Source organism: Cynocephalus volans, chromosome 11 (assembly GCF_027409185.1).
Source record: "Cynocephalus volans isolate mCynVol1 chromosome 11, mCynVol1.pri, whole genome shotgun sequence".
NCBI classification, from domain to species: Eukaryota; Metazoa; Chordata; class Mammalia; order Dermoptera; family Cynocephalidae; genus Cynocephalus; species Cynocephalus volans.
In genome coordinates, this window is record NC_084470.1 from 101,555,175 (window position 1) to 101,841,131 (window position 285,957).

At 38.7% G+C, this 285,957-nt stretch overlaps 1 protein-coding gene and 1 pseudogene across 4 annotated transcripts; both read right to left on the bottom strand.

Annotated features, from left to right (window-relative positions):
• Nucleotides 1-38,626: 38,626 nt before the first annotated feature.
• Nucleotides 38,627-230,631, bottom strand: DISP1 (dispatched RND transporter family member 1). Of its 4 annotated transcripts, XM_063114353.1 has the most exons (11): nt 221,143-221,174; nt 101,239-101,376; nt 93,728-93,860; nt 88,133-88,296; nt 87,768-87,853; nt 60,141-60,170; nt 53,992-54,115; nt 53,040-53,167; nt 52,581-52,678; nt 49,820-49,917; nt 38,627-42,226 (listed from the first exon to the last, which is right to left on the bottom strand). In XM_063114353.1, exons 4-11 carry the CDS (start codon nt 88,271-88,273, stop codon nt 38,627-38,629), a joined length of 4,305 nt encoding a protein of 1,434 aa, XP_062970423.1. In that variant the 5' UTR covers nt 88,274-88,296; nt 93,728-93,860; nt 101,239-101,376; nt 221,143-221,174. The 4 variants fall into 4 exon arrangements, with proteins under 4 accessions (XP_062970423.1, XP_062970420.1, XP_062970421.1 ...); XM_063114350.1 differs by having other exon boundaries at nt 87,768-88,296; XM_063114351.1 differs by lacking the exon at nt 93,728-93,860 and having other exon boundaries at nt 87,768-88,296.
• Nucleotides 85,703-85,870, bottom strand: LOC134390340 (NADH dehydrogenase [ubiquinone] 1 beta subcomplex subunit 1-like; annotated as a pseudogene).
• Nucleotides 230,632-285,957: the final 55,326 nt, after the last annotated feature.

The following is a 285,957-nucleotide window of genomic DNA, read 5'->3' on the forward strand; positions in this document are numbered from 1 at the left end:
GCCCAGTAACAAATTCTGATGAGCTGAGTGGTCCTGGTATCAGTTTTTGTTGATTCTTGTGCTTGGTAGCTTATGTTTGTAGTTTGAAATTTTGAGCTCATATTTACAGGCTTTATCCCAGGGGACTCTTGACCTGGGGTAAAATTATCACCCTTCAGAGGGAATAAGTATTTGCTTCTGTCAGGCACCCCAAGAGCATTACCAACCACTGTTTAGTTTTCAGTTTGAGTCCTTACAGATTACAAGGCCCTGTTTACTGGTTCTTTCACTTAGTAGAAGAGTCTTTGTTCATTTTATTTTTTGAAAAATTATACTTTAATTATGTTTGATTTTGTGTATGTTTATTGATTTGATTCTTAGAGCATCAGAAAACTGGAAATAACTTAACTATCCATTGTAGGTGACTAAGTAAACCAATTATAGTCCATCCACTGGATAGAGTACTATTCAGTCACTGAAAAAAATGAGAGGGATCTAAATACGCTGATGTAGAACACTCTAAAAAGTTGTTCTGTGGAAAAAAAACCAATATGCAGAAGAGTCTTATAGTTTGCTGACATATTCATTTTAAAATATTTAATAAAAATGTATAGTATAAGAGTATCTATGTGTATGCTTATTTATACATAAACTATAACAACTGTTTATCAATGAAAAATTTCTAGAAGAATGCTTTTGTTACTGGTGGCTAACTCTGAGTAATGAGATTGAATAGTTGTAGGACATTTGAACTGCTTGACTTTTAAAAAATGAAGATATGTATTTTTTAATCTAGGGGTTTTTGTTGGTGAAAATTGAATTGGACCTCAGTGGCTGCATAAAATTTGAATAGATGGAGAAAACAGAGAGCCTTTCATTTTGTTTGTTTAAGGATGACAGGATAAGAGGAAAAACATAAAAAAGAAAAAATAAACCTTGTGCACAACTATGTCCTGTGTGATTGCTTCATTCCCACATTCAAAGCCAGAAACAAAACATAGGAATTAGTATCAAAGAAACAATTTTTATGGGCTGACCTGTGGCTCACTCAGGAGAGTGTGGTGCTGATAACAACAAGGCCATGGGTTCGGATCCCATATAGGGATGGCCGGTTAGCTCATTGGGTGAGCATGGTGCTGACACCAAGTCAAGGGTTAAGATCCCCTTACCGGTCATCTTTAAAAAAAAAAAAAGAATTTTTACACATCTTGACAGAACACTTTTTACCAGTGCCCCCACCCAAGCCTACCCTTCCTCACTTCAGCATCTGTACTAATAGTTTTATTAGTTTTTTAATTATTGTTCCCACAAGGTCTTGAGAACAGGAGTAAGAAAGATATTCTCTCTTTTGGGCAAAGAACCCATGAGAAGTCCTAAACCCTTAGAAAGCAAAACAGGCACAGATACTATGTTCCTCTAAGCTCCACTTAGATAAATACTTCATTTGGGGATTTAAGAATTTCTTAGAGGCAGGCACTCCCTCCCGCCCCCTAACAGAAGGCAAGAGCATGCCCAGGGACCTTACCAGGAGCCGTGGACATTTCCCCATCCAAAAGAAGGCAGGAGTGTGCCTGGGGACCGCAGCCCCCACCACTGCTGCAAACACTGCTTCCACTCGGGTGGTCCACCACAGCCACTGCTGATGCAAGGATGCCTCACCACCACAGCAGCAGACACGGCCACCATGCAGGCAGCCCACTGACCACTCAACTGCATTGACAAGGAGAGTCACCAGCAGAGTCCGGAAAAAGAAGAGGCAGTCTCTCTCCTCAAAGCCACTCCAGAGAAAGAGAAGAAGCAACTGCTCTACCAGATGACCAGACATCACTGTAGAGATACTAGAAATACAAAAACGTGAGGAAATATGACACCATGAAAAGAATACTTAATTCTTAAGTACCAGACCCCAAGAGCAGGAAACTCATGAAATGATTGAAATGGAATTCCAAGCAACAATCTTAAGGAAACTCAATGAGAAATGAGAAGACTCAGTTAGACAGCATGATGAAATGAGAAAAAGTATCCAGGATATGAAAGAGGAAATTTACAAAGAGATTAATACCTTAAAAAAGAATGTAGCAGAACTCCTGGAACTGAAGGATTCTTTCAACTAAATAAAAAACACAACTGAGAGCTTAAGCAGCAGGTTAGAAAAAGCAGAAGAAAGAATTTCTGATCTTAAAGACTGTCTTTTCAAAGTAACCCAGGTGGACAAATAATAATAATAATAATAATTTTTTAAAATGAAGAAAATCTAAGAGAGCTAACAGAAAACTTAAAGCACAAACATCCAAATCATAGGTATGTCAGAAGGGGAGGAGAAAGGAAAAGGCATTGAAAAACCTCAAGGAAATAATATGGGAAACTTCACAGGTATAGGGAGAGACATGGACCTTCAGACACAGGAGGCTCAAAGATCCCAAACAGATTCAATCAAAAAAGATCCTCACTGACACACATTATAGTCAAATGGGCAAAGCTCAAAGGCAAAGAGAGAATCCTACAAGTAGCAAGAGAAAAGCATCAAGTCACTTATAAGGGAGTTCCCATCAGACTAACAGCAGACTTCTCAACAGAAATTCTACAGGCCAGAAGAAAATGGGATGATATATTTAAAATACTAAAAGAAAAAAATTGCCAGCCTAGAATACTATACCCAGAAAAGCTATCCTTCAGAAATGAGGAAGAAATAGTGTATTTCCCAGACAAACAAAAATTGTCAGAGTTCACCACCACATGACCAGCCCTGAAAGAAATTCTCAAGGGAGTCCTGAATCTGGATCCAAAAAATAATAATCACTACCACGAATACACAAGAAAGAACAAAACCCACTGGTAGAACAAAAATGCAAATGAGAAAGGGAAAAAAACTAAATCTTACCACCTTGAAAAACTAACATTGAAGACAATCAATAAATGGGTTAGAAAGGAACGAAAGGTATTTAAAACATCCAAACAAAAATCAACAAAATGCCAGGAGTAAGAAAATACCTTCCAATAACAACTCTATGTAAATAGATTAAACTCCCCACTGAAAAGACACAGACTGACAGATTAGATTAAAAAGATAGACCCAACTATATGCTGTCTTCAAGAGACTCACTTCAGCTGTAAAGCATACATAGACTAATAGTGAAGGGATGGGAAAAAACATACCACGAAAGTAAAAACTAAAAATGAGCAGGAGTAGCTATCCTTACATTGGATAAAATAGACTTGAAAACAAAAACCATAAAAAGAAACAAAGAAGGCCACTATATAATGACAAAGGGATCTATCCAGCAAGAAGACATAAAAATCATAAATATATATGCACCCAAAACCAGAGCACCCAGGTATATAAAGCAAACTCTATTAGACCTAAAGAGACAGACCCCAATACAATAATATTTAGGGACCCTCTCTCAACACTGGACAGATCATCTAGGCAACAAATCAACAGAGAAACACAGGATTTAAACTACACTTTAGACCAATTGGACCTGGCAGATATCTACAGAACATTTCATCCAACAACTACAGAATATACATTCTTCTCATCACCTCATGGAATATTCTCCAGGATAGACCACATGTTAGGTCACAAATTAAGTCTTAACAAACTTTAAACAATTCAGATCATTTCAATATCTTTTCAGACCACAATGGATTAAAACTAGAAATCAATAACAAGCAAAACTATGGAAATTATGCAAATACATGAAAATTAAACAACATGCTCCTGAATGACCTATGAGTCCAAGAAGAGATTAAACAGAAAATCAAAAAATGTCTTAAAACTAATGAAAATAAAGACACATAATACCAAAACCTTTGGGATACTGCAAAAGCAGTAGTAAGAAGGAAATTTATTGCAATAAATGCTCATATCAAAAGAATAAAAAGATTTCAAATAAACACCTAACACTACACCTCAAAGAACTAGAAAAACAAGAACAATCTACTCCCAAAATTAGTAGACAGAAGGAAATAATTAAGATCAGAGCAGAACTAAATGGAATAGAGACCCTGAAATAATACAAAAAATCAATGAAACAAAGAGTCAGATTTTTGAGAAGATAAAAAACAAACAAACCACTACCTCGGCTAGCTAAAAAAAATAGGAGAGAAGACTCAAATAAGAAAAACCAGAAATGGAAAAGGAGACATTACAACCAATACCATGGAAATACAGAGAATCATTAGAGGCTATTATAAACAACTATACTCCAACAAATTGAAAACCTGGAGGAAATGAATACATTTCTGGACACATTCAAACTACCAAGACTGAACCAAGAAGAAATAAGACACCTGAACAGACCAATAACAAGCAACAAGATGAAAGCATTCTCTTCAACTATTCCAAAAAAATTGAAACAAAGGGCATTATCCCAAACTCATTCTATGAGGCCAGTATCACCAAAACCAGAAAAAGATACAACAAAAAAAGAAAACTACGGGCCAATATCTCTGATGAACAGAGACATAAAAATCCTTAACAAAATGTAAGCAATCAGAATAAGGCAACACATCAAAAAAATTACACACCATGATCAGTTGGGATTCATCCCAAGGATGCAAGGGTGGTTCGACTTACGGAAGTCAATAATGTGATACACCACACCGACAAAATCAAGAACAAAAGCCGTATGACTATGTCAACAGATGTGACGAAATTTAACATCTCTTCATGATAAAGACTCTCAGCAAATTAGGTATAGAAGGAAAGTATCTCAACACAATAAAAACCATATATGACAAACCCACTGCCAATAACATCTTGAATGGGGAACAACTGAAAGCATTTTCCTCAAGAACAGGAACAAGACAAGGATGTCCACTCTCACCGTTCCTATTTAACATAGTATTGGAAGCACTAGCTAGAGCAATCAGGCAAGAGAAAGAAATAAAAGGCATCAGATTGGAAAAGATGAAGTCAAACTGTCTCTGTTTGCAGATGACATGATCCTACATATAGAAAAACCTAAAGACTCTACAAAAAAACTCTTACATTTGATAAACAATTTTAGTTGTAAATGTAAGTTTAAATGTAAAGTTGTAGGATACAAAACCAACATGCAAAAATCAGTAATATTTTTATACTCCAATAATGAACAAGTAGAAAAAGAAATCAAAAACGCAAGACCATTTATAATAGCTACCAAAAGAATAAAATACCTAGGAATCAATTTAACCAAAGAGGTGAAAGTTCTCTACGATGAGAACTATAATTCACAGCTGAAAGAAATTAAAGAGGACACAAAAAGATGGAAAAACATTTCATGCTCTTGGATTAGAAAAACTGACATTGTGAAAATGTCTATACTTAGGCCGCCCCATGGCTCACTCGGGAGAGTGCGGTGCCGATAACACCAAGGCCATGGGTTCGGATCCTATGTAGGGATGGTTGGTTTGCTCACTGGCTGAGCGTGGTGCTGACAACACCAAGCCAAGGGTTGAGATCCCCTTACTGGTCATCTTTTAAAAAAAAAAAGTCTATACTACCTGCAGTGGATTGAATGCCCCCCACCCAAAGTCACTGAAACTTAATCCCCATTGTAACTGTTGAGGGTGGGAAATCCTATTATGGTAATTGAAAGGTGGAGCCTTGAAGAGGTGATTAGATTGTGAGGACCCTGCCATAATGAATGGTTTAATGTAATGGGTGTGGTTCTGAGGGCTTTAAAAGAAGAGCACATGAGAAGCTCTCTCTCTGTTCTGCCATTTCCTGCCATGTGAGACCTCTACATTGCTGTAAAGCCACCACCAAAGAAGACTATCACCATATATGTTCCCTGAACTTTGGACTTCCCAGCCTCTGAAACTGTAAGCAGTAAATTTCATCTTCTTACAAATCACCCAGTTCCAGGTAATGTGTTATAAGAAATGGAAACAGACTAATACACTACCCAAAGTGATGTACAGATTCAATGCAATCTCCATCAAAATACCAATGATAATCATCACAGAAATAGAAAAAACAATCCTAACATTCAATGGAACAACACAAGACCCCAAATAACCAAAGTAATCCTGAGCAAAAAAATAAATAAAGCCAAGGCATAACACTACCTGACTTCAAATTATACTACAAAGCTACAGTAATCAAAACAACATGGTACTGGCATAAAAATAGACACTGGGACCAATAGAACAGAATAGAGAACCCAGAAATCAACCCACATACAACCAACTAATCAACTAATTTTTTTTTTTTCCAACTGATTTTTGACAAAGGCAACAAAAACATACATTGGGGAAAAGACTGCCTCTTCAATAAATGGTGCTGGGAAAACTGGACATCCATATGTGAAAGAATGAAACTAGACCCATACATCTCCCCATATACCTAAATCAACTCAAAATGGAACAAAGACTTAAGTATAAGACCTGAAATTATAAAACTCCTAAAATAAAATATAGGGGAAACACTTCAGTATGTAGGACTGGGCAAAGACTTTAGGAATAAGACCCTGAAAGCACAGGCAAGGAATGAAAAAATAAGCAAGTGGGATTATATCAAAGTAAAAATTCTGCACAGCAAAAGAAATAATTAAAGGAGTGAAGAAATGATCTACATAATGGGAGAAAATATTTGCAAACTATGTATCTGACAAGGGATATCCAGAATATTCGAGGAACTCAAACAGTTTAACAGTAAAAAAAAAAACAAGTAACACCATTAAAAGATGGGCCAAGGAGCTAAACAGGTATTTCTCAAAGGAAGATACACAAATGGTCAACAGACATGAAAAAATGCTCAGTATCACTAAGTATCAAGGAAATGCAAATCAAAATCGCATTAAGATAATATCTCACACCAGTTATACTGGCCATTATCAAAAAGACAGAGAATAACAAATGCTGGTGAGGATGCAGAGAAAGGAGAACCCTCCTACACTGTGGTGGGACTGTAAATTAGTACAGCTGTTTTAGTCTGTTTTGTGTTGCTTAACAGAATAACTGAAACGGGGTGATTTATAAAGAACAGAGGTTTATTTGGCTTACGATTCTGGGACAGCTGCATCTGGCACGGGCCTCAGGCTGCTTCTACTCATGGCAGAAAGTGGCAGCAGCCAGCGGGTACGAGCAGATCACATGGTGAGAGCAAGCAAGAGAGAGAGGGGAAGTGCCAGGATCTTTTAAACAACAAGCTCTTGTGGGAACTAACAGAGCAAGAACTCACTCATTAATCCTCCCTCCCCCAGGGAGAGCACGAATCCATTCATGAGGGATCCGCCCCCATGACTCAATCAGTTTCCAACACTGCCACATTGGAGATCAAATTTTCACATGAGTTTTGGTGGGGACAACACATCCAAACTCTATTAACAGCCATTATGGAAAATAGTATGGAGGTTTCTCAAACAAGTAAAGATAGAACTGCTATGTGATCCAGCTATTCCACTGCTGGGCATGTACCCAAAGGAATGGGACTCATCATGTCAAAGGGATACCTGCACTCCCATGTTTATTGCAGCTCTATTTACAATAGCTAAGAGTTGGAACCAACATTGTCCATCAACAGACGACTGGATAAGGAAAATGTGGTACATATGTACAATGGAATACTACTCTGCCATAAAAAAGGAATGAAATTTTGCCATTTGCAGCAACATGGATGAACGTGGAGGAAATTATGTTAAGTGAAATAAGCCAGGCACAGAAAGAGAAATACTGCATATTCTCACTCATAAGTGGGAGCTAAAAAAAATAAGCAAATAAATAAAAAAGAAAGATATAACAATCACAATAATTTGTTGAACTTTCAAAAAGAGAAAACAGAACTGAGGTTACCAGAGGTGGGAAAGGGGGAAGAGGAAGGGGGCTAGCAAGAAGTTGGTAAAGGGCCACAAACACGATTACATCGTACGATGTTGAACGTGCTAATTATCCTGATTTGAGCATCACATATTACTGCACACAGGTACTGATATTCAATGCCGTATTCCACAATATGTATAATCAATTATGTTTCAATAAATAAAAAAAAAAACAAAGAACTTAGAGCAGCCTCTGCCCTGCCTGTCAGCCTGGGGGTGCCCATAGGAGCCCTTCCACTCAAAGCTGGTCATCAGAGAGCTCTCAACATACTCCAAATTCTTGCAGAGATGGGAGGAATAATGCCTGCCCTCAGGGCAAAATTAACTACCTGACCTTGTCTAGCTTGATCAGATGCCAGTAAAGACTCCAGTCCAAACCAGCAGTAACAAACCACAGGCTCTGGGCACGTGGCAGGCGGGCGCAGGCTGGCAGATCTGCGTCATTGTTTTCCTCCTCTGCTGGCTTCATGCAAGGCCAGGCCGTGTGGACCCTTCTCCAGGAAAAAGAAAAAAGAGCGGAGGGGGGAACCACAGGGTCCCTGTGCCACACCCTACTTCAGTTAAGGAAGACCCCACAGGAAAACTGCTAAGGAAGCAAAAAACCTCTAGTTATTTCTATCTGAAGATTCCATTGCTGCCTGGCTTTTAATGGCATTTAGACTTTTTCTCAAGACAAAAAGCACAGAAGTCACCCTTGATTTCTCTGTCTCGCCTTCCACAGACAATGCATTTGCAAGGTTCGTCAGCTCCACATCCAAGGTCCTTTCCAGGTGTGCTTACTTGTCTCCATTTCGCTGCCACCGCCCCAGTCAAAGTCATCAACATCTCTTTCCCTTGCTGTCCTACAATCAGTTCTCCTACCCATAGCCAGTGCATAAATCAGAGGTCTCTGCTGAGTCACAAGTGCTCTCAGAACTTCCCCAGAGTGCTCAGGACCAATCCCAGCGGCTCACAGTGGCCCCGCAACCTTCCCCTGCCGCCCCTTTCGGCCTTGCCTCCTCCCCACCCCCACTCACGACCCTGCAGCACACGGGGCTTCTTCCAGCCCCTGGAGCGTGCCATGTGTCCCAGGGCCTGGGGTGCTCTGACAACCTCCCGCATGGCTGCTGCTTCCTCATTCCATTCTCAGCCACCCCAAGAGAGGCCCTCCCTCCCCGACCATCCCTCTGGTCTCCCGTTGCCCTCCACATACATTGCCCAGTTTTACTTTCATCAAAGCATTTAGCACCATCCGCAATTGTTTTATTTACCTGTGTGTCTAGGTCCCCCGAGCAGGTGAGTTCCAAAAGAGCAGGAACCTGGCCTGTCTTGTTTGCTTTGTGTCCTCCCAAGCTAGGATAGTGCCTGGTAACATGATGGAAGTGCTGTCAATGAATGAGGGATCTTTCTGGAAGTGGAAATGGCATAAGCGGAGCCATCTGTGCTCTCTTGCTGCTGGCTCAGGGTTGGCATCTCTGCTGGGGTGAGCTTCGCGTCTTTTGTACGAAGCTAGCTGGCCCAGCCACGAGGCTTGTCAGGATGTGCCTGATTTCCCCCCATCCAGGACTGTTTTGCCAGCGTCAGGTCTGGCCCATGCCAGACACAGACAAACTCTCAGAGTGGGGAAGAGAGCACAGAAAATCATGCACTGGCCCTGGGAGCGTCTGCCTGGGAGACACACATGGCCTCCGCTTCACAGGGCCGAAGCAAGTCGTGTGGACACGTCCCCTTTCACAGGGCCAAAATGAGTAATCCTCCCCCTACTTTTCTGCATTTCCTGAGTCAGAAAACAAAGCTCTCTTAGATGGAGAACTGTGTGACACCCTTTCCCTCCAGAGGACTGGGCTCTGTCCTCTCCTTTAGTTTTCAAGCACAAGACCCATGAGGGGAGACGCCATCGTTCAGACAGGCCTGTCTGCTGAGGGAGGCGGCGGCTGAGAGGGGCAGGGCTGGAGACTAGGAGGCCAGACGGGACCTGACAAGCTGAGCAGGCGAGAGGGAAAGACTCTTCGGTGCACTCCTGTCAAAGACAAAATGACAACAAACTTAAAGATCTCTATTGGTTTTATGATTGGCTTTATGATCGTTCTAGAATCGGGCAACACTTTATTCCATAAAATAGAATAAGTGTTCCAATGAGTTGAGCAGAGGGCGTTGATTTTATAGACAGAAAAAGGCTGAAGGAAGCAAAAACAAAGAACAGAAAGGAGCTTGGTCAGTCCAGTCACTTTCCTTGTAAGGTGGGGATGGGGAGACGGAGCGAAAGAAAAATAACTGGCTAGTTAACGTCAGGCTACTTCAGGTTGCTTTTGGTTGTAAGGATTAAAGCAGAGGAAATTCATTATCACACCTATTGAAGATTTAAAGTGGCCTCTTTAGGAAACTGGCCGTTACCTCTTTCTCCAGATTTCTCAGAAAGTCAGACCACAGCCGAAGCGACGTGGAATTTGGCAGGGGCAACTCCATTCTGATTTCTAGTCTGGTCTGTTGGGGGCTAGTGCAGGAACTTAGTCCAGAACACCAGCCTCCTAGGTTTTTACCGAACACTCCCTCAGATCTGTTTTGGGCAGCTGAGTGAATTGAGGTGCCTTTCCCTGAGATGAGGACACGAGGAAGCAGCCACATGGACTGGTTGGGAAGTGCCACCAGGACAGGTGCCTACAACCAGGGCAAAGCCCACCCAATCCCAGTGTCCATGAACTCAGCCCCTTGCACTGTTCTGTGGATTGGGTGAGGCCAGTGAAGCTGTAGAATTGAAGGAAGCGTCACTCCGGCCCTCAGGGTCTCGCCAGGGCAGGGCTGGCCCTGGACTGAGGCGCCTGAAAGGGGACATCCTTGCACCTCACTTGCCCCACCGGGTCTTAGCCCTATTAGCAGAAAGTGACGGGCCGGAGACACTCTTCCCAGGGGCCCTGTGAGCACCTGCTGGCGTCAGACTCATCCTGTCGGATGCGATGGCTGGACAGTGACCAGGCCTTCCTGGTCAGGTTTCCCCACACCCACCTTTCCAGTGGCCACTTCATCTGGCCCTGAGGTCTTGCCAACTGGACCCCTGTGTCCACCCACCTGGTCTGTATTAAGCACCGTGGACTGCACAGCTCTCTGGGGACGCCACTCACCCTCCATGCCCCAGTGACCGGGCCTTGTGCTGCCCCTGGGCTCCTGCTCAGACCCACCCCCACCACAGTCACAGCCTGTGAGTTCTGTGAAGGCCACTGGCTGTACAAAGGCCCTTCTGTGGAGGCCACAGAAATGGCTCAGGGACACCTGATGCCACACAGGGTCCCGGAGCCTCCAGCCATCCCCTGCGCCAATCCATGTCATGAAATGATGGCATTTACCCTGGCAGTCTGCCATCCTTTCCAGACTTGGAAAAAGGTCTGCCTGGTTACAGGAGCCCCATAAACACAGCAATGCAGAAGGAGGCAGGGCCAAAGGCTCAGAAGCCTCAAAACTTTGAAAAGAGAAACACCCAAAAGCCACAGAGCAAAACATGCAATCTCTCCTTCACACGAGGGCGACAGCGGGGCTAGGTTTAGAGAGAAGGAGGCAGCGAGTGGGAGCTTCCAGGAGAGACGGCGCAAAGGGCCCGGCAACCCCTCCCGCGCGGCACCCCTCCTCCCCCTCCTCCCCCTCCTCCTCTTTCTCCCTCCTCCCCCTCCCTTCCCCCTCCCCCTCCCTTCTCCCTCCCCCTCCCCTTCTCCTCCTCTTCCGCCCCCCCTCTTCTGCCCCCACCCCTCCTCCTACCCCTCCCCTCCCCTCCCCCTCTTCTACCCCTCCACCCCCTCCTCCCCCTCCTCCTCTTCCTCCCTCCTCCCCCTCCTCCTCCCCTCCCCCACCCTTCCCCCTCTTCCCCCTCCTCCTACCCCTCCCCTACCCTCCCCCTCTTCTACCCCTCCCCCCTCCTCTTCCTCCCATGCAGCAGCCCTCTGGGGACCCCCGAGAGCTGCTCTGCCGGCTGTGGGCTTCATCCTTGCCTCACAGCACAGACAGGAGGTGAAATGGCCGACGGCCAGCATCTCCAGTCCAGAGTGACGAGACACAGACACACAGGGCAGTCCTCCTTCACCCGGCCACTTCTCTGTCCCCAGGACTGCTTCTCTGCACAAAAGATATGAGGCCAGCAGAACTACTGGGCCTGCTTCCTTGGGGTGGCACGAATTCCCCGGGCCCACCTTGGCACCCACACCAGAAGGTGCCCACGGGAAGCCCCCTTCCCTGTCCTCTCCCATGGAGGGCGGCCTCCTCAGGGCTATGGGTGGAAGTAGGAGGCACTAGCGCTCCACCTTGGGGTCTCCCCACTGCCAGCACCTGCAGACAGCTTGCTGGGAAGGCCAGCAGTCCCACTGCACTCCCTGCCTGCGACTTGCCCACGTGATAGACACGGAAGGAGGACTGTCCCCAGATGGGAGAGCTGGGGCCAGGCTGGACATGGGGCCGGCCCTCTCCCACCCTTCCCAGCCTTGTTTTCTTCTTCCCTGCCCATCCCTTGAGTTCAGTTCCCACCAGGACTCCAGCCTGCGAGGGCCACGGCAGGGTCACCAGGTACAATGCAGGACACCCAGTTGATTCTGAATGTCACATAAACAATGGGTAATTTGTTAGCACAGTGTGTCCTGTATTTTATTTGCTAAGTGTGGCAACCCTAATCATGAGGGCTGGGGAGTGCCACCGGGCCCCAGCCCCTCTGTTGCTCTGCCAGGGGCCCAGTGACAAAGGCAATGGATGATGTTTGTCTTCTAGTGAACCTTTGGGGGCAGCTCGTTGTATTTACTCATTATATTCCAGAAGACCAGGTGAGCACAGAAAATGAGAATAGTTGGGGGGGCTGGGAGTGGGACAGGGAGAGGAACACCCTAATGGCTTCAATATGGGAAAGAATGAGTGAAAGGCAGACAGATTGTGAAGACAGACAAATCTAGGTTCAAAATCCAGGGCTAAAGGAGAAATTGGTAAAGGGACACAAAGATCAACTACATTGTATATTGATAAATTAAAAAAAAAAAAAACCGAGGGCGGACTCAGTTTCCAGCTTTGAGGAAGTAATTTAACCTTTCTGAGCCTCGATTCCCCATCAGGAGACGGAGACCCTGTTGAGTGGATGTGTGACCAGAAGTGGTGCATGAAGTGCCGAGCATGCAGGGCGCTGGACGAGCCCCAGCCACCAGCACACATCTTATCGGCTCATTATCAGCTGCCTTTGAATGAATGAGGTTTGTAAAGACCCAGACTGTCCCTTCTCTCCAAGCGTGGTCACTTTGATGGGGTGCTAAGATAATAAGCAGTTCTGTATAAAGGCCTCTGCTTGGCACCAGGCCTTGGGCTGGGCCCTGCGGACAGAGATTTGATCAGTCCTCTCTCTAGAATTGGCCGGTGTGGGGAAGTGACCCGGAGCCACTGTGAGTGTCAGGGAGTGCTGAAAGGCATGAGCACAGCACCCCTCACGCCCTCCAGCAGGGACGTCACCACCCAGCCCTCCTGACCCTCAAGCACTGGCCTGCCCACCTGAGAAGCCCAGAAGTGGTGGAGCTCTTAACAGGCCCTGGAAGGTAGTCTAGAGCCTGCTCGGGTCGCAGCAAACCCATGTGTGTCACTCCCAGCCCAGTCGTCTCTGGAGAAGGCAATCCTGTGGTCTAGGACCTTAGGGAGAATGAAGGGGAAAGCATTTGTGGTGGGTGGACAACTCTCTATGGGGTGTCATTGTGGGGTCCCTGGGGCCATAAAGGCTCAAGTTGGCCTCTCCCTGATCCCTCCCGCCCAGTGTCTGAGAAGCCTAGGACTCCTGACATGGCTGTCTGATCTGCCTGGCCCCGGGCAGTGGCTGGACCAGACGTGGACCTTGCAGAGGTGCTGAGAAGGGCCTGCCCACCTGCCCTTGCTGATCCAAAGTGGATTCGTTCATGTTTTGGTAGAACACGATTTCTCTCACCAAAAACCATACTTGCTAGTTCGTCTTGGCAGCAGCAGCTATGATTTCCTGATACAACATCTAATTTAAACTTCTACAGGCATCCTCCCCTCAAAATGCTTTATTATGTTCTTCTAAAATATCTAAAGGAAACTGCCAGCCATCTGAAGTTCCCCACAGGAGAAAAGGTCAAGCCAGCAATTAGTGCCGTGAACTCAGGCCTGGAAAGCCCACACGGGGCAGGGCACGTGTCCAGCCCCAGGGCTCCACCTAGAGAGCTGGTGCTGTGGAGACGGAGAAGTGGACACACCAGAGGGCCACCTATGGCAGGCGTGGCTTGGGTCTCAGGTGCACCTTCTGCCTTCGCTCTGGCTGTGCCTGAACATGCTTCTCCCTGCCTCTCTGAGGACACAAAGCAACCCTCCCCTTCAGCCCCCCAGGCCACCGTGCTTGAAGCAGGGTTAGCACTTTCCTGGTTTGTTACTTCCTTTTCCAGAACATCCCTTTCACCTTCGTTCAAAAATCTCTTCTCTGAGATTCCAGCCCTCCTTGTCACACATTTTGTGCCCTTGGGTCACTGGGCCACCTGGCTCATCCTGAGACAGCACAAGGCCACAGGACAGCTGGGCATCTTGACTTCCTCACGGTTAGGGACAGTCTCACTGCACCCTGGCCACACAGCCCCCTGCCATGACTCACCAAGTCACCAGTGACGTCTCCAAAGCTAGGGTCTGGCCAGAACTCTCCTCTCCTCCTTGTCTTGCATCCTCAATCCCACTACTCTACTCAGGGATGTCGTGAGTCCTCCTCCCCTGCCCGTTACCCTTCCAGGCTCTCCCCACGTAACAGCTTCCTCTTGATGAGAACACCGCTCTCACTAGCATGTTCCCTGCCCCATGCCCGCCAAGCTCAGACTCAGTTTCCTCCAGGGAGGGAGGTGCTCCCCAGCCCAGGATCGCACTGCTCCGTTTACTCCAGCCAGGTCTCAAAGCATTTCTCATGGTGGCATTCTGATTGGTGGCCCCTGCCCATCCACTGCAGCCTGGAAGGAGCAGTTTCAGTCTGTCCCTCCAGCCACCAGCTTTCCAGATCCCACATCCAGGACTTTGCTCATGCTGACTCGCCTCCCCCAGGCCACAGTCCTCACTGCAAGGCCCAGTCCACGCTGACCTCCCCCAACCCCCCTCAACCACGGAGGCCCCTGCACTGCTTCGGGGGCTCCAACATTTCTGTGAATTGTGCCATAACATCTTCCACTTGCTTCTGTTCTCTGGTTGTTTCTGGTTTTGCTTGTTTTATATGCATAAGAAGTAAAGGATTGGAGTGTTCTGATCGCTCTGCCTCCCCAAAAGTTTAATCAATGGTGGTGTTTAAATGACAGAGTAAGAGAGTGTTTGAGTGAGACACTGAGCTTGAACATCACGTCCTCCTCTAGACCAACGCTTCTCTCCTATGCTGCATGTTAGAATCACCTCAGAGCTTTCAAAAACCCAGAAGCCCAGGGCACATCCTGACCAGTTAAATCAGAATCCATGGGGGAGGGAATGATACCAGAGGAGAGGGTCTGGGGAGGTAGGATCACTGACCTTTAGACCCTGTCCCCTACCAGGTTCTTGACTTGGCTGAAGGAAAGAATTCAAGAGCAGAGTCAAAGTAGAAAGTGAAAGGAAGTTTAATAGAAGGAGTAAGGAATACACACTTCACAGGCAAAGAGCAGGCAGGCTCGTGAGTGAGTGGCAGCCCTGCCTTGTCCTGGCTTCCACCTTCTACAGTTGGCTACCTGACATTTTCATGGTGTCTGAGAATGTTTAACTAAAGGCGTGGTTCCCGCTTACGTAACTCGTATGTAACTCCTGGTCTACACATGCTCAACCGTAGACATTGATCAAATTTGCCTCCCTAGGTCTCAAACTCCCTGTTTTGTGCTGAAAATAGGTGCAACTTGCAACAGTAACTCAGGGCCCAGAGGAGGGGCCTGAGACTCGGGGCAGTGCCTGGAATCCAGCCTCAGAAAACTGATCACCCCTTACCTGAGAACCAGGCATGAGTATGTTTTCACACTCCCCAGCCAAGACTGAGAACCTGCATGCTAGGCCTGTGCTTCTCCAACATTATCATGTATGTGAACCACCACGTGGGGATCTTATTAAAAGTAGGATTCTGATTCTGTAGGGAGGAAACAGCCTGAGATTCTGCATTTATAACAAGCATCCAGCTGGTGCTGCTGTGGCTGGTTCACAGGCCTCACTTTGAGAACAAGGCACTTGATCATATCCAGACAGTTTTAGAACTCCCCTGCCCATCTCAACCCTCTCACTTTTTGTGATTGCATGATTGTCTTCTCACCAGACTGAGGGCAAGGACACTGTCCTTCTCTCCACCGTGTCCCCCCGGCAGCACAAGGCACTGTTGGATGAGCGCATGCGTGCATGAATGAAGTGATGGCATGAATAGAATGAATTTCAAAGCGCCAAATACAAGGTCTGTTAAGTGCCCCAGAGAGACCCAAGTGCCCATCGCTTGTTGACAGCACCCACTTTCTCCCTGTGGGACAGCCCAGGGCCTGCCTGGCTGGGACCTGAGCTCCTGGTCAGGGGCTTTGAGACTATCAAAAGTCAGAAAGGCAGATCCTATGACTGAAACATAAACCAGCCGAGGCTGCTTCCGGCTTCCTAAGGAAGGGTGGGCCCGGCCCAGATAGGAGAGACGACAGGAGCAGGAGGGTAGGGCGGGGCTGAGGCTGGCCCTGGGGAAGAAAGGCCTCTAGTGACGGCAACATCTGATCTGCCTCTCCTTCCTGCTAATCCTAAATCACAACAGTGTGAAATCCGAGCAAGTGTGAATGCCTCAGGCTCCAGCTGTTTTTCATGTCAAGCCCCAATTCCAGAGGAGACAGCAGTCAGAGGCTGTGGGGCTGGGCCTAGTTCCTGCAAAACGAGGAGAGGGAGACCACATGCTCGGGGAACACACGTGGGAACCCGGCCTGTCTCTAGCTCAGAGGCCACTGTGGCTCTAGGTCGGTCCCCCCCTGGGGACCCGCAGTTCTGCCCTCCTGCCCTGCTAGTTGCCAGGGGCCTCTGGGATGCAAACCAGATGGGTGGTGGATAGTCAGGAGTAGCCACCTCCCTGGGAAGTGGGGACAGGAGAGTCACCAGCAAGCCAGTCCCAGCATCTGTGAACCTGAGCCCAAGACATACCCCAACCAGGCCAAGGTGACAGGCCACAGGATTAGCTGGGGGTAGCTCAGTTGCTGGGGCTGGATTAGCCAGAGGGGACAGAAGAAAGGCAGCATCGGGGGGATTACCTGGCACATCGGGTGGGCTGGGCCCACTCACCCAGGAGGACTTGCTCTGAGGAGGAAGTGCGTGGGCTGGAGGTGGCTGGGGCAAGGCACCTGGCTCAGGGTCAGCACTGCGCTGCATGTGGGCTGGGGCTCCTGCTACCTACGGCAGGATTCACTCCTTGAATAGGGACCTGGGGGGAGGAAGGGAGCAACAGGCCTGGGCAAGACAGCTTCCTGTGCCTGTGAGAAGAGACTGAATCCTCCCTCAAGCCCTGTGGAAGCTGGCTGCTGACAGGTAATGTAGACAGGCTCTGCGTGGTTTTACACCTGAAAGGGATGTTGGGGGCTTCCTGCAATAGATACCTTTGGCAGTTGCCTTTCCAGTTCCCTTCTCCTGCCACCCTCCCTGACCCCCATGTCCTGCCCAGTGAGAAGCCAGAATGGTGTTCTCTGTGGCCCTGCTCCTCTGCAGCTGCAGTGACCGAACACCATCCTGGTAAGACTTGACTCAGAAGGACCAGAGACCCGGCTGGGCCAGTTGGATTGTCGCTCTTGAAATTTACAACTGGGACTCTGGGAGCCTGGGTCTGTTAGCTGCTGGATCCGGATGCCAGGCTCAGGGCTGGGGCACCATTCTGGACAAGCCCCACCGGCCATGTGCACACTGAGCAGAGGAAGCCAATTCAGAGAGAGATAGAAAAGTAAACCCACGCGGAGACAAGCAGGGGTGCAAGACCATGGCCGTCCAGAGAGAGACCGTGACCGAGACTAAGGGAGAGAAGTTTTCTCGTTTCCACAGGAAGCCTGCCCTGCAGAACTCTTCCTACTGTGTGTGAAAGAGACCTGGAAAGTATGTCATTCAGGTGACGTCAGGCCGCAGAGGCCAGGCCAGCTCCAGGCATGTCCAGTCTGGGCAGTGGCCTCTTGTCTTTCTCCACAGGGGTCTTGAGAGTTGAGGGGAGCAAATGATCACAGTTTGGACTCCACTTGGGTCCTGACGTGAGGGGGACGTCTGAATCCCACGGAGTCCTCAGGAGTCGGGGCTTCCTCCGGCCCTGGCCCTCAGCGCTGCTCAGGCGAGAGGTAGGAGCTCAGGAGACTTGCGGCTGCCGCCCGCCCCTCCCCGGCTTTGGCCACAGAGCAGCCCAATATCCAGTTTCCAGGAAAGGTGGACGACATTATTTGAACCTGAAACATGCCAGGGGTAATCAGATCAGTCTGAGAAAACTGAGAAGCCTATAATTTATGAAGAGCTTGGCAGACAGGAACCAGGAAGCAGGGGAGGGTGCTGAGATTAAAGAGTGACCTCCCCATGCAAAATGACTCACTTAGGGAACACGGATCTGAGGACTGAGTACAGGGGGATGGACAGCTGCCAGACTTCACCCGTTTCTGTTCCCGTCAAGCTGGATCCAGACTGACCCCACAAACAGCTTCTGAGACACAGGCACTGATTCTGAGGTCCTGGAGTTCCAGGCACGTTGTTGGTGGTTCTAAGGACCCTGTCATTCCTGACTTTGAGATACCCACATTTAGTGCCTGAATCCCTGGGCTTCCCAAAGGTCTTCGGCTCCCTTGATCCACCGTGATGCCCCAACCCCCTGCCCCCAATCTCCTGGAGAAAGCCCTAGTCAGGACTTTTCCCAATCCAAACCTCAGTTTACCTGCTGATCACTTTCTCATAAAACCCCCAAACATTCAGAATTCAAAGATGTTGAGGGGCAAATAGAGGTCTGTTTACAAGGAGGCAAAAGAGGGTGCCAGGTGGTTCTGTGATCCCAGTTACAGAAATGAGGTGCGACGGCTCGTTTGCAGGCCTGCTCTGTAGGCACTAGTCAGCTGGAAGGGAACAGAAGAGGCACTGGGACTGAGAGATGCAGACGGGTACTCGCCCTTGTGGGGTTCCTGCTATGTGCCATATAATCCTCGCAGTCTTCTGCTGAAGTGCTAGCACCCTCCATTTCAGAAGAGAAATCTGAGGCTGGCAGAATAGAGTTCCTGTCCACGCTCACGGGCCCGTCCGGCCACCAGCCGGGGCTGACCTCCCTGGTCTGGCCTCCCCACCTGATGCCTCCTCCATCGGCCTCGTACTGAAGCCCTTCCACACTCATGCACCCATTCAGCGAGGTTCATTCGTGTAGAGAGAGAGAGAGGACAGAAATAGATGATGGAGGGACGGGAGCAGAATAACAAGAGAGTGGCGGAGAAGGCCAGGCCTGGGAGGAAAGGAGGAGAAGGTTGGGGGCAGATGGCCAGGTGGCCCCTAAATCAGAGTCTAGACCGCTTATCAGCGTGGGCCTCCAGGCGCCTCCCCAGTCTGCTGAAACCCCCGAGGCGTCTGCTTCTTGTCAAGCTCCTCGGGTCACTCTCATGCTCATGGAAGTCTGAGACGGCTGCAGCCTCAACTGGGCCCTCCAATGCGGCAGCCGCTAGCTGGTGTCCATTTAGACTGAAATGAGTTAACATAAAAATCCACTTCCTCATTCCCAGAAGCACATTTTCAGTGACTGATGGGCACGTGATGCTGGGGCTGTCGGCCCGCCATCCATTTGAGGTGTTGTTCCCAGCTCTGCCCTGTTGCCTGGATGTGGAGACAGATGGCTGCCCCTCCTCCTCAGAGGCTCCTTTCAGGCCTGGGTGACTGTGGATTTGGCAGGGTCTTACATGTGTCTAACAGGGGCTGGTGACGTGGGCCAGACTCCCGCTGCATGCCCAGCCCCACCCAGACCTGTGGTCCCTGATCACCTACTGGGACAGCGGGTCATCAAGCGGCCACTACAACCCCTTAGGCCCCATCCTCCAGGGTCTCTGCAGAAGAGGGGCCATTGTCAAGACTGAGCACTTTGCATCAGGTCACTCCCCCCACCCCCATTCCTGTTCCCACCCTCCCGGGCAAGCTGTGGCTTCAGAATGAGCAGGCAGGATGGGCCCGCACAGTTTCCTAGATCATGCCCACCTGCGGCCCAGGTGTGATGTGCTGAGGTGTGTGCACACTTATCACCACCAGTAGCCCAAAGAGAGGAGCAGAGCCGTTCCCATCTGCGCAGGAGACTCAGAGGAGACTGGCCTCAGGTCACACTGGGGAGGGATGGGACTGGATTTGAATCCGGGCCTAGCTGGCTCCTCTGCCAGTGCTCCTAGGACCTCAGTTTCCCTCTGCTTTGTCCCTGGAAGCCTGGCCTAGAGGAGATGTGCATCCTCGCTCCGGTTCTGAGAGTGTTCTGGGATGGGTTCACAGGACAAAGCCGCTTCCCAGCCCTTCCTGTTGTGGGTCTGGAAGGATTCCTAGCAGAGACCATCTTGCTGATCCATGTCGAGATACCTCTTTCATCCAGTTAAAAAGAAATACGTCGTGTAGGCTTCCAGTGCTGGGACACCCTGCTGTTCACCCCTCTGCACTTGCTCCTCCCGGCAGATGAGGAAGAGCTTGCCTGTTCTCTCCCTCACACCAGTGTGTTTTCCTGCTGGGCCTTTTCCCAGGGAGTAGGGGTGGGTATCACAGGGCCTTCAGCTTGTGAGAAAGTAGGGGAGAGGAAGCCCTGAGAAATGCTACCAGGCAGGGAGGTGGTGAGGAGGGGCTAGGCCTCAGGAACACACAGACAGCCCCTTGGCTGTCCACAGAAGACTGGCTGCTGCTCTCTGGCCTCTGCGCTTGATGTGAACCCCCAGGCTGAGCCAGACAAGAAACTGACCAACCCCACCAGCCATCCTGCAGCTGACACTGGCAGATCTGGCTGGGCAGTGGCATGCAGGGCTGGTGCCTCCTGGATGCGCCAAGACCTGGGGGTGGGCATTGCAGGGTCTGCGTATGAGCAGCAAACCTCCTCCAGCCAGGCCAGTGCCTGCCTCCTCAGCAAGCCCAATGTCACCAGATAGTCTGTATGGCATGGAGACAGAGCACACCTGCTAGCTTAAAATCCTACCCCATTTCTCTTCCTCCAACCTCATCCCCCAGAGTCCAGACTGATGGATGGGGTTCCCTGTTGGAGAGTAAAACTTCCCCACCCAACATTCAGTTGTTGGTCTCTTAGTCTTTATTTTTGCTTTTGATAAAGCTTTGCTCACTGCCTCTAACTCCAAAGATGGCAGAGATCTAGGAAATCATTAACCTATAAGACTGGCCTCACATGGCCTCAGAGTGTTAATCCCCACTCCAGGCTCACCCCAGCGCTAACCTCTCCTCAGACAGACCCAGCTCTCCTGAATTGTCCTGGGCAGATGGGACTCTCTCACAGGCTTTTTTTCTTTAAGATACGACTTCCTGAGTGCACAGCAACCTACATGACTAGACCCTTCTTTGTACGTTTGGCCCCTATACCCACCTTCCATTGTGAAAGCCGAGGACAAGCCCAACAGGATGTGAGTTCCAGGCAAACCTCTGTCTCCGTGCTATTCTTCCTCGGCTCTCGGCTCTCGCGTTAACAGGTCAACCTCTCAAGAAATCAGAGGATTCTGGGGATGTCCTCTCAGTCCCACCCCCCTCCCACCCTTGGTTCACATTCTTCTCTCTCAGAGGCACAGGTGTCACAGGGAAGTAGCTGGGGAATTCGGCACAGCCCCTGCCTCTCTCCCACCACTGACGCATTATGGCTGAGTTGTTTCCACTGTTAGCATTTGCTGGGGAAGTGGATATTTCAGAGGCTATGAGGTCTAGACATTATTACTAGAGTATTTAGAATATTTATAAATTAGTAGAAAACACAATAACTTTGTGGCAGAATTTAAAATTCTAGGAGAAATCCTGAACGTGACTTGAACGCATCGGCCTCAAGGAAGTATAGACTAGTTGTTAGTGAGAGGCCCATGCACCTTACATTTCTTTCACATCTTTCTCCATTGCTTATTTGAAGCTAAGACTGCTGGGGTGATAAGAAACTTCTTCCTCTTCCCTTAGAGTCCCTCTGTTATGTAAGTCAGGGTTTGGAGTCACTGATGACAATCTATTCTAGCTGGTTGTCAACAGGAGAGGATTTATTAAGGGATATTAGAAAACTCACTGAAATGTTGCTTGGCCTGGAGGCACCCAAGCTTCCAGGAACAGCTCACAGCACACGCTGAAGACTGGTCCTGGTGAGGGAGCTACTGCCACGCACAACCCCAGAATCAGCTGCATTTGCTAATAAATGTCCTGCTCCCACTTGTCTCATACCTTCAAACCAGTCCCGTGTGGGTCCTCCTGATTGCTAGAACCAAAGTCACATGTTTGCAAGTCTTGTTTGTATGCTATGCTGGGAAAGCAGAGTCACAACATGGGGGAAGACTTCAAAATATGAAGAGGCTGTTAAAATGTGGGGGTGCCCTGAATGACCACAGTCCACTACACACACAGAGTCCCCTTCCACTAATCACTGTGCAGGACAGTAAGTCTCCATGCAGACCTGCTTTGTTCTAAAGGGGCCTGTTCAAGGCCCTAGTTTTAGAGTATATGAGGGAGTCTGTAGAAAAAGAATTTTGATTTTGGTGTGACTTGAAGACTCTGTCACTCTTATAGTATTCTTGTGTTCGGTATGAGAATTTTTAACAACTTTCCCCAGTTAGAAACATTCCCTTGATATGCTGTATTCTTTGAAGTCTCTGACTTACCTGTGCAGTTCCCTCTGCCTGAATCATAGCTCTCCTCTGGTCACCATCTGCAACACCTGGGCCAAGCGCTTCTGTGTGGTCTGGGAGCCTGCCAGACAGACCACGGTGAAAATCCAGCTCTGCCACTACACAGCCATGTGACTGTGGGAGAGTCATTTTCCTTATCCTCAGTTTATGCATCTGTAAAATAGGGATAATATTGCTGACTCCCTAGGATCATCAAAGGATTAGATGGATAGCAGATGAAAAGGCACCACATAGATAATAAACACTTGGGATTCTCTCCTCCTTTCCCTTCTTCCATTTTCCTATGACATTTTGTACACTCCTCTATTATAACACTTACATTAAACTGTGCCATTTGGACATTTAACAATTTTTTAAATTAAAAAGTGTTGGAAAACACATAAGTTAAAATCATCTATTTTCCAAGCTTATTTTTAAAAGTATATAAATAATGTGAGATTACTCCTTCATTAGTAATTAGTCCTGTATCCTACTCTACTCCCTAGAGGGAGCCTTGCTAAAAATCTCATGTATATCATTCTAAATATTTTATTTGCAACTCATTTTTTTCTTTCTTTCTTTCTTTTTTTTTTTTTACTTAATATATCATGGGTATCCGCACAGGCCAGTTTATAAATATCTACATTATTCATTTTAAGAGCTACAAAGTATTTCATAGTTTTATTTAACCAGGGCTCTACTTGTGGACATTATTTCAAATTCTTGTGATGAACATGCCCATACCTACATCTGGTATACCCACGCCATCAGTCCTGGAGGAAGATTCCTAAAAATTAAGCTTTTCTACCAAGGTCTGTAAACAGTCACCATGTTGTCAGAAACTGCCCTTTCAAAACATTGTGTTGATTTTCACTCATCCAAATAATGCCTCTTTCCCTACGTCCTCTCCAGCACTGGATGCCCTCAGTCTCTAAAGTTCTGGCCAACCTGATAGGTTAAAATGTTAAGTCATCTCGTGAGCAGATTACCCATTTATATTCCTCCTTCTGTAGGGTCCCTGTTCATTTGATTTGTCCATTTTTTCTATTGGTTTCCTTATCTTTTAGACTTGTGTAATAGATACATTTTCTTTTTTCTTTTTCTTTTTTGGTGGCTGGCCAGTATGGAGATCCGAACCCTTGACCTTGTCGTTACACCACCGCAGCCTAACCAACTGAGCTCACCGGCCAGCCTTGTATTATAGAGATATTAACCCTTTGTCTGTATAGATGTAAAACTGCATTTTCTTTCAAGAAGTTATTTGTCTTTTGTGATGATTTGTTTACTACTCAGCACTCTTGCAAGGCAGGGGTCTTGTCTCATGCAGGCACCAGTAGCTGAAATAGTAGCTGGTTCAGTGCAGGCTCTCAGCAATATCTGGTGGATAAATGAGTGAGTCTACATTTGGCTGGCAGACAAATCAAGGGAAAGTCAGTCTGCATTAGCAAAAACTCTGTTAGGGGATTCTAAAATAGAGCATATATTCTGGAAAACGTCAATTGTGTCTATCTATTTTTGGAAAGTTTCATCTTGAATTCAGTTCACTGTGGCAGAAACCACTGTAGGTCTTGGGTTTTGCTTTTCAATTTCTGAGTATTATGAGACCTTTTCAGTGAACATGAAACATTATGTTGCAATATGCATACGCATAAATAGCAAATAAAAACTAGGAGAATATGTATCTACTTGGAATAACAATGAAATAAAGAGAAACAGGCTAACAAATAATTATATCAGAAGAGTAGTCATATGGACTGCTAAAAATAATATCAAGAATCATGAACCGTTTTTTGACTTTGGTGGGCTTATGTCCTGGAAAAAACCCTGGACTCCTAGCTTGAAACTGATCAGGTGAGTGATCAAGTGAAGTCCCTTAACCACAATTTTATCATCTGTAAATGAAGGAAACTGCCCAGACTACTTCAGCCATCCATCCATCCATCCATCCATCCATCCATCCATCCATCCATCCTTTCATTCATTTAAAACTTGTTAGTAGACAGCTTACAGTGAAGACTGATTTAATTTAAATTAAATATAATATAATATTTCCTTTAATTTAAATATTTAGCTTATAAACTTGGAGTAGAAAATATCTCTGTGGTACCCTAGAATACAGTGAATGAATACACTGATACAACTTTTGGAACATAAATATAGCTTAGCTAATTTAAAACACAGTGATGGTCATAGTGAGTCAGACTGAAGTGAGATGAAGTTTTTATCATATTGTAGTATTTGCTGCAAATATACACATGTAAAGCATGTATGTACACACATTTATATACTATGCTATATACAATATTTGCCATATAGACAAATATATATAAAGCATCTGTGTGACAGTGAACCAGGTAACAGAGGATGGCCTGCTCCAATTTCTGCAGGACGTGCTTTAGTGAGTAGAACGATGTGATGAGCATAACAAGTATCAGGGCAGCGACATTTACACAGCACCATCTTCAACATGCTTCATCTCATCTGATCCTCACAACCCCTGAGGCAGGCACCAGCAACTTTAATTTATAGATGAGGAAGTTGAGCCACTAGAAAGTGGCTGGCCTTGCTCCTGAACCTAGGTCTTTATTTTTAAAACTCCAAATTCCCCCCTCCTCTTTTTTCTGAGGCCCTGCCGCTGCATACGGGTGATGGTAAAACAATCAAGCCTATTTGATTCCTAGTTTCAACACTTTTCACATCTCCCATTTTTTAAAAATAGTTTTACTTGTGCAATTACTTGCTTTGCAAATCTTTTCTTCTTGGAGGGCATTGAATTTGCTTTTTCAAGACGGTAGCTTTCTTGAAGGCAGAGGCTCTTGCTCTGACTCTGGACCCTGAATGTGACCTTTCAGTCAAGTTTTGTTGCTTTGGCACAGCACAGTGCTGGAGAGTGCCTGCTCTCCTGGACTTAGTCTAGTGCGGCGACAGGTAAATGATCAGACAATTGTAATACGGGGCAGTCAATGCCACAGTGAACTCTGGTGTTGGAGCAAGGGCACAGACAGTCCATCTGCTCCCTACTCCGATGGAGCTGTGGAGTTCAAGCAAGTGAGGTTACCTGTCGTTTCCTTCAGGATGGCCCAAACTGCTTAAAAAGACTCATCAGCCTGGTTCTCCCAAGACCCAAGTATGACATCAAAACTCATAGAATAAAACCTTCCCTGTACATTTGAGGGGGCTCAAGATGAATTCTACCCCTGTGTGGTTTGTAACAATCAAACCACAGATGAGAAAAACCAATTTTTGTTTCCAGGGCAGGATCTGTGCCTAAAATGGTTTTCTCAATCACAGTGATTTAGAGGAAGGATTTAGTTTCTCTCAAAATTGGCTTTTCTAACCTCTGCTTCCTGTCTGATGTAACCTATAGATATTCACCAAACTGCTGTTTAATCTGTCATGACTCGCAGGGAAGACATTCACTGAAGAAAACTCTCCCTTATCTGCCAATCAGAGCCCAGGGTCCTTTTCAGGGTAGGACAACGAAGTTCCATTTGGGATCTGTGATAGAATCATTCAGCAATTCAAGATTATTCAATATATACCTATCCACACCTGTTATGTATGACTAATAACACATACACTATTCAGGAAACTAAAGGTAAAGAGGTCAAGCTCTAGAGAAGCACAAGCACCGGTGAATTTTAATCTGAGTGAGGATATTGTCAGAGGTTTGCTTATTCCCCAAAGCCTTTTCCTTAGATCTCTTCACAAAAAAATTTTGCTGGAGGGAGGGTAAAGCTTGTGGTTTTACACCCATCCCTTAAGACTACATGAATTAAGCACTTGATTGCTGCCAGACTACAGAGAAATAGATGTCACCCTGCAGACCAGAGAGCCTCCAAGGGTAGAACAATGGAGCACGTGGAAGTGAGGGCACCCAAGAAAGGCCACATCTAAGACTATTTAAAAATAGATGCTATCTTATTCTCAACTATTATTAAAACATCTGGTAAAGTTTTGCCTAGAGATAATCTTACTGAACCTTTTTTTATTAATGAGATTTGTAGTGGTCATATTATGTTGCAAAGACAGTAACACTACAGAAGTTTTTTAAATTCTAGAGGTTTGTTTTCTTGGGCAGGCTAAGGCAGGCTTTTTTTTTTTTTTTTTTTTAAAAAAGATGACCGGTAAGGGGATCTTAACCCTTGACTTGGTGTTGTCAGCACCACACTCACCCAGTGAGCAGACCGGCCATCCCTATATGGGATCCGAACCCGCGGCCTTGGCGCTCCCAGCGCCGCACTCTCCCGAGTGAGCCACGGGCTCGGCCCTAAGGCAGGCTTTTTGCAATCTTCTTTGGATTACTGGTTTGCTCAGCAAACCCTTTCCTCTGTAAGTAGTGGAAAGTTTAAGTCCCATCCACTGATCAGAAATGTCCAATTAGTGGATAGAGGTTGAGCAAATTTTACTCTGTCACTTTGTCTCACATTGAAACCAGCTCTTCTAAGACCCTTATTGAGTTCCAAAGAAAAATATTTCTTGCTGAAAATAACTTGCCCTCTGCTTATTAGGAAGGTATAGATTACATTACAGATGGTTATGTGAAAAAAATATGAGAGGAGAAGGGTAAATATCAAAGTTTAGCTATTCCATTGACCTGAGAGAGAACACAGAGGATTCATTTGTTTCACTGTGACAGTCACAGTCATTAATACAAGCACGAAGTAGGTCATGAAATGGATCTCGTTTCAGGCATTACGTAAGGACAGTGGAGGTGTTGACTGGTATTTCAAATGTTGGCTTAACTCTCTTAAGAAGAGGATATGTACTCTACCGTGTTACTCTTAACAAGTTGGGTCACTGACCTATCTTCTCACTCAAAATAAAATGTATGTAGTTCTCAGGGTTACCGAAAACAAAACCTCTGAAAACACCCAGGCTAGGAAGAGCCCTTTCTTGGACTGCAGCTTCTGAATGCAGAACATCATCACTTTATTCCATGTCCATCCCCAAAACTTGAACCAGCACTTGCACTCCCCAGGTCTCAGGAAAGCACACTTATGTACAACAAATATCCACCAGCCTCCGCTGAGTCAGTGAACTTGTCCTAGCTGGCGTTTGTATTGTCAACTTCATGTCCTAGCTGGTGGCTCGGGAGAGCTGATCGAAACTGCTGATCCAGATTACTCAGGGACTTGTTCTGGTGTGTGCACCTTTTGGTTTACAAAATTAATGAAAAGAGAAATGACTTTTTTTCCCACAAAAAATCCAAAATTACGCCAGTTAAAGCACTGTTAAGAACAAAAGATTCTACTAATGAATCATATTCATTACTTAATCTTTTGCCTATATATTTAATGTAAAGATATGAAACCTCTTAGTACACACAAAGCCAAACATTAATGAAAGTAGCTGTTTAACAACATAAACAAAAAAAAGGTAGGTTAATGTATCAACGGTTGGTGATAAACTAAATTCCAGCAAACATTTTGGAAAGATCTACTATGGTATAAAGGGTATTTAGACATAGTAGTTCCTTCTACATTAAAAAAAAAAAATCCCCGAGCTTTTTCAAGATGGCGGTGGCTGCGGCGGTTGGCGCGGAGTAGCTGAGGTGGAAAAGGCGGCCACTGGGCCTCAGGCAGCCGGGAAACTTGTGGACCTTCCTCTTGCCATCTCTTAAGGGAGGACCGCTGCTGGTGGCGGGTCATGGGGGGTGACCGCCACTTTGCCCTCGGCAGGAGAGGCTGCCTCATTTACAGGCAACAGCTTTGAAGTGTGGAGCAGGAAAAGAACTTTCTTAGCTGCAAAAGCGAGTCTCGAAACAGGGAACACAGCGCCAGGGCTGCCGTGGATGCAGACAGGATCCTGGAGGCCGGGTCCGCACTGAAGGCGGCCAGCTGCCCTATTCAGGATTCGAGGTTTCAGGCCGGCATTAAAGAAGATTCCTGGGAGCGACTGAGCTGTGCCGCGGGACCGACTGAACAGCCCAAGGTGGCAGCGGCTGAGAACGGAGAAGGTGACAAACCAGAGGCAGAGAGAGAACGCCCGACCTGGCACAGCCCTGTGAGTGACCCCTGGCCCAGCCCTGTTCAGGGGGGGGGGCAGACGCCCACCCGGCTTCTGCCTGCATTACCGGGTCACTCACCGCCCCGGGGCTGCCTCCATTTTCCCAGGTGCTGGCAGCTCCGGCCCAGCTCGGCTGGGCTCCTCACTGAGCCTTCCCCGGTGCGGGGCTCCCCGGGGCCTGCAGGCTGGCCTCCCCTCCCACTCCCTCCACGGTTCTCTGGCGGGGCTGGTGACATGGGGCGTCCCCGGCCAGTGTCGGGAGGGCAAGGAAGAATGGGCGGGGCCGACTGTCACTCCACCACACCCTGGACTCCGGCCCTGGTAAACTTCCTGGTACTGGGAGGCAGATACCATCTCTGCGGCCACCAGTTTGGAAAAACGCCTAACCAGGGCTGGCCCATGGCTCACTCGGGAGAGTGTGGTGCTGATAACACCAAGGCCATGGGTTCGGATCCCATATAGGGATGGCTGGTTGCTCACTGGGTGAGCGTGGTGCTGACAACACGAAGTCAAGGGTTAAGATCCCCTTACCGGTCATCTTTTAAAAAAAAAAAAAAAAAGGAAAAACGCCTAACCAATTTCTGGTTGGGAATAGTGTGGTAGGAGAGTTCCCAAGTCCGCTTGAACCTGCTGGAGAGCTGGCTGTAGGCGGGCGCTAGACTCGGTCCATGCCAGGGGGATACAAAGGTGAACAAGTCCCAAGAAAGATCTACACAGTGCTACAAAGGCACCCAGAGCGACCAGTCATCTGTGCCTACCAGAAACCTGCTAGACTTCCTGGGCGAGGAGGTGCCAAGCAGGGTCTTGAAGGCCCAGCTGATAGACAAGGGTTGCAGAAGACACGTCCCAGCCCAGCACAGTGCGCACAGAGTGGGGAGACGTGCGGCCAGGGAGGCGGAGACTCGACAGAAACCACACACCCTGTGGGGTCGCCACTGCACGATCCAACAGCCTGGGCCAGAGCACATGGAACAGGGAGAAGTCCTGCACAGGAAGTGAAAGCTCAACAGAGATCACACACCCTGTGGTACGTGATCCACCAGCCCAGCAGAGTCCAAGCTGACCAGAAAGGTGGCTCCCCGGAGAGGCCCAAGACCTGAGGCAACCATACACACAAGGCACTAGAGGCCAACTGAGCAGTCACAGAGGTAGCCATACCAAATTGGCAACCACAGCAACATCTTAGTTAGTCATTAGTCTCAAACCGGTGGATTGTGAAACCCCCTGCCACAATGAATAAACATCCAAAAAAAGATACCAGAAATACAAAAAATCAAGAAAGTACACCACCAAAAGTTAATAAATCTCAAACTCTAGATCCAATAGAACAAGAAGCCCTTGAAATGACTGACAAGGAATTTCGAGTGATAATTCTAAGGAAACTGAATGAGATACAAGAAAACTCAGCTAGACATCATGATGAAATGAGGAAAAGTATACAGGATCTGAAAGAGGAAATGTACAAGGAAATGAATGTCCTGAAAAAAAATGTAGCAGAACTTGCTGAACTGAAGAAGTTATTCAGCAAAATAAAAAACACAACGGAGAGTTTAACCAGCAGGCTTGTCGAAGTTGAAGAGAGAACCACTGAACTTGCAGATGGGCTGTTTGAAATAACACAAGCAGACAAAAAGAAAGAAAAAAGAATCAAAGACATTGAAGAAAATCTGAGAGAGATATCACACAACCTTAAACGCTCAGATATCCAAGTCATGGGTATTCCAGAAGGGGAGGAAAATGGAGATTCCATTGAAAACATATTCAACAAAATAGTGCCAGAAAACTTCCCAGGTATAGGAAAAATCACAGATCTTCAGATCCAGGAAGCTCAATGATCTCCAAACGTATTCAACTCAAAAAGGCCTTCTCCAAGACAGTTATAGTCAAATTGGCAAAACTCAGAGACAGATAGAGAATCTTAAAAGCTGCAAGAGAGAAGCGTCAAATCACCTATAAGGGAGCCCCAATCAAGCTAACATCAGACTTTTCATCACAAACCCTAAAAGCTAGAAAGGAATGGGATGATATATTCAAAATACTAAAAGACAAAGATTGCCAGCCAAGAATACTATACCCTGTAAGGCTATCCTTCCGAAATGAAGGGCAAATAGTATATTTCTCAGACAAACAAAAACTGCGGGAGTTCACTACCACATGACCACCCTTACAAGAAATCCTCAAGGGAGTACTGGGTTTGGTTCCTGAAAAATAACTACCATTGCCAGAAACACCCAAGAAAAATCAAAACCCACTAGTATAATAAAAATGGCATTCATGAAGAGAAAACAAGCAAACAAAAACACTATCTACAACCTAAGGAACCAACAAACACAGAAACCAAACAGTAAATCAGAAAGCAAGGAACAAAAGACACCTAAGACAACCAAACAACCAATAAAATGCTAGGAATAAATCAACACCTTTCAATAACAACTCTTAATGTAAAAGGCTTAAATTCCCCAATCAAAAGACACAGACTGGCTGACTGGATCAAAAAGGGGGACCCAACTATATGCTGCCTACAAGAGACCCACCTCACCCATAAAGATTCACATAGACTAAGAGTGAAAGGATGGAAAAAGATTTACCATGCAAACAGAAAAGAAAAAAGAGCTGGAGTAGCTATTCTTATATCGGACAAAATAGACTTTAAACTAAAAACCATAAAAAGAGACAATGAGGGACACTACTTAATGATAAAAGGACTAATCCATCAAGAAGACATAACAATCATAAATATGTATGCACCCAATGTTGGAGCAGCCAGATTTATAAAACAAACTCTATTAGACCTAAAGAAGGAAATAGACACTAATACCATAATAGCAGGGAACCTGAACACCCCACTGTCAATATTAGACAGATCATCTAGGCAAAGAATCAGTAGAGAAACACAAGATCTAAACAAGACTCTAGACCAATTGGAATTGGCAGATATCTACAGAACATTCCATCCAACAACCTCAGAATATTCATTCTTCTCATCAGCACATGGATCATTCTCCAGGATAGATCACATATTAGGTCACAAATCAAGTCTCAATAAATTCAAAAAAATTGGAATTATCCCATGTATTCTCTCAGACCACAATGGATTAAAACTAGAAATTAATAACAAACGAAACTCTGGAAACTATACAAACACATGGAAATTAAACAGCATTCTACTTAATGACATATGGGTCCAAGAAGAAATCAAGCAGGAAATCAAAAACTTTATTGAAACTAATGAAAACAATGATACATCATACCAAAACCTGTGGGATACTGCAAAAGCAGTATTAGGGGGGAAATTTATTGCATTAAATGCTCACCTCAGAAGAATGGAAAGATGGCAAGTGAACAACCTAACACTTCACCTTAAAGAACTAGAAAAACAAGAACAATCCAAACCTAAAGTTAGCAGATGGAAAGAAATCATTAAGATCAGAGCAGAACTGAATGAAATTGAAACCCAAAAAACAATTCAAAAGATCAATGAATCAAAAAGTTGGTTTTTTGAAAAGATAAATAAAATTGACAAACCATTAGCATGGCTAACAAAAAAAAGAATAGAGAAGACTCAAATAACAAAAATTAGAAATGAAAAAGGCGATATTACAACTGATTCATCTGAAATACAAGGAATCATTCGAGACTACTATAAACAACTATACGCCAACAAATTTGAAAATCTGGAGGAAATGGATAAATTTCTGGACACACACAAGCTCCCAAAACTGAACCGTGAAGACGTAGAAAATTTGAACAGACCAATAACAATAAAGGAGATTGAAGCTGTTATCAGAAGGCTCCCAACAAAGAAAAGCCCAGGGCCAGATGGATTCACAGCAGAATTTTACCAAACATTCAAACAGGAATTGACACCGATTCTTTACAAACTATTCCAAAAGATCGAAATGGACGCAAATCTCCCAAACTCATTCTATGAAGCAAACATCATCCTGATACCAAAACCAGGTAAAGATATAACCAAAAAAGAAAACTACAGGCCGATATCCTTGATGAATATAGATGCAAAAATCCTCACTAAAATACTAGCAAACAGAACACAGCAACACATACGTAAAATTGTTCATCACGATCAAGTGGGATTCATCCCAGGGATGCAAGGTTGGTTCAACATATGCAAATCAAGAAATGTGATACACCATATCAATAAAGTCAAACACAAGGACCATATGATCATCTCTATAGATGCTGAAAAAGCATTTGATAAAATTCAGCACTCATTCATGACAAAGACCCTCTATAAGTTAGGTATAGAGGGAAAGTATCTCAACATAATTAAAGCCATATATGACAAACCCACTGCCAATATCATCCTGAGTGGGGAAAAGCTGAAAGCTTTTCCTTTAAGAACAGGCACTAGACAAGGATGCCCACTCTCACCACTCCTATTCAACATAGTGTTGGAAGTACTAGCCAGAGCAATCAGAGAAGAGAAGGAAATAAAGGGCATCCAGATTGGAAAAGATGAAGTCAAAGTGTCCCTGTTTGCAGATGACATGATCCTATATATCGAACAGCCTAAAACCTCTACAAAAAAACTGTTGGAATTGATAAATGACTTCAGCACAGTAGCAGGATACAAAGTCAACACACAAAAATCAGTAGCATTTCTTTTCTCCAATAGTGAACATGCAGAATGAGAAATCAAGAAAGCCTGCCCATTTACAATAGCCACCAAAAAAATAAAATACTTAGGAATTGAGTTAACCAAGGAGGTGAAAAATCTCTATAATGAGAACTACAAACCACTGCTGAGAGAAATTAGAGAGGATACAAGAAGATGGAAAGATATCCCATGCTCTTGGATTGGAAGAATCAACATAGTGAAAATGTCCATACTACCCAAAGTGATATACAAATTCAACGCAATCCCCATCAAAATTCCAAAGACATTTTTCTCAGAAATGGAAAAAACTATCCAGACATTTATATGGAACAATAAAAGACCACGCATAGCCAAAGCAATGCTGAGCAAAAAAAATAAAGCTGGAGGCATAACACTTCCTGACTTTAAGCTATACTACAAAGCTATAATAACCAAAACAGTATGGTACTGGCATAAAAACAGACACACTGATCAATGGAATAGAATAGAGAATCCAGAAGTCAACCCACACACTTATTGCCATCTGATCTTTGACAAAGGCACCAAGCCTATTCACTGGGGAAGGCACTGCCTCTTCAGCAAATGGTGCTGGGATAACTGGATATCCATATGCAGGAGAATGAAACTAGATCCATACCTCTCACCGTATACTAAAATCAACTCAAAATGGATTAAGGATTTAAATATACACCCTGAAAAATAAAACTTCTTAAAGGAAACATAGGAGAAACACTTCAGGAAATAGGACTGGACACAGACTTCATGAATACGACCCCAAAAGCACGGGCAACCAAAGGAAAAATAAACAAATGGGATTATATCAAACTAAAAAGCTTCTGCACAGCAAAAGAAACAATTAACAGAGTTAAAAGACAACCAACAGAGTGGGAGAAAATATTTGCAAAATATACATCTGACAAAGGATTAATATCCAGAATATATAAGGAACTCAAACAACTTTACAAGAAGAAAACAAGCAACCCAATTAAAAAATGGGCAAAAGAGCTAAGTAGGCATTTCTCTAAGGAAGATATACAAATGGCCAACAGACATATGAAAAAATGCTCAACATCACTCAGCATCCGGGAAATGCAAATCAAAACCATACTGAGATACCATCTAACCCCAGTTAGTATGGCTAAAATCCAAAAGACTCTGAACGATAAATGCTGGTGAGGTTGTGGAGAAAAAGGAACTCTCATACATTGTTGGTGGAACTGCAAAATGGTGCAGCCTCTATGGAAAATGGTATGGAGGTTCCTCAAACAATTGCAGATAGATCTACCATACGACCCAGCTATCCCACTGTTGGGAATATACCCAGAGAAATGGAAATCATCAAGTCGAAGGTATACCTGTTCCCCAATGTTCATCGCAGCACTCTTTACAATAGCCAAGAGTTGGAACCAGCCCAAATGTCCATCATCGGATGAGTGGATACGGAAAATGTGGTACATCTACACAATGGAATACTACTCAGCTATAAAAACGAATGAAATACTGCCATTTGCAACAACATGGATGGACCTCGAGAGAATTATATTAAGTGAAATGAGTCAGGCACAGAAAGAAAAATACCACATGTTCTCACTTATTGGTGGGAGCTAAAAATTAATATATAAATTCACACACACACACACACACACACACAAAATAAAAACCGGGGGGGGGGGGGGGAGAAGATATAACAACCAGAATTACTTGATGTTGATACGACAAGCAAACAGAAAGGACATTGTTGGGGGGGAGGGGGGGAGGGAGGTTTTGGTGATGGGGAGCAATAATCAGCCACAATGTATATCGACAAAATAAAAATTAAAACAAAAAAAAAAATCCCCTCATGATTTCAACAAATTTCTACTTTCGTGACTATATCTAATCTTATGAAAAAAACTTAAATGAGTCTTTGGATTTTTCTTTTAACACAGGTTTAATGTTTTTCTTTCTTCTTAAAGACTTTCCTTATCAAAGTCACTGCTTCCTCATTCAGATACTCATGACTGCTAGCAGAAAGGTTTCCACATGAAACCCTGGGAACTGGGAACACAACCTAACCTCCTGTAAGACCACATTTGAAAATGACTCGTCACATCACCCTTGCAAAAATTTCAAAATTTAGAATGATTGAGGCTCAATCATAGATCATTGTTATGATTTTTTTTTGGCGGCTGGCTGGTATGGGGATCAGAGCCCTTGACCTTGGTGTTATCAGCACCATGCTCTAACCGAGTGAGCAACCGGGCAGCCCTCTAATGAAATTTAATAGCAGCTTAGCATACTTTAATGATCATTGTGGTGGGAGAATGTGCATTTTATAGCAGCTACACACAAGGAATGAATACACACAGATGAAGCTGTACAGTCATTTCAAATACATCTCTTCTCTGTGAAAAACTTTTTGCTATTGGCCTATTCCACTTTTCAATCAAATAGAGATTTAAACAGTCACTTTGCAGGGAGGAAGTCAGGAACAAATTTGATAATAGGGACTTAAGCCTCAAAGATGTGTTCTGTTGTAGTAACAGACAGTATACAAATCCTTTCCATAACAAAATACCTTCCACGTTACAAATATTTCATAGTAAAAAGAAAAGACTCTTTCCCCTATGTGTAATTTAAACTCTTACCTGCTTTACAAATTTTCTAGAAGATAATAATGGATGAAATTTCTTTGTGAAACAGAACTAGAAATAGTAATCTTTCGCTACCCAGTAATGAGGAATTAAAAATCTAAAAGAAGAGCTTTCAAGCTGGTTAGCTCAGTTGGTTAGAGCACGGTCTTGTAACACCAAAGTCAAGGGTTTGGTTTTCCGTACTGGCCAGCCACCCAAAAAATAAAATAAAAATAGAAAAAGAGCTTTCTAGCCCTGGCGAATGAATTCTTTAAAAAAAAAAAAAAAAAAATCCCTGTGTGAAAAAAGTAACTAGTCAATTCGAAGTCCAGAGATGAAATAAATGTGAAAAGAGTTCACTGCCATATTCAAGGTTCAAGATAATTAAGCAGGGAGCGGGAGGGGAGCAGAGCAGATATGGTAGAAGATGATAGCTAAGTGTGCTGGAGGCCACAGGGGGAAGTCAGAGGCTGTCCCTCCTTCTTTCACTCCAGCTTTCATTTTCTAAATCAAACGACACTTGGCTCACATGCAAGTCTTCCAGGTCAAACTATCTGTAAAGCAATTTGCATCTCATATTGCCCTTAAATTCAATCTGTATCCATGCCCAACAAAAAAGTGCTTTTCGACTACTATATTTTCACTAGCCAACTTTGCGGATATACATTTCAGAAGGAAAACAAAGAATCTAGTGTTGGGTCTTGTCAGTCCTATTTTCAAGTGTTTCCTTCTCCTCCCCTCTTCCTTTATTTATCTAATAGAATTAAGTGCAGTAGGAATGGACGTAAAAGTTCCTGGACTTCAGTGTAAACACCTAACTGGTTTGGAGAGGTGGCTTAGCAGCAGTACATGTAAGAGAGACCTAGTGGGTTTAGTTTCCTGTAAGCTGCATAAGAGTTGGCTGTAATACTTGAGCCAAAAGATATCTGCACCTCCTTAGTGAACTAGCAGGACTCCTGTCCAGTCTCCTGGAGGCTGGTCCTCCTTGTGGTGTTATCATAGAGTCGGTTTGGGTATTATACTTGCACAGGGAATTTGTCTTTTTGTGACCGGCCATACCGCGCTCAGCCAGTGAGGCACACCAGCCATCCTTATATAGGATCCGAACCCGCGGCCAGAGCACTGCTGCGCTCCCAGCGCTGCACTCTACCAAGTGCGCCACGGGGTCGGCCCCTTTGCACAGGGAATTTGACAAACCTATCCAAAGGAGACCATAGCTGCTCAGTCAGTGTTTTAATCACTTCAAACCCGGTCATGGGAAGAACAACTGAGTGAACTGGGGGGTGAGTGGGAGGACATGATCACTGTTTTCAAATATCCGCGGCAGAAAGATGTTTGTTTTCACTTCAGAGAACAGAATGAGGACCAACTGGTAGAAAAACTACAGGACAACAGATTTTGGTTCAACCAAGGTTATCATTCAGTGAGTTACTCATCACTGAGGTATTCAAGCCAAAGCTGGAAAGCTGCATAACAGGAATGTGGTTTAGTGGAGGTGGGCTGGAGTTAACCATCCATAAGAACCCTTCTAAGCTCTTGACAGCTTTTTTTTTCAGACCCTAGGGTAATATGCAAATCTAATTTGGAAAACTATTCATAGAAAATAACTAACATAACTTTTGAAAAGAACATTGCATTTAGAAATATTCCCACTAGTTTCCTTCAGAAGACCAAAATGGAGGTAGGATCCCAGAAGGAAGCAGCATGCAGGGGAGCTCCCCCTTACGGGGCTGGCATGCCTTGTGATGAGGGCTGTGTCATCTGAAGTGTCATGCAGAAAGCATGCTCCAACAGCTCAATTACTGCACATGATCCTATGCAGCACACACAAGGATCATTTAAGATGCTGCCTAAAGGCTGAGCATTTCCAGGTGCTAGCTGCACGATAAAATAATCCTAATGTGCCTTGAGACCATGTTTGTTTGACACAAGAGAAAGAAGCCTTCTGAACGTGGCCTCTTAGGAACAGAAATGGAAGCAAAACTTTAGACAAGTTCCCTTACTGTGAATGCTTCAAGAGGCTTAAGATTCATCTACCTGGGTCTTTGTCAAAACGCCACCTATCCTGTGAAATGAAATACTATATTGGGTGACCACACGTCTTCATTCAGACTCTTCTTTCTGTGGCAGTAACATAATTGTGGCCTGACACATGATGATGCCTATGACTTCTGGGTTAACAGATGTAATAACTGAACAACTGCACATTTTGGCTAATGTGGGAAAGACACCAATTTGGATATAAATGTGTCAATGACTTCATGTAAAGTCTACTCATGCAGACAAGTAAAATGCACTATTAAGGTGCTTGGCAATTAATTTCTAAATGAGGCCTAACCAAAAATGTAAATTTTAATGTTGTTTAGTTCCTAGATCCCAACTGAAGATCCTCCATTAAAATCAGGGCAATTCCTAGTATTTATGTTGAGCAATTAGAAGTCCTGATTACTGCCAATCAAATACACCAGAATAAAGACATCAGGCAAATATGATTGCTTGAGAAAACTGACATTTCTAGGTAATTCAAACTTTAAATCTCTCATTTACTACTGTGGGAGTGTAGAAAGAGAGAATTATTTTTCAAGCTAAGTATAAATATGAAAAACAACTATACTTTTTGAAAATATAAAATCCAATAATCAGCCAATATAATAATCTAATGCACTCATTAGATTTGTGAGTTAGTTCACTGTTCATATGGAATATTAAAATGTTCCATAATTTTTAACAAGGTGAAGTTTTTAACAAGGTGTTCCTGCATTTTGGGGCTCCCTTTCTAAATTTCTGGATTTTCATGTCAAAAGAAAGACTAAGGCACTGGTTCTGAACTTAATGCTGTATTTATTACAGTGTTTTTATTAACACACTTTCACCAGAAAGCTCCGAGTGTGTTAACACAGCAGGCACGTTGGTTTCAATGTTTGGCATTTGACAGTCCACAGAACTGCACTTCACACTCACAATTCTGCCACAACTTTGTGGATTGTGTGGGCAGGACCTACAACCAGCCTCCCCCATGAGATGGCTAAAGATAAATTTTGGTTCATTCTGATTTACATGTTCTGAATTCACAGTCACATCAGTCTGTGACAAGCTCAGCCCCACTTTCCTTTCTGTCTTGCTGGTCTGATGGACTAAACTGGAGACCTTGTTTTCAGTCCCGCCACTGCCTTCCATACTCCCACTGTCTCGATTCTGACAGAGTCCCCTTTGGTTATTCTCAGGATTGCAACATGCTTTTAGTAAAGATCCAGTGCTTCTGCAGACAAATGGTGGCTCTGTCATCTTTGGAAGATGCTCTTCTATGCTCTGAAGACTGTGTACATTGGTCTTACCAATTTTTTCTTGGGCCTGAATATGCTGCACTGGGTGGAGGAAAAAATTCCTAGGCAGAGAATTCTGCATTCCAGGTGGCTTCACTCTGCCCTGCAGGCAGGGACAGTGGTGGATGTGTGGGATGGGATGAACGAAGCCCTCGGCAGCCTTCAGAGGTGCCACACCGTTCTGGATCTGGACAAAGCTGCTAGCAGCAGCAGTACAGTGGTGGCAAAAGCAGTTGCCCATCTGCTGGCAAACGTGTGGGCCATATTTTGAGTGATTATAGGCATTTGGGCAGCTGCATCTCTGATTCAGAGAGAAGAAGTGACACATGGTGTGCTGTTCAAGAGGGGGCTGTAGCAAGGCAGAGCTAGTTTCATTTTTGGTGCTTTTGCTGATTTCACTATTGTAAGCTGCATGCACAGGCATCCCTAAATTCTTTGCTTGGCTGTTGAAAAATTCAGAGCAGATGTGGGTCTCTTCATAAGTGGTCTTCTCAGAGGCAGTGCAGCTGTGGGATGCCAGAGGTTCTAATTCATAAAACTCATGGTCCAGTTCAGGCTTTTGGCTCCTGGGATCTAAATGATAAGCATTCATGGCATGTGTTTTGCTTTGTTCCTTGTCACCAGGACTTGTAGACAAGGCATGGGAAAAGGCACTGCACTGTAGTTTTTTAGGTAAAGGAATCTGACCACAGGTACCCTGTGGTCCAAGGCATCGACACATGCACTGGAAAAAGAAGGTGGCAAAAGCCCAACTAACACACATGATGAGCATCATGAAGGTGCCTAGCTGGGTGTAAGCTAGAACTGTGGAGGGCATCATCATAGCCCCAGCCACAAAGGTGGTCAGAGCGGCCATGGCGATCGCAGAGCCCATGCGACTCAGGGAGAAGATCACTTTGCCTTCTCTGTCAGGATCTGGAGCCAGGCGGTAGGCAACTCCATAATGGACAGCAAAGTCTACGGATAAGCCAACGGCAACCGAAATGGTGACAGATTCCAGAACATTCAACTCCCAGCCAAGCAGGACAAGAGAACCAACAGTGACAAATATAGTCCCAGCTATTGAAATGATGGCATAAAGGCTTATGATGATGTTCCAAGTTGTCAGCAGCATCACGCTGAACGCAACAGCAACGGAGAGCCCCATGGCAATGAGGGTGCCATCAGAGAGGCTGTCCTGGAGGTCGTAGAACTCCAAACTGCTGACAAACCAACCATTGCTGAGGCCCTCAGGTGCAGAGCTCAGCTCACTGGAAATCCAGGAGTCCACCTCTTTATAAAACTGATGCATCTTTTCATATGCCAGCGTGAAGAGGTAGGTACTTTGGAACTCTAGCACTACTGCCCTGATAGTATCATTGATATCGAACCGTGGCCCTGGGGTTTTGCTGTCCAAATGGTACCCTGTACTCCTTTCCAGCTCCATGATGGCTCTCTTGATGCACAGTTCAAAAACCTCTTGCTTGTAGGGGAAGCTCCAGTGGCTGCAGCAAGGGTACAGGGCAGGTTCGTCACAGTCCTGGTTTTCCATCCACTGTTTGAATGTCTCAATGAAGCAACTGGTAAAGTCCTGTTCATCAGTCTGGTAAAAGAATGTTTGATTTCTCAGTTTTTGACAGAAGTGCAAAATCCAGGTCTGGGAAGCTGGGCTGGCAATATTAAAACTGCTGTCTAATGTCAACTTCCCTTTACTCTTGGGATTCAGTGGATTGCCATTGTCTTCTGGGGACACACCCCAGATTACTGTGATGGGCATGTGGAGCTCCTCTCCATGGTGAACACGTTCAAACATGAAAAGCTTTTTGTACTCAGCATCGTAGCGCTCAAAAGGGTGAGACGACCTGAACACCTGGAACTCGGACAACTCCAAGGAGGGCAGTTTCATCTTTGGATCTATGCACACAATGTAGGCCCCACCTACAGTTAAGGCAAGGAACCAGAACAGCCAAAGGTAGCGAAACTTAATGACAATGCATGGCAATACTTTTTCAAAAAAAATCCGAGACGCTTCTGAAATGGCAAAAAGTACTTTGTGGCATCTCTGGCAAGCCACCATCCAGCAGCTTTTGTTACCGTACATTTGCTGCTGGGGCTTTCTGAAGCAACTGAATATATTGAGAAGATAACGCTCATGCAGTACAACAACTGCTGGAAGCCACGTGACCATCAGAACATAATTCACCAGTATAGCTGTCCCCGCATAAACCCCAAAGCACCTGATTGCTGTAATGTTGCTGACATAGTTAGCATAAAAGGCAGCAGCAGTGGTGAAACTTGTGACAAACATGGAAAGGGCAGCATGTTGCAAGGTGATGCTCACTGTTTCCGAGGTTGCAGCATGAGGCTTGTCAAATTTGGTGTAGTTCCAAACATCACACAGGACGAATGCGTCATCTGCTCCAATTCCAACCAAAATAATGAGTGCAGTGAGGTTCATAAAAGGGAAAAACTCAAAGTTAAATACTACACGATAGAGAAAATAGGAAACAATCAAGGAACTGATTATTGCAAACATTGTCATCAGAGTGATAAACATGGACCTCGTGTAGACACACATGACTAAAAGGACAATCACAATGGCTATAGCAGGATACACAGTATCCATTAGAAGATAATCTTGAAACAAACTGTGTTTGATACCAAACTCAATCCCAGTGATGGTAGTCACGCCGTCAGAGGAGTTCCAGTTTTCAAAGTTGTCCAAGTAAATGTTCATCATGCTCTCCCCTTTCTCAGTGGGAGAAAAGAGCATGCTATATTTTAAAGTTGGCATGGCATACTCAGCTGTCTTTGGGGTCATAAAGTCTTTGTCCACCAAGTAATGGAGGATCTGGTACACAGCGTTGTACTTGGTACATTTGCGTGGCACATTGGTGCACTTGAGCTGATCCTTTCTTCTGGCTGCCATGTCCCAGCAGTCTGGCCCCAGAGTGCCATTCTGGTAGTGTTTGGCACATGTCCGAAGAAGCTTCAAGGTATGAGAAACATCTCGCTCAACAATTTTCTGACAGGACGATCTATTATTCAGAATGGCAATGTAGTTTCCCAGCGTCCAGCTGGGGCAGCAGGAAGCAGCAGTGGTCCTCTGGCAGAGATCACCAAACTGGGGATGAGATCTGATCTGCAGAGACAGAGAAGCACAAGGTTTGGAGTTTAAATCGGTTCACAATCAGAAAGGTCTGAATTGAGGCGGCTTTGAGGGACAGGGAAAGTTACAGAAGCTAAATATTCATCCTCTTAAAGTACGGATCAGTCTGAATACAAAGTGAGACTTCTCCCCAAAACTATCTCATATTACAGGGTACTCTCTAGGTCACTTTATTTTGAATGACAAGCCACTGTTTGGGTATGACACACAAGTGTGAAATAGCTTCAACCAAGCTAGTCTGGTTTAAGAAAGGAGAAAAAATCAACCCCTACCAGTAAACAAATCTCTTCAGCCACTTTAGAAAGCAAGAGCGGATAAGTTGTGAAGCTAATGTATATACAGCTACAGAATTAATTCAGAAAACAACTGTACAACTGAGATATGAAACAAATTTGCGGCTTTGCCTAAAAGTTCTGGTTATTAGCATAAAATTTTTGGTCACTAAAATATTGCTTCTAATCGTGTGGATTGAGATACAAAGACAATATTCTCTAGAAAACTGCTATGGTCTGAACATTTGTGTTCCTCCCAAATTAATATGCATGTTGAAACCAAATCTACAAAGTGATAGCGTTAAGAGGTGAGGCCTTGGGGAGGTGTTTAGGCTGTGAGAGAGGTGCCCCATGAATGGGGTTAGTGCCCCTGTAAAAGAGGCCCCATCTCCCAGGAAGGGGCCCTCACCAGACACCTGATCTCCTGACTCCTTATCTTGGACTTCCCAGGCTCCACAACAATAAGAAATAAATTTATATTGTTTATAAATTACCCAGTCTAATGCATTTTGTTATAACAGACCAAACAGACTGCGTTAAAAACTGTCAGGTGAATCACAAAGCGACCCCAATAATATTAAAAGCACTGACGCATGAAAGTTTTGGAATAAAATTGTTTCCCGAAATATGAGTAGAAAAGGGTAATGTGTCTGTTAAAATACTATTTATATCTAATTTTAAATAAATATATATATAATTAATAAAATAAATACTTAAGTAGGGATTTAATCATTTCTTCCACAGTTTACTCAAATTGGCTGAAACCTTTTTTGGAAACTTTCTCTCTTGGTAAATAGCGGACTGCTGTATATTAGCAAGTATGATAATTCTGGATTTAATGTGGATACAATTTCATTTAGAACACTATTTCTGGAGAAGGCCTTCCTTTTTATGGCTGTTCCTGTTACAGAAAATTGAAAAACTGTTCCATTACTGGCATTGCTAGATTATGGTGAAGTCTGCACAATTCCATTCTGTAAATTAGATAAATGACCCCTCTTGCCTGAAGGTGAGAATAAGAAACATTCCTCTTCTCTTGAGCCTGACCAGAGACTTTTCTTTAGAAGTGCCAGAGCTAAAGATGACCTAGAGCTAAAGAAGACCTGGTCCCATGACTTTCCCTCATCTATATCTGCCAAAGGCTGTTCTAGTAAAGAAACTCTAAAGTTCAAGGAGGGTATAAATATTTTTTTCTATTAGGATTAAAAACAGTCTTTACCCTTGATCAAACAAGGCTTTATCAATCATGCATTGAAGTAGGGAGAAGCTGGCACAGATCATCTCTTTGGAACTTGGACTTATTAGAGATCCAAGGCATTATGATCCCTTAAACCCTAGCTGTCAAGATACTTTACTGGAACCAATCCTGTGGGGGTAGGGTGTAGATGAAACAAGACTGGCCGTGTGCTGAGAATTGTCGAAACCAAATCCTGCACATGGGGGGATCCATTATGCTATTTTCTCTACTTCTGCCTTAGTTGAAAAATTTCCACAATAAAAAGCTGTTTTTCTTTAAAGATCTTCTACTGGGGGTAAAGAAAAATGAGCCAAATGAGTTATTATTCAAGTGCACTAAAATAATATTTACTTTAACGTAGACTTCATTTTTAATCTCATTTTTGAAGAGCAATAATTCACATTCTATAAAACAGGATAATTCATATTTGATTGTTTCCAGGTAAAAATATTCACATATGCTAACTTGGGGAAAACAGAATCACTTAATAAATAACTGGAAACCCTGAAATGGCACCTCTCTGGTTTTCATGGCAGATTACTAGTTTAACCTACAAAGAAATAACATGCAAGCCCCTGGGGTCAGCCTGGTGAATTGAAAGAAAGGTAACTCAACCCCACTTAAATTGTACCCACTATGAAACCCATTATCAGCTACAGGGACATATTTGTAGATGCTGAAATAACCAAGCGCCAAAGACAAAGGAAATAGAGTTGCCAGCTAAAACTGGGAAAGCACAGAATTCTGTCCCTGAATAACCTTTTCAAATAATAGCAGGGGTTTTTTTGTTATTGTTGCTGGGTTTTATTTGTTTGTTTGTTTAAGTGTATATTTGACCACAGATTTAAAAGCTGGACATTATAAACACAAATCAAATGCTTCTTTGATGGCTGCTATCAAATAAAATACTAGTAAGCCACTGGGGAGCCAATCCTCAAATCAAAAGGTGGTACTGGCTGGTACAACCTTTGTAAAGACAGTTTTTGAGGACTCTTGCAAGGTAAGAATAAGGACAGAGAAAAGACATCATGACTGGTACTCTCTATCCCGAGTTGGATGCCAGCATCCTAAATTTCAAGGAGCAGAGTTCAAGTAATTGTCTCAATTTTCAGGGAGTAAGGCCCTACATTCCTACCTATTCAAGAGAAAAAAAAAATGACTTAGCACTCACACAAGATGGATAAGGCATTGTGGTCCTTGCTCTCAAGTTGCTCACAGTGTGGCAGGGAAATTAGACAAAAAAATAAGTAATTATCATTCAATCTGAGAAATACCATATTGTGTGTAAGGACTTATGGGACCCGCAGAGGGAGCGCCAAGGTCTGTGAGTGCGGTGTGACACAAGAACTAATCTAGTTATTTGTGACTGGGATAGATAAACACAGAGGCACATATTATATTGTGGGGCTTAAAGAGACAGACAAGTTGGTATATCTTCCTGCAGAAAGCAGCTATATTTTTGCCATATCTTTGGAAAAGGGATTCATAGAAATCATTTCAAAACTTTGAAGTTTATAAAAATAAAAACAGAGTAAGTGAGAGTAATTTCTCGCAACTCCCATGGGGAATACAGCCTTTTACTTCTAGTCGTTCACAAATCACGTGTTCGAGGGTCACTGCTACACGGTCACAACGTGTCTTTGCACACTTTCCTAGTTAGATCACAGTGGGGGTGGGGCTGACTTAGAACAACAGGTCAAGGAAGAGAGGAGAGAAGAAGAAATCAGCAGAATTTTAAAAAATGCCTTAAGTTGTAAAACTATCGGCTAAGTTGGAGATATTTTAAGAAGCTGAGAAAAAAATGAAGGGAGAAAAATTAAGCCCTTAATACCAGGTTCAACTGATTGCTGTACTCTCCCTCCCCATGTAACAAAGCTCCCCGTGTATTAACAGTTTAAAGGGAGCCTAGGGAGAAAAGAAAAAGGGCTCCATAGCCCTCTTTAAAACAAGAATTGGGAAACATATTTCTGGGATCCTCAATGCTTCTGGGGGATTACAGCTGTCCCCATGTTACCCTAGTAAGCAGAGTCTAGGAAGCAGGCACAAATTTCAGATTTTATAATCTGGGTCTTTAGAGCTCCAATTTGTACAATGTACAAAAACTAAGGAACAGGGAAATGGTTTCCAGCAGACTCAAGATTAGAGAGAGACACTTCTGGTCACTGATGACTATCTGCCAGTGCGTCCCTTAGGATGTCAAAGGGCAGAAAGAAGTAATGAAGAAGAGCAGGGAATCAACTGAGGCTCCTTTCAAAAGAGTCATAGAAAACAAGCATTTCTGTTAGGAGGTTGACAACAGTATCAGAAACAGAAGCTGTTTATTTTGGAAACCAAAGCCTGTCTAAATTATAAGCATAAGTGGCATGTAATTTAAACAGAATCTGGAGTTTAAACTAAATGTGCTGTAAACATAGGCAGGCAACAATTGAAACATCTGGTCTCACTGAGATATTACACTGATTACCAGACATTTTCTGGAGTCAACACCAACAATTAAGCTCTTTCGCTCTGTATCATTTGGTTGTGTCCCATTTAACTTGATAGTTTTTAATAATCAAGTTCTTAAGTATAATAACCAGGATTTGCGGGGTAGCAGGTAGAAAAGATTGCCAAGTAGTCTTAGGACACAGTCTGCTCAAACCACCTTAAAAAATAAAAATCCTAAAAGGATCTTGGAGAACTGGGAGATCTGAAAAATGTACAGTAATAATCTGAATGCTGAACTGTTAGCCAATAGTTACAACTTGATATCAGATGATTACATTATCTCTATGAACAAGGTTTATTATTCTGTGTTCATAGTAGAGTTCAAAGGCATTTACAATTGGTAAAATATCATTTATTAAATTAAAATAACAACCACAGTCTTTGAGGCAGACCTTTGGGGCCTTGATTACCTTTTATTCATTTGTTGGTATGAACCTATAACGGGTCATACAAACCATTCATATGGACACGTATCTTGGGTTTGTTCCTTAAATTCTCATAAGAGGACCACAATACTACTCTCTTCCCAATTAATTGCCAAAGCATATAGATACGCCCTTAGTTGGTGACCTAGAAAATACGCTTGTCCTGTTCTTGCAAAACTGAACTCACAACTGTCCAATCCTTATCATGAGCCTAGTAGAAAGAAATACTCAGACAAGCAGAGTACATCTATTCCTTTAGAGAGTCTAAATTATGCAAACACATAAAACCAAACCATTAGAAAGCCATGCACAGGACTTCACTGCTTTCACCCCTTGTAGGAATGCTTTTGCTATAATGTTTTCCTGCTACCAGCCTACCTATGTTTTATAAAAATCAGCTGAAATTCAACAATGTACTCATTGTAAGCACACTGTTAAGAACTTTGTACACAACATCACACTTCTTTTATGAAAACTACTGGAAATTGTTCCCTCCTATCTTAGCATGAAAAAAGCTAGACTTTTTCTAAAAAACAGATTTGTTACCCTATTTATATGGCTTTTGTTACTGACTGCGAAACCCTTTTTTGCTGTGGTTAGTGGGAAGTTAGAGACAAGTGCGGCTCTCTTTGAACCAGCAAATGTACAGGATTGTGGGGTAGGCATTATTGTACACTAAATCTCATCCTTAGCTTTATTATTATTTTCTCATTATCTTCCCTTCATATAATTCATTTAACTTACCCTTTGTGTATGCCTTTTTGTAAGCTACCCCAATATGATAATTTTTATAGTCTGATACACACATACACAAATATATATGAAATAATATACTTCTTTCATTTATGAAAACTATCATGGTACAGTATAGTTTACTGGCTTTTGAGTCTTTGAGTCCATTCAGAATCTAACATGTACTCATGGAATAAATTGCTAGCTTCTTAAAAATAAAGATTCTTACTCCAGGTTATGATGACTCTTTAAGATTCATCTGAGTGGAAAATGGCATATATAGTAAAATAAAACAAAAATGGGAGGGGGAGGGTACCTTCTTTACTACGGAAGCACAAAGCAGGTGAGTGAAGGCACAAACTCTGGAGTTAGACTTGGCTGGGTTCTAACCCTGAGTCTGCCACTTACCACCTGTGTGAAATTTCCTCATCTATAAAGTGGGCAAAATAATAGTATTTAACTCATAACACTGTCATGAGGATTAAATGAAATAATTTATTAAAGTGTTTAGAACACTTCCTGGCACATAGTAAATTACTCAGCAAACACCAGCTATTAATTAGTTGAATGAATTCAGTCGCTTCAGCGTCTTCAGGCAAGGGAATATCCGAAGATCAACCAAAGGTAGAATAATGGAAAGTAAAAGGTACAGAAATTAATGAACTGCTCTCATTTAAGGTGTGATTATAAAATAACCAGACTGGCTTAACTTCTCTGAGCTTAACTCTTCATCCATTAAAGTGTTATAAATTCCAAGGTCACAGACCCATGGTGAATGGTGTACAAGCACCTAGCAGAGTCCTGTGCATTTACTACTTCAGAGTTAATTTTCTGTATAAGAACCCACAACAAACAGAAACATGTTCACAGCCTCCAAATAAGGAGCTGACAGCTGCAGGAGAGAAGAAAACGTGGCCTATTAAAAATGACCACTGATTAAGAAACTTTGGTCTATTTAAGAATGGTTTGTGGCTTTGGTCTATTTGGAGTTAGAAAAAAGATGGCACTGACAGAAAATCCTGATATCCTAACCAATGGGTAAGCCATTTTCAAAACGTACAAATAGCCTCTCAAAACAAAGAATGAAGTAAAAGCCAGGAGGTGTGGGACCAGCTAACTAGGTGACTTGGGTAAGCGATCACCTAGTTCTCAAAAGAAGGCATTAACGTCAGCACAATGAAGCTGGTTCTTTCCTTTTTACCTCCTATTCTATTAAGAAACTGTTGATATAACAAGTGACTGCATCTGGCTGTCAGGCTAGCTCTTAGCAGGACACATTATTTGACTTTTTTTTTTTGGATTAATAAGAAAATAAATCTCTTTCAAGAAAAGCTGAGGGACAAACTATTAGATCAGTCATTTTCAAGTCTGGCTACATACTGCACTCACCCGCAGAACTTTAATTTAGACTTTTTTTTTTTTTGGCAGCTAGCCAGTAAGGGGATCTGACCTATGACGTTGGTATTACCAGCACCATGCTCTCCCAAATGAGCTAATCAGCCAGCAATGATTTTTAATTAACTGGTGATTTTAGATTTTAGAGCTAAGAACACAATGAGTTCCTTTTCTGCCTGGCTGCAGTGCTTGGACAGATCTATTAGTGACACCAGACAGCAGCTTCTACTTGGAGAAACTGCTTCTGAACACATAAAATTGACAGCTCTTCCAAACCAAGAGGCTGACTTTACATTTTTTGGTGTTGACATCTTTTTGGCACTAGAGAAGACTCAGGATATATACCTATCTTCTTGCATCCTGGGGTCTTCTAAAGCAGCAAGGTGTTTAGTGTTCAGGACAATATGGATTGGATTACTCTGGCCATTTACATAGATACCGTATTTATGCCCTTTGATGTCCCCTTTCCCAGACTTCTCCCTAAATTTTCCTTTGAGGTCACTGGCCCAAATAACCCATTCAGAGAGAGGCAGGAATTTAATTGCATCATTAAAATGCTGAAAACTGCCTGGTGGGGTGGGGTGGGAAACGTAGTGAACAATGAAACAAGAATAGAAAAGAGAGAAAGTACAACAAAGGAAGAAGAAAAAGTCTTAACTATTTATTTATTTTTATTTTTTTGGTGGCTGGCCTGCCAAACCCTTGACCTTGATATTACAATACCATGCTCTAACCAAGTGAGCTAAAAAAGTCTTAACTATTATCCTGAAAAGAAAAATGGTTTTAAATAAGACCACCATGGTGAGAGAACATGAGTGGGGAAGAAAAAGAGTTCTTTATTCAGAAAGACGGTGTGTTTTAAAGGTGGGGAATCACAGACACTCTGGCCTGGGGTCTGAACGAATGCAAAGCAGTCCTGCTGTGCTCCATCTGATCAGACACAAGGGGCAGAAGTACAGGGAGCATCAATAATATAAACTTATTCGTGCTAAATAGATTTCAGTTTTATTTTACATACCCTCGAATTATCTACATTGCACATTGATTTAATTGCAGGTAAATTCCATAATGTCTCCCCTCCAGCTGAAGTAAATACTATTCTGGAATACCGGTCACCTGGTGATATGAAAAAAAGAAAAGAAAAAGGTTTATAAAGTATTCCTTTATTTCATAAGACTCAGCATTCAGAAATAATCCAAAGTGGGAAAATAAATGGATAAATCATTAGCAGCAGGGAATTCCTTTGATAAATTTCAGGAGAAAATGTTAAAAATAAAAAAATCAATACCGTATTATTGCCTAGCTCAAAGCCTTTGTCTACTCACTACATTTTAAAATTGGAGGAATTATATGACAAATCTATTTCTGATCAGACTATAATCAGGAATAAAAAATCCATAAGAACTTTCAGCAGGAAGTTAACTGAATGCCTCCCTCTCAATTTCACAACACATCACCATAACAGTACGTAAAATTAAAAAACAATGCACTAGGTAATATCAAGCATGGATTATGAGGATGTTCTCTCTTGTAGCTAACTACAGAGGTAAGACGGCAGGTCATCAATTTAAAAGCACTAAAAACAGTCAATTAAGTACAGAGAATGCTGGCCATATTCTGGTTGAGTACATGGTCTCTCTGGTACACCAGAGTCTAGAAAAAAAATTTTTTTAAATCAGATTTAAACATATGTTTCTGAATAAGGGAGGCTGTGTTGTATACTGGAAAGAGCATGGTCTTTGAAATCAGTCCTGGGTATAACCAGGTCCTGTCATTTACTAGCTGTGTGACCTTAGGCAACTAACAGCTTCTCTGAGCCTTGATCCCTTTTGTAAAATGGAGACAGTAACACCTATCTCAAATAGGTGTGAGAATTAAATGAGATTTTAAAAACTGGTGCTCAATAAGTATTATTTCTGTCTCCTCAGTCATTAAAAAAAAAAATATGAACCAAGTAAAACAAAGTAGATTAATTTTACTTTACTAAAATGCCTTACTGTGCTAACAAAGAAAATCAATTGGCAAATTTATGAATAAAGCCTTAAAATAGAAGGTTTTATTCATGTTCATGAAGTTTTCTTTAGTAAACTCCTATCTTCAAATAAATGGCCCGTCACCTTATGTTAATTGATTCTGAAGAGCAAAATGAGCCTTGTGGAAACTGAAACATTTCATTCAGATAAAGCTGGTAATGGCTTTAGTCAAGGCAGAACCTATTACTTATGAGACAAATATTGACTACTGAAATATAAACAAGGCTATATTTCATGAATTTGCTAATTTTTTCCTGGTTAAGATATTAATTAACAGATGTTGGTTAAGCAATAATATATAGTGACACTTTGATTGAGAGAAATAAACCAGCCAGAACATACAACTAACCACAGTTCAGTTTTTCCAATGTTTTTAAAAAGAAGAGACAGAAAGGGAAACTTGTATTGCTTCTTGGGATCAGTATAAGATTCTGCCTAATCTCCTACTATCTCTCTATTACTATATAATTTTCTCACTTCTGAAAAAGAAAAAAAAAAAAAGAGAGAACCTCATCTTTTCATTCCAGTACAACAAAATCTTAAAAGACAATGACAAGTTAAACAAATTCAGTGGCAAAAGATTTTGAGCCATACATTTTACCTTTATTTTCAGGCAATATTAAAAGGCGAACTCATTAAACAATGAATAACAATGTTCAAAATAAAGACCCTGAAACTTGGTAAGATCTAGAAATACCAAAGATCTAATCAGATCCTCCAGTGTTCTAAAAGACGGGAAAATACACAATTACGAGGGATTTTCCTACAACAATAAAAATAGCTAAAACCAAAAGAGCTTTAATGTTAATATTCACTTAACCAGAAGTTGAAATTATCTACAATTCTTCATTTCTAATCACTATGGCTGATCAATGGCTTACATACCGACATGTATTTCCTCTAGGCTGTGTGTTCTTTCTTTCCTGGCAGCTGCAGAGTAATCAGGCTTACTATGCTACAGTGAATTTTGGTTAGCGAATTTGCTGCCAACATTTAGAGATCTGAAGATTCCACATTAAAATCTGGATTCCTGACCTCTGGGAAGTTCTTGCAATATTTGGGTCCTCCTTTCCACAAGGCCATATTTTGCTGCAGCTAAGTAACAGTGGTATCTTTAGACAGGGCAGTGCTCCTCAACACTCCATCATCAGCCTCGCTTCCTGCTTACTACACCCAGCTGGCTTTGCTCATGCACATTGCGTGCCAGGCTCTGAGGCATTCAAGCTTTGGACCTCTGGACTTTATTTTGTTCATATCTCTATCTGTATTACTTAGCGACTAGGCAGACTAGGCAGGCATATAGAAAGCTCTTGATACATGCTTTTTGAATGAATCAGAATTTAAAAAATACTTTTGATAATACAATAGACTATTTCAGTCATCAGTCCAAAAATATGTACTTGTTATTTGACCTAGAAATAAATAGCACAAAAAATTCTTTAAAAGGATGTGAAATTTTGGGCAATGTCAAGAATTTTATTAGATTTATATCTTCCTTAAAACTAAATATAAATCAATCATCACTGTTTCTTACTACTTTTTATTAGAGAAAAATAAATTCAGACTTTTGGTTGACTAATCTAGAGAAGTAAAATAATAAGTAGCTACCAAAAATCTCATTAAGTACACTAGAAATAGTGAAGCTGTGTGACTAGCCACGTACTGTTATCAGTCTAGATTGTGACGATGTTCAGTCTTGAATGCTAGGAAACCATGGGGGGTCTGTTTCTCTACAATGTCACTCACTTGGAACGTCGCAGAAAAAGCTGTCTTTGTGGAAGTTCCAGTCAACTTCTCTCTTCTCTCTTTCATAATGATCATCTGACCATCTATCATCCCGATGGCTGAAATGGAACAACAATTTGAGCTTCAATAAAGTTCTACCCATTTCAAGGCTGATGAGCCTACCAGCAACAGTACATTCCTCAAAGCCATGACCGATTAGCACTCAATATTAAGTTGGAAGGACTAACATAGCAACCAACAATAATTTTCTCACTTCTGAAAAAGAAAAATAAAGAGAGAGACAACCTCATCTTTTTATTCCAGTACAACAAAATCTTAAAAGACAAGGACAAGTTAAAGTCAATGGCAAAAGATTTTGAGCCATACATTTTACATTTAACCTTTTTTATCAGGCAATATTAAAAGGTGAATTCATTAAACAATGTTTTGCTTAAAAGTTATACACAGATAAACGATTACCTTTTGGCTTGTTCATCTGCATATTTAAAAGGATAATTTGCTAATGTTGCTTTGTATCCTGTATTTTTCACCATGTTATTCCATGTGACCAGTCTCTGGCCTATTGCAGTCCCTCTTGGTTCAAAACCCTAAAGCAAAATATTATTAGTTCCCATTAGTGTGTTTCATTTAAGTATAGTTATAAATAAAGCTTGGGAAAGCAATGCCAACGTGATGCACGGCTTTCAACAGCAGATACAGATGTTCCTCACAGCTACGCCAGGGATGAACTGCATTAAACAAGATGACTTGACATGATAATGATCACCTGTTCACTGTGACAAAACAGTTTGATTCTTTGGTATGTTACATGTCTAAGGAGAGAGGAAAAAAAACGTATCAGAAGCTCATCTTTATAATTTGTGCCTACGCACTTAGGAAATACTTATTTTTATCATAAAAAATTATGGTCAAATTAAATTATGTTAGGCATTATTAGTGTTTTACAAAAAATATATCATTATCCTTGATCATATTTTCCTCATTATTACACTCCAAAGGAACATTTACTTAAAAGAAAACCCTGCTATCAGTTAGTAATACTGAAATTAACTTCTTCAGGGGAAAAAAGAAACACTTAGTTTCAAAGGCTTTATGAAAATATTTTTATACTATGCAGATTCTCCAATTTATTGCTTTTTAGCTTAAACATGGGGACCAAGAAGTAAAATTTCCAGATTTTTGAGGGTGAGCAAGTTCCTTGCCCTGTTAAGAATGTGAGAATACAGATAAGACATGTCTTTACTTTTCAGAAACAGAGCTGTATACTGTATACTTATTGATGACTTGAGAAGGTTTTAAAAGAAATAGGATACTATATAACATAATGCAACATGTATTAAAATACTTAATTTTTGCAGATGATTTTAGGCTAAATAAAACAGATAAATTTTAGTGGCTCAATTCTCCTTACCAGCAACGGATCAGAGAAATCGGGAAGCTCTGGCACTAATACTCCAACCAAGGCACAGACCACAATGAACACAGTGCACATGCCCAAGACGACCACTGGCCAGTCAGCTATCAGGGCTGCATAACTACAAAAGCACAAAGAAATCACAAAGAAGGCCTAAGAAGCAACACAGTTTTTTGCTGCCTAAGAGAACAATTTGTTAAAGCCTCATATTTTAGACCTAATATGGGTATTTAACAATAAAAGATCTAATGGGATTGTAAGTATTTATATGTAATTGTAGTAGAAACTTACGAGATCATTGTCCTTTCTTTTTTGTGATAAAGTAGCAGTAATAATATGCCACAGGGTATTGAGAATCAGAATAATGCCCATAAATGACAATAACAATTTTATAGCTACATCTACATCTGGGAAAGAGAACATCTAAAATTCATACTTCATAAGTGGAAAGAAAATAGATTTTAACAGAGGAGGATCCGTCTTCTTTGAAGTCTCTTCCAGAACTTTTGTTTGTCAAGTTATTCCCTTTCTCCATACCTTTACTCTATTAGTTCTTAAAAAAGAACTCAGTCTATAAACAGGTTCATGTAGGGTGAATCTAAAAAATAACTAAACTATAAACCTATAACTTTCCTTCTAGCTAAAACTATAAGGAACTTATCCTCCAGACTGTGAGTTCCATGAGGGCAGGGGATTTTTGTCTGGTTTATTTAGTGCATCATCAGTGCCTAGAACAGTGCCTTTTAGAAGGTGTTCAGTAAATATCTATTAACTAAATGAACAAATACCCAGGTGACTACCATCCTTGCACTCTCCAGCCACTGTAGCCTGACTACAGTCTCTTCCCACACCTCAGAAACTCCCCTGTTACAAAATCCTACCATCAGGCCCTTCCTCCCTGTTATAAAATCCTACCATCAGACCCTTCCTTCCAGACGCCCTTCTTGCTCCTTCACTCATACCTTTGATTGAAAGATCTGTTTCTGTAGCCTTTCTAGGTCTTGATATAAACTGAGTGCCCAACAGAAGTTGACTAAACTGAACTTTTTCTAAAATTCAAAATGCATCCTGCAAAATTCTAGTTTCTTGAATCTTTCTTAGAAGAAGAAAAAACATTTAACTTGTGGACCACTACTCTCAAATTCTCAACAATGTTAGCTCATTGGCTGCTGTGCTGGCTATTTCCAGCTCATTTGAAATAGGTTTTTTACTCTTATATTATGGCTTATTTCTTCAAAATCATGCTAGCAGTTACAAACAAAGCTGGTGGCTCTCAATTGTCACTCTGAAAAAAGTGACTACACTCATATGTCTCTAAGAATAGATCACTGACTTTTATATCCTGATCTCTTAACTTCATAAATCTCACTTTTGGGGACTTTTTATTTCAAATTGCAATTGTAATAAGGAAATTAAATATAACGTTATTATGCTCTCAGGGAGCACTCGCACGGGTATTTTTCATTGCTGTTCTTTTTAAGCAATCACACAAACAGACAAAAAATAACAGCTTGCACTCGGAGTACCAGTTGCTCTTGTGCTTTACCGAGATTATTATCTCATTTAATTCTCACAGCAATCTTATGAGGTGAAATTGAGGCACAGGCAGATTAAGGAACTTGTTTAAAGTCACAAAACTAGGAACCTAGGTAGTCTGGTTCTAGAGTCTGGCCTCTTAATCACTACGCCGCATCTTCTCTTTCTTCAAACACAAGAGAAACTAGAGATAGTAAGAATAAGTAAACTTGCCAAAATGTCCATTTCCCAAAGTAGCAATTAAAAATTCCTAGCTCTGGGCTGCCCCCATGGCTCACTAGGGAGAGTGTGGTGCTGGTAGCGCCAAGGCTGCGGGTTTGGATCCTATATAGATAGGGATGGCCTGTGCGCTCACTGGCTGAGCATGGTGCAGACAACACTGTGCCAAGGGTTGCAATCCCCTTACAAGTGAAAAAAAAAAAAAAAAAAAAAATCCTAGCTCTAATAATTAATTTCTCTATGCAAAATTACATAGGTCCATAAACTCCAAGTTTGAACATTATTCACTAGACTGCAAATTCTGGACTTAAAAACTCATTGAGGAAAAATTGGGATAGATAAGATGGAATAACCTTTAAAGAATAATTCTAAATGTAATGAAAACATATAAATCATTATATGCTGTGGTGGTTCAAATGTAAACACCAAGTGGCCAGAAGCTTTCATATTTCCAGAACACACCTAGGGCAAAAAAAATTCTCCTTGCTTTATTTCCTCCTCCACCAAATGCAAACTAAGATGAAAGCAAGTGGTTTTGAAGTAATAAAGTCCTTTGTCTCAATAGCACATTTGAGACTTTCTGTTCACTGCTTGAGACTTTAAAGGAGTCCTTTACGTTTTAGATGTTTATAATATCAGCCCTGTGAAATGAAAATAGCCCCAGGCTTATACAATTATTCATTACACTTTATTTTAAATAGATCCATTTTCTTTCAAATGAAAGAGAAGCTATGTATTTCTATCTACAAACATGTTATCAGCAGAGGGCAGTGGGTCCCAAATTGCTTAGTTTTCATACTGTGGTTTAATTTTACCCATATAATGACTTTTTTTGTGTTCTTGAAAAATCTGCACACATATGCATAGCAACCTTAAAAATCTTATTCAATAATTGCTTTTACTCGCTTTGAAAACATTTGGTTTTGATTTTACAGCACTGCTATATACCGTATACGTGTGCTGACTACATATGGAGCCTTTAAAGGCATCAGTGGTTTCAGCACATTTCTTCCAAACACATTTAAACTTACTATATATTACAATTCCACTTCCTCACAGAGCAGTTGTTTCACGCACTAACCTTTTCTAGAGACAACTGTTCATACTCAAGAAATGGAATCACCACCCTGAGTACACAAAGCACCATGGGGGAAAGTCCAACCATTCTGAGTAAATTTTACCAAGACAAGTGTTTCTCCTAAACACCATAAAATTGCTGAGGATATTTCTGCTGCTCCTACTATCTATGCTAAGATATCATACAGCTATGGGCACCACATGGAAATAAAAAGTGTCATGTACGATATGAAATCCAGACAATGGTTATAATATCAAGATAAAAATCTAATAAAGAAGGAAAATTAGAGACGTAAAGGAAATTAAAAATGGCCTATAAATCTCACCACTGTATATTTTTTGCTAATTTCACTCCTGGTGAGTCTGGTTTCAAGGAATATATTCTAAATTTAAAGAATAAAGTACCTGTATATTAATTTCTTTGAAAACTGAATCACATGTGTATTGGAAGAATTTTCAAAAAGACCATTTCTTTTACTATAATATGTGCTTCTGCATATCAAATAATACTTGTCTTTCATCCACTTGCTCTAATTTTGGAAATCTTTAGACAATACCACAGTGTAACTGTAAGTGCAGTCCATGTCTATAACACCTGGGTTATAGCAGGTAGTCATTTTCCATGACCAGGTGACAGTGTTCCCTGAGGCCCTACTGCTGTACCAGCTGCTGAGGTTAGGGCCCGTGGTTCTGTATAGAGCACTGCCACATAAGAGTTCATATCATTTCTCAATAGGTTAAGTCTCAAGTCGTACACAGATCTGAAGAGCTCATCCTCCTTCTAACAGGATGAGGAAACAAACAGAGGTAGCAGGGTGAACTGAGTGTGTGCGTGGGTGAGCTGTGGACCTGAGTCAGTGGGCATGCCACCTGGCATCCTGGTCTAGGCTGTCACTGCCATGCTGGAGTCTCACTGGCATCCAATGGGAAGTGCCTCAGATACACTCATGGATTCTTAGCCACCTTGCTAGTGGGTTTGCTCTGGAAACAGATCAGAAATAACTGTTAAAAGAAATGAACTACGTGTCCTACAGGATTGGCTTATGCTCAAGTGCCATTAAACGGGGGTGTGTTTTAAATGGGTCATTTATATTACAACATCCCCACAGTAAGTTTTTCCCTTAGCTTACAAAGACTTTTTCCCTTGTTCTTCGTGCCTTTCTCAAAATGCTCTCTTCTTTCTCCCCTGCCTATGAGCAGAAAGCCATGCCTCAGAGAGTGAAGGTGTCCTCCTTTTCCTGACCAATCACCCAGACCTTAACCCCCTGAAGCCTGCATTTGCTCTCATGACTCTTCTGAACTGCCAAAATCAACAATCTTGGTTTTTGTCTTCTTTGACCTGAGTGATATTTAATGCTGTCAGCTGTCCCTCTCTTCCTAAACCCTTTCTTCCTCAGTTTATTCCTTTCTGTTTCCTTTCATAACTTTGCCTTTTTCCTCCTGTCCCTTAAGGATAGGCATTTCAAAATGTCAAAATCACAACTTTTCCAGTGGTATCGACTATCTAGCAACTTAGTGGGAAGAATAATTGAAGTTTGGGAAATGATACATACACACACACGAGGATATAGAACTCTTCCTTTCTTGGGAAGTAATAAATGCACCCCACAACAAGCATTAAGTAGGAAGGATGGAATGCACTCTGGGAATACAGAAATGGCAGACATGGATCTTGCCCTCAAGGAACTTATAGCCTAACATAGAAACTCAGACAGGTATACAAATACCTACAAAACTAGGTAAAAAGAGAAGTGTTTTTAGAGGGTACAGATAAAATGTTTTTTGAATTCAATGAAGGAAGAGATTACTTCCAGCTAGGGTGGGAAAGAGCAATCAAGAAATGCTTTTTGAGGAACTTGTATTTATATGCATAATACTAAAAAGAAGAAATTCAGACTTTAAAAAAATACCAATCTACTAACAAAAAATATATGAATCTCATAAAAATGCAAAATTTCTGGTCATTTGAGAAAGCCCTATTATTTCTAGAATACTAGAAGTTCATTTTCATGACATGCCATATCTACTCGCTTTTTGCTCTCCCCTTCCCTTTATCTTTTTCCAGTTTTATTTTATTTTTTGCAAATGGAAGGAGAACTGGATCAACAAAATGTGGTGTATACAATGAAATATCATTCAGCCTTAAAAAGTAAGGAAATTCTGATACACACTATGACACAGATGAATCTCAAGGACATTAAGCTGGTGAAATAATGCAGGCACAGAAGACAGATCCCGTGTGACTCCTCCATAAGAGGTATGCAAAGTAGTCAAACTCATAGAGACAGAAGGTAGAAGGTGGTTGTCAGGGGCTGGGGGTGGGGGAAGTGAAAAGTTATTGTTTAATGGGTACAGAGTCTCAATTCCAGAAAAGTTCTAGAGACAGATGGTGGTGACAGCTACACAATGCACACAAAGCCATAGGACTGTACTCTTAAGGATGGTTAAAATGGCAATTTCTATATTATGTATATTTTATCACAATTTTAAAAACAAATAATTTTTTTAAACGAAAGGGGAGTTTACTAATTAAAATTTATGTAGTTATTTTATTCCAAAGAGATAACTCTTGTGAGGCAGGCTTCAAAGCTATCAGCATCTGAGCTTCTTCGGCAACTAAATTTCAAAGATCACTTACAGCTTCTTAAGTGTAATGACATTACATTTATTCTGTCTAATAGAATTAAAAGATAACATGAATCTTTCCATGAACTTTTTGAAGTACTCTCATATATCTGGAACCACAATGTTTAAGGATATTTGATGAGACAATGCTTTTTTTCAGTAACTCATCCACTTAAAATTTTTTCTACTGAAAAGCCAAACCTCAAAAATTTCCACACAAAAGAATACCGCCACCTTAAGATGGTAAAAACATTTTTAGAAATAAAACTGACAACACATCTGAAATAAACTGACTTATTTATTTATAAATGAATAAATATTATTTATAAATAAATAAATAAGTAAACTATTTAAACAAATAAATTGAAGTCATTGTAGTTGGCAGAACAATCTCTCAACAAGAAAGAAACTGAGAAGCCCATCCATTGCAGGAAGGAATGCAAAATAATTAGATGAATGTTAAGTGATTAGACACAAATAGAATTTAACAGCAAAAATCTATGCTGAGATTAAAACTACTTTTGGAGATATGAGATTCCTCAGGCAGACAACTTATGGGAAATTCATTTTCCCTTTATAAAAATGTGAGTAAAGAAAGGGAAGGGGCAGCAAAACGCAGGGACAACACTGGAGGGAAGCATGCAGGTGGATTTATTATTTATTTAATGAGATGACCCAGATTACTTTACCTTTTTGGTAACTTGAAAGGTCTGGATGGTCTAAAAAAAAAAAAAAAAAGCAAAGGAAAAACGATCAGAAACAAAGCATCATAATGTAAACAAACTTACGTTATATACATTTTACTTGTTACCTCTTCTATGAAGAATTCTGGGTTTAAAAAAAATTTTTTTTCTTCTTTTTTTTTTTTGGTGGCTGGCTGGTATTTGAGAGATTTTAAACACAGATGGACTTAACAGCAAATGCTTGCCACCGTGCACACTAGCAGATGAGTAGAGGGGTGCTCAAGGGGTGAGTCAGGAGGCAGCCCCTTCCCAGACTCCATATCACACTCCTTGATGGAATCATATTCCTACTGCACAACATTCTCTGACACCTACAGATCCAAGATTCACTCATTTCTCTCACAACAGGAATCCACCTAAATCTCTAATCTAAGCTGCTTCCTTGCTTATTGAGGGTCTCCCTACACTTCTTTTCCCCATACTCTGTATTATACCCACCCATCCTTTGCACCCTGCCTCTCAGATATATAAAATAAGCTTGCTAAAGAGACTCCACACTCAATCTCAACCTCCAAACTCTTTATCCCTACTAGATTATTTTTTTTCCTATTTACTGACACATGGGAAATACTTGATAAACATTTGGTGAACAAAGGAAATCTACTACTCATGCTACACTGTTCCCAAGTACACAGTAGTTCTCACAGTGTGGTCTGAAGACTCCTGGGAGCTCCTGAGACCCTTTCACAGGGTCTGTGAGGGCCTCCCTTTTCCAACTATGTATCTTATCTGCTAAAGGCCAGACTTCATATACTTCATATGTTTCAACTTTCTTCATATACTTCATATATTTATTTGCTAAAGCAAATATGAGAATCCTGTTATCTTCTAGTAAGCTACGCATCAATTTACAAAATGTGAAAGAATGATACTTTCTCACTAAACTTCTTTTTGTTTTGAAAAATGTAATTATTTTTCTTTTTAACTTCTCAATATACATTGTAGTTGATTGTCGAGACCCGTTACCCATTCCTCTTCCCCCCTTATCTCCTCTCCCTCCTACATCATATCTGTTTACTTGTCTTAAAAAATTCAAGGAATTGTTGTGATTGTTGTGTCTTCTTCCCACCTCCTGCTTTGATTGTGTGTTTGTTTTTAGCTCCCACAAATTAGTGAGAACATGTGGTATTTCTCTTTCTGTGTGTGACTTGTTTCACTTAATATAATTTTCTCTAAGTCCATCCATGTTGTTGCAAATGGTAGTATTTCATTCTTTTTTACAGGAGAGTAGTATTCCATTGTGTAGATATACCACATTTTCCGTATCCACTCATCTGATGATGGACATTTGGGCTAGTTCCAACTCTTGGCTATTGTAAAAGAGTGCTGCAATAAACATGGGAGTACAGGTATCCCTTCAACATGATGATTTCCATTCCTCTGGGTATATTCCCAGCAGTGGAATAGCTGGGTCATATGGTAGATCTATCTGTAATTGTTTGAGGAACCTCCATACCATTTTCCATAGAGGCTGCACCATTTTGCAGACCCACCAACAGTGTATGAGAGTTCCTTTTTCTCCACAACCTCTCTAGCACTTATCATTCTCAGTCTTTTGGATGTTAGCCATCCTGACTGGAGTGAGATGGTATCTCAAAGTGGTTTTGATTTGCATTTCCTGGATGCTGAGTGATGTTGAGCATTTTTTCATGTGTCTGTTGGCCATTTGTATATCTTCCTTTGAGAAATGCTTATTCAGCTCCTTTGCCCATTTTTAATTAGGTTATTTGTTTTTTTGCTGTAAAGTTGTTTGAGTTCCTTGTATATTCTGGATATTAATCCTTTGTCAGATGTATATTTTGCAAATATTTTCTCCCACTTGGTTGTCTTTTTGCTCTGTTAATTGTTTCTTTTGCTGTGCAGAAGCTTTTTAGTTTGACATAATACCATTTGTTTATTTGAAAAATATAATTATTTTTCATGAAAAATGTTATTTATGTTATCATGTAATGGGCTTATTATTTTTTAATGAGTTAAATAGTTAAAAATTTCTTAGTTTCAATTCCAATAAGGTATATATCAGCTATAACCCACATAAACAAAAGCTCTTTGAAGGCTCTCCATAATTTTTGAAAGTGTGAAGGGGTCGTGAGACCAAAAAGTTTGAGAAGCAACACACTAATATATATATAGTACATATAAATATTTGCTTACTGAAAAAATGGATTCCTTAACTACATACCCTCTCTTAACCTGAAATTTTCCACTAGGCTATCCCATACTTAGAAGGAAAAACACAATGCAAAAATCTGTTCTCCAGTCTTTCTACCTCAAGCTAATACTCCTCCAATAGTTGGACCCCTACCCTGGAATTTCTTGAAGATCTAAAGTTCTCTTTTTAGTTTCCCTCTCCATTTACATTTCTCACTAAGATACATGTATTCATTCTTAAAAAAAATTTTTTTATCAAACTCCTAGTATACTCCATGAATGAGACAAACAAGGTCCCAAACTCCACGGAGCATTCTAGAATGCACTTGGTATAATCTGTTTATATGAAAGAAGTATATGTTCTAAATTTTATGCTTTATCCACATGCTCTCATTATGACTCTAAGCCCACTAAAAATATTAAAATCAAGGAGTCGGAACACTCTCAGAGACTGCAAGCACTGGAAAGAATAGCAGATAACACTCACTCCAATTCCATCCCAGCCCATCTTTAGAGAGGGGCCGCAGTCTGCCTTCAGCTGTTCAGGTCTTAGTAGCAGAGTTGCTCTTTGTCCTGTGTGTGTTTGTCTCTAAAACCAAGGTGGGGAAACTACAGGGACAATCATAAAGCATTAATCTCTTATACAGGAAAGAAGCGTCTTTTCTTCTGGTAGGCGTGGACCTTAATAATGAGTTTCCAGTAAGAACAACATAAGAGAACTTGTTGCTTTAAGAACAAATATGATACTGAATATTCACAGCATTACTAAAGAATACCAAAAATGCATTCTTTATATACACACACACACACAAACACACACACACAGTAAAGTTAATTCATCATTAAAATTTAAAACAAAAGACATTAAATGCCTAAAGAGGAAGCACAGCTTATTTGTGTTCATGTCTATATAACCTAGTGCGGTCATTTGTGGATGTCAGATTAGTGTTTGTTGGATTAATGAATGGGCATCTTTTATTACTTTTCTCATGCTCAACAGCTTTGAAATCAGTAGACAATGAATTAAAAAAGCAAGATGCAGCAGAGTGGCGCAGCGGAAGCGTGCTGGGCCCATAAAAAAGCAAGATGCTTGAGACATAAATATCAACACAGGTAAAATTAATTTTGTTTCTCTCTTGCTCGCTTACTCTCTCTCTCACACACACTTTGTAACTTCAGCCCATTCCCATCTGTCAATCCTAAACTCCTTTACTAATTTACTAAACTTTGTAAGTTTCGTTTGTGCCTCTGAATCCTATAACAAAGGCCCTCTGATTCAATGTGGTAGGAACCATTAGTTTTGGTGGTTAATCAGAAAGGTTAATCGAAGTGTAAAATTCCTTAAAAAGTGCTATATACATTCCTTAAATACTTAATTGTACCCTAAACATGAATGTATACTCAGCTGCCAATCTTTTCTAATACAAAATGCTGCATTGTCTATGATTTCCAATTTTGGAGGATTTAACATATATACTTGTGAGTATTCTGGGTATAACGACTATAATATACATCTAAATTTTGATAATTTTCCCCCAAATTTATTACAATTGTTTCTCCCATACTAATTCAATAGTAAATTTTTTTCATAACTACTTACATTTATCTAGTTTTCTTAAAGTCTACAATTTTCTTTTCACAAAAACAAGTCCTCCTTTTAACACCTATATATAAATGGATTATTAAAAATTTAATCAGATGACATAATTACAAAATCAAGCCCAACTGGCATGCACAGGTTTGGTAAGCATGCAAGTCAAATGCTGGGAGCAGAACAATGTGGACGTAGGAGAAAGAAGCCTCCTGATCTGGAGCACGTGGTCTGCCAGGGCCATCCGAGCCAGCACAGGAGAATGGAGCACACTGGCAATTCCAGGGAACTGGAAGGTGAAGGACTCAGAAGCATGCTTTACATAAAGTGGGCTTCTGATGAAAATGTTCACAATTGAAGAAGCATGAAGCACATTTAGCTTTTTGGGTAAATCCACCCCCCCCCAAAAAAAACCCTATATTTTCAAATCTAACTACATATTAAATTTTAATGTAAGTTTTATTGAGACATAATTTACATCCTTTACAATTGACCCACTTAAAGTGTACAATTCAATGGTTTTTAGTACTTTCACAGAGTTGTGCAACCATCACCACGACCACACATTGATGTTATCTGAACACTAGTTGAAGCTATTAATGAGCTGTGAGAGAAAACTTATATGTACACAAAACCTTAATTTTTCACTCCCAGTTTTCCAGTTACACATCCTCTAAAGTACCTCTTGGATTTCCTTGAGAAGTTAATAGATTTTTCTGTGTTTAGACCTAAAATGATCCCCAGAGCTGCAATTCTGGTATATATTATATGAAGTATTTGGAAAGAAATGATATTTTGTTATGTACATTTTGGGTTGTAACAAATGTAAACATTCTCTCCTCCTACTCACCGCCACTAATTTTTTTTTCTTTAACTAAGAATTTCTGGATTTATGACTAGTTTACTCCCTAGAAACAGAAACTATAGATCATCACATTTTTTCCGCCTGAGTAAAGACTTCATTTTCTGTTAAATTTGAGACAATAAGTAGAGACTGTCAACATCAGCTGAAAAATAAAAATTGAGGTTACCACAAAGATACCTCCTGGGAAAACATTAGATCTCTTTGAAGTTTCTATACTAATGGACATGACAAACAGATGCTGAGGACACCCAAACCCCACTACAGGTAAAACACGAAACCTATTTGATTTACAGCACTGCCTTCTTTAATGCTGTCTTTGCAATCTACTACCAGAAAACATCTGTGAAAGGAGGCAAGCAAGAGAATTTACCCCGTACTTTCCAAGATCAAAAGTTCTCCCTCCATTTGTAAAATCTTTCTATCTAATAAAACCTGCAGGATGATTTTTCAACCTAACTTCAGTCTTGTGTTGATAAACAACTAGTAAAAGCAAACAAACCTAATTTCTGCTAGAGAAAGAAAATGTCTCTTTCCAGAGTTCCTTCACCTTTTAATACCACATGATTGAAACACATGTCAGCAAACAAACAAACCCAAACAAGCAGTAATAATCTTAAGTGGGAACATTTGCTTGTTCTTTGGTTAGGTTTTTAGCCTTTTTTTCTGCTGAGAAAAAGCCCGAGGAAAGATGACATTTGCATGTTCCATGACACACTCCCCCAGCTGAGGCACGGATAAACTGGGGCTATGCACAGCTCCCAGTTGACAGGCTGCGGGGTCATTCTTTTTCTACACTAAAAAAGCATTTCTGTATGCAAGTGAGTGACAGTGACATTATCTTAGTGCTAAGCTCAAATCTGCTTTAAAAAAATAAAGGACTTACAAACTAAGGAATTAGCAATTAGTAATAAATTGCCCCAGCACCCTACATTTGTTGAGAACCTTGGCTCCACTCCTGTGATGACCAGTGAACTGTGGCATGTCTGCGCATATAGGTCAAGAGAATAGCTAATGAGACTATAGATTTCTCAGGAGGAGGAGTGGGTGGGAGGCACAAAGCAGAGTAATCAAGATAATGGAAGTTGGGGTAGATACACAGGCAAGAGAAAAATTTTTTAAACAGGTAATAGAAAAAAAGAAGTATGGGGAGGGGTTAATAAGAAACAGAAAAAAAATGTGGAAAAGCTACACATGGTCTGTGTTCTTTTGCGCCCCTCACATTTTCTCTCTCTTTTAGTAATTTTTGGAAAGAGAAAGGAAGATTATATAGTGAAAGAAATGAAAATACTAAAACATGAGAACTTCCCATCAGTCTTGAGAATTCTACTCTCGATACAGCTGCAGAATCAATATCACAAGTTACAAAGGGACAATATCACTTCATAAATTACAACTAGCTCTTCCAAGCATTCAGGAAAATCAAAGCTATGAAAAAACAGCTTTGTATATTACTGAACAACTAAAAACTAAAATGCTGTGAAGGAAATATACCTTCAGCTTTGTGGTAGTAACCAAATTTAAGCAAGAAAGTGCTTAAAGTAGCACATTTTAGCCTCAATATTGCCTTTTTGTAAAAGGATATTCTGCAAGTAATAACTTCAGTTTAGTGCTGGTATGTTAGGAAAAAATTATCTGAAAATAGAGAACTCACACTTTGATGAGCATTCTTTAAAAGATTTCCCACAAAAACACAGCCATTCTTCATCACTAGGTATTTCCATGAATCATCACTGGCACACTTGGGTTCTATCATAAAGATGAAACAGATACCCTGTAGACAAGCTAAGCTTGGCCTCTAGCCCATTTTTCATGCACCAGAGCTAAATGTTTATGGTCTGTGTTAAGTGATTTGAAGGATAACAATAACCACAACTACTTGTGTAATACAATTTCCTGAATGCTTAAGAGATGGGAACTCAAAAGTGTTGGTCATCTTGATATCTAGAACTGTTATAACTGAACAGAGTCCCAACTACGATACAAAATAAACTGGGGGGGGGGGGGTAGAAAAGGTTGGGAGTGGGGGACTAACATTTAAAGGGCACGTAATAAATACCAAGTATTTTATAAATGTTAAAAAGGAAATTAAGCATATATTGAATAGTTTTGAGTACAAGAAAATTGTCTTTAAGAGAATAGTGAACTTAGAAATCAAAAGATGAGAAGTAAGGTCTGGGCCCTGAAACTCAAAGGAAAAAAAGGCATTACTACTACTACTAGTAGTTTCATCTGGAAATGGCACTCAAGCATCAGTTAAGAAGTAATGCAGAAGACTCATGTGGAATAAAGTATAATGCCCCTTTATTCAAAAGCACTGTGAACCTTTGATTTACTTTACAAGATTCAAGTAGTACTAATACTAGCTGAGTATAAAATAAAAAGTGATAGAATCACACCCACAAGCCTAATTTGAATAAGAGATAGTTAGAACTATAAGGAACTCTAAAAGTCATCCCATTTAACACCTTCGTGAAATAAAGGAGAAAAAGGTCCAAGATCACAAGGTAAGTAAATGAAAGAGCCGGGTCTAGAATCCAAATCTCCTGACTTGATCCCATACTTTTCTGTCCACACCTTGAAAAAGAGAAGCTGCATACTCGTGCAGGCCATGAGATATTGCCTGTGTACCAAAAGGGGAAAGGAGGGCAGAGAGGGAAGAGCCTCTTATTTAAGAGCAAGCAGACCCTGTGCACAGGAGGACACATGCAAAGATGCTCATGGATGTGCGGTTTACAACAAGGAAAAAAGACTGAGAAACTGAATGTCTAGCCATTAGTGAGGATGCCTAAATAAATGGTGGCATATGCACACCATGGGACACTGCACAGAATGAATATACACGATAAACACACATGTACACATACCATGTGCTGACAGAAAGAACTCCAAGACAAAGTGAAAAGTTCCAAAACAATTCATACTGTATTTCCGTGAGAAAAAGAAAACTAAATACTACAAAATACCCACATGTATTTTAAAAATTCAGGAGGGAACATGGTAAATCGACAGACCTGTTTACCACAGAAGAAGGGAAAGATCTGGGAAAGGAATCAAGAGTGTGCTTTTACCTTGTATTTTAGATTTCTTCATGAGAATATGTTCATGAATTGGTTGTACGAGGGTACTTCAAAAGGTTGGTAGAAAAACAATCAAAAATTAATACAAATCTTTCCATGAACTTTTTGAGGACCTCTTATATAATTAAAAAGAAGTAAAAGAAATTTTTTTAAAAGGGTAATTGCATGTGTTTTCTTTTATGTACATGTGACTGAAATATCTTATTTGAAAATTTTCCTCACTCGCTGATATGGAATTTGGGGAGAATGGGGCATCCCATTCTAGATGAGAAGTAACATTATATACAGATCATAAATTTTCAAATACAATTAACACAAAATCTACAGTTAATTCTGTTCAATTCAAATATTTACCACACAGTTTAAGTGACAGCAAGTAATTTGTTCATCACTGGACTCACCTGGGTAGCTTCTTAAAAATAGAGATTTCCAGTCCCCTCCCCAGGGATCTGGTTCAGAAGATCTTAGAATACAACCTGCACAGTCAGAGCATGAACCACTGCCTTGGACAATTTGCCAGGAAAATGTGACCTCCAGGCAAGGAACAATTAGAGAACAACACAAGAAAGTAATTAGAACTTAAAGGTATAGTACAAACAGCAAGTGAATGGGGAATAATGAGATAATATTGGATCAGAGTAGTCCAAAGAGTAGCTCTTGAAACCTGACATAAGCAGAATTTGAGCTAGGTCTTTTTTTGTGTGTGTGTGTGTGACTAGTAAGGGTATCGTAACCCTTGGGTTGGTGTCGCCCGCACCGCGCTCAGCCAGCAAGTGCACCAGCCATCCCTATATAGGATCCGAACCCACAGGCACTCTCCCGAGTGAGCCACGGGGTCGGCCCTGAGCTAGGTCTTGAAGGAAAGTAAGTTTCAGATAGATAAGCAGGAAGCAGTAGGAAAGGAAACATTGTGCCAACACCTACGCCAGACACCTTCACATAGCAACACGAGCAAAGTCAATAAGTATTTATGAAGGAATAGTGAGGAGGGCAGTTTACTGGATTAGGAGTTGTTGGGGGGGAAGCAAGAGACTGAAGTGGGTAATAGAGATAAGAGGCTGCTAAAGTTTCCCGAGCAAGAGCTGATATGATGAAAACACTATATCAGGAGGACTGATCTGGTGGAAATGCGTAGGATGAACTAGAAAGGGGAGATGCTGAAGATAAGGAGACCAGGTTGGGAGCTACTCCAGTGACCTAGGTATAGTTACTGTCCCTAGTCACCAGTATACCTAGTGTCCTATACCTAGAGAAAAAAATGGAAAAGACTTTAATCTTCCTTTAATGATTCAGAATGCCTCTGAGAATCTTATAAATATATGAATCAAAATTATAAGCATCTATTGTCATAAATATATATGGTATTATAAGAAAAAATTCTGGTGACATTTTGGATACACAAAGGCTTATATATCCTATGCATGTTATATTTCTGTATTGACTGTTGTTTTATATTTATATATAATGATATATTTTAAGTGCAATTAGAAATGCCTAAAACTATGTTTAATACATCTAGGCTTTATATTTCATCAGTGCCTACTAATGTGAAGTTAGTGATAATTTGGATTACAGCACAAAGAGGCTGTCTGAAAGATTAGTTTGGAGGTCACTGTAAGTACATTTTTGGAGCTTACATTACATCTGATTCAACAAATATATTCCATTACTTTCATTAAGATAAGAAAAGACACAAAAATTTCTCACTTTCAAAAATTTATGTATCTTATCCATAAAAAACTAAAACCTTTATGTGTTTTCAAATTACATAAATAAGAGTTTGTGTGTTAATTATAACTTCAGGGAAGATATATTTGCATTTCTGAAGATAAGTTCAAATTATGTATTTTATATTTAAAATCCAATCTCAAATTTACTTATTTATTAACAGGACATGGACTTCATTGATTAGACCAGAGATCAAAAGTATAAACACAATCATAATTCATAAATTTGCCAACTATCTTCTCTTCCAACATGTTTATTTTCAGTTTTAAGTTTGTCTCCATTTTGTTCAATGTAAAAACTATCTGAGCTCAAAATTACAAGAAACATTATTAATCTTTCTTGAATTCATTTCCCACATATATTCAATTATTTTGCCCCTACAAAATTACTCAGTATTGTACAAGGTTGAGTTTTATAATGCTAAAAGTCACACCTGCTATTGAAAACACTTTGGGGTGGGGGTTAAAAAAATAATAAAAAGCCACTGTTTCAAAATGAATTCCAACAGTGTAACCAATATCCTGCAGCTGTTGTGATATCTTCATTTTACTGGCCAGGAGGACAGATTATTCCCTCAAACTTCTACAGAAATTCCTTAGTTATGATTTTAAGAACAATATATGGTGAAATTGATTTTTCTTCCTTAACTACACTTTCTCATATTTATCTTTTAACATAAAAATTTAACTTTTGTAACTCAAATAATTGTCAAAAAGCCTTAGTAAATAAAGGTCAAAGCAAAACTCTAACACAATCAGTTTTAATAAAAATAATACTGATAGAAAAGGGTTTTCTTTTCAGCCAAAGTCTGAGACTAACAAAAGAAGAAAAAAAAAAATCAACTAAGCTTAAAAGAATTAGACTGAGGACAAATGAGAATTTTCTGAAGAAAAATGAGGAAAATTCAGCCAGGCTGGAGCCACATGTTCTCAAGCTATAATGATGCCTTGTTACACTTTGGCACTGGGGCAACTAGTCTAAAACTTTAAATTCATTGTATTCAATTCACAATGGCGTAGATTCCATCTGTAACTCTAAAACCTATTATATATGCGAGTGATATCCAAACACCATGTGACAACATTCAGGAACTTATCCTAAGGAAAAGATATTAAAAAGACCACAATGAGATGTCAGAAGACCTGTTTAGAACTAGTTGTTAATCTTGGGTTTTAACCTCTTTGGCTTCAATTTTCTCATATGTAAAATAAAGACAGTTGGAATAAATTACTTCTAACGTCATTTCCTGCTATCAAATTCTATTGCATTATCCTATGGAATTTTATGTAATTCAAATCATGACATATTTTAGCCTCCTGGTAAGTATTTAAACACTCTGGCATGGCAAAAGATTGTGAACCAGGCTCCTCCAATCAAAATTCCGTGTTGAAATACTTCATGTAACTAGGCAATAAAAATGATCCCCCCATAAAGTAGGTAAGAACTAGTCTTTTTAAATGCTTTGAAAAATAATGCTGGCTCTTTATGTGAACAGCGAGATAAATGGTATAACAAAAAAAGTGCTCAAAAATGCTTGTTAGGAGGACAGGGCAAAGTTCCCCGTTTGTTAACTTCAGATAATGTGGAGACATGAACTGGTGATGCTTATAACACACCTGTGCTGGTGCATGTCAAAGGACGAAACACTCTGTAGGAAACAATGCCAGGTTATCAAAGACACTCACAGTGAGAAATGGTCAGGAGTCATCTAGTCCATCAACCTAATGGGTTTTACCAGAACAGCAAGACACAGAAAGTGGTCAAGTTAAACAGGCTATTTTACAATTTCCAAAAGCACTTTCCTGGTCTCCCATCTATTATGTCAGAAAAGCAGTACAAAACCTTCCTTTTTATTGTAAAAAGTCACCTTTGATAGGCTTTTCCATTTAATGTTTTGTGTATTCTAAAACATGAACTTTAATTTTTAAAAGAGGAGCAAAGCATTTATGAGGAGAGATTTTCTGCTCTAATGTTGGTTTTGTTTTCTGATTATGAAACTAACACATTCATTTCCTTAAAGTCTGAAGAATGCAGAAAATCACAAAGGAAAAAAACCAATACTCTGTAATTAAAATTAAAGCCTCTGTAATTCTTTTTGATCTATTGCCTTCCAGTATTTTTTCCTTTGTGTCTAAATATAGACGTTAAATATGAACATAATTAGGATCATACTGGATGCATAAAGTGTTATCACTTTGGATTATAAGCTTTTTCCATGTAATTAAAATCTTCTGAAAACATGATTTTTAGCAGCTGTATAATGTTCCATTATATTTGCATCACACAATTATGGTCACACCACTACATTACTTTATGTTTCTTAACTTACATATGTCTTTCCTATTTACTTACAGGAGTCCTACACTAAAACTATGAAGCATTGCAACTGTGGCAAACACTTCCTAGTCTGTGGTATGTTTTTAAACATGACTTGTTATGGACAGGCATTTTAAATTTTTCAGTGGTTGCAGTTTTCCTATGTAACTTCTACTACTTTCACAGCTTTTCATGAGAAAAGCATCAGACAAACCCCGATCATTCTACAAAGGACCTGAAAACTGTCCAGGTCATCAAAAATAGGAAAGTTCCGAGAAAATCCTTGGTCTATAAGTTAGTTTTCCCCTATTCCATTTACTGAATAATCTAGGATAGGTCTATTACTTTGTGATGCTTCAGTTATCATCATCTATAAAGCTCTGTCTTAAGGGGAACAGTAGAATCCAAAAATTCATTTTCACAAAGTATATGGCATACAACATTCTGAGAATACTCATGGAACAACCATGCAGCTAAGGGATTGGATTTCTAGGGTCTGGCTGAACCATCCAAATCTGTCCTGGTACAGGCTATGGTTTGATGCCATCTAGTAACAGTTGTTCACTTGGGATTGATAATCAGTGGGGACGAATGTGGCCTTCATTTGATAGTTCTTTCCAGGACTACAATAGTGGTAACAGAAATCTCTCAGTTACTTGGTACCAATTTTGTTAGCCAGATTTTAGGAAACTGGGCTAGGACAGGAAGAGGAATATGGAAATCTATTTTCTGTCTCCTCACTTCCTGAAATGAAGTGCCCATGACTTCCTGGCTTGTCAGAAGATAAGAATTTTAGCCTGGTCTCATTTGAGAATGGGAGGTAGGTGAAAGTCAGAAGCCCACTGAGTTATCAAGGGGTTTTACTATATTAAAGTTTTACACATACTAGAGTCTGTTTCATCTGTCCTAGTGTATCCATTGATCTGTCTACCAATTATTTTTCACAGAATCACACTGTTTTAGGAGAAAACACAGATAGAAATCCTAATTCCCTTTAGAGAACTAATGGGTTTACAGTGTTATTCTTGCCTCTGTAACTTGAAAACAATTCCTGTAAAAGAACGGAAGATGAGACCCCAACCAAATGTAAAAACTAATTCTCCACAGTATGCACATGCTAAATTATAGACTAGCACAAAGATCCTAAAGGAACTTTCAAAAGCCTTTCAGCTCATTCAGAACAACTTCATAACAGGACAACTGCACAAACCCCAAGGGCAGTATCACACCAAGATTATCACAGGCTTTCCTTGTGCATAGGTATTTCCTACAAAGCAAACTCTCATTCAATTCCAGGTTAACTGAGCATACTAAGTTTTCTCAGAACCTGAATTCCATCACAGGTTGAGGCATTTTGGAGGAAAAAGGCTTACATACGTAGAATCCAAGGGCTCTTGCTTGTCATAAATGTTCAAATCACCCCTTCTTTTTCTTTTTCTTGGCCTTAAATCTGGCTTTTCCCCAAGGAAAACTTAAATCTTTCTGTAATCTTGGCTTACTTCTATCATATCATTTTTGACAATGAGATGGAAAAGATGTTACTACCTTTCCTAAAGAGAGTTGCCTAAGAACAGCCCTTTATTTTTTCAGATTAAATCATTCCTTTTGCCATCTCTTCTCCACCCTAAAAATTCCAATTCACTAAGCACTCGTTGAACAGTGAAAAAATAAAGATACAATTTCTACTCTTCAAGTACCAAAACAGGAAGCTGAGAGGTAGACAGTGGTGCTAGTAAGAAAGCAAATACAGCAAGATGTGCGTTTGAGTGTGCACACAGGAGTGTGTGAGCAAGAGTGTACGTGCAGGAGTGCGGTCACATCACAAAACGCTCCACTTTTAGATTCTGAAATCAAATTCAGCTTAACTTTGCTATCCTCAAATCAAAGGGGAAAATACACACATATACACAGGGGGTCTTCAAAAAGTTCATGAAAGATTCATATTATCTTTTAAGTCTATTTTTCCACAAACTATTTGAAGTACCCTAGTGTGTGTGTGTGTATACAGCAAGGTGTCAACTCAGAGTGGAGGTGGGTTTATTATGAGACTGTACTAAGAGGTGGCAGGGTAGAGGTGGCGGGGTGCCAACCCTGAAAGTAAATCATCCCCTCCTTCCACTTGCCTTCATCCTCCCTCCTACTCCACACCAGGAATACAGAAATTTATAGAGTATTGTCCCTGCTTTTCAAGCGTACATGAACTGGTAAAGAAGGGAAAAGGAAGTTTTAGGATTGGGGGAGGTCTTAAATCCCTTATGTCATTCTTTTAAACCATTCCGATTTCACCCAACTCTTCAGTAAAAGGCACAAAGTTGAAGTGTACAATTTGATGGATTTTTACATATGTGTACATCCTCATAACTACTGTTCAGATCAAGGTATACAACATTTCCCAGAACCCCAAAAGGTTTGCTTCTGCCCCATCTGAGCCCATAATCATATCCTGCCCCCAGAGAGAAAATTCAGGCTTCTATCACAACAGACTAGTTTCGCCTAAAGGGTCACCTTCTTTAAGACAGCCAAGGATAAAAATTTAAATAGGACCTTAGTTAAAATTCAGGTTAGCTCAAGTTTAGAAACATACACACAAATGAAGTCCTAGTAATGTTTTAAGTGGGTGACTCCTAGATGACACTTAATCGATCTTTTCTCTTGAAGTTTGAGAAATATCTGTTCAAACAACTTATAAGGTACAGATCTTAGGTTACCTAAAGAAGTCTTCTGACGAGCAATAAAACTTCACTGATCTACAGCAAAACTACTTCTAGTACTGTTATCTGTCATTATGTTACTTTTGAGTAGATTATAAAAAAATCTATACTATTCTGCTTCCCTTTGTTTTAGTTTCTTCCAAAGTTCAAGATCTTGCCTGAGTCAACAATATCTAGTTACAATAAGTGGCTGCGCACACTTAAATGTAATTAACAAAAATGTGCTTCAGTTCAAAGGTTCCAAAATGTTTAACTCTGATACTTTGTTTGACAGAGTACTTAAATGAAGATGTCCTACAGGCTATTGTGACTTTAGGGATAACCACAATAGTGAGAATAGGCAGGAAATGGAGATCTTACCATTTTTAAAAGTTGAGAGAGAGGAAGAAAAAAACCAGAGAGTGAGGTATTATAGAAATGACTGTCATGTGAAGGGGTGGAAGAGGAGGTTCCATCAATTGCAAAAGACAGCAAAATGGTCACAGTGCACAGGATAAGAAGGAAGAAACACACACGGTCATAGAATGCAAAACATAAAATAGTTTAAGAAGGGGTGGTAAACAGGGATTACATGCTAGAGAACAAATAAGAAGAGCAAGGTGAATTTGTTAAAGAGGTCACTGAACTGGCTTTGCCAGGAAAGTAGTGATGGTAGAAATTAGACTGCAGGGCACTAAAAAGGAAAGAGACCATACAAAGTAAAGGTATTGAGTATAATAATAAATTAAAAACAATAAGTCAACATTTACAGGCTTTACTATGTGCCAAACACTGCCCTTAGCACTTGACATATATTAAAACATTTAAAAATTCTTAAACCTGTGAGGTAGGTATAGATTTTATAGATGATGAATTGAGGCACAGAGAGGTTAAATATAAATCACCCAAATTCACATAGTTAATAAGAGGTAGGATTCAAATCCAGGCAGTCTACTCCAGAACTCGCACTCTTAACCACTATGCTATACTGTAGCAAAAGTTTCAATTGTTTTCAGAAAGTGGTAAACGATGCTACCTGTGTACTAGGGGTTGAGAGACTAAAACTATGGTTTGAGTAAACTAGAGACAGAGGAACACATGGAAAAAGCCAGTGCAGGAAGGGTACTTGGGAGTTAGCAGTGAGGACTGTGTTATGCCAGACTGCATGAAATGAGAATGGGTAAGGTCTGCACAGTTTCCATTTTCTCACAGCAAACAGTGTTTGGTAACCTGAGAGCTGGAGCAAAGGTATCAAAAATCCTGAACATGACTGCACAGCATTAACATTTAAACGAGAAAATCAGTTTACACAATTCCTCCAAAAAGGGTACATATGTTAACACTTTAAATGTGGAAAATCTACTTATTTTTACTAGTATTTCCAAGAACCTGCTATGTGCCCCGTATCAGGTAAGGTGTTTAAATTCAACGTGGACATTGGAGAAGTCAGACAGGATTCTTCCTCATAGTCTATGCAAGGTGGCACTGTGAATATGCTATTTCTATGATCTAAAAATGACTAGGGCAGCCTAAGACACAGCATCTGCCCTCACGATCATTCATGTGACTTCAGTTTTGTGATCTCATGAATGAACCTGCACAGTGCCTACTAAAAACTAAGCACTCAATAATTGTTTCTTGAACTACTGCTGAAACTAAAAACAAGTTATAGCAAAAAAAAAAAAAAAAAATCATATGTTTGAGTGGCATAGAGATATGATTAAGAGGAAGGTTTCAATATCTGATAGACCTGGACTCAATTCCGGGCTCTACCACTTATTTAATTAATCTTTTAAACACTAATTTTTTCAAACCTTAGTTTCTTCATCTATAAAATGGAGATCACAATAATAGCACTGAATTCCTTGGGTTATATTCAGGATTAAATCAGAGAATGCATGTACAAAAGGGGTCTTCGAAAAGTTCATGGAAAGATTTGCATTATCTTTTAACTCCATTTTTCCACAAACTTTTTGAAGTACCCTCTAAAATACAGCACAATGCCTGGCATATAGTAAGGATTCAATAAAATCAGCAATACTGTCATCATAAATTTTAATTGTGACTTTATGCCGTTAAAGTCTATTTTCTTCACCAAGGACACAAGCACAGTGCATTGCCAAGTTCCACATCATAGTTTTAAAAAATTCTTTATACTTAGAGACTCTTATTTGTAACTTTGGAATATTTTAGAATATTTGTAACAATGATAAAATTATTAAAATTCTTAGAAAGGTCATTTTGTTATGAAAATCACAAATTATGTACAGGAGATACTCACATGATAGAATAAGAAATAATTTAAATGTAACATTGTTGATGAAAAACTAAGAATTCTTAATTGCTTATATGACCAGATAAAGTACATCATTAACACAGAAGCCATTTCTAGCTGATTATATTTTCATGCAAAACCTATAATATCTGTAGGTAAGAGAAGAGGAAATATGCCACTTCAAAATGTTCATCTTTTCCCATTTTGAATCCCTGATGGGACACTTATAATGTTCTACTTAAGTGTATTCTATACTATAATATATATTTTATATACTTAATTCACAATGATGAAGAACTGCTTTTCTTTTAAACCATGATTTTTAAATGGAATGTTTACATTATTTTAAGTAAAAATAATTTAATTCCTAAATTATGTGATACTGAAATCATATTTAAAACCATGTTGAATTTACCTACCTTAAGATACATCTAGACCCCTGATTATGACCATTCCTACCTTCAATAATGAATGTCTACACTTTAAACATACAAATTTACAATCTTTTTATAACTGACAGGAATAAGCCAGTCTAAGCGAGAAAATAATGCAAGTGTTTCAAAATGACTAAAGTAACTGCTGAAATACAAATGGATTATAGGCAATCCTATTGCTAAATTTCCTTCACTGTCTCTTTGCCTACTTTAAAGCCTACTTAAGCATTCAATAGCTACTGATTAGCTGGGGGGGGGGGGAACCCTCACCCCCAATTTATCTGTTAACGTAATTTGCAATTTTTCACCTAAAGACATTAAGAATACTGCTGAGATGTGACAAAAGACTGCAGTGAACAACGATAGTAATGTGCAGTGTGCACATATTTATAAATCCCCATGCCAACGCAACCAAAACTTTCTGGCAAAAGAAAAATACCTGACACTTAAGAATGTCTATGCAATGGAAATGCCAAAGAGCAAAACTGCACACTCATCAAATCTGCTTAACAGTTACCTCAACTAGTAACTGAGCTTGGTAACCCATGAAGGCATTTCTGTGTGATGTTCCAAAAGAAAAATGTATTTTGTGCATAATGTACATGATCTCTCTTTGTCCCACATAGACTCAAAACCCAATAAGCTAGAACAAATCAGTCTTTCATGTAACAGCCTTGGTTTCAATTTGGGTTAAAAAGAAACTTTTATTAGTAGAGCCAGGCCCTTAGTAGCAGGAAAGAAAGGATGCTATTTGTTATTTTAGTAAACAAGAAAGGAACTGTGTTATACAAAACTGGATGGGAGTGGAGGGGTGTCACAGGCGTCATTTCCTCTTATATTATTATTAATTAATCATTTCTTCTTAAGACGAGTTCCAAGGCCTGGTGGATCACTAGTTAAAGGGCGGCTATTATGCTGTTCTCTGAAAGGTGAGAGAAGCAGGGCATGGGAAATTCATTTTCACACATATTTTGTCTCTGCCACATATCAAGGGGCGGGAGGAGGGGCAGCACTAAAGGTCAAAATACCACATGGCTCTGGTCCTGTACAATGCACACAGCAAAAGAGGAATGTAAGAATGCCATTTTTTTGGCAACAGTAAAGAAAATAGTTTACAGCGATCAGAGTTTTGAAAAGGACAACTGGTTAATTAAAAATATTTTTAAATGGTTGAAAATTTGGTTAAAAGAAAACATTCTTCCTCAACCCATGAAGTTAAATTTGCATGGTTAAGTTGGAGGATATGAAGTAAGCAGCCCCATGTGTTACATTTAAATTTTCAATAAATTATAAAGTACTTACACTCTTAAACTCAGTCCTTCCATGTCAGACTATTGCTGTGAGCTCTGTACAAAACATGCTTAATGAGAGTAAAATATATAGTTTTCTTAATAAGATGTGAATAATAATCGTTAATAAGAGATCCAAGAAAAGCCCTTAAGAAAGCCAGAAAAATCTTATTAAACTTAATAACTTAAGACCATGAAATGCTGGAATGAAGTCTACAATTCTCAAGCCAAAACACTCAACCAGACACTAACTAGTGTTGCTCACTGAGAATTTTAAGCTTTGAGAGGAGGAGGTCAGGGGTAAGGAGGTGGAAAAAACAAACAAATAAAAACCAATACAATTCGGAGCTCAATGTAGAGGTAAAGTCTATGCATTAAATGGAAACATTTTAACAATCAAATAATACATTTAAATAAATCTTTCCCAAGGATTGCTCTACAATGAAGTAGTTTTAGTTTCTGGTGGCCTGTATGGTAGGCCAAGGCTGACAACTATAAAACTAAGTTCCAGACTTATACCTAAAAAACAAAGGCCCAGAATATTTAGTTTTAGCTGAGACCAAAAATTCTCTCCCCATTAATGTTCCCTATGATATATAAGTGGAAATGAAGACAAAGAGTCATTAATCAAATTTCTGTTTAAACTTATAAAGTGCAGGGACAAAAATCTGTTACTGTAAACTTCTTTACTGAGATCTGTCACCTTGTTCCTTTCTGGGGCTAGAAGACTCCTCTTCCCTCCCCTATAAAACACACTCCATCTCTTAAAGGGAAATTTCAATGCCAAGTCAAGGAGTTTGGGGAAACTGTGGAAGATTTCTGAGCAGAAGACAGACATAAAGAAAGCAGTGTTTCTGGAAGGGGGAAGTGGGCAGGTCTAAGTGACCACAGACACACAAATAGGGTCCAAAGGAATGAATGTGCTAACTGTCCATCCTTGCTTCTTACTAGACATAACAAAACAGTGCTCAGAAACAGTAAACTGCTTACATTCCTGTAGGAAGCATCATGCTTGAATTTCAAACTATTTGGTAATTATCAGAGCCTGTACCATTCAAATGGTAAAAGAAATTGACTTAACTAACCCAACAAACTCAGCAAATTCATAGAATAATGCATCAAATTTGGTCTTAAATACTCTCATTTTATTCTGCTAATTCAAAAAAAAAACATGAAAAAAGAAAAGCCCAAACTCTTATTTGGTAATTTAGGGATCTTCCACCAGTTTTATAATTTACTGATTGCTTATAAAGTCACTTATACTAGATTTGTGAATATCCTGAAGGTGGTCAGAGCTGAGCGGACGGAAGCCAGCCCCAGGCTGGCATCAAATACAAAAGCAGCTCAGGAGCTGTGGTACTGGTAGACTGAACATGCACCTTTTATTCCTTTTCTCTTCTCCAATAGGTCTGTAATTTTTTTAAAAGTCAGAAACCAATGCGCTTAGGGTAGGGAGATTTAAAAGTCAGGAGGGGGTATCCCCGAAGATAGACTCAAACCACAATATAAGAGTGTTTTTAAGAAGACAAAGCCTATTAAACCTTCTCCCACTATCTAGGAAATAGACCAGTGGTGCCTGATCTTCATTATCAAATTATCATATCATAAAATTGAGCTCTGCGTAAGAAGGACTTGACTGAGACTCAATTATCTATTCAGTTCATTCAATTAACTTCTGAGTGTCTACCAAGTGTTATGCACTTTGCTAGGCCTCAGAGATACATAGCAGTAGTACAAAGAAATGGTTTCACAAACTTAGGGCAATATCTGTGATTCAAAAGTATTAGAACTACAAAATTACCACACATACAGTAGTTACATATTTAATAAATGCTTTATGATGATTTCACAACACTCAGAATCCACTGTTTCGGGGAGCAGTCTTCTTGGATTAACCATAGCGTATTGTTCTTCAAAGGTTGAATGAGATGATCACCCTGTGACACCTCCTCTGGCCCTTCTCTAAACCAGAGGGACTGTTTACCTTGTCCCCTCACACTGACTGCTGCTCCTGGCCTCCCCAGTCCTATTTCCACACTTCACCCAGCTGGACTTCAGTCCTCATTTATGAAAAGCCCTTCCCATCTCCCACGACACTTTCTCTAAGCTCTCCTATGACCCCTTCTCCTCTTTGAAACTCACATAACTCTCTGAACCCTGATTTTGGTGCTCAGAGAGTGTGGTTATTTTTGCCCAAATCATCCCTCTCTACTAGACTAGACTATAAGCTTTTTGATGGCAGTGATCAATCTAACTTCATGAGGTTTATTGCTTTTTTTAAAAATTTAAGTTTTGTGAACTTTTCACAAAAAGACATGTGTCTTGAGAAATATTTTTTGTAATCATTTGTTCATTCAGCAAATATTTACTGAGCTTGAAATAGGCCCCAGACCCTTGGCTAGATTTCAAACTCCAAACTACCAAGCAATCAGTTGAATATCTGGTTTGTGTTAAAAAAAGAAAAAAAAAAGAAGCAATTTTATATAGAGTCCATTTTGCTGAAAAGAACACAAAATAGTATGGCAATCAAACTTCTCCTTTAAATGTTAGGTTCCATAAATTCTTTTAAATCACACCTAGCAATCCATTTAAGTTTGGAAAGAAGATGCAGAAGATGCCTTTTCCTGGAATTAGAGATATAACTGGTCCATAACAATGTCTTTTTAAGTCTCACTGTTTGCCAAATATTTTACAATATTTTAAAACATTTTTTTCTTTTACCAAAAAGGAAAAAGGAAAACTTGAACTATTTCTTTTTTTTTCTTTTTCTTCACTCTCCAGTATCTGTTAAACAACTAGCAGTAACATGGACAGGGGGTAAGTACAGAATATATTTGCTTCGTTCCAAAATGTTACATGAATTAATTTTATAAAATAAAGAAGGCATTGTTTCCTGACATTTATTATTAAGGTAAAAGATGACCAAGGCTCATATTCTGAAATGTATTACAGATTGTGCAATGCATTCCACAAGGCACAGCACACTCTAAAGTCTGTTCATTTATAATATAAGGAGAGCCCTCTAAAAGAAGTCCTGGTAATGAAATAGGGCTTCACTCAGTGTGACTGCCAAACTGCCTTACTTTGGCAAGCAATCTTGGAACATTTAAAATTTTACAAACATTATCCCTTTTTAAAAAGTTAATTTGACTCCTCTTAAGGAATGTAAAAATAAGCCTTGGTTTCAGTGAAAGCAAGACTAAATTTTACCAGACAGTTCTAAAATCAACTATCATAATCAGATTACAAAATTAGTATTATGTATTAAGGCTCTGAATCTTTGGGCTAGAGAGGCCTATTTATTCTCAACAACCCCCTTTCCTCTTCTAGAAGACAAACTAGTGAACATCTTTTCCACCTGTTCTTTCCTACTGGTTAATAGGGTAAAGTGTGTAATTCATAAATAAGAATGAAAAGGAATACATCATGCATTTATTTAAACCAGGTCTCAGTAATAGCTTTATTTCTGAAATGATACTAACAGGATTAAGCATAGGTAGCAAACAACAACAAAAATTTAAGAAAACGAAAGGAACAAAAATAGAGAAGGGAAGGGAGATTAATATTCGGTGCCAGCTGATCTGCCCTCCAATCAGCACAGGCCCACTAAGTGGAGACTGGTCAGGAATAAAGATCTGCAGGGGATGCAGTTTGCTGAAAAGTCTCAGGCCCAGACCAGAGTGACCACACAACCCATGTGTACCAGAATTCACAAGACCTGGAAGTACATACAAGGTCAACAATTAAAATCTGAGCTGCACGAAAAGCCTTCCCCAGGGAATCAGCAGCAAAGCAGCAATACAGCTCAACCACAGGGCTCAAGTGCTGGTTCCCACAGGAAGTTCCCCCATTTTAGAAGTAAGCAAAGGACAACAAATTAGTTCCAGTGCAGAGTTTAAGTGGTGGGAACAGCAAATAATCCAACACAGAACTGAAAGAAAAAACAAAATACCCACAGGCCAGAGACAAAGTTTGATATTAACTAGTAAAGGTCTCACATCACCAAAGAACACCTATAAAACCTAGAAAGACAAGAGGCCCCCTGGGCTCCCAAGCCGAAAGTGTGGAGGGCCGGGGGCCACAGCCATACTCCCCAGCATCTGCAACCAGCCCAGCAATGACAACCAAGCCGCCACAAGGAATACACAGGGCTCCTGAGCTGGGGTGGTGGGGGGCCGAGGCTTTCAGCCACACCCTCCTGAGTCTGCAACCAGCCCAACAATGACCTTTGAGCCACTACCAGAAGCCCCCTGTTCTCCCCTGCAGGAATGAGGGGGCTGCCACAGTCCTCAACCATGCCTCCCCTCCTTCCTCCTTCTCCCACCCTATTTCCTTCTCCCTCCCCCCTTCTCTCCCCCTAAGCTGCTCTGCAACATCCTGGAATGTAAAAAAATAATATTCATAAATAAATAAACTTAAAAAAAAAAAAGAAGCATTTGGATTGACTCTTGGTGTTTTGGGTAAAGCAGAGACTCTGGGATCTGTGTCAAGGCCCAGGTTTGTGCCACAAGGCTGATGAAGTGCTCAGAGTGATTTCTGGTTCAAATTTCCTGGCTAAACAAAATAACATAATCATCAGGGCTAAGGAAAAGGGAAAGGGTAGGTCACTGCAGGCCAAGTGTAGTGAAGTAAGACACTTTAGAAATGATGCTCGGAGCTGTGATTTCACTCCTGGATGTTATGATATTACATGTGCAAAAGAACGAGAGCTCAAGTGGTAGATTCTATTCCTTCTGACATGATACAAGAATTCTCATTTCTAATTTTTTAAGAAAGAGGTCCCTTCACAGAAAATAATGAATGTCCTAAGGGGAAAAAAAAGAAAACCTCTGAGAAAAGTGAGTCAGAAATTGGAAAATGAACAAAGAATTGAAGGAGAAAGCAAATACAGATTACAAAAATTCCACAGTCACAATGTATGGGGTGGCACAGACAATGTTTACTTAACCTTTGAGGGGCTAAGCTAATGCTAGGGTTCCATGGTCCCTTCTATGCCAAGCATTCTTCAGTCTGTATAACTCTAATTCCTCCAGTGTGCCACAGGAAACATTCAGTGACTATTTGTCTACGAAATCACCTTCAGAGAAATAAAAATGCATTTGGCAGGTACCCTATCATGATAATGAGTCTGTGGCATTGCCAAGTGTCATTTATGGAGTCCTCTGTTACAATCAAGAACATTTCTTTGCAACACCAAATTAAAAGGTAAGTATGGTTTAGATTAGAAATCTTGTATGCCATTTTTGGATGTAGAACTCCTTATTAATTGTGCAATAATACCATTACCCTTTCACTTTAATATGACAGTAAGAAGATCCCAAATGAATAAAACAAAACTTGCTTCAACCAGCACACATGGAACATGACTGGCTCCTGAGAGGCATTTTCCAGTTCTCTGGAGGATAAAGAGCAGATCATTTCCAGGATGTAGAATTAGGAAAAGTTATCGCATGACCACCCCAAACAATTCTCCTGTTCTCTTTACCTTTTCTTAAATATGCTTTTATTTTTGCAGGCTTTCCCCTTACAACTTCCCCCACCTTCCATGTTCTGCCTCCTCCAGTCCCTTTATTAATTTCTAGTCATCCTTCAAGGACTACTCAAGTTCTCTCATTTTCCACCAGACTGTCCCTTACCTCAATAACCTACCTGGATCCTTCCCGAGGATTCTTCCCACCTCTGAGCTTTTGGGGTTCTATATTGTTTCTACTGCAAAAGAAATGTCTTCTTCATATTATTATTCTATTTTATTTTTTAACATCACAGGTGATTCTGATGATCAGCTAGGACTTGTCGGTATAAGCCTTTTCTCATGATAGGGAGAGACTGCTTTCTGCCTTTTTGAATTTCTTAGTGTTTGCAATTAGGCATGTTAATTAGTAATGGCTGAGAAATGGGTATGAGGATAGGAATACACAAATGAAAAAGCCTGAAGCTTTAAAATGAAATCTATTTAAGCTACTTAATATTTGGTAATAGATGGAAATAAAACAGGATATACAAAATGTGATCCTTAAAATAATCTAAATTTTATCAATTAGAATGTTCCAAGAGAATTTTAAAAAGCCAAAAAGCACATACAGGTGATTGATATAATGAACCTTTTAGAAAATTTTATTACAGCTTAAAAAATCAAGGGATGAACGAGAGAACCCAAAAGGTGGGAAAAAAAGAGAAATGGGAATATGAACAACTGAAAGCAAGTAGCAAATGGGCTAGGTTAAAATTACATTTTCTTTTTGATTGACTCTTTAAAACATTCTCTCTGGCTTAAGTGCTTTATAAACAGACAAAAACTTGAAAAATAAAACAAAATGCCAAACGGGGGGTGCCCATTTGTGGTATAGGCGTAAAGAGCAGTAACAACTGAAAGTCTAGAGATCTCTTTAATGTGGTTTACAATACCCTTCAGAATTTGATCCCAGTATACATCTCCTCCTGCTACTGTTCTCTCTTCCAAAAGGGTCTTGCCATACTGAACTATGCTGGAGCTGGGCTCACACGACCTTATAAGGCTTTGCATAAACTGCGCTCACTATCTGCAAGACAACCCCCTTACTCTCTCCATTTGTGACTTATATTCATCACGAGCCCTGTGTGTTTCTTCTTGGTATTACTTATCACAATAATGCAGCTACTGGTTTGCTTAACTGTTTCCCTTCCTGCTACCTTATAGCTCTATGATGGCAAAAAGTGTCTCAACTTGTTTAGAATTACATCCATGGGGCCTGGCACATATAAGTAAGTATTCAGTAAATACTGCTGATTATGTAAGTAAATAAATGTAGAAAATAGGTAAGAAATTCTTGACGCATAATAAAATATGTCATATACACACTGTATACATACTATTCCTTTGCAGGCATCTTTAAAAGATTCTAGGTCTGTTAAAAATAGTTAATCGAAAGGCTCAAATTTGTGAGATAAAATTCTAAATATAAAAAAATTTCCTTTATACTATTCCACTTCTACAACTTTTTTTGATGGACAAATACGGCATTTATCAGTTTGTTTTCCAATTAAATAACAAAAGTATTTTTATTTCTCTCATAGCTTTTAAAATGTGAACATTTTGTAATTCAGCCACAGCCTTTACTTCCAAGTAACTTCTTCACTGGGTCTCAATGCCCTTTAAATAACATACTCTTGTTCTGGAAGGCAGGTAGCTTTTCATCATTCCTTCTGTCTAGATAACATCCAGACAAATCCCAGAGGGACAAGTATATGAACCTAGTGGTCATGCAGAATCTGAAGCACCATGATTGCTGAGACCCCACGACCAAGGGCAGTGGCAGGCTGAATCACTCACCTATCAGTTTGTTTTTTAATGCCACTGTATTAAAGTGTACACAGGGCTCTCATTCCTTTTGAATTAGGCCATCAAGAAATGCTAAGCCAAAATCCTGAAAATCTTGGCACAACCTGCCATACTGAAAGAATTGGTTATTTGCCCATAGTTTCAATATGTTGTGACATTTTTTAAAGGAGGGTTCAGCTTCAAAATGTAGAACTATCTATCTCATCTCACACTCAACAATCATATAATATATGATTCAAAAACATCAATATTAAGATTATATAATTTTAAAATCAAGTATTTACATAGTTTAATACAAAATGGAAAGAGTCTAAAACTGTTTATGCAGCACAATGCTGTCAGGACAACTCTTACAGGCAATGGCTTTGGTGAATTTGCTGAATTTCTTATCATAGTCCTATAACTAAAAGGCTCTCAAATCCAATATGGAAAATGTTTTCAGAAACTGTAGAGACATGCTGCAAAGTACTCTCCTCTGTCTCACCCTGCCCACTCTCTCTTTTCCCGTCCTCCCATCTTTTTCTTCCTCTCTTTAAAAGAGTGAAACCAGATAATCTTAACAACGTTCAAAACTTGATAAAGGTGAAAAGTATATCACTTAATCCCTTTCTAGATCTGACTCTTTAATTAAAAGTGAATTTGCTACATGCATACAGTGAATTACTGCTCAACAGTAATAAGAAAAACTAATTCACACAGCAATTAGATGAATCTCAAAAACATTACACTGAGTAAACATTGCCAGACATAAGAGTACATATGGTATGATTCCATTTACAGGAAGTTCTAGGAGCGTGCAAAACAAATCTATGGTAACAGAACTCAAAACAGTGATTGCTTCTGGTGAAGAGAGGACTGAAGAGAGGGCTGAGAAGGACATGAAGGATCTTTCTGGAGTCACAGAAATGTTCTTCATCAGACTGAGGTGTGGATTACACTAGTATATGCGTTTGTTAAAACTGATCAAACTGTATAATTAAGATCTGTGCATTTCCCTGTGTGTAAACTATATTCCAATTTTAAAAAGAAAATGCTTTCTTTCTAGCTCTTTTAAATTTTTTTATTACCTAAAAATCTGAAATAAAACTTGGTCTCTACAAAGTATTTAGTATTTCATAAAACATATTACCATTGCTCACCTGCAGTGAAGGAAACTTTACTTTCCCATGGAAAAAACGGCTGAAAATCACATATAAGAGAAGCTATGGGCTGAGGTGGGGATAAGGACCAGCAGTGATCTAGATTTTTCTAGAACTTTTCAATCTATCAGATCTAAAAATGCTTTACAAAAAATACTTTTTAGAGTCCTGTGCTACAGATTTATAGGTTTCATCTGCTGTTAAAGGCATTCTTGCTTTCATCTGATCTCAGCATACTACACAGCCACTCGAACCACACAAACAGAAACTGTGAGTACAGCATAAGGAAACAACTGGGTTTGTACTTCTTTTTCATAAAGGTTGATCACTATCAATAAAAGCAAATAAAGAACTCCTGTTCAGGAAGCCTCATCACAAATATATCTCCCATGTACAATAACAAACTAACAATAAAACTTTTTACTGAACTTTATAACTCAAGGTCTAGCAGGGATTCCTAACCAGTTTACAGACAGGAAAAAAAGGAAAGAGGGTTTAATTGATTAAGAAGTCAATGGATAAAATACATTACTTCATCTGCATTTTAGCAAGCATCACACAATCCTCCAAATATGCATTTTCATTGGTTTTCTTTCCCTACGTATTTTCTCTCCTCCTTTTGGGGAAATAAACACAAACAGTCACATTCATGTGAAATTAGTTGAATGCTAAAGGCCAGCAAAATTTCCAGACCACTCACCTTATGTTGGCTATGTGCTGTTGCACAGGCTGATGCTGAAAATGGTCAGGCCACGGATGGTGGTGCAGGCAGAAGGATGGAGAGGGCTGAAAACAGCACGCAGTCTGATACACAGGTGAATGGTTCGGACAAAGAGATGCAGAATACTCGGAGTGTGGTTGCATGCAACATGAGGCCAAAGCAGAGGGTGCTGCAGGGCCAGCCTCGGGATGGCCCTCTGGGTGACTGGAATGGCTAGTCAGAGGGTGATGGTATGGGCAAGGATGGCAGCATTGGGATAACATCTGAGGTGTTCTTTGGTTGTCTAAAGGCAGGAAAGATGATTTAACTGTGCCATTAAGTTGCAGGCATCCATTGGGACTCACTTTTGTTCTTGCTGCTTCTTTGGGTGTGAGCTGCTGGGCTGCAAGGTCTCCATCACAGGATGTGGGGGGACTAGGGATGGTAGCACTGGTTGTGATGCTGCCATTGCTCATGACCACAAAATCATTGTTTCCATTGCTCATAGCTATGCTCCAATTTCTTGACCCTAAGAGAGAAAATGATACAAAATCATCCAGTTATAGTCAGGTGGACCAATACATAGGAAAGATAAGTAAGACATTTAAAAACAGCTCTTTGAAAATGAGGGTTTTTGCAGGAGTTGTAAGAGAGTGGTGGAAACCTAACGACACCTGCAATGGAACCAGCCAGCATGCTGGCACTTTTTCTTTCCTCCACATACTTCATATACACCTTAAGAGGCCTCTCCTATCCCTGTGGATCACTTTACCACCCACCCCACCTTTACTTTCAGTGCCTTTCTTTTCTCTGCATCCTAGATGTGCAAGTATCAGGAAACAGCTAGAACATTTAGGAGATGGGAAGGGAGAGGATACCAATACCATCCTTCAACTTTTCAACAATATCTCCTGGGGTGTTCTGATTTAGGAGTGATGGGCATAATGAAAGCCACTCTGAGGGGAATTAGTTGTATAAGTTAAAAGTCTGAATAATCCTAAGAATATTTTATGCCTTAGAAAAATCTCCAGAATGACTTTTCCTCCAAATCACTCCTGTCCCAGAATAAGAATAAACAAAAGAAAATAAAAACTAGCCAAGTAAGAATTCTGGCAACCAAAATATCAGATGCAAAAGTTTTATCCTCTAAATCAATGAATATAATGCTAAAAACAATTAAACATGCCACGCATGTCATCCACGAATTTATTAATTTGTTTTCTATGTCATACACTACAGGTAACATTGCTTGCATATGAGAAAAATAATACTATGGATGGGATTTGCTTCAGATGAAATTTTTTCTTACTTTTTTCCCTTCCACCAAAGGGTCTAGGCCTTCAATATAAAGAAAAACCCTTACATGCTCAAATTACCAGCAGCATGTTTGTCCGATCAACAAACAAAAGCAAAAACAGAAAACCTACTCCCTCTTGCCTTGCCTACCCTTCCGCCCTCTGAGCAACATACACATAAAATCTGGGAATTTACAGTAAGGAAAATGGATCATCAAGTGCTATTGGTCTATTTAACCTGGTCTATTTAACCTATACACCAAAGCCAGCAAGAAAAAAAGATAACCACAATTTGACTCACTAATCCTCTGGAAATGTATTCTTCTAAGTACACAAAACAACTTCTGGAGAAATTTCTCTACAGTCCCTCCCCACCTCTGGCAGACACACAGATAACCAAAAGAAATTACCTCTTTTCAGTCTGAGTATGTGGTAATTTAACCTACAAACCTGGCTTACCCATGAGGAAAATTCCCAATGTATATTTTCACTCAATATATAAATGATCCAACAGGGTCATTTCTGAGCAGAGCATGCCAAAAGCATGCATAAAGTTTCAACCTGAATACTGGTATCCAGAAGATACTCATTGTACTAGGATGCAAATTTAGCAATATTATATTTACCTTTCAGATAAACTCTTCAAACACACACACACACACACACACACACACACACACACACACACACACACACACACACATTCAGTTAAATAAACATCACACAATAAGAAATGAAGGAATTAATGTAGACATTAAAAAATATCTTTATAAAATGTTTTAGTGGAAAGACAAAGCATTTTAAAACAAGATATATATATATATATATACATAATCAAGTAGTTACTTCTCTCATTAGTCTTATCATCACTTTTGAAAGTGGCTTTCCAATCCCAAACTTTCATTCATTCATTCATTTTGGCAGCTGGCCAGTATGGGGATCAGAACCTTTGACCCTGGTGTTATAACACTACACTCTAAACAACTGAGCTAACCAACCAGCCCTCGGAACTTCCTTTTATAATGTCCACTGAGAGGGATTTTGAATTGTAGTAAATACAGTTCTCTTTCCTTCCTTAAATCACTCCGGATATAAATACCCCTTATAAAACACTCAAATAATATACCAAACACAACACAATAGTAGTTAAATGTATTATCTAACTGTTAGAAGGCAGGGCAGGTAGAATGACTGGGAAGAGCATTCATTTGACCCAGGAGGCACAAACTCTAATCTTTCCATCACTTTCTCAATGTGCATCTCAGCAAGAAGACCTGCTCATTTAAGCTTCTGTTTACTGAAGAATATACCCTTTTTTGTTGTTGTTAACAAAAGGAAAATCTGTGTACAAACACAGAAATTAAAGGGCACTTAAAGAAGCCCTCGACTTTTTAAAAAAGTTAATTGATGCAACCCCTGCTCCAAAGCCTTCTCTCCAGACCTCAGGCGAGCCATCCGAGCTGATGGGACCTGCTGGGCTGAACAATAAAATCAACAACTCCTCCTATCCTTCCCCTTAGGAGGATAAAAGGAAGAAATACTTCAGGTTTGTCTTTACCATCTCAGGCTGGTTAATATATCATCTTAGTGTAATTTTTGGTATTTAATTAAATCAATCCTATTGACTCTAATAACAGCTGTCAGGTGAGTTATGCTGGTGAGAAGCATCCATCTAACAATAAAAATCTTCAAAGTTTTGAAGTGAAACTGGGCTTAAGACGAAGTGCCATCAACCTCTAACACCCTTCAAAGTACCCTGAAATCCCTCCCTACACGCTTCACAATTTTCATGTTTCTCTATCTTCTAATTAAATCTGCTTTTCCCCAGGGGGAAAAAAGTTTCCTTTTCACTGGAAGCAGAATCATTTTCACTGTAAGCAGGGCAATGTATAAAGATGTATGTAGGCTGATGCAACTCTGCTGTTTCCTATTATTTTTGTCGCAAAAGCATCATTTTGTAGTTACACCAGAGTTAAACAGACTCTTGCAGGCCAGCCAAGGGACCTAACCACCATTTATAACATTTTTTTTCCCACTGTGATAAAGTGCAGTTCAAGTGCCAAATCACTGACTTACGAATGAATTTTTGGAACACAACCTGTCTTGCAACTTGGAGACTTTTTGTAATGAAGTAGGAACTAGTGGATAGTAAAGAATAATTTGAACTCAGACTTTGGCTTGAATATGAAGAAAGTCACATGAACTTTCATTCAGTTTCTTTAATCATAAAACAGGAACCATCGATTTAACTTTCATAAATAAGTAAAAAATACAAGGAAAACATAAATGTCTATGGATTATTTAAGTTCAGTGTACGTATTTGTGTAGGGGTGCAGGTAACCAGAATAGCAAAGTTTCAATCTGAAGTCAAGAGTTGACACTAAGGCAATACAGAGAAAGATTGTTTTTCTTTAGAACTTAGACAAATGAGGAAAAAATCCAGTCTGAAACTAGAATGGAGGGAACTAACAGGATAGAAGATAAGATAGAGGAAGAATAAGCATAATAAAAAGGAATGAAATAAGGAGCTCCTGAAAGAAAACGTTAATAACCTATTACTTGTGCTAAACTACTGTAATAAATGTAATGGTATGTTATTATAAATGCAGTGGTAATAATATTTATGGTGGAAATTTAAAATAAGTTTTGGGTCAAATATAATGACAGCTATGTTGAAATCACCTGTTCTCCCCAAGGCCATAACACACAGAAGATGCCAAAATAAAGATATTCTTGAGGTAGTGGCTTGAGCTGTGATAGGCCCCTAACCAGATATTTTAGTGTATTTCCCAGTGTTCATGAATATAACATGCCAATATCAATATATGAAAAGCCACTTATCTTATATTCCCTATTTCACCTTTTTGACTAGCATTTTTATGTCCGGAGTGATTTGGCAGTTTTGGGGCTATAAGATGTTTGGCCAAGGACCATCTTTTGATTACATTTTAAAATTTAAGGTTTTTTTCTTTGAGCCTCAGTTCTTCACATGTATAATTCAGGATAATAATCAATATACATCTCATAGAATAATTATGAGAATGTAAAAATGTTTTGAAAACCATAAAGGGTTATATATGTATAATGAAAGAGTTATCATTATTGCTTGATTGAGTAATGAGAATATAAAAAGATATGGAATGATGCTTCCTAGTTTTAAAGCCAAAATTATGCTTAAAAATGGCCTATGTAGCTTAGAAAAAATAGCATGGGTAGGTCTGAATTTGAAAGCTGATTATACTAGTTACTAACTTTGAGAACCTGGATCAGGTTACTTAAACTCTCACTGTCTCTAAATCTTGGCTTCTTCTTAGAGTTAAATTTGTTTGAAATGCAAATTGGTGCAACCTTCTAAGAGCTATGGGGCACTACTTATCAAAATTTAAAATACCTTTATATCCTTTGACCCACAATTCTACTAGAAATTTATCCTTTGGATATACTTGAACAATGTATATATGTATGCATTAGGATGTTGACTGCAGCACCGTTTGTAACAGTGAAAACTGGAAACAATTTAAATTATCATCAAGAAGGGCTTAAATTCTGTTATACCCATACTTGGGTATTCTGCACAATAAAAAAGAATGAGTTAGGTCTGGGTGTATTGCTATGGAAAGAAGTCCAAAGAATATCACTATGTGCAAATAAAATGCAGCTGCAGAACGAACTATATGGAGTGAATCCATTTTGTTTAAAAAAAAAAGTGTGTGTGTGTAATATAGATGCATACATAAATAATTTTGAGAAAGACATAAGAAAATGCTAATATTGTTTCCTGCTGGAGACTTGGACTGAGCTATTTGGAAGAATGGAGGAGACTCACATTTTACTTTCTGTACTGCCTACAACTTTTACTACAAATGTGTCTTTTTTATAGTTATAAACTATTACTTAAAAAAACATATAAAGTCCCTAGCATAGTGACTGACAATGAACAAAAATTATTACTAAAATGCAAAAAAAGAAACAAAACTATTTTACTTAAAGGACAACTAGACAGACATTCACTGGATACATTTCAAATTATCTTTCAATACATAACTGCTTTTTTACAATGACACCTGTTTTAGTATGTTTTGTGGTGCTATAACAGAATACCTGAGACTGGGTAATTTATAATAAGCAAATTTATTTGGCTCACAGTTCTGGAGGCAGGCAGTCCAAGACTGAGGGGCAGCATCTGGCAAGGGCCTTCTTGCTGCACCACCCCATGGCAGACGGGCAAAAGAGCACATGTGCAAGAGTGGGAAGGGGGCCAAACTCATCTCTTTATCAGGAACCCACTCCCCCAATAACTAACCCACTCCCAGTATAACGACATTGATCCACACATGAGGGCTCTTCCCTCATGACCCAATCACCTCTTAAAGATTCCACCTCTCATCCCTGTTAAATTGGGAATTAAGTTTCAAACACATGAACTTTGAGGTACCCATTCAAACCATAGCAACACCCCACACAATATATCAAATAATTGGATAAAGTAGAAAGTGAAACAGAGCTAAGGAGTAAGAATAGATGAATACAAACTATTCAGAACCAAGAGTTTCATATGTCTTTCATAGCTTCCAAATTTGGGGGAACACAAATAATTAACTGTTAGACCAAAGCTATCTATGAACCAAAAGTATAATGACTATTCCTGTAATCATTAAAACTGACCTTATAGAGAAGAAACACAGAGACTTTTCAATCATGTTGAAATGCAGAGAGAAAAGAGTCATCAGAGTTCATGTGATTAGAAGATTCAAAACAATTACATTCTACTCTTGTTTGGAACTCCGGAAATCCGTACCTATAAAATATATGCAAATCATCATGATTCAAAGACAAAAAGCAGCATCTTGTTGAAATGCTATCATATAATCATAGTAGGATCTGTTTGAATTATAAGCATTTTATTCACCAACATGTCATATGCCAAAATATGTTAATGACACAATTTACCCAAAGGATGCAATCAAACTATTTAGGTGGCTCTCTGAGTACAAACACATCTAAACAGCATTAAGAAAACCTCATAGCAGCTATTTGGAATTGGAAGTCAGAACTGCTAATGTGGCCAGAAAACTGCCAAGGTAAAACCTAAATATAATGTAGAAGAGAATACACAGACCTGTTCCAATTACCACAGTACCACTTAGCAAAGCCAGCATGAACCTTCATAAACACAGGGCTCATATAGCCTGAAGGAACAGATCTTCATCTCCATTAACAGTTACAATAGTACACCTCTTTGGTATTTCCAAAGCACTTTCACACACATGATCTCACTTGAGTTGATCCTCCTAATAGCCCTCAGAAAAGAAGGTGTGGCGAGCACTACCGCTCCATTTTGCAAGAGTACTTGACAGGAGAGTCTAAGTAAAGTGCCCAAAGTCACATACGGGTGACAAATGGTGAGGCCGGTAAGCCTGAGGCCGATGTTTGGAGAGCTTTCTAATATATTACATTCCATAAGCTCAGATGATGTATTTTAGAATAACTCTTTGTTTCACCAGATCCATAACACCAAACTTAAGAATAAATGGCAAGACTGGCTCACCAACAAGATCAATCCTGTGCCAACCATCTTTTTCAGAAGAGTAATGCTCCCTAGAGCATAGTTTCAGTAGATAAAATTTAGTTTCACTAGACAAAACACTAAACCAGTGCTTCCAAACATCTAGGGATCACCTGGGGACGTAGTTACAATGCAGATGCTGAGAAAGTCCACTGAGAGTGAGGCAACAAGCCTCCAACAACATGCCCATGCCACTGGTCCCAGGAGTACATGTGGGTAGCAAGGCAGAATCACAAACTGGATGAGGGGGCTACAAGAGAATTAGGCCTAAGTAAGGACAAAACGATACACAATTAAAGCAGAACGGGGCAAAATTAGGATGGAAACGATATCAGTTGACAGAGAACTAAAGGCCCATTTTTCTAATTAAGACAGAGAAAAGTAACAAATTTTAACAGCACAGTTTGTAATTGATTATCAAGTTTAATTATAGCTTGTCTCATGACACCCAAACTGTTTGGCACACAGAAATAACAGCTGATAGGATTTTAACTGATATATGTGGACTGAAGCACCTTGCCCAGTAATTGGGTGAGCTAACTTTTTTTTTTTTTTTTTTGCCTCTCCAGTGGTACTAGATATCAGAAGGTGGGGTATGATATAAAGAGACATCAAGCCTTTTTTCACATCAGGTATAAAAGCAGTCTGGGGAGTACCCGTATCCATTCTTTACCAAACCTGTTTTAATATGAAATGGTTCCTCTAAAATTGCTTGATGCTTATCCTAATATGATGGCCTCAGTTCTGATCACTGGTACCAAGCTGTCCTATTAATATTTAGTGCTATGGCAAGAGAAATAAATAGCTTCTCTAAATGCCAAGAGAAATTGACAAAGAACTGTACTTTAGGCACCTCTGCAGTGGAGCTATTAAAGCTGGAAGGCAGAAGTACATTAGCCAGGCTTTGTCTCTAGGAATATTCTTCTCTCAAAGGGCTATTTAAAACATTTTCTATCACCGTTGCTGTGTCAAGCACTTATGGAGATGTTACTAAACCCATTACAGAGAAAACAGAGCAACAAAAATATTAAAGTGATGATCCAAATCACATGACTGGGATCAACCCCAGACCAGCACTACTGTAGAGGGAAGGCTTTTCCATTACCTCCAGGTGCCTCTAGGGCAAAGCCAAGTTCAACTAGCTTTTATAGGACCACTAGAGGCTACCAATATAAAATTCTGTTTGAAGGTCCACATGAAAAATAGCCTCTGAATTCAGTATTTCCCAAGATAGTTTTGAAAGGTACAATTCAGCATTCAAGAGTGTCAGAGACATATTTCACTAAATTAAGGAGAGGAGTTACCTATCCATATATCATTCTATGCAAACTTGAAAAAGCAAGGCAGAGAACCAATCTTTGTTGTTGTGTATTATTTGGACTATGTTAAAATAATGTAATTGTGATCTGACAGCAAAAGCTGTATCTTTAATCAAAGAATCAGGCACTTTTATGGAACTTAAGAGGATGGTCTTAAATAAAGAAATATAATCTTCTTCCTTTCTGAGACGAATTAAATTTTCTTATTTCTTTGAGTTCATGAACTTTCTACCATTAAACTCTCCTTCAATAAGAACACTTACAAATATCTTCACCTAATCACTTATTAACATTTTATATGTTGCACAAAACTATATAAAAATAAGGTATTATTGCCATTATTTCCCTTATGCAGAAGTTGCAATCACCTGGAAGCTATTTTCCCAAAGAAACAACATTATGCACGTGAAGATCTATACCACTAAACACCCACCTCATAAGAGCCTGTTAGGTTATTAGTACACTTTATGCTGCACCATGAAAAAGCAAACTGAGTTCTAGGAAATCTGAAAGTGAAGGGTTACTATTCTTTTAAAATGAGAACTTACTGTATTGACTATTAAATTTATATTATCAAGTAGGTAGCTTAACTTATGATAATAAATACCACCTTTGAACTGAAATACACCTAACATTTCTACATAATCTCTTTAAAAATGATTATATACATGATACATATTGATAAAGGCACCAATAAGGAGAAACTGTATATATTATATATTTCATTTTTTACAAAACTTCTCATGTTATTTATAAACAGCTTAATGATACAGAAGAAAAATTTAAATTACCAAATAAAGTTTCTCCCCAGATTTACAACAAAAAGTCATTAAAGTAAAATAACTTTAGGAAGATATTGCAGTGCATGTGCATAGTATATCTGAAAACACTGAATTTGGAAAGAAGCATCACTGCTAGAAATGAGTTATGTTGTCACAGCAGAGATTTATACACGTAGGGGTGAAGTGACAGGAATTTCAGAGCTGTAGAAACATCAATCTCATTTTGTCCCTCTGGTAACAGTTCTATGTGGGAAAAGAAATGAGTGTAAAATGAAGTTTATCTTTTACAATCTGGGATAAATGATGTCAATAACATCTTCTTCGCATAAACATTTATTTTCCTAAATATGTACTTCAAGAGCACTATCACTGTACTGCAATTATTAAAGCAGTTGTCAGAGATCTCTTTTCCAAATTCATCCACAAAAATTATCATTCCACACAATATTCACCACTTTTCCCCTCACTCGTGTTATGTGTTATATTCACAACCATCAACAGAGAGAGAGAGAGTCATATTTTTGAGATCCTATTTCAGATGAGTTTAAATTCCATCAGGCTGCACTAATTTCTTTTGAACCCTAAGTTTGAAGAGTTATGCTAATTTTTATAACCAAAAATATACAAAATAAAACTAGAGAAGCTTTCTATAATGAGAAATGTCAAACAACAGTCATAAAAAAAAATTCTACAAAGTCCTCCTATAAGTAGTTACCTAACCCAAAGATCAGACATTTATCTAGACTCTGGAACAAGTCTTGAAGGGAGTGCAATAAATACAACAAATGGCTGCATGTTAGAATCACTTTGTGATGTTAGAAAAAAATTATAGACACTGGGCCCTGGCCCCGAGGCGCTGATTCAACTCATATTGTAATGGAGTATGGTTATTAGCTTTTTTATCCCCCAAAGCTCCTCAGATGACTTGAATGTGCAGCCAAGGCTGAAAACCACTGATCATACTTTATATAATTAATCCTGATCAATTTATAAGAGTAAGCAACTGCCACTCAAAATATAGAACATTCAGAAAATATTGTTTGAAATGCAGAACATTGCTGCATATTAGAAAACATTTGGATCTAGTATTCCAGGTTAGAAAAAAACCTTCACTTGTTTTCGGTTACAAGGAAAAGAGCTTCATCTACAGTACTTCTTAAGTTGGAAGGGTTGAGGCAAGGGGACAGCAAAGAGAAAGCCTTAAGACATTAGCTCAAGCAAAACAACAGTGAAGACTACATATGGAGTAATGTTGTGGAAATATGAAACAAGTTGTCACATAGCCTCAATTACTTATGGATCTTTTGAAGACAGAAATGGTTAATTTAACTAATGAGTTTATGTAACCCTCAAGAAAAAGTATATCTCCAACCTCTGGTCAGTCTCTAAAATGAAGTTTCAAGCTCCCCTAATAAAAGAACATGCTCCCTAAAGTTCCATGCCAGGAAAAAAAAAAAAATTCTGGTTACATTTTAAGCATCTTAAATTTTCTAATTCTAGAGTCAGACAGCCTCCAGACACCAGGCCTGCTGTCTAGCCTCACATCCCTATCAAATAAGAATTACAAGATGCTTTGGTAATAAACAGGCTGCTCAAGATGTGAAAGGTCTGTCTTTAGGCCATAAGATTCCAAAAATCACAAAATGGACGGCTTTACAATTGAGCAATCTATCTGTATCATTATAACTCTTCCCTAGCATAAACAAGATTGCATTACTAAGCTTAACTAACATTGTTGAACAGATAACAAGCATGTCTAAAGACACTGTAAATGTTTAATACTTCACACATCTCAAAACCTCAAAACTTAGCAGCTCAAAAGAAAAAACCATCACTGAAGTAAATCAAACAGAAAATTCTACTATGACATATCGTGAGGCAAAAGAATGTGAGAGAATTTTTAAAATGTCTCTCGTAAAGCCCAAAACTGAGATCACCATAAAGCACTTAAAAGTTGTTTGATTTAGATGATAGTGTGGTTTTTTTAAATATTATACTTAGAATTATCTAAAGTTTTCCCACTAACGTTAGGTATCTGATACCAGGCCCCACTCCCTACTGTTTTGTGAAGTTTGAGAAGCAGCAAATGAAATTTCCTAGAGCAGCTCCCCAAATGGGCTCTTCCCTGCAGAGTCCAGCAAATAATGTTTCTAGGATATCCTTTAGCCTAGTGAGCAACTTGGGAAGCATCATTCAAGGTATTTGTATGAAACACAATTAAAGATATCCTTTAATTTAAAGGACTCTGAGATTTGCTTCAAGCTTAGAAAAACATCAAATTTATAAAGACTTTTTTTCTTGTTAGAATTGAATCAGTAAATTAGCTCTTAGGAAGAGCCTGGGTGGAACTTTCATAAATTTTTTTCTATTTACTCAAATTATCACTATAAATGCTCATGAATTCTGCTATTTGATTTCTTGTATATATTAGATGAACTGAAATTACATTTACTGTTGATGTGGGATTCTCGTTTGCTCACAAAGGTAATTAAATCATATTTTCAGTTATTTAGCAATCATGTAATAAGCCCTACTGTTTTCCTTGTGAATAGCTTTCTTGGAATCTAAATATGTGAGCCTGTAATACATGAGCCTATTTAATGGTGATTAACACAAGAGAATAGAAATTAAGATGGAGAGAACAAAAAACTACCCTCTTCTCCAAGTCCAGGTTTTCTAATTTACTTTAGTTGCTTCGTTTTATATTTTTTCCAAAAGGCTGAGAGGCTAAGCAGTTGATTTGCCTTGATCCTAAATAACTCAGTTTTATTTCCTGTGTTAGGATATGATCAGGAATTGCAATTTTTTAAAAATAGGAAATGTTCACATAGTCTGTATGTCAAGGCTGTCTGTCACTCACAATGAGTTACAAGAATTATACAGTGAGAATGCTGAGATCCAATCCCAGAACTGAAGCACTTATATAGAGGGTAAAGAACTGCAAACACTGAAAAGCAGGTTTCCCAAGAGTTGCCAAAATGGGTCAATTGGTTCAATATATTTTATTTAAATTTTGAATGAATCAAATTTATAATACATATCATTTCCCAAACTGAAACAAATTAACATGTATTATCTAAACTGCTTTGTAGCTCAATCATTTCAGACACTTAAACATTACAAATTTTTTATAATCAATGCAAACAGTTCATGCTCACAATTCTAAAATTCAGGTCTAAGATGTAGCCTTTATAAAAATACTCTGCCTTATTTTTATATACTAAAACAAAAAGTTCCAAATGAAATATAATGCGATAAAATATTCCAATATTCAATCTTTTGGCGATGAAAGCATTCTAAGATAGTGTATTAGAGACGCAAGACTGAAAAATAAATAAAATAATGCAAAAGACTATTTTAACATTTTAAAAAGTAGAAATGTGTTAGCAGACATTAAAACCATGGAAAGTAGTAATCCCACTGCCTATAAGTGAAACACTCATTAGTTAGAGCTTATTTACATAGTTTAGTGACTTCCCAGTCTTCATAGGGAACTGGAGTTTTGTTAATTATAAATATTATGATCTAAAATAACGCTTTTGTGGGTAAGAAGGACATATTTCATTATTTTTCTTTCAAAAGGAACACCTGTTTATTAAAGAAAATTTTTAGCAAATTTGTGAAGTCTGTTCTCTATTTCTTCCATTATCACTGAAGAAAGGCATTTATGGTCAGTCAATGACGTGCAAGAAATACCTCAGTTTTCATTATACTTTTCTGCTTAATTTTTTTAAATGTCCATTTTATTATCAGACATAAAAATATTTCACAAATTAAACTAGTTTGAATTTTTCTACCAGTCACATATAAATATCCATTCTCATTTTAAGCAAAAGTCAATATAGTGAATATATTCTGACTTGTACTTTAAGTAGTAAATCTAATCATAATATAGTTACCATTGTTACAATTAAAATGCATGAAACATTTAGTCAACTCTAATACAACTTTAGGGCGTATACCAAGCTGTGTATTTGAAATGAACTTTGATAAGAATTAAACTTGCTGTTGAAGCTTAGTTCCTAAGTGGGTATCTTCACCAAACTTCTTTCGTTATAGGTTGGAAGATTCTAATAATTTACTATTTTCTTACAATATTTAATTCACAGAAGTAGCTAAAGTGATTCCTATAATTCTACATCTATTTTTCTATCAACTGGTAATGACAGAAGCACATATTTTCAAAATTTTCTGATTTAGATAGTGGCTAAACAGTAGTCTCAAAGTATGAAACAACATAAATTACTTTAAATCTTAGGTTTCCTTCTAACTTCATCTAAAAAACACATTTTAATAAACTTAAGAATTGACCTTACGTTACTGTGCTAGACTATAATTCAAATAAACTTCACAAGATTTTAATGCATTGAAATGCTGTTCAAAGTTTACATTGGGGGGGGAAGGTGAACTGACATTTTTAAAACAATGCTAGAAACAAAGTTCAGTTTTAAAGTAAATTCTCCTAAAATAACAAATACATACATGTAGAAGCAAGAATAAACGCAGTACCTTTATGTAGAAGAGGAAACTTCTGGCTCGGTCTGGTCTGCAGTGACTGCAGTAGCACCAGCCGTCACTGGCTACGGAACACAGCACAACAGAAAGCAATGAGTTGGCAGGAGCAGCTCCACAGAGAGGCAGGACAGACTGAAGGACAAGCACACGCAGATTGCTTTGAATTAGGCATGTTAAGGGCTGGAACTTTCAGTGTTTGCTCTCCTATAGGACAGGATAGTTTTTCTCCTACTTAACCCCTCGGGGCAAGGTCTTAATAATGGTAACAGCTGGCATACAGAGGAGCCTGATCTGAGCATGAGGTCAGCAAGCCAGGATATGAAGGTGACATGTAATTTCTAGCCTTTTCCTGCTTCTACAGGGAAACTGCATGAAGGGCTGTTTTTAGTTATAACTTCCTTTGATCTTCTGCATTTAAAGTTGCTTAGTAGGTTAAAGCAATGTTGGCTGATATTATTTGCTTTTTAGCCTAACTTAAGTGTTACAGATTCAGTTTTCTGACACATAGGGCTACTACATTTAAAATAACACAAATAAACACCAGTTTGTGTTTATTTCCAAGTTCGAGGGATTCTTGAATTCTTTCACAAATGACTCTTGAGACCCTGATTTTAGAGGAGAAAGTTCATAGTTTTTAAGAGGCAGAATTTCTTTTTTAAACAGGAAAGTATTAGTCAATGGAGCTATAAGTATTTTTCTTCAATTTTCCTAAACAGCAGTTTGTTAAATGATTTTGACATGGCTTTATATAAATATGTGGACCCGATGATGCCAATATTTAAAATTCCACAACCACAACATAAAAACCTTTTAAATACCTGCAAACAAATGCTTTAAGATTTACGAATGGCACCCCTTAGCAAATAAGTGATAATTTATTAAAACCATGAAATTTAACTCTTCATGACTTTGATAATAAAAATATGTAAATAATTCTTTTGGCAGGATTTTACTAATTTATTATACAAAGATACCACCTTCAAAAATTTCAAAAGCACAAGCAAAGGAAAAAATAGGTAAAATTGGGCTTCATCAAAATCAAAAACTTTTGCAGATCAAAGGACATTATCATGAAAGTGAAAAAAGTCACAGAATGGGAAAAACTATCAGCAAACCATATATCTAAGGGTCTTGTCTCCAGAATATATTTTAAAAACTCTCACAACTCAACAATAAAAAGACAAATAATCCAATTTAAAAGAGGCAAAGTTTTTGAATAGACATTTCTCCAAAGAAATATACAAAGGGCCAATGAGCACATGAAAAGATGCTCAACATCATTAGTGACTTACAGAAATGCAAATCAAAATCACAATAAGATACCACTTCACATACACTAGACTGGCTATAATTTAAAAAAACGAAAAATAACAACTGTTATTGAGGATAACCAGATGGAGAAACTGGAACCTTTATACTACCAGTGGGAATGTAAAATGCTGTAGCCACTGTGAAAAAGTTTGCCAGTTCTGCAAAAAATTAAAGACAATTACCATATAACCCAGCAATTTCACTTCTAGGTACAACCAATCCTCATTATTTGTGGATCCTGTACTTGTGAATTCACCTACTTGCTATATTTATTTGGAACCCCAAAATAATCCTGGTGGTGCTTTCACAGTCACTCAGACATGCGAGTGCACAGAGTGGTGAGAAGCCTGAGTTGCCAGGAGCACGTGTTCCCAGGTAAGGTCAAACAAGGCGACACTCTTGTGTCAGCAGCAACTTTATGGACATAACTATCACAGATAGAGAGAACTGACTGCATATACCCAAGAGAAGTGAAAACATGTATTCCCAGAAGCATTATTCATAACAGCTGCTGTGAAACAACCTAAATGTTCATCAACTGATGAATGGATAAACAATATGTGGTATATCCATACAACGGAACATTATTTAGCCATAAAAATAACAAAGCAGTAATACATGCTACAGCATAAATGAACCTTCAGGGCTGGCCGGTTAGCTCAGTTGGTTAGAACACAGCCTTATAATACCAAGGTCAAGGATATGGATCCCTGTACTAGCCAGCTGCCAAAAACAAAAAACCCCAACATAAATGAACCTTCAAAACATTACGCTAAGCGAAAGTTAGAAACAAAAAGCTACATATTGTAGGATTCTATTTATATTAAATACTCAGAATAGGCAAACCCAGAGAGACAAAAAGTAGATTAGTGGTTGCCAGGGGCTGAGAGGTTGGGGATAGGAAATGGGGAGAGATGGCTAATAGATACAGAGTTTCTTTTTGGGTGACGAAAATGTTCTAGAATTAGACAGTGGGACTGTTACATAACCTTGTGAATATACTAAAAACCACTAAATGGTACACTTAAAAATGGTGAATTTTTTGATATGTGAGTTCTATCTCAATAAAAAAAAATAGAAAAGAAAGGTATGAAGTTCTAGCCATTAGACAAGTGATTGGTTCTCAGTTGTGTGGATCAGAATTCCCTGAAGGACTTGTGAAAACCCAAATTATTGGGTCCCAACCTGCAAAATTCTGATTTTGAAGGTCTAGGGTGGGCTTAAGAATTTGCTTTTCTAGTAAGTCCTCGGATGATGCTGATACTGCTGGTCTGAGACCCATATATTGAGAACCACTGTGTTAAAGACAATGTCTGAGCTCCTTCAAAGTAGGAAAGGTAGCTTTCATCTTGGCATCTCCTAAATTTACCTAAAACAGAGGCAACTGGGAAGAAAAAAGAGAGGGAGTGAAAAGGAGAAATTATTTTTTATTTACTTGAGTAAATACACTGAAGGAGTCAGTCTCTGACACCTGAGGGCATGCTGATTTCATGTGATATGTATGCCAAATTAATCCCTAAAAATCCCCAAGACAAAGAAGAATTAATAAACTAATATAAAGGTGTTTTAACATTCTTTGATCATTTGAACAGTATGTTGGTTTAATTTAGTTTTATTAAAGTAGCTAATCACATTTCACTGTGCTGATCCTTGTAAGAAATGGAAATAAAGGTTCTAGAGTTGTTGATCCTATAAATTACTTCAAGAAGCCCCTTAAATTAGTTGTCACAGAAACCAAAGACCTGAACTCTCCAACTCATAAATTAGTTAATTCTTATTTACACTTTTAGCGATACTGATTTGTACACCTAACCACTTTATTTACAAATTGGGGGTACATGTAAAAATAGACAACTTAAGTACACTTCCAATACTGTCATGGGGAATACATTATTATTTTACTAATAACAATCAGGATTATCCCTCATTGCTGTGGCATGTTTCCAAGGCAGCACTGAGAGTGAAAAGGACAGTGCTAGCGACCTCACGTAGCTCTAACATTCTCTGAAAACTACATCCTTTTTTTCTTAGGTAATATTATGTAGGTATCTTTCTTCACTATTGGAAAGACAAAAGGTAATGGGAAAGGAGAAAGACAAGGGCTGGTAGGAGAGGCACAACACTTGCTACTTTTTAAAAGGTGAAAAACCAGCTGCTTTTAGAGGTTACAGCTCTTGTCTACAAAATCCAAACATTATACAAGATGATCTCACAGGTCCCTTCAGGCTATGAATTTGGTTCTTATGAATTTGGATATGACTGCAAATAGAAAAAAAAATCCTAGTTTTACTATTCAAGCTTGGATTGTTTAAGAAAAGACCATACATTCAAAGTTGAGTTAGTGAGTTAGAAGCAAAGACCATATCGCAAGCAAACTGGAGCAAAAACAAAATAATCATGGGATGGTAAAATTCCTTTCATGAATTTGGAAATATGCACATCAGACTTATATATTCCTCTCACCGGACAATTGACATTTAATCTTATGGCTTCTTTCTTATCCCATCTCCTGTTGAAAATTCTACCTCCAAAATCCACACTTCTTACAGCTGAAAACTTTTTGACCTTGCTTATCTTTCAGTCTGACATCTACAGAATCTGCTCTCCACCTCAACTCTGAAGTCTTTATCCATGTCCTTTACTATTTTTATTTGCTTTTTGCTTACTTCATATAGATCTCATGGCCAGCATTTCAGCCTTTCAAAGACCTTCCCTAAGCTTACTCCTCCTGTCCTTCCTCTTTTTTTTTTTTTCCGCTCCCAGGTTTGGGAATGCTACTAAAAAAAATCACCAGAGAAGGAAGTGGAGACCTAAAACAAATACACACGCTCACCTCTGGAGGGCTCTCAATGTTGCTGAGATTCATCTCATCTATCTAGTCTCTACTGGATATCCGCATAGGAATTGCCCAGTCTTTCTCATGCTCCCTACCTTAACCCTCTCGGCAGATAATGCCACATATGTTGTGGAAAAGAATGACACTATTTGACCATGAGTTCTTTCAAATACTACCATTTCTACCTCAAACTTTTTCTGGAATTCATGCCTATCACTCGCAATGTCTAGCCTTCTTTCCTACATAGTCATTACTTATACACTAGATCTTTGCTACCCAATAAGGTAGCCAGAGCCACATGTGGCTATTCAATTTTGAATTGAACATTAAAATTAAAATTTTAGTTCTCCATTTGCATGAGGCACCACATTTCAAGTGCTCAACAACCACACATGGCTTGTGGCTACTAATCTGGATAGTGCAGAGAGAGCATATTTCCTCACCACAGTTAGTTTTACTGGACAGCGCTACTCTAGATCTTTACTACCAGGTTTCTTTACTCTGTCTCATTCTCCCTCCCCAAGTCCATCTTCATCTTTCCTGCTCTGTTAACCTCTTCTTCATTTACTTACAAAAAATGTTAATTTTCCCCGGACTAAAAAAATGCCTCCCCTTGGCCTGCTAGTCCAAACATTAGTCTACCTTTCCCTCTCCTTCATTGCCAGACCATACACAGGCCTCCCCCATCTCACTCCTGCACCTCCTACAATCTCACCCATGTAATAAAACCGTTCTTCAAAACTGAAGTTCAAGGGTCCTTCCTCAATACTCACTTTCTTTACATTTTTTCATTTCCCAACCCTGCTGGCAATACCCTTTCCTCACTACTTAGTTTCCATTATTCTATCATTCTCTATCTCTTTAACCCTCCATTATTCTATTTTCTTGGCAGGTCCTCTTAGTTCTTATTCCAAATCATAAGCAATATCCAACAGTCCTGTCCTATGTCCTTTCTGCTCTGTTTCCTGCCTATATCATCACATTCAACTTCTATGAGTATTCTAGGTTCTATTTCCGCAGTTCTGACATCTAAGATCATTTCTACATATATGAGGGTACTTCCAAAAGTTCGTGGAAAAATGGAATTGAAAGACAATACAAATCTTTCCATGAACTTTTGGAAGTACCCTCATATGTCCTGCCATAAACTCAAACTCAGTAATCTAAAATATAAATTATCTTACCATCCTCAACCAACTTCTTGATTTTCCTATCTCTATCCATTGAAACTCTGTCATTGAAACCCAAAATTTTCACTTGAATATTTATTTATTGAACACCTGATCTGTCCTGCACCCTGAGCTAGGGTGGGAGTCATTCTGACCTTCACGTCACTGTACACCCTTGTTTACTCATTCCCAAGTCCTACCATTGTCACATATTCACGTCCTTCCATTCCAATCCCTCTGCCACTTTCTTAGTTTAATTTTCCCCAAAATTACCGTAACAGCCTAATAGATGTGACCCTATTTATGGTTTCCTTTCTTTCCAATTTAAGAGCATAGAGCTTCTAGATTCATCATCATAAGAGACAGATCTAATCAAGCTACTCCCCAGTCCAGAAAACACTAACATCTCCCCCATACCTACCCAGTAAAGTTTAAACATCTTTGCTGGCATGCAAGATCCTTCATTGTCTTGGGCCCTTTCTCTTCCCACTCAATGCCCTTGTCAAACAGAATTTGCTTTACTCCAAACAAGCTTGCATACACACCCTCAGTGCTTACACTATTCCTTCTACCAGCAATGGCCTTTGTTCACATTTCCAACTGCCAGGATCCATCCATTTTTACAAAACATGGCAAATAACATGTCTTCCATGAGGCCTTCCCTGATTACCTAAGCCAGAAATTCTCTCATCCTACTATATTAGAGCCCCTGAGATCTCTCTTATGGCACCTTAGCACATGTCCACTTTTTTATCATGGTTACTTGTGTACCTTTTTTATGCTCAATCTAAACTTGAAGGCACAGGCTCTAGTGTTATCATATTTACACCCTCAAGAAGGGGTATAAAGCACATTATACCATGTCCTAGGTCAGATATTTACACTTGACAAATGTTTGTTGAATAAATAACATTTTATAATTTGTTACTATTACATATATCCTTTGTTAAGCAGAAAAAATGCAGTATTGAGCTGTAGTCTGTAAAATAAAATTCAGTATGCAAAATCCTTTTTCCTGCTGATTTGTATGAACCCCAGGGACCTCTTGCATGATGTTTCTGGGAAACAAACAACAGCCAAGATTCAATATATTTTGAGTATGACTACAACTGTTCTCTGCTTTTAAATTCTTAATACTAAACTGCTACAGAATAATAAGGAATGACAGTACCTGGCTTTTCACCCTTTTCTCCAAACCAGCACAGGTCACTCCAGAAGTTAATATGCAAACTTATTCTTGGGCAGTTTTTAAAGTTTCTTTTTGTTTTGTTTCTAAGGTAGGTTTTTCCATGGCATATAGCAGAAATATTTTTCAACAATAAAAAAAGGCATTAAATGTATAGTCTTGAAATTTCTGCTTAATTGCCAATTAATCTTATTGTAAAAAATATGATTCTATGATAAAGTGTCTTGGAAACAAGTGAATCTGGGAAATCTTAGTTTTTATTCTTCATATCCTGTGTTTAATTTGATTAAAAATTAGAAAAAATATATCATCAATAATAAAGTATTTTTGTCATCCAGAATGAAATTTACTTAATATTAATCTATATACTACCAACAATTTTAATAGAGATCAGAAGGTGGCATACATATTTTAAAGCAAAAAGCATTAAGACCAGTAGATTTCAGAGAAAAGGTAGTTTTTTATTTTCTGTAAAGGAAAAAAAATCTGACTATGCAATATGCAATGCTAAATAAATAGGCAAAACTTCCAGCCCTCCTTAACCTAACCTAAAAATTACTATTCAAATAGAAGTTTTTAAATGTGAATATTAACTCAAGCAGGTCAGTTTATTATAGGTTTCACACTGGAATTCAGGTGAACATTTTGTCTTTAACAGGAGCCTTTCTCCCACACAAAGCATTGTGTTATGTTTTAGAGGAGAGGAGGTTTATTATTTGATAGTTTTATACCAAAAACAAGCTGAATCATTTCAGCCATAACAAAATAACTAGACTGTAGATAATCTAAGAATATGATCTTGTGAAGGACAATGATTTAAAAGCAAAGTGTAATGAATCCATAGGCTCTGGAGAGTTTCCAAGATATTTTGGGTTTGCAATATAGGATTTCAAAATGTGATATTTTACAATAGAAGCTCTTGGCAGGAGATGTACTCCTAGAATGAATACCACTATGTCTTGACTCTAATTTAATTAGAACACTCTCTTACTGGTTTCAGTTGTATTTTGTTACCAAAACCTAAATAAATCTAAATGAATGTGGTATGTAGATGCTGAGAGGGACTGCGACTAACAAAGTGAAATTTTCTGTGGGTTGGACTTCACACTTATGGAGAAAGTTACATTTACTTTCCTTATGTCATGAAATAAAGAAAAATCCAAGTAAATTTTCTAGAAGTTAGATTTTTATAGGAAAATAAATGTCACCTGCATACAAACACCTGTCATCATTGCTAAAGGCTTAAATTAGGAAACACTGTGACACATCACATTCTCTGATATAAAATGAAGCTGGATAAAAAAAAGTAAACAAAAATTTGAATCCCATTTTATTTATTTATACTTTTTGTAATATGTGGTAATACTATTTTTGGCAAGGAAAGAACCTTAAGCTACCTAAAATCTAAGATAGAAGACATTAGGGTTAGGTATTCCACAAATGTAGAGGGAGTTGTTTTATATGTTGAAAACATGTGCATCAGTTACTCAGAAATTCAAACAGCTCAAAATTCTAAAAGTCATGATATGCCTGGCTTCAGAAATTTGTTTATGTACAGTAAAATTCAGTGAGATGACTGTAAAAAGATAAGAAATAAGGTAATAACAAATGGGAAAGGAGTAAGAATATTTACTTATATCGGAATTTAAGAATATGAGAAAATATGCTGGAATATTTTACTTGGGCCTCTTTAAAAAATCTTTAAAATATCCCAACATAGCGATGTTGTTAGGTTCAAAACGTATGAAATAATACATTTATAAATGGGATATGTTAGAAACTAGGATTAACTCACAGAAGGTAAAAGGGTGTCTTAACATATTTAATGGCAATATGTCACTAAGCTCAGCAAATGCCACTTCAAAAAACACTGAAACAAAAATCATAACAATGCTTAGTGTGCTCCACGATCAGGTTCTTCAAGACCAAGGCATCTTTGGCGCATTCATTGTAAACCCTAATACTGAAAGCCTAGGCAAGTCCTAGTTGACCTTTACCATCCCTGAGTGATAGACTTTTTCTAGGTTGTCAACCAGGATGGACCTCCTGGGTGTGGATCAGTAAATGCTCCAGCTCCAGTGCTGTGAAGTGCAGACATGTCAAGGCAACTGTCTATGCCTATACCAAGCCACCATATGTGTGCCATGATAATACACTACTATAGTGGCATCCAAAAAACTCTGAACAGTATAACTGGGGCTAGATAAAGTGTGCAGTTGTCATTTGAGGCATCCTTAGCCTTAAATATCTTTGGAGAAGATAAATCTACATATTTCTTTCTTAACTTGTTCCAGGCACTCAACCTAGGATAACAAAGCTTTTTACAAAAATGCAGGGGGAAAATATTTAAAATGAATTTAAACATTTATATTCCTTTGTAAGAAAACTCACAACATAATCTTATAATGAAAATTATCATTGCAAATAGTCACTGAATTTGCAAAGAAATACCAAAGGAGATGGGCATTTTGATACTTTGATTACAAAGCAACAACAAAAAATAAGCTTCCACAATAACTGGCAGCAGGAAGTACTTTATTTACTAAGCAGGTCATTATATCAAAGTTCTGAGTTATGCTAGCAACAGGATACCACCAAGACCTCTGCCTTAAAAAGAAACAGAAAACAGATATTTATTACAATGCTATTAGAAATATTCAGTAGACTTTGCAAATGTCTGTCACTCACAGTATCTTACACTGCAAGCGAATAAAAAATGAAAAGGAAAAAAAAGTCTTTGTTTTGTTCTGAGTTAAGGCATCTTCCTTGTTTAGTCATCCAACAGTATTTGCTTTCTTGGATATCTTGGTCAATGACCAAGAATTCCTAAGAATGAACTCTACTTAATATCCTCAAGTCACATTCCATTACACATTACACAGTCAACATAACCCTCACTCATAGCGAAGGAACATTATGCACTCCCCTTTACACCCCTGTGGGATATTAGGCAATGCATTATTCATTCCTTCCTCTGCCAAGTGCAATGCCTTGGTAATACATGTCCACACCCTGCTGGCTTTGTAAAGTCAAATTCAGCAACAATAATCAAGCTCAGATCCCCTATACCAGAACAAATGGAATTGTTAACAAATCTCTAAAATAATCCCTAATCTTGCATAAAGCTAAAAGGTACCTTTTACTTAGATCAAAGAAGCATAACTTTTGGAAACGACTGCTTTTCTAATCTCTGATTAGACTTCAATGATGGTTACTGTTAATACCAATACACTGACAACAGGCACTCAGAGACATCATCCAGGACAACTACAGCTGAACTCAGATTTTAGAAAGCCACGAGTATATAAAAGAGGCTCAGTCTTTGATAATATGAGCTTAACTTCCCCACATCCTTTGACACCGTCAAAGACTAAATTATACAGAATCTCTCACCACACCTTTAGAGGGGATGATCTGATACTCATGATTAACAGTATTTGCTGTGCCTATTCTCCCGGTGACAAATGACTTTGTGTGCTTTTCAAGAAGGCAAGTGAGAAGACAAAGGGAGGTGACAAGAACAAAAAAAGGAGGTAAGGTCCTGGTGTACATGTCACCTTGTTTCTGAAGGCAAAGCCCTTTGAACTGTTCTAAAGAAAATTTGCAATCCTAGTTAATAATAATGTATCGACCTTACAAGGTCACAAGAAAAGAATTATTTTTCTGATCCCAATTTCAAAGCATAAAGTTCCTTTGGTGTAACATATTTTGGAAGGCAATGAAATTTGTATATAGTAATACACATTTATTTCTGGATTCTGGTACTACATTTGAAAAGTTCAGCTGAGTATTTATTTGCACAAGTCTCCCTAAAAAAGTTTTTATTTTTAAAAAGTTCCTTTTAAAAACTTAAATTCTAGTCCCTTTGATCAAGACTAACTTCGAATAGAGAAGCAAGGAATTTTAAACAACCCAAACATTTAATGATTTCCTTTGGACCATCTGGCATCAGAGAAAGCCTATGTAAACTTGGGTAAGAAAAACATATAACAGTTTTAGTTACGTAAGCAGGCTTTACCCATTTTTTGTTTAGGATGTATTTGAAAAAAATAAACTATTCCTACCCTCCAGTATAAATTTGGGAATAAAACAAGTTATCTCCGCTTGGATCTAGAGCGTATCAAACAGGAGTTTAAATTTCAAATTAGTACAGAAACAAGGAGTATTTGAATCTTAGATTTTATACAAGTTATCCCAAAGATAAATGCTAATTACAGGTTCCTATTTTTTCATCTATTCCTTTACTGAATGTTTAATGCTAATATCCTGTGACTTTTTTTAAAGACAAAAAGTTAAGTTGTAAAAGCAGAGAAAAAGGAAGTTCATTAAGGAAAACATCTTATTGCTAAGCAAATGAAAGAATGATTACAAGGGAAATATAGATCAAGCAATTTTAATGTTTTATGGATAAACTTTTTCAAATAAAATCTAACTTGAAAGTTCATATTTTGGATGATTTTGGTCTAGTAGTAACATCTGCACACATGCAAGGTAATATTTTGATATATAAAAACTAATAATCGTATCAATGAAAAGTAAAACTGAATTCATTAATTTATTTGCTTCAGTCTTTAATAATCTTTAAAATATTTTGGTCTTAGTTTTATATTTCATTTCTAACCACTTCATAGGTAAACCTTTCAAGAGAATACACGTGACTGACAAGTACCAAGGAGGTAAGGTAAGGCCACATTGTTCATATCAAAATAAATTTTTAATGCACTAAGTTCCAGTCATTATATTTTACTATATTCGAAAACTGTAAAGTACAATTTTTAGGTGCAATACAGGTTTTTTGCTTTTGTTTAAGCATTCCTGCTACAAATATCTAGTCATGCAGGTTGAGAGCCATGCAAATTTTCTCATATTCCAAGATCATACTATGCTTTATTCTTGTTCCCACTCCATCATATGTCAATATTCAGACATGAAAGCATGTCCCTATCACTCTGCTATTTTTCTAGCTCACATTGTTTAGTGAAACCTCAAATAACCAAACAGGTTTAACAAAAGTTTACTAAAGCTGAAGAAAATACTGTGATTGGCTTTTATTTTTCTGCTATCTAATAAGCCCTGAGAACGAATTGAAGTTAAAAAGAAACACTGTGATGAATCCATAAGTCACCCCCTATAATTAACCTTTAAGAAACCCCTTCAAGAAAAAAGAGTTTGACACATGAAACTAAGGCAAATGGGAATAGAGTAGGAGAGAATAAAAAGAAGTGACAGAAGGCAAATGGTGAAGGGAATACAGGGACATGGAGACGGAAAACAGCCATAAGTGGGATCAAGGTGATAAACGTGCGGCACACACATCAGACTACAGGTAGGAACACCAAGGCAGTCTGAGGGGAAAGCAGGGAACTGAGGGGAAAGGACAAAATACAACACTGGAAACAGATAAACCAGAAGAAAAAGCAGGTACATTGGGCTGTATTCTAACACAGAGTAGTAATCTGGCTTCTAAAACAATTTATTGGAAGAAAAAAATACAAATGGAGAAAACTGCAACACTACTCGTACCTACACACTGCAAAGATATGATTAAGCCCTCTTGCAAAGTTCCAACTTATTTTTTTTTTCTTATAACGCCAAAACATCCATTATAATTCTGGACACACAGGAACTAGGTTAAAGCACATTAGTAAAAGCTTATGAGAATTAGGGGACCGCTGGAAATCTCAGAGACAAGAGTCAGGTTCCTGTTGCTTCTGGACAAATATCACATGTTGCTGCCACTACGCACCCATTCCTTGCTACTCTGAGTTGGCACCCACCACCCCAATCCCTCATTAAAATAATCTCTTCCATCTGTAAAAGATCAAAAAAGGCACCAGAAGGCTCCTCTCCTTGAAGAGTCCCTTAACCTTCGCTCCACACAGTCTTATACTTGAAAAAAAATAAACCCCAAGTTCTCTCAGTCCCTTCGGTGCAAAGATATTTTTGTCTCCTAAAATATTCAAATTGGATGTAGCAATAGGCTTTGCTTTATAGAAGATTCTCTCTGATACTATGCTATCACTTACTTTACACTAACATCTAATCAGGGACAAAGTGAAAAGCAGGTTTTAACCAGAGTTAATACAACACGAGGAGACAGAACCTTTCAAATTATCATCAGAAAAAAAGGAAACTCAAATTGAGAAGACAGCATTTTACCAAAAAAAGAAAGCCCCCAAATCAATACTTAAAGAAATACATGTTGCTTATTTAGAGAAGACAAATTCTAGAGCTTGCCTAGAAAAAAGTCAGCTACAAAGGATTCCATCTCATTTCTCTCAAATACAGATAGCCAGTGCCTACCAAAAGGGTTCCAAAAGGTTTGAAAGAACCTCCTTGATCCCTCTCTTACATAAGCCCTCAGAAGTTGGGCCAAACTACCCTCAAAATGAGTCTTGAACTCCATCACCTACATGCAATCTGCTCACATTGCTCCCTTCACTGCGTAATCTCCTATGAGACTGGCCAAGGGGAATCCTACATATTTCTTCAAGGTACAGCTAAATTTCCTTTTCTCTTTTTGGACTACTTTAACTCACAGGTATCATCCTCTCTTGATTAACTAACAACTAGGTCCTATATCATATACTGAATATTGGCAGCGTCTTCAGAGGTTATTTTTTTGTAGTTGGATTAAATTAATGCTATAGTTTAACATACCATGTTCACACATTCTCAAAGACAAGAAATAACTACTCTAACATATTTAATCAATTTCCGTATTATTTTCTATCCCTGCTATACCTTCCCTCTGGGACAACTTTCCCTGTTGAGTGCATCTTTTAGTCTTTCTTTCAGGGGAAGTTATGTGAACGGTAAGCACGCATATATTTGAAAATTTCTTAATTTTGCTCTAATTCTTGAATGATAGTTAGCAGGACTGACATCAGGGATATTACAGAGCCAGCAGGCTTGACTCAGTTTCTGGTCACTAAACTGTGTTTTTATCCTTTCTCCCCTTAGTTCACAGCTTCCAATAACACTATGCCCCAGGTAGAGCTGGCAGCCCACTTTTTAGCCTCCATTAACAATGATGGAAAGCAGGCTGGGGTAGGGTTCTCCTCGGTTCCACTCCTTCTCTTAAGCACTGAGTCTGGCTCCATCCCCATCTCCTAGGCAGTAGCTGAGAAGTAGGTGAGCAAACTGGTCAGGAGCTTGGTAGGCTTACAGTCCCAGGCCTATATACTACTTTCTATTTGTTATCACTTTCTGGTCCTCTGAGATATTTGTCTTGATTTCGAGGCTGGCTATGAAAAACAACTGTTAGTTTTCTCTTCTATATTCTTCCACTGCCATGTGGGGGATGGTGTTGAAGCACAACCTTTACGGAACCATCCTGACCAGAACTCTCCTGTATCTCTTTTCTGCACCTGCGTGCCCAACATGGTGCCTACAATACAATAAGTGCCACTAAATTTGCATATATGAAAACAGGTCAATGGAATCCTGAATAACAGAAGAGAATTAACACACTGATAAACAACCCTAGTGACATACAGGTTTTATTTGTTTTGATTAAAAACAGCCTCACTGTCTATGTTAGCCACATGAATGTGATAATTTCCTAGGTAATTCATAATGTTTGAAACAGTTATAATTTTAAGAAAACCAGTGAGCTAATAGGTATAAATTACCAAATACAGTGTTGGCACATCTCTTCCTGACTTCCTTTATTCTCTTCATACAGTGAATTATTGGTAACATAATTCTAAAAAAAAAATTATCTTAATAACTGAAATTAACATGAATCAACCCAAAACAGTTGGTTTTGACTCATCTAGCCCACATCATCCTCAGAAGTAACCCATCCCAGGAGGCTTCTTTGCAGGGGGTGGATGCAAGGAAGAATAGAGTATACCCCAAACTACATCAGGATCCAATAAACTTGCAAAGCACAGTATATCAACATCACAAAGCATAATAATCTCCAAGAATTCTTTAAAATAAAGAAAAGTCAAAGAATAAAAATTCATCAGGGGGTCTTCAGCAGTGACCAGAAAAAAATGGTCTTTGATTCTGGAAAAGTCTTTTAGTTATTTTACATTGAAATACTCATGGTATGGAGAAAGTAAATTCATCAGGTTATTAATTTCAATAAAAATGCTTAAAAACATCCATCTGCCTTTGATTTAATTCCCTGTCCATCATACCTCCTCTTTGATTTATATTTATTTTTCTAGGAGAATCAACACAAAAAAGGAAAGTGTATTGTTCTGGTTTGAGATAGTTTTGTTCCTACTATAACAGAATAAATTGACATTGTACTTTCCAAATAAATCTTCAGTTACTTCTGGGTAAACTGATAAAAGTGAGTCCTTCCACCTACAAAGCTGAAAACCTGAAGTTACTCCACCAACATACAAACTTCTATATTTCTTTCAAAACTGTGCATCCAATGATTAATCATTCCTGCACAGCCATACTAAAGCATCAAATCTTTAAATAATTCAGTTTACAGTGGGAACAGACCTTAGTGCTCATCTCTTCACTGCTGTTACCTGTTACCTGATTTCACTCCTCTGGCCCAGTGGTTTTCAAATATGAGCCTGCTAGGGCCGGCCCATGGCTCACTTGGGAGAGTGCGCTGCTAATAACACCGAGGCCATGGGTTCGGATCCCTATACAGGGATGGCTGGTTCGCTCACTGGCTGAGAGTGGTGCTGACAAATATGAGCCTGCTAATATAGGAATCCCGGGAAGGGTCCTATATTTTGTTATATTTTGTTTAAAACAAAAGTTGCTGGGTCTTCCCCCCAATCTCACTTATCATCAAAAAATTCTGATTCAGTAGTTCTGGGGTGGGGCTCTGAAATGTGCAATTCTAACAAGCTCCCAGACGATGCTGAAGCTGCTGGCTGGGGACCACACATTGAGAACCACTGCTCTAGCTTCTTTCCCCTTTTACTACATCTTATAGAGGTTAATCAAACTAATTCTCTTCAAACCAGACACTAATGTAATAAACAAGGGCTCTCATACTATAGGTAAACTACCGAGTTTAATATGTTACCCTCTCAGAAAATTAGAGTCCTAATTATTCTGAGTTTATCTCTTAGCCTAGCTAGCAAACCCTTTCACAGTTCTTGTCTCCACAATAATCCCAACTCAGTTCTCCCTCTGTTGGAAGGCTCTCTCATCTTATCTGAAAATGAATGGCCACTATTTTCTTTATTCATTCATTAATTCAATAAATATTTGTGAAGTACCTGTTATGTGCTAGTCACCATGCTAAGTGCTGTGAAAAAAGACCAAGGTCAAATCTTCCAGAATTAACCTTAAGTCAACTCCAAACATCCCATGACTCTAATATCCATCTTAGGAATTAAGTTGTTTAACAAGCAAAAAATATTGACCCCCAAAGCACATCGAACTGCTTTTTCCAGGAGCAAAAACAGATAGGTAATAAATACACTATATTCTCTTTCCTGGCCCTCTTATAACTCAGCATCTATTTTACAGCATTCTAAAGAATTAAGGGTATAATAATGATGCTATTATGTACATATTGAATAGATCTGCAGTATCTTCCTCTTAGGTCATAGGTTTTAAAAAAAAAAGTAATTGCTGGTAATTACAAGTTGATGCTTGGTATTCTCTCCAGGTAAAAGGAAACTGAAATATCTGAGAGCAGGAAATAAGCCTTCCATCTTGGTATTTCTGCAGTTTAATAGGGCACAGCATACAGCAGGTGCTCAAAAGTTAAACGAAACCTACTTAAGTTATTCAGATGAAACACTTTTGCAGACAAATACAGCAGTGCATAGTTAACAGTAACATTTTACTCACTCGCTTGAATCAAACGTTTTTTTAAATCCTTAAAGTCCTATGAGTATATTCTAAAATTTGCTGTTACTCATGCTTAATTTTTAAATAGTATTCATATTCTAGTACAAGTTTGAATGAAGCCATGCAAGTTATCCAAAACTAATAATCCCATGGAATAAATAAAATTTATTAATGATAAAGGAAGCTTTCACACAGACCCAATTAAGTCAATTTAAAAATTTTATTAAAGTATGACAGAAGAGTACATGTTAGTGCAATAAAGTTTAATGAAAACTCAGTCTGGTACTAAAAGAGTAGGCATATATGCAATGAAAGCATAAATCATAAAAAAGTCTTACAAGAAGTCTCAATTTCCTAAGAAATCAGCCAACATGTACTTATGACCAAACGAATGCATTCAGTTAAGGACAGCGACAGTGACACCATGTATTGCTTGTACAGTGTACATTTGAAAAATGAAGTTATTATTTAATTAGCCATTTCTAAGCCAAAGTTAATGGTTGTTTGAAAATGAGTCTCACTACATGATTCTGTAAATGTACTCTGTAATAATTACCATTACCATACAGCTGTATAAACATATTTACCATGACATATTCTTCTACCACAGGTGTATATTTTCCATTCTGAGCATTACTAATATGCATCTCAGACTAGTCTGATTTAGAACTAACATTTAAGGGAAGAAATGTTTCTTAATTATTTATAAAATAAAATGTTAACCCAACAGAATACTTAATATGTCATAATCCATCTTATTTTGTGTTTTTATGCTGCAACTTGTTCTGAATAGAGTTTATGGTAGCTACTTAATTTTAAGAAGAAAATTTTAGATATATTAGTAACAGACTCCTCATCTAGAAAGTCAGTAAGATCAGTCTTGAAATAAATTATCTGATTTGCATTTACCAGCAAACATGCTTGCAGCATGAGTAGATTTTATGTTTCTAGCAATAAAGTATAGTTTTAAAAAGTAACATATTCCAAAAATATAATTGACTAGAAATCAATTTATTAGTTAAAATGAGTCTCTGAATAAGCTAAATTAACCTGTCTAAATTGTATATAAATTATAATATAAAAAGATTTTAGAAATAAACTTTTTGCCTCTTTTGAACATCATGAATGCTAATGTGTTAAATGATACTGAAAAAGTCTCCAGATATGTTAATAAACAACATCTTTGGTATTGTTCAGAACAAATGGTTTAGTAATGACTTATCATGATGTATAAGTCTAAAGGCTGAACCATCATTTAAGAGCAGAGGCTTAAGAAGCCCACACAAATATATTTTCTATTTAACAAATAATTCAGACCTCAAACTTGGAGATTACTTTTTAGTTTTGGAAATATAAAACAGAGTAAAAAGCTCACATAAGCAGGTACTCAAATACCTTCTATTTTTCACATGATTTTAAAAGACATCTAAACCTTTACATAAAGGACATGAGAATATCTTTCAGCTTTTGTCCAACACCTATTAGCTTCATCCTTCCTGATTAGGCAAATGAATAAGGAGACTACTTTTCTTTTCCATAAAAGGGATTTAAATTGTAGGGTTACACAGCTCACATGCTAGGTTTTATTTGATCTGAGAACTGTTACCACATGAACATTGAAGCAGACAAGAAAAATTAAAATGTATTTAAGTACACATTTGATGTTTATTCACTCCTACAGTCTCCTTTTAAGAGGATGCCCAAACATAAGTCTTCTAACTCACAGAAGTAGATCTCTTCCCTAGCCTCTGAGCAAACATCTCTGAGCCTGGGAATGTCTTAGGTATCCAATAAATCAAAGATTAAGAGTAATAATCTTTAGTATACTTGGAAGGCAATGTCAAATATCTCTGTACCTTCTAATTTTATACAGTATAGATTAAGGTCTCACTGTATCTCAAATTTCTAAGCAGTGATCACAAACAAGTTGCAACAACATGAGCTCTTTCAAAACAGCTTGCAGAACTTTTTATTTTCCCATACATCGCAAAAAGAAAGAAACAATAACTTAAGCAATTTGTTATATTAAAACATGTGTTCCAAATTCTCCAATATTTTAGTAGATATATTTACTTACAGAACTTTAAATTTTAATGTTTACTTTTTGTAATTAGTATTTATTTAGACATACCAAAATACCCATTTTTTTTGCTCATACTCATCTCTTTGCTCTTGCTCATCTCGCACTTTACATCTGGGTTCAATTTCCTTCTAGTTGGAGTATAGCTCTTCTAACAAAAATCTATAAATAGTATTCAGCTATAGTCTCTGCAGGTCCCAAAATGTCTTTTTTTCACTCTAACTCTTAAACCATTTCCTCAGTACTATGAAGATATTACTCCGCTGCCTTCTGACATCCATTAAAAGTCTGCCATCAGTCTTAATTTTCATTCTTGGCAGAAAAACTTGTCTTTTTTTTCTAATCACTGTTAACACTTTTTCTTTCAAATGACTATTTCATATCTTTTCCTGGCTCCTCAAACCTCTCACAAATCCTTCCACATCTTCACATTTGGCTAATGACCTACTTCACTAAGAATATACAAGCAATCAGAAGAGAACTTCCGCAATTTACCACTATCAGAGCTACTCACCTACTAGCATCTGCACACGGGTTAGTTTTCTGCCACCCTCCCTAGCCACACCCCCCAATTTGATGACTAACCCTTCCACTTGTGTACTAGATCCCATTCCCTCTCACCTACTCAAGAAGACGATCAAACAATTCTCACCTTCCTCCTCTTTCACAAAATTTTCCCTCTCCACTGGATCATTTCCATCAGCTTACAGATATGCTTTTATTTTTACCATTTAAAAAATAACAACAAACCAAACAAATCACCTTCCTCGTCCTACATCTCCTTAGAAATATAGCTCAGATTTCCTGGCAAAGTACCTAAATTCAGCTCCCACTCATCACTCTGTTCATATAGGATTAGTTAAGATAATGATTAGCTTAATTGGGATCATATTGCAATCAAACGAGATCATCATTAACTTCTCTGCTCTCATCTTGATCTCCTATCTGTAATTTTTCAGGTGAGTTACTAATCTTGCCTTAAAAGTATGTTCTGGGTTATACTGGTTATTGCTGTTTTAATTTAAAGCATAACTACAGCTAGGTTTCAGTCTTTCAGACTATCAAGGTTTATATTATCCAATTTACAAATTTTTTGAGGATCACTACTTTTCCATATCATAATTAAATCATTACTCAATAGGATCTCCAAAGAAAAAACAGATGCACTGAAATCAACAAATTAAGTGTGCAGTGAAGTCAAAATCACTCAACTAGATTTTCCTTTTTATGTATCTTATCTACTGACACAGACAATACAAATTAACTGTAACATGTAAGTGTGTGTACATATGACATAAATGCTTCACATATATTATCTCATTTATTCCTAATACTTACCTAAAGAGGCAATTACTATGACAATCCTTATTTTATCAACGAAGAAACTAAGGCTTACACAATGAGAAAGTGGCAGAACTGACATTCAAATCTAGACAGTCTGAATCCAGAGCCTAAATTCGTAACCACTTTACTATACACAACCTCAATTCTAAAGATTAATGTTAACAAAGAAACGTACACTAAGATTTTTCAGAACTAAACTACCTGTATTTTATTTGCTTTAATAAATCTTACTATCTTACCTAATTACATTGCATATCTTATATCTTTTATTAAACTTTATAGTAAAATTATTTGAACTCTTGAAGTCAGAACCATTTTGAGGGTGTTAACAAAAACCATTGTTTTTTGAAAAATTTCATTAAGGCAACAGACAGCTCTACATAGTACTTATTTAGTTAAATAATCCATTCCAGTAAACCACACAATGTAAAACAATGGTCTCACCCTTTGTAATGGGCATAATTAAAATGGAGATTTTATTTTGACTAGATATACATTAAAGTTGGAATTCAATGCCAATAATTACTCTCAACCATTTCACCAACTTGGAAATCACCCATCACAATTCAACTAAGAAGATGTGTTGAAATTCTTTCTCTGACAGATACTGAAAACAAATAACTTTAAAAATTATTCTAAACATCTTATATTAGAACTTGAGACTGTTTTCTTGATTGGTGCCCCCTCCCCCTGAGATCAACAGGCTGAAATTTTGGGAAGGCAGCACAACCCAGAAAGACTGTATTAAACACAGTTTCTGTGAATCTTGGTTTTCTGATAGCCTTGTTGCAGGAATAAACTGAAAAAGTAAAGTACTATATTCATATAAAGTGTTCTTATATAGAATATATATATTCTTATATTCACATAAAGTGTTATTTCAAATAGAAGCTGCCTAAATTAAAAGGTATTTACAATTTATTTTATAAAAAGATATTTAATTCTCTTCTCCAGAAACATTGAAGATTAAATGTCACAAAGTTAAAATAACTCAATGTTAGATGTTGTCAAGTACAACTAGATAATTTAATTTAAACTAGTCAAGAAGTTGAGCTCAGATACACAGATGTAAGGGAATGAAAGTAAAGTAATATAACCAAATCCTGAATGCAACCTCACCCCTTATCTGTTAAACATGGGAACAACACCTTGCCTGTTAGCTGTAGTAAGCTGTTGTGTGGGTCATATGAGATGATACATTAGAAAATGTTTTAAACCATCACGCATCTTTTAAATGAAAAAAGATATTCATGTTATTATTAAACTAAAAATGTGGCCAGAAGGGTTTCAAGAGTTATAAATTATTTTTAAATTTTTCATTTGTTTTTCAACAGAATCACTGTTACTCTTTGAAGAACACACTATGCTACATAAAACCAATGTTGATACTTCAATAATTGTGTTCCTTCCCCCAACAGCCTGTTGTATCTCAGTCCTTAAAAAAAAATTCTCCTTACCACTCTGAAAAAGACATTTAAGCTTTTAGAATATATATATTAGTGAAGACTTTTCCACTCAAAATAATGTTTATATCCCTGCAATTAAGTTTCTTCCATATACTATAAGCTATAATCCCCAGAAAGTGACCAAAACTTTACAAATAAAAGGATTTAATAAGTAAGTTTACATTTTTCCTCAAAGAACATGGTCAGTGAATATCAGATATCTGTCAACAGTTCATTTGTAGGACATCAAGACACAGAGTAGAAAAAAAAATGACAGTAAAAATGCAATACTTACTGGGAAGATTCAAGACTTAGATGGAAGATAATTTATTTTTATCATTCAGATTAGATAGGGAACACATTTTTGAAAGCAAATCCAAGTGGACATACACATGTTTTCAAGGTACATGTACATTTAACTAAAACAGCAAGTACTTTAGCCTCTGTAAATACAAAAAGGTAAATATAATAAAGCTGGTATGTATTTTTAAAATATAAAACATTCAAATGAAAGCAAAACCTACAGATGTTAAGAAATACTTCCCTGAGGGAATGGGGCCTACTTTATTATTTCTGGATTTAACCAGAACTATTAGGTGCAAAATGAAATTATTCATGACAGGTTTACTGAACTGCCTCCTAGAAAGTTTAATATAGCATCCTAGAAATACAGAACAATGCCCCATAAATTTAACTGACAAATGCTTTTTAGAAAATATACAAAAATAGATGCTAACAATATTCTTAATTATTTTTAAAACAATTTAATCACATTCTTATTTTTAAATAAATTTACTGAGATATAATTTACACACAATAAAATGTACAGATTTTAAGCACATAGTTCATTCAGTCTGACAAATGAATAGATATATCCATGTAACCACAACCCCAATTAAGTTATAGAATACTTCCATCACCACAGAAAGTTACCTTAAACCCCTTTGCAGCTAATCTCCCCACCATATCACACTCCAGGCAACCACTGATCTAATTCCTATCATCATAGATTAGTTTTGCTGTTCCAGAACTTCATAAAAGGAATCATATTATATGTGTCAAGTTTTTTATTCAACAAATGTCTGTGAGATTCACACTGTTGCATGTATCAGTCTTTTCTTCATTTTTATTGCTGAGGAATATTCCATTGAGAGTATGTCACAATTTGTTTACCATTCCCCTACTGATGGACATTTAGGTTGTTTCCAGTTTGGAGATATTATGAATAAAATTGATTTGAACATCATATACAAGTTTTTTTGTGGGTGTATGTTTTCATTTCTCTTGGATAAATATGTAAATATTGGAATTACTGGGTCATAAGGTACATGCATGTTTATTAAGAAACTGCCAAGCTGTTTTCCAAATGGTTATGCCATTTTACACCTGTTCTACTTTTGCCCCAAAACTTGGTATTCTCAGTCTTTTTAATTTTAGCCATTCTGGTGGTTGTAAGTGGTTATCTCATTGTGGGTTTTAAATAATTTCCCTGATAACTAATAATGATGATCATCTTTTCATGTGCTTATTGGCCATTTGTATATCTTCTTTGGTGAAATGTCTTTTCAAGTCTTTGCCCTTTTTTTCCTTTGTCTTACTGTGTTGTAAGAGTTCTTTAAATATTCTAGATACAGGCCCTTTGTCAGACATTGTGCTGCAAATATTTTTTCTTACTTTTTGCCTTGCTTTTTTATTTTTTAAATGCTGTCTTTTGAAAAGCATAAATTTGTAATTATGATGAAGTCCAATTTAATTTATCAAAACTTTTTTTTATCTTATAAAGAATACTTTTTCTTTATCCTAAGAAACTTTGCCTATGTTAAGGTCACAAAAATTCTGGTTTCTTCTAAAAGTTTTATAGTTTTAGGTTTTATAGCACTTAGGACTATAATCTATTTTTATATAATTTTTATATTTGCCGTGAGATAGAGATCAAGGTTCTCCTCCCCTCCCGAACCCTTCCCCCACCAAGAGATCCAGTTAACCCATCCTGTGCTGAAAAGACTGATCTTTCTTCATTAAATTACCTTGGCAACTCTGCTGAAAAATCAGTTGGCCACATATGTGTGGCTCTTTCTGGAATCTCTGTTCTGTTCCATTTATCTATTTGTCTATCAATCTTGTTCTTTTATAAAGGTAAACTGCACATTATTTCCTGTCTTGGGATAAAAAGTCAAAACTAGGGCAGTTGTTGATGCATCCCTCCACAAAGGATTGAGAAAAATGGCAGAAATTTGTATTTCACTATATTTTTAAAATGATCAGTTCTTCTTACAACAATAAATATAAGCTAAGGTAACACTAAAATGTGTTAAATTAGTTTTCTAAGTTAACTGTTATTCAATTATCTACTTGGAAAGAGTACAGTGGCTAAAAAGCACGAAGGGGGCTAGCGCTATTGAATGTCCCTAAACAAGCCTTTCAGAATTTCTCTGATATGCTTCAACTGAGCTTTCAACTGGACAGCACCTCCTCAGGCTCATCCCTGGTCAGCTTTTCCAAACCATAATGACCTAGCCGTGATATCCCAGCCCAGCCCACTGCCCATCTCAAGAGGTATGAGTCTATTCCTTAAGAGAGAAAACTGAGACCATTCTTTAGATTTTGAAATCCATCTATATTTCCACTCATCCTTAGATCCTTCCCGGGAAGGAAGCTAAGAAAAAAAGGTACCCCTACTCAGATGCTTATTTTTATACCTGTGTACTTAATCCTAGCCTTTGGGTCAAATCAGCCTCTTATGTGTTCTGAATCCTAACAATTCAGAAACAAGAAATTGGAACCCCCAGGAATTCTCAATATCATAAGTTATTCTGTATTTTCCATAAACTTATGTGTTTTTAAATAATAATAAGTGACAATAATCACTATATACAGTGAATAATTTTTCCATGATAGGGAAATGTTTTCAAGGTTTTCTGTAACACAAAAGATTTAATAATAAAGGCGAGGATTATGGAAAGCAGTATATGGAGGTTCCTCGGACAACTACAGATAGAACTGTCATACGATCCAGCAATCTTACTGCTGGATATATACCCAAAGGAACGGAAATCATCATGTCGAAGGAATACCTGCACTCCCATGTTTACTGCAGCTCTGTTTACAATAGCCAAGATATGGAACCAACCTAAATATCCATCCACAGACGACTGGATAAGGAAAACGTGGTATGTATATACAATGGACTACTATTCTGCCCCCCAAAAGCAATGAATTTCTACCATTTGCAGCAATATGGATGAACTTAGAGGAAATTATGTTAAGTGAAATAAGCCAGGCACAGAAAGAGAAATACAGCTGTCCTCACTCATAAGTGGGAGTAAATAAATAGGTAAATAGAAAATACAACAATCACAATAATTCGTTGAACTTTCAAAAGGAGAGAACAAAACTAAGGCTACTAGAGGTGGGAAAGGAGGAGGGGGAGTGGGGGTTAGCAAGAAATTGGTAAAGGGCTACGAAAAATACGTCGTATAATGTTGAATATACTAATTATCCTAATTTGAGCCTCACTTATTGCACACAGGTACTGATATTCAATGCTATGCCCCACGGATATGTACAATCAATTTAAAAAAATAATAACAAAGGCAAGTATATAATTACTAATCAATATATTGTGATATTGTGATATGACTATATATTTCAGTAACATGTAAAAATGATCTGTACCTGACATAGACATTTGATAACAGAAAACATTAAATGAAGTGAACATAAACACAAATGTCAAATAGAAATAATTTAAAAATTGATAGATAATAGCACAAATATTTGATATGTAAAAGCCAATATTTTTTAAATGAAAATTTTAAGCAAACAAAACATTAATTGCCTTATCTGAGAAGCTTGTTTCATGACAAATAAGCCAGACATAGAAAATGGTTCTTTCATTTTACACAGATCGTGGTATGATTTCCAAGTTGAACATTAGGATACATTTTGCTTCATTTAAGCTCTTTTTCTTTTTTAACAATGAAAATATTTTGTATGCTCTCCCTAATTTTTGTTTTGCCATTAAAGTCAATACAGCTTTGGTAATTCAGATCACAGATCAGTTTCTTATTTCATATTGGCATGTTCCACAGCCACATTCTGATCTTCTCTTGCACTTGTTCTATTAAACTATCTACAAATAATTGTAGCCTATAACAAATATTAAACACTGGAAATCCTCAACAAACATTATTAAGTATAGTATTTGAATAATGTAACATTTGAAACTCCTAGCAAGGTTAATAGCATTATACAGAATCACATGTCTAAATCACCAATTTAAGAACTTATTTTGCTATGAAAACTTATTTCGTGGAACATCACTCACCGGAATCATACAAAGTATACTGTGTGAATAAAGTATTAATACTTACTTTATTTGCAAAAATGACTCAGTAAGTAAACAGGGCTAGGGATACACACTGATACATGGCAAGATCACAAGCAAGACTGATTGTGAAGCTTTCTATCCAGCTTTCCACAAATATCCATCTTAACTTTTCTCTACTAGTCTGTAAAGTAGATCAGCTCAGATTCTTAATTAGTTCTCTCCTATTACCGTCTTTGAAGTACTGATTCCTACTTTAAAATGATTTTAGTCATTTATTTAAGCACTTATTTATTGCTTGTTTCTCCCTCCACAGAACATAAAACCAGGTTATAATTATCTATTAAATAAACTAATGCACAAACTCCTAGAGGAGAACCCATGACTATTTTGCTCACTAATGATTACATATCAGTGCTTAAAATATAGAAAGTTGGTCATATATAGAGAGCAATCAATAAATATATATGTTGAATAAGCAAATGAATGAGCCTATTTAATAAAGGCAGGTATTTCATTATAAGGAAGCTTATCACTTAGAAAATCATTTAAAATATTAAAAGTTTGGAGATTGTAAAGGAAATCTTTTTTAGTAATGATGTTATTCATCAGTTTACTTGTACTTTCTAGCTGATATTTAATATTTAGAAACATATACCAACTAACAGCTTAAAGGCACAGCTCTCATTTATGAATGATGTCAAAATGATTTAAATTCATGGAATAAAGATACAAAAACTTTTCATTACTTCTTTGGTTAAGGTTTCTGTTCTGACACAGCAAAATGAAAAAGGCTCAAAAGAAGTTATTCAAGATTATAAGATCAAAAATTGTCTTCCTTTGAATGTTACATATTGTTGATGTAATGCTAGCAACATTAAGAAATTAAAAAATTATTTTCACCCATTATCCCATGTCTCTAACATAACAGGTATTTCCTTTTTCTATGTTTATTGTAGCTTTTGCCCCAAGGCATATATAGTTCATGTAGTTGTAATAATACGTGGCTATGACTACGGGAAAAACAGTCGCATGGGAAAATGATAAACCAATGAAAAACTTACATTTAGAAGAAAAATAGTATCATAGAAGCCAAAAGATACTATCCCAAGTGCTACTGTTCACATCCTGTCACCTTTAATGATAATCTCTTGAAAGAGTTCCTTTTAAACAAGAGTCTTAAAGAATTGCAGGAAAGCACTACTGGGGAAAAACGGATTCACCTTTCATCCATCAGTTCAACAGACAAGGTGCATAAGGTAGCTGGATACCAGACAAAACCCTGGCTTTCAAAGGGTTAATCATCAATTTATTTAATACTTCTTGCTTCAATTTTGTGGGTTTTTTTCCCTCATTCTTAACCAAAAACTTCTTGACCACAAAGGATCCCAACACCTTTTCCCAAAATATACCATTATCAGAAATACAAAATATACTACCCAAATTATAAAATATATTTTTTAAAAAAGTTGTAATCTCTGAATAAAAGTGTTTATTATAAATGTTTCAAGGTTAAAAACAAGAAAACAACTAAATTAACTCACTAAGAAATCTCTTAAAAGCCTTTCAAATAGGAAATAAAACCACACACAAAAACTGGACATACCCAGTTACTCAAGATAAGGTTGTTGATAAAATAACACAAAAGAAACCTTAAAATTTGCATTGTTCTGATAAAAGTTAACATTGTTGATGTTTAGGAAAGTTTAGTTACTTTCTCCCAGTTTAGGGGAGAAAATAAGGATTTTCTAAACACTTTCTGGTTTGTCTGTTATCTTCAATGTGAACCAGGATTTATTCTACCAGAATATATTTTGATAAAAATACTGAAAAACTCAAAATTTAAAGTAGCCTCTCCCATTTTTTTTTGGACATTCTACTTTCATCATTTTTGTACTACCCCACCCTCAGCATTCCCTTGTTCCAGAAAAAATTTACTGAAAGTAAAACTTTTTACCCTTTCATGAAAAAAAAAAAAAAAAAAAAGAAAATTTTACTTTAAAAAATTATTTCTTCCAATTGGCTTGTTCAACATATGTAATAGCTTGAAATGTTTAACTTGTTAAAAGGTGGTTTGTTCGATATATATAACGTATGGAAGGATTTGCAACATCTCATTCACATCCATGTAGTAAGTAGCCAGCCTATATTTCACACATGATGCTCACTATGCTTGGCCAGTATAACTAAAAATAATAATTACTAGTGAACCTTTCTCTTCAATTCCGCACACATCACTTAGAATTGAATGGGGTAAACTTAGGTAGGGCCATGTTGAAATATTTCAGGTAATTCTATAAAGCTAAACTCTCTCCTAGAAACGGTCTTAAGTGAAACTGGTGTGAAATGCCAACTTGCTCCTAACAGTCAGGCAGATCCATTTTGCAAATCTACCCCAAACTGTGAACTCCTGAAACTTCTATAGTTAACATTTTAGGGATTTGTAGCCAAGGACCCAGGAGAGTCCCAACCTGAACCCAGGTTCCAATCAGTAACTGAAACAATCAAATGAAAGTGGTCAGCAATGTCACTTCTCTGCTATTGTTACCTCAAAACCTGTTCCCACCTGCCAAATTAGGACAAAAGATGTTACCACTCCCAAAGACATCAATATTTTGAACTTAAAAATATTAAAAAAGCAATGCGATATCAGTTACCTAGTTCAGGAAACTATGATGCCTGGAACTAACATAAGTATTTTGAAATATAAATTTAAAAGTAACAGAGAAGAAAATACTTAGGCAAGTTTCTTTTAATCTCAACTGCCTGAAAAATGTCCAGATACTCTGGCTATGATCACAAGAACCGGCCAATCAGAAGGATGACAAGCAGGGAGGGAAATAAGGGCTTGTGCTTCAGGTATTCAAACAAGTATTTCAAAAATGTGCCTGTCTTAACAAGCAACATTTAAGGCGTAAAAGGGTAACACACACCAGCCTTCAATTCCCAATTTCCCATTAATCTGACATCAAGGAAGAAACCTGATAACTTGGTGTCTCTGAAACTGTGATTATTTTTCCCCCAAGCTTCTGTGATTATTTTTCCCCCTACTCAAAATCCTTTTTAGCTGGTTTTTAAAAATGTCTCAACTGCATACTTTGTGTGCACATGAAGCTGCAGATTTACCAATAAACTGACCACCCCCAGTTAAACATGCCAGTGCTCAAAGAATTCTGAGAGATGCATTACATCAAACTGTAAATTCCCATAAGGAATCACTGTGAACAACTAATCCTCTGCCTCTAGGTAAACCAGATTAACTCCAAATGATCTTTCCCGAAACTCTAAGTAAACATGATGTTTCAACCTTTCGGCAAAGCATTTTTCTTTCTAGGCTTTCTAGGTCAAACGATTGGCTCTATGTCAGCAAAGATTGTCTTGAATCACTCTTCTTCAAAGGAAATACAATATAAGATGGCCTTTCAAAACAGTTCTGACATCAAAGTACACTCCAGCTTCCTATACCTTTGGAATTGACAGGGTTAGTCTACGCAAGTTAAGGAACTTCAAAGAGCTGGCCCCCAGCCAGCCACATTTGTGCTCAGTTGCCTCCTATACTAGGTTAATCCTCCTTAAGGAAGAAATGCAGGTATTATTTATCAAGGACATCTAAACTTTGTCTTCATACAGTCAATGGAGCTTTATTTGAAAATAAGTTTTGGGGCTTTGCTTACTTTTTCAATACAATTTTAAAGCACATATAGGTGCTCAATAGACATTTCCTGAATGCATGAATGCCTGGATCTGATAGCATACAAAACAAGTGCAAACTAACAAGTGTGGCAGCTGCTCCTACCACTGGGATTGTTGCCTAATAACCCTCAGAATGCTGCTCCCCTTCCTGTCTCCAGAGTTCTCTCAGCACTCATTATTCAGATTTTCCACAGCCTACCTCTTCTTATCATCAGCATCAGAAAAATGTAGAGGAAAATGTAAAAAGAATTTATGTATCAGCTCCATTATCTGAATTGAAGAGGTGTCACTGAAAGGTCTTTTCCCTCACCCCCTTGTTTCCCCATGGCTGAGATGGAGGGACTCTATATGCTATATTATGTACATCAGTTCAAGCCTACACATCTTCTTCCAAGTTGCCCTGCACAGGAGTTTTCAAACTTATTCATATGGTAAAGCTCCAGAAAATCATGGTGCTCTTTGTTAATAATCATGCTGACTCTTTGTGAGATATCATAAACATGATATATTTAATTCTGTCATACAAATTAGAAATAATTTCATTAGAAGAAAATATTACTGCGTATATATTTTTGTGTGTGTAACAACAAAAAACACTTAAAATTTTATACAATCATTTCAAGGTCTTCCATTAAGAATAATATGATTTAATTATTCCTTTGTCTTGTTATCAATGTTTCCTAATAAAGTAATAATAAATATAAACAATTTATAAGGGAAAATCTAAAAACTGAGCAAATTCTTTTAATTTTTCAGTAAACTTGGAAAAGAACACCTTTACCAGAATTAGCAAAGACACAACCTAGGCAGCTTGTGGGACACCAGAGTGCCACAGAAGATTAATCTGAGAATTACAGCCATGCCATAATCAAGGAGAGTGAAGGAAAGGAGTGACTGCACCCCCAAAACAGCTCTCATTATATACCTGCTGTACCTCTCCAAAGGAGCAGATGGAGCCTTTTGGAGGACACAGACAGCAAGCCAGGGCAATTCCTTCTTCCTTAGTTTAGGAGAAATAAAATCCCTGGAGTCCCAGAGACCCTTTCAGGGGATCTGCAAGGTAAAAAAATATTTTCATAACAATATTAAGTCATTATGTGCCTTTTTCACTCTCATTCTCTCATTAGTGTCCAGTGGAGTTTTCCAGAGGCTACATAGTGTATGACATTGCAACAGATTGAGTGTAAAAGCAGAGAGAAAAATCCATCTGTCTTCTATTAAGACATTAAAGAGATTTGCTAACAATGTAAAACAATACCATTAATTTTTTTATTTTGGAAAACATACTTTTCATGAAATGTTATTTATGTATTTATGATGACATGCAAGTTTTTTTTAACAAATTAATAAATAACATTTTCTAAAATTCTGTTTTAATTTCTACTATGGTAAAGACTGAGAGATAAAGCTCTTTGAGGTTCTCAATCAATTTTAAGAGTGTGAAGAGTTCTACAGACCACAAAATTCACGAACCGCTGGCCTAGGGAGTAGGAAATGACTAGAAGACTGAAAGGGCAATGCTGGAGAAGCAACGTATATCAGAAATTTAGATGTGGGTGTAGAGTAAGTGAGATTAAAGCAGTCCCCATTTCTACCATGTCTGGGTAAGTTAATTCACTTAGAGCCACATCCCTATAACAACTTTTTTGTGTTTTGAAGACTCCAGAACTCTCACTATTTGGGAACCAGGTAAACTCACCAAACCTAATACACTAATTAGTCATTTAAAGTTTAAGCTCTCTTTCCTTCTGTTGCTGGGAAGAAGGAGAGATCTTTTGTTGCCATAGATATTTAGTCCCAAATAAAGGGCCCCAATTCAAGCTAAACTACATAGAGTGATCTCAATGCTTCTCAATATCAGACACCCTGGAAATGCCCTAAAAAGGAGATTTTTATTTAGTCAGGGTGGAAAACTATTAACATCTGCCCTCAATATTTTTTCAAAAGAAAGATATCTTTTCTGGTGCGGGATATAAGATTTTTCCTACCCCTCATGAGCAAAGTATTCTTAAGCACATATCCTCAATGTAGAATATATAGAAGTGTAGTTCTATATGCAGAAATAAGGTAAATTCAAACACATACACACATACAAATTAGCAACTTTAAAGGATAGGCAGATGAAATAAATATTTTAAAGTATTCTACTTTATTAATAGTTAGAAACTTTCACTAAAACATTATTTTGTTACTAATTTTTTATATAGTAATATAGTGAGAATGGTGTTATTATACATGCTTTTTTTTTCAAGAAAAATCTTGACTTAACCCTTAGTGATAAAGTGATTTGCAAGTCTGGTTCTAGCTACAGTTTATTTAGGTACTTAGTCTTTGTGGCTGTTATACTGACAAAAATAATCTCACAAATAATACTTGTAAGGAGATCCAAATAGAAGCCTTAGCAGTATATCTAAATCATATTTGTTTTTTAATTCCACCCATTTATTGTCAGAGGTTGGTCTTCATGTGCTGACTGTTGATTTAAAATGTTTCAACTGCTATCAGTGGTGACTTCTATACCGAATATCTCAAGGTACAATACGCACATTGAGTGAAATTAATCATTAATAAAAGGCACATATCTCATAAGTGAAAGAACTGGAATTCTAAGTCAGAACGTATGATTTCAAAGTCAGTGCAATAAATCCCTCTTATTTAAAGTGTGGTTCACAACAAGCTGCATCTGCTGGAGCTTGTTACAAATGCAGATTCTCTGGCCCGACTCCAGATCTATTGATTCAGAATCTGCTTAACAAGATCCCCAGATGATCTATATGTGCATCAAAATTAAAAAGCAGTGCTCTAAAACATACACCTGAGGGAGGTTTTGGTGATGGGGAGCAATAATCAGCCACAATGTATATCGACAAAATAAAATTAAAAAAAAAAAAATGCTAAAGGTAAAGGTTTAAAACAGTTATATTCACAATCACCCAAACCTGGAAGGGACCCAACTGTGCTTCAGCAGTGAGTGGATATACAAACTATGACAGTCCCTACGGTCTGATGCTTCTGAGTAGTAAATGGGATGGAATTTTTGTATTGGATTCAGTAGGAACTAATGGAAATTCAATTGTATTGTAAAAACAGACTTGATTCATTTCCTGAAACATTTTAAGGTATTTTTGGACAATCTGTGTGAAACTTATCTTGGGACTGTAAACCTTGTGAAATCTACATACACATCAGGTACATCTGATCACATTTAACTTTCCAGTTAAGATGTTCTGTAACAGTGAAATTCACACAGGATTTTGAATTCGAATGAAGAAATAGAACACATCTTATTTATCATTGCAATGTAGGTTATATTTGTAATGATTTTAATTGGATTTCTGTTTAAATAAAAATGTTTAAATAAAAATAAATAAAACATACACCTGATGCCTAGCATCAAAGAGAATTCAACTTCAAATGGTCGGATATCTAGACTCTAAAAAGCCTGAAATGACTTATACTTGAGTGTCAAAGACACACAACTATTACTCTAGATTTTTTTTTACCCTGATAGTTTACTAGAGAGATACATACAAAGCCTCCATTAGTTAAGCTTTTATACAAAAGTTTTCATAAAATTAAGATTTATTATAATCTTCACCTCTTATATTGCATATCAATGTAAGAAACAGGCATTGCATTTTCTACAAAACTGTTATGAGCCCCTAAAATATGAACTTCTCAAAGGCATGAACTATGTCTTACTGGTATCACTAGGAAAGAGTATAGTGCCTAATTACATAGTAGCAATGCAATTAATGTTTGCTAAGTGGATATGTGAAAGAATGAACATAACTATCATTCGGGCTCCCACTATGTGCAGGCATTGTGATAGTCATTTCATATATCTTTTTCTCATTTTCACAACAATCTTTAGAGGTAGGAACCAGAAGCTCAGAGAGGGAAAGAAGCTTATCCAACATTACATACCTCATAAAAGGCTGAATTGAAATTCAGGACTCCGAAGCCCATGGGTATTCAGGTGAATACCAGAACCAGTTGGAAAGCTTTTAAAAAATAGCTTCCCACTTCTCTGTGTGTACCTTTTGTACTGCTTTGACTCTTTACACCACAATGTTTCACATACAAAATAAACAACTAAACAAATAAATAAAACCAGGTTGAACCCAGGGCTGAATACAAACAATAACAAACGATCTTAGCTATATCACAAGTGAGTAACACAGCCATATTGAAGAGGGTGAAGAAAGGAAGAACTAACCCTAATTAACTCTGGATGACACTGTTTGACTGCATACTGTAAGACAAAAGAAAAAAAGAGCTGTACACAAATGTTATATTCTAGTTAGTAAATTTATTTCTCACAGGAGTACAGGCTAGCAATTCCGAAACTACTTCGTGTCGGATTTCTCAATGTTGACACTACTGGCAATATGGATCATATAATTCTTTGTTGTGAGGGCCGTCCTGTGCATTGTAGGATGTTTAGGAGCATTCCTGGCTTCTATTCACTACATGCCATTAACCACCTCTTAGTAGTAACAAGGAAAAATGGCTGTAGACATTGACAAATGCCTCCTGAGGGACAAAACTGCCTCCAGTTGAGAACCAATATTTTACGTGTATACTCGCTTGAACAAATAAGTATACTGTAGATAATGAGAGGAGGGTTCTCACTGCTGGAGTAGAAAAAAGTTACAAATAAGAAGAGGAGGAAGGTTAGAAATAACCCCATTGTGATGGATTGGGATCAGAGGTAGGAAATCACGGTATTTAATACCTTTACAAACAGGTGAATATTGAAACAAATATATGTGTGTATTGGATGTGTTAGTAAATATACACGTTTCCTAGTTCTGCCCACTCAAAGGGCCTAGAAGCAATGACACCCAAGTAGCAAGGAGCACATCCAGCACCCAGATCTTGCTTTCTAAATACCATTCTTCAGTGGGGGGTGGGGGAAGAAACCCAGGGTTCCTTGGAGCTCTAGAGCTAGTTCAGGAAAAATATAAGATGAGCTTGGAATATTTGTGGTGCCTCAAAGTATGAAAGTGCTAACAGAAAAATGTGGGAAAGACACAAAAGCCAACTTGAAGGAGCTCCCAATGGCCAAGGCTGCAACAATTTGAGCAACAAAATAAATTAATGATAGCCATGGAGTAAAATAAATATTCATGAGGCCATACGGGTCTAAATAATTGAGGGAGAAGAAACAGTTCTCCTTGCAGTAGCTTTCCAATTATTGAATGTAGAATACTGGAAATTTAAAAAATCACCATTAGGCAAATACCATGGTAATTACTGTAGGCAAGAACCATCAACAGATGCTAAAATCAGTGAGCAAAAGTTTGATGAGAAACAGGATGATATGGGTTGAACGTTCCCTCCAAAGTTCATGTTGACGATTGATCCCCAATGTGGCAGTGCTGAGAAGTGGGGAAGTTAGAAGGTGATGGGATTGTGAGGGCTATGCCTTTGTGAATGAATGAACCCACACTCATGGAGTAATGGGTTAAAGGCTTAATAGGTTATCATGCGTGTGGACTGATGGCTTTATAAGGGGAGCACATGAAAGTACTCTTGCCATTCTTGCCATATGATTTGCCTGTGTCACCATGGGATCCCGCAGAGAGTTCCCACCCAGAAGGCGGCCCTCACCAGATGCACCCCCGGGATGGTGGACTTCCCAGCTTCCGAAACTATAAGAAATAAATTTCTTTTCTTTATAAATTAACCAGTTTCAAGTATTCAGTTATAAGCTACAGTCCTGCATAGTGTCAGAGTATTTCCCCACAAGATACTAATCACAAAGGGAAAAATAGTAACTTCATAGAGTAAAAACTGGGCAGATATCTTAAACAAGTGTTCAAAGTTATCATTACCAATAAGACATACTGACATCATTTACCACCTGATGTGATGCACTGAGAACTGTACAATATCCCTCCTGCAGGATGCATAGCCAAGAATGCATAGTCGCAATCCAATCACAAGAAAACATCACCAATACCCAAACTGAGAGACATTTCACCAAAAAGGCTGGCAAACATTCGTCAAAACAGGCCATGAAAGATAACGAAAGACTGGGGAACCACCACAGACTGAAGCGACTAAAGAAACATGCAAGGTGGGATCCTGGGCTGGATTCTGTTCCAGAGAAAAGATATAAGTAGGAAAATTGGCAAAATTTAAATAAGGTTTATACATCAATTAGTAGTATGATAACGTTAGTCTCCTTGTTTTAATAACTGTGCTATGGTTATGTTAAGATGTTAACATGCTAGAGGCCAAGTGAGTAGTCACGGAGGTAGCCATACCAAATTGGCAACCACAGCAACATCTTAGTTAGTCATTAGTCTCAAACCGGTGGACTGTGAAACCCCCTGCCACAATGAATAAACATCCAATAAAAGATACCAGAAATACAAAAAATCAAGAAAGTACACCACCAAAAGTTAATAAATCTCAAACTCTAGATCCTATAGAACAAGAAGCCCTTGAAATGACTGACAAGGAATTTCGAGTGATAATTCTAAGGAAACTGAATGAGATACAAGAAAACTCAGCTAGACATCATGATGAAATGAGGAAAAGTATACAGGATCTGAAAGAGGAAATGTACAAGGAAATCAATGTCCTGAAAAAAAATGTAGCAGAACTTGCTGAACTGAAGAAGTTATTCAGCGAAATAAAAAACACAACGGAGAGTTTAACCAGCAGGCTTGTCGAAGTTGAAGAGAGAACCTCTGAACTTGAAAATAGGCTGTTTGAAACAACACAAGCAGACAAAAAGAAAGAAAAAAGAATCAAAGACATTGAAGAAAATCTGAGAGAGATATCAGACAACCTTAAACGCTCAAATATCCGAGTCATGGGTATTATAGAGCGGAGGAAAATGGAGATTCCATTGAAAACATATTCAACAAAATAGTGGCAGAAAACTTCCCAGGTATAGGAAAAATCACAGATCTTCAGATCCAGGAAGCTCAACGATCTCCAAACGTATTCAACCCAAAAAGGCCTTCTCCAAGACATGTCATAGTCAAATTGGCAGAACTCAAAGACAAAGAGAGAATCTTAAAAGCTGCAAGAGAGAAGCGTCAAATCACCTATAAGGGAGTCCCAATCAGGCTAACATCAGACTTTTCATCACAAACCCTAAAAGCTAGAAAGGAATGGGATGATATATTCAAAATACTAAAAGACAAAGATTGACAGCCAAGAATACTCTACCCTGCAAGGCTATCCTTCCGAAATGAAGGGCAAATAGTATATTTCTCAGACAAACAAAAACTGCGGGAGTTCACTACCACACGACCATGCTTACAAGAAATCCTCAAGGGAGTACTGGGTTTGGTTCCTGAAAAATAACCACCACTGCCATAAAAACCCAAGAAAAATCAAAACCCACTAGTATAATAAAAATGGCATTCATGAAGAGAAAACAAGCTAACAAAAACACTATCTACAACCTAAGGAACCAACAAACACAGAAACCAAACAGTAAATCAGAAAGCAAGGAACAAAAGACACCTAAGACAACCAAACAACCAATAAAATGCTAGGAATAAATCAACACCTTTCAATAACAACTCTTAATGTAAAAGGCTTAAATTCCCCAATCAAAAGACACAGACTGGCTGACTGGATCAAAAAGGAGGACCCAACTATATGCTGCCTACAAGAGACCCACCTCACCCATAAAGATTCACATAGACTAAGAGTGAAAGGATGGAAAAAGATTTACCATGCAAACAGAAAAGAAAAACGAGCTGGAGTAGCTATTCTTATATTGGACAAAATAGACTTTAAACTAAAAACCATAAAAAGAGACAAGGAGGGACACTACTTAATGATAAAAGGACTGATCCATCAAGAAGACATAACAATCATAAATATGTACGCACCCAATGTTGGAGCAGCCAGATTTATAAAACAAACTCTATTAGACCTAAAGAAGGAAATAGACACTAATAACATAATAGCAGGGGACCTGAACACCCCACTGTCAATATTAGACAGATCATCTAGGCAAAGAATCAGCAGAGAAACACAAGATCTAAACAAGACTCTAGACCAATTGGAATTGGCAGATATCTACAGAACATTCCATCCAACAACCTCAGAATATTCATTCTTCTCATCAGCACATGGATCATTCTCCAGGATAGATCACATATTAGGTCACAAATCAAGTCTCAATGAATTCAAAAAATTGGAATTATCCCATGTATTTTCTCAGACCACAATGGATTAAAACTAGAAATTAATAACAAACGAAACTCTGGAAACTATACAAACACAGGAAATTAAACAGCATTCTACTTAATGACATATGGGTCCAAGAAGAAATCAAGCAGGAAATCAAAAACTTTATTGAAACTAATGAAAATAATGATACATCATACCAAAACCTGTGGGATACTGCAAAAGCAGTATTAAGGGGGAAATTTATTGCATTAAATGCTCACCTCAGAAGAATGGAAAGATGGCAAGTCAACAACCTAACACTTCTCCTTAAAGAACTAGAAAAACAAGAACAATCCAAACCTAAAGTTAGCAGATGGAAAGAAATCATTAAGATCAGAGCAGAACTGAATGAAATTGAAACCCAAAAAACAATACAAAAGATCAATGAATCAAAAAGTTGGCTTTTTGAAAAGATAAATAAAATTGACAAACCATTAGCATGGCTAACAAAAAAAAGAAGAGAGAAGACTCAAATAAAAATTAGATATGAAAAAGATGATATTACAACTGATTCATCTGAAATAGAAGGAATCATTCGAGACTACTATAAACAACTATACGCCAACAAATTTGAAAATCTGGAGGAAACGGATAAATTTCTGGACACACACAAGCTCCCAAAACTGAACCATAAAGATGTAGAAAATTTGAACAGACCAATAACAATAAAGGAGATTGAAGCTGTTATCAGAAGGCTCCCAACAAAGAAAAGCCCAGGACCAGATGGATTCACAGCAGAATTTTACCAAACATTCAAAGAGGAATTGACTCCGATTCTTTACAAATTATTCCAAAAGATTGAAACGGACGGAAATCTCCCAAACTCATTCTATGAAGCAAACATCATCCTGATACCAAAACCAGGTAAAGATATAACCAAAAAAGAAAACTACAGGCCGATATCCTTGATGAATATAGATGCAAAAATCCTCACTAAAGTACTAGCAAACAGAATACAGCAACACATACGTAAAATTATTCACCACGATCGAGTGGGATTGATCCCAGGGATGCAAGGTTGGTTCAACATATGCAAATCAATAAATGTGATACACCATATTAATAAAGTCAAACACAAGGACCATATGATCATATCTATAGATGCTGAAAAAGCATTTGATAAAGTTCAGCACTCATTCATGACAAAGACCCTCTATAAGTTAGGTATAGAGGGAAAGTATCTCAACATAATTAAAGCCATATATGCCAAACCCACTGCCAATATCATCCTGAATGGGGAAAAGCTGAAAGCTTTTCCTTCAAGAACAGGAACTAGAAAGGATGCCCATTCTCACCACTCCTATTCAACACAGTGTTGGAAGTACTACCCAGAGCAATCAGAGAAGAGAAGGAAATAAAGGGCATCAAGATTGGAAAAGATGAAATCAAAATGTCCCTGTTTGCAGATGACATGATCCTATATATCAAACAGCCTAAAACCTCTACAAAAAAACTCTTGGAATTGATAAATGATTTCAGCACAGTAGCAGGATACAAAATCAACACACAAAAATCAGTAGCATTTCTTTTCTGCAATAGTGAACATGCAGAACGAGAAATCAAGAAAGCCTGCCCATTTACAATAGCCACCAAAAAAATAAAATACTTAGGAATTGAGTTAACCAAGGATGTGAAAAATCTCTATAATGAGAACTACAAACCACTGCTGAGAGAAATTAGAGAGGATACAAGAAGATGGAAAGATATCCCATGCTCTTGGATTGGAAGAATCAACATAGAGAAAATGTCCATACTACCCAAAGTGATATACAAATTCAATGCAATCCCCATCAAAATTCCAAAGACATTTTTCTCAGAAATGGAAAAAACTATCTAGACATTCATATGGAATAATAAAAGACCATGCGTAGCCAAAGCAATGCTGAGCAAAAAAAATAAAGCTGGAGGCATAACACTACCTGACTTTAAGCTATACTACAAAGCTATAATAACCAAAACAGTATGGTACTGGCATAAAAACAGACACACTGATCAATGGAATAGAATAGAGAATCCAGAAGTCAACCCACACACTTACTGCCATCTGATCTTTGACAAAGGCACCAAGCCTATTCACTGGGGAAGGGACTGCCTCTTCAGCAAATGATGCTGGGATAACTGGATATCCATATGCAGGAGAATGAAACTAGATCCATACCTCTCACCATATACTAAAATCAACTCAAAATGGATTAAGGATTTCAATATACACCCTGAAACAATAAAACTTCTTAAAGAAAACATAGGAGAAACACTTCAGGAAATAGGACTGGACACAGACTTCATGAATACGACCCCAAAAGCACGGGCAACCAAAGGAAAAATAAACAAATGGGATTATATCAAACTAAAAAGCTTCTGCACAGCAAAAGAAACAATTAACAGAGTTAAAAGACAACCAACAGAGTGGGAGAAAATATTTGCAAAATATACATCTGACAAAGGATTAATATCCAGAATATATAAGGAACTCAAACAACTTTACTAGAAGAAAACAAGCAACCCAATTAAAAAATGGGCAAAAGAGCTAAGTAGGCATTTCTCTAAGGAAGATATACAAATGGCCAACAGACATATGAAAAAATGCTCAACATCACTCAGCATCCGGGAAATGCAAATCAAAACCACACTGAGATACCATCTAACCCCAGTTAGGATGGCTAAAATCCAAAAGATTCTGAACGATAAATGCTGGCGAGGTTGCGGAGAAAAAGGAACTCTCATACATTGTTGGTGGGACTGCAAAATGGTGCAGCCTCTATGGAAAATGGTATGGAGGTTCCTCAAACAATTGCAGACAGATCTACCATATGACCCAGCTATCCCACTGCTGGGAATATACCCAGAGGAATGGAAATCATCAAGTCGAAGGTATACCTGTTCCCCAATGTTCATCGCAGCACTCTTTACAATAGCCAAGGTTTGGAACCAGCCCAAATGTCCATCATCGGATGAGTGGATACGGAAAATGTGGTACATCTACACAATGGAATACTACTCAGCTATAAAAACGAATGAAATACTGCCATTTGCAACAACATGTATGGACCTTGAGAGAATTATATTAAGTGAAACGAGTCAGGCACAGAAAGAGAAATACCAAATGTTCTTACTTATTGGTGGGAGCTAAAAATTAATATATAAATTCACACACACACACAAAAAAAAAACCGGGGGGGGGGACGAAGATATAACAACCACAATTACTTGAAGTTAATACGACAAGCAAACAGAAAGGACATTGTTGGGGGAGAGGGAGGAGAGGAAGGAGGGAGGGTGGTTTTGGTGAGGGGCAACAATAATCAACCACAATGTATATCGACAAAATAAAAGTTAAAAAAAAAAAAAAAAGATGTTAACATGAAGATAAGTTAGGTTGAAGGGTCAAAAGAAACTTTCTGTAAGTTTTCTGAAGGTTTAAAATTACTTTCCAAAAAACAAATTTTAAAAAAAGAGCCTCCGGGCCCAGGTGAATGAGTAAGAATACCAGGGGAGAGAGAACTAGAAGTTTTTATTTTTAAATAGCTCAAGTGATTCAGATACAGTCACCCGGCAGGAGTTTAGGGACACTAATCAGCAGCAGGGTTTAGAGATGAAAATAACAGATCCAAACAGTAGTAAGGATCTGATTCTACTGAGGGCCAACCACAGGTCAAGTGCTCTACTAGGTTACATGAACAGGACAAGATAAATCCTTGTCTTCAAAGAGCTCAAGTCTAGCAGCTTTCCTTACAATCAGAACCCCTCTTACCTTATTAAGCATGAATGGAATGCCTTCCATTTTTGTACAGAAGTACTTTAGATTTTGTCTACTTATAAACAAATGTAGCATACTGTCAATTTTCCTTGTTTTAAATACAGAATTGTAACACTACACAGTGTACCTTTCCAGAGCCCTGTAATTCCAACAGACCTTTTGCAAGCACACTTACAACCACGCACACATAATTAACAAACGTGTGTATGCGTATGCCTGTGCAACTATCTTTTGTAATTCTTAGAATCTGTCTCAAAACAATATCTTTATTTTGAAAAATGTGGAAACTGAAAAAAAGTAATGTTTCTATAAAAAAACCTTTGTGTGTGTGTGTATAAAAATATATATATCCTTGATGGTGGTGGTTCTTCTAAATTATTTTCTTAGAATAAATTTTCATGCTTGGAATTACTGGGTCAGAGGGTACACACATTTTTAGGGTGCTTAAATTACATTATCAAATTGCTCTCTAAAACCCTACTACCAGACAAATATTGAGCCATAGCCTCTTTAAAAAACAAAAAATGTTTAAATGACATGAAATTATTCTCCTGCCTTAAAATAACTGGCCTTTCTTTAATTACTACTAGTACTATCCCATAAGTTTCTTTGCTATATAGAGATTACATATATTCTAAAGGCTGGTCTAATCATGATCTTACATATTTCACTGAAGTAACAGATCTGAACAATCTCTCTGAAAAATTTCTTGTGCAAAAATTTCTTTTTGGCTTCTCTAATGTGTTTATTTTCACTGCATGTTAATTTCTAAACATCTATACACACACACTCTGCTGTTTAATGTATTCTTAATTGTCATCATCAACATTTATTTCCAGTAGGTTTATCCTGTTATAAGAAGGCAAAAAAATTTATATAACTCCATCATAAAATGCTTTCTTTGTTCTGTCAAATTCCATTGAAAACTAAGTCAGAGAAATAGGAAATGGCCTAAAAGTAAAACATGTAATATAGGAAGTTTTAAAACTGGAACAAAGGAAACATACAGAGAATGTTATTATCTTTTCATTCCTAAAGTCACAAAGAGAAAAAATTAGTTCCTTCATATTTACCTGCAAACTGCAATTTTTCTTCTTCCCACCCTAGACAAAGATAGTTTTAAATCTAATGTAGACAAGGGAACCCACCAAACTTTAATTTCCTTCTCCTTCTGCCATTGTATTGAAGTTATTCTAAATATTTGCCATTCCCAGATTACTAAAATAGAACGAGAAACCACTCCTTTGTAGTGCAGATGATTGGAATACTCCTCTAGTAGTAAAGAAAAATTCTCACGCCTTCAAGAGGGAATTAAATTGAGAGGCTGAATCATAAAAGATGAGACAAAATCATTGAAAAATAAAATGATTATTCTTTGCAATGTACGATTATTTTATTCTTGATCATCTCACAGCATGAATACACAGGGTAAAGAGACCCTAATGAAAAAAAATTAAGAAAACCTAAAATGTCTCCATATTCATTTCAGATAGAAATCAAGTAATTCCTTGTATGTTCATGAAATATTTGTTTACAGATTTGTCAAAATTCCAATTCTATGGAAAAGAAAATATCTGCTTGTTTTCCTAAATGCTAATTGTTATAAGTTCATATCCCTCCCTACCTCAACATTTCCCTTTTGTTGGTCCAGTCTTGTTAACTGTTTTTTTAAATGTTTTGATTCAATGGAATAGTCTTAAATTATGTGTACATGTTGGATACATAAACACATACAGAGACATATACACAAACATATATGAAGGTACTTAATAATTTTTTCCAGACCATTCTTTTTAAAACAGGAATATCTTTTATGTCCTTTCCAAAATCTAGAATTAAAGATTGTCAAGGTAGTATTTTTCCTTTAAACCAAAACTAAAGGTATAAATGACTTGTGAAAACCTTCAAAAAACCAAAATAACTGAAAACAATATGTTGCTAATTTGATAGTCTCAAACTACACCTAATGCCAATAGGATTTTGCCAATAAATCCATTATGAAGCTGCAAGCACAGCTTGTGTCTTGACATCAGAAAGACCCCTACAGGAGGGAAGATAAAACAAAACACTTGTCTGAACACCTTGTTCCTTTACTAAAACCCATTAATGTGAGCAACTGAAATGCTAATTTATTGATAACTCTAAAGGATATTGACGAGTTCTGCTTTAGTATTATATAGAAAGCCTGTCAGTTTTCTCAAAGTCAAACAAGTTAAAACTAATTTTCCTACATATAACACTTTTGTAAAGCTCTTGCAGACATTAAACTTCATAATGACTATCCACAAAGTTACATGTAGTCTTCTCTCTCTACAAAGGAAAACCACACTTTCCACAGAACCATCTTTATTCTTCAGTGGTTCAATCAAAAAGGAAAATTTTGCCCTCTCTAAAATAACTAAGTTCTTCCCTGTGATAAATAGCCTTCCCATGGAATATTAATCTGCTACAAAGGCCTGAACAGACTGAATTCCCTAGCATCAAAAGGTCCTTGTAGAATTTATTTTAGGTAAATAATGCTCACTTTCTTTCTGATTACAAAAGTAGTACATGCATACTGAAGAAAAATTGGACCACACAGAAAAAGCATGAACAGTGAAATAACAATCGCCCATGACCCTAATACCCAAATACCCTCTTAACATTCTGGCATATATATTTCCAGTCTTTTTATTGCCCATGTCTATTTCTCTTTTTAAAATGTAATGGAGATTGTGCATAATGCTTGTTGCTCACTTAACACCATAACAATCACTTTCTCAAGTTAAACTTCATACAGACAGACACCACAAGATTTATTCAAACATCTCTTCTACAAATGAACATTTAGATTGCTTATTTTTCATTTTTTTGTGGGTTTTTTGGTTAAATATATTACACTATTAACTGATGTTTCTCTATTTTTTTAATTTTATAACTGTTTATTTATTTTATTAGCATGTTCCCCATTACAAAAGTAATCATTCTTTGTGTCTATTAACCAATTTCTTGCTAACCCCATGCCCCTTTCCCACCTCTACTTAATTTTTGTTATTATAAAAAAAAACCTCAATCACAAATTACCATGAATGGTAATACCCTTATGCATGGTTCTTTTCTTGTGTATTTGTTATTATTTTCTTAAGACTCCTAGAAGTGGAATCTTGATACATATTATAAAGTTGCTTCCTTTAATGTTACTCACCTGTATTCCACAAGCAACGTATGAACATTAATTTCAACAAATCTTCAACAAGACAGTTTTAAAATACATTTCATTAATCATAACAGTATCTTATTTTAAACTTACATTTCTTTGATTGTAAGGAAAATTAAATCCTTTTTTATACATACTAGTAATAAGTATATCTTCTTTTTGTGAATTGCCCTTTGTCTAGTAAAACTATGACCTTTTTCTTATCTATGTTTTTAACAATTTATATTTTATGTATATTACTCTTGTCGTTTTTGATGCAACTACGGTATTACTAGCTTGCTTTTTATCTTCTTTTGTTTGTAAGTTTTATGTCTTAAAAAGAATTTTAAGTTTAAAATAAACTGTTTATAATCTACAGAGATAGATGTACATACTTGCATTTTATTCTTATAATCTTCAAAAGTCCTTTCCTGAGAGAACCAGTTTCAGTATAAGGTAAAATTGTTATAGCCCTAATCTATGACAGGGCAGACTCTTTAACTACTCAAAACAAACAAACAAACAAACAAAATCAAGCTGCCAAGTAAACAGACATTAGTTAAAGTGTTCCCTTTTATTTAAATCCCCCCAAACAAGTATTTACTCTTAATCTCCTTACACAAAAAATCACGTTATTAATACTAATGGGCAGACCTCAGGGTTTAAGATTACAAAAGCCCCCTTAAAAATCTTTCTAAGAATTAAAATGAACATTTGAAGGTTTTGCTTTCAAAAGTAAGTAAACCTATACAACATATAACATGTTAGATTTTTACAGTACTTTAGGTTTACAAAAATACTTTATCCATAAAGTGCTATAGTTGATCTAAGTATTTGTTGGAATCCATATCTTTCACATAGGCACCTATGCTGAATATTACACGATTCAGTTTAAAGCTAATCCCAGAGTAGAGCTCCTCCCTGCAGAGTTTTCTAACACACCCCATTGCCTCTTTCTGAAGCTAAAACGTCTGTGAGGATAAAGGAAGTCGCTGAGCACCTTGGAGCCAACCTAAGCATGAAATCTAAGGACTCCTGGTTAGAAACGAATAATAAAAAGCACTATGTGAACAAACAATTTACCAGAAAACCAAAATAACAATAAATTAAAATTAACTTAATCATAACTAAATTAAATCCAAATGAAAACAGTAAGGTGCAATTTTTACTTATCAACAGGCTAAATTTAAGTTAGCCAATACCTCGCAATGGCAAAAGTGTAGGAAAATGTAGTTATACGTGTGGGAGAGAGGGTGAGACAACACAATAACAGCTACTGATTTTTTTTAAATATACCTTTAAAATACCCTCTAACCAGAAATCTCACTGCCACAGGAATTTACCCTATGACTAAACCTAAAAATTCATCACAATACACAATAATATTTGTTGCAGTATTGATTATTTAGCAAAGAAGAAAAAGAGGAAGAGGAGGGAGTAGAAAGAAAAAATAGAAACAAAGTACCATCAGCAAGGAACTAGCTAATTAAGGTCCATTCATGTAACAGAATTTCATCAGTCACCAAAAATATTTGTCTTTGTCCTTGTCTACTTTTTAATCTATACTTTAAGTCCTTTATTCTTTCCCTTTATTTATCAGTTTTCAGAATAATCAATTGGTTCCTTAGCATCCTCTAAATGTAACCAATGAGGAATGAGGTTTTTCCTTTTTTAAAACTAATTTTTGAAGCCCAGCCCACATTTCCTCTCCTCTCATCCAATTTTTATTTATTTTTTTTTTTAAAAGATGACCGGTAAGGGGATCTTAACCCTTGACTTGGTGTTGTCAGCACCACGCTCAGTGAGCAAACCGGCCATCGCTATATAGGATCCGAACCCGGGGCCTTGGTGTTCTCAGCACCACACTCTCCCGAGTGAGCCACAGGCCGGCCCTTCATCCAATTTTTGGATACCCCTTTATTCCTGGAGGAGATATGAAATGCCTCAGAAACCAAGGGGAACAGCTCCCCAGCAAGGAGAATAAGGGAGGGGAGAAAACTGGAAGGATCTTGCAGAGAAGCACCACACCAATGACCTCCAACTGTCAACAGTAATCTATTGATCACTTACCATATAACATAGAACATGGGGGCTTGGACATGGTAAACTCTCAACAGGTTATTTGTTTAATTTATTAATACATGAAAAACACTTAAAACATTAATGTATTAAGTAAGCACTTCAATTGGGGAGTAGGGATGTCACTGGACTTCTTGGTAATAGTGGTTATACATAATGGAATCTATTTAGAATATTATTAAATTCTATGTTACTAGTACTGAAGGAAGTGCTTTTTACAAGGGTATAGGGAAAATACAGCCAAAAAGTCAAGTTAAGAAACAAGGGGAACAGAGTCAAACAGGATATCTGTGGTTATGCACCTGGGCCCCGGCCCGAGGCAAAGGGCGGATAGTTCCCAGAAATAGACAAGTCAGTTAAAGTTTCAAGAGTGCCCCTCAGCTGTTTCAAGGACTCCCACTTGACCGAAGTTCACCCCTGGCTTGATTTAAACTAACCAATTACCTTGCTTCTCGCTTCTGTACCCGCGCTTTTTGCTATAAAAAGGACCCAGGAGCTCTACTCGGCGCGCCAGTCTTTCGAAAGACTGAGTCGCCCGGGTACCTGTGTGTTCAATAAACCTCTTGTTTTTGCATCCGAAGCCGTGGTCTCGCTGTTCCTTGGGAGGGTCTCCCTGAACTGACTGACTACCCACTGCGGGAGTCTTTCATTTGGGGGCTCGTCCGGGATCGGAGACCCCCACCCAGGGACCACCGACCCACCAACGGGAGGTAAGCTGGCCAGCAGTCGTTCTGTGTCTCGTTTCTGTGTCTCGTCTCTGTGTCTGACTCAGTGATTTCGACTGTCTTTTCTGAGCGCGCGCATTTTGGTTTCAGTTTGTTCCGGGTTAGTCGCTCTGGGAGCGAAGTGCGGGTAGCGAACAGACGTGTTCGGGGGCTCGCCACCCGGCAATCCTGGGAGACGTCCCAGGATCAGGGGAGGACCAGGGACGCCTGGTGGACCCCTTGGCAGAGGATTATTGTGTTTTGGTCTCACCGCGTCTCGGGAGGCGCGCTCTGCCATCGGACTCTTTCTTCTATTTCTACGGCACTCGGTCTCGTCGCCGTTTCTGGTTTCTTTTTGTCTTAGTTGTGATAGGTCTTTGCGTCGTCGTTCCCCTATTGGAAATTTTCGAGATGGGGCAAAGTGCCCTTACGCCCCTCTCCCTTACTCTAGATCATTGGAAAGATGTCAAAGCCAGGGCTCACAATCTGTCCATGGAGATCAAAAAAGGAAAATGGCAGACTTTCTGTTCGTCTGAGTGGCCCACATTCGGCGTAGGTTGGCCGCCAGAGGGAACCTTTGATCTTACTGTCATTTTTGCAGTTAAAAAGATTGTTTTTCAGGAGACCGGAGGACACCCGGACCAGGTTGCCTGTGTCGTGGTATGGCAAGACCTCGCCCAGAATCCCCCTCCCTGGGTGCCACCCTCCAGCAAAGTCGCTGTTGTTTCGGGATCAGAAAATACTCAAAGGCCACCTACAAGGAAGCCTTCCGCCCCTCCCCAACCCCCCGTCCTCCCGACACCAGATGACCTATTTTCTCTCTCTGAAACCCCACCTTACCCGGCGGCTCCGCTGCCCCCTCTGGCCCCTCAGGGAAACAGATCGGCACCAGGCCGAGCGCCCGGTGATCCTAGCCCTGAGGGACCGGCTGCGGGGACTAGGAGCCGCCAACCTCGCAGTCCGAGAGACGGCTCCGGTCCTGACTCCACCGTAGCTTTGCCCCTCCGAGCCATAGGGCCCCCAGCTGAGCCTAATGGCTTGGTCCCTCTACAGTATTGGCCTTTTTCCTCAGCAGATCTTTACAATTGGAAGTCTAACCACCCGTCTTTTTCTGAAAAACCAGCAGGACTCACGGGACTTCTTGAGTCCCTTATGTTCTCTCACCAGCCCACTTGGGACGATTGCCAACAGCTACTCCAGATCCTCTTCACCACTGAAGAGCGAGAAAGGATTCTTCTGGAGGCCCGCAAGAACGTTCTCGGGGACAACGGGGCCCCTACACAACTCGAGAACCTCATTAATGAGGCCTTCCCCCTCAATCGACCTCAATGGGATTACAACACGGCCGAAGGTAGGGAGCGTCTTCTGGTCTACCGCCGGACTCTAGTGGCAGGTCTCAAAGGGGCAGCCCGGCGCCCCACCAATTTGGCTAAGGTAAGAGAGGTCTTGCAGGGACCGGTAGAACCCCCCTCGGTTTTCTTGGAACGCCTGATGGAGGCATATAGGAGATACACTCCGTTTGACCCCTCTTCTGAGGGACAGCAGGCGGCAGTTGCAATGGCCTTCATCGGACAGGCAGCCCCAGATATCAAGAAAAAGTTGCAGAGGCTAGAGGGGCTCCAAGATTATTCCTTACAAGATTTAGTGAGAGAGGCAGAAAAGGTGTACCACAAGAGAGAGACAGAAGAGGAAAAACAAGAAAGAGAAAAAAGAGAGACAGAAGAGAGAGAGAGACGGCGCGATAGGCGCCAAGAAAAAAACTTGACTAGGATTTTGGCCGCAGTGGTAGGTGAAAGAGGGTCTAGAGATAGGCAGACAGGGAACCTGAGCAACCGGGCAAAGAAAACACCTAGGGATGGAAGACCCCCTCTAGACAAAGACCAATGCGCGTACTGTAAAGAGAAGGGTCACTGGGCAAGAGAATGTCCCCGGAAAAAGAACATCAGAGAAGCCAAGGTTCTATCCCTAGACGACTAGGGGAGTCAAGGTTCGGACCCCCTCCCCGAACCTAGGGTAACATTGACAGTGGAGGGGACCCCCATCGAGTTTCTGGTCGATACCGGGGCTGAACATTCGGTGTTGACCCAACCCATGGGGAAGGTAGGGTCCAGGCGGACAGTCGTAGTAGGAGCAACCGGCAGCAAAGTCTACCCCTGGACCACACAAAGACTTTTAAAGGTTGGACATAAACAAGTGACCCATTCCTTTTTGGTCATACCTGAGTGCCCTGCTCCTCTGTTGGGCCGGGACATTCTGACCAAACTAAAGGCCCAAATCCAGTTTTCTACAGAGGGCCCACAAGTAACATGGGGAGATCACTCTACCATGTGCTTGGTCCTAAACCTAGAAGAAGAATACCGGCTGTATGAAAAGCCGGCCTCTCCCTCCATCGACCCATCCTGGCTCCAACTTTTTCCCACCGTATGGGCAGAAAAGACAGGTATGGGACTGGCCAATAACGTCCCACCAGTAGTAGTAGAGCTGAAATCGGGTGCCTCACCGGTGGCCGTCCGACAGTATCCAATGACTAAAGAAGCCCGGGAAGGCATCAGACCCCACATCCAAAGGTTCTTAGACCTAGGGGTCTTAGTGCCCTGCCAGTCGCCCTGGAACACCCCTCTGCTACCAGTAAAAAAGCCAGGGACCAATGACTATCGGCCAGTCCAAGACTTGAGAGAAATTAACAAAAGGGTGCAAGACATTCATCCCTCAGTCCCAAACCCATACAGCCTCCTGAGTTCCCTTCCGCCTAGTCACACTTGGTACTCAGTCTTGGATCTCAAGGATGCCTTTTTTTGCCTCAAACTACACCCCAACAGCCAGCCACTGTTCGCGTTCGAGTGGAGAGACCCAGAAAAAGGTAACGCTGGTCAGCTGACCTGGACACGGCTGCCACAGGGGTTCAAGAACTCACCCACTCTCTTCGACGAGGCCCTCCACCGGGATTTAACTCCTTTTAGGGCTCTCAACCCCCAGGTCATATTACTCCAATATGTGGACGACCTCCTAGTGGCAGCTCCCACATATGAAGGCTGCAAAAGAGGGACACAAAAGCTCTTGCAGGAACTGAGTAAGTTGGGGTACCGGGTATCAGCTAAAAAGGCCCAGTTATGCCAGAAAGAGGTCACCTATTTGGGGTACCTGCTCAAGGAGGGAAAAAGATGGCTGACCCCGGCCCGGAAAGCTACAGTTATGAAGATCCCTACTCCCACAACCCCCAGGCAGGTCCGCGAATTTCTGGGTACTGCCGGATTCTGCAGGCTCTGGATTCCTGGGTTTGCTTCCCTGGCTGCACCCTTGTACCCCCTGACAAGGGAAAACATTCCTTTTACCTGGACTGAGGAGCATCAAAAGGCTTTTGACCACATAAAAAAAGCCTTGCTGTCTGCCCCCGCCTTGGCTCTCCCAGACCTCACCAAACCATTTACTCTATACGTAGATGAAAGAGCCGGTGTAGCCCGAGGAGTGCTTACTCAGACCCTAGGACCATGGCGACGGCCAGTAGCTTATCTATCAAAAAAACTGGATCCAGTGGCCAGTGGGTGGCCAACCTGCCTAAAAGCGGTTGCTGCAGTGGCACTCCTCCTCAAAGACGCTGATAAGTTAACCTTGGGGCAAAATGTGACTGTGATTGCTTCCCACAGCCTCGAAAGTATTGTGCGGCAGCCCCCCAATCGGTGGATGACCAATGCCAGAATGACTCATTACCAGAGTTTGCTGCTAAACGAAAGGATATCTTTCGCGCCCCCTGCTGTCCTGAACCCAGCTACCCTACTACCAGTCGAGTCAGAATCCACCCCAGTACACCAATGCTCAGAAATCCTTGCTGAAGAAGCTGGGACTCGACGGGACCTGAAGGACCAGCCATTGCCCGGAGTGCCTGCCTGGTATACAGACGGTAGCAGCTTCATTGTGGAAGGTAAGCGGAGAGCAGGGGCCGCCATCGTAGATGGCAAACGGACGGTATGGGCAAGCAGCCTGCCAGAAGGGACATCAGCCCAGAAGGCCGAGCTAATCGCCTTGACGCAGGCATTACGCCTAGCCGAAGGAAAAAACATCAACATCTACACGGACAGCAGGTCGCCATTATCCACTGCCCGGGCCACCAGAGAGGAAATAACCCTGTGGCGGCCGGGAACCGGAGGGCCGACGAGGCTGCAAAACAAGCCGCCCTGTCGGTCAGGGTGCTAGCAGAAACTATAAAGCTTCAAGAGCCAATCGAGCCTGCTCAAGCTAGGACCAAGCCAAGAGAGCTCACTCCTGACCAGGGAAAAGAATTCATTTAGCGGTTACATCAGCTAACACACTTAGGACCAGAAAAGCTCCTTCAACTAACGAGCCGCACCAGCCTCTCCATCCCGAATCTCCGGTCCACCGTTCAAGAAGTCGCCAATCGGTGTCCGGCTTGTGCCATGACTAATGCGACTACCACCTACCGAGAGACCGGAAAAAGACAACGGGGAGATCGACCCGGCGTATACTGGGAAGTAGACTTTACAGAGGTAAAGCCTGGCCGGTATGGGAACAGGTATCTGCTAGTATTTGTAGATACTTTCTCTGGATGGGTAGAAGCTTTCCCTACCAAAACTGAAACGGCCCTGACTGTATGTAAAAAGATACTAGAAGAAATCCTGCCCCGTTTCGGGATCCCTAAGGTGATCGGGTCAGATAATGGCCCAGCCTTTGTTGCTCAGGTAAGCCAGGGACTGGCCACACAACTGGGAATAAATTGGAAATTACATTGTGCGTATAGGCCCCAGAGCTCAGGTCAAGTAGAGAGAATGAATAGAACCATCAAAGAGACCTTAACTAAATTGGCCTTAGAGACCGGTGGAAAAGACTGGGTGGCCCTCCTTCCCTTAGCGCTGTTCAGAGCCAGGAATACCCCTGGCCAGCTTGGTCTGACCCCTTATGAAATCCTCCACGGGGGACCCCCCCCCATACTTGAGTTGGGAGGAACACTGGGTCCCGATGATAACTTTCTTCCTGTCTTATTTACTCACTTAAAGGCTTTAGAAGTTGTAAAAACCCAGATCTGGGACCAGATCAAGGAGGTATACGAGCCAGGTGCCGTGGCCATCCCTCATCCGTTCCAGGTCGGAGACCAAGTGCTGGTCAGACGCCATCGACCCAGCAACCTTGAGCCTCGGTGGAAAGGCCCGTATCTGGTATTGCTGACCACCCCGACCGCAGTAAAAGTTGATGGCATTGCAGCCTGGGTACATGCTTCTCACCTCAAGCCTGCGCCACCCTCCGTACCAGATGAATCCTGGGAGCTGGAGAGGACTGATAATCCTCTTAAGTTGCGCATTCGGCGGCGGCGGAGCAAGCCTACCAAGTAATAACCCTAACCAGCCCAACACCCTCACCTGGCAGGTACTGTCCCAAACTGGAAAGGTTGTCTGGTTCAAGACAGAAGTCCACCCCCTTTGGACTTGGTGGCCCTCCCTTACCCCTGATATATGTGCCCTGGCGGCGGGTCTCGAGGCTTGGGATATTCCAGAAATTGATGCACCGGCCTCTAAAAGAGTCAGGCCTCCTGACTCAAACTATGAAAATGCTTATAACCAGATCAAATAACTCCCCTTGGTTGACCACCCTACTGTCAACCATCGCCGGGCCCCTATTACTCCTCCTTCTGTTGTTCACCCTTGGGCCCTACGTCATCAATAGACTAGTCCAATTCATCAATGATAGGGTAAGTGCAGTTAAGATTCTGGTCCTTAGGCAAAAATACCAAACCTTAAATGGCGAAGATAACTTTTAATTCCGCTCTAAGATTAGAGCGATCCACAAGAGAAATGGGGGAATGAAGGAAGTGCTTTTTACAAGGGTATAGGGAAAATACAGCCAAAAAGTCAAGTTAAGAAACAAGGGGAACAGAGTCAAACAGGATATCTGTGGTTATGCACCTGGGCCCCGGCCCGAGGCAAAGGGCGGATAGTTCCCAGAAATAGACAAGTCAGTTAAAGTTTCAAGAGTGCCCCTCAGCTGTTTCAAGGACTCCCACTTGACCGAAGTTCACCCCTGGCTTGATTTAAACTAACCAATTACCTTGCTTCTCGCTTCTGTACCCGCGCTTTTTGCTATAAAAAGGACCCAGGAGCTCTACTCGGCGCGCCAGTCTTTCGAAAGACTGAGTCGCCCGGGTACCTGTGTGTTCAATAAACCTCTTGTTTTTGCATCCGAAGCCGTGGTCTCGCTGTTCCTTGGGAGGGTCTCCCTGAACTGACTGACTACCCACTGCGGGAGTCTTTCAGTACACCATTTATTTTAGTCCTTATTTACATAACAGTGTTTAAAACTTAGAATCTGTACAATAGGATCCTATCTATTTAAAGAAGATAAGCACTACCATGGGCAGTTATTGGGAAAAAGGATCAATGGGTGACCAACACTTCCAGTGAATGCAGCTCCTGCTTAATTCTTGTCTTCCTTTAAAAAGCCATCAGTGCTAGCTCTGATTGCTCTGTACCAGTACGCCATACCGTTTTCAACAACTCCAAAACAATTCTCCTTTGTTTAAAGTTGTTTCCAAACTGTCCTTCAAGCACTTCTTCTGTTCACCCTGCTTTTAAGAAACTTTAACTTACTAATCAGTGGCTTCCAATTGCTCTTCCCATGTACCCCAAATTCCATACCCCAGCCTACATAGTTCTGTGGGATCTGGCTCATTCCTGCTTCTCCAGCCTTACCTGGCACCAGCACTCTCCCCAGAACCCTTCCTGGAACTCTACCGGCCTGCCTTCAGCTCTTCTAGAGGCTGTGCTCCTTCCTGCAACACCTCAGGGCTGCTCCCTTGGGTTGGACCACTCTACCCCCCGTTCTTCACTGAGCTCCTGCTCTGTTCCTTCAAAGCTCAGCCCTAAGGCACTTCTCAGGGAAGACTTTAAGGCCTTCCCAACTAGCAAGGATCCCCCTATCAGAGGGATTCACAGTACATTGCACTTGTCCTTCGAGACACTGGTCACAGGTACCATGTACATTTGTGTGGGTGATTTGTTGATCATCTGTTGCTCCTATTAGAATCTAAAGTTATATAAGGACAGAGATGTCTATTGCTCATGTTTTATTCCCAGTGATTGGCACTTCTGCATCCCAAGCACTATAAGAAACATTTTAGGTAAGCTAATTATTCCTCCCAATAAACTGGGATGGAATTATTAATTATCCCCATTTTATAGATGAGGTAACAAGCTCAAAGAGGTAAAGCAACTTGCCCAAATCCATAGTCAGCAAGACGCAGGAACAGGACAAACTCATGCCCCTCTGACTGCAGAGGTCTCGTTCTTTATCTCTCTCCTTGCTGCTTTTACAACACGTTCACATATCTATCTTGTGTGCAGTATTTCAAACATAAGAGAAAGAAAGAGACTAATATAAAGAATACTTCATGTACCCACCAGCTAGCTTTATAAAATCTTAACATTTTGCTTTATTTATTTATATATTTTTAAATTAAATGTTATAAATAGAGTGGAGTTCTCTGCTCTGGGATCCTATTGCTTTTCTTCCTTCCAAGGAGGCAACCACTATCACAAATTTGGGGTTTCCATTCCTATGCATGTCTTATACTATTACTACATGTATATCCATAAACAATGCATGTACTGTTTTGCATGTTTCAAACTTAATATAAACACTTTCAGATCATATTTATCATTCTGCAACTTCTTTTTTGCTCAACGCTATTTTTGAAACTTATGTTCATACACAGTTCTATCTCATTCTTTTCAACTGCCAAATTTTATTCCATGGTATGAATACATTAAAATTTATTTACCTATTCTTTTCTGATAGACATTTAAGTAGTTTTGATATTTTATAATTACAGACAGTGCTGCAGTGAACTTTTTATGTATGTCTCCTTGTACATACATAAGAATTACTCCCATGTATTTCATCAAGAAGTGAAACTGCTGGGAAGAAGAACACAGTGTGTGCACAGAAAATGCAAAACTGCTCATCAAAGTGCTGGTGCTCTGGCCTCATTTGTAATCTATTCACTTAACATAAAGGAGATAGCATAGTACATGCTCCAGAGCCTGAATCTCATTCTCCTCTTCCCCCACCATGACTGACCACAGCCCTACCTCTCTATGCATAATTAATGTTTATAAAATAAAATGAAGGTCCAAATCAGAGAATAGCAGTTAAAATAAACATTTGTTCTGTGTCAAGACACTGTCCAAAGAATTTTAAATAAATAATTTCTTTTCATCCTCATGACAATCCTAAGAGTTAGATATGGTTATCACCCCATTTTGCCATCTAACAGACCAAGTTTCTTTCAGTAACTCTCCTTTTCAGAATTTTCCTGGCTGTTTTCACATCTTTTTTCTTCCAGGAAAACTTTTAGAATCATGTACATATTTTAAAATACAACAGCAAGAGTCAAGAACTCTTCCAATTTTAATTCACAACAGGCATCTAATAAATGTTTTCTGATGCTATTTTCTACCTGAAATACTCTTTGCCCCTCTCAGAGGTCAAGAGAGGCTCCAGCGACTTGTATCTTTTTAGGCTATAAGTGAGGGAAAAAAAAAAAAAAGACAAAACAGAGTTAAAATAATTACAGTATATTTTATAGTTTAATGTCTTTAAAACACAAAAAACATACAATTGTATATACAAACTTAATTGGGGATAACAAAAAAAATCTAAATTTAAGCCCCTCCATAAATGTAAGGCCTAAGCTAAATGACCCACTAGCCCCATCCCATTATAAAGCCCAGAATTCATTCTCATTTTCTATCCTCTCCTTACATACCCCACAAAATTAGTATACTAAAGTGATGGATTCCTTTGAACCCGATAATTATCTAGTTTTCACTTAAAATCATAATAATAATAGGTATAAGAGGTGATCACTCATGAATTGTTAACTAATAGTCTCATTTAAACAGCTAGAAAAGATGAAGAAAAAAATAAAATCCATTTCGCTTTATAACTGTTTCATTATGCACAATTTATTCATTCTTTTGTAGATTGAATCAACTAATCCTTAAAGTCATAATGAGCTTTTAAATCAGATATTCATGGTTTCTGCAAGCTTTACTAGGCTCTTCAGAGTGAAAGAATTCCCTTGTTAAAATGCAGTGCTTGAATCAGGTCTTGGTCACAAACTAAAGATATTAATTTGGTGCTACTGTAATGAAAAAATAAAAGCTTTTAACAAGAACAGCTGATTATAATACACATACCTTAACCAAGAAAAAAGTTTCCATACCAAATACACTCAAACTGCTACTGGTATTTTTCTCAACGTTTTAAAATTGACCAGTTTTTAAATTTTATATGAAGAAAACCTTTGTTAGTGCTATGAGAAACCTATGACTAACAGACTCCCAGTAAATATTTACATCCCAGAATATTTTTCTTTTATTAGTACCTGGGATTTAAAACAAACAAACAACTTCTTAGGAGCACAGGAATCCCTAATGTTGGAATATTACAAGAGCATTTACACTTATTTGGAGTTACTGAAGGCTCAAGAGCTTCAGAACTTATGAAAACTCTCAAAATGCAGAGTTTATTTTTCCCTTTTTAAATAAAAAATGTGCTTACACTAAGCAATTATCTCTAGGCAACAGGAAATTCAAGTCTTAACTAAATCAAGGGGATTATGAGAATTTATTAGCTTTGTTTTGCATGGAAGCAATATTCATCTTTCACTGGTGAATATACTAACTTTAATCAGCTTACTGATAAATACAAGAGATTTCAGAAGCAAAGTAAGATGAAAAACGTTTAATATTATATGAATCAAGAATATGGGCATTTGAAAACTTTGATCTTGCCAAAAGCCCATCTTAAATTAGCTTCAAGATATTTCTTTCTATACATATGTTATTACTGAAGAATTTCAGTGTATAAGAAATTTATTAGAGTACAGCCTAGTATACTGTACAGGGTAGCCAGATCATATGTATTTTTCTTCTATGGGAAATTCTATTAACTGACATCACCATTATAAGTTCATTTAAAAAACAAATCATAGAATGAATTTGAGAGAACGGCTTCTGTTTCAATTTTTTGGAATACTTTGAAAAGGACTGGTGTTAATTAATTCTTCTTTAAAGTTTTGGTAGAATTCAGCAGTGAAGCCATCTGGTCCTGGGCTTTTTTTTGTGGGAGACTGCTGATTATTGCCATCAATCTCTCATTGGCTTGTTATTGGTCTGTTCAGGTTTTTTATTTCTTCTTGGTTCAGTCCTGGTAGTTCACATGTATACAGAAATTTATCCATTTCCTCCAGGTTTTCAAATTTGCTGGCATGCAACTGTTCATAATAGTCTCTAATGATTCTTTGTATTTCTGTGGTATTGGTTATAATGTCTCCTTTTTCATTCTGATTTTTGTTATTCAGGTCACTCTCTTCTTTTTTTAGTTAGTCTAGCCAGTGGCTTCTCTATTTTGTTTATCTGCTCAAAAAAACAACTTTTGATTTTGTTGATTTTTTAAAATCATTCTTTTGGTCTCTATCTCATTTAGTTCTACTTTGATCTTAATTATTTCTTTCTGTCCACTAGATTTCTGTTTTTCTAGTGGAGATTTAACTTTAGATTGTTTATTTGAAGTCTTTCTATTCTTTTGATGTAAGCACTCATTGCTCTTGGTACTGCTTTTGCAGTATCCCATAGGTTTTGGTAAGTTGTGCTAGTATTTTCACTCAAGGAATTTTTTGATTTCCTGCTTTATTCTTCTTTGACCCACTGGTCATTCAGGAGCATGTTGTTTAATTTCCATGAATTTGTATAGTTTCCATGGTTTCTGTTTGTTGTTAATTTCTAATTTTATTCCATTTTGGCCTGAAAATATGCTTGATGTGATTTCAAATTCTAAATTTGTTTTAAATTTGTAGAGACTTAACTTGTGTCCTAATACGTGGTCTATCTTAGAGAATGGTCCATGTGCTGATAAGAAGAATGTATACTATGTCACTGAGGCCAGCATCACGCTGATAACAAAATCAAAGACACAACAAAAGAAGAAAGCTACAGGCCAATATCCTTGATGAACATAAATGCAAAAATCTTCAACAAGATATTAGCAAACAAAATACAACATCACATCAAAAAGATAATACACAATACTTAAATGGGACTCATCCCAGGGATGCAAGGACGGTTCAACATGTGCAAATCAATAAATGTGATAAAACACATCAGAAAAAAAAAAGGACAAAAAACAAATGATTATCTCAACATATGCAGAAAGAACATCTGACAAAATTCAGTATTCCTTCATGATAAAGACCTTCAAGAAATTAGGTATAGAAGGAAAGTATCTCAATACAATGAAAACCATATATGACAAACCCACCACCAATATCATCCTGAATGGGGAAAAACTGAAAGCTTTCCCTTAAGAACAGGAACAAGGATGCCCATTCTCACCACTCCTATTCAATGTAGTATTGGAAGTATTAGCAAGAGCAATCAGGCAAGAGAAAGAAAAAAAGGGCATCCAAATTGGAAAAGATGAAGAAAAACTGTCACTGTTCATGGGTGACAATCCTATACAAAGAAAAACCCATAACCTCTACCAAAAAACTCCTAGAGCTCACAAACAAATTCAATAAACCTCCAGGATAAAAAAACCAATACACAAAAATCAGTAGCATTCTTACACACCAAGCATAAAAAGAAATCAAGAAAGGAAGCCCATTTACAATATCTATCAAAAAAATAAAATGCCTAGGAATAAATTTAACCAAAGAGGTGAAAGAGCTCTACTGCAAGAACTACAAAACACTGCTGAAAGAAAGTAAACAGGACACAAAAAGATGGAAAGACATTCCATGTTCATGGATTGGAAGAATTAATGCTGTGAAAATGTCCGTACTACCCAAGGTAATCTACAGAGTCAATGCAATCCCCATCAAAATAACAATGACATTCTTCACAGAAACAGAAAAAAACGATCCTAAAATTTGCATGGAACAACAAAAGACCCTAAACAGCCAAAGCAATCCTGAGAAAAAAACTAAATAAATAAAAACCAGAGGCCAAACACTACCTGATTTTAAACTATACTACAAAGCTATAGTAACCAAAACAGCATGGTACTGGCATTAAAAACAGACACACAGACCAATGGAACAGAACAGAGAACCCAAAAATCAACCCAGAGACTTGCAGCCAACTGATCTTTGACAAAGGCACCAAGAACATACATTGGGGAAAGGACTGCCCCTTCAATAAATGGTGCTGGGAAAACTGGATATCCATGTGTACAAGAAAGAAACTAGACCCATACGTCTTGCCATATACCAAAATCAACTCAAAATAAAGCATAAGACCTGAAACTATAACACTCCTAGAAGAAATCATATGGGGAACACTTCAGGATGTAGGATTGGGCAAAGATTTTATCAGTAAGACCCCCAAAACACAAGCAACAAAAGAAAAACTAAACAAATGGAATTATAGCAAACTAAAAAGCTTCTGCACAACAAAGAAAACAATCAACAGAGTGAAAAAACAACCTACAGAATGAGAGAAAATACCTGCAAACTATACATCCAAGAAGGGATTAATATCCAGAATATACAAGAAACTCAAACAACTTCACAGAAAAAAAAAAAAAAAAAAAAAAAAAAAACCAATTAAAAAATGGGCAAAGGAGCTGAATAGACATTTTTCAAAGGAAGACATACAAATGGCCAACAGGTATATGAAAAAATGCTCAACATCACTAATCATCACGGAAATGCAAATCAAAACCACACTGAGGTATCATCTCACCCCAGGTAGATTGGCTATTATCAAGAAGACTGAGAATAACAAATGCTGGCAAGGATGTGGAGAAAAGGGAACTCTTCTACACTGTTGGTGGAACTGTAAATTAGCACAACTATTATGAAAAACAGTATGGAGTTTTGTCAACTACAGTTAGAACTACCATACAATCCAGCAATCCCTCTTCTGGGTATATACCCAAAAGAATGAAAATTATTGTGTCGAAGGGATACCTGCACTCCCACATTTATCGCAGCTGTATTTACAATAGCCAAGAGTTCGAACCAACCTAAATGTCCATCAAAGGACGACTGGATAAGGAAAATGTGTTATGCATACAAAATGGAATACTTCTCACCATAAAAAAGAGTGAAATTCTACCATTCACAGCAACATGGATGAGCTTGGAGAGAATTGTGTTAAGTGAAATAAGCCAGGCACAGAAAGAGAAATACCACATGTCCTCACTCATAAAAGGGAAGGGAAGGAGGGAGGTGGTAAAGGAAGGAAGGGACAGATAGACCACAATAAAATGATGAACTTTCAGAAGGAGAGAACAGACCTATACTTACTTCAGATGGGAGAGGGGAACTGTGGGGGAGGTTAGGGAGGGACACAAAGAATAATTACAATTTGTAATGATGAACATGCTAATAATAGATTTGATAATCACATACTGTACATAAATACTGATAGTTGACTCTGTACCATAAATATGTACAATTATGTTTCAATTTTTAAAAAATGGAATACAAAAAATAAAAAATCATAAATACAATGAATTTTTATTTATTAGATCTCTTTAATAACAAAAATAATATGTGCTTCTTTTAACAAATTAAATAACACAACAATAAATGAAGAAAAATTAATTCCTCTCCCAAATCCCACTTTATAACATAATTAATGTCATTAGCCGGGTTATTATTCTAGGCTCATTCAAATATATACAAACATCACATCTATAAACATATACACATATATAAACATACATATGCCCACATATATATGTAGTTTTGTTTTACTTTTCATGGGATAACACATATTAGTCTACAACTTGCCTTCTTTACTTCTATCATGGCTATGCCTTCAATAAGTAGATATAGAGCAAATCCAGTCTTTTTAATACCTGCAAAAACTTTACACAGTATGTGCATCCATAATTTATTCCCCTCATAATCATCCTCCCTTCTGTTGTTAGATATTCAGACTCTTTCCAAGTGTTTGCTCCAACCCTGACACCATCTAAGATCCCCCCTTCCTTTTTGATCTCCTTCTCACTAACTCCCTCTGTAACTGGAACACTGGCCTGAGCGCAAGGAGGGAGAAAAAAACTCATTTTAATCAATTTTATATGTAAGGGTCCCCCTTTTAACATATACCATTGCCTAGATAAATATGCACCAAGACACTGACTTCTTACATTATATGGCCATTAGAAGTCAATGATTTATAAAAAAAATAAACTAGACAGGGAAACATAAAACCTAGACTCTATTTCTAGTTTTGCCATTAACTAGTGATGTGACATTGACAAGTTATCTAACTACGTGGAGGTACATTTCCTCCTCTAAAAAATGAATTTCTTGAATTAGATAATTTCTAAAGTCATTCACACTGAAGACAATAACATAATTTTGTTCAACAAATGCAGACTTTATGATAGCCCAGAGAGGGGAGTTTACTGAGAGAAACTTTGTATAACTTATACAAAGCATTTACTAACAAATTCACAGTACAAACAATATTAAAAGAAGAAAATATTTTAACAACTCAAGAAAGCAAACTGTTTAAGTACCTCCAAAAGAACATTATAATTACCAATATATAGGCAAATAATATGCTATCACAAGTATAAAGGTCAATTCAATGGAGCAGTATGTCTAAAAATCTTATATTATTGTATATATCTGGCTTAATTCTAATCAGTACATATCTTAAAATAATAAAACTGACTTCTTTTAAAAATGCAGCAAGTGTTAAATGACCATCAAGTAACTTAGGCTCTGCTTCTGCCTGAGCTACTATTTCTAGATTAAATTTCTCCACCTATAACATTAAAAAGTAAACCAAAAGCTTCTAAGATTCATTCATTCTTTCAACAGATTTTTCTCAAGCATCCACAATGTGCCAGGCAGACCATGCGCTTTGTACTAGGGATACAATTGTGAAAAAAACACATGACTACTCTAGCCTGTTCCCATTGCTAGGATGGTATAACTCCTCTGCACCTCAGATTGTTTTCTAATTTCAGCTGTCCCTCCCCATAGTCAGACTAAATTTAGTTAAATTTTACTGTTTCTTTTAAAAGATTTATACATAAAATTTTTACAAATATTCTGCTGCATTCTTAAAGATGAAAAAAAATTAATTTTCATTTCAATTGACAAAAAAGCTTGACATACTGAAAATATATAGCAAAGGAATGGCAAGGAGTTATTTAATATCCATAATTCATAAGTAATATTAAAATATATCTGAATTTTAATTTACCTAATCTTCACCTCATTCAACAACATGTAATGAAGAAGGAAATATAAAACTATCCCAAGAATACCACGTACTGATCACATTTCTGAGACCACATTCTCCTGTAAGAGAAAGGAGAGGAAACAAAAGAAGCCACAGAAAAGGATGAGGGTGAAGATAAAGAGAGTGAAGGAAAGAAAACAGTATTTGCTCCGGCCAAAAGAGGAACTGGAGAAAGAGTACTCCAACTGTCTCCTCTGCTTACTCCCCTACCACATTCATCCTTTTTTCTTTTTTAAAGGGGGAAAAGGGTAAGCATGGAGGGGTCAGACATCAACCCACTCAGGTCAAAACTAAACCTCAGGGACTCTGGGGTGGCTGGAGTTTCCTTTCCCTTAGTAACTTTTACCAGCTGTCATCTGGGATATGCTCCTAGGACATCTGTACTCCTCAAAGGAGACAGTGCATTATTATAAAACCCAACAGGGGGCCTCAAACTGAAAATACAAAAAGAAAAAAACATCATAACTTTGGCTAAAACTGAGAAGACATTTTTAGAAATATGCCAACTATACCTGCCTCTAGTATTAATATTGTGTGTGTATAAGAGTCGGTAATACTCAGCTGATGTTGGAACAATTTCTATTTATAGAAATAAACCAAATAGGGAGCAGGGGATCTATTATATAAGTGCACCTCACCCCACAAAAAAAGTAGTTTTTAAACAATTTTTGGGTTTTAGGTTTATATGTCTAATTCAAAAAATATAAAACTTTGCTTTCAAAAATTTAACCTAGGAAAAGACGACTATATAAACTGCCACTTTAGTTTTTCTTTAAGCAGGAAAAGCTTTTAAGACTGAAGTGCTTTAAATGCTTTTTTAAAATTCACCTTTAAAAGACCCAGACTCTTTGATGTTTCCATTCATTCTAAAAAGACCTACTCCCTCTTATAAGCATGGGTGAGGAACGGCACTTGAAATAAATGTTTCTATACAGGGTGAAAGCTACGGTGGAGAAAATTTTCTTTAAAATAAAACATAATCAACTCCAAGCCAATTTTGTGGGAAGTCTTCATGAATATAAAACTAGATGAGATATGACTATATGAGTACTCCTGTTTTATTTTTACCATATAAAGCATTAATCCATATAAATTATTTAATTAATATGATCAATCTTTTTCCCAATTAGAAAAAGTCATAAATAAGAATAAAATTGCTCTATAAGGAAAACAGTTCCTTTGCTTTTGTTTTTAAAAAACTTGGATATGGGCAGCACCCTTGAGAAGATTTCAGCACTTCTAATTACAAAAACTGTAGCTTGCAGAGTCACATTTTTCACATTCATCAGCTGTAGTGATGTGAAATATGTTCTTCATCAGAATTCTCTTCCTATACCCCCTGCTGTCAGGCAAAAAGAATTTCCACTTCACTGTTGCTTGTTATTAGGCTGCTACAAACCAGAATGCTTGAAGGTAACTTATGAGCAAATGACTAGAAATTTCTGATAACTTTAAGACTCATTCCCAAATTGTTATTAACTCTGTGAGTAATTGGGGAAAAAACAGTAGGGTTTCATTCACCTATCCTTCAAAGCTTATATATTTACAGTTTAGGAAAGCCATTAATGATGATACCTCTTGAAGTACATTTTTTTACTTAAGCCTCAGGAAACATGGTCTATTTTTCTCTGATGTAATTAAAACTAACAACCCCTTGCTCATAAACTCTTATTTTATGTCTAGAAACTTTCTTGAAAACTACTCTATCCTTTTCTATTTTTGCTTTTTCTATTTACCTAAAGTATGTTAAATGTAGCATAAGCACTTTAACTTCTAGTATAGAATTCATAACATATAATTTCTCATGAGTCTTACTACCAGAAAAGGAAAGAAACAAGGAGGTTGGTTTTACATTCACGTAGCTTTAACCCTGTATGGAAGCATTTATTTGAAGCCTCCACTCCCATGCTTATAAAGATGAAGATATTAGCATGAAAAGAACTATTTGTTCAACAAAATTTTCTTCAGCATCTACCTCATGTCACGCATTGGTCACAGCAACTTATATTTATCACTTAATGCCAAAGCTTGGATATGATACTAGAGACAAGTTTCTCACTGTTGGAAATGGGAGTTACAAATGTAGAGAGAGACTAGACAAAATCTTGAAGTGCTGGGTTTGAATTGGAATAATATATATAAACTCTTAATTTAGACATAGAACTTCAATTCAAACAAAGATATAGATATATACATACACACACATGGTCCCTGAGAGATCTGAGATCTGAGAGGGTCTAGAACCAATGACACATTACCAGCAATGAGCACACCAAACACCAAGATCTTGGTTTTAGAAAAAAGGCTGAATCCAGGGATGGGGCAAGGGAAGTATAGGAAGAACCTAGAACATCTTGTTAAAGCAGAAAAAGTAAGAGATCCTCAAAGAATGTTGAAGACAACAAAAGGACAAAGGAACCATTTGCAGGGGCTCCAACTGGCCAAACCCAGAATAATTTAAGCATCAAAATAATTAACAGTAATGGAATATAACTCATTTAAAAAAATTAAAATCTATGAGTTCAAACTAATATAAATAAGCAAGAAAGAAGAAAGCAAAGTTCTTCCTTATAGTAGAATGACAACTAATAAATATGGAAGGGCAGAATGATAAACCCTAAAACAAGTTTGATGAGGAACAAGATGTTTACAGTTTGAACATATCTCCCCATAAATTACATATTAATTACAAAGGGAAAAACAGCACCTTTACAGTGGAGAAACCTTGTGAATACAACATAACCATGTCATAAATCACTAATATTTGTACAAACTGGTTTCATGTGCCTACCGATAATGATATACTTAGAAGGGCACAGCAAACCATTGTGTGGTTTTCCTGCTAAACTGCAAAACCTGAATCTAATCATAAGGACATATTACATAAACCCAAACTGAGGGATGTTCTACAAAATAACTGACTTAACTCTTCAAAAAATGGTAAAGTTGAGAAAGAAAAAGGAGAATCAATTCAGATTAAAGAAGGCTCATGAGACATGAAAATTAAATGAAATGTGTTATGCTGGGTTGGAATACTAGACTGAGAAAAAATAACTATAACAGATAATATTGGGACAAAGGACAAATTTGAATATTGACTACAGATTAGAAAACAGTATTATAACAATGTTAAACTTCCAGATTTGGTAAGTGTACTGTGTTTTATTATAAGATTATTTCTTTTTGTTAGGAACTACATACTGAAGTATTTAGGGGTAAAGTGTACAATGAGGACAACTTATTCTCAGATGGCTCAGAAAAACATTATACGTATATAAAAATTTTTTAATTTCATAAATAATTGGTACATCTGGGTAAATGGTATATAGGATTTCTTTGTACTAATCTTGTTACTCTTCTTTAAGTTTGAAATTATATCAAATCAAGTTATAAGCAAATGAAACACTATGTTTAATTCATTCGTGCATGCAATCATTTAGTTAATAGTTAAAATTTCACGGTATGGCAGACAATGGACAAATAGATGAACAGAACATAGTTTCCTACCCTTGAGATTATTCCAGTCTTGAAAAGCTTTGTTCAGGCTTTCAGAAAAACAAGTTGCAAAATTATCTTATCACTACTCTCTTGAACGCTGCCAAACTACTTCATGAGGAAAATGTATAGTAACAAACAGAAACAATTTTCTCATTGTACCAGAAGTTATACAATAAACATTCCTAAAAATAAATAAATGTATCTCCTGAGAAACAGAATTTTTGCTTTAAAAAATATGTGAGATGTAATGTGATCTACAGTGCAATAACATTACTAGAGAATTCAGGGGAAAAAAAGTATTACTTGCTTTATTAATGACAGACATTATTTTTAAATGCAAAATTAATAATTCATTATGGTGATTAAAGACAGTTAAGATGATGACTATCAGAAATAACAAAGGATGAAAAGGTGAAAACGTTTGTGAAGCAGAGGGCTTTTAGGTGTTAACTGGAAACAAAGAGCAACAATACTTAGGAAAAAGGTAGGTGCAGACATAGACTGAAAGGATAAACTGAAGAAATATACTCAAGAGTCATTAATACTTGCTGAATCCTTACAAATAGGAAAAATTCTTAATTTACAACCAAACTGGATTTGTGAAAGGCAGAGCAAATGGCAGTGACGTCACTCAAAAATAAAATAGAAATTACAATAGAAAAAGATAGAAAAAGACCCTCAGAGTTAAATGTAGAACTTACAGACAGAATACTCCTAGCCACTTGACTAAAATTTGAGTGACTGCACTGAGATGTCTAAAGAATACATCAATTCAGCAGAGAGTGTGTCACAACAGAAGTAGAGAAAAAAGAGGACTACCCCAAAGAGGAGTTCCCCAGCCCAAGGATAACCATATTCTGGCAACAAGAATGGCCTTAATGTAGAGAAGGATGTAGACTGTTGTCACTAAATACCTTAAATTTTTATTTTATCAAACAATTCATTGACATAATTTTAAAAGTAGTTCTTACAAGGCATATTATTATATAAATCATTTTCAACTATTTCAGCTATTTCTAGACAACATGCCCATAAGTGCTTTTTAATATTTAATATTTCAAGCACTACATATTGACTTTCTATCATAGATGCTGCTGATGTAGTTCTCATAACATTTCCATTCCCCCTTCTCTACTGTGATGTAATATAGTTACATGCAATATAGTTACATCACAATTGTGGGTTAAATCAATATTTGGTGTTTTACATTATCATGACTAACTAAATAATACTCGCAACTGAATCACTGATTGAAAGAATAATGATTGAATCCCTTTCTTGGGGAAAAAAAGTCTCTAACTAGCTGACTCCTCTTTTTAAAACTGCTTAGTTTTCCATGCATCCTTTCAACAAGAGGATAATTTCAGTCAAAATATATGCAACCTCACAGAATTTAGTCTAGAATATGTAACTGACTGGAAAAACTTTTTTTTTTTTTTTTAAGAATTTTTGATTTTTATTTCCTGATTTTTTATTTGTGAGAAGGGAGATATTTTGATAATGAAGAAAAAGTTACAAAGCATTTCAGATAATGGGGATAAAGATCTAAATGATATTCAAGATACAATGATAAACTGGTAATTATGTATTTCATTTATTTTTTTTATTTTTCACCATTAACAAGTCAATACATTTAAAAAGACTAAGATCATAGAAAATATGCTCTCTGACCACAATAACAGAAGGAAATTTAGAAAATTCACAAATGTGTGGAAATTACACAACACTCTCCTAAATAAACAATGGAAAATATCAAATCAGTAATTTAAACTTCTACCTTAAGAAAATAGGAAAAGAAGAGCAAACTAAACCAAAAGCAAATATAAGAAGGAAATAACAAAGATTACAACAGAAATATATGAAACAGTAATTTTAAAAATTACTCAATTTTCTCAACAGAGAAAAGCAATAAAACCAAAAGTTGATTCTTTAAAGAGATCAACTGACCAAGAAAAAAAGACTGCAAACCAAAATTACTAAAATCAGAAATAAAGAAGGGGCATTATTACATTTTCATCATGGTTTTTTGAGGTGGTAAGATTTAGTTTCTATCTCTTTCTCATTTGCATTTTTGTTCTACCAGTGGATTTCATTCATTCTTGTGTATTCATGGTAGTGATTATCATTTTCCAGATTCCAGATGGAGGACTTCCTTGAGGATTTCTCGTAAGGCTGGTTGTGTGGTGGTAAACTCCCACAGTTTTTGTTTGTCTGGAAAATATACTCTTTTTCCTTCATTTTTGAAGGATTATCTTGCTGGGTTTAGTATTCTTGGCTGGCATTTTTTTTCTTTCAGTATTTTGAATACATCATCCCATTTTCTTCTGGCTTGTAGAGTTTCTGTTGAGAAGTCTGTTGTTAGTCTGATTGGGACTCCCTTATAGGTGACTTGATGCTTTTCTCTTGCTTCTTTTATCTTTGTCTTTTTTTTTTTTCTCTGAGTTTTTTGTTGTTGTGTTGTTTTTTGCTGTAGAGACAGACTTTTTTTTTTTTTTTTTAATTTTATTTTGTCGATATACATTGTGGATGATTATTGCTCCCCATCACCAAAACCTCCCTCCCTTCTCCCTCCCCCCCTCCCCCCCAACAATGTCCTTTCTGTTTGCTTGTCGTATCAACTTCAAGTAATTGTGATTGTTATATCTTCTTCCCCCCCCGTGTGTGTGTGTGTGTGTGTGTGTGTGTGTGTGTGTGTGTGTGTGTGTGAATTTATATTATCTCTTTGTCTTTGAGCTTTGCCAGTTTGACTATAATGTGTCTTGGACTGAATCTGTTTGGGGATCGTTGAGCCTCCTGGATCTGAATGTCCATGTCTCTCCCTATACCTGGGAAGTTTTCTGTTATTACTTAGTTGAATAGGTTTTCCATGCCTTTTCCTTTCTCCTCCCCTCTTGGAACACACATGATTTGAATGTTTGTACACTTAAAGTTGTCTGCTAGCTCTCTTAGATTTTCTTCATTTTTTAAAATTCTTTTTTTCTTTTTTTTTGTCTGCCTGGGTTATTTTGAGACTATCTTCAAGATCAGATGTTCATTTGTCTGCTTGTTCTAGTCTGCTGCTTAAGCTCTCAGTTGTATTTTTTTATTTCATTGAATGAATCTTTCAGTTCCATGGGCTCTGCTACATTCTTTTTTAAGGAATTAATCACTTGTAAATTTCCTCCTTCATATCCTGGATTTTTCTCATTTCATTATATTGCCTGAGTCTTCTTGTGTCTCCGTGAATTTCCTTAAGATTGTTGCTCAGAATTCCTTTTCAGTCATTTCAAGGGTGTCCTGCTGTATAGGTTCTGGTATATGAGAACTACTGTATTCTTTTGGTGGTGTCATATTTTCTTGGGATTTCATATTTCTAGTATCTCTATGCTGATGCCTGGTTATCTGGTAGAGAAGTTGCTTATTCTATTACGCTGGAGTGGGCTTTGAGGGGAGAGATATCCTCCTCTTTTTCTCTTCTCCACTGGTGACTCTCTTTGTGTCAATGCAGTCAAATGTCTGGCAGGCACCTGCATGGTAGTGTGGCCGCTGCTGTGGTGTTGAGCAGCTTTTGTGGCTGCTGTGGCAGTGTCTATAGTGGGCCATCCACCTGAAACTGGTGTTTTCAGTGTGCTCTCTTGCCTGCTCCCGGGCAGAGGGGGCTGCTCTCAGCTCCTGCCTAGGACCACAGGCATTGTTCTCTTGACTGCTTCCAGGCAGAGGGGGATGTCCTCGGCTCCTGCCTAGGACCCCAGGCATTGCTCTCTTGCCTGCTTCTGGGCAAAGGGGGCAGCTGCCCTCAGCTCCCCTGGGAGAACATTATTTCACTTCAAACTTTTCCTGGAACTCCTCCTACTAGTCAATTGTTAGACAGCCTGGTTTTCCTTTAATTGTATTTTCTTTATTTCCCATCTCCATTTTATTTTCCATCTTCTTGCCTTTTCTAGTCTACATTTGGAAGACAGTCTCAATTTTATCTCCCAATCCTTCTACTGAATTAATAATCTTTTAAATACCCAAGAGCCTTTATTTATTCTTCAAATGATCCTTTCTAGAGCATCCTGTTATTCTTTTATAGACACAAAATTTTCTCTTATCTCTGAGGTTTTTAATTACAGTTTTTTAAAATGTCTTTTGCTCCTACATTGTTCCTATTCCTTTCACAATCTTTTTTGTTTTCCTGTTTTGGTTTATTTCACATTACAGAGTTTTCTCTAAGATGTCTGCTGAAGTTAAGAATGAGACAATAAAAAGAAGAGCAGTAGCTGTACGTAGATGGGTAGAACTCACCAACTAGGAGATTTCACCATAGGGTAAGATAGCAAACTAGCTTTTCCACTGGGGACCCCAATATCATTGCACATAGATCTTCTTTCTCTAACTGTTCCTTTTCCCTGGAGAGATACCCTCCATTCTTCTGTGCTGGCCTGGCAGCCTTCTGTGTGCTAGCCAAAAGAAGAGGTAGATGTACTACAACTCAGTATGCAGACTTTGATTCGATCCAGTTAAAACCTAAGTCAGACCATGTTACTCCAATTTACTCTGAATAAAAGTCCTTACAATGGCCAAAAAGGCCCACATGATCTCTGCTGCCCACTCTGTGCCCCTTCATTACCTCTGACCTCATCTCTTGCTCCCCTGCAACTGCACTAACCTACTTGCTGCATGCTCCCATCTCAGCACCTTTGCACTAGTCATTCCTCTGCCTGGCACTCTCTCTGCAAACCCCATAGCTCATGCCCTTTCTTCCAATTCATTGCTCAGTGAGTCTATTCTGCAACCTTGTTTTAAACTACAATCCCTCCCCCCATTACCCTACTCTATTTTCTTCTTCCACATTTATCACCTTCTGTCATACTATATAAATCACTTTATTATGTCTAATGTTTGTTTCTATCTCTTCCCAAGAGAACAGAGCTTGTTTGGTCTGTTTTGATCACTAATGTATCTGCAATACCTGTAACAGTGCTAAACACTAATAGGCATTCTCCTCTGTCCTTAACTGTACCCAATTCAACAGTTCTAAGAAACACATCTCTAGGCTTTTGCTAAAGTGGGGAAAGGGCAATCACCTGGCAGCACGGAATAGAAAAAGGAGTCTAGGAACCTTATTCCTCTTTATACAATTTTCTAACAACTCTTCTCTTTTCAGCTCTTCCAGCATGCCCTCCTGCAGAGATATCTGGTACCCCAAATTTCTCTGGCTTTTCGGGGCCCTGATCTTCAACTACATTGCCTGTACCCTACGAGAATTTAGTATCCCATCTTTTCTGCTCTGCTAAGTTAGTAAATCTACTTTCTACCAGTACATCTACTTTCCACCTCCCAAAATTTAGTGTAACTTTCTTTTATTGTTGTCACCTCTCCATTCTATTATAGCCATTTTAGTGGGATTTCAAAGAGAGCAGGGAAGGGAGTATGTGGTCAATCTACCATATTTACCTATACAGCTAAATATCTGAACCCTACAACTACCTCTCTTTCTTCACACTCCCTTGCACTCCAAGAAACCTCCTGATCATTACGGCTTCTCACACAGCTATACTCCACAGCTGGCTACAAGACTCAGTTTGTATTTGTTCCTTTTAGCAGGCACTTAATTCACATATACTGGTATATGACCTTGGTAGATTCAGTCTCCCCAAGAGAGATATCAATTGTGAGGATGCTGACATACCACTGGACTGAAAGTCACACTAAATTAATGTTATCTTGGAAGCCTCTTGGGAGATAGCCAGCAAACCTTTTGTTTTTTTATTCATTTCTCCATTATGTGGAGTATTTTCATATTTTAAATTTCAACGGATAGACCTGGATAAAGAAAAACGGGGGAGGACTGAAAAAAAACTGGAAGATCAATATAAATAAATAGGCAAGCAGGCAGGCAGACAGATCATTTATAATAAATTCACAATCTACCATTTGCTGAGTATCAAATGTGTCCTAGTACCTACTGGTACTTTATAGCTACCACATTATTAATCCTCATACCAACTCCATAATCTATCATCTCATTTTATAAGTTAAAAAACTGAGACTCAGAGATCTCATATCACCGGCCTAAGGTCACAGAGCCAGTTGAGATATAAAGTCAGAACAGTCTAATTGCAAAGTCCATGATCTTTCTTCTATTTCACTGTTTTTAAGTATCAATTAAGACAGTTTAATATGCAAAATGAACCAATTTTTGTCTGATTTGAACAGAATGATAATTGGTGCCAATATTCTGAATGTTTCTAAAAGTTCTATTACTAATAATAAGGATGACAATAAACATAAAGACATATTACCAATTTAATTCAACATTCCATCCCCAAATGGCAAGTGGCATCAATGGATATTTTGTGGTAGGAAACAGCTACTTTCCATGACACCAACTTCCAAAACTTAAGGGCAAATCCCTAACATATTCTTATTTTTCCTTAATACCCTACTATGTGCCCATCCTCCACTGTATTATGTCTATCATCAAGCTCATATTTATACTAACCCTAAAACAAAGCCTAGCTTTGTCAGTGTGGAAAAGTCCCATCATCTTCAGTTGCTGGGATCTCAGGCACTTTATCTCTGACTTTTGAGAGGAAAAAAATAAATACTGCCTTTAAGTTCAGAAAAAGAAAGTTATGGATCAGTAATGAATGACAGCAACACAGCCCAGAACTATTAGTTTTATCTGGGTAGGAAAGAATCTCAACAGAGGAATTTTTGGCTGCAGCTCTGCTATTTGCTGAGAATTTAAAAAGTTAAACACTGATTCATTAAAAGTAGAATGTGCCTATGCAGATCACAGTAACATGTATGCCCTTTCAGCCAAAGGCTTCTGAGCAACCTAACAAAGGACAACATGTCAGAATAAAGTTTTCAATTTTTCCATCTAAACTTGATAAAAAATAAATGACAGTGACGAGGCTCAAAATATTCACACCCCAGAGCTGCCAAGCTAAATAATTTCTTTTTGAACAGAAAAATCTTTTCCCCCAGGACATATTTTTCAAAATATTAAATGTTTTGTTAGTTTAGCTCTCCTCTTGCAAGCAGCTGCATTCGTTTTTTTTTTTTTTTTTTTTTTTTTTGAAACTTGAGAATGATGGTCTTGCTCTCCTATAATTGGAGAAAAATTCCAGTCACATTAGGCAGGAAGCATTCAAATCCCATACCTTTATAGCTTATAAATGATGGTATCTTAATATTATGTGAAATTTGAATTAGTCAAAATATCTTCAAAAGGAAGGGATAAAAAAGTTTTGAAATAAAAAGGAGGAAGCATTTCACACTGCAAAACTGAGCTAGTCATCTCCCCAAATTTCTAAGCACGGAAGGCATTTAGCAACCAAATAAGATTAACTGTGAAAAATCAGAATGCCCTGGTATAATGAAGACTTGGTCCTTGACTTAAGAAGTATGGTGACATAACTCTATCTGCTGCTACACAATAATGATTTCCATGTGCTAACCCTGCAAAGGTTAAGGCTCATTATTGGCTAAAATATGTTGCTTTCTAAATAGTTCAGTTTGTTGGTTACTCCCATATATATTCTTCTTAATGAAGATAATACAATTCTCCATGTAGGTATAAGATTTAAGAACAGAATTTTCAAGGCTTTAAAATTTTAATTAATTATTTAAATCTATCATTTCTAACAGGTCTTAACTAGCTCCCAAAGCCTGGAACTCAAGTGTTGTATTTCTTTTCCCTACTTCCCTTTCTACAAAAAGTTTGTGTGAGGAGAGAGGCAGAGGGGGAATGGTAGAAGGAGAAAAGAACAGGAGAGCCCAGGTGAAAAGGTCTTGATGTAGTTCCTTGTCATACATGATGGAACCCTCAAGGGTTGGTACAAACACTCCAACTCAGCAAGATTATATGACAAAGAAGCAAAAATTAGTTTTATTGTTTTCAAAGTTCTTTGTTTTGCTTTGTCTCTAGTAGAAGTTCCTTAGTTAAATGGGGGACCTCCTCCCTTCTTGGAGACCCCACTCCACTGGCAATCCTGAGGCTCCTCTGAAGAGCCCCCAAACTCCTTAGATAAGTCTGAAAATGCTTCAGATTATACCACCTCACTTCCCAGGACAAAAAGAACTGCTAGGGCTCTCAGAAGCCAGTCCCGTATTCCCCAAAATCTTGTTCATCTCAAGCAGCTTGTACACCCATTTATCTCCTTAACAGTCAGGTTTCAAAGCATAGTATTCTGGGTGGGCATAATGTAAGCTGTTTTTTTTGAAAAAAAAGCAAAATACTAAATCAAAAAATTTAGGTTCAACTGAAATGGTACCTTTATATGGGCTTTTAATTTTGGGAAATTCCATAAATTCACTTCATGTGCACTAAGCACTCCAAAATACTTCATGTGCATTATGATATTAACAAGAGTGTACACAGAAATATGGTTTGAAACAGTTCACTGATATTTACTAATACTCACTAAGGTACTTCAAGTTCCACAGCTTCCTGCCAGGCACATGTTTATCAGACTGGTTGCCAGCTGTTTCACTTTAGTTTTAACAATACTGTTTTGTTAAAGCTGCCTTCCCAAGTCATGGATATATTTTTTAGCTACATTGATCTTGAAAGGTTTATGTTATACAGATTTGGTCTATTGCATCTCAGTTTGGTTTTCATTTAGAAAGCCTTTTTTGTATGAATACCAGGTTTACAAGTAACTTCATTCTTCTCAGAGTTTCAGTAATTGGTATTTTTCACATGGTTACTGAGCAAAAAATAGAATGTATGCTTCAAAGTTGGGGTACCTCCAGACAATGTGTTTCTTTTTTATAAGTGAATGGTTAAAATCATCTTGTCACAGGTGCGGAACAAATATAGAACAGATGCTTGGGTTAAAAATGAATTAATTTGATCCTATTAAAATACAAATTACCTGGGTTTAGTCACAGAACTAGAAGAAGCATTCAGAGAATAATATTAGAACAGCATACATACCAAGATTGCCATGATTTTGTTAATATGTAGTATACAGGCATTCACTATTCAGTATTTAACATGGAATACATGGAGATGACATCTTTAAAAGCAGAAAATATGCAAAAGACACAATCTAAAAATATGATTTTTTCCTTTCTCTGTGGTTAACATTATATAGGGATTTGAGGGAGAGGAGAGGGGAACAAACGAGTACTCTGAGACACAGTTCATGGGAAGTTAGCACGAAAACACTGTTCAAATATTCTCCTCATCCCATCCCTGTGTTTAGGAACATGCCTCAGTAAATATGTGCCGCTCTGACATAAACATTTCCACATTAGTGAAAGACAACAAAATACATTAGCACATAATGCTCTTTGCACATTATTTGTATTTATTGGTTTATATGTCTGTTCCCCCAACTAGACTGTGAGTTGCTCAATGTAGATGTTGTATCTTATTCTATGCTTTGTACCTGGCATATTGAGGTGCTGAATAAATATTTGTTAAGTGAAATAAGACACAGTCTCTGACCTCAAAGAGCTTATAATCTAATTCATCTGTAATTCTAAATAACCGAACTTTATTCAAATCTTAGATGCACTTTCCTGGCAGAGGAAGGGAGAGTGGTCATCGCTTTACTGGATACATTTTTAAACATAATTTATCTGTATATAAAGAATATGAACTCTTGCCATTCCATAAGCATAGTATAAAAATTAGCTCTACTTTTTATGTAAAAAAAAAAAACAAACCCAAAGATACCACTACTTCTCACTATACTTTTTTTTTGCAATTTACTCTCCTACTGTTTTAAAAGTTGATTCTTTTTACACTGAGATGATAATAATGGCTAATAAGTGTTGACTACTTCATACTACCATGGCTGGCATCATGCTAATCATTTTATATTCATTTCTCACTTACTGTTCACAGCCACCCTCTGATGAAAATACTACACTGTTCCACTATCAGTCCTGCAATGGAAGAAACAAACAGATAAATGGAACAAAAGCATACAGAAACAGAACAATGCAGAACAGAATACAAAGGAGATATGGCATTTCAAATTGGTGGGGAAATGATGGATTAGTCAATATTAATGTTGGGATAACTAGCTATCCTTTTGGAAAAATAAAATATAATTAGCTCTTAAAATAGTCCCCAAATAAATCTCAGGTGGACTAAAGATTAAAATGTCAAAAAAAAAAAACAAAAAAAAACCTCGCACAAAAAGTACTACAAAAATACTTTTACGGCCTTTGCTTGTGATAGGAAAGCCAAAAACCATTTAAAAAAAAAAGATAGAGATAGGCAAAACTGGCTATTCAAAAGTTTAAAATCCTTTAAACTTGGTTCCTTCCTTCCTTCTGTTCTTTTTAACCAAGGGACTAACTCAGTCAAAAATTCATTAGGGGACCTTCCTCCCTCTCCCTTCACTCTCATCCTCCTCTTCCCCATAGGCCAGACATGGCTGTTGGGTGGCAGTGGGAGAGCGGGGTTTGGTTGGTGTGTCCTGGAGCAAAAATTTGGCCAGTTGCAGCAAGGAGGTTTGTTATATACAAGGGAATTGAGCAAATAAGTAAATACATTGAGCTTAATGGGAGTGAGGTTTCTCACTGTAAGGGAAGAGAATTACAAATGTGACAAGAGGAAAAGCTAGGAAAAAGAAACTATCATATGGATTGAAATTGGAGGTACAGTTATGAACTTACAGTTATTTATATAGATGGAGAGATACAGAAATAAAAATAGATGTGTATACCATACACATACCTGTGTGTATATGTACACACACATTTATATATGTGTGTATATATAATTTCCAAGCTCTATCCACTGACAAGAACTTAAAAGCAATGATATCTTCGTAGCAACGAGTGCACCTAATGTCCAGATCTTTGTTTCTGAATACCCTTCTCAGCTAAAAATAACAAGGACTCTCCAGCAAAACGGCTGAATGCCAGGCTGGGACAGGGGAAGTACAGGGTGAGCCTGGAATATCTTCTTATGACAGAATTTAAGAAAGTGTTTGATCATGAGGACATGTCAAAAGGACACAGGGTATAGCTTAAAGTATCTCATTTTGACTGGCCATGCCTAAGATAATATGAACATCAAACTAAATAAGGATAACAAAATCTTACTTATGTAGAAAGAATGATAATGTCTGCGTATCTAGATGAAGACTGACAGAACATCCGTATTAATGGTCATGCTATGACAGAAACAGGCAAGGGAGAAACAATGGAAACCACGTTGGTAGCATCATTTATTTTTTTAAAAAAGATCATTCTTTTTTTACACAGCAGATATAGTAGCTTCACTACAAAATCTAAATAATATTGCAAAGCCATAAAAATTATCACAATGGAGACTATGTAACAACAAAAATTAGTCACAGTGGGTTAAAGAAAAAAATGTTTTTACCAAGAATCTGGCTATGCCCCAACATGTGTGCACATGGACAAGCAATGAATGTCCTGCTATCGTATAAACTCAACAGTTTGAAAACAGAGCTCTTCTCCACTGACCATAAATCTTCTTTATACTGTATTCCAGTCCCACTCACACACCATACTACCTCCTGAACCACAAGCCTTAGTCACATCTTTACTGCCACCTCCATGCTCACTGCCCACCCAATTCATTCTATCTTTAAAATGACATCAAATCTGCCCTCTTGCCTGCTCTCTTCATATGCACGACTGCTGTCCTCATTCAGGTCATTATAAACTCACACTGTTTTTTCACCCCTTCATTGCAACCTCCATACTGTCAGTAAAGTTGTCTCCCTGTAGAAACATTTTCAAGACACACACACAAAAAACCGAACTCTATATACACTAATTTTGTATTTACTCAAAATGAATTATAGACCTAATGTAAAAGCTAAAAACTACAAAATTTCTAGAAAAAAAATCTAGGAGGAATTCTTCAAGATCTTAGGCTAGGCAAAGAATTTTTTAGACAAGGTACAAAAAGCACAGACCATGTAAGAATAATTGATAAACTGAACTTCACCGAAATAAAAACTTCTGCCTTCAAAAAACACCATCAAGAAAATGAAAAGGCAAGCCACAGACTGGGGAAAATATTCACAATATATATATCCAACAAAGGACTCATACCCAGAATATAGGAAGAACTCTTAAAACTCAATAACAAGAATACAACTTAACTTAAAAATGGGCAAAAGATGGGCACAGAAAGGTAAATACTGCATGTTCTCACTCATATGTGGAAACTAAATAAGTTGATCTCATAAAAGTAAAAAGCAGAATAGTGGTAACTAGAGGCTGGGAAGGGAAGGGAAGGAGGGAAGGGGAGGGGTTGGATAATGGACACAAAATTACAGGTAGACAGGAGGAGTAAGTTCTAGTGTTCTATCGCACTGTAGAGTGACTATAGTTCATAATTTACTCTACATTTTCAAATAGCTAGAAGAGGGGATTTTAAATGTTCCCAAAACAAAGAAATGATCATTATTTAAGGTGATGAATATTCTAATTGGATTGGATCATTACACATTGTGTACAGATATTAAAATATCACACTGAAACCTATAAATATGTACAATTACTATATGTCAATTTAAAGTAATAAAAATAAACAAAAATAAAGGCAAAAGATTTGAATAAACACTCCACAAGAGATGCTAAATGGATAGTGCTATGGTCTGAATGGTTGTCCCCTCCAAGCTCACATGGAATTTAATCCCCAATATGGTACTTGAAGGGTGGGAACTTTAAGAGGTGACTGGATTGTGAGAACTATGCCTTCCCTCATGAATGGATTAATCTACTCATGGATTAATGGATTAATGGTTTAATGGGTTATCAGGGAGTAACTGGTCGCTTTATAAAGAGAGCAAGTGAGCACATAAAAATGCTCTCGCCATTCTTGCCATGTGATTGCCTGCATCGCCACAGGACTCTGTAGAGAGTTCCCACCAAGAGGGCCTTCACCAGCTATGTTCCCTGGACCTTGGACTTTCCAAACTCCAAAACTGTAAGATATAAATTTTGTTTCTTCATCAATCATCCAGTTTCAGGTATTCTGTTATCAGCAACAGAAAACTGACTAATACAGATGGCAAATAAGCACCTGAAAATATACAAATTCAAACCAAATGAAATACCACTACACACACACCAGAATGGCTAAAATTAAAAAGACTAACAATATCAAGTGTTGATTAAGATGTAGAGCAACTGAAACTTTCATACATCATTGATGGGAATGTGAAAAAGCACAACTCTGAAAACTGACTGTCAGTTTCTCATAAAATTAAACATAAACTCACCATACAGCCTGGAAATTCCACTCTTAAGTATGAATCCAAGAGAAAGGAAAGCATATTTCCACACAAAAACTCATACACAAATATTCATAGGAGGTTTATTCACAATAGCCAAAAAACTGAAAATAACCCAAAATCCATCAAGGGATGACTGGAGAAATGCACTGTCGTATATCTGTACAATGAAATACTACTACTCAGCAATAAAAAGGAACAAACTATTGATACATACAACATGAATGAATCTCAGAAACATCACACTTTGCAAAAGGAGCCAGACACAAAAGAAGACATACTGTGTGATGCCATTTGCATTAAAATTAATCTGTAGTGACAGAAGATCAGTGATTGGTGCAGGTGTAAGGAAGGCAGACTAGGAAGCACAGGGACACAAGTGAACTTTTTGGGTGACGGAAATGTTCTGTGTCTTGACTGCAGTGGTGGTTACATGGCTATACAGATTTGTCAAAATGCCTAAAACTACACACTTAAAATGGGTACATTTTATTATACACAAGTTTTACCCCAATAAAGTTGACTTAAAAAGAAACTAAAATTGAGAGGCTCAAAAATGTTCATTCAGCACTGGTTACTGAGGTCACACTTCCCACAGCCTTACCCCACACTGTTCGCAGTGAAAGTATTTGGCTTTCTGCAAAATTCTGTTTGGCAGTACAAAGTTTAGATGTGTATCACTAGTCCTCCCTTATAAGAGTCATCATGCTTCAACATTCTTCAAATTTATTTTTTAAAAAATTCTAAACAAGATTTAAATGCAGAGATTTTCACTGAAGTATTATCCACAATATACAAAAACAGGAAAACAATCTAAAAGTCTGTCAAAGGGGACTAAGTAAATAAATTACCATCCATACATACAATGAAATGCCAAGCAGCTCTATACACTGATATGGAACCATCTGCAGTGTATAATCCTCACAGAAGCCAGAGTAATCTTTTAAAAACCCAAAGCAGATATCACTCTCTTAATAAAATAAACAAGCAAATAAGCAAACCATCCAACAGCCTTTCATCAAACCTGAAATCCAAACTCTATCTCAGACCTATATAACCTAGCCCCTGGCCACCTATCCCCTTTACCCTCTATGTTCTAGCTACACTGGCCTTTGTTAGGTCCCTCAAGCCTCTTTCCTCTGAGTTTTACTTGGCTAGGCCCTTCTTGTCATTCAGGTCTCCATTTAAAAAGTCAGCTCCTCAGAGGTCTTCCCTAAGCACCTACTTCAAAGAACAGTTCATTTTTTTTACATCACCCTTTTTTAACTCATTCTCATTCCCTCTCTCCCTCTCCCTCCTTGTCTACCTCCCCTGCTTGAATGTGAGCTCCATGAGAGCAGAGGCTTTTTCTGTTTTTCTTACTGCTATATTCCCGAGATTTACACTGACCCGGTACTCACTAATCATCATTGTTAACAATGACATCTTGATTTTATTAGCTATAGTATGTCACTGTTTACATCATTGAAAATGCTATCCAAACAAATCTACCTTCTACCTTTCTTCTTCCTAATGAACATCCACAGCTTTTATTCTACATACAAACCATACTGGTTGGCATAATCAGAAAAAATCAGAAGGCAACACTCTCAAGGAAAAAACAGAACAAAATTATAGAAATATCACTGGAATGATTTAAAAAACTACTCAAACCTATTTAGATCTAATGGCATTTTATTCTATGAGCAAGATTCCATAATATGAACCTAGGAAAAATAATAAACCAAAATAAATAATAAAACAAGTTAATAAACTAAAAAGTATATTTTCTTTTTTAACTGAATTGGATTTTTTTCAAAATTACAAATTAAAAATATAGAAAACCAACATTTAGAATGTATTTTCAAAACATGCTATAAATTAAACCTGACAAATACACTTTACTTAAGTTCTTATTTTTAAAATAGCAGATATTCCATAAAGGACATTGACTAGTTGCTGAAAATTCAGATTTACTGTGAATTTTTCCGAATACTGAAGGATGTCAAGTGATTAATACATTTCCAAGTATTACACGACAAAGTATATTTCCACCCAAAAAGTTATATATCATAGAAGGGAAAGAAACAGTAAAGCCTCAAAATTATTATCCTATGATAGAACTGGCATTAAACTGTCTTGCTGAGCCAAAACACACAAATACACACACACACAATCAGTTCACAGTCATAATGAAAATAATTCAGACAACCTAATCATATTGTTCAAATATCCAGAAACTCATAAAGCACCATGTTAACACCATGTTAAATGTTTATTGTGCTAATATGAATTGCATTGCAACCTATATAATGTTCAGAAACTGTTGAAAACAGATTTAATATTTGTGTCTTTTATCTTAAATTGAAAAATTATATAATCAAAATAAATTTGAATAAAAAATACTTACCCTGAGATTTTTTTTTTAGAGTCCATGCAAGCAAAAGCATCTACTGGTTAAATGTAGAACAAACATATAAGCCGTTAGATTACATTTACTATCAATCTAATTATTCTATCTTCCACTTCCTTTTTTTTGCTTTAGGTTAACGAACTGAAGAATCAATTATGAATGCACACATATAACATTAGTAATATTTCACTATGCCTTTCTTTGGTATTGACCCCAAGCAAAGTAAATTAGTCTAAATTTCCTTTAAAAGAAATATCATTTTTGCTAAACTCTTTTGCCCTGCCAAAAACAAGCAATTTGGAATCTTAAGTAGAGTTTCTACCTGTTTAATCACTGGATTATAAAAATTCATTTTTCCTTTATAGATAAATGATAATTACCTATTTTCTTAAAATTTACAGTCAAAAAGTTGAAGCATCTCATTTTTAGTCAATTAGCTAAACTCTAAATGTTGAGTTTGAAGTTCTCATTGTTGTCCAGCAATTCCCATCCTTTTCTATATTCAAAATACTTCTCCCATGTTCTACAACTAAAATAAAGCCAACTGTTGAACATGCTGGGGAGTTATTCTAAACCCTACTTCACAATATCTTAAACTACTCACTTAGAAATACAATTATCAATACAAATCCCACTGTAATTGTTTCATTCTGTTTCCTTGCCACATGGCATTGTGCCACATAATGTATTTTCTGCATTCAGAAAACTCAATGTCTTACTTAGAAACAGCTTTGAAAATTGGCTCACAGCCTATTTGCAATTGATACTGAAGTTTAAATACCTTCCCAGCAAAGTTACACTACCTTCAAAATACACTGGGATCAACCATTAAAATGTTTTTGTTTTGGTTACAACACTAATGAACACCAAATGTTAGAATTTGTTTTAACAGTCTAATACATCAAGGATTTTCTTAAAAGGAAAATCTGGATCAGCTATCCATTATATAACTAAAGTCAGATTACTCAGTCCTAATATTATACCTGAAAAATTTAATACTTAAGTATACAATCAAGCATAAAAGTTCAATTCAGAAAGCCTGCTCAATTAGCCGTTATATTTTTCCGTATAAAAATACCAAAAAAATCCTGGTTTCCTAGCTACACTTGAAAGCCTCCTTCCTTCATTCCTTGCACAAGCCACTTAACCTTCACCTTGATTTTCCCATTCCTATAAAATGAGATGATACTACTATGCTTTACCATGCTTTCTTACACACAAAGGAATAAAAAATACCAAAGGAAGCAAAAAGTAGGTGGGAGGAATCTCAACCTATCAAGTCTATTAAAGTCTGGTAAGAACCATTGATATGATGGGATTTTAGAAGAAAAATATGTAAATGCTATTTTTTTTGGCAGCTGGCCGGTAAGAGGATTTGAACCCTTGACCTTGGTGTTGTCAGCACCACGCTCTACCGAATAAGCTAACCAGCCAGCCCTAAATGCTATTTTAAACATACAAAACCAAAGACTAGAGAATGAGCTATTCTGGATTCTAGAGATGAATCCTTTTTAGCATGTAAAAAAGGTAGTACTTTAAGGGCTATTGCAACACCATGGGTGCTATTCCTACCCGCAATACCACACTTCAACAAATGTGTGATATACCAATATGTCCAGTGATAACCACGATAGTGACACCATTTATTTACTTTAGCTGTTTTTCCTTCTTTTAATGCTGACTTTTCTGTGGAATGGCATCTGCTTCTAGCCTCCCCAACATCTAACCATCTTGGTTGCTACAACCACTACTGTCAATCTTTCTCTTCCAGCACCTTTTTATTTTTCTCTTTCTTGTCCTTTGATTTTAACACATCTTGGCATTCTATCCAGACTTTTACAGAACTCAACAAGCAGATGCCTTTGCTCCTGGTTGTTATTAACCACTCCTTTTAGCCATAATAGTCAAGTCTTTGGTTCTTGTTTGTTATTTTTATGACTGCTCAAAAAGAGATTTCCCCCTTCATCATTAGAGAAGATTTCTCCTCTGCTTTATTTCCATGTTTCATTCTCTTCTCAGTTAAGATACAGATCATTAAATACCTAAAATTTTATAAGACATCCTATATGAAGAATTTGCAATAGAGTAACCTATAAAGAAATGGTTTAGCAATCAAATACTGTAAATATGATTCATGTAATAAAAGCTTAAACTTTTGAAAGAAATGTTTTAAAATAATCTCAAGTATTTCAGAAGTACCTATATATTTGCAGCTGAACCAATCATAAGTCATAGTTATTTCTACTTTCAAGAATTCCCATCCAGAATATTCCACTTGGGTTTGTTTTTTTAGTATAATTTTAGCAGTATTTACAGTGATAAATTGCACTTCCTTAAAAATCATTCTGAGTTTTTTGTTTTTTTTTAACACTATCCTGTATTCATACAGCTTTCCTGATTAGTTAGAATTAATGAGGTTTACCATTCTATCATCATATATCAAGTACAGAAATTAAAAGTCCTTTGTAAGCAATGTGTCTATAAATGCAGGCTTCTGTGGTATATAAATTAAAAGAAGATTCATTACACCGCAAATTTCGTACAATTTCTAAATGCCATTCTTTAAAATCAACTTATTAACCACAAATGACTAATAATGGTACATTTTTGATGGGCTATTATTCTGAAACCACGTCAAAATAGACTTACTGCTACACTGTTATAGTGTGTAGCATTATTTCCCAAAGGGTAGTCTGTGGAGCACAAAGAGTATCAACCAAAGAATCAAGGGAAAAAAGGTTCTAAGGCCAAATAAATGTGGGAAATGCTGAGCTAAACAAAACTAAACCAGTTTTTATTACTACAGGACTTCTTAGTACCATTAATAAATTAATGTATATGACTCTCCAACACATGTGTGTTGACATACGCATGTATATATGTTGGGAGGGGCAGTATTTATGCAATCATTCCTCAGTTTATGATTACAAAACCGTATTTTAGCAAGGCTTCTCCCAAGGCTAGAGTCCCATGGAACATACTTTGGAAGATATTAATATATATATAGAATACTGCCACTATTAGTTGCTGTTTTAGTGATTAACATAAAGCAATTTCTGTGAGATAATACATTTGTAAAAGTACTAGTTACTTGAAGAAAGGAAGATAAAAAAGAAAGCATATTTATTATCTCCCTCTAAAACAGTAATGCCTGAAAGGACAAATGGTACTCTGTCCATATTTAAACCCTTCTGCTGCAGTTACAGAACACACCAGATAATTCTTTTTTATTTTTTAAAGATTTTTCCTTAGGGTATCTGGGGACTTTAAACAGCCAAAGTACCAATTCCAAATATCCCAAAAGGCTTTAAAGAGCTGCATATAAAGAAAGCAGCAAATAAAATGTGAACTTGAGTGCCTTGACTTATAAAACACCAAACATAAACTTAAAGTATACCAGAGTTTGAATCTTCAGACCTCTTTCCTAGACCACAGAATTGGGCAAGGAACAGCAATACTCCAATTCCTCAGGTACCAAAATAATTAGCAGAGCAAGGGCATTATTAGGTTCAAAATTCATTAGGTACCTAGCACAACGCCAAAAATAATAGCAATATGTCTAAAAATCCAGTACCTCTGGATCCCATTTCCATTTCTCTTCTGATACTTCAAAAATGTTTCACACAGAAAGAACACTTTACCAATACCAACAGAAAATTAAAGCACCCCAACAGTCTAACATACATACACTATTATTACATTTTGAAATAATGCCAAATTTTACCCATATCAATATTTATATACAACTACTAGGATACAGATATCATATATGCTTACAATAAATACAGCTTTTTAAATAAAACAGCATTCTCACTAAATAGCTTGATGATAAAAGGGGAGTATGGTAAATATTACTGTTAAAAATTTCTATTATAACAAAATTCACTGTAAATAACAACATATGCCCCACTGGTAAGGTCAGTCTTCTGGAGATGGAAATAATTTTTAGAGCTGGTTTTGTTTAAAATAGGAGTCTGCCTCGTATAGTGGTTATCAAATTCCTGCTGTACCACTTACTAGCTGGATAACCTTGAGTAAGCTACCCAACTTCTCTGTGCCTCAGTTTCCTCATGTAAATAGAATAGCAGTAAGCACCTCATCAAGTTTTTATGAGGATTAAATGATTTAAGAACAGCACCAGGCACACAGGAAGCTTTCTATAAATGTTTGATAAATACACCTTTATTCGCTATAAGATCCTATTAAAAAATAAAGTGACTTAAAATAATGTTTAGTAAGCTTTTAAAAGAAAGGAGTCAAATATGTAGAGAAAGCAAACAAAGTATTATATTCATAAGAGAAAGATTTACAGATGAAAACAGTATTTATACCACTTCACAAATTGGTACATATTCATTCATTCATTCATTCATTCATTCATTCATTTAAACATTAATAGCATTTTTTATATGCCTGGCACCCTACAATGTAATGGAATCACAATGATAAATAAGATAAAATCTCTGTTCAAGATTAATTAGGTACTCTGCTCACCTTTGCATTTATTAATAATTTGATGAAAATAAGTTGTGTATAGTGTTTAACTAAACGGTATAACTAATGCACAAAAAACGGGGTTTTGTTGTAATTGTTTTTGTTTTTTAAGAACCCTTCTAAACATACTGCAGACAAAAGCTGGTGGTGTGGAGGGACAAGCATATTTAATCACATTTTCTCTTCACTCTTTTCTCAGAACTCAGTTGCCAATTAAAGTTGGAAATGATAACCTAGCTTTGGTGACTAAACTTAAACTAATGTTATAAGATAATTTCATCAATGGGAAAAATGAACAGGAGTCATTTTAAGCATGTGGTATGGCTCTTCTCTCTTAGGCAAATTCATGGCTGGTCTCACATTCTCACACTTCTGTTGGGGGTAGACTACACTTTCCAACCTGCATCTGTACCTTCCTCCTAACTTGGCCAGTTATATTTGCCTAGCCTTATAATCTCTAGATTAGATTAAGTTTACATAATAGACACAAAAAATTTCAATCAGTACAAATAAATGGTCAAATGGTATTTAAAAGAAAACTTTTATCTAGAAATAAAAAGCTTTAACTTTACAACCCTAAGAGTAGACAATAATTACCAAAATGATTGTCTCCCTCTTCACACTCTTTGCAATTTAAACCAGCAGAATATTCCTAAACTTAAATACTTAGGTAATGAGATAATACATTCTTAGGAAAAGTCTCTCAAACTTTCAGACTTCTCCATGCCTTGCTAGACTACTCTACCGGACAAAATTAGTTGCATCTGTTTATCTTTAAATTGATTTTTCTTAATTTTTAATTGTGGTAAAATAAACATAATATAAAATTTGCCATCTTAACCATTTTTAAGTGTACAGTTCAGTAGTGTTAAGTATGGTCACATTGTTGTGCAAACAAACTCCAGAACATTTTTTCCTTGCAAAACTAAAACTCTATACCCCATTAAACAACTCTCCATTTCCTCCTTTCCCAGTCCCTAGCAACCACCATTCTATCTTCTTCTTCTGTGATTTCAACTACTCCATGTACCTCACGTAAGTGGAATCATACATTATTAGCATAATGTCTTCTAGGTTATTCATGTTATAGCATGTGTCAGAATTTTCTGTCTTTTTAAGGCTGAATAATATTCCGTTGTATGGAAACACCACATTTTGTTAATCCAATCATCTGTCTATGAATATGTGGGTTGCTTCCACCTTTTGGCTATTATAAATAATGCTTCTATGAACATGAGTATAAAGTGATTTTTAAATGATTCATCAAAAGTTCATATTACCAGAATTATTCACTGATATATATGAAGGCAAGAAAAATACAAAAGTCAAGGAAAATATATTCATCATATGGTTTTCTAATACAGCATGCTACTTTCCATGCAATAAAGTGACAGAGGATAGCAAAAAGATAGACCATTTGTTTATGTGAATTGTCACTAAGCTCTATTTCTTTCACGAGTAGGTTTAAAAGTCTACCAGGTCAGTTAAATGGTAACTAATTTTTACTTCTAAAATGAATCCATACCAAGAATTTATCATGTAAATGTCTCCAGAAATATTTTTCCATGGCAAATATTCTTACAATTTTATAGGAAAGCTGAAAACAATGCCTGATTTTTTTCATGAAACATCCTTACAACTTCATTGACTGACTCACATTTTCAAGCTCCATATTTCAAAGAGAAAAAATAATATCTTAGGTACCTTCTGAGAAGCATTTAACCACATAATCAACAAAAGCTGCTTAAAGGTTTAAAATACCAAGGATGAGGAATTATTAAGTCTTATACAATACCAAGTAAAAGCTTTTCTATTTAAACAAAAGTACTTATGAAATGAACATAATACACATATACATATATGCTTCATCTTCTAGTTAATAACATGTTATTATGTGTTCAATAAACCTAAAAGCTTAAATTATATGCTATAACATTCAATTTCCATTCAAAAGTAGTTCTATTGTATAGCATTAGATATGCTACCTTATAATATTACTCTTCTCAGAACACTACTCAACAACAAATGCACTGTGGGCTTAATCTACACATTTACCTAATAATCTCTTCCTTTAAGAAGTTTCAAGACTGTTTACTATGCTACCTCTGGAAAAATATGAGGTGTTTACATGTACTTATACAGAAAGATCTAAAATTCATTGTTTCATTAAAAAGCCAAATTGCAAAATAATTCTGAAAAGATACAAGAAAATATTAACAGTGGTTTTTCGGAGGGGTCAGACTGGGAAAGTCGGTAGAAAAAGACTTTTTATTTTCACTTCAAAACCCCATAGGAGATTTTTAAGGCAGTGAAACATTCCATACGAACTGTGATGGTGGATACATGAGATTATATATTCGTCAAAACCCAAATAACTGTACAACACAAAGAGTGAATCCTAATGTAAACTATGGACTTTAGTTAATAATAACGCATCAATATTGGTTCATCAATTGTAAGAAATGGACTATACTAATGCAGATGTTAATCACAGGGGAAACGGGGCAGGGAAGGGAATACTGGGTATACGGGAACTTTCTGTATTTTCCACTCAGTTTTCCTGTATGCCTAAACCTGCTCCAAAAAATAGTCTATTAATTAATAAAAATGAAAGAAAAAACCTGTAGTGATTTTTTTAATGACAAGTATAATAGATATTACTCTTATAATATGGGAAACAAGTTCTTTAAATGTTGAAAACTCTAAATAATCACACAATTAATATACAGATTTGGGTAGTGAAATCAATACATGCTATGTAATTGCAGGGCTTTCAATCAATGAGATGAGATATTTTGCCATTTAAAATAGGTTAGCACTAACATTATAAAAATGCATGGTATATAGGAACTAAGATATCGTACATAGGTGTGTCCTGCTTTACAGTACTACCTATACACTAGATACTACACTAGAAGTATCTATATTCCAGATCATTGTTTCTCGCTTTTTTTTTTCATTACTACCTTCCTAAGGTGCCTTTTCAAAATCTTTCTCTTCTAACCATGCTTGCCCATGAAATTGTAATACACAGGTATATTCACTATTCTGTTATGTTACGAATACTCACTCCCCTCTGTAGACTGGACTGCAATTTCTTGTTTCTATATCTTAAGGACCAAAAAAGATGTACTCACCTCTAATAAGCCCTTCTGATGTTTAATTGAGGGTATTCTAAATTGCACATAATAAAAGATTCCAGAGAATAGCTACCAAAAGTTTAGAAAAATACTTCCTAACCACTCATTAATGATTCTATTCTAAACACTCCATGTATCTAAAACATGTAATAATTATTGAAGAAAAGAAAAATGAAGAATGTGTCAAATATCATTAGCTTTTTGATGTATCAACAGGTTTAACAGTGATCTCCCCTTCGTTTACAGCAAATATGTTATTTCTATAATGTAAAAACATTTATAAATCAATCTTTCAAATTTTCTTACTAAAATACAATTAGTCAATCCACCACTCCATCAAAACTGGAAAAACAAGACTAGTGGCAAGAAGATAAAATCATCATTAAGTAGAAACAGCGTAGGAATGGAAGAAAAAACAAAATTCACCAAAGACAAGTAAAAATGACCATTATCAATGTTCAAGGACAGGCAGTCAGTGTAGCAAAGAGCTTTAAGAGTGTGAACTCAAGAACCAGAATGCACAGATTCGAATCCCAGCTCTGTCTTTTCTTAGTTATATAACTTAGGGCAAGTAATTTAACCCCTCAAAGACTCAATGGCTTTATCTGGAAAATGAGGATAATAAAAGTCACTACTACACAGGTTGTTTTAAGAGTCAAATGATCAAATGAGATGATGCCTTTAGCACAGAGTCTGTCACATCAAAAATACCCAATAAATGTTAGCTTAAAAATGAAGAGACAGACACTATCAACACGTGGCAATAAACTGGGCCCATATAGCTCTTCAGTTACACTACTAAGTCAGAACACTAGTACGGAGCTGTATGTCACACAGGTACACAGTTCCAGTGGTTTTAATAAAGATATCATTTGAATCTTGAATCGTGACCAACTCATTACACAGAAGCATTGTTGGCAATGTGATGGTTAACAGCACTATTATGTAATACAAAAGAACAATCAAGAAATATACCTAACCTTTTTTTTTATTAGAAAGAGTCCACATAAGAATTCACATTGTATAAGCTTGGGCTAGTTTTTGTTTCTAGCAATAAGCACACTAGAATATCTGAAAACCCCCTATAGAGGATGCTATGCTGCACTGCCCAGATCTTGCCCATAAGGATTCAATTCTCCAGCTGCTGGAAGTGTTGGCTACTACTGACCCATAGCCAAGATCATTTCAGGAACTGCCCTCACCCAAAGCATCCTATCACTGGTGGGAGATGTAGTACAATTGCAAAAAACCTTCACCAGTAGTGATCCGGGATGAAATACCAATAGAAGGGGAAGACACTGGCGGCAACAACATCTCAGGCTTTGAGAAATTAGGGGAAAGCAGACATTAAAAGGACTATGAAATTGGATAGCTCTTGCTGGGTGCTATTAAAGCAATGGCCAAAGATAAGAAAATGCTGAGGCTGATTAATCACCAATTGAAGGTGAAGTACCAAAGTTATAGAAACTCTCATCTCTAACAACCAAAGGGCAGCAAAAACTGAGGCTTGGGCCCAGGACCTGATGCAAGGGTAGCTGAGCTCCAGGTTCAATTTTCAACCTCACTGAGTCAGCTATACCAAGATCAAGGTTCTGAGTGGGAAGGCATGGAACCCTGAGATTTAGGATGACAACATTTGTATGATACACTTAAAAGTCATGAATCTCCAGATTCCCAGGAACTATGTGATACTGCAGAAATTAGCCCTTCCATGCTAAAGAGGATGCAGAGGCCTCTGCCTTACAAGACCACCTATGTCCTCCAGGACCTACCTCCACCTCTGTTCCTGGCCTCTAGACCAATCACAAATAACCTTGTTTGGGAAATGCTGAATCTGCTAAGGGACTACATGCTAAAAGAGCTGCAGAACTTAGCCAACATGTACCAGCAGGTGCCAGCACTGTACAAATAGGATCAGATCTTGAAGACATTGGATCAAGGGAAGTAGAATATAAAGTTGGATAAAGGAAAGCTTATCTAGCCAAGAGCACTCTCTCATGACACAGAATTTAACACCCTGAAAAGGACCCTGGAAATGATGCTACCATACTACTGAGATGGTTCTTGAAAGTTTGGAAAAAGTGAAGGCCCACATTAAGTGAAGGAGCAATGTCAGAACTGCTGTGGTGGACAGTAAATTAAGGGGCTGAAAGGTTCTAAAAAGTGAGCATGCTACACAGTATACACCACGTAAGGCCAGAAAAGCTGCCTGCTGACTATGCTCTATGAGAGGGCCGAAAGGACATTACATTTTCCAAAACAATAAGGAACACACTAGTGAGAAGGGCATCCGTATTGCTGAGAAGCTCAGTGTCCTCATAGACTCTCTTTATAAGCCAGATTGATGATAGGAGTTACTGTTAGAAGCTGGGCTTCCTGAAGTACAAAGACCAAGCGCCCATGCCTGGATTTGGGACATCTCTAAAGGTTAATCCCACGTCCAGAGCTCCCCATAGGATTGAGGGAAGTCTTGGTTCCAACACCACTATGAATTAGTTCTCTTTCTGCCCAATCCCACTTTATAATCCACTTCCCTACAGATGTTGTTGTCAAGAGGATTGCCTTAAAAACCTCATGCATGCAAATCTCTGCATCAAATTTCTGTCTATTCCCTGGAGAATCAAACCTGAGTCACCCTCAAACAACTAAAAATGCTGGATGAAATAAAACAAACATTCCTTTAAATGCATACTGAGAAATTAAATGCTCAGAGACCAAAAACAAGACAGGAACTGAAAACCAGAACAGTAAGCACGAATTGATTGTGGCTACCCCGGGGAGATTTGTCAGTCTCAATACCAAGACATTTGAATTTTAACATCTATCAAGTAGCTGGAAATGAGGCCTCAACCCCGAGAGACAGGAAGTTAAAACTAAATACCCTCATAAAACCAAGTTCCCCATCAAAGAAGCTTAACTATCTTGGCCTGGGCTCTTTTCTGGACAAAAAAATCTACACCAAGAACTTAAATCATGGGCCAGCCTTCACAAAGATTTGAAGATCAAATTGATACTATCTGCATGATCCAAGAAATTCAAGGCTCAGAAATTTATAAAAAGAGTAGTCTGGGGCCGGCCCCGTGGTGCACTCGCGAGAGTGCAGCGCTTGGGAGCGCAGCAGCGCTCCCGCCGCGGGTTCGGATCCTATATAGGTATGGCCGGTACGCTCACTGGCTGAGCGCGGTGCGGACGACACCACACCAAGGGTTGCGATCCCCTTACCAGTCACAAAAGGACCAAAAAAAAATAAAAATAAAAATAAAAAAATAAGAGTAGTCTGAGGCTGATAATATTCCTGGGATATCTTGCAGAAGCAACTGTAAAACTACTCTGGACCCACAGAACTCGTACCAAAAAAAAAAAAAAAAAAAAAAAAAGCTTCACTGAAGATAAGCTCATTACCATAGATTGTAAAACACAAGAAGAAATAATCCACCGTGAGATGTGGAACAGCAGACACAAAAATCAGTGCAATAAGAGGATATCAAAAAACTTCAGATAATAGTACAGATGGAAATTACAAAATAAGTATGCTTAAAATTATTAAACATACACAAGACATTATGAAATATGAGGGGAAAAAAGATATTAAAAAGACCAGGCAGAATGGTTGGGAGGAGGAAGGAGGGGGGAGGGACAAAAAATACACTGGGTTAAACTGCAGATTAGACACAGATAGAGAAATAATTGGTTAAAAAAAAAAAGAAGACAGAGTTTAGAAAATTACCCAGAATGCAGAACAGAGATAAGGAGATAGAAAATGAAAAATGGGATTAAGAAATATGGAGGATAGGCTAAGAAGGTCCAGCAACATCTTACGTCAAATCAGGAAGAGAATACAGAAAACAAGAAGCAATATTTGAAAAGATAAGAGCTGAGAATTTTCCAAAAATAATGAAAGACATTAATTATCAGATTGAGGAATCTGCGATATAACATATCCCACTGAGACATGTTATAAAGAAACACCAAAGACAAAGAGAAAATCTCAAAAGCAGCCGGAGAACATTGCCTCAGGATGAAGAAACTAAATGGTATATGGAAAACAAAAATTAAACAAACATGATAGTAGCACATTAAGAAAGTTCTATGCTGATATTATTGTCATTCATTAAGCATACTAGAAAAGGGAGATAGAATGAAACAGCATATGAAAAAAGGAACCATAGAACCCTTCTACCTTCCAGGAGAGAGGCATCTTGTCAGGCAGCAAGAATACAATCCTTTTTCTTCTTGGGATTCATTAGGATAAGAATAAGGAGGGAAGAAAAGATTAAAGAGAGAGGGAGAAGAAAAGTTATCTATTGTTAGTAGGGACTATCAAAAGGTGGAATAAAAAAGTCTCTAAAGAAAAAAATATTGAGAAAATTATTATGAAACAAATTTGTAGGAAAAGCTTCTGTGAAGACAAAGATGTTTTGTTAATGGGTAAGACTAAGGTAATTTGAAGAATTAGAAGAAATTAATTTACAAAAAACAATGATATAAAATATAAAGATGATTGTTACTAATCTAGTGTCAAAGCAAAGATATTAAAAACAAGCACAGGTAATGGATATTGTATTTTTACTTATTTATTTTTTTGGCAGCTGGCTGGTATGGGGATGTGAACATTGACCTTGGTGTTAGAAAGCTGCACTTTAACCGACTGAGCTAACTGGCCAGCCCTGGTAATGGATATTGTGGTTGCCTCCCCCGCATCCATGTCCCCTACTTTGGTCTTGGAGTACCACTCCTGAGTCACATACTCTGTAAATTTTGTGGAAATGTAACCACCTACATGCTAGAAATGTTGTATGAGGCTCACATACAAGTTAATCAGTATAAATCTCCCACCTCGCCACACACAATTACTGGTTTAGGGGTCAGCATGGGATTTAATTCAAGCTAACAGGTCTGGTGAAGATGTTTTCTGAAAACTTCTGGGAAAGAACTTCTCTCATCCTCTGAATGATGTGGTATGAAATACAATACCTGGAACTCCGGCAGCCATTTTACAACCATGAGGGAAGTCAGACTAAAAACAAAGTTAACACGTAGATTAGAGCAGAACTGAGAGAACTGCAGAGAAACTGAGCCAGAGACTTGATCAAACACCTGAAGACTGACCTATTTCTAAAATTTCCAGTTAAGTAAACTGGAAAGTAACTAGTAAATTCTCCTTATTGTTTTAGCAGTTAGGTCTTGTTATTTCCAAAATAAAACATTCTGTTTGAAACATGGCATAAGGCTATAGCTCTATTTGATTTATCACTAAAATTTCTTCTGATTTTAGACTCAATTTGAGTTGAGGACTAGATTATTTCAGAAATGTCATAGGAAGAAAAAGACACTGGAGATTTTCAGGAGTCACAAGATTATAATTTGCCGGGCACCAGGAAAACTGAGCGTTCCCAACATCGGAGGCCCTGTATATGCTAATCCAAATTGTACAAAAAAGGGTAAAGATGCTGGAGTCAAAGAGAAATCAGACATTCTTAAATGAGGCTCACCTCTGGAGAAATCCATACAACACCAAAATACCTTCTCTTAACAGTCTTTTTGATTTCATGCTATTTTGTTTAAACTTTGTTCATTAGTTTAAAAATTGAAAGATTTCTGGTTAAAATAGTAGATTGAATACATGGCAGGTATCTCCACTTGCTCCCGATGCCCCACTAACATGACAATAAAGGAATTTTTTTTTTTAAGTATAAACACCAAAGATAAAGACTGGAAGAGACTAAGAAGACAAAACAAGTTAATGAAACTTTGAAAGATGAAAAGCAAAGGGATAAATAGTTTCTGACTTAGAGGAACAGAGAAAGTTGAAACCTAACTATGCGTAGTTAAGAGAGGGATACCAACAAGAAGGTACTGATATTCACAGTACAGAATCCCTAGTAAAGTTCAGGAACACGGGGCAGAGTTACAGATGAGGCTAAAATAAGGAGGATGACAGAAAGCCCACATAAGGAACAATCAGACTTCAGATGTACTTCTATAATTCTCCAGTTGACTCTCACTGTGGCAGGAGAAAAGCAGTTTACTCTCTGGAAAAACTGAATCTGATAGACTCTAGACTCTGGGACTAAAGGTACAACTGAGTGTGAGGATAAGATACTTTACTGAAAACAGGGAGATTAAATGAAAGTTTATGTACTGTGCAGTGAGTTCATCCCCAACTTCTCAGCTCTTTTCCCTACTCAACAGCCAGAAACTGGTAGCCCGTCTTACACCTTCTAGGAAAGAGATAGGAGGACCCCTCTTTGGAAAGAGAAATCAGTCCAAGAGAAAAGACTGCTTATATTAAGAATCAGAAATGTCTCAATAAAATAAATCTGGCCTTTGACTGACAGCCCTAGAGTGAAACCAATACACACAGTTTCCACTAAGATTTTTAGTGTTAGCTAAAAATTTGAGGAATAGTCAGGAAATGAAAGAAACCAGTTTTGGTATTGGGCCACAATAATCAACCACATTGTATACTGACAAAATAAAATAAAATTAAAAAAAAAGAAAAGCGAAAAAAGAGATAATACGGTGAACAAAGAAATTGTTTCTTAAAAACTAAAATTACTATCTTCAGAGAGATGAATTGTATCTATAAAACAATAACAGGAGACTATAAAAATGAATGCTCAGAAAAGAAGAAAAAGCTTTTGTAAAGTTCAAATGAGAGCAGAAACTTAAAAAATTTATAATAGTAAGGTTGGGAAAAAGCTTAGAAAATCTTCCAGACACTAGAGAAGGAGAGAAGAAAAAGAGAAAATGAGAAGATCAATATCCAAGAGATGCAACATTAGACTACAGAAATTCTAGAGAAGACAAAAGAAAATGGAACAGACGAAAACATCAGGGAAATAATACAAGAAAATTTCCCTCAAACTCCAAGAAAAACAAGCTATAGGAAAAAGTGAATGTAATCATAACCACTCTGTGGCTCCTCGATGAACAACACATATTTATAACAATGAACACACTGATTAACCTAAATGATAACTATATCAGGGGAAAGGAAAAGAGAAGGAACTGATAAGAGAAGCGCAGAAGAGCTAAACCCTCATCTGCCTTATCAGTGAGTCAACAGACACTAACTGAAATTGAAAATGTTTAAATGGCAGCATAGATAATGCTGCAAAACATAGAAGTAAATACCAGAAGAAACTGCTAAAGCAGTCACAAGTAGCTGCCTCTGGCAATAATGACATAGGGATGAGAAAGGCTGGGTCAGGGTACCAATATTTTTCTTTATATACATTACCTCATTATCCGAGTTTTTAACATTAGTTAAATCTATAAACTAACCCTTATGAGAAACAACATTTTATAATGTTAATATCTCTCCATGTATATCTACATTCTTTTTGTCTTAATTAAATTGTGTTTGTCTTAAGGATCTTCTTGCCCATTTCTTATTTCATTATAGATAAATTATACTTTTGGTTACTATTATGAATGACACTATAAATATTTTTTTCTCTAACTCATTGCTATTTTATATACTTTTTACTTTTTGTAAGAAATTGTAAGAAGCCTTACTTTCATTTTTCTTAAATCTACTGTAATTATCAGCACCGCACTCTCCCGAGAAATCTACTGTAATTAGAAACCATTTTCATGATCCTTATATTTAGCATTGTGCCCTACCCCAATAAGTAGAAAATAAATACACTATTTAACAAACAGTGGAAAACATGGATAGAGCACCTACAATGTATACACACTAAGCCAGGTGACTTATAACCTCTAGTCTTCACAACTCTTTAAGGTAGTGTTTGGTTTACCCCACTAAGTAGACTCATCAGCGTAACAAAGAAATACAAATATACAGTAACTGAAGACAGAAGTTTACTTCTATCTCACTTGTAACAGTTCAAAGGTAAGTGGATAATCTAGGATTAATAGACAGCTGGGCTCCAGGGAAACCAAACTAGCCAGTCAATCTGCCACCTTCGTCATCTGGTATCCTTCCCTGGGTTCAAGGCTGCTGCTTCAAATCTCGTCATTTCCCAGCCAAAGATAAAAAGGAAAAGAGGTACATCCAGGGCAAATGACTTTTTCTTTAAGAAGATGATCCAAAAAGTTGCCCACATCTCTCTTAACATCCCAGTGGCCCAATCTAGCTGCATCTACCAGGGAAATGCATTCGTGAGCTAGCTAAAACTTGGGGCAGGATTAGGGATTCTATTTCTCAAAAGAACAAAAGAATGGCTACTTGGGTGTGTATAATTAAGAGTCTCTGTCACAGGCAGGACTTATCCTTATATAGGTGAGAACACAGAGAGAGTTCTTTGCCTAAGGCCATACAGGCAATAATGATTAAGCCAGGATTACACTCCATCTTCTGTCTCTGGATCCTATACTACCACTAAATCAAGCTGAATGACAATAGGAATATATATATACGAATGTGTATACATACACGGGTACTTCAAAAAGTTCACAGAGAAATGGAACTGAAAGATAATATGAATCTTTCCACAAACTTTTTCATATTATTGTCCAATTCCATTTTTCCACAAACTTTCTAAAGTACTCTTGTGTGAGGAAAACAGAATAGTTTAGTCAGGCCAACTCGCCTTGGGTCCAGTTGGGGGTGGTGCAGCTCATTCTTTGTAAACAAGTCGTGCGTGGGTGGAGTTAGTGCACATGCGCACCAACATATCTTTTTAGTTTTGTTGCTACTGTGTGTTCTTCAGAGTTTGTGAAGCAGTGGCTGGCCACCAGAGAGCTTGTGTCTAAAAACAGAGCGTGTTTACTTTGCTGGCAGCTGCTTGGTGTTTCTTTGGATTTTGCCAGTAGCAGTTGAGTTTCTGAGTTTCTCTTTGGACTGCCTAGCTCTCAGATGTGTGTGTGATGAATAAAGACTATTCTTTTTTCAACCAAGGCTCCAAGGACCTTTTTCCTGTTACCTAGCTCATAGGCCTGCGTATGAAGGGTTTGTGACCCAGTCTGGACAACGGGCTTGGGGGGGGTCTGTGAGCTGCAGACCCAGTCTTAGCTCTACAATTGGTGTAGTTGGAGCAGGATTCTGAGCAGGTACAGGAGCCAAAAGCCCTTGGAAGAAGGAAGAAATGTGGCTACTTATGAATATGTTGTGCCTTATGGCCACTTTCCTGTTGACTGGGATCTGGTTGCTGCTCATTATACTGCAAGGCAGCCTAGACCAGGCACTACAATGGAGAACCCCTTGGGAGAAGGAGGAGGTGTGGCTGTCCTTGAGCATGTGGTAACCAGTGGCCACTTTTCTGCTGACTGGAGCTTGGCTGCTGCTCACTATGCTGCAAACTAACCAAGATTTGTGGCAGAAAGCAGAGCTGTTGGAAACGTGGATGACTGTACTGGAGGATGACATGCACTGACTGGCCACTCATGCTTCTCACACCAGGGAAGATGACGAATCCAGTGCTGATCGAGATTTGAGGCAGAAAGCAGAGTTGTTGGAAGTGCGGATAAATGTCCTGGAGGATGACATGCAGCAACTGGCCACTCCTGCTTCTCACACCAGGGAGAACGATGATCCCAGTGGTGAGTTGAGGGAGACCATGTGTCTCCAGGCACAACCTGTTGTGCATCAGAAAATGAAGCACGAGCAGCCTATGGGACTGGGTGGACAACCAGTGGGCAATACCCAGGTGACCCAAGTCACAACCTATGTCCCGTACACCCAGGTTGAATTAGTTGACTTGGGAAGACAGTTTTGGCAGAAACAGGGGGAGCCCCTGGCTGCTTGGCTGTTGTGGTTATGGAACCTAGGGGTGGATAGTGTGGTGTGGTATGCTCTGGTGAGGAGATGGAAAAATTGGCCTCTATCACCACGCACCTGACCCTGAGGCAGCAGCTACAGAATAGCCGCAGATATGCACAAGGGCCAGGTAATCACTCCTTAATAGAATGCGTGAATGCAGCTGCCTGAAGCATGTGGGCAAATACTGGAGAACTGCCCAAGATTGTTAGTAAGTGGCAAATATATGCTGAGTTGGTCCAAATTATTCAAGAGCTGGGGATGCGGCAGTCCATGTTTAATGTGAACACCTGTGGCCCAAACGATGAAAATTTTACAGGCAGCATGAGAGACATAGTGCTGCAAATTGCCCTGTCAATGTCCTTTGGGTCACTGATGGCCATACTAGCCCCATACATTGGTCATCCTATTCATGAGGTAACAACCATGATCGCTGGCTTGAGTGAAGTAGAGGATAGGAGACAAGCAAAAGGGGTCCGAAAGGTGGCTAAGACCAAACCCCCAAGACATGCTCAGGATTTTATCCTGAAGGGACCAAGCAAGACTAGCTGTAAGAAGATGTGGCTTGACTTGCTTGCAGCAGGCGTGGATAGCAAGAAAACTGACCAGCAGCTAAATGTGGTTCTGTTTGCTTTGTGGCAGCAATTGCACCCTTAACAGTATTTCACTAAACATCTGGAAACAGGTAGCAAGGTACGCTCAGTGGATTTAAAAGATTTTTTGGTCGCTCCCAAGGAGGCAGATGAAATGTTCCATTCTGACTAGGGAGTGGTCCAAGGTGTTTGTCTTTTGGGGGCAGGCGAGGACCGGAGGCCTCATGTTGAATTGGCAATGATGAAGCTGATGCACTGGCTAGGTAAGGTGGCTGGAGAGAGCTCCAGCAGCTGATGTATCTGGGTGACTGCATCGGAGAATGCAGCATGCTGGCTAGAAGACGGGGTGGTTGATGGCTCACCAGGTGCCACGTAAACCTGAGAAAAAATGCCTCTGATGGGCAGATGTGCTCCTGATGAGCAGATGGGTGCCCCTGACGGGCAGATAACTCGTGTGAGAGTGTCCCTGATTTGATGGCAGGTGGATCTTGTGGGACTACTGCCAAAGTCAGAGAGTTCCTGGTCTTCTGTTTATGTGGACTTCTGGGGCCCCAAACCAGGTAAGTTACCTATTCCTGCAACCAACCTTTCTCAGGATGGCAAACTGGCATGTATCTTATCACAGGGGCAAGAACTTCCCCTATTGGTACCAATAACCCTTCTGTCTTTTCACCCATAGTGTACTGGCTGCAGGCACTGCACCAGAGTCGACTGGGTACATACATATGTTGGCGGTGATCACCTACTGAATATGCACTGAACTTCCCATCAGTGTGACTGCGGATTCCTATGGAGAATCACACCAATGACTACTAGCCAGACATGTGTGGCTAAAGGACAGAACTACAGGACAAGCCTTAAGGCATACTGAACAGACAATAGGTTATATAAATGTAAGGATCATTTATCCTCGCTAAGGGAACATCACGGAACATTCTGAACATGTAGACTGCACGGCAAGGGACCAGGAAGGGGTGGATTGTGAGGAAAACAGAATAGTTTAGTCAGGCCAACTCGCCTCGGGTCTGGTTGGGGGTGGTACAGCACATTCTTTGTAAACAAGTTGTGTGTGGGTGGAGTTAGTGCACATGCGCACCAACGTATCTTTTTAGTTTTGTTGCTATTGTGTGTTCTTCAGAGTTTGTGAAGCAGTGGCTGGCCACCAGAGAGCTCATGTCTAAAAATAGAGCATGTTTACTTTGCTGGCAGCTGCTCGGTGTTTCTTTGGATTCTGCCGGTAGCAGTCGAGTTTGAGTTTCTCTTTGGACTGCCTAGCTCTCAGATGTGTGTGCTGAATAGACTATTCTTTCTTCAACCAAGGCTCCAAGGACCTTTTTCTTGTTACCTAGCTCATACACCTGTGTGTGAAGGGTTTGTAACTCAGTCTGGACAATGGGCTTAGGGGTTCTGTGAGCTCCAGACCCAGTCTTAGCTCTACACCTCGTGTGTGTGTGTGTGTGTGTGTGTGTGTGTGTGTGTGTGTGTGTGTGTGTGTATTCATGACAAGATTCATATTATCTTTCAGTGTTTTCCTATGTTTCCTATCTTTTCCTATGTTTCTTGGCCATCTGTATTTTCCTGTTCCACAAACTATAAGACAGGGAATCTATCTATGGAAAAAGTTTCCATGGCCGTTCCAGAGCCTGAGCTGGCATGCACACTCAGGTGTGTGGTGCTGAGCTACATGATGTTTAAATCTGTGACCACATGCCCAAGAGAAAAGAGAACCAATCAAACATTCCATCTCAAGAAGACTTTCAATTTTTCTTAGGCCAGAACAAAGCAGAATTAGCAGCAAAAAGAATGAAGAAAAACCAGGCAGAGAAATAAGGTTTTGTCTTTCATAAATTTAAAAAGTCCACAAGAGTGTATGTGTATGTATACACACATATACACACAAATATATTTTTAATTTCTTGCTAAATGTGGCACAACTGGACTAGTTCTAACCAAATAGTACTGGGTGTCTTCCTTTATGTTATTTGTTTTATTACAAAACTTTCTTTCCATAGGTTGAAGGGATCTTTGATATCTAATTCTCTCTCGTTTTACAGAGAAAATAACTAAAACTCAGAGATAAAATGAGTTGCATAAGGTCCCACAGGCAGTTATTGAAAGAAAAGGTGAGTAGACATCCTAGGTTCCCGATTTTCATTCCAGTGCTCTTTTCACTAACCTATTCTATCTTCTAGTGAAAGTAAGTTTTGTCCTATCATAATTATAGTCATTCCCAGATGTTAAACGGGTTAAAATGGTAATTTTTTCTTCCAAATGATAATAAAGCACTAGCCCCAAGTAGACCCTAAAGTCTGGTCACACTTTACCACTTCTGCACATCTACTGAGAACTCATCAAGTAATGAATGTTATCTTTGGACCAACATAAAACTAAAAGCAGCAGCTTTCACGGCCACCATAGTTTCCCTGTATGAATATTTCTAAAATCTAGTGTGGTCACTTTCAAATATCATGAGAATAAAAGAATTTAAGCCTGATTTTTTTTTCCCAATTGTGTTTACCTTCATGGTCACCAAAAGATCCTAGCACCAAGTTTTCCCTCATACAACGAAAACACCTTTTTCCCTTTATCTCAAGAGTCAAAATTATTCATAGACTACTATAAGCTCTATTTGCTACACTACCCTAAATACAAAATAGAGATCTGGGAAGTCTAATGAATTAAGCTAAACTTTTAAACAGATGCCAAAGTTGCCTTAAAAAAGTATAAAATTTACCACTGCACACTATTTATTTCCAGCTTATCTTCTTCCCACCCAAATAGCAAACCCCCACCGAAACGATTCCAAATGCACCTGGTGTTTTGCTGTTAAACAAAATATTCTCTAAATTCTCTGGGAAAAATTTAAAAATGTTTGCAAAGCAACAAATTCTTCACTTTTTCCATACCACAGAGCATGCTTGTTAGTCTAAAGTCCTTACTCACTGTTTCCATATCATCAGTGTTGGAAAATCGACTGTATCAAAGACTTTTATTTATTTATTTATTTTTTTTTTCAAAAAAAGAAGAAAACAACTCCAGTACAGAATGAATATGATATGATTGGTATGTGTTATAGTCTGGATGACTCCAGTTTAGTCAACAAGACTATTGATTGTCTATGTCAAGGATATAAATATAATTCAAGTAAAATTAAAGAGTAAGTAGCCCTTTCAAAATTTAAAATCACCTTTTCAATGAAGTTGCTTCTGATAGCTGATAATGCCTTTTGAGTTACTACATAAAATTCAGCAGAAACAAGATGATGTCTGCTCTCTCAGAAATCTATGAAAGGAAAACACAGTATATATTTAGTCTAAAAACAAATACCAAAACCCGCAAGACCAATAACATTTGGAATGCTCATATTATATTAAAGAAAATTACTGTCAAATGATATACAAATAGTTTCACATGAAGCCTAGATCAAAAAAATAATAATACCCTCCATTAACTGAATCACTACTTTGCATCTGGCACTGTAGAATTAAGTACTTTACACATATTATTTTTCACCCAAACAACTCTACAAGGTAACCATTATTCTACTTTACAACTAGAAAAAAAAATAGTCAAAAGAAGTTGAGTAACTTTTCCAATACCACATAGTTCATGTAAAATAGGGCCAGAATAAGAGTCAACTAGTTCACTTTCAGGAAAATTAACGTGAAGGATATATTTAGCCTACTAAAAAGAATTATAGGGATACTATCTGAAAATATAAGGTCTTAAGTATCACCTATCACCATAGGAACACTGATTTACATACATAAAAAATAGAAACAGGGCAGCATTCTCAAAGTATGCAGCCTGGATATGTTCCACATGTAGGCTTAATGTGCACTGCCTGGCTGTGACAGAATGCCTCAGTAGCAAGACCTCGTGTGCCCCACTTTGGTCTAGATTATCTTTCCCTGGACTCAGCCCAAACTCCTTTTCTGGGTTCTCTATTCAACTGTTAAGACTGAATTCCTGTCTTTCACCCAAACATTTTTCTTTTCTGTATTTGTATCCTCCAGATTTCCATTTATTACCTTGCTCCTTTTCATTTGAGGCAGACATATAGCTAAAAGAGAATCCTGTTATTCACCTCCCTCTCTTTACTTTTAGGGACCAGCCCACAAAGAGTTAGCTTATCTATCCAACTATAGGATAGGGTGCTGTGCTCTGTTTGTACCATTTTTTTCTAGGATGGAGAAGGAATAATCAAACTTCTAAGGAAAAAGGGTGAATAGAAAAAAACTATAAGGGCTGGCCCATGGCTCACTTAGGAGAGTGTGGGGCTGATAACACCAAGGCCACGGGTTCAGATCCCTATACAGGAATGCCGGTTAGCTCACTTGGGAGAGTGTGGTGCTGACAACACCAAGTCAAGGGTTAAGATCCCCTTACCTGTCATCTTTAAAAAAAAAGAAAAGAAAAAAGAAAAAAACTATTAAAAGTTTTTACACTTAGAAATAAAGTTAATGAAATAAGATGTTGGGAATACAGTGGTACAAAACAGACAAGGGCCTGCCCTCACAGAGCTTACAACTTCAAGATCTGTGCCTCAGCACTGTGGGTGCTGCAAATGATACATAATGACACACTTCCTGACTCCAATGAGTCATAATGTACCAATGACACTTGACATTTAAATAGCTCTATAGAATTTTATAAAATGCTTTCTTAGCATCCCATTTAAGCCTCATAGCAACAACCTACAACAGGAATGCCTATTCCCCCTTTGCTAATGAGAAAATGGATTAAGAAAAACCACATTTCTTGCTCAGGGAGACATAAATAATAAGAGAAGGAGCCAAGATTCAAGCCCAGGTCTTCTAGCTCCAAATCTACCACATTAAAAGTTTCTAGGAAGAAATGAGTCTGATTTCTGTCAAGTGAATTTAAAGCTTACTTCATAACTTCTGAAATGAACACCTCAGAACCCATACATCATATTACAGTTTCACACAGTCATGACAAAGCAGTGGTCATATGAGGAAAGCAGTCAGCAACTAAAGGGACATTAATTCTAAAGAACAAGCTACAGCAACAGGCCCGAGCCTCTCTTCTGTCCATTCTCCTCCAGCCAAACACCATTTCCCACATTCTCCATTACAAGTCTTGCCACACAGTTTGATATACAGCTAAACTTCAACAGTATCAGAGATCAAAAGTTAGTTTATGGTAATAAGTAAGTGGAGTACTAGAGGGTAGTTGTGGGGTATCCAAATACTAAATATCATCAATCAACATCAGAATCCACAGAAGTGTCCTTGAACAAAAAAGATCATCTGGAAGTACCCACTTAATGCCCACAATTCTGCCACACTAATATGAGTTCCTGTGAGGTTACATTTGTGACTTAACTAACCTTTCCAACTTCATTAAAGGTCTTTTCTCAAAGTCTATCAGAGTTCTATCCCACTCTCAGTCTATAATAAACTGTGGAGGCTATAATTCTACCTACCCAGCATACTTTCCTGACCCTCTTTTCTGATTAAGAAATCAACAGCAACAACAAACAAACACCCACTGTGTCTTTGTAGAAACTGCTTCCCCCTCCATGTGGTTCGTATAGGGCTGTCAAACACAGAACCCTCAATGCCTCTATTCCATCTTCTAGCCAGAGATAGGTGCAAGATTGTAGGGATTAACTGTGATTTCTCTGGAGTGCTTTTAGATTTTAATTTTAACTTATTTAAACTAAAGAATCTAATCTAACTTACATTTATTTAAACTTTAATTTTAATTTAACTTAAAATTAAATTCAACAGTATCCAAAAGAAATCAAATTAGCTGATATAATCCTGTACTTTAAAGTCTCTACTGAAAAACTTCTACGTGAAATACTAAAATTTTTGTTAGTCATGATAAAATATTTTCTCTCTCATGATCAGTAACCAAAAACGAAAGTTCTTATAAAAGCTTCTCAGACCTTAAACATTAAGAAATCTCATAAAAATCAATGACTTGGTAATTTGACAAACTTATCACGACAGACAGACCTAGACCTGTCTGAGACAGTTAAGGAACACGAACTTACACAAGGTCACTAAGCTATCAGGTAGCAAATCAGGCCATAAACCTGGAAGTCTAGGTCCCCAAAGGCCTGTGCCCTTACCCACTGTGCTATTCTGCCTAGTTGGTACCTGGCACACAACTGATACTCAATTGTTTATCAAATGAATGGCTATCAATCACCTTGCTGTTTCACAAGCTTTGGAGTCTCTCCAGGATGGTACTCAATGTCCTACATGTCCTAGCCTCAATCTTATACTCCCCTCCTATTTAACATGTACCCCATACACTGCAACCAAACTGGCCCCTCAAACACACTCTACAACTTCCCACCTTCTCTCAGGCTCCCTCTACTGGGTATTTCCTCCTATACACCTCTTTGACTCTCCAAATACTCTCTTCCAGTCCCAGCCCCAGGCTATTATGTCATAAAGTTTTCTCCTCTTTGTCCCGTGACAATATCTCTCTCATATGAACTACTACTACAACACTTATTAAATTCAGGAACTATAGGCTGCAGGGTCTTTATGGATAAGGGATTAAGAACCTGTGGCTGTTTATAAATTCTACCCAGCATCAAACATGCCCATATACATTTTGGTCAATTAGTATATACTTGTTGACTGAATATAACGTACCTTTATTATCCAAAAATAAACCTATTATCTCTGAAATAATCTCTCCATTTTCACATGTCATTGTCTAACTTCCATTAATGATTCCACATGTATATGTGTGCATACATATAAATGCCAAACCGTGCAATACTTAAAATAGAACAGCAGCTCTCACCAGATAGTAATGCTGAAATTCTCAGTGCTGAAATAACTCACTTTTTAAGAGAACCGTCAGTGAAGCATTTCACATTAGCACAAACGAAAGTCAGCATGTTAAAGGTCCTGTACAACTAATATGTACACATATCCTGCAAAAGAAAGAAATGACCTAGGAACAATTTTAATAGTAAACATATGTTGAAAACATTCCAGGCATCCAAATCCAAAAGATCCATCAGTCACATGTGCCACCATAATAACTTTGGAGCGTTCTTCACAAACCTAGGGATTAAGCTCCTTCCCCATTATCCCTAAAACAAAAGTACAGAGACCAGATCTAAATAAAATGCAGAGGTCACAATCTCACAGTGCTGATCCATTATCATCTCCAAAAGACAGATGCCAAAAATAGCATACACATTATTGGATTTTATAAAATGAATGGCCTATTAGCCTCAGCTAAAAGCTAACTGCTGATAGCAGGGACTGTGTGGGGGAAATCAACCAAAAAGTACTATAGAAATCTTTGCATTGAAAATTTAAAGATGGAAGGAAGGAAGGAATGAAGGAAGAGAGAAAGAGAGACAGAGGGGGAGAAGGGGAGGCGGGGTGGGAGAGAGGGAAGAAGTTCCAATATCCACACACAAACTGCACAATCTTCTTTTCATTGAAATGACCCCAAAATGTTTTTTAAATCTACTTGCAAAGAATCCTTTCAAATATGTGTTTGATTTCATGGTTAAGTTATGTGGTATGTAGTACCTGAAGATATTCAAGTCAGTGATAAACATCAAATCACATGGCCCACTTAAGAAAAAGGCACAGAAAAACCTGTCTGGAGTTATACTGGCTGTGCAAATGAATGTACTGAGTCATTACTCAACATCAGCACTTACAAAGCAAGCAACTGTTTCCCTTCAAATGTCCGTCATTTCTATCAGCACTAACTGAAAACAATTGCCAAAACATTAAATTAACACTACCTGCTATAAAAATAACTCAAAACATTAGCCTTACTCCATTAAAAAAGTGGGTTAAGCATCTTTTCAATAAAAACGTCTTTTTTATCAGTGTTTATCTAGTAAGCAAAGCAAAACACATGAGAGTACTTTAAAAAGTTCATTGAAAAATGGAATTAAAGATAATACAAATCGTTCCACGAACTTTTTTTGAAGACCCCCTTTTACATTCTGTGTAGGTAATCGTATTACAAGATTATATAAAAGAAAAAAAAATAAAGAAAACACTGCTCTAAAGTTATTTTCTACATCTGGATGTCCCCCTAATGTTTATTGCTAAATGAGAATTTAAAAAAAAACAGTTCAGGCACCATTTTTGATAATGCATAATGACTTCTTCAGTTAAAAATTAATTGAAAACACACATGAAGAAACTTCTCATGTAAATTTTTTATAAAAAAGAAAAAAACATTTTTTTTTATTTTTGTCTTTTTCGTGACCGGTACTCAGCCAGTGAGTGCACCGGCCATTCCTATATAGGATCCAAACCCGCGGCGGGAGCGTCGCTGCACTCCCAGCGCCGCACTCTCCCGAGTGCGCCACAGGCTGGGCCCAGAAAAAACATTTTTAAGCATAAGGTGCTTTCAGAAACACACTAAAAACCCCATTTAAAGAGAACTGATGAAGTAATCATTTTTTTGAAGATTACTGAGAATCTAAGAAGCTAAGCTTTAAGAAGCTAAGCCCTCAGAACAAATTTCACAAAATTCAAATACAAATAAGTTTTGACATGTTCACGGTAATTTTAGCCTTAAATCTTCTTGGAGCATTTGCTCCTACCCATGCATGGCATCCCATGCACAGAACAGGTAATCCCTGGCTCCTGTCTACCTTAGAATAAAGTGCAAGGAAAAATACTTAATGTCCAATTAAAAGATTTGTTCTCAGATGTTTTTTCCTCAAGAGGGCAGTCAATATAAGCCTCCAGTAAGGGGAGTTTTCAAAAGTTCTTTTTGACGTCATTTGGTGCTTCTCCTTCAAAAAAATAGTTTATTTCCTATGACTCTCAATGAAAGAGTTTTGTCAGTTACTAGCATCAAGCATGCTAGACTAAAATAAATCAAAAGTCCTCTCCCCATCCCCCATCCCACAGTTTCAATGAAAAACACTCCAATCAAGCACAGAAACAGTGTGGACTCCTATTTCTGGCAATGTGGACAATGGCTGGATTAAACATTTTAAAAATCTTTTTTAAATGAACGGCAGAGCTGGCAATAAAGTAAGATAAATGTTCCAAGGGCAAAAGTAATAAGAAAGTACAAATCTAGAGAGGTGAGTTAGTTCTGAAGCCAACTCAGGGACATCTGCATCATCCTGGTGGCATGAACTGGATGGGAGAGGGTGGCTGTAGGAAATAAGGTAACAGGAGGCAAAATTTGAGGACCTATACAAGGTGGGGAGCCACAGCAGAGACCCTCCCGAAGCCCCAGGGGTCAGGGGAGGGAGTGTTAATTAAAAAACAATTCATCTCACAACTGATACCCATGAAGAAATGATCAGGAAAAAAAGAATAAATGCATATGTGAAAATCTAAACACTGTATTATTTCTGGGGTTAAAAGACCAAGTCTCAAAACTATAATATCTGATAAAAATAGTTCAAGACAAAAGGAGATTGATTTTATTGTTCAGGAAGAACGTAAAGACAGTATTTACATTTAGTGTTTGTCAGTTACGCATATTAACATTTCTAAAGTAATCGTTAAAAAAGAAAAAAGAAATAGAACAGAAAACTTCCAACAGATGAAGGGGGGAATAATGGAATGAGAAAAGGAAAATACCCAAAAGAAGATAAGCAAGCATATGATGTGGTAGAAAGAAGTCAGATATTCCTGGGTTCAAATTCCAGTTCTGTATACATTACTTTTAATCACAGAAAAGTCATCTACTTCTAAAATTTCATTTTCTTCATCTTTAAAAAAGGGATAATACCTGTAATACAGTTTTTAGCCTAGGACTTGAGTTAACATACAAGCACACTATACCAAGTACAGTACCTGGCCCAATGATGCACAAATATCTTTTCTTCCCTTCCTCCTCATTTCATGACAATGAAGTAGCATACTTATAGCAGCTCAATGTCTTAGGTTACTGGATCAGATCATTCTAATTATGAATAACACAACTATTACAGAGAATTCAGTCATACCTGCCTCCCTGACTTTCTGTGTATTCCTTCCTTATTCAGGATTTAAAAGCTTCTAAAAAAAATTATGTGTAGTGCTCCAAAGTTATTACTTCTTTCAAAACTATGCTTAAATACATTTAGATTTTCAGAAGAAATATTAAGTTCAATCTGATGCAAATGCCCCTTCCATAGCAAAACGCAAAGATTAACACTGCATATAAAATAAAGAAAACCCAGCTGCTTTATTAGATAGCTAATCTCTGAAAGAAAAGAATGATTATTAATTATGTCACCTCAAAGATTTATAACTCACATCAGTTAATTAAAATCTGTCAAAGTTACAAATGAGTGTGTAATCCCAAAATACAATAAAATAACATAGTGTTGTATGAAGACCATTTCATGGATTTAGGAATTGTGCTCCAAAAAATTTTTTTTTTTTTTTTTTTTTTCACTAAAAACTTCTGTTTATTTTTTTTATTTTTATTTTTATTTTATTTATTTTTTTTTTTAATTTTATTTTGTCAATATACATTGTGGCTGATTATTGCTCCCCATCACCAAAACCTCCCTCCCTTCTCCCTCCCCCCTCCCCCCCAACAATGTCCTTTCTGTTTGCTTGTCGTATCAACTTCAAATAATTGTGGTTGTTATATCTTCTTCCCCCCCCCTGGTTTGTGTGTGTGTGTGTGTGTGTGTGAATTTATATATTAATTTTTAGCTCCCACCAATAAGTGAGAACATGTGGTATTTCTCTTTCTGTGCCTGACTTGTTTCACTTAATATAATTCTCTCAAGGTCCATCCATGTTGTTGCAAATGGCAGTATTTCATTCGTTTTTATAGCTGAGTAGTATTCCATTGTGTAGATGTACCACATTTTCCGTATCCACTCATCCGATGATGGGCATTTGGGCTGGTTCCAACCCTTGGCTATTGTAAAGAGTGCTGCGATAAACACTGGGAAACAGGTATACCTTCGACTTGATGATTTCCATTCCTCTGGGTATATACCCAACAGTGGGATAGCTGGGTCGTATGGTAGATCTATCTGCAATTGTTTGAGGAACCTCCATACCATTTTCCATAGAGGCTGCACCATTTTGCAGTCCCACCAACAATGTATGAGAGTTCCTTTTTCTCCGCAGCCTCGCCAGCATTTATCGTTCAGAGTCTTTTGGATTTTAGCCATCCTAACTGGGGTTAGATGGTATCTCAGTGTGGTTTTGATTTGCATTTCCCGGATGCTGAGTGATGTTGAGCATTTTTTCATATGTCTGTTGGCCATTTGTATATCTTCCTTAGAGAAATGCCTACTTAGCTCTTTTGCCCATTTTTTAATCGGGTTGTTTGTTTTCTTCTTGTACAGTTGTTTGAGTTCCTTATATATTATGGATATTAATCCTTTGTCAGATATATATTTTGCAAATATTTTCTCCCACTCTGTTGGTTGTCTTTTAACTCTTTTAATTGTTTCTTTTGCTGTGCAGAAGCTTTTTAGTTTGATATAATCCCATTTGTTTATTTTTCCTTTGGTTGCCCATGCTTTTGGGGTCGTATTCATGAAGTCTGTGTCCAGTCCTATTTCCTGAAGTGTTTCTCCTATGTTTTCTTTAAGAAGTTTTATTGTTTCAGGGTGTATATTTAAATCCTTAATCCATTTTGAGTTGATTTTAGTATACGGCGAGAGGTATGGATCTAGTTTCATTCTCCTGCATATGGATATCCAGTTATCCCAGCACCATTTGCTGAAGAGGCAGTCCCTTCGCCACTGAATAGGCTTGGTGCCTTTGTCAAAGATCAGCTGACAGTAAGTGTGTGGGTTGATTTCTGGATTCTCTATTCTATTCCATTGGTCAGTGTGTCTGTTTTTATGCCAGTACCATACTGTTTTGGTTATTATAGCTTTGTAGTATAGCTTAAAGTCAGGTAGTGTTATGCCTCCAGCTTTATTTTTTTTGCTCAGCATTGCTTTGGCTATGCGTGGTCTTTTATTGTTCCATATAAATGTCTGGATAGTTTTTTCCATTTCTGAGAAAAATGTCTTTGGAATTTTGATGGGGATTGCATTGAATTTGTATATCACTTTGGGTAGTATGGACATTTTCACTATGTTGATTCTTCCAATCCAAGAGCATGGGATATCTTTCCATCTTCTTGTATCCTCTCTAATTTCTCTCAGCAGTGGTTTGTAGTTCTCATTATAGAGATTTTTCACCTCCTTGGTTAACTCAATTCCTAAGTATTTTATTTTTTTGGTGGCTATTGTAAATGGGCAGGCTTTCTTGATTTCTCCTTCTGCATGTTCACTATTGGAGAAAAGAAATGCTACTGATTTTTGTGTGTTGATTTTGTATCCTGCTACTGTGCTGAAATCATTTATCAATTCCAAGAGTTTTTTTGTAGAGGTTTTAGGCTGTTCGATATATAGGATCATGTCATCTGCAAACAGGGACAGTTTGAAGTCATCTTTTCCGATCTGGATGCCCTTTATTTCCTTCTCTTCTCTGATTGCTCTGGCTAGTACTTCCAACACTATGTTGAATAAGAGTGGTGAGAGTGGGCATCCTTGTCTAGTTCCTGTTCTTAAAGGAAAAGCTTTCAGCTTTTCCCCATTCAAGATGATATTGGCTGTGGGTTTGGCATATATGGCTTTAATTATGTTGAGATACTTTCCCTCTATACCTAACTTATAGAGGGTCTTTGTCATGAATGAGTGCTGAACTTTATCAAATGCTTTTTCAGCATCTATAGAGATGATCATATGGTCCTTGTGTTTGAGTTTATTAATATGGTGTATCACATTTATTGATTTGCGTATGTTGAACCAACCTTGCATCCCTGGGATGAATCCCACTTGATCATGATGAATAATTTTACGTATGTGTTGCTGTATTCTGTTTGCTAGTAATTTAGTGAGGATTTTTGCATCTATATTCATCAAGGATATTGGCCTGTAGTTTTCTTTTTTGGTTATATCTTTACCTGGTTTTGGTATCAGGATGATGTTTGCTTCATAGAATGAGTTTGGGAGATTTGCGTCCGTTTCAATCTTTTGGAATAGTTTGTAAAGAATCGGTGTCAATTCCTGTTTGAATGTTTGGTAAAATTCTGCTGTGAATCCATCTGGTCCTGGGCTTTTCTTTGTTGGGAGCCTGCTGATAACAGCTTCAATCTCCTTTATTGTTATTGGTCTGTTCAAATTTTCTACATCTTCACGGTTCAGTTTTGGGAGCTTGTGTGTGTCCAGAAATTTATCCATTTCCTCCAGATTTTCAAATTTGTTGGCGTATAGTTATTTATAGTAGTCTCGAATGATTCCTTATATTTCAGATGAATCAGTTGTAATATCGCCTTTTTCATTTCTAATTTTGGTTATTTGGGTCTTCTCTCTTCTTTTTTTTGTTAGCCATGCTAATGGTGTGTCAATTTTATTTATCTTTTCGAAACACCAACTTTTTGATTCGTTGATCTTTTGAATTGTTTTTTGGTTTTCAATTTCATTCAGTTCTGCTCTGATCTTAATGATTTCTTTCCGTCTGCTAACTTTAGGTTTGGATTGTTCTTGTTTTTCTAGTTCTTTAAGGTGAAGTGTTAGGTTGTTCACTTGCCATCTTTCTATTCTTCTGAAGTGAGCATTTAATGCGATAAATTTTCCCCTCAATACTGCTTTTGCAGTATCCCACAGGTTTTGGTATGATGTATCATTGTTTTCATTAGTTTCAATAAATTTTTTGATTTCCTGCTTGATTTCTTCTTGGACCCATATGTCATTAAGTAGAATGCTGTTTAATTTCCATGTGTTTGTATATTTTCCAGAGTTTCGTTTGTTATTAATTTCTAGTTTTAATCCATTGTGGTCTGAGAAGATACATGGGATAATTGCAATTTTTTTTAAATTTATTGAGACTTGATTTGTGACCTAATATGTGATCTATCCTGGAGAATGATCCATGTGCTGATGAGAAGAATGAATATTCTGAGGTTGTTGGGTGGAATGTTCTGTAGATATCTGCCAATTCCAATTGGTCTAGAGTCTTGTTTAGATCTTGTGTTTCTCTACTGATTCTTTGCCTAGATGATCTGTCTAATATTGATAGTGGGGTGTTCAGGTCCCCTGCTATTATGGTATTAGTGTCTATTTCCTTCTTTAGGTCTAATAGAGTTTGTTTTATAAATCTGGCTGCTCCAACATTGGGTGCATACATATTTATGATTGTTATGTCTTCTTGATGGATCAGTCCTTTTATCATTAAGTAGTGTCCCTCATTGTCTCTTTTTATGGTTTTTAGTTTAAAGTCTATTTTGTCAGATATAAGAATAGCTACTCCAGCTCGTTTTTCTTTTCTGTTTGCATGGTAAATCTTTTTCCATCCTTTCACTCTTAGTCTGTGTGAATCTTTATGGGTGAGGTGGGTCTCTTGTAGGCAGCATATAGTTGGGTCCTGCTTTTTGATCCAGTCAGCCAGTCTGTGTCTTTTAATTGGGGAATTTAAGCCTTTTACATTAAGAGTTGTTATTGAAAGGTGTTGATTTATTCCTAGCATTTTATTGGTTGTTTGGTTGTCTTAGGTGTCTTTTGTTCCTTGCTTTCTGATTTACTGTTTGTTTTCTGTGTTTCTTGGTTCCTTAGGTTGTAGATAGTGTTTTTGTTAGCTTGTTTTCTCTTCATGAATGCCATTTTTATTATACTAGTGGGTTTAGGTTTTTCTTGGGTTTTTATGGCAGTGGTAGTTATTTTTCAGGAACCAAACCCAATACTCCCTTGAGGATTTCTTGTAAGGGTGGTCTTGTGGTAGTGAACTCCCGCAGTTTTTGTTTGTCTGAAAAATATACTATTTGCCCTTCATTTCGGAAGGATAGCCTTGCAGGGTAGAGTATTCTTGGCTGGCAATCTTTGTCTTTTAGTATTTTGAAAATATCATCCCATTCCTTTCTAGCTTTTAGGGTTTGTGATGAAAAGTCTGATGTTAACCTGATTGGGGCTCCCTTATAGGTGATTTGACGCTTCTCTCTTGCAGCTTTTAAGATTCTCTCTTTATCTCTGAGTTTTGCCAATTTGACTATGACATGTCTTGGAGAAGGTCTTTTTGGGTTGAATACATTTGGAGATCGTTGAGCTTCCTGGATCTGAAGATCTGTGATTTTTCCTATACCTGGGAAGTTTTCCGCCACTATTTTGTTGAATATGTTTTCAATGGAATCTCCATTTTCCTCCCCTTCTGGAATACCCATGACTCGGATATTTGATCGCTTATGGTTGTCTGATATCTCTCTCAGATTTTCTTCAATGTCCTTGATTCTTTTTTCTTTCTTTTTGTCTGCTTGTGTTATTTCAAACAGCCCATCTTCAAGTTCAGAGGTTCTCTCTTCAACTTCGACAAGCCTGCTGGTTAAACTCTCCGTTGTGTTTTTTATTTCGTTGAATAACTTCTTCAGTTCAGCAAGTTCTGCTACATTTTTTTTCAGGACATTGATTTCCTTGTACATTTCCTCTTTCAGATCCTGTATACTTTTCCTCATTTCATCATGATGTCTAGCTGAGTTTTCTTGTATCTCATTCAGTTTCCTTAGAATTATCACTCGAAATTCCTTGTCAGTCATTTCAAGGGCTTCTTGTTCTATAGGATCTAGAGTTTGAGATTTATTAACTTTTGGAGGTGTACTTTCTTGATTTTTTGTATTTCTGGTATCTTTTTTTTGGTGTTTATTCATTGTGGCTGGGGGTTTCACAGTTCACCGGTTTAAGACTAATGACTAACTAGGATGTTGCTGTGGTTGCCAATTTGGTATGGCTCCCGCCGTGACTGCTCAGTTGGCCTCTAGTGCCTTGTGTGTGTGGTTGCCTCGGGTCTTGGGCTTCTCCGGGGAGCCACCTTTCTGGTCAGCTTGGACTCTGCTGGGCTGGTGAATCACGTACCACAGGGTGTGTGATCTCTGTTGAGCTTTCACTTCCCGTGCAGGACTTCTCCCTGTTCCGTGTGCTCTGGCCCAGGCTGTTAGATCGTGCAGTGGCGACCCCACCGGGTGTGTGGTTTCTGTCGAGTCTCCGCCTCCCTGGCCGCACGTCTCCCCACTCTGTGCGCACTGTGCTGGGCTGGGGCGTGTCTTCTGCACCCCTCGTCTATCAGCTGGGCCTTCAAGACCCTGCTCGGCACCGCCTCGCCCAGGAAGTCTACCAGGTTTCTGCTGGGCACAGACGACCGGTCTCTCTGTGTGCCTTTGTAGCACTATGTAGATCTTTCTCGGGTCTTGTTCACCTTTGTATCCCCCCAGTATAAACCGAGTCTAGCGCCCACCTGCAGCCTGGTCTCCGGCCGGTTCAAGCGGACCTGGGAACTCTCCTACCACACTATTCCCAACCAGAAATTCGTTAGGCTTTTTTCCAAACTGGTGGCCGCAGAGATGGTGTCTGCCTCCCAGTAACAGGGAGTTTACCTGGGGCCGGAGTCCAGGGTATGGTGGAGTGACGGGTACTACCTTGCCCTCCCGACTCTGGCCCGGGACACCCCTGCCACCAGCCCCGCCAGAGAACCGCGGAGGGAGTTGGAGCCGAGGCCGGTCCGCAGGCTCCGGAAAGCCCGGCGCCAGGCCAAGCAAGTGGGAGGGCTCAGTTATGGCCGAGCAGGGCGGAGCTGCCCGCACCTGGGAAAATGGAGGCAGCACCGGGCAGTGAGTGGCCTGGTGGTGCAGGCGGGAGCCGCGTGGGCATGCACCCTCCGAACAGAGCTATGCCAGGGATCACTCACAGTGCTGTGCCAGGTCGGGTGCTCGCTCTCTGTCTCTGGTTTGCCGCCTTTCCCAGTTCTCGGCCGCTGCCGCCTCGGGCTATTCAGTCGCGGCGCAGCTCGGGCGCTCCCAGGAATCTTCTTTAATGCCGGCCTGAAACCTCGAATCCTGAATAGGGCAGCTGGCCGCCTTCAGCGCGGCCCCGGCCTCCGGGATCCTGGCTGCATCCACAGCAGCCCTGGCGCCGTGTTCCCTGTTTCGAGACTCGCTTTTGCAGCTAAGAAACAGTTCTTTTCCTGCTCCACACTTCAAAGCTGTTGCCTGTAAATGAGGCAGCCTCTCCTGCCGGGGGGCAAAGTGGCGGTCACCCCCCACAACCGGTCAGCAGCAGCAGACCTCCCTTAAGAGATGGCGAGAGGAAGGTCCACAGGTTTCCCGGCTGCCTGAGGCCCAGTGGCCACCTTTTTCACCTCAGCTACTCCGCGCCAGCCGCCGCAGCTGCCGCCATCTTGAAACCCCAAAAAAAAAAAAAAAAAAAAAGTGCTCCAAAAATTAAAGTGTTCAGTAAAAGCTGAGTAAGTCAACTATTTCCCAATGACAGTGTTATAAAGGTTGACAAAAAAGGTGAAAAACTTCTAATTAAACAACCCATATATGGATTATCCATGCCCCTACCCATTTTATAGTTCTCCATGGTCAATTTTAAATTCTGAGCAGAATTTTTCTCTTCTACACAGGATGCTTCCAGAATTCCACCATCTGTACATTTAGAGAATGAAAATTAACTTCCATATAAATCTCAAATTAAAATAAAATCTAAAATTTAAATGGTAAATCTGCCCCCCAAATTATAATATAATCCAGAAAAAAAAAAAAAAACTGTAAATGCTTTAACTGTTCGTCTCTACCGGTACAGAGGACTGATTAACCCCAACTTTAAAGCACACATGCCAAACAAATTATCATCCAGGTGATGTAATCCTCTTACCTGGAATAAAAATGCTAAAAGTTAAACATGTTTTCCAAGAAACCAATTGGCAAGCACTAAAACTAAAGATGAAAGTTTTATTAGAATAGAAATGGAAAATCCTGCACATATATACAAACTCTAATAAAAAATGACATGGTAGAATTTTATAAGTAGAAATCTTAAATAGGGCTGTATTATGGATAAAACAGAAGCCATCAGCTTGATGTATATATAGCAAGCAGAGCAGTTAAAAATTAAGGGCCTGAATTCAGGTTGCCCAGATTCAAATCCCAGTTCCAATAATTACTGTGTAATTTGGGCAAGCTACTTAGCCTCCATACATCTCAGCTTCTGGATGAGCGTACTTCAAAAAGTTCATGGAAGAATGGAATAAAAGATAATATGAATCTCTCCATGAACATTTTGAAGACCCCTCATATCTGTAAAATTGGTAATAATAATGGCCCTTAATGGGACTGCAGTGAGGATTAAATTAGAACAGATGTAGACCACTTAACATAGTGATTAGCACATAGTAAATATCTAGTTATTGTTAGTAGTCTTATAATCATTATTCTTTCTAAAAAATATTTACACCACCACACCAGTGGAAGTGTCAAAAAGCACCTTAACAGTAGTTAAATAAAAAAGTTATATTTTAGTTATTCTCTGATAGAAGTGGATAGTCCTAATGGCCATCACACAGCACTCAGCAAATACAGTAACCTGGAAGCCAATACCAAAAAACCACAAATTAAGTCATTAAAAAATGATTAAAGTGTAAAGGTGACTACTCATCTACTCACTCAAGACCAGAGCTCTAATTTCTCATAATTAGGTTATAGCATTAAGGGACTAATAAAATATTTCTTTAGCATACTGCTGTTGCAGTGATCTTGAGAGGCAACCATGAAAGTTAATCAACCACAGTAAGGTCAAAAAGAAACAAAAACCATTAACTATTTGGTAAGCACAGCAATTCAATCCGCCCTCTCACTGCCTAACTACTGGGGGATGGGGGGTGAAAATATATTAGAGATACAGGCTATTTGAAAGGGCTTATTTCTTTCAGGTTCCAGTGAGTAAAAAGATCTACTGCAGACAATTCTAAAAGTTCAGTTCTCATTTAACCTTTTTTCCAAATTAATTTTTTAATTGACAAAAATTGTACATGATGTTTTGATATACGTATACACTGTGGAATGGTTAAATCAATGGCATTTGACCTCAAGGCCTAAGAAAATCTAAGCAGCCTCAGAAAATTTAAGCAGTCTCTGGGAAAACAACACCTATGTCTAAAACCTCTGAGCTGGGAATGAAAAGGAAAGACTCTAAAGAATGCTTGAATTCTTTTACCATCCCCACCCCGGGGACAAACTATTTGAGTCTGAACTGCTAACTGGCAGCAACACCATCAGCATCACCTGGACAGTCTTCTGTGGCAGGGATCTAATAACTACTTATTTGGTAGCCACTAATTCACTCTTCATTTCAAAGCGGCCTTTTCATGGAGGGTTAAAAAGAATGAAACTGTCAATTTTTTGCAGCAGCAGCAGCAGATGTAAATGCATTCATCATAACCTTCCATTATCCTTTTCAACTGGCAATAAGTTGTAGTTGTAAAGCAAAGAAAAAAGAGTTTGGGTGATTTTAATCAAAGCTTGGATTCTAGCCCTGCCCTGAAGCATGCTGTAATGTGAAAAACATTCCAGCCTCACATTCCAGTAGAAATGAATTTTTATGTGAACATCCCCCCACCATTAGCTGCCACCTCTTTTTTTGTTATTTTTATCCATGCCGCAAATATTTCTTAAGCATCTACTACTTTCAACTATGCTAGATGCTACATTAATTATGGTACCATCCTTAAAAAAAATTGATCAATCATAAACTGAATGCATTTAACAAAAGTTTAAAGTAGAACAAATGAATCACAAAACACTTCTAGGAATACACAGATATTAAAAAAAAAAGTCTAGAATCAATGCTGCTCCCTCTGAAAGTATGGGCACCAAACACTTAAGGTGCATTTGAAATGCAGTAGAAAACAGTGTATGAGGGCACTTCAAAAAGTTCATGGAAGGGGCCAGGCCCGTGGCTCACTCGGGAGAGTGTGGTGCTGGTAGCATCGAGGCTGAGGGTTCGGATCCTATATAGGAATGGCCAGTTAGCTCACTGGCTGACCATGGTGAGGGCGACACCAAGCCAAGGGTTGCAATCCCCTTACCAGTCAAGAATAAAAAAAAAAAAAAAAAAAAAAGTTCATGGAAGGATTCATATTATCTTTTAATTCTATTTTTCCACAAGCTTTTTGAAATAACCTCTTATAATCAAAAGCAGAAGGGCTTTAAAATCAGCTCCACCATTTACAAGTAGAACAAACATGAACAAATTACTTAATCTCTCCAAACGTGAAATGTAAATATCTACCTTATACACGGGTTGTTGTGAGGATTGAAAAGTACACTAAATGCCCAGTGCAGTGCCTGGCATACAGTATATGACCATAAATTGAGGCCAGTATCATTAGAAACATCTTCAACAAGAGAGACACATTTACTGGTGACTTTTACTCCTCGGTGGAAAAAATGCATGTCCATAAAACATTACTGTTCTGAAAAACAAACTAAAATCACAAGTTCCATGAAAGAACATGTAACCTGACAATACATAAACCAGAAGCATTTACCTTATAGCAAGCTGGGAGACAGGATCTGCAACTAAGTGAGTAATAGTTCATAAGAGAGTATTGAAAAGAGTATTGGAGAGTATTGAAGCCAGAAAAAAAAAGACATATTGAGATTACTAAGGACCTGGAGAGGGAAAAAAGTCCAAGAAGTAGCTGTACCTATTTGTCAAGCTGAAAAAGGTCCTGTCTCCTCCCATTATTCTTCCTCTTCTTCTCAATTCCTATAGAGGAGAAATATGTTCTCTTAGATATTGGGAGTCCAAAAAATAAAAAGGAAGTCTGAAGTAACAAAGTAAACAAGCAACCTAAAAATATATTAAACCACTTGTTAATTCTTTGGGTTAACAGGTTTTTTAACTTCACCTTAAAATACATATTATTTATATAATATACCTTAGGATTAGGTCTATCAGTCATTCCACACCTTACTCTGAACTAATTTAAATAATTCAGACTAGCTAACAGTTTTGAGAGAAATGGAAATTTCATTGGGGGAGAGGTTAAGGGACAAAACAAAGAGAAATGGATGATTTTAACACACGGGGAACTTGTGAGATGAGAGAGCATCACTATCTAATGAAGGAAGCAGCAGAGTGGGGAAGAGGAAGAGACTGCAAGAAAGTATGCACCAAGTACTGTGAGACAAGTCTAACAGTCAACACACCACTTGCTCTCATTCTTTAGAGGCAGTAATTGCTGGCGTGTCTCACTAAAAATCAAATGCTGGTACAGAGTACCAAAACTTATCAACTGTAGGACTGAGAAACAGAAAGTCTAATATGTGAAACACTGAGGTCTGTATACACGAAGTTATTCTATCTTATGATCACCTATATTAATCATTTAGAAAAACCGTTATCACACAAAATTCAACATTTATTTAACTAGATTTTTTAAAAAAAGCAGTTAAGAAAGGCATTCAAACTTACTTCTTCCCTGTATTAGTCCGTTTGTGTTGCTTATAACAAAATACCTGAAACTGGGTGATTTATAAAGAAAAATGATGTTTATTGTTTACAGTTTCTGAGGCTGGGAAGGCCAAAGTCCATCTGGTGGTGACAACAGCAACCCAGGGGTCTCACTTTGCAAGATGGTGGAAGCAGAGAGAGCAGAGAGAGAAAGACTCTCCTCTTTTTTTAAGGTCAAGGTGGACCCTTGACCACCATTTTTAATCCATTCACTACTGCACAGTCCTACAATCCAATCTCTTTAAGGCTCCACCTTTCAATTACCATAATAGGATTTCCTACCCTTCTTAACAGTCACAGTGGGGGCTAAGTTTCTAGTACATAAAACTTGCGGGACACAATTCAAGCTTCAGGGAGTTTTGGGGGGACATAATTCAGTCCACTACATTACCCCAAAAGGCCTCTTTCAAACTTTGCTCAACACCTATCTACAAACGTAGAAATACACAAATTTCTCAACTTATTATAAAACCAAGCATACAAAATAACACAGAGCCTCTCTTCCAGCGAGGGTTCCAGAAAGACCTTTTCTTAACAGATCTTCACGCACCGCAAAAGCTCCTTAGAATGATAACTAAACACATCAAATCACTCTGAGTGGAAAGCAAATTCTACCAACTTTCTGAACAAAAGTGAAACAGTTTCCAGGTCTGGTTCAGAAATAATTACACTACAAAGCTAAGGCAGATTCTCTATGCCTCACATCTAGTAATCTCACTACTGGATTTACAGCCCAGACACTGATAAAATGTGTCATTTACAACCTTAAGTGCTTTCATATCTAAAAATGCAATTATCACAGAAAATGTCTTTTTTGTTTAACCAGTTATCTTTGGAGCTGGCATCTGTCGAAATATTTTGTTTTTTACTCAAAACCTGAAAGGAAGAACCCTTTGAAAAGGAAAGAGAGAAGTTAATTCAAATTCTTGAGCTTTCCAATTCCTTTCCAACCACATCTTAATAGTTATATTCCAAAGCAAAAAAAAAGGGGGTGGTGGTGGAAGAAGTAATCAAATTAACTGCAGATAGCACTGTAGAATACATCCTTTCAATCTAACGAAATGGAATTTGTAACTGAAATAAGCCAAAAAAGTACATAGTTTATTCAAAAAGAACAGGCCTGCTGATCACAAAGATATAATATACATATGGCCAGAGACATGCACCTGGCATGGAAATAATAAACCTTAAGGCAAAAAAAGCATGCTAAAGACCTGTGAAGATAACATAAAGCAGCTAGAATAAAGGAAAGGAAGGGGGTAGGAGGAGAGGATCTCATTCTAGTTAGTGATACCTTCTAATAAGACTCTCAACCAGTTATCATGATATAATAAATGTTATAATTTATTAAGTACTATGCACCAGGCATTACACTAAACACATTATACTCATTCATCCCCTATAATGACTATGTGCAGTTGGCATTATTATGCTTATTTATAGGTAAGGCAGAAGTTACTGAACTTGTCTAATGTCTCTCCTTAACTATGCTGAAATTGCAAGTGATTAACAAGTGACATTATTATTACCAGAATCAGTTCAAATTAACTCCTAAAATCTGTCAACATTCTAAAGAATCCATTTATAACCTATGATATTCTCTCTATGCCCCAGAGAGTCCTTAAAATTCTCTCTTAGAGGGTTTCCAAATTCCTACCGCTTACAGAGAGCACTTGGGTTCCAACCATACTATATGGCTCTAATCTTAACTTTCTCCAGAAAGAAAACCCTCTCAGTAACTTATCTTGGTCTGTTCCTTATTCTTAGGGTCTTTCGGAATATCCCCTGTAACTCACCCAATGGCTAGCTTGTACTTCCCTGCAAAATCTCTTCAAGCTCCATGGATATCACGTCACTGTGCATCCCAAGTGCATATGTTGTCCACTTGGATATTTTATGATATACCTACTTCTCTCTGCCCACTCTCCCCTGAATGTCACTCAGTGGCCTGAATATCATCTTCATTATCTTAACTATCAATTCATACTCCCTTAAATAGAGACTCAAAATCATCTTCTCTTCAGAAAACCTGCCCTTGATTAGCTTCACTTAACTGTAATCACTTTTGCAGCAGGGAGGGCACTGAATAATCTTGGTTCTTTTACTAGCTGTGATAACTGGGCAAATCACCTTTCTGGGATCAGTTTCTGGAACATAAATGAGGGGAATCAGACTAAATAAACCCAAAACTAATTCCCAGCTCTAAGAATTTTTTATGCAAAAAGATTAGCAACAGCATAAACTTATAAAAACAGAAAATCTGTTATAAAATTTTAAAATTATGTCACCTTAAATTTTAAAAAATTAATATACAACCACAAAAAAAAAATAAGACCACAAAAAAACCTTTTAAATTTCAAAGTGTGGCAAGGGCTACTAAATTATCGATTTTCCATTCTTTATTTGATACTTGAATGAAAACCTTGGTTTTCACTGTTTTTAAATCCCATAAAGACTAACAGGGCTAAGAATATAGACACTCTTCCACTTACTAATCACTGTGCGATACTTTATATGCCAAATATTTGTTTAATATAACAAAAATATTTTAATACTGTGATGGTTAGTCTTATGTGTCAACATGGTTAGGTTATAGTACCTAGTTGTTAAATCAAACATTAATTTAGGTGTTGCTGTGAAGGTACTTTGTAAAGGTGGTTAATATCTACAATCAGTAGGCTTTAAAAAAGGAGATTATCCACGATAATGTGGGTGAGACTCATCTAATCAGTTGAAGGACTTAAGAGCAAAAACTGAGGTTTCCCAGAGAAGAAAGAATTCTGCCTCAAGATTGCAGAATCTACTCCTGCCTGAATTTCCAGACTGCAGGCCTGACCTACAAATTTTGTACTTGCCAACCTCAACAACTGAATGAGCCAATTTCTTAAAATAATTCTTTTAAGAAAAAAATATGCACATATATAAATGGTCTTGGTTCTGCTTCTCTGAAGAGCCCTGACTAATATACTAACATAGTGAAAGTCAAACTGGTATGTTTTCAGTAAGGATTAACAGATGCCTGTATCTTACAACCTCTTTAAAATATTAAAACATTTTAAATAAGTTCTCAGATTGTTACAAGTATTTTTTAAGTTAGTACTTTCTACACAATGCCAACAAACTAGCAATGCTATTATCTCACTATAATCATTAATCATTATTATCGATCCCAAACCAGCCCTAACTCAAAACAAGCTTTAAGCAGTGTTATAAATGTAGAAAGACAAAGCTAAAAAGAACTGCCAATAAACGAGTAAGAAAACTGATACCAAAATACTTATATCTCTACAAGCTGAAACACTGAACTTCTAAAACACAGGAAGGATAAAATTTAACAGAAATATATATAAAAGTCCTACGTTTCAGTTTAAAAAATCAGTGGTACAAGTACAGGGGATCCATCTAATGGAGAGGTCCTACAAAAACTCTGGGATATGTATGCTTAAATATTAATGCAATTTGGGACTTCAATAATACTGAATATGGACAGTTAGTTAGAAGGCCGCCTTGTAACACCAAGGTCAAGGGTACTAAGATCAAGGGTTCAGATCCCTATACTGGCCAGCTACCAAAAACAAATAAACAAAAAGAGTGGACAAAATAATACTGAATATGTAATAACAGTAAAGAATGGTGTCCACCTAACACGAAGTAACAGTCCCACAATGCTGCCTTCATCAGAGATGTACAATAGTGTAGACAATCATGGAAGCCATATTCTCAGGGTACTGACAACCTAGTTCACTCAGAATAAGATGTTCAGGATGGTAAGAGATCTACGTACTGGCACTATTTACCATGGAGAAGAGACAGTTATCTTTAAATATGTGACAAAATCTTATGTAGCAAAAGAAAATAGATATTCTGTGTTGCTTTGAATGATATAACTAAAATCAACAGATTAAAAAAACACAACGGGTAATTTTGACATTTATAAATAAAAGAATAACATTATAACTGGACCCACCCAGCAATGAATCAAAGTTGTACAAAGAGTAAGTAACTTCCAGCGCTGGCCAGTTAGTTCACTCAACAGAGTGTGGTGCTGATAACACCAAAAGGTTTGGATCCCCATACCAGCCAGCCACAAAAAAATAAAATAAGAACTCCCTGTTACTGTTAGTATCCCTGCAAGGGCCATATGTCCTCTGGGATGGGATGACATATGAGGGTACCCAAATTAGGCAAAAGATTAGATTAAGTGACTGCTATAGGTGCACTCCAATTCTGCAATGATACTATTTTAAATTCAGAAGAAAAGAACAAGTTGAGTCAACACTCTATTCCCCTAAGAGCAAGTTAGGTTGGTGAAAGGGGAGAACAAATGAGAAAGCCAACGTAATTCTAAGGCACATTAAAAAAAAACATGGCACATAAGGACCTAAAAGTGAGATGCAGCAGAACAGAGAACTGGATTTAGGGTTAGAAGACAAGGGATTGCATCTCAATTCCAACACAGCTTAGCTCTACAGGACACTGGGCAAGTCACTCACTTAACCTTTCTGAGACTTAGGTTTCTCCGTCTCTGAAATAAGGACACCACTTGTCCTGCCCTAAGGATCAAACGACTATGTAAGAAAAACATCTTGTAAATAATTTACATATAAATTATCACTGTTATTACTCTACATAACTCAGACTCTTCTTTGCTCACTACGCTTAAAAATGTTGTGAAAAACCTAGAATATTGAATAATCAAACAAGATGAGGTCTTGTGAAATAAAGGAAGAGACAGAAAATATGTTTTAGGTAGATATCCTAACAGAATAAAGATAGTCTTACCCAAGGGAAATTAACAGGATATTTATTACAGAATAGGTTAAGTATTCTTAAAAGAGATATTGTTCAGTTGTTTTCTGTAACCAAAGAATAGAGATTAAGAAGAGGTGGTCTTAAATAAATGCAAGTGCAATTTCAGGTAGATCTAAGGAAGAACATTTACATACTTTTTTGAGATCAAATGAAAATGTGTAAGACACAAAATAACAGACATAGGAATTACTATTTCTGCCTGTCACAATGCTAAGTAAGATCTTGAAAGAGGCTAGGGAGTTCAGGTCCTAGATCGATCACCATTTACCATCCCCAAGGGAGTTAAATCAGATTATCTCCCAAGGCACTTTCTAGATCTAGAACTCAGTGAATTTGAGCTAATAAATAATTGTTTACTAGAGGAAGAAATAAAGTAGCATTCAACTTGGGAGTTTATTTTATATGAGCATGCTACTTTAATAAAAAGTGTTCTTGTTCTCAAATGACAGAGCAAATGGGGTAAAATGTTAACAATGGGTGAATCTGAATAAAGGGTAAACAAGTGGTTCCTCGTACTATTTTTTATATCTTCAGTTTTCTTCAAATACTATAAAATAGTCATCACTGAGGTTTAAAACACTGGGAGTTGACTCTGATACTATCTACGCAGTCACTGTTCTGATGGGAAAGTCTAGAACTTGATTACATATCACCTCCTGGGGCCTGCCCTCCCATCCCCACTTTGATAATACAAGCTCACTCATACATGGTGCAGAGAGGGCTTGGACTTCTCACGTCTATGGTGTTTTCATCAATCTCCATGCCTCTGCTATGGTTTGTATGTCCCCTCCAAAACGCATGTTGTAATTTAGTTGCCACTGTGAAGGTATTAAGAGGTGGGACCTTTAAGAGGTGATTAGGTCATGAGGGCTTTGCACTCATGAATGGATAAGTGCCCTTATCACGGGAGTGGGTTAGTTATCAAGAGAGTGGGCTCCTAATAAAAGGACAAGTTCTGCCCACTTTTTCAGTCTCTCGCATTCGCTTGCCCTTCCACCTTCCACCACGGGATGATGCAGCACACAGGCCCTTGTCAAATGCCAGCACCACGCTCTAGGGCTTCCCAGTCTCCAGAACTGTGAGCCAAATAAATTTCTTTATAAATTACTCAGCCTGTGGTAATCTGTAGTAACAACACAAAACAGACTATGACACGTTTCTCCTCTCAATATTGAAAATACCAGAGCTAAAATAAACTTCTATTCCTATCTCAATTCCTCCCTCAAACCTCTCCATGATTCCTAGTTACCATATAAACTTCACCTTCAAGAGGCTCTGCCAGGTCATTCTCATGATAGGTGGGAGGGGTTTCTCTTCCTGCCGGCTGCAAGCAATACAGGAGTGCATTGTATATATTTAAAAACTATAATAAAACCAACTACAAGTCTTTCTGCAGTATTAACACCAGGGGCTGGCAATTCAACCTCAGTGCTAAAATATTCCTTCCAACCATAGCAGACAGCTCCCACTGTCACCCCTTACTATGTACTGGTAATGGTCAGCTCTCCCCACCCACACCCACATCTTTTATCCAATAGTTCTGCTTTTCCTTAGGATCTCAAAATAAGAAATAAAATTTAAAAAGCAATAACAACAAAGACAAAGGGCAATCGGTGTATTTTCTACAATATTTGCAATTCTGAGCTTTATCCTATGACTTTAATAGAAAAGTTCAAATGCCTCACTCTAAGCAAAACTGAGTAGTCCATTTATATGAGGGTACTTCAAAAAGTTCATGGAAAAATAGAATTAGAAGATAATACAATCTTTCCATGAACTTTTTGAAGCACCCTTTTACATATAATCCAACAAATTGTGATTTAGTATTAAAACTATTTTTAAAATAATAATAACGTAAACAAGAGATTCACAGGTATAACTACATTCCTAGAGGCTAGAGGATCTGCCAGGATTTATGGCATCAGATTCAACATAATGGACAGAGCCCTTCTAAAAGGACTACAGTCTTATGCAGCTGCCCTGATCCCCTTTTGAGTCACTCTGAGGCCCAAGTCATCTTGGTCACTGTGAGAAAAACGGTCTAACTTAGCAGAGGAAAAAGAACAGCAAGTGATACTAAGAGAAGGGGGCAACTCTGCCTCAGCCAACTTTGCTGAGGACCATGCTCTGCGTCACAGGCCGTGCAACCACTAAACGGTCAGTGGGCAACTGAGCACTCTACATGGTGCATCCCAGTCCAAAGGCTGTATTCCTCAGCTATAACAAATTCTCTTGATTCTATCAAACAGCCGAGAATGGCTTTCTAACTAGGGCATGCAGATAACTGATAATGTACTACAGTATAATAAAATTGATAACCAGAGGGCATGAAACCAAAGAACTCAATATAGCAAATTACTTCATATTATTACAAACTGGTGATTAAAGAAAACAAAATATGTTAATATGTATATATGAAGACAGTGTTTTAGTTATCACTGTTTTGATATTTTTTCCAATGCACGTAAATATATCCCTGTAGCAGAAATAAAAAGAAATAGTGAATCCATAAGAATAACTAGTAGTTGCTGCACCTCATCAAAAACTGCCATTATTGGTTAAACTCTAAAATACATCTAAATCCTACAGAAGAAAAAGAATTTATCTAAAAAGAAAGCTAAGAAATTTACTCAGCAGTTAGAACAAATAACAGACCTTCCAAAGATCTTCTAAGGGGCAATCAAACTTCAAACATACCACTCAGATATATAACTAGAAACTAGCCACCATCAGATATCACCCTCCATCAAAGACATGTTATGCTGTCCCTAGCTTCCCTGTCCGCTTTATGGCAAAAATCCAATTCACTTACTGTCTGCTTAAAACCTAGACGAGTCTTTGTAATTACATTGAGTCACTATATGACTTAGAATATGAAATGCATATTATTTTCAGCCAATAAAACATATATACAATGTAGACGATAACTAAAATTAATAATAATTACGTCCAGTAATGATAAAAACAAGCCCACATACTACACACTGGCCTCTAAGGAAAATTAAATGTGCTAACGTGTATATAACAATAGATCTTGGATTATCAATATTTTTTTTAAAAAGTGCCAATGGCAAATACATATATGTTCTTTTTGTGGCAGAAATGAAAGGAAAAATCTTAGGAATTGCTAGTAATTTGCTGCACCCTAAGATAAAGTTGTCTTTAATGACTGAACTGAAAACAAACCAAGAGAGTAGCTCCTACAAAAAATGTGCTAAAAAGTTGGGCGGAAAATCAATGAGCTGTAACCGCAAACGCTGACAGCACTGGCATTCCATGTGATTATCACCATAACTGCAAACGTGTTCAGAAGTTCATTCCACGACAAAGGCAGCCTAACTCTGCAGGGGACAGAAGATCCAAAAGGAACACTCTGGTTGACTTGCTTGTACGAAGAGAACTTTGAAGGACTATCATCAGTCTGACAAAGAGGCGAAGGATAAGTTGGACTTGGATGAAGAGGAGTTCAGGCGTTTCCCGGGAATGTGGAACACTTCCCCGAAATCCGCACGGGGAGGGTGCATCCCAAGTCTAGACGCCCTTCCCAGCTACGACCCCCGAGAACCAGCGCCTCTCTCCGGCCTCCCCCTGCGAGCCGCCCACCGCCCCGCGTGCCACCATCGCGGGCAGGGCTGTTTCCCTCCCAGACGCGTCCCCACCGGCGCCGCCCGCAGCCCGGCTCGGGGCCTCGCCCGCCTGAGGGTCTCGAGCCCGCCCCCGCCCCGCGGCGGCCCTGACGGCGCTCGGGCCCCACTCCCGGCCCCCTCGCCCGCGCGGGACGCCGCCTCTCCGGCCCTACCCGGCGTCAGTCCGCGGCGCGGAGGAGGCGAGCGCCGGGACGCCGGGCGCCCACTCACCTCCGGCCCGCGCTGCCGGACCGGCCCGGGGTTCCGCCTGGCGCGGCCGGAAGTCCCGCCTCCGCCCGCCACCCCCGCGCGGCGCGCCCCCGCGAACGCTCGGCCGAACCGCTGCGCGCGCGCCCTGCGAGGCGCTGCGGGATCCGGCGTCGACCGCTGTAGCCACGACGGGGGAAAAGGTGACGTAAGCAAAACCGGGTTAACCTCTCCGCAAGGCGGGGTCTCTTCCCACATCGACTCAGATTTGCGACACCAGGCGCTGCTGGAGGAGCCGGCGATGCTCCCACGGAGCTTGCACAGAGAGCAACGAACCGCGGCCCGTCCCTCGGGAAGCTGAGCCTCACGTGGGGAGACGGATCAGTTAGCAAACAGGAGCAACGGAGCGTGGGTGTCAGCGCAGCTGCGGCCGCTGCAGGGAAAGGCTAGGTGTAGGGAGCGGCTAGGTGTAGGGAGCGCAGGAAGCTTTCCAGAAATAGTAACTCCTCCGCTGAGAGAGAAATAAATGGTGAGTAAGGGTTGAAGGGCGGGCGAGGTGAGGAGTGGCGTGCGGAGGAGGATGCTGAGGAGGGCGTACCTCGTGCAGCGGCTGCGCAGGGTGCAGTCCTCTCAGCGAGGTCTGCCGTGGGCGCCACGGGGCAGGGGCAGGAGCAGGCAGGTGCAGCCCGTGCGGGCAGAAGCGGGGACTTCAGACCCACACGACGGAGTGCGGAGGCTTCCGCACCCGCTCCACGAGTGACAACTGTTGCGTCTGTTGCTGCCTTCTTGCTTGCTACTAGTGTTTAATACCATCTTTCACGGCACGCTCCCCTTTCCCTTTTTAAAATAGAAGCATAACTTAAAATGGAAGTACAATATATTTTTTCCTTCATTTCTTCCTTCTGCCAGCAACAAAGTATGTTGCAATACATGGAGATAGGATTATGTTAGAAGAAAAGGAGGAATGGGCTTTACGTAGGAAGTCTGTACTTAGAGGGCATGACATCACCTCTGCATGGAGTCGAAGGACACTGCTTGGGTTCTCTCCCATTGGGAAGATTAGCAGTCCATGGTACATAAAATAACTGAGTCATGTAGTGAAGAGGCATGTCTGCGGGAAAAAGAGAGTGTATGTGATGTGTGTGTGCACGCACGTGTGTGTGCTGGGTGTAAATGAGTATAATGGAATACACACTACATGAAATGTTCCCTATAGCTCACAGTTCTTTTCTTTTGTCGGAATGAACAAAACACATAGAGACAATTCCTTGAAGGGCCACATACACACAAATGACCAACCAGGGTGACCAACTACCCTGGTTTGCCCAGGCCTGGGGGAGATCCTAGGATGCTGGACTTCCGGGCTTAAACTGGGATAGTTCTCGGAAAGCCAAGGCAAATTGGTCACCCTACCATGTCCCCTGACTATATAACAGATTAGTCCAGAGGTGGGCACATCATTTGGGCTCTTCGTCCCAGAAATTTTAAGTGCAGCCTAGGGAAACAGAGAAGATCACCATTGAAACTGAACCACACAAGTGGCGGTGCACTAAAGAAAAGATGTATTAAAACCCTTTTCCAAGGACCAAGGACCAAGGACCCACCTTGTTTTCTTTGATTACAGGAGATATCCCTGTATACTTTCAAAACATTTTTTTTTTTTTTTTTTTTTTTTTTGCTAGCCAAAGAAGATTTCTGCTGCTTGCAACCAAAATAATCTTAAGAGCATATCCAGGGCTGGCTGGTTAGTTCAGTTGATTAGAGAGGGGGGCTGGTAACACCGAGGTCGAGGTTTCAGATCCCTGTGCTGGCCAGCCACCACAAACAAACGAGCGAGCATATCCATATCACATCTTTATTTAAGATCATCTGCTTCCAGAGCCCCGACTGAACGAATGGACACTGAACCGACCTATCCATAATTATTCCCACAGCAAACTGGACCAGGTGTGAGCGAACATTCAACCTAAATGATCCAGGAGAGTCTCTCAGACATGGATTTTGGAGTTCATATGCAGAGCTCCAATTGGTCGCTTTTGCATGTTATGTAAACTTAGCATTAGGTTAGTCCTGAGCAAGATGTCCAAAGCGAGTGCAGAAAAACAAAGAGGAACAGGAGGGAAGAGAAGGAAGTAAAAATAAGGAGGAAAGAAAGATGGAAAAAGAAGAATCAGCTGAGAGGTGGTCATCTTAATTTACAACTTCCCAATTTTTGGTTCTTAGTTCCTTATGAGGTCCAGCTAAATTTCCTACCCTTAAATTCTATGAAAATTCTGTGTCCTTCCAGTAAATTCCCCATTTTTCTGAGGTTAGTTTTAATAGGTTTCTGTTCCTAGCAATCAAATAGTAAGACATCAGTTCACAGGACACAAGGTTGCCTGTTCATTCTATTGCATCCATCAGAGTTCTGGAGCCACTTCTCTCCCCAGACCAAGGACAGGTGGAGGATTTGCACCCCTCCGTTGCTGCCTGGTCCCCTCAGGAAGACTCACAATTAGCATGGGGTTTGATGGGTGGGGAGAATCATGCACTCAGAGTATAAAGTTGGAAGGGAGACTTTGGAAACAATGTATTTCAACAAAGGTGGGAACTGACATCCAGCTAGGCATAGTGCTTTTCCTAAGGCCAAACAGCTCACTAGTCCCATAGGACTGTTCAAAATCTCTCTCCCAGTCATGATCTTCCCAGTTAACTGATGTGGTGTGGAAAGAGCACAACACCCTGGGAGGCTGCTGTGAAACCCTCAGTTTCACAAAAGTGCTCCTCAGCCTCCTCCCACCTCTCTCTTGGTCTTTGGAGTTTATTCATATCTGTGTGATGGCATCAGCGTGACTGCAGAATTGTGATGACTGTTCAAGAGACATTTGGGAGTGACAATGGATAATAGGTTATTCTGAGCCAGGAGAGAAAATTTTAAGGGAAAATGTAATACTTTTTTTTTTTTTCAGTACTCACCAATTGGTTCAGACAGATAAATGGGCTAATCAACAGAGCTAATAAGATTAGTTGTTTATACAGTTTATTTACATATTCTACTTTCTCTTTAATTCATACATAGGTGTTTGAATTATCCTGATTTATTTCTTTTAGCACTAACATAAACATCGACATCATTAGCAGTTATGTCTAAAAGTATATTCTCTTTGCACATATAATGATTTAGTAATTTGTGGCAAAATCAACTAGTCTATATTTGGAGGCAATCACAACAGCATATTTTCTGCTACAGTAACCATTTGTTGTAAAATTTCACTAACTACAGATTATGAATTGAGCGATAACTAAGGTCAGCCAGTGCCCTCCAATTAGCAATTCCCAACTCTACTGCAGGTTACAAAAGGCATGGTATTTTCTATGAAGATCCTAATCTTCTGTGATCCAGTGATATCTCTTAGACGAAAATGAAAGATGAATCTTACTGAACGTAGAGTGCTATTTCCTTCCGAAAAGAGAAGCTGCCCTAGAAATGTTTCAAGTTAACTAAAATATTTTAAAATGTGACTTTTGATACTTTGGTCTAATTTTTTATTGTGGTAAATTATATATAACATAACACTTTCCACTTTAACCAATTTTAAGTGTACACTTCAGTGACAGTAAGCACATTCACAGTGCTGTGTAACATCACCACCGTCATCTCCAGAACTTTTCATCTTCACAAAATGAAACTCCACATTCATTAAACAATAACTCCCATTTTCTCCTCCGCCCAGAATTTTGGCCTGATTTTATAGGTTTGTGTATCCCATAAAAATATTTTTAACACTGATCCATACCGTCTTGAAATAAACAAATTTATAAATAGAAATAAAACAGTGCCTGTTCAACTCTTTTCTCCTGTGGAATTCAGATGAAACATGTGATCTCCACAAGGACACATTGTGTAACAATCAGATATTTCTGCTTCAGACCTCTTTAAGACATAAACCGATGGGAATTCCATGTGTAAAAGAAAAACACAACACGGAAACTTGGCATGATACACATTAACTGAAAGTTTGGGTGGAAGGACTTTCATACAAGTTAATAATTTTAAATTCTGATCCTGTTTGTCTTTCTGCCAAAGCAATCCATTCCACATATCTTATTCATACACGAGCCTCACTTTGTTTCCTTACCAATAAAATCTAAACTAAGCAGAGATATTTTTGCCAGAGGAAGCTTCACCTGCTAAATTCCAACATGTCTAATAAAACAAGCCTTTCTTTTTCAATAAAAATTTCACCCTGTGGTTTGGTAACTAAAATGGACCCACAGCTTTACTCACTTGAAAATCTTACCATTAGGTAAGTAATAGAATGAATTTTCAGCTTTGAGTCTCAATGATAAGAAACATATTTCCTAGGAAAGAATTAGCTACAAGCTAGGAATGTTGAGGCAGAACTTTTCCTGTAAAAGCGATGGATGTATGCCTTAAAGTGGGGTTCACCTTCTCTACAAGAGTATCCTGATTAGTTGGTGAGAAGTCACTTCCTTTATTGTTAGCATTCTCTTAAAAACTTTTAAAACCAAATAGTACAGTACAGGTTGGTTATACTTGCCTTGAGTAGACATGATGGAACTGTAGTAGGTTATTTCTGATTCCTCTGAATTTTTGTACTGAGAGGAACCTTCTCCACATGCAAATACTCACTGCCCAGAAAAATGCCCTGTGAATAGACTTGCCAGATAAACTACAGACACCTAGTTAAATTTAAATTTCAAATGATTTTTTAGCATAAGTATGTCCCAAATATTGCACAGTACATTCTTACAGTAAGAAATTCAGATTTAACAGGGCATCCGTATTTTTACTTGCCAAATCTGTCAACCCTACTTGCACACAAGCAAGATTCCTTAAACATTTCTAAAGGGAAGTTTTAAATATATCTAATGCAATTCCCCCACCCTCACCACCACCACCAAAAGTATGAAAAGACCATTGGACTATCAATATACTGAGTAACAACTATCCACTTTGTATACTTCTCAACATTTTATAATAAACAACAACAAAACAAACAAACAAACAAAAAAAACAGAAGCAAATCCAAGGTTCTGTTATGGGTATTAAGAATTAAACAGGGGCCGAGCCCATGGCGCACTCGGGAGAGTGCGGCACTGGGAGCGCAGCGACGCTCCCGCTGCGGGTTCAGATCCTATATAGGAATGGCTGGTGCACTCACTGGCTGAGTGCCGGTCATGAAAAAGACAAAAAAAAAAAAAAATTAAACAGAAAATGTGTAAGACCAAATAAGAAACTGATTTATAACTTATGAACTGGAGGTTATTTAGTATGGTAGTCTAGGATTTTACTTTGCTTTCTCAGGGTAGATAAGTGCTATTGAACCAGACTAGTACCTTCACTGTAGTTACTTTTGAAGTACTTTCCTGTGGTTTTTTTTTTTTACAGATGATATTCCATATTTTGTAATCATTTTTTTCTCATGGAAGTTAAGTAGAATTTTGGTGTTAGAGGAGTACAACCCAAAGAATGTCTGAGGAATTTATGTGGCATTTTTGGAAAGTGGAACATTGAGACTACATTTACAAATAAAAATGGAGAGACTGCTGATTTCTCTCTCTACACACCCTTTTCAACATTCACCCCAAGAGAACCAAATTGCATATAGTTTTTGAGACATTACTGCTGCCCTGGCCGAGGGTCCTGTCTACACATGCCATCTGTCTTAGTCAGTTTTTCTGTCACTTATAACAGAATACCTGAAACTGGGTAAATTATAAAGAAAAGAAATTTATTTCTTAAAGTTTTGGAGGCTGGGAAGTCAAAGGTCAAGGGGGGCACATCTGGTAAGGGCCTTCTTCCTGGGGCAACTCTCTGCAGAGTCCCAAGGTGGCACAGGGCATCACACTGTGAGAGGCAAGGATGTGTTCATTGCTTACTAAGGTCTCTTTTTCCTCTTATAAAGCCACTAGTGGCACTCCCATGACAATCCATTCATTCATTAACCCATCAATCCATGAATGAGTTAATCCATTCACAGGGCATAGCCCTCGTGATCCAATCACCTCTTAAAGGCCCCACCTTTCAAATACCATATTAGGGATTAAGTTTTTTTTTTTTTTTTTTTTTTTAAAGATGACCGGTAAGGGGATCTTAACCCTTGACTTGGTGTTGTGAGCACCACACTCAGCCAGTGAGCGAACCGGCCATCCGTATATGGGATCCGAACCCGGGGCCTTGGTGTTCTCAGCACCGCACTCTCCCGAGTGAGCCACGGGCCGGCCCAGGGATTAAGTTTCAACATGAGCTTTGGAGGGGACAAACATTCAAACCATATCATCATCTAATCTTCAACACTTGAGGCCTCAGAGTGGAGGTACTCACAAACGTCCTCTCCCCACCCCAGGTCGTCATGCTTTCTTACCTGAGCACAAAGGAGCACTACCGAGACCCATCTTGCAAATATTGTTTGTAAAACACCTCTTCATTTTGTTCCTGCATCTCTCTCTACATGGGAAAGAGATTAATAATATCTAAGACAGATAACATACTGTCCTTTTCAGCCTTTTGCCCTATTAGCCTTTTGCCCAAAAGAACTTCCTTATTCTTCCTCAACTGAGCACGCCCTCATGCATCTGTTATTTTAACTAATATTCAGAGATCATCTACTATTCTAGATGTTGGAGATACACTGGGGAACGAAAGAAACAGTTTCTACTGTGATGGTTAATTTTAGGTGTTAACTTGACTAGATTAAGAGATACCTAGATAGCTGGTAAAGCATTATTTCTGAGTGTGTCTGTGAGGGTGTTTCTGGAGGAGATTGGCGTGTGAGTCAGTAGACTGAGTGGGGAAGATCTGCCCTCAACGTGGGCAGGCACCATTCAATCAGGTGGGGGCCTGAACAGAAGAAAAAGGCAGAGGAAAGGTAAATTTGTTCTCTCTGTCCTAGAGCTTGGGCACCCTTCTCCTACCTTCGGACATCAGAACTCCAGGTTCTCTGGCCTTTGAACTCTGGGATTTGCACCAGTGCCTCCCCCACCTCCCACCCAGGTTCTCAGGCCTTCAACCTCGGACTGAGAATTGTACCATTAGATATCATGGTTCTGGGTCTGAGGCTTTTGCACTTGGACTGAGCCATGCTACTGGCATCCCTGTGTCTCCAGCTTGCAGATGTCCTATTGTGGGACTTCTCAGCCTCTGCAATCATGTGAGCCAACTTCCCTAATAAATCTCCTCTCATCTCTCTCTCTCTCTCTACCTCTATCTCTATCTCTTTTTCTGTCTCTGTCTCCTATTTGTTCTGTTTCTTTCTCTGGAGAACCTGGACTAATATACCTACTCTTGCAGAGTTTATATTCTAGTGGAGAGAGACAGAAAATAAACAATGTTATGACTTAACATATTTATTTAACATGGTGATAAATATTTATTATAATTTAGCATGTTTACTTAATATTATGATAAATATTTTGGGAAAAAAATAGGACAAAGATAAGAGGGCATGCAGCAGGAGTGATCTTCAAGAAATGACATCTGAGCAGAGGCTTGAAGAAAGTGAAAAAAAAATATTTCTGGGGAAGGTGTTCCAGACAGAAAAAATAGCCACAGCAAAGGCCCTGAGGCAAGAACGTGCAAATCAAATTATGGATGTCCAGTTTCTTAGCATGCAACATGCTCAAATACATTTCAATTCCAGCTTAGGCCTAGACTGGACCCCTGCTGGAATGATGGAACTGTTTGCATTTCTGTCTCCACATGTCAGCCTGCAGACATTCTCTCCTTTGCCAGCTGCTCCCTGCTAGACTTTGTCAATAGGGGGTGGCAGAAGAATACTGGAAGTCTGAGGCAGAGAACAAACTTTCTCTTTCCTGTCTGCTTCCTTTTTCCTGTCAGCAGCACCTGTGAATGGGCCCTCACCTTAGGAATGGCTGTGAGGACAAGTTTGCAGCTTTTACGCTACTTCTAAAACCAACCGCATCAGGCCCCTCAGAGTGTCTGCTACGGAAAAGCAGCCAACTCAGAGTCCCAGTCTCACTTGTACAGACCCTGCTCCTCTCTTTATTCCCACAGCCCTGGAGGTGGGGGCTGCCTCTTCATTTGTCCATTGCCCATTTTACCGATCCCCAATACTGAATTCTCTCTAAGATAGCTGGTGTGATTTCTTTATCCTGTCTGGACCTTGACTGATACAGAATAGAATGTAACCTTCTCTGAGTCACAGACCTCATTGTATTTGTCTCTGACTCCAAGCACTTAGTGCAAAACCTAGGATAGAATAGTCCTCAATAACCATAGAAGGAATAATGAACAAATGTCATATCTACTCACTAGCAAGCAAAATGAAACAAATTCCTGGACACTTGACACCCAACCCAACTCTCCCATTAAGTATTCAGCAAATTTCCTTGGTTTGCCTTGTCAGAATAGACCAAATGCAGGGTCTTCATGTGAGTGAGTGCCCACCCACCACTCCTGTCTGCCCCACAGAGGGAGTCTGTGCCGGGGGAAGAGGGCACAGGAACCCAGTCAGGAACACCCCAGTCCTTAGGCAGGCTGCCATCAGCCCATGGACGTTTTGAAACAAGAAGAGTGTGTTTGGGTTAAAATGATTTACTAAAATCATTAGCATTTGGCCCGCTGCCCACAAAAACACTGCCAGAACATGAGTAACTTTCTGACAGGGATGCATAGCAAGACACTGAGTAGCTTATTTTAGTTTGGTCAGAAAATATATAAGAACATCTCTCTGGGAATACCTGTGCTCTAAGGCAATACCATGCCACACTTCCAGTGTTGGACTATATCCCTGCAAGGAAGCTTAGTTGTAATAAAAATGAAGGACGTGATCTCTGAAAGCAGAGCAGAGTTAAACAGGGCCTTGCGTGTATTGAGCAAGCAATAAACATTTGTTAAATTCTTCTATTGGCACTCTTTATCAAAGTTCTAATCTATGATGAAATCATCCTAGAGAACTCAGACTGCTCTGGATCCCATAGCAAGCAGACAAGAAAGGAAATTTTGGCACAGTATGTTTTTTGATGTACTTTTCCATCCCGGCCACTGTCTCAATATAAGGTCTCTTGTTTTGGATTATTATAACACCCACCAGACTAGACTTCTTGCCACATCCTCTGGGCCGTACTCCACACTGCTATCAGTTATTTTTTGAAAGCTCCCTTACTTAGTTCAAATCCCAGCTTTGTCAGTTACTAGTTTTGTGACTTTAGGTAACTTGCTCACCTTTCTGTGCCTCAGTTTCATCATCTTAAAATGGGGTTGATACTTCATAGGGTACCATAGCGTACTTACCTCATAGGGTTGATATAAGGTCTAGATAAGTTACTGTACTGAAAGTACTTAGGAAAATGCCGAACACACTGAAACTGCAGTATAAGTGATAGCTATTACTACTACACTTGAAAACACTGGTAGGTTTCATGTTGCATACAAGGTAAAACCCAATTCCTTAGCAGATATGCTTGTCCTATTCAGACCATCCAGTTATCTTTCTTGACTCATCCTCTGCCTTTTCCCTTTCTACCTCTCCCACAAATTACCTGTCTCCTCACCCCCTCTGACAAAACTTACTTTTCTGTTAGAAGGTCCCATGAAATGGATCTCTGACCACCCGGTCACCACCACCGTCTTGCCAGTCTTGTTGAGCGTCTTTGCGTGTTTTTCTTTGCACCTGGAATGCCCTCCTGCTTCTTCAACCGATACACTCCTTCTCAGCCTTCAAGACCATCTCGAATGTGACTCTATGAAGCCTCATAGTGCCTCCAAGAAGAGGTGGTGAGTCTTGTCCTTTGGCCTCCCAAGACGTCACATCTCTGCCACACTCTGTGCTGTCTCACACGTTTATGTATCTGCCTCTTCACACAGGGATTTAGAGGAGGCAGATGATACACCAAAAATGATGACTGTGGTTTTTCAGTGATTGATGTAGTTTGTGTTTGATAAATGACAAATAAACAAGTTGAAGAAAAAAAGCCACTCAAAGCAGGCAAAAGGAATTACGATGTACCAAAAATTCTCAGGCTAATGAACGGTGCAAAAGTTGACAGAAAGAAGCGCCCATCTTTACTTGTGTTACGTACAAGGGGTCATTCTCCAAACTCAATGATCTGAAAAAAGCAAACTTAATCTATTCCTATTAAGAAAAGAAAGAAAGTCAAGTTCAGAGAGAGAAGAGTGATAAAATGTCAAATACAGAGAAAGAAGAATGATAAAGTGGTAGGTTTGGAAAGGTAGGTGCTAGAAATAGAAAGTTAAGGAACTGCCGGTGGGGTTTGAAAACACAGTGGACCATCGACAGTAAGGTGAGTGGAATGGTCCTGTCATGGTGTGAGACAGCACAAAGTGTGGCAGAGATGAGATGTCTTGTGGGGCCAAAGGACAAGACTCACCACCTCTTCTTGGAGGCAATAGGAGGCTTCATAGAGTCACATTCAAGATGGTCTTGAAGGCTGAGAAGGAGTGTGTCAGTTGAAGAAGAAGGAGGGCATTCCAGGTGCAAAGAAAAACACGCAAAGACGCTCAACAAGACTGGGAAGACAGTGGTGGTGACCGGGTGGTCAGAGATCCATTTCATGGGACCTTCTAACAGAAAAGCTAACTGTCCAAATAGTTCTAAATCTAAAATTAATGTGTTTATTTAAATAATTTGCAAGAGGAAAAAGGCCAAGCAGCAAAACCACTAACAGATTTTCCTTGACAAATATATAGCATAATAGCTCGAAAAATACCCCTTTTCATTTAAGAAGTTTCTCCCTTTTTTAGACTTGCATAGTTTGCATGCCAGTGTAGCATGAATCATTTCATTGAAGCAGAGGTGAAAGAATAAACCTGGAAATAAAATCACTCCTAGTTAATTTAACAAGTATACAAGGGTGCTTCAAGAAGTTTGTGGAAAAATAGAATTGAGAGATAATATGAATGCTTCCATGAAGTTTTTGAAGCACGCTTGTATGTTTAAAATATTAAAATCGTCTGGTTTTTATGTGAAATGTCATTTTTTTAACAGCAAAATAATGAACTGTTTTGGCCAAATCAACATGAAACACTTTAAATACTGGATTCGCCAACTAGCTCAGTTTTCACCTTCCTATTCCTGTTTATTCATAAAACAAAGAGAAAGATAACCCTTTCTTTTTAAGGTCCCAAAGAGATCTCAATTTACAAAAGTAGATAATTTTCTCTCTATACCTTCTAAGCATCAGTTTATCTTAAAAGCTAGACTCACCTTAGACTTCTCCAGCATGCCAGGCAGTCACATGACCTTCAAAATATAAAAAGTAATCTGCCGTGGGCTTTTTTTAATAGTTCATTTCTGGCTGCCCAAATAAATTTGTTATGGCTGATATTAACTTTTTCTTGACATTTAACATATATAAAAATAAAATATGGACTTTTTAAAAATAAAAATCTTTAAATCAAAAGTGCCCAAATAAAAAGTATTATAATAATGCCCACATTTTTAGACCAGTAATTTTTCTACAATTTTCAAGGAGAAGAAAAATTCCTGTCTTACATTTCATGTGGCATCCAGCCAGCAGATCTAATTGTAGTTTAAAAAATATGTAACCCCCTAAGCTAAATGGGAGTCAGCCACCTTTGGCTAAAGTTCGTTATATAATCTCAAATATTCTATCCCATTATCCATGTAAGTACACTTATACTTGTCAAATCACTTGAGGAAAGTTTTATTTCAAAAATATGATCACTGAAACTTTGACACATAGGTCACTAATAATTTTTAATGCTGTTGGGCCAGGAATCCTGAGAGAGGTGGGTTCCTTAGGCAAAATTATGAAATGTAATTGTCAGCCCTCTCATATTTCCTCCCTGTTCCCACCCCTTGTTCTGGTATTAGCTAATAATTGAGGTGTTAGCTGAAAAGGTCTTAAGCACTGATCCTCACAGGGGTATTTTTATTTCCCTGGAAAATATTACTTTAAAAAAATTAATAAAATGAAGCAAAAATAGTGAATTGATATATTGGAACAGGAGCGCCTTGACTTGCCAGCCTGGTGCTATAGTCCCGGGACTTTCCACCCTCCCTACTGGGAGGTGTGAAGCGTCATGGAACTGCTGTATCATTCTGTCCATGTGCCCTTCTCCCTCTGTCCTCTCCACTCTTCCCACCTCCTTTACGTCCCTGCACCTGCTCCTGTCACCATATGTCCTAACTTCCTACCTGAGACTGGGTGAATAAAAGCAGATGTGTCACTTTGGAAAAGGATGACCTCTGGACAAATATAAACAAACTGAAAAGATCTGAAATGATCAACCTAAATGATGAGCTCCTTATCGTGTCCTTAGTTAAGGTCTAAGCACAAGAATTCAGCCAGTCTGCTTCCTCCTCCTCACCCCCCAGCATGTTTGCTGAAGTATTTATCCACCTACAATCTACATCAGGCATTTTCCCTTTCTCCAGAGGGTTTGGGCGGAGAGTCTTTTGACCAGAATGATTTGTGTGAGCCTGCTTCAAAGAAATCAGTTCTGGCAAATTGAATTCAGAGTATTCACAATCAATAACGCTGTCTTTCCGGGAGGGATGGTTCTCTCTGCTCCTGGACAGCTATTTCCTAGTTTAATGCTTCAGAACCACTGCCTGTGCCACCCCCTCCACTCAGTCCTCCGCTGTCTTGTGCTAGCATTAGGCTTTGTTCTTGGGCTCCCTGTGTTTTTTCTGGTCCTCTCCCAGAGGTCAGTGATTCTTAATCCTATTTCCATCATGAGAACTATTTCTCTTCTGAGAACGTGATGCAGAATATACACCTGTTGTCCCAGAAAAAACTACCATCCACCCCTCCACCCCCCTGCACACACACAATTTTACATACAATTTCAGTGTGCTCATGGATGGTCCCAGTTGTTTGAGTCTATGAACCCTGATCTCCGAAAAATTTGACTAACTCCATAGACAAGGTTAACCCAATCTATTTATTAGAGACAAAGTACATGCTACATTTATAAAGTCTTTAAAATGTGTGGTTCAATACAGCTCAGTTCAGTAGGGAGAAAAGTTTGTGAGACTTTCTTCAGAAACCCACACTATCCAAGCCAACCCAAAATGTCTGCTCACATTAGGCTACTTTCAAGATCTATAGGGTAAAAGATTCAGACTTCACTTATTGTAGCTAGAGGATTGCCAACCAGTCTACAATTTTTGTCTGAGACTCCATTTTTCTATTACCCAGAACATAATTTGAATTACCCTTTCTTTTAAAAAATCTCATGAATAGTTTATACTTCCTTCTACATGCCTGTACCTTCCCCACATCATATTTTTTTAGAGGCGAGGAAAAAGGAAACATGATCAGGTTAAGAAAATTAAATATTGTTCGTTGAATACCTGTGGTGTTACCACTCACAAGTTTCAGGGGACAAGTGTGTCACGACTCAGGTTGTTGAAGAATAATCAAGTTACCATCATTCTCATGTAGAACAAACCTTGAGACATGAAGAACTTAATGGGGTCATTATAATTTCTGACAATCATAATTACTTTTGGATTATGATTGTCCATTAACTTGATGATGACAGTTAAGTGCAGTTAGGCTCTTTATGGGGACATTTTTACATTTGTATATTGAAATACTGTATAAGGAATATAGTATTTTAAAAAGCATTTTCAAAGCCCTCTTGATAACATCTATTATAAATCCCCGAACCACTATTTAAGTTACTTTGAATCTGAACATTCCTGAGTAAAAGGAGAGTAGGTGGAAAGGGAGAGAAATAAGTAATAAGAAACGTTGCAATTTTTTAAAAAGTGGTATTTCTGTTATTCGACATTTCTGAGCGTGCACAGATTCTTACTACAGATCACGAAGAGCCCAAGCCTCAGCAGCTGTTGTGGGCTCAGCACACAGCTGGCTGAGTACACTGAGGAGCACAGCTGTGGGGCGTCACTCCGGAGCCAGATGAAGGGACGGATTCCTACCCTCACCTCTGCCTCATGAGCGCATCTATGGCAGGATGAGTGATTGGGCTGTCGTCAGGGACTAAGGGACCGAGGACCCAGGGGCTGCTCCAGATTGGGGATGAAGGAGGGAGGTCCTGGCGGTGATCTGGTTAGAGAGGGCTGGGGGACTTCTGAAGCTGTTTGGAAAGCAAGCCTGCAGTGTTTTCTAAAGCGTGAAAGGTACTGGCCTCGAGAGGACTTACTCGGGATAGCTGAGGATGCTGGCGGAGGTCGTCGCGCAGGGGTGTCGCCAGCGTCCCTCTCTGAAGTGTCTAGTACACGTGCTTTCGTGTTTCTCCCACCTTCTCCGTCCTTCCCTCGGAAGTGGCTCGCAGTCACCTCCCCGCCCGAGCCTGTGGTCCTGGCTGCCGACGCGCCCCGCCCTGTCGCGAGCGCCACCTCTGCCTGCGAGCCCTGACCCAGCTGAGCAGTCTAATGGACGAGCTGCCTGACTGGAGGCTTTGCTTGTCTTTCTTTCATGGGGCAGCTTAAGGCTCTGGGTTAAAACCACTTTAAGTGCAATTTATTTCAGAGGGGTTTTATTTTATTTTTGGCTTTTATTTTATTTATTTATTTTTGGCAGCTGGCCAGTAGGAGGAAGGGGACCCTTGACCTTGGTGTTATAACATCACGTTCTAACCAGCTGAGAGACCGGCTAGCCCTCGGAGGGGTTTGTGACCAACCCCCCCATGTTAAAAGAGTCTCACATTTATTGATTAGTTTCAATTAATCTACTTTTCTAAAGTCTTTGCATGAATCTACACGTGGTTTTATTTGTTGTTGTTTGTTTTTTGTTTTTCTTAAAAGATGACCGGCAAGGGGATCTTAACCCTTGGCTTGGTGTTGTCAGCACCATACTCACCCAAGTGAGCCACAGGCCGGCCTTATAAATCTACACGTTTAATCCTCATGATAACTAGAGATTTGTTTTGCCTATTCCCAATCTTCCTAATAAAGGAATAATATAGAATGTACTCTGAGTAGCTTCTTTCACTCAACATTACATTTGTGAGATTCATCTAAATTGTTGGGAGTAACTGTAGTTAATTCTTTTTCATTGTGTAGAATTCCATTGAGTCAATGAGAATGGTATTTCCTAGCTTAGGCATACATGAAGACATTGTGTTAACAGTGCGACAAAGAAAAACAGGTGTTTTCTTTCTAATTCCAGCATTACTCAAGCTTGAGTTACTAACGTTCTTTAGGCTAGATATTTTAATTACACTTTCTAAATTAAGGTTTAGCTAAAAGATAAAAAAAAGAAGAGGAAAACATTTAGGGTTGAGAGTACTTGTTTGTGATTGTGAATTGGTTGGGGAATTCTGAAGCTGTTCTTCAGATTCCTTGAAGTTCTAAGGTGGGGCCTAGATCTTAAGAAAGTTTAGCAAAAGAGATAGCAAAAAAGGCCTTCAGAAGCAGAGGCAATACTTTAGGGGATGAGAGAAAAGAAGAAATTAAACTTCTAGGTAAGAATTCTCATTCTCTAAAAGTTAAACTTCCGAGAAACTCTTCAATACCAACTGTTTTCTAGATCTTACAGATCACACCCACAGAATGGTGTGCTAAAGATCAGCTCTGAATATGTCTGTTTAACCCAAGCTTTATCTAGATTTAAATAAACCAACATTTGAAGACTTAGAAATTTGGATGGTCAGCCTCACCTGATTATCCTCTTTAAATCCATAATTTGCAAGAGAACAGAAATGAATCCAGTAATTGTTTTGTTTGTTTTTTTTTAGAAGAGAACAAATAATATATTCTCATTAAAATTTCAAACAAAAATACATGATTCTCTTTATTCTAGCAGAATTTCCTCCTTGTTCAAATTAAATAAATATTGACTGAGCATTTACAGTGTGCACGTCCCAGTCATAGGTGCCATAAGGAATATATAAATGAGTGAGAGACATTTCTTTCTATTGAGGCAATTAACATTGGGAAAAATAGGTAAGACAAAAACACAAAGAATTGTAAATAAAGCTGTAGAAAACGAGGACTATCAGAAAGGCACACCCACAAACAAATGGTAAGGGAACCAAAAGAAAAGGCTTATCAAGTCAAGTTTGGAATAGAGGAAAGACTTTGCGGAGAATTTGGCGATGGTTTTGGCCTTGAGGACAGACAGAATTCCGACAGGAGAGAGAGGATGGGGAGGAAGTTGTGCTGACTGAAGGGAACAGCAATGGAAAAGCCACGGAGAGTAGACAAAGCTGGGCATATTCGGAGAACAATAAATAATACAACAGAACAAAGAACAGTACAACGTTACACTTACAAAGGAGAGATATGTTGATCCTTCTTCCTTGTGGCCCCAGTGTACTGGCCAGCAGTGTTTCTACAAAAATTTATTGTACTTACTGTATTAGTTTGCTAGAGCTGCCATAACAAAATACCACAGACTGAGTGGTTTAAACAACAGAAATTTATTTTCTCACAATTCTGGAGGCTGGAAGTCCAAGATCAGGGTGTCAGCAAGTTTTGTTTCTCCTGAGGCCTCTCTCCTTGGCTTGCAGATAGCTGCCTTCTCATTCCCTGTGTCCTCACGTGGGCTTTCCTCTGTGCACGTGCATCCCAGGAGTCTATCCCTCTTCTTATAAGGACACCAGCCCTATCCTTGTAGTCTCATTTAACCTTTATTACTCCTTTAAAGGCCCTATCTCCAAATACAGTGACATTCTAAAGTATTGGGGGGTAGGGCCTCAACATATGAATTTGGGGGAGATTTGATTCAGTTCATAACACTTTTTTAATAATCTTCTTTTGCTTATCATGAGGGAAGGGATCTGGTCTCATCCCACATGCCTTACCCCAATGTCTGTCCCATAAATATTTCTTGACCCACTTTTTGTTATTTAGAGGTAGAGTACAGGCGATGCAGGTTGAAGTCAGCTGATGGAGGCTTTAAATGCTAAGGAGAGGAATTTAAATATCTAATAATAAAGAATGAGGATTGGGGGTATATGAGAAAGATTCTTCACGTGAATTATTCTGTCAGCAATTCAGAGGGTTTGTTTGTTTGAGGAAGAGGGAAAGGAGGCGCGAAAGCCAGTTATGAGTTTATCACTGTGGCCCAAGCAAGGGAAACCGAAGATTTGAGTGCCTTGGTGGCTTTGGGGAATGGATGAAGGGGAAGACCTATCCCAAAACTTGGATGTGACAATAGATTAGGAGTGAGAACAAAAGGGAGGGAGCAGTTAAAGAAAACAGGTTTTTGAGCTTGATGACTTGAGAGAATGAATGAAGTTTCCATTCAAGTCAAGACATGGTGCTCAGGAAGAATGAAACAAGTTTGATATGCAGGTGAGCTACATGGGTGCCACCTTGAGAGATTTTACATGTGTGATATGGAAAGACTAGTGAGTTTATTTCATTCATTTTGCAACAGAAAGTTAGAAATGTGGATCTGTTTGTCCAAGAAAGAGCCATCAGAGTAAGCTGCACCGTGGCCAAAACTTTGTTTTATTCACTCTTGTATCCCCAACTCCTACTTCAATGCCTGGTACACATATAATTCTCAATAAATATTTGCGGAATGGATGAAATAGGAATTGAAGAGTGGTCTGCATAGCAGGTACTGCAGTGAGACGGATGTTTGTTGAAATCAAGGGCATGAAAAGTGAGGGAGAAGCAAAGAGTAAAGACTATTATTCCTACTTGACTTTGAATTATCGCATTGTAAATTCTGTGAAACACAACAGGTAATTTTCAAAATTAAATAGAGAAAAAACAATCTCAGTACCTCTACAAAAAATGCAGGCAGTTTGGAGCCGTGGGCAGCGAAAATATTAACAATGTGTTATCAAATAGCAACACCTAGTGACCAGCTCCCAAAACAACATGGGGACTTTTCAGTGAGTTACGTAGTATTCTCAGCACTCAGACAAGCCAGGAATAAAAGTGTTAGAAACTGACCGGTTCTGCAGGTGGCAGTAACAGTGATAACCAGTATTTGCATGGCACTTAATAATTTACAAAACACTCGCCTATACCTATGGCAATTGAGGTGGATATTGTTGTTGAATAAAATTGAGGCTGATGTAAAGAAGAGGGCAGGGGTCTGGGCTGCTTGAATACAACATGGCAGTGGGCAGCCAGAGAGGAAGGTTTGACTCTGAACAGGTTTTATCTCAACAATGGGCTGCAGAGTATGCACAGTTCCTCTGTCACAGAAATGGTGGGTCATAAAAAGTGACAGTCAAGAGAAACAGCTTCTCACCACTATTGGGAAGAAAACAGCTCCAGGGAGAGTCAAGCAGCTACACACATGCACGCACGCACGCACGCACACACCCCACCCCCTTACCCCACAACCTCAGGTGGAAACTTTATCCAGTTTGTCAACCCCTCTGTTGATTTCCACTTGAATTCCCCTCAGCAACCTTTCTAAACCTTTTCCACTCTCAAGCTCTGAGCCCAGAATTCCAGAGACAGACTGCTCTGAGGTTTGAGTGCCAGTTCCAATACTTCCTTGCTGCATGACCTTGGACAAGTCACTTAATCTCTCTGTGTCTCAGTTTCACCATCTTTAAAATGTAAATCATAACAGAACATACCTCCTAGGTTTGTGGTGAGGTTTACTTGAGTTAATATATCTTAAACACTTAAAGATACCTATCCTATAACAAGTGTTAGCAATTATTTTTCTACCATCATATTGTAATTGTTTATTTTTTTGTCTCTTCCCCTGGACTCTAGTTTCCTTGAATGTAGAGTCTTATTAATCTCTGACACTTATGTATGGCACGTAATAGGTCCAAGTAAGAAGCAAGCTTCAAGGATTTCAGAGGAATAGCAGGATATGTGACCAGTTTCCTGAACATGATGCTATTTAAAGCAGGTCATATTAGGGGATCCAGGCAGGTTGTCCAGTCTAGAGTTCTGAGCTGTCCCCAACTTGCGAGTGGGGAATTCTTGGGCAGGCTAAAAAATCAGGCACAGCGACAGGAAATCAGAAAGGGATTCTCTACTAGAACTAAAGATAAAGTGAGGGATAGTATTAAGGGAAACTGCAGTTTTCCAATCAGAGAACCAAGCTGTTAAGGGAAATTGAGGAGTTTGCAGGTTCTGCTAGCTAAGTCCGGGTTCTTGGTGTTTCGAACAAAGAATTGGACGAGACACACCAGAGGTGAAAAGCAAAAAGCAGTTTTACTTAACAAAGAGAGAGTACACTCTGGAGAGGATGCAGTGGGCTGGAGCGCGAGAGTGGCTCAAGAGCACGCACAGGTACATTCCTGGGGGTTTAAGTTCTCTTACCTGGATTCGTGTGGTTTGGTCATTGGTTGAGCCCCGAGTGTAGTTTCGGTTGATCGGCGCCCTAGCTGGTGGGAGCTCCTTGGTCCAACCGAATGGCACCCAATGTGGGGCGCAGCTCCCTGTCTGGAGTTGTCTCCTGTGGCCGGTTTTTGCGCATGTGCCTGCCTACCTCTGGTTTTTCCACTTGCAAATAACTAGGTTTCCTCTTCCAGCTCTTGTCCTTTTCTAACTTCCCACTACAATAGGATTCAGGATTCAGAAATAGGACAGAAACCCTGATGTCAGAATTGGAGCAAACCTGAGGCTGGATCTTTCCTGGACTGATTTAACAGTCTCCAAAGTCTCTCTTGTTTTAATTCATCCTCACACTGCCACCAGAGTTAGCTTTCAAAAACTCTGATTATGCCACTTCCTTGCTCATAAGTGTTCAGCGGCCCAGTGTGGCAGCCAGTGTCTCATCTTCGAACCCACCCTTTTATATTCAGCTTCATGCTGCTGGGACCTGGACTTTGCAACCACTTTTCTGTTTGCCTGATGGCTCCGATTACTCTGCCAAGAGGGGGCGCTAGAGGAGACTGCAAGGCTGGAGAAGAAAGAAGGGATTTCCTTCTGCTTCCTGTGTCTTGTGGTATAAACCCCAGCATCCCTTCACCAGGCAGCAGTAGTTCCTGTCGTTCTAGCACCAGCACTTGCTTCTGGTTTGCAGTTTTTCCAACCCGCGTAGAACCAGCTTCACCATGGCACCTTCAGAGACACCAGCACCAGCCAGTTGATGCCCCTGTCCCCAAGGTTCAGGTCCCAGCCCTGCAGGGCCCCTCCTCTGAGCTCAGAGACACCAGTGCTCCCAGATCTGAGTTTTAGCTCTGCAGGGCTCTTCTTCCAAACTTCTAAGTGTTTTTGTTTTCATTTTGTTTAAATATTGGTAAACACATAACATGAAATTTACCATTGTAACCATTTTTATGTGTGCATTTCAGTAGCGTTAAGTACATTCACACTGTTGTGCAACCAATATCCAGAACTCTTTTCCTCTTATAAAACTGCAACTCCATACCCGTTAAACTCGCCCCCACCCCTGGCCCGCCCGGCAAGCACCATTCCGCTGTCTGTCTCCGTGAGTCTGACTACTCTAAGCACCTCATGTAAGTTGAATCATATAATACTTGTCCATTTGTGCCTGGCTTATTTCACTAAGCATAATGTCCTCAAGATTCATCCATGTTATAGCATGTGTCAGAATTTCCTTTCTTTTTAGGGCTGAATAATATTCAAAAGTATGTAAATACCACATTTGGTTTATCCATTCATTCATTGATGAACACTTGTGCTGCTTCTACCTTTTGGCTATTATAAATAATGTTGCTATGAACATGGGTATACAAATATCTCTTTGAGTCCCTGCTTTCAGTTCTATTGGATATGTACCCAGAAGTGGAATTGCTACCTCATATGGTAATTTTGTAGTTAATTTTTTGAGGAACTGCCATACTGTTTCAAACTTCCAAGTTTTTATAACTGCACACTCTTCTCTTTGTTTCCTAAGCCGTAGTTGCTCCCTGAAGCTGCTCCCTTGGAGATTCTTTAGTTATTTTTAGTTCTTCAGTACCTAGTTAATAATTGTTTGAATTAAGTCATTGCTCTTAAGATAACTGTTGTGGTTAATTTTTGTTCGACATTAATTTTTGTGGACGGTAAACTTTACAACTTAGTCTTTAGTTACAGAATATTCAGATTGGATTGGGACTGGATTTGAGGTAAATAACAGTGTCTTTCTTGACTGGATTCTGATGGCCGACCGTTGCATGGCAAATCAAGGACATACTCTTCAGCACACATCCTCATGCAAGGAGCCACTCTCACTTGGTCCCAGACAAGCTTTCCAGCCATGTGCTCCACTCACCCTATCTTCTTTTCAAATGGGACTGCTTCCCGTTCTCCCCAGAAGTCTTCAGCTTACTTACCCTATTTCTTACTCTTAAACGCAGAAATGGTAGAACAGAGAGCTGGGTGCACCTGTCAGGTGCTGGACATGGCAGTAGGTGCCCTTGTGTATGTCATTTCACTTTTTACTCACAACAACCTTATGTCTTAGTCTGTTCGGGCTGCTATAACAAAACAAGATAGACTGGGTAGCTTATAACAACAGAAATTTATTTTTCATGGTTCTGGAGGCTGGAAGTCCAAGATCAAAGCCACAGCAGATTTGGAGTCTGGTGAGGGCCTGCTTTCTGGATCACAGAATGGTGTCATCTTTGCTGTGTCCTCCTGATCATGAAGGGGCAAGGGAGCTCCCTCCAGCCTCTGTTATAAGGACACTAATCCCATTAGGAGGGCCCTACCCTCATGACCTAATCAGCTCCTAATACCATCATCACCTTGGGGATTATGATTTCAACACGTGAATTTAAGGAGGCACACAAACATTCAGACCATAGCACCTTGTGTCATTATTTGCCTAATTTTACTAATAAGGAAATTAAAATCAGGACAGGTTAAGCGATTTGCCTAAGGTCATGCAGCTTGGTTACAGAGCCAAGATTCCAGCAGCCCTTATGTCTTTTCCAGTGCCATCTACCTGTCAAAATCCTACCCATTTTTCAGGGCTCAGGGTAAGTTATGCGTGCTCCATTTTAAGACTTGCCAGTCCTCTCATTTTTCTGTTCACCAATAGCACTGTGTCTGAACCTTTTAAAATTTGTTACATCATCTTTCTTATGTGGAGTTTTCTGTGTATTATGTTTTTATCTCCTCGAGGGCAGGCACTGTCACTTGTTCTTTATACCTGCACCACAGGCACTGAGCATAGTGCTTTGTATATTATAGTACCCAGTAAGTGTTGATGGGCTGAATATCTGGGCATTATTTAGGGAGCTTTGTACCACCAGAATTCACTTCTTTGGAAAACAGCAGCTGGTTACCTGTGATCCAGTGTTTGGTTCCTGGGGCCTTGTACAAGTTCACACCAGTACTATTAGATTCTCCCTTTTCATTGCTGCAAACATGTGCTGCTCACTAAGCTCCCTGCCTCAAGGATCTCACATCAGGTCTAGTCTTTCACCTGTTGGGTGGCACAGCCCAGGGTTTGGCTGCCTTGAAGTGGGAGGTGTTAGGCAAATAATAGTGTTTGATTCATTTGCTTTGTGTGGTTTCTGTGTTTTGGGGATTCACTTGAGAAGCCAGAATGAAAAATGTTCTTACATGTTCTGAGATACCAAGACACACTGTAATGATTCTTGTTTACCTCCTTCTGTGCAGCTGTAGAACACTTTGAAGAGATGTGAAAAAGTGCTTTGGTACTGCTCCAGGAACATCCAGAACAAGGCAATGATTAAAATCAAAGCATCATGCTCTGGCCCTTGGACTTTTACCCTTCGAACATTCACAGGAGAATCCCTTACATGCATAAACTGGAACATGATGTGATACCACCTGAATTAAAACCCTTCAAAAACTTCTTCTCCACTGCACTCGGAATTTATTCCTGACTTAAAACCCTTCAAAAACTTCTTCTCCACTGCACTCGGAATTTATTCCAAGCTCTTTGCTGTGGGCCCGAGGTCCTGCACAATGTGGCCCCTACCTGCATCTCTAAAACTACTGTGGATGACTCTGCTTAGTGCTTATATGCTCCCAGTTTGCCTGAGACAGTCGTCATTTACACCACTGTCCCGGGCATATAACACGCATTTTCACAATCACAAGTGTCCCAATTTGGACAATAAATGATATGGTCACCCTGTATACAGCTCCTTACATATCTTCTTTCATGTCCTCCGTTTCACCACTTCAGGGCCTTTGTGATGCTGTCCCTCTGCCTGAAAACATCTTCCCCTCCCCGCTTCTATAGGAAATAATCACAGTGTCACCAGATTTGTTACACCACGTTCTCATCAGGTAACAGTCTTATGCAGAATCCTCCAGGGCCTCCCATTCCTATGGGATCAAGCACCAACACCTTAGGCTGGCATTCATCCTCTTTATCCCACTTTCTTCAAGCTGCAGGGAATTCTTATCCCTGCGATGCCTCTGTCTCTGTGACCAGAGCTGCTGTGCACGTGTGCACAATGACACGCAGCCAAGCGGCAAGCAGAGGCTGAAGTGCAGCCCTGCCCCCATGTGCTAGCTGTGCGCCCATGGGTGGCATCCTTCCGAGGGGTGCCTTTTTCTATTCACACTGAGGTGGAGGGGTTCTGCCTGTGGTCACGCCGTCTGATAGTTTTATCCCTTAATCACTGGTGGTTCCTAAAGGTCAGTCTATAGTCCACGTGTACCAGAACCTCCAGGTCACTTACATTAAGAGACCCCTGGACCTTCTCAATTAAATCCTTTGAGGGAGACTGGGAATCTGCATGAGACCAGGAGTTTGTATTTTTAGCAAGTTCCCTAAGGTGATTGTGATACCCAGTCAGCTCTGGGGATACAACCGTGTTAGTCATTTCTTACCCAGCTTTCTTGTACTACTGTTTGGTCTTTTGTGCATATCAGACTTGCCTCCCTGTCAAGAGCGTAGCTCCTGAGGATGGGGATCCCATTATACAGTACTCAGCTGCTGAGCACCCTGCATGAAACAGGGTATCAAGAAATGCATAAACTGCAGGGGGCCTAATTCCTCAACAAGGAGAGTTCATGCCACAGGTACACATCCATTTAATAGATCTGCTTGAGCACATGCTATGGGTTGGCACTGTGCTAGGGCCTGAGGAAACCCAGCTCTGCCCACAGGGTCCCTGCAGTCTTGTGGCTATAGACAAGTAAATGCAATGACAATACAGTGTGGAAGTGTGGAAAGGAGAAATGAGGAGCTGTGGGAGCCAGAGGAGGAGCAGCCGAGTCCTGGGGAGACAGGGGCACTCAGCGGAGGTGCTGTGGGGAGACCGGGAGTGGACAGGTGGGAGAAATGTGAGCAGCAGCCTGGAGGTCACAGGGAGCTTCACTTCCCAGGGGAGGCTGGAGACAGCCCATGAGGAGGAGGTGACAACATGAAGGGCCTTGTGTGCCACGGAGGGTGGACTTGGCCTTGGAAGTAGGTGTGAGAGCCCCTCCAATACAGCAGAACGTTAATGTAGAGGATTGTTTGGAAAGAAAATCCCCTACCCTGAAGCTCCCTGGTTCATCCATGCAGGGTTAAAGGAAGAACATTGCTCTCCCGCCGGGAGGACTTCCAGACTGGCAGTAGCCCCTCTCCACAATGTCAGTCACATTCTTTCCATCACTCAATGCTGGTGGGGATTAGGGGGTGGAATATTAATATATAGTCCTGGCTGGGGGCTTGATCCCTCATATGGGATAAGGAAGATATATTGCAGATTTAAGAGAATTGTTCAGTCTGGGAATTGGGAGTGCTGAAGAATGCAATCAGCACAGAATCAAGATAGCAGGTGCTAGAACAGTCGGGAAAATTTAGACTGGGTTCTGCATTAGAAGACATTACTGAATCAGTGTTAAATATTATGGTTATGTAGGAGAGTATCCTTGTTCTCTTGGTCAGTGTCAGACTGCATGTACCACGGTGGTTCCATAAAATCATAATGGAGGTGAAAATTTTCTATTGCCTAGTGCCGTCGTAGCCACCGTAATGTTGTAAGGTCCTAGGACAACTCATTATTCACCTGTTTGTGGTGTTACTGGCTAGGAGCCATAGGCTTTACCATCCAGTCTATAGGCTGTACCATCCAGCAGGCTATACCATCTAGGTTTGTGTAAGTACACTTTATGATGTTCACACAAGGATGAAATCCCCGAACGGCACATTTCTCGGAACATGTCCCTGTCATTAAGTGACACTTGACTGTATGAAGGGACTTCAAAAAGCTCATAGAAAGATTCATATTATCTTTTAATTCTGTTTTCCCATGAACGTTTTGAAGTACCCTCGTATATATGTGTGTTTTGTATATATGACAGCAAATGTGACAAATGTTAACAATTTGTGAACCGAGGTAGACGAAGGCTGTATAGATGTGTATTGTGCTATTCTTTCAACCTTTCTGTAGGTTTGACATTTTTCAAAATTAAAAGTTGGGGGAAGAAGAGAAAAAGACTGTTAGGTACCTGCCACAATTCAGCTCAGACTTTAGGTCTCCCACCCACTTCCCTAGGATCACAGCAGTGTGGGCTCTGCTTCCCACGTCCCGACGGCAGCTCACTTCAGCATTGTGCAGCTCCCGGAGTACACAGAATGTTGAAAACCTGTACTGAAGTCACAAAAGTGCCATTCCTTTCCTTCTTCAAAATCAAAACCCACATGCTAAAAGACTGAGAAACTGCTTTGCATGCTCTGCAAGATTCTGTTGCTTTCCTGTGTTGGAGAATGATTTATACACACCAGTCAGCATTATATTTGAAAATACCACACACAAGAGTTGTATCATTCTTTACATTTTACCTTTCTTGGGATTTTAGTTGTAACTACCAATTGAATTCTCATGTCAGGCACTCGTAATGTATGCTGTCTTAAATAATTCATAACACAATTCTATCATCTGTTCCCACTATTACTCCTCTCTCCAGAGATGTATGAAGTGTGTTTTCAGATGATTGCATGTGGGCTTAAGAAATATAGCAAGGCTGTCTTTTGAGAGGAGAGGAAGAAAAAATGATTTATCACTAGCAAATGTAATAAATGACACGAGAATAGGTATAATTAGTGAAGGAAAGCTGTATGCTTGAACAGTCTAGTCTGAGCTTCAATAACCGGCACATGACATGCAACCTGCAGGGAAGTGATTGCTCAGGAAAACTCAGTCTGATCAGAAATCTTTCAATCTGCTTAACTTTTATCATTTGTTCTGTGAGCATGTTTGACAATATCCCTAAAGAAATGTATCATGATCCCTTCTTTTAATGAGATTTTATCACACATAATTCAATCCTGATTCATCCATTGGATGGAAACCATTGTACATTTCAGTGCAATGAAATAGATCTGCGCTCTTCAAACTTTTTAGCCTTGATCCACAGAAAGAAATACATTTTCCATAGATACCCAGTATGTACATACGTATGTAAAACTGAAACAAAAATCTCATGAAACTGTTTCAATACCTGCTTGCTGATATTTTCTTTTTTGAACCACTTTATTGTTTTTAAATTGATGTTTGAGACTCATTTAATCAATTTCAAAACTTACTGGGTCCTGACCCCGAGGTTGAAGGATTCTGAAATAAAGGACTACCTTTTCAGATGCATCTTTCTAGTATAGAAATAAAACACTGAGATGGAAAGGAACAGGCCACTTGTACATTCTTTGCTCCATAGAGATTTGGACAAAGGGCTAAAGTCTTATGATTCTGGCACTGTGCATTATGCTTAGCACATAGTAGGCACTTAACAAATGCCAGTTTAACAATCATTGTTTGCTGTAATAGCATTTCCTAATTGATGTTCACAGAACAAATCCTGAGAGTTTGCTTTTCCTTTATATCTTGTTTCTTCATCTCTCTTCTGAATTGCCATTGTTAGGTGCTACCATAGACAGCAGTATTGTTCTAGCTTTATTTGTTTCTCTTCATACAATCAAGGATTCTAGAAACGAGATTTAAAACATATAAAAGGATATGTTGACTTTCAAGCCAAGAGACAAAGTCATCCTTTGCTTTTCAAGAGAAGGAAGGATTTATTATTCCCTGGTCTAATTTAATTCTACGTAGATACACTGGAAATTAGCATCCAGCCAGTAACACTCAAATTTACTGCCTTGTCTCCCTTCCTCTGGAGACTTACGGAGAATTGCTACCTAAGAACAGCCTTCACTGGGTGTAGCATTCACATGTGTTAACCTCCTATTCCTGGTACCCTGGGATGACAGTTATGAGACCCCCTAAACAGTGAAAATTGTGAGAGACTCATGCCAATCTCTGCTCTGCCTGTGCTTTAGCAAGACAATTAGATAGGAGATCCCTCAGCATATCCTGGTAGGAGTCCAGATTGCTTCGTTCTCCTCCACTAGCTTCCCTTAGGTTCCCAAGATTTCTTCATCTCTCCCCTACTCCACCTAATTCCACCCCTGAGGCCCCCAAGGGAAAGAGACAACCCTGTGCGTGGAGACTCCTGTACCATCTTGTTCCCAATCCCAGTTTCTGGGGACTAGAAATTCTCACTGCTGGTGCCCACCTTGCTTTGGATGGGTAAGAGTCTGCTTTCCACTGAGCATTATTTCTGTCTCTGTTCAACACTCACAGAGCTGTGATAGTCTAGCATCCACGTCAGAGCAGGCTTTGGTCTCTTTCTTGGGAAAAATCTGTGGAACTAAATCATTTTTATATGCTGCACTATTTTGATATATTTCCCCATCAGTGTTCCTTAGTATGTCTCTCTTGAATGACTCATTGTAAGTGTAAGCATTATATAACAAAAATAAAAATGATTTAAAACTATACAGTGGTGGAAATCACCCTACCATCGGTGTCTGGCTAAGTGACAGCTGATGCTGAGTAGTGCACAGGTGTTCTCCTAAGTTAACCACCTGTGCGTGCTCCTGTGACCATGCTTAAAGGCACTCAAGCCATTCTCTTTTAGAAGAGTGGGGAGGTGTTGCCTTTTCCTCAGTTTTTTGGAAGAATGTGAGAAGATTGGCATGAGTTCTTTAAATGTTTGGGGGAGTTCACCCATGAACCCTTCTGGTCCTGGGGTTTTTTTTGTTGGGAGGTTTTGGGCTACTGATTTAATCTCCTTACTCATTATTGGTCTGCTCACATTTTCCATTTCTTCATGATTCAGTCTCAGTAGGTTGTGCATTTCTAGGGATTTATTTATTTCTTGTAAGTTATTCGTTTGTTGGCATGTAATTGTTCATAGTAGTCTCTAATGATTAGTATTTCTGTGGTATCAATTGTAATGTCTCCTCTTTCGTTTATAATTTTATTTATTTGAGTGTTCGTTCTTTTATACTTGGTTAGGATAGCTAAAATTTTGGCAATTTTTTTCATATTTTACTTTATTTTTAAAAATTAATTATTATTTTTACATTCTAAGATGTTGTGGAGCAGTTGGGGAGGAGGGAGAGAGGGAAAGAGGGAGGGAGACAGGGTGGGAGAAGAGGAAAGAAGGGGGGCATGTTTGAGGCCCGTGGCACCCCCCTCATTCTGGCAGGGGAGTCCACAGGGCTTCCAGCGGCTGCTTGGTCATGGCTGGGCAGAATGCAGACTTCAGGGGGGCATGGCTGAGGCCCTCTCCTGACCCCCACATTCTGTCTTGAGAGCCTGGGGACCTTCCAGTCCTTCTAGGTTTTATAGGTGTTCTTTGGTGGTGTTAGACCTTTACTGGTTAATATCAGAACTTTGTCTCTGGTCTGTGGTTTGTTTTTTCTTTTGGTTCTGTGTTGGATTATTAGCTACCCCCATCACTTAAACTCTGCACTGGAACTAATTTGTTGTCCTTTGCTTACTTCTAAAATGAGGGAACTTCCTGTGGGAACCAGCACTTGAACCCTGTGGCTGAGCTAAATTGATGCTTTGCTACTGTTTCTCTGGGTAAGGCTTTTTGTGAAGCTTAGGTTTTAATTTTTGACCTTGTAATAAGTTCCGGGTCTTGCAAGGTCTGGTACAACTGGGTTGTGTGGAAACTCTGGTCTAGGCCTGAGTCTTTCCAAAGAACTGCATCCCTTGCAGTTCTATTTTCCTGACCAGTCTTCACTGAGTGATCCTGGGCTGATCTGGGGGCAGACCAGCTGTCCATGCTGTGCCCGAATGTTGCCCCGGTGGGCCTATCTCCCCCACCACCCGCACTCCAAACACTTCCCATGGGATGGGCTGTGCAGTGGTCCCTTATGCACAGCCCGAGACTCATCAGCCTCTGAGTGGTTCCTTTTTTCTTTTTTCAGTTGTTATGGCTCCTCGCTCCTATGTGGGTCCACTGGAACCCTGTTAGTGGTCTTCCTGTCCTGGGGGCCACCAAGGCCCTCTTCTCCCCTGCCGCCTCCAAGTAACTTCATATGAAGGGCACAGCTGCGGCTTTTGCAAGCTCTTGCTCCGTGTGCTCACCAGGGCCAATCTTGAAGTGATCAGGGCTCAAAACAGTCAGAGTGGTCCTTTCTTTCTCTCATCATGTCTTCTCCTGTCTTCATGAACTCTGTATGTCTCTCCTCCTCTTCCTCTGAGCTCCAGCAGCCCCAGCTTGGCAAATCGTTGCTTTTCAATAGATGTAAATTGGCTGATTGTTGAAGAGAGTGATGCTGGGGACCATCTATTCTGTCATCTTGATCTGGAACTTAATTTTTTTATCTTTTCAAAGAAACCAACTCTTAGTTTCATTGATCTTTTCTTTTGCCTTTCTAATCTCTATTTCATTTATTTCTGCTCTAATCCTTACTATTTCCTTCCTTCTGCGGACTTTGGCTTAGTTTTTTCCTTTTTTTCTAGTTCCTTGATGTATGAAGTTAGGTCATGCTAAGAGTCAAATGTATTCCACAAGAGTTCATGTACCGGAAATTTGACCCCCATTGTAACAGTGTTAAGAGGGTGGGAAATCCAATTATTGTATTTGAAAGGGGGTGCCTTTGAGAGGTAATTAGATCGTGAGGACTGTGCCATTTGTGAATATATAGATGAATTCAGTAATGGGCATGCCTCTGATGGCTTTATAGGGACAGCAAATGAGAAGATTAGCTCTCTTGCTCAGCCATTTGCCATGTGATATCCTGCAAAGCTATAGAAGGCCTTCACTAGACATGTGGCCTATACTGTAGACTTCCAAAGCTGTGAAAAATAAATTTTTTTTTTATAAATTACCCAGTTTGGGGTATTCTGTTATAGGCAATAGAAATGGACTAATACAGGTTGTTCATTTGAGATCTTTCTTTTTTCTTAATGTGGACATTTATCACTATAAACTTCCCTTTTCAGCAGTGCTTTTGCTGCATCACATAAGTGTCAGTGTGTCGGGCTCCATTTTCATTTGTCTCAAGATACTTTTTGATTTCTACTTTGATTTCTTCTTTGACTCATTGGGCTGTTCAGTAGTGTGTTGTTTAATTTCACATATTTGTGAATTTTCTAAAAGTCTTCCTATTATTGATTTCTAGTTTTATACCATTGTCATCAGAAAACATACCTGACATGATTTCAATCTTCTTAAATTTGTTAAGATTTGTTTTGTGGCCCAACATGTGATCTATCCTGGAGTATGTACCATGTATAATTGAGAAGAATGTGTTTTCATTGCTGTTGGATGAAATGTTCTGTATATGTCTGTTAGGTTCACTTGGTCTATAGTTTTATTCAAGTCTGCTGTTTCCTTATTGGTTTTCTGTCTGAATGATTTATCTGTTGTTGAAAGTGCAGTATTGAAATCTCCTACTGTTAATGTATTTCTGTCTATGTCTATTTCTCCTTTCAGTTTTGTTAATTTTGCTTTACATATTTAGGTGCTCCAATGTTGGGTGCATATGTATTTACAATTGTTACATCCTCTTTATTCAGTGACCCCTTTATTATCATATAGTGATCTTCTTTGTCTTTTGTGACAGTTTGACTGAAACTCTGATTTGTCTAAGTATAGCCACTCCTACTCTCTGTTGGTTTCCACTTGTGTGAAATATCTTTTTCCATCCCTTCACTTTCAGTCTATATGGTCCTTGAGGCTAAAGTGAGTCTCTTGTAGGTAGCATATTGTTGGATCTTGTTTTTTATCCATTTAGTCATTCTGTATCTTTTTATTAGAGAACTTAACCCATGTATATTTAGAGTAATTATTGATAGGTAAGAGATTACTATTGCCATTTGTTGTTTATGGGCCACTTTGGATATGCACCAAAAGCAAAAATAAAGTGGCACTACATCAAACTAAAAAGCTCTGCAGAGCAAAGGAAACAATGAAAAAAATGAAAAGACAACCTATTTTCTGGTATCAGTTGTAACGTCTCCTCTTTCATTTCATAAATAAATAAATCTATTCCTATGGAATGGAAGAAAATATTTGCAAACCACATATCTGATAAGGAATTAATATCCAAAATGCATAACTAACTCACAAACTCAATAGAAAAGATATCCAATTAAAATATGGGCAAAAAACTTGAATAGACATTTCTCTAAAGACATACAAATGACCAACAGGTATATTAAAAATTTTTGATTAGAAATTCTAATCAAAACCACAATGAGATATCAACTCACACCTTTGAGGATGGCTACTGTCAAAATGACAAAAGAAAACAAGTGTTGGTGAAGGTGTGGACAAAAGAGAACACTTTTGTTGGTCAGAATATACATTGGTACAACCATTATGAAAAACAGTATGTAAGTTCCTCGAAAAATAAAAACAGATCTAACATTTGATTCAACAATCCCACTTCTGGGTATATATCCAAATGAAATGAAATAAGTATGTTAAAGAGATATCTGCACCCCCATGTTCATTGCAGCATTATTCACAATAGCCAAGATATGGGAACAACCTAAGTGTCCATCAACAGATAAATGGGTAAAGAAAACATGGTACAGGTTGAATGCTGACAAGATGCTCAAAGAAAATGCTCAATAGAGCATTTTGGACCTGGGATTTTTGGAATTGAGGGAAGTATATGGAAATATTCCAAAAAAAAAAAAAAAATCCAAAATCCAAAACACTTCTGGTTCCAAGCATGTCAGATAAAGAATACTCAACATATATATATGCTGTTGGATGTCCGGTCATTTGTGACAACACAGATAAACCTGAAAGACTTTATGCTAAGTGAAATAAGCCAGACACAGAAAGAAAAACATTGCATAATCTCATTTATATGTAGAATCTCGAAAAGTTGAACTCGGAAGCAGAGAGTACAGTGGTTGTTAGGGGTTAGGGGATAGGGGAAATGGAGAGATGTTGTTCAAAGGGTACAAACTTTTGGTTGTAAGATGAACAAGTTCTAGGGATCTAATGTATAGCATAGGCAATATTGGATGTGTTAATTTGATTGAGGTAATTTTTTTTTTTTTTTGTATTTCCAAGTAAAAATTCTTTTTATTTTTCTCTATTTTTCAAATGAGTAGGTATTAATTTTACATTAAAAACCCAACTAAAACAATAAGCATAGTCTTTTTTGAAACCAGGAACTTCTATTAACTCTAGAAAACAGCAAAGGTGAAACTGGGATGCAAAGAGATTTTTGCAACCATAAAGGTTTGGTTTATGGCCTATCATAGTGGGTAGGTAACACATGGATAGCACTCAATAAATAGTCAGTCAGTGAATGAGATATGGCATAGAATAACAAGTCAGTTTGGACAATTCTCTTTTTAAAAAATTCAGTTGGTTAGCATGGTGCCAAGCAAAACACATAATTGGTTATAAAATGTGATTGAGGTAATTATTACACAATGCAGATGTATATCAAATCATCACATTGTACACCTTGAATATATACAATCCTCAAAAATTTTAATATAAAAGAAAAATTAAAACAGATAATTAACTTTAGATGTACACTTCAGTATTTGAATTCATATCCTCATATATGTTTTATCACTTCTATTCAATAAAAATCAGCAATCATATGACAAAATAAATAAAGAAAAATAATAAAAGAACAGGAAAAATTTTTAGTCTCCTTTTTATTTGTTTGTTTGTTGTCTCTCCCCACCTCAGCCAAAATTCACAGTATTGTATCTATCCTTTCATGCTTCATTCATATTCATATAACCACATACAAACTAAATATACAGGCACCACGACTGAACAGCCCGAGGCGGCAGCGCCGAGAACACGGAAGGCAACAAACCAGAGACAGAGCGAGCGCCCGACCTGGCACAGCACTGTGAGTGATCCCTGGCACAGCTCTGTTCGGGGGGTGGATGCCCACGTGGCTCCCGCCTGCACCACCAGGCCACTCACTGCCACGGTGCTGCCTCCATTTTCCCAGGTGCGGGCAGCTCCGCCCTGCTCGGCCATCACTGAGCCCATTTGCTTGGCCTGGCGCGGGGCTTTCCGGACCCTGCGGGCCGACCTCCTCTCCCACTCCCTCCGCGGTTCTCTGGCAGGGCTGGGGGTGTGGGGCGTCCCGACCAGTTTGGGGAGGGCTAGGAAGTACGGGCGGGCCGACTGTCACTCCACCACACCCTGGACTCCGGCCCCGGTAAACTTCCTGTTACTGGGAGGCAGATACCATCTCTGCGACCACCAGTTTGGAAAAAAGCCTAACGAGTTTCTGGTTGGGAATAGTGTGGTAGGAGAGTTCCCAGGTCTGCTTGAACCTGCCAGAGAGCAGGCTGCAGGCGGGCACTAGACTCGGTTTATACCGGGGGGATACAAAGGTGAACAAGACCCGAGAAAGATCTACACAGTGCTACAAAGCCACCCAGAGAGACCGGTCGTCTGTGCCTAGCAGAAACCTGGTAGACTTCCTGGGCGAGGCGGTGCTGAGCAGGGTCTTGAAGGCCCAGCTGATAGACGAGGGGTGCAGAAGACACGCCCCAGCCCAGCACAGTGTGCACAGAGGGGGGAGACGTGCGGCCAGGGAGGCGGAGACTAGACAGAAACCACACACCCGGTGGGGCCGCCACTGCACGATCTAACAGCCTGGGCCAGAGCACACGAAACGGGGAGAAGTCCTGTACAGAAAGTGAAAGCTCAACAGAGATCACACACCCTGTGGTACGTGATCCATCAGCCCAGCAGAGTACAAGCTGACCAGAAAGGTGGATCCCCGGAGAAGCCCAAGACCCAAGGCAACCACACACACAAGACACTAGAGGCCAACTGAGCAGTCACGGCGGGAGCCATACCAAATTGGCAACCACAGCAACATCCTAGTTAGTCATTAGTCTTAAACCGGTGGACTGTGAAACCCCCTGCCACAATGAATAAACACCAAAAAAAAGACACCAGAAATACAAAAAATCAAGAAAGTACACCACCAAAAGTTAATAAATCTCATACTCTAGATCCTATAGAACAAGAAGCCCTTGAAATAACTGACAAGGAATTTCGAGTGATAATTCTAAGGAAACTGAATGAGATACAAGAAAACTCAGCTAGATATCATGATGAAATGAGGAAAAGTATACAGGATCTGAAAGAGGAAATATACAAGGAAATCAATGTCCTGAAAAAAAATGTAGCAGAACTTGCTGAACTGAAGAAGTTATTCAGCGAAATAAAAAACACAACGGAGAGTTTAACCAGCAGGCTTGTCGAAGTTGAAGAGAGAACCTCTGAACTTGAAGATGGGCTGTTTGAAATAACACAAGCAGACAAAAAGAAAGAAAAAAGAATCAAGGACATGGAAGAAAATCTGAGAGAGATATCAGACAACCTCAAGCGCTCAAATATCCGAGTCATGGGTATTCCAGAAGGGGAGGAAAATGGAGATTCCATTGAAAACATATTCAACAAAATAGTGGCAGAAAACTTCCCAGGTATAGGAAAAATCACAGATCTTCAGATCCAGGAAGCTCAACGATCTCCAAACGTATTCAACCCAAAAAGGCCTTCTCCAAGACATGTCATAGTCAAATTGGCAAAACTCAGAGACAAAGAGAGAATCTTAAAAGCTGCAAGAGAGAAGCGTCAAATCACCTATAAGGGAGCCCCAATCAGGTTAACATCAGACTTTTCATCACAAACCCTAAAAGCTAGAAAGGAATGGGATGATATTTTCAAAATACTAAAAGACAAAGATTGCCAGCCAAGAATACTCTACCCTGCAAGGCTATCCTTCCGAAATGAGGGGCAAATAGTATATTTCTCAGACAAACAAAAACTGCGGGAGTTCACTACCACAAGACCACCCTTACAAGAAATCCTCAAGGGAGTACTGGGTTTGGTTCCTGAAAAATAACTACCACTGCCATAAAAACCTAAGAAAAATCTAAACCCGCTAGTACAATAAAAATGGCATTCATGAAGAGAAAACAAGCTAACAAAAACACTATCTACAACCTAAGGAACCAACAAACAAAGAAACCAAACAGTAAATCAGAAAGCAAGGAACAAAAGACACCTAAGACAACCAAACAACCAATAAAATGCTAGGAATAAATCAACACCTTTCAATAACAACTCTTAATGTTAAAGGCTTAAATTCCCCAATTAAAAGACACAGACTGGCTGACTGGATCAAAAAGCAGGACCCAACTATATGCTGCCTACAAGAGACCCACCTCACCCATAAAGATTCACACAGACTAACAGTGAAAGGATGGAAAAAGATTTACCATGCAAACAGAAAAGAAAAACGAGCTGGAGTGGCTATTCTTATATCTGACAAAATAGACTTTAAACTAAAAACCATAAAAAGAGACAATGAGGGACACTACTTAATGATAAAAGGACTGATCCATCAAGAAGACATAACAATCATAAATATGTACGCACCCAATGTTGGAGCAGCCAGATTTATAAAACAAACTCTATTAGACCTAAAGAAGGAAATAGACACTAATAACATAATAGCAGGGGACCTGAACACTCCCCTGTCAATATTAGACAGATCATCTAGGCAAAGAATCAGTAGAGAAACACAAGATCTAAACAAGACTCTAGACCAATTGGAATTGGCTGATATCTACAGAACATTCCACCCAACAACCTCAGAATATTCATTCTTCTCATCAGCACATGGATCATTCTCCAGGATAGATCACATATTAGGTCACAAATCAAGTCTCAATAAATTCAAAAAAATTGGAATTATCCCATGTATCTTCTCAGACCACAATGGATTAAAACTAGAAATTAATAACAAACAAAACTCTGGAAACTATACAAACACATGGAAATTAAACAGCATTCTACTTAATGACATATGGGTCCAAGAAGAAATCAAGCAGGAAATCAAAAAGTTTATTGAAACTAATGAAAACAATGATACATCATACCAAAACCTGTGGGATACTGCAAAAGCAGTATTGAGGGGAAAATTTATTGCATTAAATGCTCACTTCAGAAGAATGGAAAGATGGCAAGTGAACAACCTAACACTTCACCTTAAAGAACTAGAAAAACAAGAACAATCCAATCCTAAAGTTAGCAGACGGAAAGAAATCATTAAGATCAGAGCAGAACTGAATGAAATTGAAAACCAAAAAACAATTCAAAAGATCAACGAATCAAAAAGTTGGTTTTTTGAAAAGATAAATAAAATTGACAAACCATTAGCATGGCTAACAAAAAAAAGAAGAGAGAAGACTCAAATAACAAAAATTAGAAATGAAAAAGGCGATATTACAACTGATTCATCTGAAATACAAGGAATCATTCGAGACTACTATAAACAACTATACGCCAACAAATTTGAAAATCTGGAGGAAATGGATAAATTTCTGGACACACACAAGCTCCCAAAACTGAACCGTGAAGACGTAGAAAATTTGAACAGACCAATAACAATAAAGGAGATTGAAGCTGTTATCAGAAGGCTCCCAACAAAGAAAAGCCCAGGACCAGATGGATTCACAGCAGAATTTTACCAAACATTCAAAGAGGAATTGACACCGATTCTTTACAAACTATTCCAAAAGATTGAAACGGACGCAAATCTCCCAAACTCATTCTATGAAGCAAACATCATCCTGATACCAAAACCAGGTAAAGATATAACCAAAAAAGAAAACTACAGGCCGATATCCTTGATGAATATAGATGCAAAAATCCTCACTAAAGTACTAGCAAACAGAATACAGCAACACATACGAAAAATTATTCATCACGATCAAGTGGGATTCATCCCAGGGATGCAAGGTTGGTTCAACATACGCAAATCAATAAATGTGATACACCATATTAATAAACTCAAACACAAGGACCATATGATCATCTCTATAGATGCTGAAAAAGCATTTGATAAAGTTCAGCACTCATTCATGACAAAGACCCTCTATAAGTTAGGTATAGAGGGAAAGTATCTCAACATAATTAAAGCCATATATGACAAACCCACTGCCAATATCATCCTGAATGGGGAAAAGCTGAAAGCTTTTCCTTTAAGAACAGGCACTAGACAAGGATGCCCACTCTCACCACTCCTATTCAACATAGTGTTGGAAGTACTAGCCAGAGCAATCAGAGAAGAGAAGGAAATAAAGGGCATCCAGATTGGAAAAGATGAAGTCAAACTGTCCCTGTTTGCAGATGACATGATCCTATATATCGAACAGCCTAAAACCTCTACAAAAAAACTGTTGGAATTGATAAATGATTTCAGCACAGTAGCAGGATACAAAATCAACACACAAAAATCAGTAGCATTTCTTTTCTCCAATAGTGAACATGCAGAAGGAGAAATCAAGAAAGCCTGCCCATTTACAATAGCCACCAAAAAAATAAAATACTTAGGAATTGAGTTAACCAAGGAGGAGAAAAATCTCTATAATGAGAACTACAAACCACTGCTGAGAGAAATTAGAGAGGATACAAGAAGATGGAAAGATATTCCATGCTCTTGGATTGGAAGAATCAACATAGTGAAAATGTCCATACTACCCAAAGTGATATACAAATTCAATGCAATCCCCATCAAAATTCCAAAGACATTTTTCTCAGAAATGGAAAAAACTATTCAGACATTTATATGGAACAATAAAAGACCACGAATAGCCAAAGCAATGCTCAGCAAAAAAAATAAAGCTGGAGGCATAACACTACCTGGCTTTAAGCTATACTACAAAGCTATAATAACCAAAACAGTATGGTACTGGCATAAAAACAGACACACTGACCAATGGAATAGAATAGAGAATCCAGAAATCAACCCACACACTTACTGCCATCTGATCTTTGACAAAGGCACCAAGCCTATTCACTGGGGAAGGGACTGCCTCTTCAGCAAGTGGTGCTGGGATAACTGGATATCGATATGCAGGAGAATGAAACTAGATCCATACCTCTCACCGTATACTAAAATCAACTCAAAATGGATTAAGGATTTAAATATACACCCTGAGACAATAAAACTTCTTAAAGAAAACATAGGGGAAACACTTCAGGAAATGGGACTGGGCACAGACTTCATGAATACGACCCCAAAAGCACGGGCAACCAAAGGAAAAATAAACAAATGGGATTATATCAAACTAAAAAGCTTCTGCACAGCAAAAGAAACAATTAAAAGAGTTAAAAGACAACCAACAGAGTGGGAGAAAATATTTGCAAAATATACATCTGACAAAGGATTAATATCCAGAATATATAAGGAACTCAAACAACTTTACAAGAAGAAAACAAGCAACCCAATTAAAAAATGGGCAAAAGAGCTAAGTAGGCATTTCTCTAAGGAAGATATCCAAATGGCCAACAGACATATGAAAAAATGCTCAATATCACTCAGCATCCGGGAAATGCAAATCAAAACCACATTGAGATACCATCTAACCCCAGTTAGGATGGCTAAAATCCAAAAGACTATGAACGATAAATGCTGGCGAGGCTGCGGAGAAAAAGGAACTCTCATACATTGTTGGTGGGACTGCAAAATGGTGCAGCCTCTATGGAAAATGGTATGGAGGTTCCTTAAACAATTGCAAATAGATCTACCATACGACCCAGCCATCCCACTGTTGGGAATATACCCAGAGGAATGGAAATCATCAAGTCGAAGGTATACCTGTTCCCCAATGTTCATTGCAGCACTCTTTACAATAGCCAAGAGTTGGAACCAGCCCAAATGCCCATCATCAGATGAGTGGATACGGAAAATGTGGTACATCTACACAATGGAATACTACTCAGCTATAAAAACGAATGAAATACTGCCATTTGCAACAACATGGATGGACCTTGAGAGAATTATATTAAGTGAAACAAGTCAGGCACAGAAAGAGAAATACCACATGTTCTCACTTATTGGAGGGAGCTAAAAATTAATATATAAATTCACACACACACATACACACACAAACCGGGGGGGTGGGGGGGGAAGAAGATATAACAACCGCAATTGTTTGAAGTTGATGCAACAGACAAACGGAGGGGACATGGTTGGGGGGGAGGGGGGGAGGGAGAAGGGAGGGAGGTTTTGGTGATGGGGAGCATTAATCAGCTACAATGTATATCGACAAAATAAAATTTAAAAAAAATAAAAATAAAAAAAAAAAGAAAAAAAAAAAGAAACAATAACAAAAAAAAAAAACAAAAAAAAAACAAAAAAAAAAAACCAAACTAAATATACACAAGCTTTTTCAATTCATGTATGTTTTATAAAAATGGGACCATATTGTTTTTGCTGGTGGAATATATCACTATTTCTTTTTTTCCTCATTAATTTGGAAATTACCACATATCCCTATTCCTAACTGCTATCTTCTCTTCCTTGACATTAATAAACAAATATATTCCTTGCCTATTTCATGAAAACAAGATGCCATCTGACCCCACCCAGGTGCTCTACTTGCCACTGCTCTTCCTCCCTAATAAGATCAACCTTTAGAATGTTATTAATTTCCCATTCTCCATATCCCCCCCCCCCCAAGCAAGATGAGATCCAAGGATTGTTTTACTAACCTTCCTTCTCTTCCCTCCATCCCTTGGTTTTGCTGAGATAATTTGGTACCTTTAATTTCAAACTTTCAGTGGATTTTCCCTTGCAGAAAATATCTTCTATTTCAAAAAGCCAAATTCTACCTATATAACCCCAGTCACTCTATGATTATCTATTTAAATTCCAGAACATATTGCAAGGCTCATTTCTCGTCACTATTTATATCTTTTCTTTATATTTTCTTTCAAGATCTCTGTTTTGTTTCTTTTATTTGGCTAAAGTTCTTTTTCAAACATTTTCTTCAGGTGAGGTACATGGGTGATTTATTCTTTAATGACTTTCATTCTCCCTGTCAAGTGATATCTTGGGAGCAGAAATGATATTCAAATACTTAATCAGACATTGGCCAACCAGTAAGAAAAGAGAAACTACTGGTGTGCCAGGCATTAACTCCTTAGTTGCTGAATCCTGCAGAAAAAGTGAGGGGGCAGGAAGGGCTGGTGGAAGAGAGATGCTCAGGGCCAAAGCTACTTCCTATGCAATGAGGAAGTATTTCAATATTTTAACAACAGGTATGGCTAAACCACTGAATCTGGCTATGTAGCAGCCCTGGGTATAAGTTCTTTTCTTTCAGGAAAATATATGTTATTTCACTATCTTATAGATTCTAGTGTAGCAGATGAAAATTCCAATCCTTTTCCCTTGTAAATAATTTTCTATATCTGATTTCTTGTAAGATTTTTCCTTAACCAATAATGTCTAGGTGTGTATTTTTTTCCCCCAGAAATTCTATGTAAAACTGAACTCAAAATTTGCAGCCTCAAATGTTTCTTTAAGTCAGGGAAAATTTTCTCTATTGTTTAATTATTGTCTTTTTCACATCTTCTTTTTGCTATCCTTTTTTGGTATTCCTATTTTTATTAATAGACTTTATTTTTTAGAGCAGTTTTAGGTTTACAGCAAAATTGAGAGGTAGTACAGAGAGTCCCTACATACCTACTGCCCCCCCCACACACACCCAGCCTCCCCCACTGTGCATTCCTTACCAGAGTGATGCATTTGTTATAATCGATGAGCCTACATTGTCACATCGTTATCACCCAAAGTCCATAGTTTAGGGTTCACTCTTGGTGTTGTACATTCCATGGGTTTGGACAAACATATAATGACATGTATCCACCACTATCACATCATACAGAGTAGTTTCACTGCCCTAAACATCCTCTGTGCTCTACCTAGTCATCCCTACCTGCCAGCACTCCTACTTTTCATATGTAAGGTCTTTGGGTTTATCATCCAAATTATTTATTTATTTATTTATTCATTCATTCATTCATTGTACCACATTTCCATCTCTTTGCATTTTTGCCCTGTGCTTTGGGATACTGCTTCTATTTGAACTTCTGAGAAACTAATTAGAGTTTCGGCACTGCCTATTTTTTTTCCTTCAATTTATCTACTAAATATTTGAATTTAAGAGATCCTCTTTTTAGTTTTGGAAAGTATATTGTGTGCTGTAATTTTTGTTTGAGTTCTTTTTTGTTTGTTTTGGTGACTGGCTGGTGCAGGGATCACACCTTGGACCTTGGCATTTCAGCACCGTGCTCTACCAACTGAGCATACCAGCCACCTCTCCAGCTCTAACATTCCTATGTCTTATGAACCACCTGCTCTATGTGTTCTGCTTGTGTGTCTCTCTGGCTGCTGTCTTCACAAATGTAGTGTTATTCACCTTTGCCTGCTCAGGGCTTTATTCACTCTTCGGACCTAGCTCTGGCTCCTTAATGTGCCCTAAGCAGCAGCCATTCTGTGAGCTCTGAGAGAGATGAACACCTGGCAAGCTGTCAGTTCCTTGTCAAGAAGAAAACCTTTCAGCTTCTCATCTCCTTAACTGCAGGGGTGATGCTTTGCCAGTCTCAGGAGTGGGAAGGACCCACCTGCTTCTCCAGTTCCCTCCATGCTCCTCAGGGGCCAGAGAAACCAGAAGATCCCTGCCCCCCAAGAACACTCACACAGGCTGGGCTCCCCTTCCGCTAAGAGCCCATGAACCACACACTCTGATCTCTGCCCCAGAGCTTTCTGCTGCAGATGCCCAACATCTGGTAGGATGCAGAGGAGAACAAATTCCTTCCAAGGCTTTCTATGACCCTGCTGTGGCAGAACTCCAGGCCCTTCTCATGTCCTCCAGACAAAACCACTCAGGAGAGGTGTTCAGTAGCTAGAATGGGGTTTAGAAGGAGGTATCAGGGTCTTACATCCAGTCTCCTGTCTTCCTGAAAAAAGTATTTAAATGATTGTTTTCTTTATTGATTTAATAATCAATTAATTATATTATTATATTATTTTTCAAAAATTATATTATTTTTCAATGATATGATACAAGAATTTTTTTTAAATTAAGAGGACCAAAAAGCCATAATCCACTCCTACTGTATACCCACGTGGCAGCTAAGGAGATATGTTGCTAGCACCTCCCTTTAAGAGAGATGCTGCTGCAGAGAATGTAACTAGCTGACGGCCTCCAGCTGTGGGTGACTCTGGGATCTGCCTTAGCTTTTGAGTCAAGGCTATGTGCTTCCTGGGCAGTCCCCAGCCAGACTGGTCCAGGGAATTGCCATTTCTGGCCAGCAAGGGACTCCTTTATGGGAATCTTTGCTCTAGAGCTCCTCATTGGGCTGGCCAAGACATTTCTAGAGCTGCACTGCAAGAAGTATCCAAGGCTCTTCCTACCCAAACCCTTTCTTCCTCTCTTCTCACAGGTCAGACAAGCATTGCAGTGTGATGCTTCTTCCTGCCTTCCCGCTTCCTGAGCTCCTTATCATTCATGGTAGTACTCCCAACAATCTCTGCACATCTAGCTCATAGTGCTGGCTTTCTGTGATCAATTGATAGCACCCAAGATAAATTCTTACACTTGAGCACCAGGAAACACATACAGGAATGTTTTTGGCAATATTGTTCATAACAGCAAAAAACTGGAAGCCACAAAACTTCTTAGAGCTCCATAGTGGTAAAGAGGTGCCACATGTCATTTATTTACTTAATCGAAGACAAAGAATCTTAGAGTTGAAAGTGATCTGAGTCCAAAGATTGTAAACTGGCAGCCTTTGGGGACACACCCAACCCAAGTATTCTGCTTGGCAGGCACAGTGTTATTAAAAAATGTAATGTGCGGGCCGGCCTGTGGCTCACTCGGGAGAGTGCGGTGCTGATAACACCAAGGCCCCGGGTTCGGATCCCATATACGGATGGCCGGTTCGCTCACTGGCTGAGTGTGGTGCTGACAACACCAAGTCAAGGGTTAAGATCCCCTTACCGGTCATCTTTTAAAAAAAAAAAAAAAAAAAAAAAAAATGTAATGTGCATGAGTCTAGCCAGGTTTAGTTGACTCTAAACCTGGCTAGACTTTAGTTGGGTTGGGTGTTTGCCATTGTCTCTCCCACATGACCTAATTTACATATTTATGTTACAAACTTGGACCCTAAAGAAATTTGACCTCACAACCATGATAGTCCTGGGAATTGAGGTCCAAAAGTGAAGTGACTCACCCAAGTTCACATTCCTGAGCCCATGTGTACCCCTTTCGACCTGTGTATATGAACTTATGCTACTTGTACAAGTAACATTAAGAATTCTCAACCGGGGTAATATTGACCCAAAGGAAGCAAAAATTGATTCGGGGTTGGGGGCAGGAATCTTGCTCTGTTTACAAAGAATCTTGCTCTTTTTGTAATGCACAGATATACGTATAGTACATAAATATATATAAAGCACCTCTGTGGTATTAAAATGTCATGGTGTGGGGGTGATCAGGAAAAAAATGTCTAAAAAGGCTCCTTAAGGGTGCAATAATGTAAAAAGCTTGAGAAACATTGAGCCATCCATTCAGCAAGCGTTTGTGAATTGTTTCTTTGTTGCAGGCATTGCAGAGATGGCATTTCACAACAGAACTGTTCCCTGTTCTCAGATGAGACAAGGACTCTGAATGCACATGCCTGGGTTTGGATCTTAGATCTCATTTGCTGGCCTATGACATTGGGCAAGTGGTTTAATTTTTGTATTCCTCGGTTTTGTCATATGTAAAGTGGTTGTAGGATACTAATAGTACTTTTCACATAGTCTTTTGTGGATTAAATAAATTGATGTACTTAGCACAGTGTCTGGCACATGAAAAATGATCAATGAGCACTAGCTACTAAGTAATAAATGAATATATAATTTCAAATTTGTGCAATTGTGCTAGTTGTCAATTTATTGCCTCTCATTCCCACACTTACCCTTCCTTTCTTGCTCTGTGAAAATGCATCTGGGCCCTTTAACTTTTTTCCCTTTGTCAGTTGGCAGTAATCTTCATCAGTAGCGGGAAGTGAAGAGACACTGCAGAAAGAGGGAGTTTTCCTTCCTCGTTCTGATATGATCTCTCCATAGGCTCCTACCCTGTGAGCAGCTTTTTCAGCATCTGCTTTTGTAGCACAGGCAGCTTCTCCAGCACCAGGTCCCTTACATGCACCCTGCAGCACCCGGCAGACAACAGATTCCCCAACACCTCTGCCCCCAGCTGGTTTTGCAGCAGAATTAGCATACTATGAAAGTGGACTGGGGAGAGCAATGACGGCCTCAGCCTAGCCACTGAGAACAGCTTGCTGCATTGGGTTTTGTATGTAGATCAGCGTGTTTTTTTCCTTTGGAGAACTATGAACCTTTCAGTTCCTCCCTGAAGAATTATTAACTCAGAAAAATATTTTTTTTTCAGCTGTGTTAGAAACTAGGAAAGACTGTATATGAAAAGCTGTCAACTTCACATAGTAATTAGTCAGCTCACTAAATGCCACCACTGGATAACTTCTGAGTGGTTATACCTTCAAAAATACGTGACATATAAGAAAAAAAATAGCTATTCGTGATAAAGAATTGACTTATAGTAGCACATTCAGGGAAGGTGTCAAACTTTCAGTCTTTAGATGAGGTAGAAAATAGTCTCCATTCACTTTTCACCTCCAACCCTGACCTTGTACTGTCTCTGAACTAAATTCATCTGTGCACTTGCCACGTGCATATGTTCTGCACTAGGTGTTAAGGGAGGCTACAAATGTGAACAGAACAGAACGGCCTTCCAGAGCCCAAGGGGGAGGGAAGGGGGCAGAAAGCAGATGTAGACATAGCCATATATGTACTGTCTTTGCATTTGCAATTTTAAAGTGTTAGAGGAGATAGGAGGAGAGGTGAGGAGAGGCAGAGGAAAGGAGAAGCAGAAGGCAAGAAGAGGGAATTGAACAAGGCAGAATTAAGCTGCCAAAAACCTGGGGCCAGGTTAACCACTTCTCACCCAAGTTCTCCTTCCCTCTTTTCACCCCAGCCCTGATCACTGACTTTCCTGTGGAACTAGAGGTCCTGAGTTGACAGAGCGCTGCAGAAGAACCATACCCAACCTCCTTTCCCTGTGGCCGTGAACAACGTGCCTGAGTCAGTGCAATGGCACTACCGGAAGAGGCTGTCACACCACCACCACAGTCACTTTGCCTGTGGTTTTTCCTCAGTGTGGTAAGCATGGTAACTACTAACCAAGGGGGTGCCCAAAGGATGCTTAAGAAAGCCCTTGTGTTGGATGCTCTTTTTGGGGGGTCCTTTTGGTGGGAGAGAGTTTCATTTCTTGTGATAGGAGATCATACCAGAAATTCATATAAAACTTACTGGGGGCACTTTTACAGACATAGATACCCAGGTTCCCACTCCAGACCTCCTGAACTTAGAATCTTCAAGGATGTGTCCATGATATGTGGATTTTTAAAAAACTCACAGAGGGATTCTGATATGCTCCTATAATTAGGAACCACTGCCTCACAGGATCCCAGGTACTCGGTCCTTCACTAGGACCTCAGAGAGAAGCACAGTCTCTGGAAGAGACACAGTTTCCATTCCCAGCAACTTGGGGACATCATGTATTCCTTCTGCCTCCAAATTTCATTATGAAATACAACCAAGTTGAAAGAATATTACAGCATCTAGATTCTACCATTAATACTTTAATATACTTGCTTCATAATATATCGATTCATCCATTCATCCCCCATCCATCCATTAGTCCATCTTATTTTTGATGCATTTGAAAGTAAATTTCAGCACATTTCTTTCTAAATACTTCAACATACAGATGATTAACTGGAGTTCAATACTTGTTTTCTTATTCCATTTGGGATAAAATTTATATTAAAGGAAATGCAGAAAGTTTAAGTATGCATTGTTGCATACACCTGAATAATCTAAACTGCTATCAAGATACAGAACATTACCATGACCCCAGAAAGTTCCCTCATGTCCCTTCCCAATCAATCCCCTCTAATGCTTCCCAGAAGCAATCACTGTTCTGATTTTTTTCCACCATGGATTAGTTTTGCCTGTTCTAGAACTTCATGTTAATGGAATCATGAAGTATTTACTCTTTTGTTTAAGGTTTCTTTCACTCAGCATAATTTTGAGACTGATTCTTGTTGAATATATCCATGGCTCATTTCCTTTTATTGCTGTTGTATTCCTTTTATGAACATACCAGTTTGTTTTTTCATTTTTCTATTGTTGTACCATCATGAATTCTTGAGTAAATAATTGTTGGTGTCAGAGTGTATTTGTGAGAGAGATCGCTACCCTATACTGAGATGTATCTTGTACAAAGTAAATAAACCACACACAGTTACCTTATTCTCTGTCTTATAATATTTATGGGGAGTGATATGTGGAACTCTAGAGACAATTAAAAGAATGGAAGAGATAGAATACTTTTCAATAGTACTGTGAGTCTGTTTGATTTTGAAGAACTCCCCCCACCTCCACGTGTCCTATTCTAATGATTCCATCATTGCTGTATTCACATTTTATTATAAATTAACTTTTTATAAATTTGCCTGTCCAATTAACTGTAAGCTCCTTGATGGCAGAGACTGTCTCCTTGGCATCCCCAGTACATATCAAATGGCACATAGTATCAGTATTCAGAATCTGAATGCTTTTTTTATTCATTTATTCATTCATGAAAGATGTACCAAAAAAAGCATTCAGTGAATGGCTTATTTATTCAAGCTTCAGCTTCAGTACTTTTCTACATAAATTTGGGTAATATTTTCTTACATCTGCTTGTGTATAACTATGGAATATTTCAAATGTTGTTTCAGTCGTGTGTGCTTTGATTTCTAACTATACTCTAAAAACTGAAGGCAGGGGCAGGGATGTATCTTCTGTATCCTTCCATACAGAGGTGGGTGGAGTACTGAAAAAAAGAGCCGATATTATCTAAATGTTGGTTGAAAAGCTCATTTTTGGAATGATAGAACTCTTAAGTTCCTGAAGGTGCCAAGGTTATAGAGTCCCACATCCTGGTTCTTCACAAAGATGAGGAGCACCTGAAAGATGGAGAGTTTCTTTTGTACTCAAGGGTTTTCAGGACCCAGTACACTGCCTGGCAGTAGTCGGCACTCAATAAATATTCAGCAGAAGAAAAAAAGGAAGAATGGAAGGAAGGAAGGAAGGAGGTGGGAAGAAGCAGGGAACTGAAGCTTAGAGTTGCAAAATGATTTAGCCAAAACTTACATTAGAACCCAGACCTCTTCTTTCCCAGTCCAGCTCTGTTTCTGCTAGATCATTTGCATTTTCAACTTTACTAATGTCAAACATTTTCATGCTGCTGATGGCAATTGACTACAAAAAAGGCTGCTTTGCTGAACTGCAGCTGCTGCCTCCACCTACCTGAAATGCTCCAGCTGTCTTGAGAGGCCTAGTTTGCAAGAAAACAAGACAAAATATGTTGCTGTCTTAATTCTAGTGGGAATTTAATTTAATTAGCATCTGGTTTACACAATGCACTTCTGACAGCTGTGTTTGTGCAGTCTCTGTGGAAGCAAGAAATTACCGTCCATTGAAATCATCATCAAAGTTTATTTATCATCCTGCCATATCTTTCCAGCCTTCCATGTTGGGGATTTCTGTGTGTTTATCACACACTTCATGGAGGTTACAGTAAATAATACTCAAGTAAGTGCACCAGGATTTGTGGAGTGTTTAGTGCAGGCCTGTTCCAGAGCCTTAATAGGAGGAATCTGAAAATGAGGCTTTGGAAGTTTGATCAAAGGACAGGTGTTTTTTTAATGTTGGTTTCTAAGGAAAATTAAGGATCTCAAATGAGAGAATGCTTACCACCTGGGCAAAAGGAGCACGCGGCAACGTCATTTGGGGGCTGGGGCAGTCACTCTGCTCGTTGTGGCTCAGGAAGGATGCAGGTGATCTGGGATGGACTCTCACTGGGGCCTCTCTTTAAGGACTTGGAGCTGGGCTAGGGCAACCAAGGGGGTCTTAGCCATGCTTATGTTTTCCAGTGCCTGGCACATAATAAATTAAGTTGTTGAATGAGTGAATGAGTGAATAGGATTTGGATGTGATTGAACTGGCTGCAGAGTTTTTAAGCCTCACCCAGTTATTCACTATCCCGCTGTGTTCAACATATCCATTATCTAAAGAATGATTAGCATGAACTTACAAATCATTATAATACCGGAACGAGGCATATTAGATGAGAGAGGTACTAACTACAAAGAAGAGAGAGCCCTTGTCTAATAAGGGCACAAAGTAAGGTTTCAAAGAAGAGGTGGCATTAGACCTGGTTTTGAATGATACAAATGGAGACAAATGTTTTAATAAGAAGAGATAAGAGGTATGAATCCCAGGAAGAGAAAATTATGTGAATAGAGATGAAAAGGCATGAAATAAGATGTTTTTAAGCAGCACGGAGCTTGGTTCATAGAGATGAGAAAGAAAAGATAAGTCAGACCTAGACCATAAATGAATCTGAAGAATTTAAAATTTTATTCTGTAACAATGTGGGACCTTTGAAGATTTTTGAGAAAGGGAGTGACCTGATCAGATTAAGGGTTTGGAAGAAAAACCTTTGGCATGAAGCTGAAGAATAGACAAATAGAGAAAGGGAGACTTTTCATGTCCTTGTTAGAAAGATTTTTAGTGTTTCCACGAGTAAAAGCAACAACCAAGAAATAGGTCCATCAGTAAAGCCTGGAAGCAGGATTACTGACATAGAAATGAGTTTCAGAGATACCATAAAGGATGAATTGTCAGGATTTAGCAACAGATACATCGACAGCTGGGAGTCAAGATTGCCCTAAAATGCTGCAGTTTCCAGTTTGCCTGGTAGCAAGGACGATGATCCTGGTAAAAAGACGGAAAAGTCTGAAGGAGATGCTGGTAAAAATAGCAAATGTTTCTGACTTTAGCACATCATACATACACCTGGCAAAGGTCAATTTTTTTGGTATCATTCCAGCTTTATAGAAAAAGAATATTGTAATTAAAAGGCACTTTGTAGATTATTTAGTTTAGCGTTTCTCAAAGTAAATTCCTCAGACTGCTACTTCGCAAAATGCTCCACGCACAAGTGATTTTCTAACCAAATACGACAGGAAACATTGTATACTATATCTGCCTCTGAAGTTTAACGACACACATTAGTATATTCAACACCCTGAAAAACCCTGCAGCAACAAATCTTTTTTTGTTTTGTTTCGTTTAACCAAACTTCTCAAAACAATTAAGTTTCTCAGATCCTCCCTTTTAATACAAAACTTAATATTCAGAAGCACATATTTTGGGTAAAGCTAATTTAATTCAAACTCATCATTTCATAGATTAGAAAATCGAGCCCAGAGATATTAACTGACTTTTCCAAAGCCATATGACTTTTTAGTGGCAGTCAAGACTAGAGTCTAACTTTCATGACCCTTACCCCGTGCTCCCCTCACCTCTGTAGGTTTTAATGACTATGAAGATGATCTGTGTGTCTTTCCTAAACTAGAGGCAGCCAAGGGTTTAGGACTCACTTAGCCCAACCTGCCCTCATCCCTCACTTCCACCTCGGCAAGCAGCTCCTTCAAACCCCAGCGCTGGTGGTGAACTTCACCTCACTTTCCGCTGCTCCTTCCTACCTTTCTAGGGGAAGACAAGCTAGTTGCTGAGGGCTTGGGGACCAATTGAGAAGAAACCTCTTGTTTCACTCTGAGCCAGAATAGAGTTCCTAACCCACCCCTTTATGAGCCCATGTCTCTTCCTTTCAAAGTGAAGACTATCCCCTCATCCATCTTGTTGGCCTCCCTGTTCTCTGTGCAGATCCTCTTTTGTTGTTGGTGCTGTCTTCCTCCTTCACATGGAGTCTGATCCCAGCAACCAAGGACCTGCACCTTGATGCGACTCTCAGCAACCATAGGTATGGAATTACATCTCCACAAGATCCAGCTTTCCTGAGGCAGCAGCTTGGGTCATATGTCTGTTTCCCATGACACATCTCAGGAGACAGCTGCTAAGCTAAGCCATCTATAGCTGTGCACAGGGGTCCCCCTCATCCATGGGGGGTCTGTTCCAAGACCCCAGTGGATGCCTGAGCCCAGAGAAAGTACCAAACCCTATATATGCTGTGCTTTTCCTATACATACTTACCTATGATAAAGTTTAATTTATAAATTAGTCACAGTAAGAAATAAACCACAGTAACTAATAATAAAATAGAGCAATTATAACAATATACTGTAATAAAAGTTATGCGAATATAGTCTCGCTCTCTTTCTCACTCAAAATATCTTCTTATACTGTGCCCCCCTTCTTGCGATGATGTGAGATGATACAATACAATACCTACGGGATGAGGCGGAGGTGAGAGATGCAGCCTTAGGCTACTGTTGACCTTCCGAGGAGAAGTCAGGAGGATCCTCTGCTTCCGGTGGTCCTGTGGTCCTGGATCATCGAGCCATGACGATGTCAATGACTGGATGTTGGGAGCAGCTGATGTCAGTGACTAATGGGAAGGTAGTGTATACAGCGTACATGCACTAGACAAAGGGATGATTCATGTCCAGGGAGGGTTGCAGCAGGATGGCGCGGGATTTGATCATGCTACTCAGAATGGTGTGCAATTTAAAATTTAGGAATTATTTATTTCTGCAATTTTCCATTAATATTTTTGGACCACAGTTAACCACAGGTAACAAACCACAGAAAGCTAAACTGCAGATGAGGGGAAATGACTGTATAAACATGGGGGGGGGGATGGGGAGAGGTTGAATATAACATATTTTATTTTCCATAAAATTATACCTTGACTGGGAAAGAAAGCAGACAAGAGCACGGGAATCATCTTTGACATATGTTCTCACTGTACAGCTTCCTGCTTCTAGGGATTACCCCACAGGGGGTGAGGAGACCTAAGGGGACAAGACAACACACATGGCACTTGAGTAGAGCTTCCATAGGCGCGTTCACATGCAGAATCCTGACTGAGTCTTACCCTTCTCAGGGAGGACAGTTTTTAAATTATCCCCACTTTGAGGACAAGCCTGATGCTTGGCCACACAGCTAATAACTGGAGAAACTGGAATTAAAGTCTAGGTTTCCTGGCTCATGACTACTCACTATCCTTTCCCTTTAAACTCCAGATGTGTTCCCACCCCAGATCCCAAGCGCTCACCTTCAGCCTGTGGTGGGAACTGTTGGGCCTGCTTTTCATCTACTCACTGTCCCACAGCCAGCCGGAAGAAAGGTTTCTAGTTCTCTGTTACACAGTTCAATGTGATCACAATTAATCTGTGAGAAGAGTGAACACAGGCCCAGGTACTTGTCCATAAATTTTAGGATGTTGGACGTCATCTGGTGAGCCATGGCAGCCAAAATGAAAGGTTTTTGCATAATACGTAAGAGTATTTAAATCTGGACTGTGTGAAGCAACATGACACACAGAAGAGAGCTGTCCTGCACTTTGCATAATGGTCATATCTGCCAATTGGCCTGTGCACTTGCTAGCTAATTATGGTAGTGGTAACTTCCTAAATGCCTGCTGGGTACCAGTCAGGGTTCTCCAGAGAAAGAACAAAAGAGATTTATTTCAAGGGATTGGCTCACATACGTGTTGGGGCTGGAAAGTCTGAAATCTGTAGGGCAGGCCAGCAGGCTCTAAGCTCAGGCAAAATTTGATGCTGTAGTCTTGATGCAGAATTTCTTCCTTTCCAGAAAACCTGTTTGGTTCTTAAAGGCCTTCAATTGACTGGATGAGACTCACCCACATTAGAGTTATCTCCTTTACTTAAAGTCAACTGACTGTAGATTTTAACCACATCTACAAAGCACCTCCACATCCACACCTAGATCAATGTTTCATTAAATATCTGGGTGCTGCAGCCTGGCCAATGACACTTAAACTAACTGTCGCTTCAACTGATGAGGAAAAGTTTATATTTCGATCAGTTGCCCAAAGCATTAGTAATTTTATATAAAAAGTTTCAAGAACTACCTTCTTACAATTTGAAGATGAAGAAGCAGTTTCTCCCACCATCAAAACATTCTTGGGTGCCACCTTGCTCTGTCACTGAAACTAATTTTGTCCCCAAGACAACCAAAGATCATCATGAAATACTTTTCTTAGGACACATTTTCTATAGAAAGTCATTCAATTCTGAGTAGAATTGTGTTTCTACTACTTTGCCCTGATTTATACAGCTGGTCGGGCTGAGAGGAGCCTGGAAGATAACAGATAAAATAAATGTTCCAGGGAAAGAATATCCACTTCCTTTCAAGTAACTTGTTGGGGGGCCTCATCTTTTTCCCAGTAAAAAAAGTGTCCACCCCAATTAAATTCGGATCGATAGAACCATGGATCTCCCCTCTTGTCCCCAATTAAGTGAGAACGTACAAAGATTTTCTCTAAAGAGCTCTCACTACTTTTTTCCTCTTTTGCCTGAAAAGCTGACTACTGTGTTTGCTAGTTCTTGGCAGACCAACGTAAGGCGTCTGAGAATAGAATGGTTAAACGTGTGTTTGGCTTCATTTTGCTGTAGGTATAGGAAATAATTATATCTTGCAGTTGGAGGTGGTGCAATTTGGCAGAGGATAGAAACTTTTACAGGGATAATTGAAGGGCATCACCACCAATGAGTCTGTGAAGATGAAAAAGACTAATTTGGGGCTGGATTGCTCCTTCAGAGAAAGACATTCAAATGATTTATGTGTGGAGATAAAGGATGGATGCCTGTGTGTATTTGCCAAAGAGCTTCTCCAATCACTTCAGACTCCCTGAATTTCCACTCTGAAGGTTAAGTTTTATGTGACTCCTTAATTAGAAAGAGAAATAATAAAGTTAACTCCCATTTACCTACATTACACACAACAGAGTATGGTGATAATAAATAACCTAAAACATCAAGAATCAGAAAATCATTTGAATTTAGTTCATTAACCCAAAAGACTTTTTGCTACACAATTTGTTTAATTGAGAATATTTTTGGCTTGGCAAGGGTCTAGGGCTTACATGTTGCTGGGACAGGAAGTTAGTTAACACTTTCCCGATGTATCACTGAATCTTGGAAGCCACCAGATAGAGCTGGGTGATAACATTTTCTTCACGTACTGTTTAGCACCCATAAACCTACAAGGGGCAGAGATGCCTCCTGAGAGGAAAGGGACTAGGACTGCAACTCCTTCCCCAGTGTTTGAAGATATAAAAGTGGTTAGGATGGACTGGGATGGCACTGATCAAGGATGGATGGTATCAAAGGATGATATTTATTTTTTGTTTTGGTGCCTGGCTGGTATAGGGATTTAAACCCTTGACCTTGGTATTATCAGCACCATGCTTTAACCAATATGGAAAGAGTGATAAAGGCTCAAGAGGAAATCTACTATAAAAGATGGCGAGTCCGGACTGGTGACAAGTACTGTACCAGTGTCTAGATTGTTGGTGGGGAGTGTTGGTTCTGGAATAAAGTATGACTAATGGTAGAACCTCTTCCTGCTGAGTCAACTTGACATTATGATTGTGCTTTGAGGAAAACCATGGATGTGTGAGAAAAAGAATTCTATCACTAAAGATTTTTACTTTTTGGAAGTCTAAACTTTTTTGCTTTGGGATGCTCATGACTAATAATAATACAGAGAGGTATTTTCCCCCAACATTGAAGACATTGTTGGGTGAGTTGGCAAGTGGAAAATATGGGAAATGACAGTGGTGGCAAATGAAACAGCCAGATTAGACCTGGAGGAGATGGTTGCCTAATTAGACCCAACACAGCATAGTAATGTAGGAGGCACATCCAACACAACTAAGTAAGTTCAGTCCAGCCTTGAAGGAATGAGGCAAAATTCCTGCCTTCTGGGAGCATTATGGTTCTTGGATGAGTTTAAGTATTCTTAAGAGTCCTTGAATATTTAGGAGAAAAACTGTATTAGTTATCCATTGCCATGTAACAAATTACCCCCAAATTTAGCATTTGTTATCTCACATTTTCTGTGAGTCAGAAATCCAGGAGTGGCTTAGCTGGGAGGTTCTGGCTCAGAGTCTCACACGAGGTTGCAGGCAACCTGTTGACTGGAGATGCTGTCACCTGCAGGCTGGAGGAAGATCATCCTCTGAGAATACTTGTGTGGTTGTTGGCAGACCTCAGCTTCTTACCATATGGACCTCTCGTAGTCCTGGTCAATTAAGGAGGCTATAACGGAATACTGTAAACTGAGTGGCTTATAAGCAACATGAATGTATTTATCACAGTTCTGGAGGCTGGAAATCTGAGATAAGAGTACCAACCTTTTCAGGTTCTGGTGAGAGCTCTCCCCTGGGTTGCAGACTGCTGACTTCTCATTGTATCCTCATGTGGTGAAAAGAGAGTGAGCCAGCTCTCTGGCCTCTTCTTATAACGGCCTGAATCTCATTCATGAGGGTTCCACCCTCGTGATGTAATTACCTCCCAAAGGCCCCACTCCAAAATGATCACTTTGAAGTTAGTGTTTCTACATATAAGTTTTGGGGGAACATTCAGTCCACCGTACCGCCTGGGTGTCCTCACAACATGGCAGCTGTCTTCCCTCAGAGTGAGTGATCCAAGAGAAAAATAGTGAGAGAAATCAAGACAGGAGAGCCAGTGGTGTAATTCAGCCCAAAAGTCTGAGAACCAGGGTAGCCAGTGGTGTACGTAAATTCCAATCCAAAGGCAGGAAAAAATAAAGTGAGCTATCCAAGCTCAAGCAGTGAGCCAGTAAGAAGGAGCAAATTCCTCCCTCTTCAGCCTTTTGTTCTATTCAGGCCCTCAATAGATTGCATGATGCCCACCCACATTAGGGAGGGCCATCTACTTTACTGAAAACACAAAATCAAATGCTAATCTAATCCAGAAACATCCTCACAGACACACCCAGAAGTAGTATTTAATCTGGGCATTCTGTGGCCCAGTCAAGTTGACACATAGAATTAACCATCACGTATATTAACAATTATAATTGATACTATGATTTTAGTACCTAATTACAGCCATGTGCTTTTCCTCAATTTTCACATACAATAGTCATGGGGTATCTACCTAGCTCACTTTAATTCTCTTTTCCTGAGAACCATCCTCATCCAGAAGGTCCTATAACCATGCTACTACTATAAGACTCTACCTCCCAGGTCAAGTTGATTGAATTAGGGGGTGGTCACCTGACCAAAAAAAGGCGAATCAGATTCTATTTTCTGTATGTTTAGAATTGGGATCTAGAGCCAGTATATCAGTCATGTGAACAGAGGAGTGGTCATCTTCTGCATGTGCAAGAGAGATGAGAAATGGAGAGAGAGATTATCGACTTTGGTATTTGCTTGCCAGATTGTTCTAGACTTTATTGAAACTTATCTACCCTTGGGATCCACGAGATACCTCAGTATCCTTCCCAAAAAATTCTTTTTTGCTGCATAAGTTAGTTCATATTGGATTTGCTTCCCGTATCAAACCTGTCTT

Bases quoted from the DNA above. Each gene is read 5' to 3' on its own strand.
- DISP1 (XM_063114352.1), bottom strand. From the start codon at position 88,273: ATGAGCAATGGAAACAATGATTTTGTGGTCATGAGCAATGGCAGCATC. The intron at 54,116-60,140 runs GTAAAGTAATCT...GTGCTTTTGTAG, and splicing joins CCTTTCAAGTTACCAAAAAG to TTATGCAGCCCTGATAGCTG. The intron at 42,227-49,819 runs GTATGTAAAATA...CTGTCTCTGCAG, and splicing joins GCAATGTAGATAATTCGAGG to ATCAGATCTCATCCCCAGTT.